The sequence below is a fragment of the Pholcus phalangioides genome, unplaced genomic scaffold, assembly GCF_987345545.1.
Source record: "Pholcus phalangioides strain wild (caught in Gottingen) unplaced genomic scaffold, Ppha-v1.0 ptg000041l_1, whole genome shotgun sequence".
NCBI lineage: Eukaryota > Metazoa > Arthropoda > Arachnida > Araneae > Pholcidae > Pholcus > Pholcus phalangioides.
In genome coordinates, this window is record NW_028301627.1 from 6,599,761 (window position 1) to 6,823,102 (window position 223,342).

Here is a 223,342-nt window from a genome sequence, read left to right on the forward strand (position 1 = left end):
TAACCCTGGTGCCCTATTTCCATCACACATATTTTTAATGAACGGCTTAGCAAACTGAACACAGGTACTGAGTAATTTAGATAAAATGGAACATAAAATTATATTTTATGTGTTTAGACACTTTTTATGTTGAAAAATTCGAAAAATTGCAAATTATAATGCATATTCTGTTTTAATATGATATAAATTGATGAAATTAACTATTAAATTAATTAATTTAATAAGTTAGTGGTTAAGATTAAAATGTGCAAAACATTGTAATGTGCAAAAAAAAACATTGTAATGTGCAAGTTTTTCATCATGTTATATATCTATTGTGTTCAAAACATTATCGAAAAGCATTCATTTAGGTTTTTGGCAGTTTTAACCAGTTTTTGACGTGAAAAATCAAACTTTAGTATGAAAATATAGTAGCTCCAACAAAATGAAGCCACAGACCCCTTTAGAGATTCTTTTTTTCAGCACATAATGTGAAATTGATAAGTAGACTGTTTTCTTATCCAAGCTCGCTGACTCCCCCCCCCCCCCCCCCCACAAAACATCTCCAAGGCTTCCAAGTGGGCCCATGGACCTCTGTTTAAGAACCTGTCCCAGCAGAGCCAGTGCCAAGTCTAATTTCGTTAAGTGGTTGTTAACCTTTTTCCATCCCACATCTCCAGCATAACTTGATTTACTTTCCTGCACCCTCTTGAACAATGAATTGTTTATTTATTGATAATTTAGTTTTTTTTTTTTTGCAATTAATTACATTAGCAACTAATTAACTAATAAACATTTTAAACTTAAAAGATAATCGCGGAATTACTTGATTGTAAGAAATGCACAAATGTAAAAAATTTTAAATTGTCGATTTTTGATTTTTAGTTCTATTTCCCCCCCCCCCCCGCTTTTTCATATCAATATTTTAAAATTTTAAAGTTCTTTTTTGAAAAGGGGTTCACCCGCATATTATCATTTACATTTAATTGATTTTTGGTTTTCGTTTTCATCGGCAAAAGTGGTGAAACCATATTTTGCGAATGGAGATGGTAACGAATGGTGGAAGTGTTAGCAAAGTTCTGTCTTTTCTTGGAAAAAAATCTCTCCAAAAAAGTTTCTCTCTCTAAAAATTTGTGTTTTGATTCAAAAGTGCCCTGTAAATCCCTTCAAGCTGGCAGCATTAAAATTTCGTGCAATACGTATCTGCGAGCTGACACATTAAAAAAAAAAAATGTTCAATGCCAGTATGACTTGTACTGTTCAAGGAATTAAAAAATTTAATTTTTCCGACATTTTGATCAGTCTAAATACTCAGTCAACATGTTAGTATTTTTTTTTCTATCTCGCACCCCACCCCCAAAATATTTCCTCTTACCCCGGGGTGCCGGCACCTCTAGTTAAGAACCACTGCCTTAGCATATGGTAACTCTGTAAACGGAAAACAAAAGATCTTCTCCTTTACCTCAGCATTATCTTTTTTTTTTTGCATTTTACATCTCGCTACGGTTTGATGATTAAAATAATATATTATATATATAAAGAGAGGGAATAGAAAACCAAAACCTGTTCCCTTTCTTTTTCCCTCTCATTTCCTACATACTACTACCAGATTTTGAGATTTATCTTTCAACTGCACATTGTCTAGACTTGTTGCCAGAAGCCCGCACATAAAGGGGTTGATATTGTTTACAATCTTGTGGGTTCCAAGCCCTCAAAATCGCTGCTAGCAATCTGTCCACAATTTCCTTGAAGTCAAATTCATGGTTCATGTAAGTTACTTTCTTTCAAGCTTTACCAGTATGTCATTGTTTTACGTTTCATGTTCCTTTTTATATGTTTTAGTTTTTTGACATGACAAAAGGACATTTTTCTTATTTTTATGTGATGCTTTGGCGCAGTTTGGCCAAATTGGTCCTTGCGCCAATAAACTGAAAATCCAATCCAATCCTTTACCAGTAAGAGCCATGCAATGTGGGATATAAAAATTGTTTCCAGAAAACAGTGAGCGATTAATCTAAGACTACCTAAGATGCAATCAAATAATTGTAATTCTACAATATGCAAATTAATAAAGATTTATTTCATTATCTTGTCGACTTGAAATAAGAAGACATATTCAAGCATAATAATACACAAATAATTTTAAGACATATTAGACGCACAACACTTGACTACATTAGAGGGGAAAACTCGATTGACCAGTCTTCTTGGAGAAAATAATCGGACACGCACCACAAACTGTAGCCAAATACACTGTATAAATTAGACTATGATTAGCAACAACACGTATAATAATAACACTATCACACAAAACTTGGGATACAAAATAAATACTATGTACACATTTGATAGACAAGTTCATTGTGATTGTAACACCGTTGCATAACGCTTCGATATCTCCTTGAGATGGGAAGCGGGGCGTGTCTGGTCCTTCAATGTAACACTGTTGCAGAAATTGTGAATATCATTTCACAGTTTTTACATGGCTGTCTCAACAGCATCATACATCCCTACCCCCAGGAAAAGTAATATTCTGGGAACCTTTTACATGGCTTGAAGGACCAGGCGAGACAAATTTACATATTCTCGTGCCACGTTATAATACCAGATCTTGCCATCTTTAGTACCTGAAGCCAGTTCTGTGCGTAGAACGTTTTGACAATGATGAAGAGGATGCAGCTGGTATTGTCTAATCTGTTGATGGGGCGGATAGACTGGTATATATTTGTGTCTATAAAATTGTGAGCCATCAGATAATGAGTAATTGAATTTTATTGATTCTGACAATATTCTTCATTAACTCGTTAAAGTAATTGCTGTATGTCATCCCTGGTTTAGTAATAGTACTGGGGTGCCGTGAAGGTTTCTTGACAAAGGTTTTCGAAGGATTCTTTGTTAAACTGTTCTGGAGCACCACGGGTAGAAAAAGTTTGAAAACCCCTGTGTTAGACTGGCCATCTTCGGTCTTGATCATAGATTTTATGCATGAAGACATTGAAACGATGAGTCTCTGTCGCACATCTGGATTGAACTTCAATCATGGCCTTCATTGTCTCTGTTGTCAAGGAAAAATTGCAATCTTGAATTTTTTTTAGATTGTGGGTGCTATATTGCAAAAAAAAACCAATCTCTAGATAAGATTAGCATCGGCTACCATTACCAGGTATCACGAACACCATCGAAGTCAACTGCGATCCCTGTAATACATCAACTGTAGGAGCCATTATTGAGGGGTTCACTCCAGATACGTGCCAGACAATGGTTTGATCCAATGCATAGAATTCATGATCAAGGCCTAAGATGGCTGCAGTACAAAGTTCCAAATGTCAAAGCAAATACGCATGTAATTTTGTATCTGAACATGTCCCCTTTTTCTACCCATGTTAAGATTGGATCGTTCTAGTTAAACATGCCTAGCATGTTGGCCGTCAGAAACTTAGCTGCCAATGATTAATCTTTATCAATGAAAAATGAGTGCGGGTAGCAATGTGCTATTCACAAAGCCTTGTGAAATACGAATACGCCCATAGTATAAGTTATTGCTTTTTTTTTTTTTTTTTTTATGTTGGGGTGATTTTAGATGCGGCCTATGTTTGGGAAATGAAATAGATTTAGTGGCAATTAGACCGGTCAGGTATCCTTGAAATTGGACAATTGATTAATCTGATTGGTTCAGCAATTTTACATAATAATACTGGCATCATTACATGGTTTTGTTTAACTGTTCGAGCACATATGGTTAAAATGTACATGTATCAGAACTTTTGGCAAGAAATGGTTTTCCGCAGCTGATAACCCTGTATAATTAAATCTGAATATCAGAACTTGTATTCCGCATCGGTATCGGCGTAGTCGTATTCTTCTTCGGAGTTGCTCTTCGGCATCTCAATTATGGGGTTGCTGCAGCCGCCATCGGAGGTTCTAGAACTTTCTGCATCTTCATAAACTCTACAGAATTAAAAATATTACATATACTATAAAATCAAAATGCAAATACCAATAAATGATTCTTTAAACTAGGGCTTCTAAACGTTTTTACCCTCGCTGTACCCTTTGGCCAAACACATACTGGAGCGAAGAGGTAAGAGATATAAACGAGCGTAGAAAACAATTGTTGTTTTGTTTCATGCCTCACATATTTGAGCAGTGAGACAAAGAAGAGAAATAGACCACTCAACGATGTACCAGAGTCAAAACAAAAATATTTGTTTTTACCGTAAGGAAAGGATTTTCCCTATCTACTGATCAGTTCGTATCTCCCCCTTTTTTCCCTCCCCCTTCTCAGTCATCACACCCTTACGTTTCAAAACCCCCTCCGGCCATTTCCTCTTTTACTATGCATGGACATCTCTTCCTCCACCCCATGCATTTTTTTCCTTTCTAGTCGCAATTGTCGTACAACTTATCTCTTCACTCTATTATAACCGCAGCCTTTTTATGCTTGGTGACCCATCTGTATTATAAGCAAAGCTCAAAATCATATCCCGGCCCAAGAAACAATCAAAATCAAATCCATAATATACCCCCTATGGCAACTTACACCAATGCTGAAACTGCACAAGTATAGAAAAAACCTCAGTTGGCACCCCGCACAGTGATTATGAACTACAGGTTAAAGCAATGGTGGCGGGCATGCTCAATATTTTAAACAATTGAAGAAATTCGTTTAAATTTTTGAATGATTTTCACCTATTAAAATGATAGTCTTTTTAGGCTGCTGTTCCCCAAACCTTTTGTGTATTGTAGGTCTCCTTAAGAATGACTGGGCAAGGAACTTTTTATTAAATGTTTTTAGTTTCGTTTTATCTATGAAGCACCCAACCACAGGTATTGACAAGTTACCGTAACCTGCTGTATTACCGTTTGCTCTGCCATTCATTCATATTTCTTGCGAAACTCCTAGCAATGTTTATCTGGGATTCTAGATCTCTACCAGAGTTTCTTCTCTCTGGTTCCATGACAATCATGTTGAAAAATTTTGCCTAGTAAAAACAAACTTAAATTTCAATATAATACTCATCCTCAGAAACTGAAGACACCTATGGGACTTGATTCCATAGTTATATTATTTATTATGATTCCATCAATGGACCGACCAGTGGGTGAAAGTCATCTACCAGACTGAAATGAGGTACCACATATGCGTAGTAAAATGCAAGATTATGGGCCCACTTAGGGTTTATAATGACTATTGACTATAAGTCTGTTGTGAGTTTTATATATTATGTTTTTGAATGTTTGGCTGATCGATTACGTAATAATTGCAAAAAATGGATAAAGACATGTAAAATAATATCAACATGCTGTTAGAAAAGCCTGTTCATGACGTACATCAATCGCAGTAAGACGATATTTTGTTACACAAAGTCCATAACGTACATCATGTCGTCCTGGTGCTCGGCACCTTCTTCGGCAACCAGTAGCTCGTATTCGTCAGCTGCGTACCTATCCCAGTCAGACAACTCTGGTCCTTCGCCATCGTGCTCCTAATAGTTCATAGTAACAAAATGGTATAAATCAGTTTCATGCAGATAATTCACAAAATTATTTAACATGAAAACAGGGCTGCAACTAGATGCTTGGTCACCCGGGGCTAGCGCACATTTTGACGCCCTCTTGTAATGTTGAAGGAGAGGTTTCAGAATGAAATTCGCGCCCCCTCAGGTCCAGCGCTCGGGACACGAGACCCGCCTGCGGCTCCGCATGAAAAGATCAACAATATAAGAAAGACAACTAAATATTTCAATCTCGGCTTATTCTTAACAGCAGTTCTGCTGGTAAAAAAGTAATTGATGTCATAGCTATTGATAAACATGGCCATTTAGGCTCCATAAAAACTGGAATAAAATACATAAAACCATAAAAAAATTAACAGCTTTCAAGAATAGGAGTACTATTTAATAATACTCCTATTCTTAAAAACTCTTGAAAGTGATTCATGATTCGCCAAACCACAGGGGAAAATGGTTAAAGGATTCGCTAAACCAGGTGTAACCAATCCGCAGCATGTCTGCCATGGTGTCACGAGTGGCTCACGAACGCTTTTCAAAAATTAAAGCAATTATATTCAATTTTTCAATCAAAAGAAATTCTCTCCAACTTTAAAACAATCATTTTCTTATGAATATTAGTCTTGTAGGCTGCCAAACCTATATTTAGTGAAGTAGGCACTCTTAAAATAATAACTATGTGAGATGACTTTCTATTCGATATGCTTTTCTTCGGGCGTAGTTGCTTGATGTCAAATGTGTACGAGATTCGAGATCGTCCATATGGGGGGACATGCATTATATAATACAATTACATTATATATCTATGAATTCTTCAGGGGGTGGGGAACCTAGGCACCCTGAGTTCTCAGGTTCCGGTGTCTATGCCTAACATGATGTAGGTAAGATGAACTTTTCTACTGATAAACAGAGGAGGATTTAACAAGGCGCACTGACTTCTGAAAAGCCCCCCCCAAAAAAACCAAATTTTTTCTAATTCAAAGGGCCTCAACCGAGCTTAATTTGCCTCTGCCAATACACGTACATACAAAAACTGTATTGTGATAATCAAATTTATGTCTAAAAAATAAAAACAATTCAGATGAGAGAGACAAACTGAACATTTTTCAGGAAAATAAGAGGACATCCGAACAATATTGTTGCAAAAACTGAGGGAATGTTTGTGTCCCGTAAAACAGGACGCTTGTTTAAATTCATGCTTGGAAAAAGATTTGCCATCTCTTGCGCTAGACCAACTGTATTTTACTTGCGACCAGACAATTTTTTTACATAGTTCCTAGTCTAACGATATAAAACATGTCGATAATCGCATAGTTCCTAGATCAACGATGTTTGATCCAACGTGATTCCTAGTCACATTTCTCTCGCGATTCCTAGAACACTGATATTTTCCTCTTGATTACGAGGCACATTTCTCACATGATTTATAGTTTTCTGAGTTATTTTTAAACACATTTTTCATGTTATTCGTAGACCATTCCGAGGACCCTTTGGTCAAAAACCGAGGAACTAAAGATCCCTCCCTCCTTTGATTGGGCGTATGCAGCCGAATAGGAGGGTTTATTTCCTTGGTTTTTTGACCAAGGGGTCCCTGGGTGAGTGCTAATTAAAAAAACACTGCCCTGTACTAATGGATATTTTCTATGTGATTCGCATAACGACATATGTAATTCAACTCACCCTCTGTGAAGCGAATGGATCTCTCTGTTCATGGTCCAAGTATTTCTCCAAGTTGAAGAACGTGTCGAAAAATATCGGCGTCATTTTGCATTTCTTCAGGTCTGACAGTGATATCCTACCATGAGTCTTCGGCTTGATGATGTCCAGCATCTGAAACAAAAGATACAAACGATGGAATCGCAACTCTTCCATTTTAAGATCTTAATGTCGTCAGAGCGTGAGTGACGTGACATCAGAGTGTCTTACTTGGCAAAGGCAGTCGTTGAACGGTAAGGTTTCAATACCTAACGCCTCTAGCCTCTGGAGCTGCTCTTGATAGAAATATTCCAGCTCGTACATGGACAAATACCCATCGCCGTCCAGGTCCATGCAACGGAACCAATACTCTATGCTGGAAATAGAGGAATGGACAATCATCAATAATATAATTTGGTAATTATAAAAACACTATTAATAAAACGCCCTCTGGTGTCTATATTTAAGAAAAATTCCCATCCTTTTTTCAGTAATCTACAAAGTTTTACAGGTTTCTGATGACTGGTTTCGGCTTTGAAATAGGGTTCTTTAATTATGGATAACCCGCTATAACTAGAAATAGACAAGTTCTTACCTTCTCGGATGTCTTTTGTCTTCCTCTGAGATCAGGAACCAAACGAACTCTGAGTAGCTCATTTTGCCTTCTTTCTGGATCGGGCCTCTAATTTGGAGACGAAATTCATATTGAAATACCTGTTGGTACCATTATCATGTGTGCCTTTAAAACTCATATGAAGGTATCGCAAATTACTTGAAGAATACTCACCGAGTAACTGCTCCAGAAAATAACCTCTGGATAATTTTGGTGGAAAGAGCTATGGATAAAGAACAGTATTCAATTAATAGTTATGGATACGTCCAGTTTAACAAAATGTATCATAAAACGTACTTTACTCCTGTCTAATAAACTGCTGGTTCGAACTCTCGTTTGAATGATACCTGCTTTCTGGCAAGTAGCAGCTCGACCAGAAACGCATTGAGTAAAAGGTCATAGCATAATTAATATTTTAAGAGTGTCTACCATATCCAAATATAGGTTTGACAGCCTATACAAGGCCATCGTTCATGAGCAAAAGATTGTTTCAAAGTTAGACGATTGATTAAAAAGTGGAATAGAATTTCTTTAATTTTTGAAAAGTGTGCCATTCCTGTTACCATGGTGTGCCACAAGTAACACGCGCGCCGCGGATTGGCCACCCCTGTTCTAGGTCACTCCCATGCTCACAGACTATCTAGGTCACTCAGTGACCTACCCTCTCGCTCTTCAGTCAGAGGCGGATACATGGGTTATACCATCAGTGGGCTGTACAAATTTTGCCACCCTTCTCTCATTCCTCAAAATTTGCTGCCGCGCTGGAGTTATAACCCGCTACAGCGTCAGAGGCGTATGCAGGGGGGGGGGGGTGTTCAGGAAGCCCGGACCCCAAGCTGATGGAATATCGAAGGAAAATACCTTTTATATGTGAAATCAACCAATTTCTGTTAATTTAAATGCTGTTTTGAAGAGTGGTAACTCAAAATTTCTTGGGAAGAAAATGTTTGTGTCCCCTTTAAAGATCGATCCTGCCTATGCCTCCCCATAAATACGCCATTGAGAACATATGGTCTAGTATAGAAAGATACCGGTATCTTCAATCGGTTGCTTGCGAGCACCATGGTGCTTGCTCCCTGAAGTATCAAGTGAGTGCTCAATGCTTGTGCCAGATTTCGTGCTAACTTGATCAACTCTAATTAAATGCACTGTAAAAAAATTGTATGCAAGAATTACGATTAAATGCAGATTTCAAGTTTACAAATGTAAACGTTGCCGAAAGGCATACACGCTCAACTCTTGGCTCACGGCAATAGTTTACCTAATAACCCTAATTTTGTGAAAAGCGGTGCATTTACAGATCACTTACGTGACCCAGTGGTATATCTCCAGATCACTTGAAAAAGGGATGACATCTTTAGACATGACTTATTACTACATGACATGCAGCACATCTACAGATCACTCAAGTGGTCCGCAACACATTTATTGATTGCTTAAGTGGCTCGCGGTATATCTCCAGATCATTTAAGTAACTTACGACAAAAATAAGATGACTTAAGTGGCCTATGTCATAGATCATGCAAGCGGCCTACGACACATCTCCAGATCACATAGGTATGGCATATCTCCAGATTAAATGTGTCGTGGGTCCCATTCTTAAATACAGTTCACTCGAGTGGCATGCAGCACATCTACACATCACTCAAGCGGCCCACGGCATATCTCTAGATCACTTTAGTGGCCCGCATTTTCCTAAAGGTTGAGGACCCTTGCATTAAGGGATGCTCCCTGTTTGGTAAGCGTAAGCAGTGCTCGCGACTCGAGAAAGGTTGAATATCCCTCGTCTAGTAGTTTCGCTATAGACAACTGAAATTGATACCGGTTAATAGTTTGGGGTTATCCGATGGGCTTACCTATCAGTGTATCAGGTCAATTTTCTACCATGAAAGAAACCTAGTGTATAGGCATACTCTGGAGATAATCTTCTGAGGCACAACTCGACTTCTGATTGGGCACCTGTCGGTAGTAATTCGATGCTTTACTATATCAGTTAGGGGCAGCTGCAGTTACATTGAATTTGCTGCGCGTGATTCGAATCAGATGACAGAGTATGAAGGGAAATTGATCCCTGCACCTGATTAGAACCATCACAAAAAACTAAATTTTTTGACTCATTAATGCGAGTATTTGTGTGGAACTCACCTCCACCATTATGATGCCGCAAATCGTTCTGATCTATATACAAGTCGTGGTCTTTGTCCAGTTCCCAGAACTTGCAGTAAATAACATAGAAATGTTCGTAAGAGAAGTAATCGGTGATTTGATTGATGTCCTCTTCTTCTTCCAATGCAGACAAGACCTAGAAGAGAAAGATTGTTAATTTGAAAGCTGAACATACACTGGAGTCCAAAATTAAGAGAATTTTCATTCGTGGTCGATTAACTCTGGAACTTCTGGACAAATTTTGACGAAATTCAGTATGCATATGCACTTAGGATTATATAATACAGCAGTTATTGTGCGCACGTATAGTCGTACGTAAGACGGCGTAACACAGAGTTTACGATATCGATGAAAAAAAAGAGTTAATAGGGAGTATGGGGTCCCCTCTTACTGTTATACAGGTCACACACAACGTGAATTCATACTAGAAATTCGGCTCTTAGGAGTGTTCTGAAGCAGTCAGCCCCCACTCTAACACCGTTGTTTTCCGCTCCTAGATGGTTCTGGGTTCCCAAAACTATCCATAACCCCACGCTCAGTCCACATAGGGATATAAGCTGGTTACCCAGAAGGTTTGGCCATGGTGGAAGAGCAATTTGACACCCAGAGCACTAAGCACCGAAAGACCACAAGCCGGCAAGAAGACATGAAATTGAAATTACATTGAACAGGTGCTTACGAAGATACGCACGTCGCCAGTAGACCTCGAGCCGAGACCCCCCCCCCACCCCCGACGAATAACTATAGACATGTACGGCACAAAGCGAATTCCAAGCCGATATAATAAATATAGGGTACAAGCTATAGTACCTAGCGCTGCCCGGGTTTTCTTCAATTACTGGGAGGATTGAAAAAGTAACAAACCCTTATAAAGACATATATATATAAACTATTATATATACATAATACACTGGTAGCAAGAAGTGACAAACCATTGCAAAGGCATATGCATATCTGAAATGCGTTGCTAGGGAACCACGGTAAACATTCCGCAAAAGTGATTGTTGAGGCCCAGGAACCATTGTTGTCAGACGGTTTTTTGCCAACTTGGCGCATTTGTAGACGAACTTTTAAAGTAGCCGATCGTTCAAGTCGGGTCCCGTTTGGTATATATGCAAAATTTGGCAACAATAGATCTAAAATTGTAGATTTGTATAGAAAACATGCAAACACAGACATAAAAAGCAATTTTATATACATAGTGTTATCTGTTTCTTAAATCTGGCTGTTTGAATCCTTACCTGTAGAAAATTGCTCTTCCTCAATTCGGGGACAGTTATTTTTCCACTCCATGATCTGTTAACACAGTAATATATTCTAGCTGTGACCTGAAATTTATTACAGAAAAATAATTGAGGGAAATACAGCAATGAGTCTGATAGAATTGAAACGGACAATGAAAATTTCAGCCATTTATGACAGAACTCACCGTATGAATGTATCTAGTATGAAATTCTGTAGCTTCCTTGAGGAAAGTCAAGCCCGGATGAGAATCGATCACATCCTGGAACGTTGAGACAAATGGATAATGAGTCAATGGGATATAACTGGTCAATTCTGTGTTCATAGCCCCCCCTTTCCCTAGAAGGCAATTGACCGTTTTGGGAAACACTGATTTAGAGGTTTCATGATTTCAAAATCGGCTCACTTCTCGTCAAAATCGTTTGACAACTTTATGTGCCTAGAAACGCATGCGTAACTTTTTTTCAAGGAATGGTGGCAGCAAATGCCAGGGCCGGATTAACCGGGGAAAATAAAATTACCCCCGGCGTCACTATAGGTCACCTCACCTATAGCCATTGGATATACTACCAAAAAAGGGTAAAGATGGCACATGCGGCGGCCTACAATATTCAATGGGTATATCACCTCTAGGAGGTAATGGTATGGGGAGATGACCTTCAGTGGCGTCGCGCGGAGGCCATCTGCTACAGATTGTGTTGTCTAATTAACCCTCTAGCTGCTGCCACACTCACTGCTCAAAAAGCCATTATTCTGAATATTATCTAGATCTTATGTGAATTCTTTGACCTATTGATCCTATGACCTACTGCGTAGAGTTAAATAACTGACTGGAATTTGTTTTTACCTGCATCAGTGGATTGAAGTCTTCGGGAAGTAAGTAGTTCCTGCTACCCCTCGACATAACGAAGACGAATTTAGAAGCTTCATCGTGACAAGCGTTGACCACCCTGCAATGATAATAAATAATAACACTACTCAAAAAAAAGAAAAATTCATATTCTTAAGGAATTTAATCGTTTTAGGGTACATTAATGTAGATTCCGATTCTACTACTACTTCACCAAACACCAACTCTGGCCATATCGCTATATTGCAATTTACTGCCATTAGTGAGATGGGTTGGAAGTGAAGGCGCTGTCTATCGGCGGTCGCCTCGAGTTCGTTAGGGAAAATATCTTATCTATATCCTCCCTTGGGTTCGAACCCGGGACCCTGACAACAACCTTCACGATGGCAGACGAGCATCTTACCACCATGCCACTCGGGCACAGAGATTCCGATTCTGGCATTGGCTCAGTCAGAGTGGCTCTAGTTTTTGAGATAGAGTGAAAATTAAATTTCAATGGCAGTACACACAAGCAGAATACAAATCACATGGTTGAGCGTATGCGTTATCACAAAAACTATAGCCAGTCTGACAATCAATGCCAGATTCAGAATCAGCCCCCCCCCCCAAAGTGACTTAAAAATCGCTAAAATACCTTTGCCAAAGGTTTGACTGCATTTATTTATAAGCCGCTGTGGAAGTAGAGTGGTCATAGTGACGGACTCGCATCGCAAGGACCCGGGTGAGTTCCTAACTTTGAGTCGTGAATGCGAGCCGATCTCCCCGTTAAGAAAGTCTCGCGACAGCGAGCAACATTCCTACAACGCTACAAATATTCAACCATTACACTTCACCCATAGATGGCAGCATTGTAATTTCAAACACATTAGATACGCACTCAGACTGTTAGGTACCTACACACACACACTTCCTCTACAACTCAATCGGTAGTAAATTGCCCATGGATAACGCAGTTTCAATGCGATTTGTATGCTACTTATGTATTGCCATTCAAATTTAATTTACACTTATCTCAGAAACTAAAGCTAATCTAACAAAACCAATTCATGATTAGGAATCAGCAACCCAAAATGATTCTAAAAATCACGAAGTATCTTTGCCAATGATTTACTATTTTTGTTTATAACGCACTGTTTCAATATGATTTGTACGCTGCTTACAGCGTTACCAGTGCAATTTCTTACTTTTTCTCAAAAACTACAGCCAATCTGACAAAATCAATGCCAGATTCGGAATCGGTAGCCCCAATATAACCCAAAATCACTGAAATATCTTTAAGAACAAAATCAGTGTTGAGCAATGTGATGTATGCAGTGGAGAACTGTGAATGTTAATGAACGAGCATCCAATGAATCATTTTAGAGTTTTTACGGAATGTTCTAGAAATTTTTCTGCACCGAAAATCGGAATCCAGGAAGTGTTTCATATAAACAGAAAGATTATTTTTTTCCCCCGTGTTTATCCTATGGGGGGTGGGGTAAGAAAAAAAAAATTGCTGAAAACTCCATTTCCGTGTTTTTTTCCTCACAGTGTGGTTGAGCTTGCTTTTCTTCACTCTCATCAGTAAAAATAGTCCCTTGAGGCGGGGTGTGACACGTGTTGGGAAATAACCCACGTCAGCGAAAACTCTCTTACCAAGCTACTTTATTTACCACCAAGTCTATCGGAGAAGGGCTTTGTATTCCCGACCAGAAAGACAACTAGAAACTAGACAGTTCTTCACGTCTAACTACGCATTTCCTAAACCTAGTCCCATCATCTTGCAGTTACCCAAACTTTTCGCAATTTTCCTGTGGTCTTCATCCCCCCCCTTTTTCGAGTCTTCCTTTCAGGACTTCACCGACTCCTGTCGATCTGAGTGTTGCAAGCATGAAATTTCTCACCAAAAGAATTCTATGCATCAAGTTGAAGACGCATACTCAACGTTTCTCTGGAGCAGAATGATTGGGCCGATACGCTGACCTGCCGCTTACTACAACCTATCCCCCGAGAAAGCTTCGATGCCTATCTGAGATGAGAAACGGGATGTGTCTGTTCGTTCAATGTGTAGAATGATGAAACGGAAAAACTAACATGGGCCTGTTCTTGTTAATTGGCATGTTTTCTTGAGCAGAACGATTAGCTGTAACCAGCTTCTCCAGCTCACGGAAAAGTTTATATGGATTTGTTCTTTGTAGAGGAAATGAGTGGCAGGGACCCGCTCTCTAGCATGTTGTTAGGCGACTAGCGGGACGTTTTCTCCAATGCACTGTTCTACGAAACGGGATGGCTTCTCTTTCGTAGAACAGCGCATCCAAAAACGGAGTTTCACTAGCCACCAAACAACAGGGGCTAGAAACTAGAAAGCTCGGAAGAATCTGGTAGCTGCTCTGTTTAGCGAAAGAATGGAATGGCGGAACATACTCCCCCCTAACTCGCAGTTCATTGAAACAGAGCGACTAACACGGATCTGTTCTTGTCCTCTAGCGCAGTGGTTCTCAACCTTTGGAAGCCAGCGGTCCGGTCGATCTATTTTTCGTGATTGAAAGGCACAGCTATACACATGATTAATGTGAAATATTTGGGAAAAAATGAAATAATCAACCTTTCACGAAAGGAAAAACCAGTCTATATAATTCACTAATAAATTGCCTTTGTGACGATAACCCAAGGCTACTTTGATCTACATAATAGAACGCCATACATGAACTCATTGCCAGGTGTGCGATTTCGAAGGGAATGAGATACAAGATTCATTGAAAGACTGGTTATTCGGGGAGATGAAGATTACAAGGAAGAAAATTCATCACTTCCCCCACGGGGAGCACTCGTCCGGCAAGCGAGAGACCGGGGTTCAAGTCCCCGTGAGGACAGTGATGAATTTTCTTTCTTGTAATCTACATTTCCACAAGTAACCAGTCTTTCAATGAATCTTGTATTGCCAAGTGGAGAGGACATTTCTATATGCAAGGGAATGAGATACCTGGATCTCCCTTTCCAATTCGCTGGTCTCTAACATGCTGTTTGGCGGCAAGCGGAATCCATTTCCCAATTCCTTGCTTTACCGAACAGAACGATTACCACGGTCATAATTTTCTTCGCAAAACAGCACGCCGAAAAACGAGTCCAATCCATGGAAGTCGTTCCGTTGATTGAACAGCGCATCGGAGAGCGGGTTCCTCTAGTCGCCAAACAGCCTGTTAGAGACCATTAAGTTGAAGAGCGGGCCCAGTTTGTTTCCTTCGAAAAGTAGCATGCTAACGAACGAGCCCATATAAATCATTCAGTTTCCACGAACTGCGTATTGGAGAGCGTCGTTCTCTTGATGAAATGATAACACGCTGTAGAGTGCTTTCCGGTTGATTATTATTTTTCAGAAAACCAAGTATTATATAGAGTATGGGTTACTGCTATAGCTGTTCCTATCGCGAAACAACACGCTGGAGAATAGATCCATGTTAGTCCTTCTGCTCCACGTAGTGCGCTGAAGAGCGGGTTCCATGCTAGTCGTTCTGCTCGAGAAAACAAGCCGCTAGAGAGCAGAGCTTTTCGTAAGGCGGATTCCGCAATCAGATTCTTTTGCACTCACTGGTGTACTCTCTAGTCCAGAGGTCTGCAACCTTTTTCCTGGTCGCGAGCACTGTATTTACCCATCACCAAAAGAACAGCACCCTTACGGCAAGTTTGACATACGAATGCATGGAATCAGGATGATTTCAATCCTTGAATGCAATTTGAGAAAGGTAATTTAATTGGAACGTTGATCAAGTGCTCGCGAGCACCAAATCGGACTCGGGTGCTTCAGTGAGCACCATGTTGAAGATACCTGCTCTAGCCGTTGTTGTAATGCGCTGTTCTGTTTTGCAGAACAGCGCATTACGAGAACTGTGGACTCGTTCCGGTAACGGAACCAGTAACTGGGAGCCGCTCTTCAGCCCTGACCTGAATTACAAGCTGAAATCTTATAACCAAATCTTCCGCCTTATTCTTCTGACACGTATAGAAATACTGGATCAAACCTCGTCCCCGAATTTTAAGCATCTTCTGTTGAGTTCACGGCAGATTAAAACATCCATTTTCAATGTCCATTAAGTCAAGAATATGGGGAAAAATTACCTTCTCCAGTATTCTAAAAAGACGTCGCAACTCACTGAAGTTCTCTTGTCTCCTCTGGCGGCCAGAAAGAGCGGCAATTTCCAATACAAAGGAAGTCCACATGCCTAAAAATGCGTTCGAGAAGACTGAATATTTGTTTTTGAGATTAGAATCTGGAAAATGGGATTTGAATCCAGTAACGGTGGTATTTTGCATCTTACCTTTGTTATGATTCCAAATTCCTCTCTGTTGGCTTTGCCTTCGGTCAAACCGGCGAAAACGGCCGCAACCCTCTTGAGGTGGGTCTCGATCTCAGTCGAAGTTGCCGGTTTACCATCCGGGTAGTAGAACCTTGGTATGATCTTGTTCGAAGAAGGCGACTTGGAAGCTGCGAACCTCCTAAGGGAATTTGTTCTCGGGTCGACGTTCTCTTTGTCCCTGCTGGTGTAATGGTGGTTGGTATGATGCGACTGCGGAAGAAAAACCAAACATTGAGCAATCGGGATATGTTATGTTATGCATGGCAATTGCATAACTCTATCCTGCTTTCAACGCATGCAACTCAATCCCACTTTCTTCATATAAGCTGAATGAAGAAAGAAGACCACAGACAAGTCACGGAAATCATGAAACTGTATGGGAGGGTTTGGACAGAACGAACTATGGGTCTAACTAACACTAATCATGAGACATCAGGATAGTTCTCACTCACGAGACACCAGGATGTGTCTGACATTAATCATGAGGCATAAGGAGCCCCTCAGTAAATGATGGCTAAGCTGTTACAGAGCATCGGGTAAATGATCACTTGAACAAATGTAACGTCAACTTGGTTTTCCGCGGCTCCCAACTTCGAGGAGCGGATGCGAGCTGATCTCCCCGTTAAGAAGTCTCGTCGCAGAAATCAACAGGCTTACAACAGTACAAATCTTCAATCATTATACTTCACTCACGGTTCGAAACAAATGGCAGCACTACGAGGAAACAAACTTCATGTTAGGTTGGTTCACAACACGTACATTCCAACATGTACCATAAGTTCCGCACAGCAATATGGACGGAGTGCACGTGTGCTTTAGTAGTAACCTGTGGTCCGTGAGTGCTTTGTTCGGAGTCCGAGGGATCATTTCTATTTACAACCATTGCATGAATGACACGTTTAGCGCTGTTAGAATCGTAATTTACCGCAGTATGCATATTTTAAAAACAATTCACTTCTGATTTTATGAGTGTTTGGCATGTTCCCGCAAGGATGGGAATGACATGCTCCAGCTCGGGGGGGGGGGTGAGAGATTCTATTTTTTTTTGCACGGTATAAATTCCTTTTAGAAGGGCACGTGAAAAATCTGTCCGGGGGGAGGGCAGAAGAAGATTCTACCCTTAAAGTGCGTATTGCTCGAAATTGACATTCGCTACAACGGGCCCGTGAAGCATTGGACCTCCACTATTCACTACAGGAGGTATGTGGTGCATTGACCTTCCCTCTTCACGGGAAGAAAGGGGGGGGGGTGTCGTGACATTAAGAAGGTTTAAGAAACTTTGTAATAGATGATGGCTAGCCCAAGTGATCTGCAAATAAATGGTCACTTGGCAAAAGAGACGCTGGTATGTGATATCTGCAGGTTAACGATTGCTAGGTGAGTCGCAAAGGAATGACACGTACGTTTAAGAAGCTTCGGGTAATTGATTGAAGGGGCTAAGAAGCCGTAGGTAAATGACCAGTATGCTACATGATCAGTGGGCCAAGACGTCGCGGGTGTATGATCAGTATCTTAAGAAAACGAGAGGAACTGATTGGTATTGAAAAGAATGGTGGGTAAATATTCCTTTGGATAAGGGAGCTGCAGATTATTGATCAAGGTCAAGAAGTCACAGAGATTAATGATCGCATGGGCGGAAGCAGCAGGTTAATGATCGGTAGCGCTATGAAGCCGCAGGTTAATGATCGGTAGCGCTATGAAGCCGCAGGTTAATGATCGGTAGCGCTATGAAGCCGCAGGTTAATGATCGGTAGGGCTATGAAGCCGCAGGTAATTGACTGGCAGGGAACCGTGGATGAAATGATCCTTTGGATAGGGGAGGGAGCTGCAAGTTATTGATTGCATGGGGTCAAGAAGTCACAGGTTAATGATCGCTTGGGGTGAAGAAGCAGCAAGTTAATTATCGCTTGGGGTGAAGAAGCAGCAGGTTAATTATCGCTTGGGGTGAAGAAGCAGCAGGTTAATTATCGCTTGGGGTGAAGAAGCAGCAGGTTAATTATCGCTTGGGGTGAAGAAGCAGCAGGTTAATTATCGCTTGGGGTGAAGAAGCAGCAGGTTAATTATCGCTTGGGGTGAAGAAGCAGCAGGTTAATGATCAGTAGCGCTACGAAGCCGCAGGTAATTGACGGGCAGGGAACCGTGGATGAAATGATCCTTTGGATAGGGGAGGGAGCTGCAAGTTATTGATTGCATGGGGTCAAGAAGTCACAGGTTAATGATCGCTTGGGGTGAAGAAGCAGCAAGTTAATTATCGCTTGGGGTGAAGAAGCAGCAGGTTAATTATCGCTTGGGGTGAAGAAGCAGCAGGTTAATTATCGCTTGGGGTGAAGAAGCAGCAGGTTAATTATCGCTTGGGGTGAAGAAGCAGCAGGTTAATTATCGCTTGGGGTGAAGAAGCAGCAGGTTAATGATCAGTAGCGCTACGAAGCCGCAGGTAATTGACGGGCAGGGAACCGTGGATGAAATGATCCTTTGGATAGGGAGGGAGCTGCAAGTTATTGATTGCATGGGGTCAAGGAGCAGCAGATTAGGGGTCATTCAAGTATTACGGGGGGGGGGGTTTCGGATTTGCTGACTTTTGATGACAAGGGGGAAGGGGGTTTGAAGGTTGCTTACGTCATCAACCACCCGTTTTTGAAAATATGAAATATTCTGCTGACGAAATTTTGCTAACGGGGGGGGGGGGGGGGGTAAAAATGGCTGAAAATCTGCTTACTTAATACTTGAATGGCCCCTTAATGATCGGTAGAGCTAAAAAGCCGTAGGTAATTGATCAGGCGTGCGAGAAACCGTATTTAAATGATTATCTGTTTGATGGGGGGGGGGGGCCGCATGTGCTGATCGGTGGAGCTAAGAAGTGGTGGCATGTAATTGAGCATGCGGGTACGGAACCGTGGGTAAATGATCTGTTCAATGGCAGGAGCCGCAGGTTACTGATCGCACGGAGTCAAGAAGTCGCAGGCAATTAGAGGCGGAGAGAGAAAACCGTGTGTAAATGATCCTTTGGAGGGGGGGGGGGGTTTCAGATTATTGATCACACGGAGTCAAGAAGCCGAAGTTTGATGATCGGCAATTGAAGTCGGAGAGGTAAAATGAAACCCCGTAAAATGATCCTTTGAATGGGAGGGGGGGGGGGGGGGGGTAGATCGCCGTATCTGTTGTACCCCTGTGCGGGAAAGTTTCTGACAAGTACGTACCGGGTATCGAACTGGTACTTCAGGCGAGTATCTTATCTACGACCTGGGCTACCGTGCCCCCATCTGTTGGATGGGGGAGCTGCTGCTTATTTATCGCATAGAGTCAAGAAGCCTCATTTTGATTATCGGTAGAGATAAGAAGCCGCAGGTTATAGGATGCGGAGAGGGGAAAACCGTGGGTAAAATGATCCTTTGGATGGTTTGGGGGGGGGGGAGCTGCAAGTTAATGATCATGCCGGCAGGGAATCCTTGGGTAAGAGATCCTTTGGGGGAGGAGGGAAATTCAGGTTATTCATCGCATGGAGTCAAGCAGCACCTCCTACAGATAGGCCTCCGCAGTCTGCTTGTGACGTCAGTAGGTAGTCCATTTTCCCTCAGAATATTCGAAAAAAATTTTCCTGCTCGTGCTAGTATCATCGTTGTGAGGAAAAGAAATGATCGGGCGCAGAATTGGCGATTTCTATCACACTATGCGGTATTTGTGAGCCAATTGGGAACAGTCTTCGCCAAAATAAGAAGAAATTACAATGCTGTTACAAAATGTGGCAAACTTGCTAGGCAATGACGTTTATGGCAAACAGTGCAGAGGCCTTCTATCTCTAGGAGGTGCTGAGTCAAGACGCCGCAGTTAGGGGAGAACTATGGATAAAATTGATCCTTTGGCTAAAGGGGGGGGGGGGAAGTTATTCATCGCATGGGGCCAAGAAGCCGCAGGTAATTTTCAAGCGATGAGGGAACCGTGGGTGAAATGATCCTTCGAATGGGGGGGGGGCTGAAAGTTATGTATCGCGTGGAGTCAAGGAGCCGCAGTTTGATGATCGGTAAAGCTAAGAAGCCTCAGGTAATTGATCAGGTGGGTAAGGAACCGTGGGTAAATGATTGTCCGTTCGATGGGGGGGGGGGAGCTCCAGGTTATTGATCGCATAGAGTCAGGAAGTCACAGTTTGATGATCGGTAAAGATAAGAAGCCGAAGGTAATTTAGAGGCGGAGAGGCAAAACCGTAGGTAGAATGATCATTTGGATAAGGGGGGGATGCAAGGTCGCATGGGGTCAAGAAGCTGCAAGTTAATGATCGGTAGAGCTGAGAAGCCGCAGGTAGTTGATCATGCGGGGAGGGAACCCATGTCTTCTGTATGTGGGGGGGGGGGTTTGCAGGATCGCATGTTCAAGGAGCCGCAAGTATTTGCTGAGGCGGGCGGGGAACCGTTTGTAAATGATTCTTTGGGTAAGGGGACTCCAGGTTATTGATCATTTGGGCAGGGAACCGTGGGTAAATCATCCTTTGGATGAAGAGCTGCAGGTTATTGATCTCATGTTCAAGAAGCGGCAGGTAAATGATCAGTAGCCCTAGAAGCCGCAGGCAACTGATCAGTAGTTTAAGAAGTCACAGGTGGGGATTCACGATAGGGCAAAAGAGTCATGGGTAAATGATGCTTTTGGATAAGGGAGCTACAGGTTAATGATCTGTTGGGCAAAAGGACTGCGAATAGATGGTGGCGAAGTAGACCAAAGAGAATGGGCCAAGGAAGCTGTAGATGAATAAGGACGAAAACCCCGCATGTAAACGATCGGAGGAGTAGAAGAGCGGCAGGTGGATGATGACCGGATCAAGGAAGCCGCGGGTAAACGATCACAATAATCATGATTTCAAGAATCGGTATCTCTTTCACCGTCCATTTAGAAGTAACATCGTCCATGTCTCATGCGTGTGTGTCAAATTTTTTCAATGTCATCAACACGGAACATGAGGAAAAAAAAGTTAATTAATCAAGTAAAGCATTCAAGATGACGAATTAGGTTCCATGCCAGTGTTACGCAATCAACAGGAAATGAGGAGGAGGTTATATATATATATGTATGACTACTAACCCCGACGTATTGGTTCTTGTCAACATCTCCAATTACCTCCCAGAACTAGAAAGAGAAGAACAGGTTCAAGTAAGAAAAACAGTAAGTGCAAAGCAGAGCTGAGAAGCAGAGCAAAGTAAAAAGAAAAAAAAAAAACAGAAGGAAGTACGAAAAAAATAAAACAGAAAAACGCCACGACAGGTGGCGCGGCAAGACGCGATCGGTGTAAAGCGCCATCTGGCGTCGAAGAAACGGGACCCAGATTCTAATTAACGTCAACGTTGCGAGTGATCCTTTCTTCTTGTCGCTAAATGCGCGATACCCGCAGTGAAGATGGGACGTCGACGTCCCTGGACGTTTATTACCCAAACAAAGAAGTTGATAACCTCGTCCCAATGTCTCCGAGTTATCTTTCTTTCTTGGGATAACGTCACTGTGTGTGTGCAAAAGAGACATTTCTGAGCGATAGCAGCGCGACCTTGGGAACAACAGGCTTTCTTGCTCTTGGTTTCGTTTACTTTTCTTGGCACAGAATACACACACACACACACACGCCTTCGTAATACGTCTACATTCATCGCTAGTGGAGGAACGCGCGCTTACACGGAGGATGATCGTCAACGCATCTTGAGGCAAATTATTGAAGGGGCTTGGAACTAATTCTGGACATTATTAACTCCAAAATTCTATTGATTTTATTATTCAGGAAATTTTTATTTCGTTAATAAGGAATTTTCATTAGTTTTGGTTTCTTATCAATTCTGAATTTCCATTAGTTTTAGAAACATTTCATCAGTTCTGGAATAATTTCTTCCTTTAATTTTGAAATTTTGTTAGCTCTGAACCATTTGTTTCAGAATTATTTCTTTCATTAGGGGTCATTCAAGTATTACGTCACAATCGATGGGGGTTCCCGATTTGCTGACTTTTGATGGGAAGTGGGGGGGGGGGTTGGATAATGCTTACATCATCAACCACCCTTTTTGAAGATATGAAATATGCTTAATTGGCATCTTATTCGGTGCGCCAAAAATGAGAAAAACCTTTCGCTAATTTGTGGGCACCTGAACTGACTGTTATCCAGGGTTTAAGCTGGATAAAAAAAAATTCCTTTCGCAAAAAAAGCGAAAATGGGAGGAAAAGCTTTAGCAAAATGCTACGATGCTAAGGGGGCCATTCAAGTATTACGTCAGCAGATTTTTAGCCATTTTTGACCCCTCCCGCCTTGTCAGCAAAACACTGACCCCATCCACCCCTTGTCAGCAAAATTTAGTTAGCAGCTTAGAATATTTCATATCTTCAAAAAAGGGTGGTTGATGACGTAAGTAACCTTCAAACCCCCCCCCCCGTCATCAAAACTCAGCAAATCCAACCCCCCCCCCCCCCCCCGATGCGTTTCGAATAAAAAATACCTTTATATGTTGTTATAATCAATTTCTGTTGATTTCAATGTTATTTGAGCAACTCAACATTTCTTTTGAAGAAATTCATTCTGACCCACCCTTCAAGACATGGCAATCCCCCTTGGCCAGCGGACCAAATGTGGCCCTGGGGTTTATCTGATGTGGACTGCCCCCTCAAACCTAATTTTGTAAAAAATGAACTAAGCGACACATTCAAAGATCACTTAAGTGACCCGTGAGAGAGTTCCAGAACACTGAAACGATCCGGGGCATATTTGGAGATCCCTTGAGTGACATGTGGCACAGTTTTAGAGCACTTAAGCGGCCCGGACACATTTCCAGAGCACTTGAAGGATCCGTGAAACATTTATAGAGATCACTAAAATAGCTCTGTAGGGAACTTATCAATAGGGAGATTGCTAGTTCAGGTGCCCAATATGATGATGCCTTTGATGACACGGGGGCTCCCCCCTTGTCACGGAAATCCCCTTCCCCCATCGATTGCTGACGTAATACTTGAATGACCCCTAATGTAATGATTGATGGTTGGATGTCTACTCGTTGCCTACCTCCTGTACGCATTTTTGCGAAAGTGGCTACTACTTTTTTCGCATTCTACGATTTTCTTCCGCATTTTGCGAAAAATTCGACCGTAGCTTGAACCCTGCTATAATCCCTATTGATGAAGTCCCCTACAGAGGTATTTTAGTGATGTCTTAAATGTTTTACGGATCCTTCAAGTGCTCTGGAAATGTTTCCGGGCCGCTTAAGTGCTCTGGAACTCTGCAACGCATCACTCAAGTGGCCCGTAATTATGCCGGGGATCACACTTAAGTATTCTGGGAATGTTCTGCGGGTAACTTGAGTGATGTAGAACCGCACTAGGGGCCACTTAAGTGCTCTAAAACTGTGTCACACGTCACTCAAGGGATCTCCTAAATGTGCCACGGATCGTTTAAGTGTTCTGTAACTGCGTCGCGGGTTACTTAGGTGATCTTTGAATGTGAAAGTGATCTTTGAGGCCTACTTCAGTGATCTGAAAATGCGCCACGGGCCACTTAAATGCTCTGGAATTATGCCGCGGGTCATTTAAGAGATCTGTAAATGTGCCGCTTAGTTCATTTTTACAAAATTAGGTTTGGGGGGGGGGCAAGTCATATCAGATAACCTTCAGGGCCACATTTGGTCTGCGGGTCAAGGGTTTACCGTATATGGCTTAGAGAGTGGGTCGCAATGAATTTTTAAAGAGGAATTTTGAGTTATGAATATAGAGCCCGGATTATATGAACTTAAAAAGTGGCAAAATATGCTAAAATATGCATTTAAAAATGCTAAAATATGCATTTAAAAATGCTAAAATATGCATTTAAAAATGCCGGAATATATACAGTCAAACCTCGTTAGTGCGTCACCCGGTTAACACGTCACTCCGCTTACCGGGTCACTTTTTGGAAGTCCAAATTGTCCTCAGGCAGGAATTGGCACAGCTATGGCTTACTCCGTTTAACGAGTCACTCCGCTTACTAAGTCATATTTTTGCTCTCCCAAGAGTGACTCATTAACGACGTTTGACTGTATATGCATTAATGCTGAAAAAGGCCAAAATATACAAATGCATATACAGTCAAACCTCGTTAATGAGTCACTCTTGGGAGAGCAAAAATATGACTTAGTAAGCGGAGTGACTCGTTAAACGGAGTAAGTCATAGCTTGCCAATTCCTGCCTGAGGACAACTGGGATTTCCAAAAAAGTGATCCGGTAAGCGGAGTGACGTGTTAACCGGGTGACGCACTAACGAGGTTTGACTGTAATCCGTGCTCAAGCTATGACCTTTCAAATAGCATTGAAATTGACAGAAATCGATTATAACATATAAAGGGTATATTTTCTTTCGAAATTTTAATTTAAAAAAAAAAATTTTCGTCTGAGGGGGGGGGGGTGCATGAGCCCCCCTATGCCCCCCCCCTCCTGCGTACGTTTCTGATCACACCAATATGCGTTGAGATGTAGGGGCAGTGATGACGAAATTTTGCTGACAAGGGGGGAAAGGGGGGTCAAAAATGGCTAAAAATTTACTTACGTAATACTTGAACGGCCCCTTAGTTTTGGAAGTGCTGTCGAATCCCGTTATAACAAACTTCAAGAGACGGGAGAAATAACTCCGTAATAAAGGAATTACAGGTTTTAGCATTGTTCCTATGTGAACTTTTCGGGTGGATTGGAAAAGTGTTCGCTGAAACGAGATTTTCGCTATAACGGTATTCGTTAAAACGGGATTCGACTGTATTTGCGTTGGTTCTGACGTATCTTTGATTAATTCTGCAATTATTTCTTTCATTAATTCTGGAAATTCTCTCTCAAGCCTACCAGTCATTTCAATGGATGTAATTATTTCTACTCATTCCTAGGGGGAGTTGCGCATGCTCCTCACGCATTAATTGGGAGTACGCAAACCCGCAACGCGCATTTCCAGAGGGGACGCAAGCCGCCAACACATTACCCACGCATTCATGACGAAGATCAAGATGAGGTTAGTAAAATCGTTATTCTAGCCAAACGGCAGGGTGATCCACACTTTCTCTGCAAGTTCTTAAACGGTAGAGGACGCTTTTTTCGATAGCGTTGACCTATACGGACGCTCATAGCTTCACACCTTTAAATGTTTATAATAGCGTTATAGGATCCGATTCTCCGCCAGATGGCGCGTGAAAAATATCCCAACCCGGGTGCGTGTGTTTCTCGTATTTCTTCCGCTATATTGGAAAATCTAACGCTAAATTTATTCGCTCGTCACTAAAGAAAGACGCCATTGATGTCACCCTTATTTTTTTTAAAAAAAAGCGATTTTCTATTTTGAGAGTTCTTGTATCGAAGAGGGAAAAACATGGCGACATTTTTTTTTTTCGTGGCGAGATATTCTCGAGTGATAACGCTTGTGACATCTGGTTTTTGTAGCATTTTTTTTTCTTGACAACCGAGGTTTGGTGTCAACGTCCTTCGACGTCGTCGCCCCCCAGAACAGTAACTGGCACATGTGCCAAAATAATAAACTATTAACACTTGGCGACAACAAAAAATCGTCAAAATACTACTGTACCATGTTAATGCTTCGTATAATAAGATGAAAATCGCCAAAATAATCCATGCTTGGCAATTTCCTAAAAAAAATTAAAATTACTGAAATTTCATTTTTTGGCCAATGCCTGTCAGTTCTGATGTAGAAAAAATTCACCAAATTAAAAATGAATGAAGGTGAGGATAAATCGATTTACCCGTCCAGCACCCCATGGGCCCCCCCCCCCCCCCACAAAGGGGGGGGGGCTGACAGGACCCTGGGCCCGGGACAGCTCTCTTAATTTTTTGCTTTTTCACGCTATAAATTAACTACTGAAGGGGCCCGTGAAAACTCTGACCGGGGGGGGGGTCGCTCCAGGATGTGGGGGCCACGCATGAGCACTAGACCCGCCAGCAGCTCTAATCAGGGTCGTCTTAATGTATGGGACCCACCCGGGTAATTCCGAGGAGTTTCAGTTGCACATGGGGCCTCGTGATGATGAGATTTGGCACCATGGTTTTCGATAGTTGGTAAATGGTAGACAGGTGCTTCCAGCTAACTGGTAAAGAGGGAGTGGGGGGGGGGGGAGGCACTCCCTGAACTTTGCCAACACCAGCTATAGCATGTGTGTGTGCTATAGCTGGCGTTGACGGTATGAATATACTGTTAAAGCTGGTGTTGTGCAGAACAATGAAAAGGTATTTTTATCCCTCTCACACACACACAAGTTCACTCTTTACTAACTTCATTTCCCACAATTCGACGATATTGGAAAGATTTGGCAATTTTATTGTTTTTCATCATTTTGGACAATGATTGTTGATTTCCCGTCATTTCCTCGCGGAAATATGATCAACCTATTTCTAAAGTCATATTTTCTTAGAGCATATTTTTGCCGTTTATGTGTTTTTAGGGCGTAAATGCATTTTTTAATAGAGCATATCCTGTCGGTTCGGTCATTAGGTCGTAAAAATTTAGCCCCAATAATGTCTATCAATGCTCGGAGACTTAAAATGACGCAAAACTGCATAGCGATGGGTTTTTTTTTGGGGCGGGGGTGGCATAAACTTGTTAAATATTGACAATTACTACAGTAGCCTGAAAATGAATATTCGCGGATGGGAAATGTAACACTGCAGAGCAATAAGAAAATCTGCCAAAAAAACACGGTATCGCCGCACACCAATGAGGGGTCATTCAAGTATTACGTCAGCATCCGTGGGGGTTCCGATTTGCTGACTTCTGATGGCAGGGGGGGGGGGGAGGATTTTGGATGACGCTTATGTCGTCAACCATCCTTTGTAAAAACATGAAATATTCTTATTTAAGGTTTTTTTTATTTTTCATATTCTTTCTATTGACAAGTGTCCTACACAGACACTTTAGTGATCTTTAAATGTTTCGTGGATCCAAGTGATATGTAAATGTGTCTGGACCGCTTAAGTGCTCTGGAACTGTGCCACTCATCACTATAATAAAGTTGTGGTTTTTTTTCCAAAATCCTCCTAAAAAGTATTGTTATAGAAGGGTTTATCATACTAAAGGATATCGTTGTATCGAGAGAAGTTTAACATTACAGACTATAAGGCTGTTCCAAACAATAATTGAAAAAAAATTACCGTTGTGGAGGGATTTATCGTTACATCGAGTATCGTTGTAGCGAGATTTCACTGTATATGTATCTGTTTTGAGGACATTGTAAGTAAATTGAACATAAGATTTTTTTTGTGACGGGTCATTCAAGTATTACGTCAGCATCGATGGGGGAAGGGGATTTCCGTGACAAGGGGGGAGCCCCCCGTGTCATCAAAGGCATCATCATCATATTGGGCACCTGAACTAGCAATCTCCCTATTGATAAGTTTCCTACAGAGCTATTTTAGTGATCTTTAAATGTTTCACGGATCCTTCAAGTGCTCTGGAAATGTGTCCGGGTCGCTTAAGTGCTCTGGAACTGTGCCACATCTCACTCAAGGGATCCGTAATTATGCCATGGATCACTTGAGTAATCTGGGAATGTGCCGTGGGTAACTCCAGCGATGTAGAGCCGCACTGGGGCCGCTTAACTGCTCTAAAACTGTGCCACATGTCACTCAAAGGATCTCCAAATATGCCCCGGATCGTTTCAGTGTTCTGGAACTCTCTCACGGGTCACTTAAGTGATCTTTGAATGTGTCGCTTAGTTCATTTTTACAAAATTAGGTTTGAGGGGGCAGTCCACATCAGATAAACCCCAGGGCCACATTTGGTCCGCTGGCCAAGGGGCATTACCATGTCTTAAAGGGTGGGTCACAATGAATTTCTTCAAAAGAAATGTTGAGTTGCTCAAATAATGTGTGTAAGTAAGTAGGAGGCAAAGATTACGAAATTTTTCTGTCAAGGGGGAGGTCAAAAATGGCAAAAAATTTGCTGACGTAACACTTGAACGGCCCCTAAGACAACTCGCCAAAGAAACACGAATAGAACTTGACAGATTAATACGTTACCAACGATTGAAAATTCAAAAAACTTGCCAAAACCGTACGAATAGATGTTTTAGCGATTCAAAGAACTTGCCAACTAATAGTCCAAGAAAAACCTTCCCAAATGAATAACCAACCAAAACGTTTGGCGCTTTCTTTGAGAAAAATTCTTCAAGTCCGTATAAAAGGAGTTAAAAGTTGAATTAACTTTCAGATTTATGACGATTTTGCTGGGGGCGGGGGAAGGCCAAAGGACCAACTAAAATCACTTCAAATCCTTTGTGTTCACATAGGCCAAGAGAATGACCCTCTCCCTACATTGTTTGAAAGGTGCTTGTCGTTGGTGTTATTAGTTTTGAGCGGAGCCAGGACGCCATACAGGCATTTTCATGTCTTACGTTGCTCTGTGAGTGCTCGTCTGGCATAGCTGTAAGCCTCAAAACTGCCGACCCTGATTTCTAATGCCACCTCATCCACCCCCCGCCCCCAATAAGCTAATTATATTGCAAAGCAACCCTGATTAACTCAGGGCTCCTTCCTAATTGAGCCCATTGTATAGAATAAGCTGTTCTGGTCTCCTGCAGATCATGGCGAGGCCACCTTGATTAACAAAGGAGTCCTCTCCTCCCAGTTGAGCAGGGTACAGCCACCTTGATCAGCGAGGAAGGCCCCAACTTGAGCTAGTTAGATGCGTTATTGTTCCCAAGGGGCCCTCTCACAGCTCACTGTACGGCTAACATTGATCATAAAGGGACCTTCTAGTTGAACTAATTAGATATAGAAATTGCTGTGGTGTTTCTGTACCCTGTTAATCCAAGATGCCTCCAGAGTAAGACGTACGGCAGTAAACTGTTTCGAGACCAGTCCGGCTATTATAGCTGTTATCTGCAGGGGCCTAACTTTACAGCCTTGATCTTCGGGGGGAGGGGGAAAGGGCCTCCACGTATCTGTCAAATGGAAACGGAAAAGTTGTTATAATTTGGTATAAGTGTGGCAAAACTTTGTGTAGAGGTAGAGTAAGAGGTACGCGGAAGACTACCCCTATTGCGGAATGGACTTGCCTTATGTCAAGGGTTCTGAACCTACTGGTCGCGACTCTAACTTGGGTCGCAGGGCTTTCGAGATGGATTGCTCAAGTCCACTAACAGCGAGGGGCTCTTGAGTTATGGATTCCGACCAAACTTGACTCGCAAGAGCGTCCGAGATGGATATGGGTCATAAAATCAAGATGCCTCCAGAGTAAGATGTACAGTAGTAAACTGTTTCGGGATCAGTCCGGCTATTATAGCTTTTATCTGCAGGGGCCTAACCTCACAGCACTCAGTACAGCCTTGATCTTCAAGGTGGGAAAGGTACAGCTAGGGGTTCTTTATCCACGGGTCGCGAACCGGGGGGGGCTTCCGAGATTCCAGGGTCCCAAATCCACTGACAGCCAGGGTTACTTCACAAAACTTGATTCGCAGGGCTTGCGAGATTGGTCGTACAAATACATATTGTACAGTCATACAAATATTGCCTATAGTTTCTTGAGCTATGGGTCACAACTCAAGTTCGATTCGCAGGGTTCCGAGAAAGGTCGTACAAATACTCTTACATCCGGGGTTTACAGCTATGGGTCAAAAACCAGGCAATTCAGAAGGGCATCCTTGATGAGCCATACAAATCCACTAACAGTCCTATTATAAATGTACATATTCCGTCATTGGTTTCTCTAATTTTGCAAAAAAACGATCAGCTTCACTGATCTTGTTGCTCATTTTGGGTCCGGCACCCCTGGGTAGTTGCGCGGAACCACGTGATATGTTCTGGCGGTCGGCCAACAGCATCGTCCAACAGGCGATCGGTTATTTTTTCATCTGCGTCTGCGGAATGTTTGCGAGTAAAGAAGAGCTACGTGGTGTAATTTCGTTTTTCCAGTGGCAGAAGGAGTTGAAGTTCGCGAAGTGCATCGGTGAAAGAACACAGTGTACAACAGTGAACATGCACTGGCGTTGACTCGTACGCAGGACTAGCACAAGCGATTCCGCGAGGGACGAGAATCTGTGGATGATGATGATGATACGTGACCTGGTCAAAGTCACCTCGTCATCACGGACGCTTTGGTGAAAGACGTCGACCCGATAATCAACCCGCACAGGCGACGACGCACAATACGGTACATCAGCAAGAAGGTGGGAGTGAGTTTCGATTCCGTTCGTGCAGTCATTACAGAGAAACTCCATTGTAGGAAAGGGAGTGGCCAACACAGGCAGCAATTTAGGACGAAATGCGTGTCTTGACCATCGTAATGGTGCCAGGGCCGTAGCATTCCTTCTCGGGACCCCGGGGCAGATATTTTCTTCGGGGATGGGGGCCTTAAAATGGAAAAAAATACGCAACCTCAGTTCGGCTCGGGGCTCCGGTTTCCTCATCTAAGTTACAGCCCTGGATGGTGATATATTCGTAGCTGAAGACGTTTGCCTCAGCTTCCGCTCCATTCGTAGCTAAGACAACTGCCTTCGCTCAGGCGTGAATCCAGAGGGTGGGGGAGCGATGGGAACGATCGCCATTCCCAGGAGCCGAGGAAAAAAAGGGAAAATCTGTCCCGTAAAATAACGGACAATCCAACGAACGCACTCAATGTGTCGACCTTCTCCACACATGATTCTGGATCCGCGCCCGAATGATGGCTGCGGCTACCATCACCACTGTTAAAGAAGAGGCCCTATACGAGGTAGAGCGTGGAAAATAAATATAAAAAAGAGAGACGACGGGACACAATCGTCCTTGGGGCTCCCATCAACAGTCTGCAAGTCTGCATCTCCTCAACACACACACACATACACCACGCTCGCGGTAAAGGATACCGTGGGCGTCAATACATCATCGCCGCAATCTTATATATTCGCTCCCTTCCCCCTCCAGCCCTACAAGACGAGCCTGAAATGCTTTTGTTTTGGTGCCAACATGATCTGGTGCCCCCCCCCCCCCACATCTTGGTGATGTGCCAATCTCGGGTCGGTAAACATTGCCGGGAACTTACGAAAACAAAGAAAACAACACGGCGTTTGGGGCAGAAATTTGAACGCCACCGTCGCCACACGCAACAAATTTATCACCAACGCCTGATCGGTGGGTGTTCGTATAATTCATCTTCTGGGGTCCCGTGGATATGAAACACCTGCGCCTTAATTTTAAAAAAGAGGGGGGGGCGCTTATCCGCCATTTTCTCTTTGCGAGTTGCTTTGCTAGCATGTTTTGCTCACAGAGAAACAATACCACCTTAACGGTAGCACCAAAGGGACTCCCAGGCTAGAAAGCGAGGGGCAAACAAGGTTAGTGAGTGACCTGGAGTGTGTGAGCATACGAATGACCAAAACAGTGACCTAAACAACGAGCGATCAAACATCTGTGGTAACATCAGTGAGTGACAAAAAGTGACCTAAATAGAGAGATTGCAAGCATGTGAATGGCCAAATGAGTGAGCTAGAGATCGAGGGGCCAGATCAGTGAGTGACCAAAAGACTGACCTAGAAACACTGTGCAAGCATGCGAATGATCAAAAGAGTGGCCTAGAGAACGGGGAGCCAGGTCAATGAACGACGAAAAGCGTGACCTAGCGAATGTGCAAGCATTCGAATGAACAAACGAGTGACTTAGAGATCGAGGGGCTAGGTCAGGGAGTGACCAAAACAGTGACCTAGAGAGTTTGCAAGCATGTGATTTACCTTGAGAGCGGGAGATCAGGTCAGTGAGATACTAAAAAAGTAACCCAGGGCGTGTGCGAGCTTGGGAATGACCAAAAGAATGACCTAGGCCGTGTGCATGTATGCGAATAACCAAAAGTGTGACCTAGAGAACGAGGGACCAGGTAAGTGATTGACCCAGAGGGTAAAGAGTGACTAGAGTGTGTGAGAGCATGAGAGTGACCAAGAAAGTGACGTAAAAATCGAGCGAACAGGTGAGAGTGACCTACAGCGTCTGTGAGCATAGGAATGATCAAAAGAGTGACGTTAAAAGCGAGGAACTAGATCAGTGAGTGACCAGAAGAATGACCTAGAGTGTGTATGCAAGCATGCGAATGACTAAAAGTGACCTACAGTGACCAAAAGACCAAAAGAGTAACCTACAGAGTGTGCGTGACCAAAAAAAGTGACAAAGAGCGAGGGACCAGATCAGTTAGCGACCAAAAAAGTAACCCAGAGCGTGTGCAAGCATCTAGTGACCAAAAGAGTAACCTAGAGAGTGTGTGTGTAAGCATATTGAAGAGCAAGGGAGTAGATCATTGAGCGATCAAAAGTCATCAAGACAGTGTGCAAGCATGTTAATCGCCAAAAGAGTGACCCAGAGGGGGTGTGAGCATGGAAGCGACCTAGAGAGTATGAGAGCGACCAAAAGAGTACGCAAGAAAACGACTGGCCAAAAAAAAGTGACTTGGAGACACACAGACGTGCTTATTGGTGTAGGGGCCAATCCGATTGTAGTACAGGGAGGTGAATCTGAGGAATAAACGGTCACGAAAATCAGAATCTAGAAAAGGGCGGCAAAACCATAAATCCGCCTCTGAACACAGTCCAAGAGGACAGCCCTCTTCCAAGAGGCGGAGGGCCCCTTTATGTCCTTTCAAAGTTGGGTCATCACTGGTGATTATGATGACGCCCTCTCTAGACATATTTGCCCTTAGACTTGAACAATCTAATCGTTATCTACGAAAAGTTTGTTTAACCCCTTAAATTATCGATGACCAGATTTAACGCCAAAGGTCAATAAGATTCTGTCACCAAGTAGTTACAGTGAAACTCCCCTTCCTTCGCAGCCAGTTTTCCTCGGAACGGACAATAGGCTTCATAGACATAATACAAAAATTACCCCCGTTCCGCGGCTACCTCTGTATGCGACCAGCGACCACTGCCATGTAGATAATAGTTAAAAACAAACAAATACAAATACAAATACAAATACAACGCCACAACAGGCAAAATGCCCAACGAGGTGGCTGATAAAAAGATGCCCATAAAAATATGGTTGTCATATGTTTCAAAAATACAGCAATCCAATTAAAAATGCAATTAACACAAATTACAAACAATATATAACAAGCTTTTGTACGTTATTTTTCTTCCCAGTGCTGGTAGTTGTTATTGTATAGCCTTATACAAATACAACGCCACAACAGGCAAAATGCCCAACGAGGTGTTATGAGACGGTATAATGTTTGAAATACGTATATGGCATCCATATTTTTATGGGCATCTTTTTTATCAGCCACCTCGTTGGGCTTTTGCCTGTTGTGGCGTTGTATTTGTATACATCGGCATAAATACCTTTTCGGATCAATCAGATTTTCTGTTCATGTGTAACACTATCAGGTTGGAAACATTTGCAAATAGGATGACAAAGAGGCTAATTAATGTTATACGGTTGCTGCTAGATGGTGCGTGTTTAAAAATTTGCCCCCGGGATGACACAGGGTAAACCAGACAAATATAATACTCGTTGCCACTCTTGTCTAGTGCGTTCACCCGGAAAGGACGTGGGTTCGATTCCCCGCAGGAGCGGTTGAGTTTTCTCTTTCCAAAATATATCTTCGCATCAGCCAGCTGTGGATAGCGGAGAGTGACATCATCCTCGGATGAGTCGCCATCTGGCGGCAGTGTCAGCAATTGCGAGCTTTGGCCCGAGTTAGGTCCGACCGTCCATGTACGGTCCCGTTCAGTGCATACGAGCTCCAAAGGAACATTTGATATATTCGTTCCGTCTAGTGATCTAGGACGTTCACCCGGAAAGTGAAAAGACGTGGGTTCGATTCCCCGCAGGGGCAGTTGAGTTTTCTCTCTTTCCTAAATATAATCTTCGCATCAGACAGCTCAGGAACCTTTGCACAGACAAATATAGTCTATGATATTTACTGAATAGGTAGAGGATATGGAAGTTTCGGCTTTGAGGATACTCTCTTCAGAGAATTCAGTAGAACAACAGTGAAGGAGTAAAAGAAATGTGATGAAAGAACACGTACAAGTACTTCGCTATGAAGAAAGAACCGATCCCGGTTAATACGGATTAAGGAACCGATCAGAGATGATCTGGTATTTCAAGTTCTACATAAGATACAGTGAAACATCGATATATATAACGATACCGAGCGAAGGGAAAAACATCTTTGTGTAGAGGAATTATCGTTTTTAAATATCGACGGTCAAAATTATCATCTCGTGTCATCGAATTTATGCTCTGCTGTTGGCAACTTCTCTAAATCATTGTTGTCAGTATCACCAAAAAATGCACTTTTGACTATTTATTCGCTTGCGAAATATTTTAATTGATTAGCCGATAAAAGAAATCCAGTTACATGTGTGTATCGCTCCCTGTAAAGGGGTTTATCGCAATACACTTTGGTGTATCGCACAAAAAAGTAGCGATACCGAACACTTTCGGTGATTAGGGGCCATTCAAGTATTACGCCAGCAGATTTTTAACCACTCCCCCCTACCGCCCCCCATGTCGGCAGTTTAGAATGTTTCACGTCTTCAAAAAAGGGCGGTTGATGACGTAAGCAACCTTCAAATCCCATCCCCACCTATGTCATCAAAAGTCAGCAAATCCGAAACTCCCCCCCCCCACACCCGATGTTGCCTTAATACTTGTATGACTCCTTATGTGATGCCCAACACCGATATCATTAGACGTCCTCGGACGAGCTGAAACATGTGTTTTTCAAAATCCTCCTAAAAAGTATTGTTATAGAAGGGTTTATCATAGTAAAGGATATCGTTGTATCGAGAGAAGTTTAACATTACAGATTATAAGGCTGTTCCAAACAATAATTGAAAAAAAAAATACCGTTGTGGAGGGATTTATCGTTACATCGAGTATCGTTGTAGCGAGGTTTCACTGTATATGTATCTGTTTTGAGGACATTCTAAGTAAATTGAGCATAAGATTTTTTTTTGTGAAGGGTCATTCAAGTATTACGTCAGCATCGATAGGGCGGGGGTTTCTGATTTGCTGTTTATTGACAAGGGGGGGGAGGAGGGATTGTTTGGATGATGCTTACGTCATCAACCACCCTTTATGAAGATATGAAATATTCTTAATGGCATCTTATTCTTTGCGCCAAAAACTAAAAAAAACATTTCGATAGTTATTGGGCACCTGAACTAACATTCCCCCTATTGATAAGTCCCCTACAGAGCCACTTTCGTGATCTCTAAATGTTTCACTGATCCTTCAAGTGCTCTGGAAATGTGTCCGGGCCGCTTAAGTGCTCTGGAACTGTGCCACATGTCACTCAAGGGATCTCTAAATGTGCCACGGATCCTTCAAGTGTTCTGGAAATGTGTCGCGGGTTACTTAGGTGATCTTTGAATGTGAAAGTGATCTTTGAGGCCTACTTCAGTGATCTGAAAATGTGCCACGGATCATTTAAGCAATTTGTAAATGTGCCGCTTATTTCATTTTTACAAAATTAAGTTTGGGGGGGGGGCAAGATGACCATCAGATAACCTTCAGGGCCACCATTTGGTCCGCGGGTCAAGGGTTTACCGTATATGGCTTAAAGGGTGAGTTGCAATGAATTTCTTAGAGAAATTTTGAGCTCTTACCCTTCTCAAATAGCATTGAAATTAACAGAAATCGATTATAAGATTATAATTGTTTTTATAAAATTATTTTCTTTCGAAATTTTACTTTATTTTTTTAAATATTTGTATTTAAAAAATAATTTGTTTTCGTTTGGGGGGGGCGGCCCGCACGAGCCTCCCTATGCGCCCACCTGCGTACGTTTCTGATCCCACCAATATGCGTTAGGAGGTAGGGGACAGTGCTGACGAAATTTTGCTGACAAGGAAGGAGGTGGGGGGGAGAAGGTCAGAGTTTTGCTTACTTTTGCTGACCGGGGGAGGGGTCAAAAATGGCTAAAATTTTGCTGACTTAATACTTGAACGGCCCCACATTCAAAACTGTAATTTTGACACGCCCCTGAAATTTGCTTTTCCTGTCATACAACCCCTATTCGGCTGTCACCTCCGCAGACGGCCACATTTTTTTTTGGTGGAACGCAGAGTGGCCGTCTTAGAGATATATACAAATACAACGCCACAACAGGCAAATTGCCCAACGAGGTGGCTGACTTTAAGAACATCCTGGATCCCCGAGCCATTTTTAGAGGCCCTACCTACTACTGCTACACCACACATGCACCCCCCCCCCCGCGAAACCCCCCAACGAATCGGTACATGCGGGAATGTGCGTGTAAGTGTAGTGCAACCTGACGTAAAGTTTGTTTCTGTGTAATGCTTGTTATGTGTAGTGCTGTCGTCTGCCACCAGTTTTTCTAACCATGAGTGAAGTGTTATGATTGAATGATTTATCGTTGTAGGACTGTTGCTCTCTGTGGCGAGACTTTTTAACGGGGAGATCGGCTCGCATTTGCGCCTTGAAGTTGGGAACCACAGAAAACCAACTTCAGCCGACCACCACTGTGGGGTTCGAACCCGGATCCTCGCATCACGAGTCCGGCACTATAACCACTCGACCACCACAGCGGCAAATACAGTATATATATATATATATAATACGTTTTCACTGCTTAGAACAGCGTTTCTCAACCTATGTTCCGTGGACCCACAGGAGGTCCGCGACGATGGCGTAGGTCGTTCGCGGGCAGACTTGATAATTCAATTCTAACTAGATGGAAATTAATCAATAGTTGTAATCGATATTATATCGATATGGATTCACAAATAAAAATTGTTCATTCATAATTAAGTTCATATTTTGGTCCTTATACCTCACGAAAGAAAATGTGGGAAATTACGATCCTGAATGCGGGGTATAACTAACTTGCAGCCCAAAAACGCAATTTACGACAAATTTGCTAATTACTGCAAGAAAGGGTGAAGGGTGGGCTTGAAATAAAATTTTGCTAAAAATCACGGTAAAAATAATTTGAGGAGTAAGAAACATTCTCAAATGAGACCCGATTACCGTAAAATACGAGACGTCGCCAATTGTCTTTACAAACGTTACCGTAATTCAGCAAAATCCCCAATTGTAGTTAAAATTGCTGAAAAAATTGGGGGGGAAAACAGTTCAATTTGGCAATGTTAGATGTGAATATCTGTATTTATAACCAAAATTATCATAACGCATAAAAACGCTGTTCATTAACGACTTTAGTGGACATTATGAATTCAAATAAACATCATTGAAAAAAACGGGACAAATGTATAAAAAGAAATTAAGAACCGCTAAAAATACAGAAATGTCCCGTAATACGGGACGCAATCGGTCCGTCGAATTGTTTGAGATATTTTGGTCCTTAGGTTGAGAAACACTGGCTTAGAATATTGGAAGAGAAAAAAAAACTCGAAAAAAAACCAACACGTGTTCGGTAAAAAAAACCTCTGGTCTATACTAAAGCCCCGTTCACATGTACAATAAAACATCCCGGGAAGTTCCCGGTAACGGGGATTTTCACTACAAACCGTTCACATGACGTTAAGTTTATGCCGGTAATCCCACCTCTTCTTTCCGGAAGCCGTCACTGGTTACGTAGGTTGAACGGAAGTGATTGATTCAAGATGGTTGACGAAGGAGCTTTGTTGCAGTTTTCGCGGCGCAAAGGATTATGGGAGAGAGAAGGTCGATGTCGACCTCCAATCCACCTCAAGAAAGATGGTCTTTTTTTGATGAGCTTCTCTCCCACCTTTTTCTTCCCTACGAGGAGAAAAAAGTTGTCATGCCGGTAATTATCACCAAAGCGACCCCCAATCTTGCACATGTGAACGGGGCTTAAGTGTCCGTCAAATATCCCAGCCTAAGGGCCCCTGCTGTAAGATGTGGGGACCATGGGAAGGGGGAATTGCTCGAAATTAACCTTCACTACCGGGGGTGGTTGTGGTCAGCGGTGCATTGACCTTCAATAAAAACAGGTCCGCGATGCATCAAAAAGGTTGGGAAACACTTCCCCAAAGGACGGTATCACGAAGTTTAAGGAAACGCTGGGCAACATCGAGCGATATCCACGGGTTCCTGAATACTTTCTTTCTATTCTCGTGGAAGATGCTGCCATCTATCCACGAAACATAGAAAGAGAAACTAGTAAATTTCCCGCGTATAGTTTTAGTGTTGTGGGTTTTCTTAGGGAAATCATTCGAAAACTCTGCCACATAGGGAAAGTAGCATTTTGCATAGTGTGTTATCCTTGAAAAAAGACATTGTTCTCTCTCTTAAGTTGCAGTCCTTCAGATGAGCCAGCGGGGAACAAAGACGATCCCTAAATTACGACTCGCAGTGTTATGGCGGTACGAGTGGCACTGTGTCGTCTTCCTGGATGATGACATTTATCTCGTGATGTTGGTGATGATGATGACGGTGTCAAAGACACAAAGACAGGCTCTTATGGCGCAATAAAAGGCGAGCGCGATCCTCCCATAAACAACAGCTGTAACAACGTCTGGAGAGCGTTGCGCAACTGCCCTTGTTTCAATGCAATTCATATACTGTCGCCGTTGCAGTCTTGGCGGATGGTTCCACGGAGCCCCTCTCGCACGCTTCTCAACTTACTGAAGAATTTGAATCATTCTGAATTTTCATTAATTCTGAAATTGTTTCTCATGAATTTCTATTTTTTTGTTGATTCGGAAATTACTTCTTCCACTAATTCCGAGTTTTTTTCTGCTAAATTTTAAAATTATTTCTCTCATTAATTCTGAAATTAATTCCCTCATTAATTCTGTTATCAATTGTCTCATTAATACTAAAATTAATTCTCTCATTAATACTAAAATTAATTCTCTCATTAATTCTGAAACTATTTCTCACAATCGAATCCGAAATTTTCTGAATTTTCTTCAGTTCTGAAATTATTTCCGTCATCAATTCTGAAATCAATTCCCTCATTAATTCTGTTATCACTTATCTCATTAATACTAAAATTAATTCTCTCATTAATTCTGAAACTATTTCTCACAATCGAATCCAAAATTTTCTGAATTTTCTTCAGTTCTGAAATTATTTCCGTCTAATAATTCTGAAATCAATTCCCTCATTAATTCTGTTATCACTTATCTCATTAATACTAAAATTAATTCTCTCATTAATTCTGAAACTATTTCTCACAATCGAATCCGAAATTTTTTGAATTTTCTTTAGTTCTGAAATTATTTAAGTCTAATAATTCTGAAATCAATTCCCTCATTAATTCTGTTATCACTTATCTCATTAATACTAAAATTAATTCTCTCATTAATTCTGAAACTATTTCTCACAATCGAATCCGAAATTTTTTGAATTTTCTTCAGTTCTGAAATTATTTAAGTCTAATAATTCTGAAATCAATTCCCTCATTAATTCTGTTATCACTTATCTCATTAATACTAAAATTAATTCTCTCATTAATTCTGAAACTATTTCTCACAATCGAATCCGAAATTTTTTGAATTTTCTTCAGTTCTGAAATTATTTAAGTCTAATAATTCTGAAATCAATTCCCTCATTAATTCTGTTATCACTTATCTCATTAATACTAAAATTAATTCTCTCATTAATTCTGAAACTATTTCTCACAATCGAATCAGAAATTTTCTGAATTTTCTTCAGTTCTGAAATTATTTCCGTCTAATAAGTCTGAAATCAATTCCCTCATTAATTCTGTTATCACTTATCTCATTAATACTAAAATTAATTCTCTCATTAATTCTGAAACTATTTCTCACAATCGAATCAGAAATTTTCTGAATTTTCTTCAGTCCTGAAATTATTTCTGTCATCAATTCTGAAACTATTTCTCACGAAATTATCAGAATTTTTTCTTCGGTTTTGAAATTATTTCTCTCATTAATTTTAAAATTAATTCCCTCATTAATTCTGAAATTATTTCCAACACCTGTCTGAAAGTATTTTTCTTTCACTGATTCTAATTTTTGTAAATTCTAAAATTACGTCTCTCATTAATTCTGAATTTTTTTTTTTTTTTTTAAATTCTGAAACTATTTCTCAAAACCAAGTCTGTAATTTCCTCAATTAAACTATTCAGTTCTTATATTTTCTGCATTATAACTCTGATTTTTATCAATTCAGAAATTATTTCTCTCATTGAGTCTGAAATTATTTCCCTAGATACCTGCTTCGGCTCATTCGCAGCTGAAGATGCCTGCCTCCACTCCATTCAAAGCTGAAGATATTTGCGTCGGCTTCATTGGCGGCTAAAGATGCCTGCCTCGGCCTCTCCTCTATTTGCAGCTGAAGAAGTTTGCCTTCGCTCAGGCACGGATCCAGGGGTGGGTCGGGGGACCCGATAGGAACAGTCGCTTCTCCCGACAAGAGCCGTGGAAAAAATAGTATTTTTCGTAAAGTACGGCACGATCCACCGAAATTACAAGATTCGCCCCGCCCCCCCTCCCGACACACCCCCCAGATCAGCATCTGGCGACCACAGGAAAAGATTGCTAACAAACGCAGGAAGTGTCACACCGAGCGGTTTGCGCACCAACCCCTCGGCGAGTATTTAAAAAAAAAAACAAAAAAACCCTGCCGTTCAGAATCGGCAATAAATTGTAGGTCCCGGGGTCTAATTAGCCCTCGTGCGCAGAAACAACCGTGATGCAACGATGACCGATCATAGGAAGGTTTCACGTTAACAAGACAAGACATATGCAAGTACAAAATGTCAACACAGATTCTGAATTTAGATTCGCTGGCACATTGTGGCCATCCACGTCAACAGGTTTTTTAGTCATTTTTGACCATCCCCCCCCCCCTCCTTATCAGCAAAACTCTAAACCCCTTCCCCTCCCGTTAGCTCTGCCCTCCACCTCCTACCGCATATTGGGATCAGAGCTGTCCATGCGGGGGGAGGGGGGCACAGGGAGGCTCCTGACCCCCTCCAGAGACGGTCATATAACTTCAACTTACATGTTGGTAATTCGATTTCCTTTAATTTCCATGCTATTTGAAGGCTAATAACTCGAAATTTCCCTTTAAACCTTTAAAAGAAATTCATTGTACCCCCCCCCTTCCCCAGCCAGTGTTCCCCAAAGTGTGCGTCGCCAACCTTTGTCAGGGAGCGAGCTGGAAATATTGATTTGTGTCGCTTTGTATGCTTTGCAGTGGTTCTTTTATACGTTTTGCATGAGAAAATATCTACCAAATTATTTTGGGGGAGCCGCAATTAAACCATGAATTGGGCAAGAGAGCCGCGGTCGACAGAAGTTTGACAGCTACTGCTTGCCCTAAGATTTTTGTGTCCCCCCTCCGAGGGTTGATCCTGAGTACGCCACTGATTCGATTGCCTTTCGAGAATATACGTTGGGAGTCTGACAGCGCTGCAGTGAACTTTGCTATGTAAGCATGGAGATCGTTTTTCAAATGATTACACAGACAGAACACTCTATTTTTTTTAGTTTGTGATTGCAGTTTTTAGCATCAGTTAATGGAGTGGGTATAGGTTGCCGTTCCTGGCTGGTGCGAACTGAAGAGCATTGGGCCCTCGTCGTCTTCATATAGTTTCTCCAAATTCCAGAGATGTTGATCAGTCAATGGCAAGATCGTTGCTTAAAAACAATCGAGCAATTTAGAGCCGTGTTTCTCAGCCTTTTTCTATTTCAGCCCATGGTCCCCTATTTTCTTCGCGCGGCTCCCGTCTTACCCAGCCCCCCCCCCTCCCCCCATATCCTCATGGAAGAGCGAGACCCTTTCTACTCATCGGTTGGAATTTTATCCAAACTAAATTTATATGATCTAAAATCTTATAAATAAGATCGGAATCTGTGGAACTCTGTACCAGGCGTGGATCCAGAAGATGGGTGATCAGTGACTCATCCTTCCCAAATTATATGTGTGAAATAGGTCTGACAAAGATACGGGACGATCCAACGAACCCAACAATAAATCGACCCACCACTTTAAGTCCACACCTACCTTCGGCTAGAGTTCATTGATCTTCCTTTCTGTGGGAGTTTTATGCATGGCCGTCTCAACATCATGGGTCCTTGGGCAAAGTGATATTTTGGAGCCCCATTCTTGGAAGTAACAGCTTACATTTAAAAATCATAGTATCATATTTCATTGTGCAGGCCCCCCCCCCCAAAAACACACCCACATGGGCCCATGTGTTGAGATCGCCCTGGTTCTATAGACAACTCTGCTGGATTCTGAACGTAGTCTTATTCCCCCCCCCCCTCTATAGTTCACTTGAAAGCTTTATTTCTCTTCACAGCTGTCTGTGGCACCCTTCGCCACTTGCCGTGGCTCCCCCTTTCATCACGGGTGATTTTAACCCGTGGATCCCTTATATCTCAGAACAAGGGGGGGGGGGGAAGGAATGAAGCTGCGGCTCGAAGTTGAGAACCACTGATTTATAACATTTCCTTCCTTTTTCAGCTTCAAGGTGGGTCCACGCCCAACACTACCAATAGGAAAAAGGCCTCCGCGCGAAGCTTGCGACGTCACCGAAGAAGGCAATTTCTCTTATTGCCATTGGATACGCTGCAAGAAAGGGTAAAGATATCGCATGCGTCGGCCTGCTATGTTCAATGGCAATAGATGAAATGACCTCCTTCAGTGACGTCACGAGCTTCGTGCGGAGGCCTCGTCCGTAGGCGGTGTTGCCACACCACGCGTGGTCAAGTTTTCGGGGGAATAATACATTAATATACACACAAAAATACAAAAAGGTAAAGATGCCATTAAGAACAGTTCATGAAGAGAGGTTTATGACATCATTCCAACTCCTTCCCCCCATTGCCATCAATTGTCGGCATATCCGAAAGTCCCCCTCCGATGCTGACGTAATACTTGAATGCCCTTTAAGTCTAGTGCGGGTATTCTCTCCGGAGGCTCATGGCGACCAAACTTGAGTGATTAAATCAGCTGTGCCCGAAACTTCCGTGTGAACCACGTGTAGGCTCAATGAAGGCATGACTCATACAAGCGCCCCCCCCTAAACGGCCAATTACACGCGCGAACCCCTCTTCTCCAAATTGGTATAAATGAATTCTTTTTCAACCGATTCTGTCTCTTGATTGGTTGAGAAGAGCGTCGTCACACGAAGAATACGTTCAACGGTCATCAAAAGACGATTTGTCACAGCGATGACAGCGCCGTCTGTAAGTGCAAAGGAATAAATAAGTAATCTCTCAATTCCGTGAGGAAGGTGTTTTTTCCTTCATTCCATCCCTAAAGTGATCGTTAATCGCCCACCAGAGGGATTCGTGACACCAATTAATTCAATTAGTGTCATTTTTAATGTCGGCCATCTTGGGATAAATGTCTCTACGGTGATGGTGGAGCATATTAATCGATGGCGATGAGTGATGTCTTCGTGAATGAAATGCCGTGTATATATACGTGGTATTAATCTACATTTAAACCGAGGGTGCTCAACCTTTAGGAGAGGGCGGGACACTTCATCGATTAGAAAACGTGTAGCGGGCCACTTTAGTAATCTCGAAATGTGCCGCGGATAGCTTGAATTACCTGGAACTAATACCGCAGGTCACTCAAGGGTTATCTGTGCTACTGGTCCATGATCAATGTGTGCAGTGGTCAATGTGCTGCTGGTCCCTTAACTCTTAGAGTGGCAATCCCGAGATATCTCGTCGAACTTGACCCGCTTTACTTCGGTCTCGGGTTCTTAAGACTCTTTTAGTTGCAATTGCCCCGTTTACATGCACAATATTGCGGTTCGAATTGAAGAGCATTTGTGTGTGTGCGTGGGCACTCGTCGTCTTCATATAGTTTCTTTAAAATCCCAGAGATGTTGATCAGTCAATGGCAAGATCGTTGCTCAAAAACAATCATTTGAGTAATTTAGAGCCGTGTTTCTCAGCCTTTTTCTATTTCAGCTCATGGGCCCCCCCCCCTATTTTCTTCGCGCGGCCCTGGGCTTACCCAGGCCTCCGTCTTCGGATTGATTTCATGTCCCGATCGGTGAGTAATTGGGAGTTCTCTAGCTTCCGCTTGACTTTTTTTCATCGTAAGGAAAGAAATGGAGAGCAGTCATTGGTGAAAATTCCCGAAGCAGGTTTTAAACTCGCTTTTTCCTATTTCCCACGTAAACGGGGCTAATGTTATAATACGGATCAGAAAAATTTTAAAACCCGCTTAAAGGGTTGAGCGATCAAAAAATGTGCCTCGTAACCGGAAGAGTGAAATGAAATCCCATTACTGGGAGAGGGGCGTGACGCATTTTTAAAAGGGTACCCGAAGAAGCTTGAAAGAGTGGAACTACCCTTCCAGGGAATTAATACACTGGATGATTCTTTCTGGGACGTGGATTCTACTCCAAGGGATCCGGGCACCCCAACAACGTTGAGAAAACACGGAACTTTACCGGGAAATCGGCCAGTAGGGCATCCCAAGGAATATGTAAGAGGGTAAAATTGTATTTAAATCAGTAACTAGGTCAGATGATTTCCCAGTTGATGCACTTCAAGGTGAACGTAAAGTGCCGGAAGATCGGACTGCGAGATATTTGCAATTCCGATCCCGTTCCCAAAGATACCTGGGACGCGGAAGGTTCGAACCCCCCCCCCCCCTCCCCCGGTGTACCTTACATCATTTTGGGTGGGAGGTGCTGTGCACCAATTCCCCAAAATTCACGGTGTTAGAGACTAAATATATTTTGCTAAACGCGTAATCGTACTAGAAAGAATGTAGGGCGGAACAAATATATAAAAAAAGACGGTCACGGCCGTACCGAGATTCGATCGCAGACGCTCGGGACATGAAATCAATCCGAAGACGCAAGTTTCACTCGAATAAGACGTTCCCATCCTTGAGACGTTTCCCCCATACTGTTCCAGTTTCCGATTGGCTGATTCTGCTGGAACATCTCCAGTGATCGAAGCACAAAGATGGCACTAGAGTAGAAGCGCGCGCGTTGTCATAAAAAGATATAATCGTACAAACTATTATGAGAATCCATAATGGCGGAACACGCTCAGTCACAGGCGGCAACAACAACGACAACAGACTTGTAGGCATCCTTAGAATTCTGATTAGGTGGTTGAGGGGAAAAGCCGCGGAGTGTTCCTCGTGTTCTTGGGTCCGTTGAACATGCTTGGGAAGTGGTTGGAGATGAGGAGCGGATCCTAATTTTAGAAGCAACTTTCTCTCTCTCTCTCTCTCCATGGATGGGGAAAGTGCCACCACGTGTATATGAGTGTGGTGCTGTGTCACCGGGAACCCAGTAAGAGATTTTAAAATGTGGGGAGGGGAAACGGGGGGGGATGTGTGTCTGCATTACCAGATGCTCTTGAGATAGAATGTAATGTGTTTGTTCAAACGATGACACGAGGCAGTCATTGTCATCTACTTCAGGAATGGGAGGGGGGAGAAGAAGAGCAACATGGCGGCTTTCTTTTACCGACCTATCTGTTTCTTCTGTGGTTTCGTATTCAGCTGTAATCTGGTGGTGCGAAATAGAAACAGAATCGGCAGCTTCCAAATAACGTCGCCGTCATGCCATTTTCAATCTGTTTCACTGTTGCGGCTATTATTGTTGCTTCTTGGAACGATAAGATCGATGTTCTGGGTGAATAATGGCGATTATTGGGGTGGTAAGCTGCGGTTCATCGATGTGATGATCCGAGTAAGAAATTTGGATCAAGCTGGTTTCGAAGACTGTAACATCCACTATCAATGCAATAGCGTTCATTACGAATGGACGCGAAACATTTGGACTCGTGCTGTTTGGACGCTGCGGTTTCAACACTAGCAACGCGTTTTCCAATGTGTTTCTAAATGCTGATTTGCACGCATGTTTATTCCATTTAGTAAAAAATATATAAAAAGCAGCGTCTCACTTATGAACATATTACTCATCGCGGTACAACACTGATTCGGACTTTTGAGCTCCACAGACTCGCATAATTCCTGGTTTGGCTTTCGTACCCATGGCCAATATCAAAGATGCAATCGGCGTTTCACGAGAGGTGAATGAAGATGACAATGCGCCAGCCATTGACGAGAGTTTGATACCAGTATTGAATTGTACTTCGAAGACAATTACATCGGGAGATTGTGTCGAAACAACCGCCAAGGTCGGTCGTTGTTTGAGCCAGCAATTTGGTCCGGCTATAAGTACACTGTACGTGACGAAGCCCTGCATAACTAATTATGCAGAAGCAGCTCATCGGCGCTTCCAAGCCGAATTCGGCGCTGACCACCCAACTTTGTGGGAAAAATTCACAATTTTTTTTTTTTTTAAATTTTAATAAAGTGTAAATGGTCGATTGTAATCAGGGGCGTAGCCAGAAATTTCGTTCGGGGGGGGGGACCAAAGGGACAGAACAATGGATTTGGCCATCTTTTCCCCTTTTTTCGGTCATTTTCTCACATTTCGGGGGGGGGGGGACCAGACCCCCAAGTCTCCCCCCCCCCCCCCGCTACGCCCTTGATTGTAATGATCCTTCCGATTGGACTGCATCCAAATGGCACGAGTCCAACTTTCCTGAATAGAATGAGCTGCATCCAAACGGCTTTCTTTCAAACTGAGCACAACTCGGGTCTATCGCCATGGACAATTTACCACAGAGTGAGTTGTGCCGGAAGCGTGAGTGTGTGTACCAAACAGTCCGAGTGCGTTTATAGTGTTGTGTTTTATTTCTCAGTGCTGTGCCATCTATGTTTCAGAAGTAAAGTGTGATGAATGAATATTTGTACCATTGCAGAGAGGCCTGTTGCTATCTGTGGCGAGACTTTTTTGACTGGGAGATTGGTTATCATTCACGCCTCGACGTTGGGAACTACAGAAAACCAACTTACGCCTACCGTTACTGTGGCGACGGTGAGGTTTGAACCCGGGTCCTCGCGATAAGTCCAAACGGCTGCGTCCAAACATACTGCTGAGAATGCAATAATAGAGGGTCCACGGAAAGCATACGTTCAGCAATGTAGCGCGTTACAGAGCATCAACCGTGGCTGGTCTTGACTGTCAGACTAGACAAGGCCCGGGTCTTTGTACCTTCCGGGATATAAGCCGTGTGGGTTGGGCAGTGCTGGGGGTGCCAGGTCGGCGTGCTCGCCAGTGAATTGCCTGCGAGCGTCCCCTCCCAACTCTCCCGGGCTGGTCTTAACTGCCAGACCATACAAGAATCGGGCTCTGTCCCTTGCGGGATATAAGCCCTTTACCCGTGTGGGTAGGGCTGGTCACAACTGACAATTATTCCTCGGTTCGTGGTGATGATCTCTGTCGCTCTATATTTTGATTGCTTGCTTAAGTATGAGCAGAAGTTGCAGAGCAAGCAGTTCACACACAAAAGAGTGAACAAAGAAGAAATTGGAAGGAAAATAAATCAGATGGGGGCTAAGAGACATAAGGGGTCATTCAAGTATAACGTCAGCATCGATGGGGGTTCCGATTTGCTGGCATATGATGGGAGGGGGTTTGGATGATGCTTACGTCATCAACCACCTTTTATGAAGATGTGAAATATTCTTAATGGCATCTTATTCGGTGCACCAAAACGGGAAAAAACCTTTCGATAGTTATTGGGAACCTGAACTAACATTCTCTCTATTGATAAGTCCCCTACAGAGCCACTTTAGTGATCTCTAAATGTTTCACGGATCCTTCAAGTGTGCTCTGGAAATGTTTCCAGGCCGCTTAAGTGCTCCGGAACTGCGCCACGCATCACTCAAGTGATCTGAAATTATGCCACGGATCACTCAAGTAATCTGGGAATGTTCCGCGGGTAATTTGAATAATATAGAACCGGATTGGGACCCGCTTAAGTGCTCCGAAACTGTGCCACATGCCACTCAAGGGATCTATCTCTAAATGTGCCACGGATCGTTTAAGTGTTCTGGAATTGTGTCGCTGGTTACTTAAGTGATCTTTGAATGTGAAAGTGATATTTGAGGCCTACTTCAATGATTTGGAAATGTGCCACGGGCCACTTAAATGATTTGTAAATGAGCCGCTTAGTTCATTTTTACAAAATTTGGTTTGGGGGGGGGGGAAATCCACATCAGATTACCAAATGTTATTGGTCCGCGGGTCAAGGGTTTACCATATATGGCTTAAAGTGTGGGTCGCAATCAATTTCTTAAAGAGAAATATTTTGAGTTCTCATCCTTCAAATCACATTAAAATTGACAGAAATCGATTATAATAGCATATAAAGGTTTTTTTTTTCGTCTGGGGCAGGGAGACGCACGAGGCCCTCCCCTCCCCCTCTCGCGTACGTTTCTGATCCCACCAATATGCGTTAGGAGGTAAGGGACAGTGCTGACGAAATTTTGCTGACAAGGGGGGGGGGGGGGGGAGTCAAAAATTGCTAAAAATTTGCTTGATGGCCCCTAACGCAAGGGATCCTTGGTACTATTGGATCGTCAGGGGAAAATCACAATGGAAATAATTTGACTTTGACAGCGACGTTTCCAAGAGCTTGTTATCTATCAAGTCGTTAATGAGGAGTTAAATGTAAAGAGTCGACTAATTAGTGTCACAAGAGCTATTGTTCCCAAGAAGCCGTCGATTTTTGAGAGCTCACTTGAGATCAGATCAGTGGCGCTCTTCACTTTGTGAACCATTGAATAGTCACTCTTTGAGAAAGAAATCACCTCGAATGAACCACAAAAAAAATATGGTTCTTTTTCTTCCTCTTTTTCTTAAATTGTGTGAATTAAATTTCCGCTCTGGAGGGGCGCCAAATCCGAGGTGAAAGGGCGAAAAAAGAGTGCAATTGACCAGGAAACAATTGCAATTGAGTAAAATTATTTCTGTCCGGTCCATAAGAGACGGAAAATTCGAGGTTGAAAGGGCGTAAGTTTTTTTTTTTTTTTTTAATAAAGTTTGTCTAATAGACCGGTATTACACTATAAAAGCTTGATAAAAGATATTTTACAAAACTTGAAAAAAAACAATTAGTCTATCGGACACGTTTGCTAGAATGTAACCAATAAGCTTATCAGTTACATTTTCCAGCACAAAAATGTAATCAATAAACTTATTTGTAGCTTTTTTTTCAAGTTTTATAAAAGAACTTTTATAGTTCAACGCCGATTGCGTCTTTCTATGGGATCGGTGACGTATTTACAGGGGGATGGGGGCTTGCGGGGCTATAGCCCGAGGTGGCAAGTTCAGAGGAGCGGCGAATTTGAGGAATGAGTGGCGAAAAAAATTCGTATTACCCTAAATAAATCCGCCTCTGCAGAGACGGTAAAGGACTAGGTGAGTGAAGGATCGAAAGAGTGACTTAGAGCGTGAACAAGCATATGTGAATGACCAGGTCAGTGACCTGTCAGACAAGACAAGGCCCAAGCTCTGTCCCTTCCGAGATGTTAGTCCTTTACATGTGTGGGTGGGTGTCGGTGATCTACAGCACAATGCAGCACGCAAGCCTGTGAGTGACCAAAAGAATGATAGATCACGTGTAAATGATCCAAACAGTGACCTATTATATATGTTACTGCCAAAGCTCGAAGTTGGCCATTTTGGGAACTGGATGGCCCAGTTGACCCGGGCCAATGTCGGAAATTCGGGCTTTCGCAGGGCCCCATATATATTGATGTCAAAGGATTAGAAATCATGAATATCACAGAATATACAGGAATGCCAAAGAATATAGACACAACTGAATGGAAATCAACAGAAAAAAATTTATGAAAAATTTGAATTTATGCAAATTTAGACCTGAAGGAAATTTTAAATTGATGAAAGAAATAATTTCAAAACTGATTGAAACTAGGGCCTAATTATTTGAGAACTAAAAATGATGAATTAAATATTAGAAATAATTGAAAGATATACAGGGTGTTACAAAAATAATCATCCGATTTAAAAAAAAAAAATCATAACTATTCAGTTTTTAATCCGTTTTGATCGAATAATGTATAGGTGGAAAGAGGGAAATCTCTCTCGCGTTTTTCAAGCAGTTGCCGACAGGTAGCGCTAACGCTCTTCCTTCGGCTACCACTTCAGTGTTTGTCAAGATTAGCTTTTCCCACAGTTAGAAACCGATTCGGATGACTTTATTTTCCAGCAGGACGGGGGCACCATCATCACACTCGAGCTTGGACGATCGAAAATTTTTGAACAATGGCATTCCTTCACGATGGATCGGTCGTACGGGACCTGACGCGTGATTCAGATAAACATCACTGGCCTCCAAGATTACCGGGTGCATGTGTGGTGTAGCAGTAGTAAGTAGGGCCTCCAAAAAATGGCTCGGGGATCCATGATGTTATTAAGTCAGCCACCTCGTTGGGCAGTTTGCCTGTTGTGGCGTTGTATTTGTATTTGTATAAAAAACTTGGTGTTGCCATTTGATATTTTCAAAATTTTCTCACTGTAACCGTAACTGTTAAAGTGACACTGTTGTTTTCCATATCATTCTTGAGCGCATACCTCAAAATACCTTATGCCAAAATTTCATTCAGTTTCTGTGAATGGTATGATAGTTAGGGGCCCATATGTCGGGATAGTTTTTTTTTATAATCACCCTGTATATAGCCTATGTTACTGCCAAAGTCTGAAATCGGCCAGTTTACCTGGCCCATGTCTGAATTTCGGGCTTTGGCCAGCTTGTTCGTGAAGTGACTGGAGATCCCCTGGCCAAAGAAAAGGAATGATTCGGGGTCATCGCCAAGTTGGCGTATTTTTTGTGATAGTTGTGGCTATATTTATAATTAGGTTAGCTGTGGCAACCTTAACGATCAAAGGGATCGGAATATCGATATTTTACGGAGATTGATATCTGTATTATAAGGATCTCCAGCCCACTTTCAGCCGATGTCCGAAATTCCGGAGCATTGCGGACGTTGCCCGACCAGTGATTTTGAGCTTTGGCCGTAACATGTATCTTTTCACTTCTACAACCGTAAGTGCGGGTCCCCGAAAACCGCAGAGCCCGGTGCGATCGCACCTGTCGCACATTCCCTAAGGGGATCTCTGGCTACTTCGTGAGGTTCACAACCAGTGTCTCTCAAACGCCAGGCTCTGACATCTGTCAAATCAGGAAGTGAGTAACTCGATATATTTCATTTTTCTCTATTTATTTTCCATTAGTTATATGTTTGGACGGGCTTTCCACTCACGAAAAGATGCCAACTGGACCGCGGGCTTCCAAAGGTTCAGAATCACTGGGTTGAACCATTCTCGGGACGTCCATTAATTGCGCCAAAGTGAATGATCACAAATTCCGGATAAAAGACGGTCGTCTGATAATCCCACCAAGGACCTGCCAATGTCGGAATTTCGGGCTTTGGCCAGTCTATTCATGAAGTGGCTGAAGTTCCCTGGCCAAAGAAAAGACGCGATTCGGGGTCATCACCAAGTTGGCGTATTTTTTGTGATAATGATGGCCATTTATAATTATGGCTAGCTCTGTGGCCAGGGCCGCAATTAAATACTTGGTCAACCGGAGCAAGCTGGAATTTCGGCACCCCCTTCCTGTGTAATGTTGAAGGAATGATTACAGAAGGAATTCGGAGTCCCTTCCGGTCCAGAGCCCGGGGCACCAGGACCGGCTACCCATCCCCCCCCCCTCCCAGTTGAGACCTGGCTGTGGCACACCTAACGATCAAAGGGATCGGAATATCTATATTTAAGGGGGGGATTGATACCGATATTATATGAATATCCAGCCTTTTCCGACCATTGGCCGGGTCCACTCGTCGGCCAGTTCGGCCCGTAACACATATTCTTTCCCCTTCTACTAAAGTAGGTGCGGGCCACCCCCTCCCTCCCCGAAAACCGAAGGAGCCCGGGCGTCGCACACCCCCTAAAAAGAAACTGTGGTTATTTCGAGAGGCTAAACAATGGTAGGGGACATCCATTAATTGCACCAAGGCGACCAGTGGACCTACCAATAGTCCTACCAATCCTTTACCTTTTCGTTTTTGAACCGAAAAAAGACCTTTCCCGTTCTCTATCACCGATAGAAGCAAACTGAATCAATAATTGAAGAACATCATGCTAATGACCTCATACAAGAGGTAGGTTCTTGAAAGCTGGTACTACCGTTGAACCTTCTTAATGCAGGAATTTGATGTCCTCCCGCGTTTTTTATTGGAGCTTTTCCAGAAGGGTGAGTTCATGTGTTTACTGACCTCAGTTAGGTTCGGAAAAAAAAAAGTGTATTTGTACAATTCCGCCGAGCCTCAAAGAATTTGAACGAATGAACGAGGCCATTTTTTCCCCCTTTGATGTAGAGCACCAAACAGAGGTGCGGTTAGTCCTCTCTCCGAGCACTTTTTGAAAAAAAAAAACAACGAAAAGAAGAACATCTAGGTCTCGAAAAAGAGATCGAAGGTCAGCAACACAAATAATAATAATAATAATATTTTAAGAGGCTTGTGTGGTTGGGGTGAGGTAATAATCGCGAGAGAGGCCGGGAAGTGCACTGAACCCTTTTTTTGGGCTTCTATATAGGCCGCCCACACACTTATATAAATCTCGATTCGCGTGACCCAAGTTATATTCTTGCTTGGACCAGGCGCAGATCCAAAGGGAGGGGTTGGGGGGGGGGGATCGCTCTTCCCAAGAACGATATGGGAAAATATTTGTCTGTCTCAATACATCGCCCCGGATCCGTCGTGCCTACTTCCGGCTATTTTCGAAGGGACCCGGGCTCGATTCCCGCGAAGGGAACAAAAAAACCGCTTTTCTTCAGAAATTTCCGTTTCGGCGTATAATTGCCAGAAAATTCAATTTCTCGGTATATTTCGGGCCGGGAAAACGTCATCTCTTAATTGACTCATTATTTTTATAGTATTTTGCTGAATGTTATTCTGGAAAAGGGGGGGGTCCTTTTGTCCAAAGGATCCATGGCCTTCATTTTATTTGTACAAAGGATCCGTGACCTTTATTATATTAGTGCGGGGAGATCCGTTCCCTTCATTTTATTGGTACGAGGGATCCATGGCCATTATTTCATTGGTTACAAGAGGACTTTGGCTTTTATTTTATCGGTATGGTGGGTTCGTGGCTTTTATTTTATTGGTACAAGGGAACAGGGCCACAACTGAAGGGGAGAAGCAAGGATGGTGGGGGGGTCTCGTACCCCAGGTGCTGGACCACAAACCTCTACTTCAGCGTTACAAGGAGACGCCAAAATGCACGCTTGCCCCGGGAGCAGGGCCGTCTGAACCCACCACCCGTGGACCCCCGGGCACGGCCGAGAAGAGGGGCCTGACAAAAATGAGATCCGGTTGAAATTTTCTATAATTTACCAGGTAGGGCCTCAGAAAAACCACTTGGCTCGGGGGCCCATGATGCTGTTAAGACGGCCCTGCCCGGGAGACCAAGTATCTAGTTGCAGCCCTGCAAGAGGGTCCGTGGCCTTCATTTTATTGGTGCAAGGGTCCGTGTTTTCATTTTATTGGGGAAAAGGCATTTGTGGCCGCCTTTTTATCGGTTATAAGAGGTCCGGGGCTTTCATTTTGTAGGTACAAGGGACATGTGGACTTCATTTTATTGGAGCGGAGAGGGGAGGGAGAAGCTCGGTTGTTGATATGACTGCAGTGAAACCTCGTTCATACGTCTCTCAATTATACAACTTTCATGTTTATACGACGTTTGGCTTCGGTCGCCATTTGTTTCTATACACTTCAATGATAAAATAATTTATTTACTCGAAGCAGCAAAACCTCAGTTATATTTCGACTTTTCCACTTTGCATAGGCGGAGATAAGACTTAGAAGTCTGGAGGGGGGGGGGCATGGCCATTATTGGTGGGGGGAGGCGGCAAGATGATGCTGTTGTCGATTCATCTATACATATATGCGTTAGATCAGTCGACTTCACCTTTGATACTGGGGGGGGGGGCACACGCGCCCCCGTATCTCCGCCCATGCCACTTTGACTCGAACTCAAAATCGTTTGAAAAACATCATTTACATCCATCAAATGCCCACAATTCTCTAAATGTTTTTAGTGTTATCCCCAGAGGGCAAGAAAGTCCATTGTAAAGCATTTTTTTGGAGGTTGCAGGTCTGCTTATTATTTCTTTCCTCTTCCCCCACGAGATGATCAAAAATATTTCTTGTAAAAGAATTAAAATATCGCGTCGAAAGGAAATACCTCCATATGTTATTATCATTGATTTCTGTTAAGCGTGTTCTATAAAGTGTGTACAACATCATTTCCTCTCGAAAAATGCAGTGATTTTTACTAAATGCTGAATTCTTGTGCTAAATGCTAAATTGTGTTACTAAATGCTGAATTCTTGTGCTAAATGCTAAATTCTTGTGCTAAATGCTAAATTCTTGTGCTAAATGCTAAATTCTTGTGCTAAATGCTAAATTCTTGTGCTAAACGCTAAATAATTCTGTTGTTAAACACTAAATAATTCTGCTGCTAAATGCTAAATTCTTGTGCTAAATGCTGAATTCTTGTGCTAAATGCTGAATTCTTGTGCTAAATGCTGAATAATTCTGTTGCTAAATTGTGTTACTAAATGCTGAATTCTTGTGCTAAATGCTGAATAATTCTGTTGCTAAATTGTGTTACTAAATGCTGAATTCTTGTGCTAAATGCTGAATAATTCTGTTGCTAAATTGTGTTACTAAATGCTGAATTCTTGTGCTAAATGCTGAATAATTCTGTTGCTAAATTGTGTTACTAAATGCTAAATTCTTGTGCTAAATGCTAAATTCTTGTGCTAAATGCTAAATTCTTGTGCTAAATGCTAAATTCTTGTGCTAAATGCTAAATTCTTGTGCTAAACGCTAAATAATTCTGTTGTTAAACACTAAATAATTCTGCTGCTAAATGCTAAATTCTTGTGCTAAATGCTGAATTCTTGTGCTAAATGCTGAATTCTTGTGCTAAATGCTGAATAATTCTTTTGCTAAATTGTGTTACTAAATGCTGAATTCTTGTGCTAAATGCTGAATAATTCTGTTGCTAAATTGTGTTACTAAATGCTGAATTCTTGTGCTAAATGCTGAATAATTCTGTTGCTAAATTGTGTTACTAAATGCTGAATTCTTGTGCTAAATGCTGAATAATTCTGTTGCTAAATTGTGTTACTAAATGCTGAATTCTTGTGCTAAATGCTGAATAATTCTGTTGCTAAATTGTGTTACTAAATGCTGAATTCTTGTGCTAAATGCTGAATAATTCTGTTGCTAAATTGTGTTACTAAATGCTGAATTCTTGTGCTAAATGCTGAATAATTCTGTTGCTAAATTGTGTTACTAAATGCTGAATTCTTGTGCTAAATGCTGAATAATTCTGTTGCTAAATTGTGTTACTAAATGCTGAATAATTCTGTTGCTAAATTGTGTTACTAAATGCTGAATAATTCTGTTGCTAAATTGTGTTACTAAATGCTGAATTCTTGTGCTAAATGCTGAATAATTCTGTTGCTAAATTGTGTTACTAAATGCTGAATTCTTGTGCTAAATACTAAATTCTTGTGCTAAATGCTGAATTCTTGTGCTAAATGCTGAATTCTTGTGCTAAATGCTGAATTCTTGTGCTAAATGCTGAATTCTTGTGCTAAATGCTGAATTCTTGTGCTAAATGCTAAATTGTGTTACTAAATGCTAAATTCTTGTGCTAAATGCTAAATTCTTGTGCTAAATGCTAAATTCTTGTGCTAAATGCTAAATTCTTGTGCTAAATGCTAAATTCTTGTGCTAAATGCTAAATGATTCTGTTGTTAAACGCTAAATGATTCTGTTGTTAAACGCTAAATGATTCTGTTGCTAAAATTCCATTGTTAAATGCTAAATTCTGTTTCTTAAAGCTGAATTCTATTGATAAATGCTAAATATTTCTGTTCGACTTTATTTCTTTCCTGTTCGTTTTTTTTTTATTGCTATTCTGTGCTAAACGCTGAATTCTATTGCTAAATTTTTAATGTTATTGCTAAATGCTAAATAATTCGGTTTTTAAACGCTGAATCCCATTACGAAAAATTCTGTCGCTAAATGCTAAATTCTATTACTAACTGCTATTTTTCAAATTTCTCCCATTCCCGAAAACTTCGACTTAGAGAGATATTCGAATTATCGGAGTTCAATTTATCGCGAATTGAGTGTACTTGAATGCCCCCTAAATGGATGGAAACGGTTTTGATTCAGAATCTGAGCTATCTCCCCCCCCCCCCCTACTTGCTTGCCTGCCCTCACGAAAATCATAGTACCAAAATTTGATAATCATGAGGCCCTGCTGTGAATCTTAGGACCCCGGGTAGGCCACGTTTAAGAGAGAAGGCCTTTTAATAGAGAAGAACTAAAGACGTACAAGTGAAATTTTCCTAGGCATAGAATGTATCCAGAGCCATCTCCTTAAGAGCGTTCTACAGCTTCGTTGATACTTTGAAATGGGGGCACCCAAACACACGGTGATAGAAGTGAAAGCAAAAAAATAGCTGTTTTTTGTATAATGACCAACCAAAGTAACGACGCTTCAACTATAAAAATGCCATGTAAAATTGACAGTTAAATTTTTTCATCAATTAAGTTTATTTATTCACTACGTATAATACCCGGCACTGCCCGGGTTTTCTTCAATTATTGGGGGGATTGAAAAGGGGCAAGCCCCATTATAAAGGCATAAACTATCATACATAATACTGGAAGCATCATCGAGCTTATGTTACTGGAGGGAATATGACGGTCTTCGCGTTGGCAAAAAGTCCTGGGAACGTCGTCCGCAACATCATTCGTGACTCTGTGAAAACACACAATCCCCCGTTATTTTCTTATGGCATAAATAGCAGTTTAAAACAATAAACGAAAGAAATAATTTCATCATCGATTAGATAATTCCAGCATTAAGGAAAGTTAATTCCAAAATTAAATAAAGAGATAATTCCAAAGATTAATGAAGGGGATAATTTCAAAGATTAATGAAGGGGATAATTCCAAAGATTAATGAAGGGGATAATTCCAAAGATTAATGAAGGGGATAATTCCAAAGATTAATGAAGGGGATAATTCCAAAGATTAATGAAGGGGATAATTCCAAAATTAATTAAGAGATAATTTCAGCATTAATGAAAGATTATTCCAGAATTAAGGAAAGATAGTCCCAGAATTAAGGAAAGATAGTCCCAGAATTAAGGAAAGATAGTCCCAGAATTAAGGAAAGATAGTCCCAAAATTGAAGAAAGAGATAATTCCAAAATTAAATAAAGAGGTAATTCCAAAATTAAATAAAGAGATAATTCCAAAATTAAATAAAGAGATAATTCCAAAATTAAATAAAGAGATAATTCCAAAATTAAATAAAGAGATAATTCCAAAGATTAATGAAGGGGATAATTCCAGAATTCATTAAGAGATAATTTCAGCATTAATGAAAGATTATTCCAGAATTAAGGAAAGATAGTCCCAAAATTGAAGAAAGAGATAATTCCAAAATTAATGAAAGTGATAATTCCAAAATTAATGAAAGTGATAATTCCAAAATTAATGAAAGTGATAATTCCAAAATTAATGAAAGTGATAATTCCAAAATTAATGAAAGTGATAATTCCAAAATTAATGAAAGTGATAATTCCAAAATTAATGAAAGTGATAATTCCAAAATTAATGAAAGTGATAATTCCAAAATTAATGAAAGTGATAATTCCAAAATTAATGAAAGTGATAATTCCAGATATAATTTCAGCATTAATAAAAGAAATAATTCCAGATATAATTTAATCTTTTTGTATCTTTAGATGAGTTCTCTATCCATTTTCTAATCTTTAAAACCCAATATTTAGAGACCGAACTGTACATTTCAATGGGGAAATTGCCAGGCACGAAGTTTGTTTTCACCGAGTCACGTGATTTCCTTGCATTCGATGCCGCTGCCGTCGGGGAGGCTCGATGGGCAGCATTAAAGAAGTGACAAACCATTGTAAAGGCATATACACTAGGGTGGGTCGAAATAAAAATGAAATTTTTATTTTCAAATCGCTATAGTGCGGAAAAGTTGCCTCCTTTAACAAGAAGAAAAACGACGTAAAAAATTTCAAAATCGGTTGATATCTTCCGGTCGCGCATCGGACGTGAAGTTTATGGAAATTGACGAAATCGAACATTTTTCTTAAATTTTTTAATATTAGATAAAATTCTATGATTGACACGCAAAAGTTTGTTGCGCTTATTTTATGGTTCAATAAAGTAAAATAAATTAAAGCATCATTAATATTCCAATGTTTATTGGTTGCGCGGCGTGTTCGAAAAACAGGAATTTACCAAATTTTTGCAAGTTTCGTTGTGCAGCTTTTCGCCCGTTTTGTCAGAATAAAACGACCCAGAATTCATCACAAGGAGGTGGCTGCACGTCGAGTTCCACCCACACGCAACCCAATCCACCATCCAAAATAGGCGTGTGCGGTATAATTTACATTATATATCTCAAAACTAGTCATCGAAATATGACTTTTTGGAGAAATCAAGCATGACTGATTTTGATAATAGCGTAGATCTGATGTACACTTAAGCTTCTCATGTCTATATACTTTAGTTCGGTAACAAGTTTGATGCATCTCTCGACTGTCTGAGTCCGTCGGATAAACCTTCCGATGCCTCTGATGTGGTTAGTGTCGGAATTGATGAATGATATAATATCATCACATGCATTTTCTGCAACAAAGATAGTGGCACCACCCAACATCTTATATATCAATGCGAATATCGGGAAAGCCAGAGAAAGAAGATAAACTTCACAAGCACTAACATTCCAATTACGGCACTGATTAAAAACCAAAAAACAAGAACCCTTCTTTCTGGTATAATGGACTTGGCAGTGCAAAGGTACTTAGGAACAGAGTGAAATGTTCCCGAGAGAAACAAATAGATTGAAAAGTGGTAATCGGGAGCACCGAATTCCTGCTCGCGTGTTGTTAATGGTGTTGCCCGAGTTTTGTAATGTGAATTGTTAACCTCGGACCAATGGTGCTCCGGTGATATAGAATGTATATATTTTTAACATGTAATTTTTTTTTTTTTGATTGAGGAAATAAATGCTCCCTTCGGGGAACCCCCGTATGGCGAATCACATTCGCCGGGTCGGGGTAAGTAACTCATAATATCATCACATACTTCCCGTAGCATTGGGGGGAAGGATAGAAGGATACAAGAGGCAAGTATTCCGGTTAATAATTCCAGTGTATTCGGAAGCTTTTCTTAAGTAGCACGAAGTGTCTAATGGTTTTTCCTTTAGAGGCGGATTGTCTTGCTTTTACCCTTTATATCCGACATTGAGAAAAAATAGAATAAAGGGAAAATTATAACAAAATAAAAGCATAAATGTGATGGCAATAACAAATAGTCATCATGTAAATTATTTGGTAGGTCATTTTAGTTCTGATTAAAGAGAAACTAAAAAAACATATAAACAATGTTTTTGAAACCATTAGTTAATTCGAAACAAATTTATTTACCCTGGTACTTTAAAGTACCGTCTGGGTATAAAAAGGGTTAAAGTTCTTCTATATCCAAGTTCTGTCGAATGTCATCAACAATCATAGCCAACAGTAAATTTTCAGGCCATCCAAAGAACGCATTGGGTTCAACTATTGTGGATTAACAACTTTAAGTAAGTCTCTCTCATTAAATGAATACCACAATTTTTGAACTGCTGGAAAAACACGTTTAGCTCATCATTGAAATACTTGTTCTTTTTCATGTGGAACCACAGAGGCACGTACGATTTCAAGATGAAGAGAACTTCTGGTTCTCAAAAGGATTTGGCTAACTTAAGTATTCCTATAACCTTAGCACTCTATTGGCCGCATTTAGCCATCCAGAATGTGACAGACGACCAGGATCTCGAATTTACAAATCCCCTGGAAAATTTCCTGGCTTTATTGTTTTGGATATGCCTAATAAATACAGTACTACTCGTCTTTTCTCAGCATCTTTCTGTCTACTTCTAGAAACCAACAATCTACAAATTCATACTCCAACACAGAGAGCTTTCACATTCAGTAAGCTGTTATCAAATGGGCCCAGAAAAAGATTTTGGTCCTGTAGATGCACCATCTATATATCTGTGGTTCCCGACTTCGAAGCGCGAATGCGAGCCGATTCCCCTGTTAAAAAATCTTGCCATAGAGAGCAACAGGCCTATAACGGTAAAAATATTCAACCATTTCACTTCACTCATAATTTCAAATTTAGATAACAGCACTAAACATTCCCGCACAACAATAAATACGGCTCAGATTGTCAGGTGCACGTATTTTGTTCCAGACTCCGTAACGAAGCTGGGCTGGAAGAGATCTCGGCAGCAGGATAAGACCGATGGCAGAGTCCTGACGTTCATTGATTCATTGCAAATATGACGGAGAGGAATTTCGTTGAAATGGAGTAGATCCACGATTCACTGTAGTGGTCTTTCCACGTGCAGTTCACGCGTGATCCAGTCAGACTCAGACAGTTGAGGGATATGCCTAAATTGTTACCGAGGCCTCAACTAAAGGATGCGACATGGAGATAGAGATAGCTATATCACAGATCTACGCTATTATCAAAATCAGTCATGCTTGATTTCTTCCAAAGGTTAGACCACCGAATTCTTGTGTTTCTCTGCTAGAGAACCACGGTAACCAAAGTAAACATTCCGAAAGTGATTGTTGAGATTCAGAAACCATTGTTGCCCGACGGTTTTTTGCCCATTTCGGACTAATTACCCATTCCGAAATAATTCGGGCATTTTAATATCGTTCTATCCGGCCCTTGTCTGAGAAACGTTTAAAGTAGCCTATCGTTCAATCCGGGTCCTGTTTGATACAAATTTAGCGACGATAGATTTAAAATTGTGGATTTGTATAGAGAACACACACACACACAGACAGAAAATCAATTACATATATATATAGATTTAAAAATATGTCGAGAATTATCCACCCCGCCAAACAAGGACACCCCGCAATTATTGTCGCCCCGGGCACCGCGTCTGGAAAGTTCGGCCCTGATTTTTCGGAAGGTTTCGTTCACCCTGTTGGTGGAATGACATTAATTATTGGTGGCATCGGTGATGAACAAAGGGCCTCTTTTACAGGCCACTCAAAAAAATCCCCCCCCCCAATGACCTAATACCTGCAGTGTCACGAATGTTAATTAGATGACTGCATTTTTTTTTTTTCAGTATGAGACAATGGATGCCATCCGAGACAGTCCAATCCCAGGCGCCGCATCTTTGTTTTGCTTATGACGCGTCACTTATAGTCACGCTATTTCGTAGAAGTTCCGCTTCAAAAATTACAATTCTTTCTTATTTTCAAGGCCAATACCGTTAACAATTGAAGGCCATCTTTTCCACTGGAATGTAGATCAAAGGCAGAGGGCCACGTGCCATTTCTCTTTTGTTCCTTTACCTAATCACACAATAATAAAGAAAGACAGACTAACATGCATGGACGATTGCACAATCGCGTATTTGTTACACACCATCTGTTGACAGTCGCCATCATTTAGAACAGCGTTCTTCAACCTGTGGTCCATAGGTACACTTGATAATTCTTCTAACTGAATCAAAAATGTTCTTTAATTTTTTTTAATTTAGCAAATTCGCAGATGACGTGATGCTAACGGGGGGTAGTCGGCAATCAAAGCGATAGCATGGCATTCGGAGCACGGGCAAATGAATGGAGCATGAAGTTTCGCGTTGGCATACGCATGGTCGCTCATTTTGGTTCGAACGACCCACGGTTCTCTCACGAGTTGAATGGTGTCACTATCCAGGATGCAACTAGGGTCACCGATTTGGGAATTCTGGGACTGGAATATGCTGTAAGGCTTTGGAGACCATACCTACAGAGGGACATGGACTTGGTTGAAGAGGTACGCGTGTCTTCGTGGGCCTGGGTTATGCAGAGAAACTTCATTTTTTTGAAGATGTTTACATTGGATGAGCGCAGGTGTCGGGAGAGATATGATCAAAGTCAGGGCCGTAACTAGGCAGGTGTAACAGGTGCACCCGCACAGGGCCCACTTGGAAGGGGGCCTAAATTCAAACTCTTACACAGGAATGGCTACGTACGGCCTTGATTGAAGTGTTTAAAATTTTCAACGGGATGGATAGGAAGGATCGTGAATTATTAATACAACATCAATCAACTGCTTTGACAAGGGGACATTAGTATCGATTGATAGCCGCTGTTGGTGTAGTGGTCGTAGTGACGGACTCGCATCGCGAGATCCCGGGTTCGAACCCCACAGTCACCACAGTGTTGGTCGGCCGAAGTTGGTTTCCTGAAGCTTCGAGGCGCGAATGCGGGCCGATGATCTCCCCGTTAAAATTGTCTCGCCGCAGACAGCAACAGGAAGCAACAGACCTACAAACAACACAAATTCAACCATAACACATCACTCATTTCACTTCTGAAATATAGATGGCAGCACTGAAAAATCAAGCACAACACTACATATGCACTCAGACTGTTAGGTACACACACAGTTACACCTCCGGCACAACTCACTAGGTAGTAAATCGCCCATACATGGTGATAGACCTGAGTTGCACTCGGTTTGAAAGAAAAAAGAAAAGAAAGACAGCAACAGGCATACAACGGTGTACTTATTCAATCATTACACTTCATTTTTGAAATATAGATGATAGCATCAGACACAACACTATACACGCACTCAGACTGTTAGGTGCGCACATTTACGCTTCCGGCATAGCTTACTCGGTAGTAAATTGCCCATGGCGATTGACTTGAGTTGTGCTCGGTTTGAAAGAAAAGAAAGTGTTTGTATAGTAAAAGTATGCATTTCAAACCCCTGTTTAATGGTCACCCCTCCCTCCCTCCTTTTTACGGAAGAATTTTTTTGCCCCGCCGCTGACCGCAAAAGAAAGAGGTTTTACTTTAATATTCTTATGGGTTATAAAATATAAATTAGACTTTTACACTTAGGGCAACCATATCTCAAGGCCGGATTAACCATTAAGCAAAATAAGCACGTGCTTTAGGGCACCACAAAAAAAGGTCAAATATGGTACATCTTTTTAATGTAAATTTCCCCCCCCCCAAAACATCAACCATCCTATAAAAATCCTAAAATGTTAAGAGAACTTAATTGAGCAGTTGAAGATCTTTATCAAAAGGTCGACCAGGGCTTCAACTAAAGGATCTGGTGTCCCGGGCACGTAATTACAATCCCCACTTTCTCAGTAACACAGGAAGCATTCGCACGCCGGTGATTGGTTACTGCGAGCACAAGAAAGCTAACAAGACGTCACGAGAAACGGAGTTTTGGGCGAAACTGAATTTCAAAGTTCATTGACGAAAAATGAAAGCATTTCTTATTGAATCAGTAAGTGATAGCTGAGCCGTTATTGTCTTCTCGATGCACGTGAACCGCATTTGATTAAATTAGAAACAGAAATGGAAACATTTTTTAGTGAATCAGTAAATGACAGCAAAGATGGGAAAAAGATTTGGATAGGTTTTTTACACACACAGACCGAATCGAACACACAACCTTCGACACGTGAGTCTCGTACTATAACCATTACTCCAACGGTGTCGGGTTCAAGTACAATTAAATGTATCTATTGTGTTAAACGTCGCCAGCAAAAATTTCACCGTGAGAGCGACGTAATGGTTCATCATTCATTTCGGCCAATCACGATGCACTAATCCCGGGCGCTGAGTTTAATCTTTTTCCGTTAGAAATTACGGGGAGGGGCGCTAAAATGGATGCAGGTCCCACAAGTAACAGAGTAAATTTTCGTTTCTAGTTGCGGCCCTGAGTGTGACACAAAAGCAGAAAAACTAAGTTGACTGCGAACAAGAACTCGTGTCGAGTTTTTGTGTTGGGATTTCGCTGAATTTCCATAAGTAAGTCCAGAGCCGTCTTCAACAGCATCACACTGTCACCCCCTTCCCCGGGCGAAACAAAGTTTTCTGTGACCCCTTACCTAGCTCTATAAATATCAGCCCTACCAATTCCCACATACTTACTCTCTCCAATATTTTAAGCATATCAAATTGTCATGAGGCTTCCCCGGCACTTGAGGCTCCTAAGCCGTGGCATCACTGCTTACCAATTTACATACTTATTCTCGAAAATTGCAAACAGATCTAATTGTCATAAGGCCTCGTTAAGGTTAAAAGTAAAGGGGACGGGGAGGGAGCACCAAAACACTTGAGTGCTTGAGGCCTTCATATGGGTTAGTCCGGCCCTGCCATATCTGATTGGGGAAAATACTGCTTATATCGGGGATGCTAATCTAGGCATTAGAAAAATTTTTTTTACGTGCCAAGAAAAGTTTTCTAAAAACAGGTCTAAAAAAATACCTAACGAGGTGGCTGAGAAAAAGATACCCATAGCAAGTATGGATGTCATGTATTACTAAAATACAGCAACCCAATTAAAAATGCAATTACAAACAATATACGGGGTGATTATAAAAAAAAACTATCCCGACATATGGGCCCCTAACTATCATACCATTCACAGAAACTGAATGAAATTTTGGCATAAGGTATTTTGAGGTATGCGCTCAAGAATGATATTGAAAACTACAGTGTCACTCTAACAGTTACGGTTACAGTGAGAAAATTTCGAAAATATCAAATGGCAACACTAAGTTTTTTGTATTGGAATGCGATCTCCATACTGAAAAACACTGAATAGCGTTGGAATGGCACCTGTAGCACCAAAATCCCCGGAGCTAGGCAAGGAAAAAGGACTTTGCCGTGCACCAGAGCATTAATGTTCGTTTCATTCGTCACACCGTTTCTTCGTTCCCAGCCTGATTAGTCCTCCACAAGGTCATGTGGAAACACAATAAAATGCTTTATTTTATGCTGCTTCTCTGTCCTTATTGGTTGTCCTCACTTTTAGCCTATCTACCGCCGGTGATTTTCATGCTACAGTTGCCGTTCGAACGCTATTTAGGGTTTTTCACAATGGAGATCACATTCCAATGCAAAAAACTTGGTGTTGCCATTTGATATTTTCGAAATTTTCTCACTGTAACTGTTAGAGTGACACTGTTGTTTTCCTTATCATTCTTGAGCGCATACCTCAAAATACCTTATGCCAAAATTTCATTCAGTTTCTGTGAATGGTATGATAGTTAGGGGCCCATATGTCGGGATAGTTTTTTTATAATCACCCTGTATATACATGACGAAATATTATACAATGCCCATAAAGAATACTTATGGTTGTCTTATTCTAAGAATGGATAGCTTCTCGATTTACCCCAACATGTTTATCGTATTTCTGCCATCTACATATATTTCAGAAGTGAAGTGAGCGATGTGTGATGATTGAATTTGTTCTGCTTGTAGGTGTGTTGCTCTCTGTGGCGAGACTTTTTAACGGGGAGATTACCAATCGATACTGGTGTCCCCTTGTAAAAGCAGTCGATTGGCGGTGTACTAAAAGTTCATGGTCCATCCTATCCATCCCATTGAAAATTTTGAACACTTCGATCATATCTCCCCGACACCTGCGTTCATCCAGTGTAAATATATTTAAAAAATGAAGTCTCTCTTCATAACTCGTGTATCTGCTTATATCCCACAAGGGACAGAGCGGGAGCCATGTTTGGTGTTTGCATAGCCCCGCTTGCCAATAAGGGCACGCGTAGCTCTTCTCTGCACCCCTTCAACCAAGTCTACGTCCCTCTGTAGGTATGGTCTCCAAAACCTTACGGCATACTCCAGTCCAGGACGAACTAAGCCTCGGAAAAGCGGAAGAATGACTTTAGGAGAACGCGAAGAGACCTTTTTGAAAATGAGACCGAGCATTCTATTCGCTTTTTGTGACCACCACTGAATAATGTTCGTTTCAAAAGTATTGTGCTCTTACTTGCGCTTATTTACTCCCCTTTCACAGCCCTAGAAGTTGCTTTCATGAATGAAGCCTCCTCCTCCTCCCCTTATAGGCGTTGAAAACGAGACAAAGGAATCCACGGCGTGTGTAATAAGATAGGTAATGATATTCCGCGTGATGCCACCGAAGGTCAATCTCTCATTATAACCACCATAACCTACGCGTTTATTTCGCAGCCACTTTTCGGGCGTGCGTATGACCTCGCGATATTCCTACACGTAAACACCCATCCATTCTTTTTCATGGACTTACCTCACTGTGCTATCAAAATTTGGGTACCAGATGGACAGTTATAACGTAGGCCTACCTTCGTCAGAAACTTTCCTGACGCGGAGGTACAACAGATACGGCGACAACGTGACCATAGAAAAAAATTGCTACCGCAGAGCGTCCCACACCGAGGGGTTAGCGCACCAACCCCTTCGTGAGTGTAAAAAAATGGGATGAAATTAATTGCACTTTAATTTGTATGATCTGCGCTATACAGGGTGTCCTGTAAGTGCTAGTATGGCATTTATCTCTTCAACCGTTCGTCGTAGAGGTGTAATTCCAATTTAAAAAATGCTCAAAATGCGTTCAGAAATCAGCCTCTACTATCTACTAGTTGTGAGAGTGAAAATACAGTGCGTAACAAAATATAGATACAACGGTCACAACGGGAAATCTTAATGAGAATTATTTAGAGCTGTGACTGCGAAAATAAGTCGTACTAAGAAACGTTCTAAGTGGGAACGTTATTATAGGGATACGTAAATTCCGTATTCAAGAAATAACCGCGATAAATGCGAAATTTGCCAATGTTGACAAATAAATGCAAAAATTTGAATTTTCACTACTTTTCTGCGTAAATCTCGATAATTTAAATTTTATCGTTAATTCTTCCGTGTGTTTCTTTCTCCAAGCTATAATTGACACCTTAAAAGAATACAAAAATAAGTACGAAAATAAAGGATCTAGTATCAGTATTTCCCGGAACAGTCCCAGTTTTCGTTCTTTTTCTGGCCGTCCCGACTTTTTGGCAAAAGTGTCCCGTTTTTTACATGACGCCTACTTTATTGAAGTCACACGCAAAGATTGAAATTGCTCTTCAACTCATAAATTATATTATGATAATTACAACTATAAATAAGAATATTAATCTCCCACATTTCTCTTGTTGAACATTTTATTTCGCTTTTTAATCCACTTCAATTCGCAGTAACGCTTTGTTTCACGCCATTGCGATTTCTCTGTGATTTCGGCAATATTGAGCGACTTTGTGCACTTTTGGCGTTGTTCTTGGCGGTAATTGGCGTTGTCCCGTATTTTTAGAATCCCAATTCCCCGTATTTCTCTCGAGGAAATATGGTCAGCATAAGTATCAGACTCCGCGCGTTACATGACTGCGTGCTTCAAAATTATCAAAACCACTTCTTTGTGTGGGTGTGACAACATTTCGCGCACTACCAATGCTGGGTGCGTGAAGTGAATCTTGTGGGTGACGCATTCATTTTAAAAGAATTCAAAGAATTTAATTCTGTTATGGCATAGCTGCCAAGTCTCCCGAATTTTAGCTTCATCGCTCGACCTCCCGAAAAGTTCTTAAATCTCCCGAATTTTTACGAAAATCACAAAAATCCCTAATTGTCCCTAAAAATTACCTACTTCATTAAAAAAAAATCCCCGCTTATGAAAACAGTCCAATTTCTTGTGGGACACGAAGCCCTTTTTTTTCCCTTTCGAAATGACGTCACACGTCGTAAATGGGGAAATTCCCTTTTTAAGGAAGTTTTACAAACCCTCTGATGGTAACAAGAAAGTTGTTTGTCTTATCGTGCAGGGAAATGGCTTAGCAGCCAATAGTCCTGGATAAATAGTAGCCAATAGTCCTGGTCAGGAAGTGACGCGCATATGGTCAAAATTTCTTTTGTTGAAGTTCCGTACGTGCGATATAACAAAGCATGAATAATGATAAGCAAAAACATATTTAATCAATTTTAAAGATACTTATTCCGATGAATTTCCTTCCATCAAACGTTCCAGAAGAGGGCCGACTTTTCCTTTTTGTACAAGTTGTGTTACGGACATAAACATCGGTCATGGAAAGACTGCCATCATCACACGTGAAATGGGAAAAAAAACATCAAGCAAGTGTCACAAAAATTTAGTGTTCTTAAAAAATTGATGTTTTTTTCCTTCATCTTCCGATGATTTTGGGGTCATTCCCGCAGAATGTTTGTTCACAGCGTTTCTGATTGAACACAATATTTATTTTCACATCATTGAAGTTTTGGCCTCCAATTTCACTTGTTTTTTGCGTAGGAATTTTATTCCCAAGGGTTTAACAAATTCCATATGTGTAAAATCCCTATTTTAATTTGACTTCAGTTTTTGAGTAGGGATTTTATTCCCTACGCTTTAACTTTATGTTTGGAAAATCCCTATTGTATTTATTAGGGAGTGGTTTAAGCATAAAATACGGGTTTGCGCGAAAATCTCCCGAATTTTCATTTTCAAAAGTTGGCAGCTATGTTATGGCCAAGACGAAGATAACTCAAAGAAAAATGATAAGTGCGTATTTAAGCTACCAAAAAGGAAAAAAAAGTATCACTGTATAAGTTAGGCTATATATTACTGGCAGTAAAATTCTTCCCGACGCCTGCAGTAACCAGGCATACATAATTCGTGGTTCAAAGGTGTCGTTCATCTGAACGAATATCGTATATTGCTGCTTTTCTCAATATGAAGACGATTACTCTAACATAAGTTTCTTAAAAATAAGTTCCGACAATGAAATTCTAGCTCTTAAAATACGGGTTCAGTTGACTTTCGTTTCCGAGTTCTGTAGGAAAATTATGCTAAGGGGCCGTTCAAGAATAACGTCAGCAAACTTTTAGCCATTTTTGACCCCCGTCCCCCCCCCCCAACTTGTCAGCATAAGTCAGCAAAACTCTGACCCTCTCCCCCCCGTCAGCAAAATTTCGTCTTCAACTCTGCCTCCCCCCCGAACGCCTCCCAATCTTAACGGATATTGGTGGGATCAGAGACGTACGCGGGGGGGGGGGGCATAGGGGGGCCTCGTGCCCCTCCCGGCGACCAAAAATTCATTTTTTTAATGCAAAAAATTCAAATTTCTTTTATGTTATTTTTCATTTAATGTTGTTATAATTAATTTCTGTTACTTTCAATGCCATTTGAAGACTATGAACTCAAAATTTATCTTCAATAAATTCATTGCGACCCACCCTCTAGGCCATATAATGATAAATAGCATAAAGGCCCGCGGACCAAATATGACCCTGGGGGGTTCATCTGATGCGGCCTGCCCTCCTCAAACCTAATTTTGTACAAAATGAACTAAGCGGCACATTTACAGATCGCTTAAGTGTCCCGTGGTATAATTCCATAGCATTTAAGCGGCCCGGGCCAAATTTTCAGATCACTTAAATGACCCGGGACGCAATTCCAGAACACTTGAGCGATCCGTGACACATTTAGAGATCCCTTGAGTGACATGTGGCGTAGTTTTAGAGCACTTAAGCGGCCCCCAGTGCGGTTCTGAATCACTCAAGTTACACGCGGCACTTTCTCAGATTATTTAAGTGATCCGCGGTGTATAATTACGGATCAGTTGAGTGATGCGTGGCACAGTTCCAGAGCACTTAAGCGGTCCGGACACATTTTCGAGACAACATTACGAACCTAATAATCATGTTTACAGCAAAACGACAGAAATAATGAAGTGAGAAAATGAACTTATATACAGTTACGGAATATTTTGAAATCAAATACAGTGCCTAAAAAAGTTCAGTCCTGTGATGATTTAGGCCGGCATTACACTATAAAAGTTTTGTAAAAGCTCTTTGATAAACCTTGAAAAATTCAACCAATAAGCGTCTCCGTTACGTTTGCTCGAATGTAACCGAGACACTTATTGGTTGCATTTTTGAAATTTTATAAAAGAAATTTTATCAAACTTTTATAGTGTAATACCGGCCTTAGAAGAATTTTTGATCGTAGTCTGCTTTCCTGACCAGTGCCGTTTCTTCGCTGCCAAATCTCGCCATCTTTGCAGCATCATTATGTCAATTCTTGTAGCTTCCTCTTGTTGCTCAATGCATTTAATTGAAGTTTCTAGAGCCTTAACTCCGCCATTTCGTTATTTGAAAATCTAAAAGCTCAACAAGTTTGGTGCTTGATCATTTTTTTTTTGCGGTGGGGTGGGACGTCGGATAATACGGAAGGTCGGATCATGGCCCCCTCACATAGGGGGAGGGGGGGGGGCTGACAGGGCTCTAGCCCTGGGGCCCGGGACGGTTATCTTTTTTTTTTTTTGCTTTTTCACGCTATAAATTAACTACAGAAGGGGCTCGCAAAAGATCAAAGCCTAGGGGCCCCGCTACAGGATGTGGGGGCCATGGGTCGGATAAACGAGACTCTACTGTATGTTGGAATTGCGGCATAGTATTCTGCTGAAGACACGGCACCAGAAAAGAGTTAAAATAAATTGACTTTACACGTGAAATCCAAGGGGCCATTCAAGTATTACGTCAGCAGATTTTTAGCCATTTTTGATCCTTCCCCCTCCTTGTCAGCAAAACACTGACCCCCCCGCCCCCCTTATCAGCAAAATTTCGTCATAGAATATTTCATATCTTCAACAAAGGGTGGTTGATGATGTAAGCACCCTTCAAACACCCCCCCCCCCACCCGTCATCAAAATCCAGCAAATTTACGTATCCCTAATGTGATAGTCGTTCTATAAAAACATTTGGCAAGTATCCCACCGGTCATTGTAACGGAATGGTCGCTATAACGTGGGGTCGTTACAACGAGCGTCGACTGTATATCGTCCCTCCCGACACGTCACCAAGGGTCCTCGGCTAGAGTTCAGTGATCTTCCTTGTTGTGGGAGATCTATGCATAGCCGTCTCACAGTCATGGGTTCCCGTGCAAAGTGGTATTCTCGAGTCTCATACTTAGCTGGAAGAATATGTATATTCAGAGCGTTTGCATATTTAAATACTTACATTCGAAAATCATAGTACCAAATCTCATCATGTAGGCACCCCTTATGGACGCGAGGCCCAGGGTCATGCCCGTATAGGAACATGGGTTGAGATAGCTCTGGTTAAATGGACAGTTCTGCTGGGTTCTGAAAGTATATACAGTGGATCCCCACTTATAATGTTTAAAAAAAACGTCATAAAAACCGTGGTAAGCGGGAAACGCTTTAAACGGGAAATCTTAATGAGAATTATTTAGAGTTGGGACTGCGAAAATAAGTCGTACTAAGCGGGAACGTTATAAACATTGACTGTAGTCACATTTTCCCAACATATTTTCACTTGAAAACTATTTCTCTTCACAACTCTCAGTGGGTCCCCTTCACCTCTTGTCGTAGCTCCACTTTCATCTCAGTTTTCTCCGTGGGCACCCCTCCCTTAGAATATCCTAGTACCGAAAGGGGACCATCAGTATGAGAACCACTGATGTAGGCTTACTCAGGCGTGGATCTGCGGCGGGGGGATGAGGGGGGCCATCGCCCCTCATAAGAGCCTCGTGATGTGAGGAAAAAGAGCATAAACTAATAGTCGCCCATCGCCTAGGATCCCCTAAAAAATGTACGAGGAATTACCTAAAAATTAAAATTCTTACCTGCATTTTGTTGTGGACATCGCTCCCGCTGGCCCTCCAGGTGTTTATCAGCAAGTTCTTGGCCTTGGTCCCGGAGGTCGCGCGTTCCAGGGCGCGGTCCGGGCAGCACTCGAACAACAGGACCCGTTCCGCCACGGACCCTTTCGTGAGGAACGGTCTTATCGGGACGTGAGAGTGCCGATCCGTCGGAGAGAGGGACCTTTCCTTGATGTGCTGTTTCTGTACGTTGGTAAGTTTCGGGTGCGGTATGGACGGGCTGGGTGTCTCGAAGAGTCCTTCCATGGACAGTGTCCTCCTGTGTCCATTGGTGTCGCCGTTCTCGACGACGACCATCTGCTGTTCCGACAAGGGTAGGTTACCCCAGTTCCCGTGCGGGTAGTTCTCCCATTTGTACTTGGCTTCGGTCACCAAGTGCCCGTTCTTCACCGGGCGGGGTTTCGAATCCGTGTCCTGTTTACCGTGCTGGACGTTCTGGAACCTCGACTTTGCGTAGTCAACCGGAGACTGGACGTAGTCTTGGGTCGGGCTCAATTTGTAAGGCACCTCCTGCAGTAAGACGTCTTCGAATGGCTTGTAGTGAGGGTGACTAGAGTTTTCGAATGACTTGATAGCATGTGGGTTCTGATTCACACCTTCCGGTTCGACCCCGTTGGCATCTCGCTGGGAATAAATGAGGTGCTCCCTGTTATTTACATGGTTCGGTTGGAGGGGACTAGCTTTACTGTCGTAGTGGAGGTTCGCCAACCTGGTGTTCTCGAACACTGTTGTCTGTATGGGTTCCGGGAAAGGTTCAGACGTCGACTTGAGCAATTCTTGAAGTTCGTCCAAAGACAGGGGTCCCGGTTTGAAACTTGGTGGCGTCGTTGGAGCGTTGTCCTGCTTCGAGGGTTTGACGACCTGACGTCGTTCCAGGGAGTTCACCGGGGACTGCGGAGTGTCTTTGTCGATGGAGGAGAACTTCGTTATCTGAGCCTTGACGCCGCTCTGTTGATATTCTGCAGACGGCTTCAGGGGTGGCGTTATCGTAGGCGAAGGGGTGTTCCTGGACTGCAAGAACTCCAGGCTCTGCTTAGCGACGTTCATGCCATCCTTGAACAGGGACGAGCTGCGTTCCACGTCGAGGGGATTGGATTTGGAGTACTTGGTTGCTGCGCCACCACTGCCGCCATGGTGCTCGGCGAGCTCGGGTGACGACTCGAGGAGCTGTTGCGCGTTCGCTTCATTGTTGCTTCCTGGAGAAGGTGGAGGTGTTGTCAACTGTTGGTTCCTCGGCAATGTCTTCGTGAGGATCTGCGCTCGGTCATCACCTTTCTTCCTGGCCGCAAGTCTAACTTTGTCTTGAGCGACGAAAGAGTTCACGAGCGCTTCCAATTTCCCTTCGAGATCCGCGGCCAGCAATTCGACCGGATCGAAAATCTCGAGATCAACCTTGGACATTGGTTTAGTCACGGGATTAGCACCAGGCGCATCCTGAGGACCAGCCTCGACAGTTTCTAGAGGATGCTGCTGCTGAAGCTGCTGGAAAGGGTTCTTCGTAGCCGATGTCGGACTAACAACAGGTGGTGACGACGACGACGAGTTAATTTTCGGCGAGTTTGGATTCGACCGGCATTTCGGCGACGACTCCACTACATCTTTCGGCGACTGAGGCTGCTGATGGACGGATCCTTTACTGGACGTCGGCGAATTCAAGCTCGGACTAGTCGCTGACGGCACTATACTGAAAGACGGCAGCCTCAACAAAGGCGAACACAACCCATAATGCACGGCTTTGCAATCCTCGGCGGACAGTATGGTCGGATCAGGGCAACAGGGGTTATGCTCAACCGCATGGACGGACCTACTACGCGATAAGTCGACGATAGCGGTGCAGTAGGTAGGCGTTGTGGTGACTACGTAGTGGCAGCTCGCATAATCGCTTTGCATAACTAAATTATTACGATTTATTCCAAACGCTTACGACCTCACATTACACACACACGCGCGTTTCGAATTCCCAAATCACCGTAATTTCATCCTCTACTCCATTCGCGACTCGCTAACTGATATCAACAGCCATCACCACACGCACAATTCACAACAACAACAACAAACATACGGTTCTTCAGAATCTCTCAAATCGAAAGATATTTGAAACAAACAATTAATTCGAGATAAATACAGGACTACTTCCCTTTAAGTGTCACAGAAGGGGCTAATCCAAGGGTCCAAGTTCCTCGCGTGCACGCTTCAGCCACTCAGTTCCATCGATAAATCATCACAATATCCCATCGGGCTCTAATAGAAATCCCACGCACCACATTTAGGAACATGGAACGACCATCATTACAATCCTATCGAAAAGAATCACGAAAACCAGTTCACACAGATTTGACTTCCCGTAGAACTGTTCTTGGATCGAAAGAAAATAATAATAATAATAAGAAAATACTTTCTTCTTCTTCTTTCTTCCCGTCGACACAGAAAATGCACTTTCGCGCGCGCGAGCGTGTATCTCGGGGCAGAAGAAAATAACCGACAACGAACAGAATGTCTACTGTGTCGACATCAATCCTCAGGCATCATACTGTATATGTTGAACGCACGCGTGTGTGTGTCCTTCCCTCTGCCTGTTGCTAAAAGCAGCCCACCCTCCATATAAGGGAACGCCCAACTGTCACCGCTAGAGGGTGCTGATATCAACCGTTTCTTCTTCTTCTTTCTTATAATTAGTCCCGGGACGTGGTTTCCCCCCCCCCTTTTTTTTTTCATTTACTTATGTATTTCTTTATGCTGTTTTTATCTCTCTTTTTTTCGGATTGGAATGACTTCCCGGTTCTTTTGCCTCGGAAAGAAACCTGCTCGAACATTAACTACTTAAAAAAAATAACCACTAAAATTTTTTGGATGATGATTCGGTGAGGTTCTTAAATGCGACTCGATTTGTGAATATATAAGCAGGGCCGCAACTAGAGGGGGGGCAAGCGGGTCTCGTGCCCCGGGCGCTGGACTCGAGGGGGGCGAAATTTCATTCTGAAACCTCTCCCTTCAGCATTTCAAGGGATGGGGGCAAAGCCGCTTGAAAGATGCAGCTTTGGGTGGGGGCGTCGAAATGCGCACTTGCCCCGGGTGACCAAACATCTAGTTGCGGCACTGTATATAAGTACAGTCGAATCCCGTTATAACGAACTCCAAGAGATCGAGGAAATAAATTCGTTATAACGAAATTTCGTTATAAAGGAATTCCAGGTTTTTGGCATTGTTTCTATGTGAACTCTTATCTGGGGGATTAGAAAAGTGTTCCTTAAAAAAACGAGATTTTCGCTATAACGGTATTCGTTAAAACGGGATTGGACTGTATTGCAAATTCATTCTTGAGAGTTCAATCATTTTTTTTGTTGTTGAAAATTCGCTACAACGATACTCGATATAACAATAAATCCCTCTGCAACGATATTTTTTCAAGACTCGTTTGGAAATGTCCGTGTGTTACAGTAAACAGGACCGCAACTAGGTAGTTTGTCACCCGGGGCAAGCCCCCTTGCATGTAGAGGAAGCAGTCAAAGCGGGAATTTGGCGCTCTTTCTGTTTCAGCTCCCAAGGCACCAGACCCGTCTGCTCCTCCCTAGTTGCGGCTCGGTCAGTAAATGTGATAAATCGGTTAGCCTGTTATTACGCATACTTACCAATCGTGTTGGTAAGTTCGATAAATTTATCACTTTTATATACCGGATATTATGCATAATAACCAAGCGTCACTGGTAAATGTGATAAATACCGGAAACACATTATCGCTTTTACCGGCGATTGTGCACAGTAACCAAGTATCGTCGGTAAATTTGATAAATACAGTACTTGAAATTTATCGCCTTCATCTGCGATTATGCATTACAGCCCAGTGTAACTGGTGAATTCGATAAACATGAAAGAAATTCCAAACGAGTCTAGTACAGTGCCTCCCAACATGGGGGGGGGGATTGGAGAGCATTTTTGGGGGTGCGAGATGTATATATGTATGTTTATATATATAAGATATATATATGCGAGAAATATATCAATATTTTGGCCTTCTCATCTTATAATGACTTGTGCTCGCAGAAATGTGTCGTACTTGTTTTCCATTTCGGTTGAGAAAAAGTACCATTGATCACCTAAAGTCCTAAACAATTCCGTGGTTTCTTTACGTTGGTACCTCGTGTTATTACCATGTTGTGCATAGGGAAGGGGGGGGGGGGCATTCAACTATTACGTCAGCAAATTTTCAGCCATTTTTGACACCCACTCCCCCCCCCCCCCCCCGTCAGCAAAATTTCTTCAGCAGCTTAGAATATTTCATGTCTTCATAAAAAGGTGGTTGATGACGTAACCAACCGTCAAACTCCCCCTCGCTCGATGCTGACGTAATACTTGAATGACCCCCTCAGTATAATTAATGTAATCAATTACAGAAGAAAACTCTGAATTTTCCAACAGATGAAACGCGTATTATCCAAGGGGATACGGGAAGGTAAAGTCGCATTGCTCTGGGGTTGCGGGAAGGAAAAAAAAATTTGGGAACCCCACTGGGGTCTATTATGTAGGATAAATATACAGTCGATCCCATTTTAACGAATACCGCTATAACGGAAATTCCGTTTTAAAGGACACTTTTCTAATTCCCCCCCCCCCCCTAGATAAGTTTACATAGGAATCATACAAAAACCTTTATAACGAAGTGATTTCTCCGATCTCTTGGAGTTCGTTATAACGGAATTCGACGGTACTTGGACCCCGATATAATGGCTACAAATTTCGCGAAAGTATCCCGATGTAATCATACAACACATGTATGAATTATCATTTACAGTTGAATCCCGTCATAACGAACTCCAAGACACCGGAGAAATCACTTCGTTATAATGGAATAGTATCCCGATGTAATCATACAACACATGTATGAATTATCATGTGCAGTCGAATCCCGTTACAACGAACTCCAAGACACCGGAGAAATCACTTCGTTATAAAGGGATTCCAGATTTTTGTATTGTTCCTATATTATCTGGGGATTAGAAAAGTGTTCGTTATAATGGTATTCGTCCAATCGGGATTCGACTCTATAGTACAATATTTTAAAAAGTGGGCAATATCGCCCCCTGGTGGTCGATGTAAAGGTCCGTGGGGGGGGGGGGGATAGAAGCTGCGGGTATAACATAAGATCTTATGGGTACGCTTGAGTTGGGGGATGATGGGAGAAAAAATTTCTCTGAAGAAGGGGGCGATGGAATATAAACTTTGGGAAGCTATGGTATAGTACATCATTTTATCGCATTGGAATGGTAGGCCGGCACTCAGGGGCCGTTCAAGTATTACGTCATCGCCGATGGGAGGAGGGGTTTCCGATTTGCTGACAAAGGCGGAGGGGGTTTGGACAATGCAAACGTCATCAACCACCCTTTATGGCATCTTACTCGGTGCTCCAAAAACGAAAAAAAAACCCCTTTCGATAGTTATTGGGCACCTGAACTAACATTCTCCCTATTGGTAAGCCCCCTACAAAGCCGCTTTAGTGATCTCTAAATGTTTCACGGATCCTTCAAGTGCTCTGGAAATGTTTCCGGGCCACTTAAGTGCTCTGGAACTCTGTAACGCATCACTCAAGTGGCCCGTAGTTATGCCGGGGATCACTTGAGTAATCTGGGAATGCTCCGCGGGTAACTTGAGTGATGCAGAACCGCACAGGGGGGCCGCTTAAGTGCCCTAAAATTTTGCCACATGTCACTCAAGGGATCTCTAAATGTGCCACGGATCGCTTAAGTGTTCTGGAACTGTGTCGCGGGTTACTTAAGTGATCTTTGAATGTGCCACGGGCCTACTTCAGTGATCTGAAAATGTGCCACCGGCCACTTAAATGCTCTGCTATTGTGCGACGGGTCATTTAAGCGATATGTAAATGTGCCACCGGCCACTTAAATGCTCTGCTATTGTGCGACGGGTCATTTAAGCGATATGTAAATGTGCCGCTTAGTTCATTTTTATGAAATTGTGTTTGAGGGGACCACATATCAGATAACTTTCAGGGCCACATTTAACATATATGGCTTATATGGTGGGGTCACAATGAATTTCTCAAAGAGAAATTTCGAGTTCTTATCTTTCAAATAGCATTGAAATTTACAGAAATCGACTGTAATTACATATAAAGGCATTTTCTTTCGAAATTTTAATTATTTTAAGAAATATTTTTTACATTAAAAAGTATTTTCTCGTCTGGGGGGGGGGGAAGGCCCACACCACACCACAAGATTTCCCCCCCCCCCATGACATACGTCTCTGATCTCACCAATATGCTTTAAATGGTAGGGGGCAGTGCTGACGAAATTTTGCTGACAGGGGGGGGGGGGGATCAAAAATGGCAAAAAAAATTTGCTGACGTAATACTTGAACGGCCCCTTACGTTAATTACAGAAAACGTTGAATGTTTGAATGCAATTCGAAAAACTAGAATTACACAGAAGTTCTTGCTGATTTGCTATCGGCGGTAAATTTTCACCACACGAAAAATTTGTAATTACTGAAATTTGCAAATTACTCCAAAAAAAACTTGAATTTAAGCGTCGGAAATGCAAATTTATTTTGTTTTTCACTAAACACGTAATGATTATAGATCGAAATGTAGCGAATCACAAACTATAAATTAATAATGGCGTCCATTAAAAATTCTAAAACATTTTATTCCAATATAAAATACAAAAATTGCACGCGTTTTTTCCATAGAACAAAACTTCATTGTCACAAAAAAATTAATTACTGCCCCAAATGATGATTATATACATTTCAGTACAATGACCTTCCAGTTGAATGTTTTCAATGTTAATTATCAGTCAAATGTAATCAAAGCTAAACTAATAGTTAATTACGTGCTTAAAAATTCAAATAATATTACGAAAGCTTTAGTTCGAATTCCAATTATTTTATTCGACAGTTCTGTTTGAAAATAAGACTATTAACTGGAATGCAGTGGCGTCGTCGTCTTTACGCAACTGGAACAGTTTAAAATGTCACACACATGTAAAAAGAAACAGATGGGGAAAGACAAAATGCATTTAAGCAAAGTCCATATGAAATTACATTTTACAAGAAAAGGTATGGAATTGCAATCAATGGAATTTGTTGATGACTGAATAGAAAATCAAAGCAAATGCGAGGAGGAACGGCGCGGAGTACATCGACGAGCATCCACTGCAGCGAACACCTGAAATGTAATTTAAATGCAATAAGCTTATATATATAAACTCGTAAATGCCATTTCTGATTGTTAAACCGGGTCCCCCGCCCCCCCTTACCAGGACTATTTCATCTCCTTGAAGTCGCGATAGCCGCCTTGGCTTAGTGGGTGTGGTCTGGGAGCTGCTGCTACTTCTAATTAACCGAACATGTACCCTCGTACGCATTCCTCTACGAAATTCCTAACGAATCGGCACATGCCGGAATGTGTGTTCTGAGTGTATGCTTGGCCCTAACGTATTTATGTTGTCGAGTTGCGCTTGTTTCGTGTTCAATGCTGCCATCTGGCTTCCATTTTCTGAAGTAAAGATGGAAAACGCTTGAATTGTCGTGTTTCGTCAGTATCGTGTTGTAGGCCTGCCTGCTGTATGCGGAGAGAACAGGTAGGCCTACAACACGAATTCTTGGAGCTACTGCGTGACGTACCTGCCTAAACACCTTTTTAGCAGACATCAGCACCCGCAACGTGCTGAATTGACGTGCCTTTTTTTTCTTTTACATTTTAGTTGCTTATTTTACTGATTAAAGGGAGTGAGATCCCCCGTTCATGGTGGTGGTGTTTTAGTAGTGCCGCAGGTTTGCGTGGAAGTCGGTAAGTAATACAGTCAAACCTCGTTAATGAGTCCCTCTTGGAAGAGCAAAAATATGATTTGGTAAGCAGAGTGGCTCGTTCAGCGGAGTAAGCCATAGCGGTGCCAATTCCTGCCTAAGGACAATTGGGGCTTCCAAAAAAGTGATCCGGTAAGCGAAGTGACGTGTTAACCGGGTGACGCACTAACGAGGTTTGACTGTATTTATCTCCCATTTCACCCTGCTAAAGAATGAACCCTGTCTTTTCGTGATGGAGGTCATACAAGGTCAGAGGCCATCTTTCTTTGGTCACACTACAAATACTAAGGTCAATAATCGACAAGACAATTTTGGAAAGCATCCAGGAAAATGGGCAGTAAAGCGATTGCACACTGTCGTACTTAACAGGGTAGCGAAGCGGACGCTCTTGGTTCTGTTTGGGCAATGACGTCACGTATGGCAGCGGCTTGTACCGACTTTGGCGCCCTGGTCCGTATCCGAAAGAATTCCTCAACGGAAAACTGGTTCCGGAGTTTGGCTACGAAAGACCGACCATTGAAATTCGCCCGCGCTGTGCTAGCCACACCTTAAAACCGGTTGTACAGAGCGAAAAAGAATACGTAGGGGTGACGGTGAGAAGAGAAACCTACTTGTATACTCTTTTATCTATTTACTATATATATTATACCGTTTCTATTTTTTTTCTTTCTCTTTCTTTCTTTTTCAAAAACGTGCGAACAAGGTTGCGAATTTTATCGCCGATGCGTCAAATAGAGTTCAACCAAATTTGTTTCCAAAAGCCTGTACGTGAAAGGGTCAAAACCGCAAAAAAAATGATTAAAACTGATAACAGTTGTCTACTCATCGCCTCTTGCGCTTCTTGGAGATATCTATTGAAAACTTCTTTTCACATTCTTTTGCTTTCTTTACATGTAGCTTTCTCTGTTCTAGAAACAAATTATATTTCTCTCTTTCTCTGTCTGTGTTGTACCTGATCTCGTGTGCATTAGGGGGTTGTGGGATTTTTCAATTCATTCTTGGCCTCTATTGGCGAGCAAAATATTATTATTTACATTTTTATTCAGGGACCGAATTCCGCGGGATTTTTTATTTTATTTTTGTGCATATTTAAACGGGTAGAATCACTCTGAGATACTTTTTACAAAACGTTTTGGAGACGTGACCTTGGGACGCTTTCCTTAAATACAAAATACAAATACAACGCCACAACAGTTGGGCAAATACAATTGCCCAACGAGGTGGCTGACTTAAGAACATCATGGATTCCCGAGCCATTTTTTGGAGGCCCTACCTACTACTGCTACATCCCGCCTACAACCCCCCCCCGGAACCCCCAACGAATCGGTACATGCGGGAATGTGCGTGTGCGTGTAGTGAAACCTGACGTGAAGTTTTTTTTGTTTCTCTGTAATGCTTGTTACGTGTAGTGCTGCCATCTGCCACCAGTTTTTCTAACCATGAGTGAAGTGTTATGATTGAATGATTTATCGTTGTAAGACTGTTGCTCTCTGTGGCGAGACTTTTTAACGGGGAGATCGGCTCGCATTTGCGCCTTGAAGTTGGGAACCACAGAAAACCAACTTCCGCCGACCACCACTGTGGGGTCGAACCCGGATCCTCGCATCGCGAGTCCGTCACTATAACCACTCGACCACCACAGCGGCAAGATAGTAAATACGTCCTTGATCGTAAATACGTTAGGGGCCGTTCAAGTATTACGTCATCATCGATGGGGGGGGGTTTGATTTGCTGACTTTTGATGACAAGGGGGGAAGGGGGGGGGTTTGGATAACGCTTACGTCATCAACCACCGTTTATGAAAATATGAGTTAGGATTCAGAGGAGCAGAGCTGATGACGAAATTTTGCTGACAAGGGGGGGGGGGAGGGGGTGAAAAATGGCTAAAAATTTGCTTACGTAATACTTGAACGGCCCCTTAGTAATAATTTGAGCCCGATGCATATATTTTTTCCGCATTAAATGCATATAAATGCATAAAATCAAAGAAGTTATAAATGCAAATTTTTGAATGTTTATTTCTCAATCTCCCTTTCCCAGTAATTTTTCAAATATTGTTTATAATATTTAATCCATAATATCGGGGTTTTTTTTCCCGCTATTGGGATTTAGTGAATTAATAGACTAATTTGTACTACAAACTTTGTAGTACTGCATTTTTCAAATATCAATCGTTTTATTGTAAGACTATTTCTAGAGATTTGGGCTTTTCAATTTTTCAGAAATAGTGTCGAAATTCTTTTATTGCCAGGATTATATTATAATCCTGGTTGGATGATAATCCATCGGTTACATTCGTGGTTAAATTTTGCAAGTTTTATGACAGAACTTTAATAAATTTTTTGTAGTGATTCCCAGTCAAAATAGGAAAATATGTAGAAGTTATTTGCATATGCAGTATTGTGTTCACATGAGAATATTTTTTGTAAATAAATGTGCACTATATAAGAATCTGCTTTTTTTTGCTTCTTGATTTTTTTATGCATATTTTTTCATTTTTGGTATTTCGGAACTTTTTCAGAATTTTTAGTGCATATTTTGACATTTTTAGTGCATATTTTGGCAGTTTTAAGTACATATTTGCATGTTATTGGAGCATATTTTGCCACTTTTTAGTGCATGTAATCCGGGCTCTAGTAATGATTCATAGCAAAAATTTCAACTACCGTATACTTAATGGTATGACCAGACACATAGGCTTAAGCTCCGATATTTACCTTCGTGGGAAATTTCAAAGCTGATCTGGTCAAGCTTCTTGCAATAAAGGACTCCATCTTTGTCTGTGAAAGGATAACAGGAAATAAATTCTCATGTACACAAACATGGCAAAGCGAAAAAGCACGTGCGTTAATGTTGAAAAAATATATAATTGGCACTTGAACTGACCTGTTGATTCCCTTGGTTTGCAGAAGTCTTTGCTCTCTGTGTCCGTTTTATTTTCCAAGCCGTGTATCGAGAATACCAACGGAGAGCACGCTTCCCTCGTCAAACCTTAAAATGCACATGGAAAACATGGGTGTAAAGGCTCACATTTTGAACCCCCTATTTTTACATAATCTACTCACATGTTACTGATCTTTATGAGTATGAAATGATTATTGGAGAATATGGAGGGCGATATTATTCAAAAACTTACCATTGCATGGGTTAGGGTGGCTGAATGTCTTGGTTCCTGAGAAGAAAAGGAAATGAAGTCTCCAATTATAATCTGAAGAATGTCTTCAAAAATGAATTTATATGTATTAAAAATTTTTGAATGTCAAATGAATATGTCCATGTCGCTGTGACGCCTCTGACAAAGAAGGTTGGCGACGCTTCCAAGAACGCACAATTTGAAAAATACTGATTTAGCGTCATAAGTTTTGTATCTGAAGCATTTGGCGCCATAAATTTTTGTTACATTTAAGCCCTTAGCGTCGAAAGTTTTCGTGCATAAAATTTTTGGCACGTTGAAGCATTTCACGTCATAACTTTTTGTACCAGAAGTATTTGCCATCGTACGTTTTGGCATGGATTCGGTGTCACAATGTTGTTAATGGCTTACCTCCTACGGGTAGGACTTCACAGTTCTTCGGATCTGAATCGGGCGTGTTGGCCTTGTTGTGGCAAACCTGGATCTCTCCGCCACCAGTTGCCTGGACCTTTTTGAGAGAGAAGAAAACAATATCAAATTTCACTACTATTTTATTTTATTTTCCTCGCATTTTCATATTTCTGCTCAACCGCAGGCCAATTTCAGTAACGAGCAATCGCTTCTTACCTTGAAATTCATGTTGCTCAGACTCTTCTCGAAGTACTTCGGGTCCATTCTCCAGTATTGCTTCGAGTTCGTCGACACCCGTCCTATATACACGGATTCGGGTTCTTGGGCTCCCGTTTTACAGAATTCGTACTGTAATGCGGCGGGTGCTGGGGAAGGAAAATACCAAACCGTGAATGTAAGTATCGCTTGGCGTCATTATCATTGTTACTTGATTCATTTGAAAAATTCGAAAGAAAAACATTAGAAGGGAACTCACTAGCACATATCTTTGTAGCGAGTTCTTCTGCTACAGTCTTATCATCGCCAACGCCAGTCAGTATCGTGTTGTATTTGACGTTACCAGTGATCATCTTGACGATGCCCTCGTCTTTGCCAACGCCGAAGATCTGAGCATCTGGGGAAGAGAGAATCAATTGTCAATTAAGGCAGTGTTTTCCAGACTTTTCTGCGTTCCACGGACCCCTTGTACCGAGAGAACCGAGAGACACCCAGGCTCTACCACACAAGATGATTTCAGAACATTGTCCCGATGATGGAACTCGGGTGAGTCCGAAGATTTAATGCAATATGAAAATTCACAAATTAGGGGCCATTCAAGTATTACGTAAGCAGATTTTTAGCCATTTTTGACCCCCCCCCCTTGTCAGCAAAAGTCAGCAAAACACTGACCCCCCCCCCTTCCCCCCCCGGTCAGCAAAATTTCGTCAGCAGCTTAGAATATTTCATATCTTCAAACCCCCCCCCCCCCGTCGTCAAAAGTCGGCAAATCCGAAACCCCTCCCCCCGATGCTGACGTAATACTTTAATGACCCCTCCCCTTAGAGTTTGGAAAAAAAATTAGAGTTTGCCTGATTTTACTGTTCGCTAACGGGGAGTGAAATACATTAAAGCCCTATCTATTCCACGGGACCGGGGATCAGAAAAAGTGTCCGTTAAGAGAGGTTCCACTACTAATAAACCATACATGCACCTCGTCCATATTCTTCTGCGGAACTTGTAACGAATCGGTACATGTTGGAATGCGTGTGTTTGTGTTGTGAAACTAAATGTGAAGCTTGTTTCTGTGTAATGCTTGTTATATTGCTGCCATCTGCCTCCTATTTTTCGAACTATGAGCGAAGTGTTATGATGGAAGATTTTACTGTTGTAGGCCTGTTGCTGTCAGTGGCGAGACTTTTTAACGGGGAGGCAGGGACGTTCCACTACTACTAAACCACGCATGCACCTCGTCGATATTCCTCTGCGGAACCTCTAACGAATTAGTACATGCGGGAATGTGCGTGTACGCGTAGTGAAACCTGACGTGAAGTTTGTTTCTGAGTAATGCTTGTTACGTGTAGTGCTGCCGTCTACCACCAGTTTTTCTAACTATGAGTGAAGTGTAATGATTGAATAATCCCCCCCGCTTGTCAGCAAAATTTCGTCATCAGCTCTGCCCCTCTGAATCCTAACTCGTATTTTCACAAAGGGTGGTTGATTGATGACGTAAGCATTATCCAAACCCCCCTAACCCCTTGTCATCAAAAGTCAGCAAATCAGAAACCCTCTTCCCCCCGCCCCCCTTCTATGATGACGTAATAATTGAACGGCCCCTTATCGTTGTAGGCCTGTTGCTCTCTGTGACGAGACTTGGGGACGTTCCACTGGAGGCTTGACAAAATGAAAGCTGCGGATGCCTTGCATCCACAGAACAAAATCAGCGGACCCCTAAAAGCGCTAGAATTAATGCAGCGGACACTTTGTATCGGTAGAATTAATGCAGAGGATGCCTTGCATCGGTAAAAGGAATGCAACAGACCTCTTGTATCAGTAGAAGTAATGCCGCGGACCCCTTAATATCGGTGGAATGAATACAGTGGATGCGTCTTGTATCGAAAGAATGAAGACAACGGGTCCCTTGGGCTAATAAAATTATAAGACTACGGACTTTCTTTTCAGCATAATATTCAGTAAAGCCGGGTTTCCCTAGGAATAGGTTTTTTGCGCCACGTGAACCGAATTAGACCATTTTGCGCCGGCAGAAACGTGTTACGTAATCACGCTACGCGTCTGTGTTTTCCTAGCGTGGCACATCAGATCAGGACGGCTATATTATAGTATATGGCCTTGGCATCATCTACTCTGTCCTCTGCATGCTCCGGTTTGAAGGGAAGGGAAAGAAAACACACAAGAGAGTGAAGAGAAAATCGGCAAAACGCGCGGGCGCACAACGCATTTGACTCCTCCAGAAGCAGTCCGCCAATCACGCCCGACGTAAAGCGCTGTCTTGAGCCGCGTTGCGCTCTGTAGGAAAAAATGTCGTACTGATTTTCTTATTGGTGAGTGGACGGCGTGTCGCGCTGGGCGAATCACGTTGCGCGCGGCACAGAAAACCTGCTCCTAGGAAAACCCGGCTTAATTCAGTATATGCAGAACTGAAAATGAGTTTGATTGCTTTCTCGTTCAAGCTCGCGGACCCCGGGTTAAGAAAAACCTGATTTAAGAACAGTTTTAACGCAATTCGATTCGATACATTTTTCTTTTCAAATGTGAAAATGGCCACTATAGTTCATTTGGTATCGATTGAAAACTCTAATATAAAGAAAATAATTATGAAAAGACTAGTTACCCATGTTATTGACGCGGAGCTTGGTCATGGCGTTTTCTATCTCTCGTGTGTTTTGCTCATCAGTGTACTTGAAGAAGATCACGACCTGCAATTGAAGCAAACAAACACTCAGTGAAAGTCGCGTGATTAGTGGCGGATTTGTATGGTGTAAGGGACCGTTTTTCAACCGGTAGTCCGCGGACCACCTGTGGTCTGCGTATAGGTGAAGTTAGACTTCAAAGATTGGGGGAGGGGGTTACGATGATGATGATGATGTCAATTCTTATGTATGCATATACATGAGATCAGTTGGCTCAGTCATTTACGCTGGGGGAGCATTGTCCCCCCCCCACCCCCACCCGTATCTCTTCCCATGGGTCCATGATGATTGATTGTACAAGTGGTCTGCAGGCTGCCTTGATAAATTAGTTCGAATTGAATGAAATATTATTCAATTGTTGTCATCGATATTAGTAGAGCTTATGGGTTCCTAATAAAAAGAATTAGCCATTCACCGTATCTCGTCGGGAAATACACTGGAACCTACTATCCTGAAAACCAATTGTGGCCGAAAAATGTCAATTTCGAAAATTTTGCTAATTATTGCTGAAAGTACTAAAGCGCAGGCAAATAAAAAGCCGTTACATATCGCAGTGAGCAAAAATGCATTTCATGAAGAAAAAAAACATTAATCAAGTTAGTGCGGCCATGTTTCATATTTAAAGAAGAAATTCCGTCACGTGGAGCTAATCCAATACAGCTATTATACTTATAATAGCCCTGTATCATACGTTGGCGATGGGAAAAAAAAATGGATTTGGCGCCTACCAAACCATCTTACATCACCACATCGAAATTTTGGTCAGGGATCTCCTGCCACTTCGGGCTTTGGCAGTAACTTATATATACAGGGTGGCATAACATATATATTGCACACGTGATTCCTTGTGAAAAGCTAACGTAGGAAAGTGTTTTATCCGACCTATAATTAATGAGTTATAACTCTTTCAAAATTAATGACGTCGCTCCTAAATCCTGCCAAATTCACCAATCGTGCACCGAAAGTATATGAAAGGATGATGCCACTCTCCGCTTACCTCGTTAACCGAATCGAAATTTGTTCAAAATTTTTGCTCGTTATGCGAATTGCTCGTTAACCGAAGTTCCACTGTAGGTCAAAGTTCAGCTAACACTATCATTTTTTAGTGCCCTTCTTTTACAAATTTTGTATAATAAAGCAAGGATGGTGCAGGGCCACAACCACAAAAATTTTATGGATATTCAAATGTAATAAAAATCAACTGAAATTATTCTTCCTATAAAAGGAACCCGAAAATATTCTGCTACTGTATTCTGTGTTTTTGGTGATAGTGACCCTGAGTTTCGTTACCCACTACTCTGCACCATCATGGCGAGCGAGATAAACATTCCCTCCTAAATTGTAGCTCGGTTGGTGACACCATACTCAGAATCAGAAGCTTACAAACACTGGAGTACAGCTGTCTGAAATCTCATGATAAAATAATCCTGCCAATTAAACATCGAAAACTGATGTGATTTCAGTTATGATTGATTACGGAAATTAAAGCACATTCATCATTACATAATTGCACATTATGTAATGTAATCGCATGGTTGTTATCATAAAGCACATCATTCTAGTCAAAGCACACAGACAAATCGAGATTGTCCCGAAAACGGGACCTATGGTCACCATTTGTAAGGGGGGTCGCGCTTCAAAAAGTTAGGAGAAACCACTGCTCTACAGCTTGGGTGCTCGACCTTTACGAGAGTACGGGGCACTTCATTGGTCTTAAAACATGTCGCGGGCCACTTCATTATTCTTAAAACATGTCGCGAGTCACTTCATTATTCTTAAAACATGTCGCGGGCCACTTGAGTGGTCTGCATATGTGTCATATGAGTAATGTGGAACTGTGTCGCAGGTCACTCAAGTGATCTGGAGCAAGTGATCTGCTTTCTGATTGAATCGTTGTTATTATTTATCTGTTTCCACCAGTCGCACCTTCATCAAGCTACCATTTTTGAATCTTTCACTGAAAAGCCATTTTACGCGCAACAATTTCGGTGAAACTTCAAAAAACTCCAAAAAAATATTGCCGTTTTATTGATCAAAATGTGATCTGATCAAAACGACAACATAAAATAACGATCACGCAGTGAAGACATACGCACTGTATGCGTCTTCGTTCAAAAAACTTGGACTTGATAGTGAAGATAAACAAATTGCCACATTTTGCCAAAAAAAGTGTTGATTTATGGCTAAAATAAATTTCAAACAGATCTCTCATTTGGCTAACTAGCATTTTATAAATCTGGTGGTAAATTTACCAGCATACAGGCACGAAGCTGACATGTAAGTTATTTTTTTTTTAGTTCCCGGATTATATACAAATGCATATTTTGGCCTTTTTTTTAACAATAATGCATACACAGTCAAACCTCGTTAGTGCGTCACCCGGTTAACACGTCACTCCGCTTACCGGGATCACTTTTTGGAAGTCCCTATTATCTTCAGGCAAGAAATGGCGCAGCTATGGCTTACTCCGTTTAATGAGTCACTCCGCATATCAAGTCATGTTTTTGCTCTCCCAAGAGTGACTCATTAACGAGGTTTGACTGTAAATGCATAAAATCAAAGAATTTTCAGTATAAGTGCATATTTTCGAAGGTTTATTTTTAAGCCACTCAATTTACTTTATAATTTTTCAAGTAAATATTGCTCATAATGTTTTCATAACATCCCCCCCCCCCCACAGGTGAAATTTTAAAAAGAAAATCGATTCGAAAAATACTTTTTCAATATGTTGTATTAATGAAAAAGTATTTTTTTCGAATATTAACCGTTTTATTAAAAATGCCTGAATGAAAAAATATGTAGAAGTTGTTTGTATATGTGGTACATTATGTACATATGTGACGGTTATTTGTTAATTTTGTTTTTGTTAATGAATACAAAAATGCTATTTTGCATTTTAAAAACGCATTTGTTTTTTTTTTGGCGTGGTGATTTTTTAATGCATATTTTCTCATTTTTGGTACATATTTCGGAATGTTTGACTTTTTCAAGATTTTAGTGCGTATTTCTGGGGTATTTAATGGATATTTGGAATTTTCAGTTGCATATTTTAGCATTTTCAGTACATATTTTAGTATTTTCAGTACATATTTTAGCATTTTCAGAACATATTTTAGCATTTTCAGTACATATTTTAGCATTTTCAGTGCATATTTTAGCATTTTAAGTGCATATTGTGGTATTTTACGTGCCTATTTTTGCATTTTCAGGTGCATATTTGCATTTTTAAGTGCATATTTTCATATTTTTAGAGCATATTTGGCCACTTTTTTAGTGCATATAATCCGGGCTCTAGATATACATAATGATAAAGTTATAATACCACACTAGATGGACAGAAGAAGCGCCAATCGTGAAAGAAGAAGGCTGAACTTGGCTTCTATTGGGATTGATTATTTCAGTTAATTTTCAAGAAGTGACAACCCGCTGCTGGCGGAGAAATGTACTTTCACTCAGAGTTTGGCGCATAACTGACCGTTAGAAAAATGGTCACGAAATTTCAAAACCTTATAACTCACTTAATATTCGTCCAATCCAAACATGGAAAAACACTTTCCATAATAGTTTTTCACAAGGAATCACGTGCGTAATTATTGAGTTGTCGATTGTTACCACCCTGTATATAGATTGGAGAGTATACAATTGTTTTTTTGAATACCTTTCCAGGTGCTCCATTCATCTGATGTTGCTCCCTCTTCTTGTTTTCCAGGAGCTTCGTCACGAAATCGATGACCTTGTCGAATTGGACTTGCGCACCATTTCCTGACGAGAGGATGAAAAGAAATTACGTTGGTCTATATATGCATCGCGGAATATACAAACTGATTTGCAACAAAAAACAACAACAATAGATTTGCAACAAAAGTATCTACCTGGTTCCCTCTGTGTAATCTGGCAGGCAAGACAAGCTTTAGAAGATGTCACTGGCATGAACAGAAGATCGTTTGTCTCTGCAGACTCTTGATTGCTGATGACTGTCACGCTGCTGCCATTCTGCCACATGTCGATCATGTTTGCTAGGTACCTAACGGACGATACACACAATTTGAATTTTACATCAGAAATTTAAAAAAAAAAAAAAGAGTGGAAGATAAAAAAAAAGAAAGAAAACGAAAGTGTTATGTTTTTACCCAATTGTATTCTGTTGCTTCTCGAAGTATTCATTCTTTGCAGAATCAAGAACTATGATGACGTCATCGGGATTTTCACAAGATTCTTTTCTGGTATCTGGAAAGTAAAGGGAAAAAATGAAATACACTCATTGCCATAAAAATTTGCGCACCGAGAAATAATTGTGGGATCGAAACGAAAGTTGGCCCGAAGGTACATGTCAGGCAGATATGCAAATGATTAGAAATGCAGCGTGATTGCGCATTGCGTAATGCCACTAGAGGGCGTTGAACTTCGTTCTCCTTGGAGTATAAAACAGGTAAGCAGAGCTTGCTGGAGTGTATTTAATCGTTTGCAAAGGAAATGCTGAGGTAGACATGCCGTTACGCCGCCGTCGAAGACCATATGAGCAGTTGTCAGAGTTCGATAGGGGAAGAATCATCGGGATGATGGAAGCTGGGTGGTCAGCTCGGCGAGTAGCTCGTCAACTAGGCCGTTCTGATTTTACTGTGAGGAGGTGTTGGGACCAGTGGACAGAAGAGACGTCATTTACACGGCGACCAGGTTCAGGACGCCCTCGACAGACCAGTCGTCGAGAAGACCGTCACATCATCCGAAACGCACGCGTAGAGCCAACTGCCTCATTGGCCGCTATCCAGACACAGGCAGCAGCTTCACTACGGGCCCCTGTGTTTTCCCGAACCATCGCTAGGCGCCTGGCTGAAGGACATCTGGTATCGCGGCGCCCATTACGCGTGCTGCCAATGACACCCACCCACCAACGCCTCCGTTTGGAGTGGTGTCGAGCACGACGGGATTGGACTGCAACGGAATGGAACCAGGTCGCCTTCAGCGACGAATCGAGATTCAACTTGAGCAGTGATGACAATCGTGTTCGTGTGTGGAGGCCCCGTGGTGAACGCTTCAATCCTGCCTTCGCTTTACAGCGACACACCGCTCCCACAGCTGGTGTCATGGTATGGGGTGCCATTGCTTACGATACACGGTCACCCCTAATATTGATCCATGGCACAATGACAGCCCAGCGGTACGTCCATAACATCCTTCAGCCACATGTGTTGCCACTCATGGCAGGGCTCCCGGGAGCCATTTTTCAACAAGACAATGCTAGGCCACACACAGCAAGGATGTCACAAGACTGCCTCCGCCACATTACCACCCTTCCCTGGCCTGCTCTATCCCCAGATTTGTCACCAATCGAGCATATCTGGGATCATTTGGGACGGCAAGTTGGACACCCTACGAGGTTGGTCGAACTAGAGGCGCATTTACAGCAACTGTGGAACGAGATGTCTCAGGACATCATACGGAACTTGTATGCCTCAATGCTTGCTCGTATCGCATCGTGCATTCGCGCTAGAGGGGGTCCAACAGAGTACTAAAACTTCTGTTCATCTGTACTTTTTTCTGCAATAAATGATCCTTTTTCTCGGATTTTCTAATCACTTACTTATATCAACGTAGTACTTACATGTGTAAAATTTCGTTTCATTTTGATGACTTCTTCTGGGTGCGTAAATTTTTATGGCAATGAGTGTATATAGTGGAATTGGTGATTTGTGAAGTTTGGAAAGTGAGGGAAATGTCCGGCTAAAATCCACGAAGTATGCAAATATCGGACCTTGTAAAATCGGTTGATACCACTCTTGCATACTTTGAAATTTGTGATCTTTGCTGAACAGCATTCGCTCTATTAGTGAGTACATTCGTTTTAGAGCAGTGGTCAGGGACGATCATGAATTATCGACCAATCGGCATCTTGTCAGTACGGTTTAAAAGGCCAGGTCGACACCAAAGTTATGGTACCTACACTTGAATCTGCATTGGACGAAGCTCGACAAAAAACACGAGCAGGTTGTCGATGTGGATTTTGAGCAACGAGTGTGAAAGGGGCGAAGGATAAGAAAGACGCGATGATATGAATTACCATTGTGTTTGGTGTTCAATTAGATTTGAGAAAGCCTTTGACTCGGTATTGTGTGACATGTGTTGTAGTTAGAGCTGTATAGACGCATGTGATACAGAAAATCTATGACAAAGCGACACTGCAACAATTCTTTTGGACGAATGAAAGGTAATTCTTGGAAAAGTAAGCAGTAATGCTATTTCACACACCAAAACTATTTACTGATGGTTTGAATTTGAAGTACATATTTATATAGAAAACTAGATTAGAATATCGAAGAAATCAGGATAAATGTGAAATCTCTTGACAATTCACGTTTTACCTATGGCATCGTTACCATGAGTAAAATAATCAAGATGTACTGGAAGAAATGAAGCAAGAACTGGTGAAGGCAAGCATCCAAGTGAAAGCGAACCTGCTGAAAATAGAAAACTGCGTTCAATTTGAATATTTTGCTCAACAATACAGAAGCAGTCTTTCTTACGAAACTACGTGTACCCGAGACGACGAATAAGTATGAATACAAACATCGAAAATGAAATAAACGAAATAATCAGAATTGCATTCAGCACTTTTGGTAGAAACTGATTCCGAAAGGCAATATCCTCTTATACGATCTCCTGTTTCTAATTATATTGTGGGTATGTATGGCTTAATTCCAGCCCTTCTAGCACATACCTTGAAGTTCAAGCTTCTTATTGATTCAGGTAGAATGCGGTTCGTAATGATATTACCTGAGAAAACAAGCGAATACAAACGAAGATTGACGAAGCGCCCTTGAAAAAATAACTAATTTTTAATATATATTCAAAAATTTAATAGTTAAAAATGATATATTTTAAGATATCAAAATGTAAGGGTATATTGAAAATAATCTTTTCATAATTCATTTTTAAACGCAACACATTGAATTGTATGAAAGCCCACGTATGTGTACCTTCGACGTTCAGCGGTAAATTTAAGCGTGATTATACCAAAGTATCTCATCTCAAATACTAGGTTAAGCCATCATGCCTGAAAAATGGAGTATTCAATTGGTGTGCTATCAACACTTGATTTATGGGTGGTAACGCATGAACAGTCGCAAAAAATGATACAAAGACTATTAGCCAACACTAAGGACGAACATGTAAACGCAGTCAAACTCGGTTATAATGACCAAGTTTTTCATCGACCTCTGCTATAACGTCAAAAATGGGTGGTCTCGACTGATTTCCATATAGACTAATGACAATGAACCTTGCTTGTAACGTCAGTAAAATGCGTTGATCCCGGATAAGGACACTTTTTCGACCAGTAGAAATATTCTATTATATATGCAACAGTTTTCCAAAGAAATTATTGTAATTTAGAGTTCAGCACATGAGAGAATGTTTATCTGTTGGTCTACTGATTTCTAATCATAAAAAAATTACATGTTTGACGGCTCGACTTGGTTATTGGTATGGCCCATAAACGGGACAATCCACATTTTCCCCTTAATTTTGTCCAACTTTTTATAAAAATGTCCCTTTTTACAATGAAGCTTACGTTAAATCACGATCTTCACTTAAATCCGGTGGGATGGAGGACAGACACGAAACGAATCAATTGGATGAGAAGCCGAACAAAGTCATGTGTTGTCGTGGGAAGAATTAAACTTTTGGAATGGAAACTCGGATTAACGCATTTCACAAAGACAGGACAACAAACAGATGGACCACAAATATTGTGAACTGCCCCCGAAATGTTAAAAATCCAAAAAGACGCGCCAAACAAGAAAGAACGATGAGGTATGAAAGATCTGAAAATGAATAGAGAACTGTAATGATCAGACAGATGGCGCTTCGAGCTCGAACTTTCGTCGAGAGGAGGGTTAGTTGTTGCTAAAAAGTGGATGGTTGACTGTCATGATGGATGGTGGTTGGTGTGTTAATATGTGTGTGTACATTTTTTTGTTCTTCTTTAGTTGTTAAATGTGCATTAAATGTGTTTGTCCGTCAAGAACGATATCTCATGTCACGACTTTTAACCCCTTCAAGCGGCATTGGTGAGATATTAACGGACCAGCCACTTTTTACAGTTTGCCTCCTCAAAAGCAGGCCCGTCATTTGGGGGGGAGGGGCGGGGCTTTCGAAAATACACTAAAAATGGTATATATATATATATATATATACAAATATATATACATACATTGAGAGCATGTGCTTTGCCCCCCCCTGGAAAAGGTTTGCTTCCCCCCCCCCGGAAGAAGTTGAAATGACGGCCCTGCTCAAAAGCCTGTTATTGACAACCCCAGGGCCGCAACTAGATACGTCATCATCCGCACCAGCAGCGAGCATGTGTTTTTGAGCCCTTGTGTAATGTAGAAGAAGCAGTTACACAGTGAATTCGGCGACGCCGGCAGTCCTGCATCCGGGACACCAGAACCGCCTACTCCTCCCTAGTTGCGGCCCTGGGCAAGCCCATATATTTTGTAAAGTTGGTTTCTGAATGGAAGAATTTTCTCTACGCCCTCTCAGTTTGCACCCGCCGAAAATAGGAAGAAAGTCTATTTCATTGAAAAAGACATGGCATTTTGAAGGGGCTGCAGTGATTTCTGCTGTGCCACTTTAATGGTTAACCACTCGAAATACGAATTCATTTCTTCATTCATTCATTCAATTTTCTTGTAAAATCGCAACCACAATAGAAATATATATGTTGAGAAAGATCTTACCTGATGGCTTTTCAGAGTTGCAATAAAGTTCAAGAGCTAGAGAAAGACAGAAGAGAAAATATTTTGTATTCAGAAGCCACTATTCATTGAAAAGCTCTATTACACATATGATGGTCATTCTAATATTAACATCTAAGAACATTCTTATATGTAATATATATATATATACTTGATTCCAGTTGAAGAAATTTATCCCGGTTGTTCTCTAATTGTTCTTTCGTGTTGGAAATAACTTTCGAAAATCTGGAGGGCATCTGAGCGAGACCTACTGCAACATATGCTTCGGTCATGTTGTTGAAATAATCTTGGTTGTCGTTAGCGAACTTTTGACGACGGCACACCGAAGCCCTCTTTGTCGGTTCCGACAGCGATTGCACACCCTGGTAGCTGTAGTACTGCCTCAATATCTCGCTCAGAGTCCTGTCGGTGAAAGATTCCTTGTTTGCTGCGATGACGCTTCCCAGAAAAGCACCTAAGTTAGAATACACAGAGCCGAATGAGATTTTTTTTTTTTTTTTTCAATTAGGTAGAAACTATGGAACCGCGTGATTATAGAAATAAAAACAAGAAGAGGCCAGTATATATTCTGATATCGGTGACTGGCTGGCCTACTCACCATCGAAACCACCTCTCATGGATGAATAACTGTAAAGATATCCGGAGTCCCTTGGCACCTCATACACCGTAGGGCACAGTTCCGGTTTCGGATAATATTGTGGCTGAGCATTCCTCACATATTTCCATTCCCCATTAGGATAGAGTCCTTTGACTGCAGAAGGAGCCAATACTGACGATACAACAGGTTCTGAAAGGGAGAAAAAAAACAATAAAATAAATTATTATTAGCTCAATGAAGGTACCGCTGTATTTGAGTGGGTTCATCCCTCCCAACTTTTAACTCATACACTGCTCAAAACAATTAGGGGAGCACATGGTTTTAACAAAATTACACAAAGATGTATACCGATAAGTAACATAAAATGAATCATCCATAATTTAAAGCCTAGCAGGAAACGAAAGAAGAAAACTTCATATGCAAATCAAAGTTCATGACGTCAAAAACCAGAAAAAGGAGATAAGGGCAGAAATCGGGATGTTGCGGAAACGTCTGTTTTACTGCCGTAACTGTGAAATTCGATTGCGCAGTATTGTTCTTTTGAGACAAGGTGACTTGAGGATGTCTCAACAACGTGATTTACCGGAATCCATGGCATGGCATGTTATAGGCAGACTGGAATCCGGGCAAACACAACGTAGTGCCGTTGGAGTCGCCAGAAGTGTTGTTGCAACGCTGTTGGGAATCGATTCCAAGAAACAGGAAATGTTAGACGTCGACCAGGGCAAGGTCGGCCACGCGCCACTACAGCAACTGATGACCGGTATGTACGGTTAACAGCCCGTCGAAACAGAACAGAGAATGCTACGCAGCTGCAAAGACGGTTGCTCTTGGCAACAGGACGAAGGGTGTCCAGCCAAACAGTACGTAATCGGCTTCATGAGGGAGGGCTCTATGCACGTAGGCCAATGGTCTGCATTCCGTTGACCCCACGCCACCGTGCAGCCCGAAGAAGATGGGCTGCTGAACATCGAGATTGGGAGCATCATGACTGGAGCCAAGTGCTGTTTACAGACGAGTCCCGATTTAGTCTGGAGTGTGACAACCGACGTGTTCTGGTATGGAGGGACAGGGGCACTCGAAATAACCCCGCATTCGTTCGTGAAAGGTCACAATACAGGCGAGCTGGTTGGATGGTATGGGGTGGAATCAGCATAGGCGGACGTACGGACCTGCATATCATTCGGAATGGCACTTTGACGTCCCGAAGGTATGCAGACGAGATACTGCGACCTCATGTCATCCCTTACGCTGGAGCCATTGGAGATTCCTTTGTTTTCCAGGATGATAATGCCCGACCGCATAGAGCTCGTCTGGTGGAGAACATGCTTGAAGCTGAGACAATACAGCGTATGGAATGGCCAGCGTGCTCTCCTGACCTGAGTCCAATCGGACGACGCATTGCTGCGCGACCAAGGCCGCCTGTTACTGTCCGAGACTTGCAGATTGCACTTCTTGAGGAGTGGAACAGTATTCCCCAAAGTCTGATCGATAACCTCATCGCATCCATGGCGAACAGGTGTGCAGCAGTCTTAGGTGTTCGAGGAGACCACACGCCCTATTAAAACTCATGCATCATGTCTAAACAGTACTTTTTTTTATCGTTTACATGTAACCAAATTGTTGCCCTAAATCATCTTTTCATGTTTTTTCCATATTTTCAAAGAATTAAAGCTTAATTCCAAATTTTTTTACTTCTTTTTTCTGTATTGCGCATTGATACGCGTGTACTATCCATTGTATGCCAATACGTGGCTGTCTCGCACGGTTTTCTTCACTTTTTTGCTTGCTCCCCTAATTGTTTTGAGCAATGTAGTTAGGTAATTAGCTTTTCTATGGATTTCCTTGTTAGAGTAACCCAACTGTCACATCTGAATCAGGAAATCTAGTTCCTCCTATACTCTGTTACTGGGAGTTAGTCTGCTGGATGAAAGGGAAATTCCAACTAATGTGTGTGGTGTGGCTGGTGCATGAGGAAGAAGACCTCGAGTTCCAGTTTTAGATCACCTGTTTTGCAAGGGTTCGAGGCAAACTGATGTGTACCTGGTGTTACTGTTGGATTTGACTGACAATTGCTGGTGTCCCACGCCCGATTATATCAATTTATTTTTTGTTGCCTTCGTCTGAAGCGTCTGCTTTCCTTTGGGTTTAATAAAATTTCTGGATTACTCATTCTTCGGGAACGCTTCGATATATCTTCGAGATGAGAAGCAGGATGTTTCCGGCTCTTAAATGTTAGTGTTCGAGGATCTATCCAGTGCTAACTTTGCTATGTGGTAGCCATTACAGGAGAAAGTGTTCGACATCTCCTTCGCAGAAGAGCTTCTCACCCCCCCCCCTCCCAAAGCAGAATGTTTTGCATTGTTCTGCAACGAGCTCTCAACTTATTGGAAATTTTCTGAGGTAAAAATCCCATAATGCTGTTTTCTAAACTTTTTTTTTGAAATTTTCCGGATTGTTCTGCAATGTACGTCATAGTTTTGACATATTCTTCTCTCTTTGGGACTTCTTGTGTGTGTGCTACTTTTGCTGTAGGTTTTTTCGTATCTAAAGCACTGCATCACAGATTACTGCCTAGTTTCTGGCTCATGCATATAAATCTCAGTTTCGTTCCCAGGTCATGATTTCAAAGGGGTCACTCTTAGAGTTCCCGTCTTTGAAACGATCCTGCACCAATCAGATCTCGGGTGGGTTAGCCTTTCCGTCATGTTGTGACCATTTGAAAAGTCCGACCTTCAACGCGATACTTACATAAACACGAAATTCCGGCGTTTGCTACCTTTCACTTCTGGGAGACATGTCCGGAACACGAAACACGCATCATAACTCTGACCAGACCAGAACGTGAGTTGTTGTTGGTTCCTGGCTATGCTATCACGAGGTTAAAAAAAGGCCCTCTGGGACACTGAGATGCCATAACTCTGACATCATAATTGCGTAAGAGCCACGTGTATACAGTCAAAATACTTTCCAGCATGCATCATTAAGTTAAAAATTCCACATAGACATGCTCACGAGGTGCATTCGCGGTTCAGTAGTAGTCATATTGGGAGATACCAGTTGAGCTTATGCAGCCGAAGTCAATGGCATGGACCGGTCTCCAAACAAATTTGAAGATGGCTAGTGATTTATAGGCATGCAACGTGTGGATCTTCACCATTTTCCTTCATAGATGCTTTCTGTAGTCCAGTGTTTGCTGAAGTGAGCAACATCGCTCATAATAGTTACGGATACAGCATAGGATCCTATGGTATCGCTAAGAGAATGAAAATATCGATGATGAGAATAAAACATTTCTGAGTGGTGGTGAACAAAAAATAGTTTGGGAGCCATGCTCGTCTTAGATACTGAAGGTCAATTAGAATGCGGATCATGTTGGAAGGAAAATTTTCCATCACCATGAATACTGCATATCAATGGGGAACCATTGATCATGACATGATCTTTAGTCCAGAAAAGGTGGAAGGGAAACTACAATGCCATTCCTGAGGCACCAAGTTTCTTTCTAAGTCGTTGAAAAACGTAACCTAACAAACTTCACCTCAAATTCAATAAGAAAGGGAGTCAACCAGGGGCGGCTGGAGGAAAAGGTTACATAGGTTAAATTTTTTTTTGGCAGGCGATGTAATCTTAAACGTAGTAAAGACAATAATCAACATCAACTAAAAACAGCAACTGTCGAGGATGACTATAATTTCGATTCTGTTTTCACTTACCTACGACTGTAAGCAAGTACAAAGGTTCGACGAAAGGATCCCTGTTTCTTATGTCGTCGTCGTACTGTGAGAATCTGTCGTTGCCAACTACTTCGCTGAGTTTCTTTTGCTGTATATCTTGCAGAGCCAAATATATTCCTGTGAGGACGCGTCCTATCGCCACCGCCTGATTTGAACCCATGATCGACACGACACCTGCTTCACGAGCGGGTTCGGCATTCGTATCTGCCATCATAGGATCACCAGTGCTACTTGGGAGAGAACAAGTATTTTTGGATGTTAGTATTTCAGCAGCTGCATTGCTAGTTATAATATACTTACTCTGCCAGTATATACTAGTTATGCTATACTATTAAAAAATATATAACGTTCAATCACGGTAGATTACAGAAATATACCCGGACTGAAGGGAAAGAGAAGGCAGGCTTTCACCGGCCGAGTTTCCAGAACCACTCGTAATTACACGTTCCAGGTTGTTATACCGTGAAGCGTCGGTTTTACAATAAACGTTTCGTTTACTACTGTGGTGGACATCATCGGTGTCGACGGTGCAGGTGATGGTAGGCAAAAGGGCGATTTTACCTCCCGGGAAGAACCAAGAACTATTGGCCCTTAGACTGGAGACGCAGCATTGTCTTAGGAAGGGGCGCATGCACACTGGCGCGATACTGCAAGCGATATAGCATGCAACTCATCGCGGATTCGTTAAAAAACCTAAAATTCTTTCAGGTTTTTTTCACCAATCCACGTCAAGTCGTAGCTTCGCTTGTAGTATCGCACTAGTGTGGAAAACGGGCCCTAAGGGCAACAAGGCCTCCGCGCGAAGCTCGTGACGCACTGAAGAAGGCCATTTCACTTATTGCCATTGGATAATGCAGGCCGATGCATGCGATATCTTTACCCTTTTGTTTGCAATATATCCAATGGCAAGAGGAGAAATGACCTTCTTCATTGACGTCACAAGCTTCGTGCGGAGGCCTTCTACTACAGGTGGTGTTGCCTAAGGCCGAAACACACTACACTGACGTGATGTAACTTCACGTCATGTCAGAGACGTTGGCTATTCTGATTGGTGGAAATTGTGTGATGTGAGAATTCCACGTTAAAGAATTTCCACGAATCAGAATTTGAAACGTCTCTGTCGTGGATCACTTAAGTGGTCTGGGAATGTGTTGCGGGACACTCTTAAGGGGTCTGGGAATATGTCGCGGGTCACTTAATTGATTTGTAAATGTGCCGCGGGTTACTCAAGTGATTTGTAAATGTGCCGTGGATTCAGTGTCATCGGGATTAACGACTCTAAAGGTTTTTGGCTTTTGGGATTTCAGTGTCTTCGGGATATTTGTCTATAAGAATTTTTTTTGCAGTTTGGATTTCAGCACTGAAGGGATTGTGAGCCATTTCGGGCTGTTGAGATTTCGGATTCTATATCATGTCACACTCACTTTGACATTACATCATTCCGTCCATTCTTCGCCGCTTTTGTCCGTTCGTAGTTGGCATCAGAACTGTTGATGTTATTGGACAGCATGTTGAACAAACTGCAGTACTCGTCATCCGTGTATGGAATGTTGATGTTATCCGTCGGAAGACTCGGCTTGCTGAATTGCCACAACCTCCGAATAAGGTCGTCGTTCAGGTTAACGGGTGGCATCACGTTGAAATCGTCCTCGACGTAGAACAAGTTGTAGATGGTGAAACTGTCAAAAAATAAATTGGTGAGAAATCAATTTTTGTTGTTGTTTCCTTCTTTGAGCAACACATTAGAAGCAGATTGGCATTACGACACTGTCAAACGAACTTACTTGTTCAGCAGGAAGAACACCTCCTGTTCGAGCTTCATGTCGGGATTCGCAGCCTCTAGTTTTTCGACCAGGTTCAGGAAGTTATCCAGGGTGTTGGCGAGTGGATAATGCTGCCCATTCACCATCATTATCATCCGTCCATTCAATACGGACTCTGAACCATTGAAGCATTTGTTTTCGAAGGGTTTGAAGTCATTTAAGGTCATCGGAATCGCATTCGTAAATCCTATGAGACAAATCGGTTAATATTCGTCATATATATACAGGGTGTCCTGTATGTCCTGATGCAGCCTTTATCTCACCAACCGTTCGTCGTAGAGGAAATGGTTCTAATATACAAAATGTTTGCAAGAATCGCTCTGTAACAGTTTTGAGAGTCAAAATACAGTGTGTTATAAAATTAAGAAAAATTTAAATTTTTATACAGTCTCTTTGCCTTCTAACTTCCAATTAGAAAGTTGTTTCTGAAGCAAACAAAAAAAAAATTAATTTCATGTTTCTAAGTACAATATTCGCTGAGATATTTGAATTGGAAAAAATATGAGAAAAGTTGGGAAAGAACAGCATAAACTAACGGACAACTGTTCTTTTCCTTAGAAGCGTCGAATTTTTTTGTTTTCATCAGGTCTCAGAAGAGGACGCTCCCGTGACCACCTCTCCATCCGAATCCAACATCGCAGGGCAACAACTTTCTTACTGAAAGTTGGAGAACAGGAAGACTGTTATAAATATTCAGATTTTTTTATTTTATTTAGTGACACACTGTATTTTCAATCTCAAAACTGGTACAGAGTGATCCCTGAACGCATTTTGTGAGCAATTTTTAAATTAGAGCAACATCTCTACGAGGTACAGTTGATGCCGAGGTATAGTTAGAACTTACAGGACACCCTGTATGGTAATAACATACAATACAATGAAGTATGCAATTTTTTTTTTTTTTGAGTAAATTTGTAGTGGAGAAAAAATTTCAAGTTCGATCTCCGGACCTCAGGGCTAGCTTTCCCCCTCTTGTGAGAGATCTAGCAGTCTCCCCCCACACACATCTGGGCCCCCAGGTAACGTCATACTCTGGAACCCTGTACTCAGCAATGAATAACAGAGTGCATGCTTACATATTTCACACCCGCAAACCATAGTACCTCATCTCATTTAGGCTACCTATCGATGTGAGGCCCCAGCTATGCCCTGATACTATGCCCTTTACGCAACCCACACGGGTAAAGGTCTTGTCTGGTCTGACAGCTGTGCTCCAATAGCACCCATGGGGTTAAGATTTCTTTGGATTTCTGCTGGATTTTATGAAAGCAATCATGCTTTTTTAACCGCATTTTCACATAAAAAAGCTTCATTTCCTCACACCCAATTACTATTTTTTAGACAGTTCTGTGCGCCACTCCGTTATATAACCTGTCATGTCTCCCCTTTCATTTGATTGCAATCCCCCCTAAAACAGTGGTTCTCAACCGGTGCTCCGTGTGTACTTCCCGGGGGCTCCGCGACCGCTCGAGGAAGATAAAATAAACTAGTAAATTTCATTTAAAAAAACGGCCTACACGGAGCTCGACCATAGAAATTATGTACTAAAAAGGTCCCCGCGAGTCGGTAAAGGTGTTGGGAACCTTCTACCTGCAATGTATGCAAGCCACAGTGCGCAGAGCTGTCATTTCAACTTTTTCCAGGGGGGGGGGGGCAAAGAACATGTACTCAATGGATGCATATATATATATATATATATATTTGTGTATTTATATATACACCATTTGTAGTGTATTTTCAAAAGTCAGCGGGGGGGGGGGGGCCCAAATGACGGGCCTGCCACAGTGACGAATTTTCAGTTTGTTTCTTAACTTTTGAGCAGGAGTGTAGTTTTTCCCCTCAAAGTTTTGCGTCATCGCCCGTGTACTACAAACTCAGTCCACGACCTCCATTTCGATGAAGGGCTCCGTTGATATGCTTGGCGGTTGTAGGATCTGAAGGGGGTTTTACTCCTACTGTATTGTCCATAAAGCCGAGGGTTTAGACAGCACCGTCTATAGCAGAAAGCTTCCGCCGCGAAGTTCCTGAAGTCACTGAAGCCCGTCCATTCCACCTATAGTCACTGAATATACTGCAAAAAAAGGTAAAAATTTCGCAGACATCGGCCTGCTATATCCAATGCCTACAGGTGAAATGGACGACTTCGGTGACGTCAAAGCTTCGCGCGGAGACTTTTCTGCTATAGAAGGTTTGGTTTAGATCAGCACCTCCTAGAGATAAAAGGCCTCAGCACGGGTTGCCATAAACGTCATTCAGACTTCCTAGCAAGTTTGCCACATTTTGAAACAGAGCATCCTATTTCGTTTCTTCTTATTTTGGCGTAGAATCTTCCCGATTGGCTCACAAACACCGCATAGTGATTGGATGTGGGGCATACAAATCGCCAATTCTGAGCCCGATCATTTCTTTTCCTCACAACGATGAAACTGGTACGAGCAGAGAATTTTTATTCCCTGAATATTCTGAGAGTCAGTAGGACTACCTACTGACGTCACAAGTAGCGTGCGAAGGCGTTCTATCTCAAAGCGGTGTTGTTTAGATAATCAAGATTACTTTCGCTAATGCATATAATTATAGAGAACTCGTAACCCTCAAACGGCATATTGATTTGACGACACATTGACAACGGCACAAGACAAAAAATATCAATTTCAAAGCCAATCCATGGCCATTATATAATTTTAAATAGGGGATCATTCAAGTATTATGTCAGCATCGATGCGGTTTCCGATTTGCTGACTTTTGATGAGAGTGGGAGATTTGGATGATGCTTACGTCATCAACCACCCTTTATAAAAATATGAAATATTCTCAATGGCATCTTACTCGGTGCGCCAAAAACTAGAAAAACCATTCGCTAGTTTGTGGGCACCTGAACTAATATATATTCTCCTATATAATCTCCTAATAATAAGTCCCCTACAGATCCACTTTAGTGATCTCTAAATGTTTGGCGGAGCCTTCAAGTGCTGTGGGAATGTGTCCGGGCCGCTTAAGTGCTTTGGAACTGTGCCACGCATCACTCAAATGATCCGTAATTATGCCGCGGATCACTTAAGTGATTAGGGGATGTGCCATGGGGGTAACTTCAGTGATGTGGAACCGCACTGGGAGCTGCTTAACTGCTCTAAAACTACGCCACATGTCATTCAAGGGATCTTTCAATGTGCCACGGATCGCTTAAGTGTTCTGGAACTACATCGTGGGTTACTTAAGTGATCTGTGCATGTGCCACGGGCTTACTTCAGTGATCTGAAAATGCGCCACGGGCCGCTAAAATGTTCAGGAATTGTGCCACGGACATTTAAGCGATCTGTACATTTTCCGCTTAGTTCATTTTCACAAAATTATGTTTGAGGGGGCAGGCCACATTTGGTCCGCGGGCCAAGGGTTTACCATATATGGCTTAAAGGGTGGATCACAATCAATTTCTTAAAAAGAAATTTTGAGTTTCTCAGCCTTTAAATAGCATTGAAATTAACAGAAATTGATTATATAAGATTATGATTATACACATATATAAAGGTATTTTCTATCGAATTTTTGATTTTTTTAAAATACTTTTACATTAAAAAAATACATTTTCTTCTGGGGGGAGGGGGAGCGCACGAGCCCCCATGCCTCCCTTCGCCCCTCCCGCGTACGTATCTGATCCCACCAATATACTTTAGGAGGTGGGGGACAGTGCCGACGAAATTTTGCTGACGGGAGCTCAGAGTTTCGCTGACAAGGGAGGGGGGGTTCAAAAATGACTAAAAATTTGCTGACATAATACTTGAACGGCCCCTAATCAGAATATTGTAACAAATAAAACTCACCTAGTCCTGCCAGGATAGCGACAAGTGCACCGCACACCACACCCATCACGATGTATTTCTCCTGGAAATAATTCAAACAGACACGTTCAGACGACCAGTCGCCGATGCAAATTTTCTGAATCAGATAATACACATTTATATGAATGGAGAGAGAGAGATTGAAATATCAGTTCGCACATGTGTCACTGAAGAATGTTGAGAACAATTGAATGTGCCAAGTTCATGTTTCGAAGAATTTACGATTAACAATTCTGATAACAGCGGTGCGTTTTGCGTAACGGCCTCAGCACGTGTTGCAATCCTGGGAAGTTATCCACGAGATAACGGTTCGATTATGGTCTATTCTTGTTACCATGATGCTATTTTTTAAAATTTATTCCTGTTACCACGTTGGGCGTTCCTACCTAGCGGGAATAACGGTCGGGAAAAAATGTCTAAATCAAGATCAGACAAATACCGATTTCTCCCATCTGTAGATACGTCATATATTCCACGAGATAAGATGTTATCTCATAACTAAATCCGGCATTATATTAGGTTTCGTGAAGTCGAAAACTAGTTCGTTGTGATCACGTAGCGGGGGGGGGGGGCGAAATGTGAGAAAATGACCGAAAAAAGGAAAAAAGATGTCCAAATCTATTGTTCTATCACTGTGGTCCCCCCCAACCCCCGAACGAAATTTCTGGCTACGGGCCTGTCGCGGATGCATAAATTGATCACCTACCTGCACAATGTCCTAACAGCCGGTATTCGCACAAAATTTCGACACAGCAAAAACCCTGACTATACAAAAACGCCACGTGTTCACCACCCGACAATGATAAAATTTCGATATTGCCCTAAATCTCGACAATATCAAAATCCTGACAGTGCCAAAATCTAAGAAGTCAAAATTCTGATTGATAACAACTCCAACGATATCCCAGTAGCCAAAAATCTTGATTGATCCTCAGAGAAAACTGAAAACCCCCTACTGCCAGAAAAATCCTGACAATACTGAAACCCCCAATATAAGTAACAAACACCAAACATGCATTCAGCTACAGATACATGGTTCTTAACTGATCTCTCCGTTAAAAGAATCTCGCCACTAAAAACAATACACCTACAGCGGTACGATTATCCAATCATTACACTTCACTCATAGTTCGAAAATTTGACGGCAGATCGCATCACTACACACTCAACATTACACAGGAGCAATCTTCACATTAGGTTCACAACAAATACACGCACAGCTTCCAGCATGTGGTCTAGGTCCCCGCCCACCTGCTAAAATCTCTTCATTGAGACAGAGCGGCGGGTTATGATCTGGTTAGGGGGAGAAGGAGGAGCTACAAATACGAAAAAACGATTTGCCCAACAAAGGGACGGAATGAAATCGAGTTACAGGTCAAAAACCTTAGCGACATTGGAAATCGCCAAATTTGGCGCAACCCCGCTACGGAATCTTAGCCAGACACACCAAAAGTTTCATTAAAAAACAATAAACTTGCATGTTTTTTTCTGCACCTGCCCATTCTCAAAGCTCCAACATAGAGAAAAATGAACCTTTTCAACGCCACAATGCTTTCTCTAAGGTTCCCAGGGCAGAAAGTAGGATAGTGCGAGGGGGTTCTGTTGATCCATAAATTGGAGAACTGCTGAGAAATCGAAATCTTTCTTTGCCTTTACTTGACCTCTCCCGAAAAATTACTGGATGGGGCTGGGGGCCGTCGGAAGTGTTTCAAAGCTGTAGGTGCTTGTCTTCAGCTTCGTATAGGAAATTTTGATTTCTGAATTGATTCTGGGGGGTGCTCGGACCCTCTCCACAGATTTCCGTTCCTTGAGCATCCCCGGCTCCTATGCCATTGGGGATGGGGGCACAAAATTGCTCACTCGTCCCGTGTGATAGAGTTCATTCTTATTTCTGGTACTGTGGCCCCAGGTCCTGTTTGTTCCATCAAGTTTTCTCAACATCTTCATTGTCAAGGTATGGCTCAAACGAATGCCAAAGCGAAATTTCAAAGATTTATGTGTCCAAACAAGAGACTAGGCTGCCACCCCTTACAACCCGACACTTTCTCTGAAGCCGCTCTGGGACAGCCTATATAGGCTGCTATAAGCACGTTGGAAGCCGAGCAAATGAAGACGCAAATCCTAACCACACTGAACCACTTCTTCGAGGGTTTTTATGCAAAAAAAGAAGAAGAAAAAGAATTACTTCTTCAACGGTGGTATAAAAGCTGAATTACTTCTTTGAGAGCTGGATAAAAGAATAACCTTTCGAAAGGCAAAAGCTGAATATTATTTCTTCCATCAAGTGTCGTGTGAATGCTGAATGAATCGCTTCTTCGAGGTTCATATTAAAGCTGAATTACTTCTTTAAAGATTATACGGAAAAAAAGTAATAACATCTTTGATGCGTAATAGCTAAACAACTACTTCTACGGTGTCATTAGATTAGAAAGCTGAATAACTCAGCTTATTAATTATTTCTTTTAGGGAAATATAAAAGCTTAATATAACGTCTTTGAGGGCAGATTAAAAGCTAAATTACTACTCTTTTGAGGGATGGGTAAAAGTTAAATTATTACTTCAAGACCAGTATTAAAGCTGAATTATAAATAATACTTGTTTGAGGGAGGAATAAAAACTAAATTACTTCTTTGAAGGCTGAAGAGTTGAATTACTTCTTTGAGGACAGGTTGAAAACTAAAATTACTCTTTTGGGACTGGATGAAAGTTAAACTATTACTTCAAAACGTAGCCGGTCAATTCGTCGCACTCAACTTGTCGCGGAACAAATTCGTCGCAGTGCCAATTCATCGCGGTACAAGTTTGTCGCAGTGTCAATTCGTCGCGGTACAAGTTTGTCGCAGTGTCAATTCGTCGCGGTACAAGTTTGTCGCAGTGTCAATTAGTCGCGGTACAAGTTTGTCGCAGTGTCAATTCGTCGCGGTACAAGTTTGTCGCAGCGTCAATTCGTCGCGGTACAAATTTGTCGCAGTGTCAATTCGTCGCGATATAAATTTGTCGCAGCTCCAATGCATCGCGGTACAAGCTTGTCGCAGTGTCAATTCGTTGCGATACAAATTCGTCGCAGCTCCAATCCGTAGCTGTACAAGTTTGCCGCCGTGTCAATTCGTCGTGACGTCATTTAAATATTACAGCGCAGAATCAATTCGTCGAACCGTCGATTCTTCACTGTACATGTTCCACGCGAGCTTGTATGTAGGTTTTTGTCTTACACGTGAAATAAAAACACGAACAAAAGTGTACACGCAGTCAACTGAAAATAATTAATTTTTGTCAATGCAGAAAGGACATCGAAATTAAAATTACAATATTAATTACATTTAAAAATTTAACGGCATATAAAAATTTAATTATATTTGAAAATTCAGTTATAAAATTTGAAATGTTAAATAATTGATTTTTGCTGTGATGAAATTTCTGTATCATGTGGAAAAATTTCGGTTTGTATGATATTCCCCAAATTACAGTGAGCCTATCTTTAACGGTAAATTTCTATCTGCCCCATGGGCTCGAGAGTTTCTACCCACCCACGCCTCCCCCTTCGAGAGTCATCAACATTTACCATTACAGTATCTCCATAAGCACCTGAAATATTTAATTAATTAATAATTCAATTAAATTAATATTTAATTTTCACCGTATAAGCCGCACTTCCCGCTTTTGTTGGGATTTCTGTTTCTCACGGCGAAGGAAGTTGGGCGCAGATCAAGGGTAGAAATGTACAGCGCTTTTTTATGAATGACGATTCGATGAAGTTTTCATAATGCCCACAGGATGAGCACCGACAAAGGTAATGTAATCACCAATAAGAAAGATGACTATGGGTCAGTCGCATAGATATAATATAACCATTAATCTTATGTTTATAATCAGTCGCATATCTTTGGCTGGCTTGTTTGACTATTTTCACATAGTTTTCGTTAGCGCCTAAGCTTTTGGCACTAGGTTGGTGTGCTTGGTCTACATATTTCTGTTGGAAAAAACATGGAATATTGCAAAACCGAACGTGGAAATGATATGTTGGTTTGCGTTATGTGTGTTTAAAAGTTTTTCCTCCCATAATTCATGTTCCGAAATTAGAAAAAACTTTTAATGCAATTGAAAAAGTTACTTAATTTTGGTTACGCCCTTTCACTTGAACTTGTCATCTGGGGATAAAGCCAGCATACCCCCTCCTCACCCATGAAATATACCTCTGAATATAATCTTACATTGTCTGTTCAAGTGTCAATTCACTTGTATTGTAAGAAGAAATTTTTACTAATGAGTGACTGGAGTGTCATGTACATGAAGTTACATACAATGGGCTAATTAAAAGTCTGATTTCATTCTTTTCAGTGGAGAGTTGTTAATTTAGAGTTGAAAAAAAAAATCAAAAATCGATTGACATTTGCAATGGTGTCAGAGACAGAGATACTGTTGGTGCCCAGGGTACTTTATGGAATGGGTATGAGCACCCAGAGAAATGATTCAGAAATCAATCAAAATTTCCTACTTCAAGATCAAGACAAGAACCCACAAGTTCCAAAACTTTCGGCATCCTTGGCCAGTCAAAGGTGCCGACATGAAGGAAACATTGAGGAGGGGGGGGGGGGTGAAAATCGCCATTCATTCCGTTTATAAGGGACTCAAACCCGTACTCAGGAAGCGAAATGGTGCATTGCATTGTATATTCATGAGTTATTGGAGTGGGGGGGGGGGGCCTCAAATGACATCAGCCCCCAGTTTCTGGCGCCTATGGTCGGAGTGTTTGAATATTATTTCAATGTGATAATACGAAGTGATTTGAAATGTGCATTGCATTGTAAAAAAATAATTGTACCGCGACGAAATGAGCCTGCGACAAATTTGTACCGCGACGAAATGAACCTGCGACAAATTTTTACCGCGACGAGTTTGTAGCACGGCGAATTGACGCTGCGACAAATTGAATGCGACGAATTGTCCTGCGACAAGTTTAACGCGACAAATTGACCTAGACCCACTTCAAAAGACCAGTATAAAAGCTGAATTACTACTTTGAAAGCTGAATAAAAAGCCAAAGCTACTCTTTTGAGAGCTTGATAAAAGCTGAATTACTTCTTTGGGGCTAAATAAAAGCTCAATTACTTCTTTGGGTGGGCTGAATAAAAGCTGAATTGCTACTTCAGGGCCAGTATGAACACTGAATTGCATCTTTAACGGCAGACTAAAAGCTGAAGTTACTCTTTTGAGAGCTGGATAAAAGCTAAATTATTACTTCAACAGCAGTACAAAAGCTAAATTATTACTTCAACAGCAGTACAAAAGCTAAATTATTACTTCAACAGCAGTACAAAAGCTAAATTATTACTTCAAGAGCTGTACAAAAGTTAAGTTCCTTCTTGAAGAGCTATATAAAAGCTGAATCACTTCATTGAGGGTTGAATAAAAGCTGAATTACGTCTTTAGGGTTGAATAAAAACTCATTACTTGTTTGAGAATGGAAGGATAAAAGCTGAATTACTTCTTCAAAAGCAGTACAAAAGCTGAATTACTTCTTCAAAAGCAGTACAAAAGCTGAATTACTTCTTCAAAAGCCGTACAAAAGCTGAATTACTTCTTCAAAAGCAGTACAAAAGCTGAATTTTTACTTCAAGAGCAGTACAAAAGCTGGATTACTTCTTTTAGGCTGGAATAAAAGCTAAATTACTGTTTTGAGATCTTGGGTAAAAGCTGAATCACTTCTTCAGCAGCAATATAAAAGCTGAATTGTATCTTTAAGGGCAGACTAAAAGCTGAATTGTATCTTTAAGGGCAGACTAAAAGCTGAATTGTATCTTTAAGGGCAGACTAAAAGCTGAATTGTATCTTTAAGGGCAGACTAAAAGCTGAATTGTATCTTTAAGGGCAGACTAAAAGCTGCATTACTTCTTTGAGAGCTTAATAAAAAACAAAGTTACTCTTTTGAGAGCTTAATAAAAGCTAAATTACTACTTCAAGAGCAGTACAAAAGCTGAGTTACTTCTTCAAGAGCGATATAAAAGCTGAATCCCTTCTTTGGGGGTTCACTAAAAACTGAATTACTTCTTTGAGGGTTGAATAAAAACTACATTACTCTTTTGAGAACGGGAGGACAAAAGCTGAATTACTTCTTCAAAAGCAGTACAAAAGCTTAATTTTTGCTTTGAGGGGTGAATAAAAGCTAAATTACCCTTCTGAGAGCTGGATAAAAACTGAATTAGTGCTTCAACAGCAGTACTAAAGCTGAATCACTTCTTCAAGAACAATATAAAAGCTGGATTACTTCTTTTAGGCTGGAATAAAAGCTAAATCACTGTTTTGAGATCTGGGTAAAAGCTAAATCACTTCTTCAGGAGCAATAATCACTTTCTCAAGAGCAATATAAGAGCTGAATTACTACGTTGAGGGTGGAATAAAAAGCCGGATTACTACTTCAAAGGCAGTGTAAAAGCTGAATTGCTTTCTCGAGAGCCAACAGATACGAAAAACACTGATAAAATCAAGACGGATGAAAGTCCCGAATGGGTGGGATCGGCCCTATGGCAAGAATTTCGCCGCTCACGATCCATACTAAAATAAATCATATCACTTCAGTAAAACTCCGAAATCCACCAGAAACATGCATCAAAATAATAATAGAAATTTCGGATCGATTTCAAACAATAACTTACGGTTTCAGGTTAAAAATCCCTTGTAATAAAGAGTTGCTGTATTGGAGGAGACCGTTACCTTTCCTGCAGTAATAATGCGTACACACCTTGCACTTGATGTTAAAAGAGGGGGAATCGCACCTTACACAGGTAAGAAACGTACCCAGCTATTATTAAAGTAAGAAAAAAAATTCCGGTTCTTTTTCAGATAAGATGTATGGAGAGAGATGATAATCGCCCTGGTAACTCAGAGATATCCGACCCATGAAGTGGCCCGTTTTCACGCCGACACATTTTTTTTTCAGGGGGGGTCCAAAAGTCCAAGTGCTGTTTGATGTGTGGCATTAGTCACCATTTTCTCTTCTTGCCATCCGTTTTTTTTTTTGGCGTGCAATAGTTTCACTATTCCGGCTCGGAAATATTAGAACGGAATTGACTCATTACCAGTGGAAAGATTACTTCCCCGTCGAAATAGATTAGCCCTACGATAAGCCATGCCAAACCCCCGCTTTTATTTGAATAATCATAACTCAAATATTTATGGGATTGTGGGTGGGGGGGGGGACAAGGAAATCCTTATTGCTAAGGATTATTTAGTTAACTTATCTCTACTTGAGTCCGTTCTAAATAATAATAATCTGCTGGAAAAACAAAGCGATCGAGATTATGAGTGTTTTTATGTCTCCGACGAATTGTTGGTGCGTACGAAACCGTTTCAGACGGCGGTGATATCGATGTGATTGATTGATTGATGATTGATTGATTGAACGAACGACCGGAAAGAGTTAGCCGGCATCTTGGAATGGGAAATGGCGATGCGTGCGTGTGTGTGGGAGCAGTGGTCTTTAACCGGGGGTGCCCGGAAGAGTATTTTTTGGGGGGGAGGGAGCGAGATGGGGGGAAAATTACACGTTGACTGATAGTTCAGAAAAAGTGAAATCCTGGTAGAAATTGAATTTTTCAATTATTCAAAAAATATGAATCATACTGACATTTTAACACCTTATTATAGCTTTCGTTTACAGAAAATGTGTCGCGCGAACTTTGCGTTGCAAAAGTTTCTTTTTCGATGATCAATCGTACTTATTTTCTGTTTCGATTGATAAGCAATGCCATCAATAATCAAATCGCCCTGGATTATCCCAGAGGTTCATCTCCTAGAGCTCATTACCTTCTAGAACAGTGTTTCTCAACCGCCGGGCCCTGAACTCATTCATACCGGGCCGCGAGCTTCATTTTCCGTTGGTCATGTGTTTGACCGGGGCTTCGACTCACAAAAATGAATGAAACCGGGCCGAAGGTAATGCCTGAATTCCGCCTGCCTCCGTTCCACTCGCAGCTGAAAAGCTGAAGATGTCTGCCTTTGCTTCATTCGCAGTTGAAGATACCTGCCTCCACTCCATTCACAGCTTAAAAGATGAAGATACCTGCCTCCACTCCATTCACAGCTTAAAAGATGAAGATACCTGCCTCCACTCCATTCACAGCTTAAAAGATGAAGATACCTGCCTCCACTCCATTCACAGCTTAAAAGATGAAGATGTCTGTCTCCACTCCATTTACAGCTGAAGATACCTGCCTCCACTCCATTCACAGCTGAAGATACCTGCCTGCCTCCACTCCATTCACAGCTGAAGATACCTGCCTGCCTCCACTCCATTCACAGCTGAAGATACCTGCCTTCACTCCATTCACAGCTAAAGATACCTGCCTCCACTCCATTCACAGCTGAAGATACCTCCCTCTACTCCATTCACAATTGAAGATACCAGTCTCCACTCCATTCATAGCTTAAAAGCTGAAGATGCCTGCCTCCACTCCATTCACAGCTTAAATGCTGAAGATGCCTGCCTCCACTCCATTCACAGCTTAAAAGATGAAGATGCCTGCCTCCACTCCATTCACAGCTGAAGATACCAGCCTCCACTCCATTCACAATTGAAAAGCTGAAGATACCAGCCTCCACTCCATTCACAATTGAAAAGCTGAAGATACCAGCCTCTACTCCATTCATAGCTTAAAAGCTGAAGATGTCTGCCTCCACTCCATTCACAGCTTAAAAGATGAACAACCTGCCTCCATTCCATTCACAGCTGAAGATACCAGCCTCCACTCCATCCACAGCTTAAAAGCTGAAGATGCCTGCCTCCACTCCATTCACAGCTTAAAAGCTGAAGATGCCTGCCTCCACTCCATTCACAGCTTAAAAGCTGAAGATGTCTGCCTTCGCTCCATTCACCACTAAAGAACTAAAGATGTTTACCTCCGCTCCATTCGCAGCTGAATGTGCTTTCCTCCACTCGATTCACCGCTGAAGATGCGTGCCTTCACTCAGGGCGAAGCTGGGCTGGAAGAGATCTCGGCAACGGGATACGTCCAGCGGCAAAGTTCTGGTGTTCATCCATTCATGCCTTCACTCAGGTTCGGACTTAATGGAGGTAGGGATAGGAACTATCGTCCCTCCAAAGATCCGTGTCTGTTTTTGGTTTAGTTTTTGAATTAATTTTCATAAAGAAAAAATAAGCCAAAATTGCGCGTTTATCATAGCCGAAAACGGCATTTAATAATATGTAAAAGAGTTTTTGTAGAAATTAATTAATTGAGATAATTAATGTAATTAACTACTGAAAAGCTAATTTTTCTTACTAACAGAAAACGTATTATCCTATATTGTGTGGGAAGGTAAGTTGCATTGCACTGGGGATGCTGAATGAAAAAAGTTTAAGAACCACTGGTGTAGAGGATGTGAGCATTAATAGAGCTCCTCTATATTCAGTGATCCCCTAACTCAGGATTTATGATTTTGTCACCTTTGGACTTTTCAAATTTTGCCGTCCGGCACTGGATATAGCAGGCCGACACGTGCACCATTTTTACAATTTTTTTGTAGCATAACCAATGGCCTTCTGCTTATAGATGGTGTTGCCTACACCCATTCCAGTCTAAATTCTTGACCACTCATTCGTCAAATTCGCTACCCTCGGCAATATCCCGCTTAGCCCCACCAGCCTTGTAAATATGCCTTTGTCTCTAAGTCACTATTTTTGTCACTCCCATGCTTTCACACTCTTTTGGTCCCATTCATAATTTAGGTACACGCTGTCACTCATTCTCCGAGTCACTCTTTTAGTCACTCCCTTAGTTGCACTCTGTCTGGGTCACTCACATGCTTGCGTACTTTCTAGGTCACTCTTTTGGTTACACACTGACCCAGTCCCTCGCTCTCTAGTTCACTCTTTCGGTCACTAGCATGCTTTCACCATAAGCGGATACAGACTTCTCGAACGGGAGGAAGGGGGGTGCGAATCACACCGCGTGTATAGTAAGCAGGAGGGCGGGATACTCACCCCCCCCCCCCTTTCGCCTACGCCAGTAATACAACTTTTTCACTCAACAAGGAGGAGGGGCGCCACCCTAAATCCTCCTATAGCTTTCACACTCTCTAGGTCATACTCTCCGCCAGTCGCTGAGTCGCTCATCCCTCGCTACAGGTAAAAGTGAATTTATGGTTTTGCCGCCCTTCTACCATTCTACTCTAGTTTCCATGACCTGTCATTCCTCAGCTTTTCCGCCTTGGCTATAGCCCCCACCATAATCCCCATCCCCGTAAATACGCCTTTGCAAACCATTCCCAACTTCACATAACAGACAGAGGCGTATTTAACAGCGGGCGCTCTGGGCTTGTGAAGAGGTGCCTCGCAAAACCCCAACTGTACACTTTTTTTCTAATTTAAGGGGCCCCAATATCTGCACCCGGGGCCTCAACTGATCTTAATCCGTCTCTGATAACAGAAAAAAGACTGTTGTGAGAGAACGTTCTCTAACGTTTTTGCATTTGAACAAATCTCCGGAGGCAGGCTATAATGAATTAGTTCATACTGGGGAGCAATCCTTTTTTAACACGTTAACTGGTGGGGTTTTTGGACCCACCACTCACAGATTTTCCATTTGGCTCACCACTGAAGAGAAAAAATGATCACTCTCGTGGGCTCACGCCTATTTATTTATTTTTATCAATCATTATGACTCCGGACTCAGTGTTGTTCTTGTTGGAAGTGGTCCATCAGTTTGAATATCTTATAAAATGACCCGATGGGCAGTCTTATTAAAAGACTGCGAGTTCAGTCACGTTTTACCTATCCGAGGATGACGTCACTCTCCGCTATCCATGCAAAGGTTTTTTTAACTCCCCGGCGGGAAATCGCACCAACGTCCTTTCACTTTCCTGGTGAACGCCCTAGACCAGCGGTTCTCAACCGGTGCTCCACGGAGCCCTTGGGGCTCCCTGTGCACTTTCCAGAGGCTCCGCGGCCACTCGAGGACAATAAAATAGATCAATAAATTTGATAAACAAACAAAAATAGAGGCCTTAAAGGGAACCGCCATATAAATAATATACTTAAAAAGGGCTCCTTGAGTTAAACGGCTCCACCAAAGAAATTATACACTGAAAAGGGCTCCGCGAGTCTGAAAAGGTTGAGAACCGCTGCCCTAGACCACTACTACTGAATCGCACATGTACCTCGTCCATATTCCTTTGCGGAACTTCTAACGAATTGGTACATGTTGGAATGTGTGTGTCTGTGTTGTGAACATAACGTTAAGCTTGTTTCTGTGTAATGCTTGTTATAGTGCTGCTATCTACCACATTTTTCGAACTATGAATGAAGTGTAATGTTTGAAGATTTTATCGTTGTAGGCCTGTTGCTCTCTGCGGCGAGACTTTTCAATGGGGAGATCGGCTTGCATTCGCACCTCGAAGTTGGGAACAGCAGAAAACCAACTTTAGCCGACCACCACCGATGCGAGTCCGGAACACCCTAGACCACTAGACGCATCAGCTAGCTGTTAAAAAACCTTTATATGGAAAGCAGAGAGTGACGTTATCCTCGGATAAGTCACCATCTGGTTTCATTGTCAGCAATTGTGAGCTTTGGTCTGAATTGTATCCGACCGTCTATGTGCGGACCCGTTCAGTGCACACGAGCTCCAAGGAGAGATTGGTATATTCGTTGCCTCTGTTGTCTAGGCTGTAGGGCATTCACCCGGAAAGTGAAAGGATGTGGGTTCGATTCCCCGCAGGGAAATTGAATATTTTCTCTTTTCAAAAATATATCTTCGCATCAGCCAGCTGTTAAAAAACCTTTGTATACGTTTTTTATGTGATCTCGCAGAGTTCATGTTATCACTATGAGAGTTTTCTTAGCACTGATCTCTTGAAGGAGTGCAATATTTCGCTTAAATTCAGCAAAAGCAGTGTATTGCTGACTCTCCCACAGCGAACCGAATGTCTGAAATCGTTAAGCGTTCTGGTTCTTCTCGAGGTACTTTTAGGGCGTCAATTGCTTGCCCTAGGTGGTAATACCTCTTCGCACCGAACTTTTTGTTCCAATTTCAGTGGTGGATTCTCAGTACGTACTGTTCGAGGGACTGCAGGCCGCCTATACGAGTGAAGTTTTTCGCCGTGACAAATGCTTCCCATAATTGAAATGATGAGAATCATTTTATAGTGCTGAACGTATCGGAAGAACCAATATCACTCTCCCCGGACACCGCTATGGCAAGAGTTGAGGAAATCCCCCTGCCCTGATCTTGAAGATTGTTTGTCTTCGTATGTACGAGACTGTTGCTGATGAACATAAACCTGAACTCATGAAGTTATTATCTTGGTATAAAGATGTTTTTGCTTCTTCATTAAGGGACTTAACACGTTGTGATAATTTGCTGCATCGGGTCAGCAGAAATAGAAGGCCTCTGGCGCTGCTTGTGACGTCAGTAAGTAGTCCAATTTCCCTCAGAATATTCAGGGGAAAAAATTCCTTGCTCATGCCAGTATCATCGTTTTGCGGAAAAGAAATGATCGGTCTTAGAATTGGCGATTTCTATGCCCCACATTCAATCACTATGCGGTATTTGTGAGCTAATCAGGAAGATTCTACGCCAAAATCAGAAGAAACGAAATAGGATGCTGTGTTTCAAAATGTGGGAAACTCGCTAGGTAGTCTGAATGACGTTTATGGCAACCCGTGATGAGGCCTTCTATCTCTAGGAGGCGCTGATCGGGTACATCTCGAAGAAGACGTTGCTGTGCGTCAGGCCGTGTATAAAGTAACATACAAAAGTTGAAACCTGAACTGAACACTTAAATGCAAGAGCTAATGGATGCGGAAGTTACCGAGCCTTCAACTTCTCCATATGCAGCTTGGGTCCGCTTATTAACAAACCCTACATTCCTAGCTACATTATAGTAATTTAGAGCATCCTGATTAGCAGAAATGAACCACTACGTCACACTCATAATGAAATTTTTCTGGCGACGTTAACAATAGATATACGTAATTGCAGCTGAATCTGACGTCGCAAATTGTAGCCATGGTTAGAACACAGGACACATGTACCGAAGGTTGTGTGTGCGATCCCTTCTCAAACCCATCCGAGATTTTTTTTTAATCCATCTTTGCTATCATTTATTGATTCGCTAAAAAATGCTTTGCCCCTCGTGACGTTTTGTTATCTTTCTTGCTCGTAGTAACCAATCACCGGCATGCTAATGCCTTTTGTGCTACTAAGAATGTAGGGGATTGTAATTACACCTCCAGTCTTGTTCGCTAGAAAACCAGATGGCTCTCATCGACTACGTGTGTCGATATGTGACGTCTATATTACAAGACGGTCCCTGACAGCTACCCACCTACCGAACATGACCGAGATGATAGATTCTCCCTGGCTCCTTGTATTTTTCTTCTCTCGATCTTACTCCGGGGTTTCATAAAATGAAAATACATCCTGTGTGATGATTCTCATAAAACCGCCTTTATAACAAACTATGATCATTTTCATGCAGGTCGGTTTCGTACCATGGCTCTTTCGAAATCTAAATATTGGTTGCCTGGCTTGGCTAAGGTGAAAAATTAATTGGTTTCATCGTGTGCATCTTGCGTTGAGGAACGCGGATATCGACTTGCAAGACAAGTCTCCTTTTCTTAAAGTACCACTAATCACTTGCCTTGGTGAACGTGTGGCCATGGATTGTTTGGGCCCTGTCCCCCTAAAACAGACTATGGTAATTCTTATATTGTCGTCTTGCGTCACAGATTGTTTTACTAGATGGCCTGAGGCGTATGCGGTACCCCATATACGGGCAGACATGATAGCTAATGTTCTAACAAAGTATATTGCTTCTCATGGTAGTCCTTCTCAGACATTAACTGATCGTGGTTCTAATTTTTTGTCTCAGCTAATGATGGACTTTAGTATACAAAACATGGAATAAAAAAATTACCACTCACGCATACAACCCCACAGGGAGATGGAACGCATAAATGCTACATCGATACAATCTTTGAGTCATTTGGTTAACGAAACTCGTACCGACTGGGACACTCATTTGCCGTGGGCATTGTTGGGTCATCGCTCTTCAGTTCATTCCTCGACGGGATACACTCCAGCCTTTTTTGTATTATGGTCGAGAACTCCAAGTCCCATTGCATTTGCTCACACCTGGCGCAATGTCTGAATCCTCAAATACTTATCACGATTTTGTAGAGAATATGGACAATTCACTGTCCATATTCTATACAACCAAGACACTGAAGAATTCCTTTTGTGCGGTGCATCAACATTTGAAGATTGTTGTAGAAGCAGGAGAGTCTGAGAAGTAAGGTGAATCATACGCATTCGTATAGGAGACACTGTATACTTGTATGGCTCAGTAGTCAAGCCACATTCAAGTCGTAAACTGTCTAAACTAAATAAGGGTCCATACAGAGTTATTAAACAGTTGTCACAAGTCAGTTTTGAAATCCAACTTCTGGAAAATGTTGAGGGCATTCAGATTGTTCATCTAGATCAGTGATTCCCAACGTGGTCGTTAACGACCCTTTGGGGGCGATGGAATATTCCAGTGGGGCGGTAGAAGATACGGGTATAACATAAGATCCTATGTGTTAGATTGCGTTGGGGGGCGATGGGAGAAAAAGGTTGGGAAACTATGGTCTAGAATCTTGATCATAATTTCCTTAACATCTTGTTCCATCGACCCCCAACTCAAGCTTACCCATAGGATCGTATGTTATACCAGTAGCATCTATCACACCCCTGGACAATTCCATCGCCCCCAAGGCGTGGGCGTTAATGCCCACGTTGGGAATCACTGGTCTAGATCGAGAATTTGAAAAGGTAAAAATTTCTCTGTATAGCGAGATAAAAGTCGAAATTTTACTTTGATACGGATTTCAATTCAGTGACGACACATTTGAAATTACGAATCCGCGAGTAGCCTCAGTGGACAATTTCGGATGTTTTTCCTGCGACATGATGGCTGCGACGGGATTAACATCGAATGCAAGGAAATCACGTGACTCGGTGAAAACACAGCTCCTGCCCGGCAATTTCCCCATTGAAATGTACAGTTCAGTCTCCAACGGCCGTATTCACCACACACACACAACACACAGTTTAAACTACAATCACAGGTGAAAGGATTGAAGATCGAAACGGATTCGTTTGGGTTAAATTGGGGATTTTAACAAATCCGTGATGATAGCTAGTGCTTTAACCTGCGGTTGTAGTTTAAACAGTGTTGGTGAATACGGCAGTAAATATCGCGTTTTGAAGATTAAGAAAAAGGATAGAGAACTGATTTGAAGATAGCGAAAGATTAAATCATTCATTTTATTAATGCTGGATTAATTTCTTTCGTGAATTCTGGAATTTTCCTTCATTAATTCTGGAATTATCACTTTCATCAATACTGGAATTATCACATTCATCAATGCTGGAATTATCACATTCATCAATGCTGGAATTATCTCTTTCATTGATTATCTGTAATTATGTTTCATCAACTCGTGAATTATTTTTCATTAATGCTGGAACTATCGCTTTCATTTATTTTGGAACTAAAATTACCTCTTTCATTAATTATAGAATTTTTTCTTTCATTAATTATAGAATTTTTTCTTTCATAAATTTCAGAATTATCTCTTTCATTAATTTTGGAATTATCACTTTTTCATCGATGTTGAAATTACCTCTTTCATTAATTCTAGAATTTCTTCTTTCACTAATTCTGGAATTTACTTTCGTTAATGCTGAAATTATCGCTTTCAATAATTTTGAAATCATCTCTTTCCTTAATTCGGGAATTATCACTTTTCTTAATTCTGGAATTTTCTTTCATTAATTTTGGAGTAAATAGGAGTTTAAAACCATGATCAAAAAAAATTATTTCACATCAATGAGATAATTCCAAAATCAATGAAATAGATAATTTCAGTATCAATGGAAGATAATTCCAGAATAAATCAAAGATAGTTTCATAATTAATGAAAGATAAATTCATAATTAATAAAAGATAATTCCATCATTAATGAAAGATAATTCAAGAATGAAGGAAAAAGATAATTCAAGAATGAAGGAAAAAGATAATTCCATCATTAATGAAAGATAATTCAAGAATGAGGGAAAGGGATAATTCAAGAATGAAGGAAAGAGATAATTCAAGAATGAAGGAAAGAGATAATTCAAGAATGAAGGAAAGAGATAATTCAAGAATGAAGGAAAGAGATAATTCAAGAATGAAGGAAAGAGATAATTCAAGAATGAAGGAAAGAGATAATTCCAAAATTAATAAAAGTGGTAATTACAAAATTAATAAAAGGTAATTTCAGAAGTAATGGATGAACATTCGAGAACATTATTAATGAAAAATAATTCCAGAATTTAGGGCAGATAATTCCAGACTTAATGAAAGTGGTAATTCTAGAATTATTAAAAGATAATTCAGGAATTAATGGAAGAGATAATTCAGGAATTAATGGAAGAGATAATTCAGGAATTGATGGAAGAGATAATTCAGGAATTGATGGAAGAGATAATTCAGGAATTAATGGAGGAGATAATTCAGGAATTAATGGAAGAGATAATTCCAGAATGAAAGAAAGATGGTTCCAGAATGAAAGAAAGATGGTTCCAGAATGAAAGAAAGATGGTTCCAGAATGAAAGAAAGATGATTCCAGAACTAACGAAAGAGATAATTCCAAAATTAATGAAAGAAAGAATTCTATAATTAATTAAAGAGATAATTTCAGCATTGATGGAAGCGATAATTCCAAAATTAATGAAAGAGATAATTCCAGCATTAATTATAATTCCAAAATCAATGAAAGAAATAATTCCATCATTAATAAAAGAAATTACTTCAACATTAATAAAAGAAATAATTTCAGCATTAATGAAAGAAATAATAATTAATAAAGGAAATAATTCCAGAATTAATGAAGGAAAATTTTTCAGCACTAAGGAAAGAAGTTATTCAATAAATATAAGCTCGATGGGATTCTTTCTCCCTTCAGTGATATAAGATGGATGCCTGTGTCACAAATATAATAAGCAAACAAACTGAACCTCCTACCAATGCCTAAAATGTAGTAAAGGCCCAATACACTTCTCTTAATAATAATAATAATGTCGTAGTATATAAAGACTCCCTAGATGACGCTACAAACAGTTTGTCGTCTGGCACAAATATAAAGCCGGGTTTTCCTAGGAAAAGGTTTTCTACGGTGCGCTCTGCGTGAAATCGCTGATTGGCGTTTTCACGCTGCACACGCTGCAGGTAACCTGCTCCTAGGAAAACCCGGCTTTAGTAAACGAACTCGACCTGTGACTATTGCCTAGAATGTATTAAAGAGTCCGAAGCATTTCTGTCTGTTGATTGCAATGTCGTAGCATACAAAGACTCACTAGAAGACGCTGCAAACAGTTTGTTATCTGTCACAAATATCAGTAAACAAACTCGACCTTCCACCAATATACCCAAAATATAATAATAGCCCAATACACTTCTCTCGGCGTATGATGATGCCATAGCATATAAATTCTCACTACATGCCATTGCAAACGATGTGTTGTCTGCATCGAGCTATACCCGCTATGTAAAACCGGGTTCTCCTAGAAGCAGGTTTTTACAGTGCGTGCAGCGTGAAAACTCTGATTAGTAAAAAAAAAAAAACCTGAATTTCAAGTTTTTAACCAATCAGCATTTTCACGTTGCATACGACGCAGAAATTCTACTCCTAGGAAAACCCGTCTTAAGGGTCGCCTTACATCCAGCTTATATGAGGCTTTTCGAATGGACCTCATAATCAGCGTCACTCTGTGGAACAAACACTAGATGATCCCATAGAGATCAATGTTAAAATTAGCGATTTTAGCGTGAAATGTGGAAATTTAGTGGGGTTTTCCGCCACATCAATAATTTTAGAAATTAAATTGAATTTTTGATTTTCGAAATATTAATTTCGCGGGACTAACGAGGCCCGGCGGGAGAGAGTATGACGTCAGCATATGCGTACGCAGAATTTTCTCAAGGTGGAGGGGGGGGGGCGTTACGTTTTTTCCTGTAAAATAATACTATAATCACTGCTTGAGGGGGAGTTAGAACCCCCCCCCCCCCCCGTGTACACCAATGGCCATCAGCAGTGTCTGCCTTGGCAGTGCTGAGACAGGCTGAGAACGGTGTCCCCCAACAACATCTTTCGTCCGAAGATCACGTGACTCGGTGAAAACACACACAATCCCCGTTATTTTCTTATGGCATCCCCAAGAATTTGATAGCACTGAATTTAATAAATGACAGGAATAATTTAGTATCGATGAGATAATTCCAGAATTAATGAAAGAAAATATTCTAGAATTAATGTTAGGCCGGGATTACATTATGATACTTTTGTAAAAGTGCTATTATAAAACTTAAAAAATGCAATCAATAAACTGATCGGTTGCATTTTCTCGAATGTAATCGATCAGCTTATTAGTTGTATTTTTCAAGTTTTATAAAAACACTTTTACAAAACTTTTACAGTGTAATCTTGGCCTAAGGCCGGTATTTCACTATAAAGTTTTGATAAAATCCCTTTTTTTTTTTCATCAAACTTGAAAAATACAACCAATAAGCGCATCGGTTATATTTGAGCGAATGTAACTGATGTGCTTATTTTTTACATTTTTCGAGTTTGATAAAAGAACTTTTATCCAAATTATAGTGTAATACCGGCCTAAGAAATAATTTCAGCATTGATAAAAGTGAAAATTGCAAAATTGATGAAAAAGATAATTTCAGCATTAATGAAGATAATTTCAGATTGATGAAAGCAGTGATTCTAGAATTAAAATAAGAGATAATTACAAAATTAATGAAAGAAATAATTTCAGCATTAATAAAAGAAATAATTTCAGCATTAATAAAAGAAATAATTTCAGCATTAATAAAAGAAATAATTTCAGAATCAATGAAAGAAATAATTCCAGCATTAATAAAAGAAATAATTTCCGCATTAATGAAAGAAATACAGTGGAACTTCGGTTAACGAGCAAAAATTTGATTCGATTAACGAGCAAAAATTTTGCGCTTTGTTTATTTATTATCACGTTATCACAAATGTGCTGATGGTTTTTCGCTTGCGTCCACCCACGCACTGTGGAATTGTAGATGATAATCACCCCTACAGTCTCCGGTCAGCGTGCCTTACTCAAAAAATGAACATCTGTGTACGAGCTTGACTGTTTACGATACGAAACTAGATGTCGCATTGTAACCCCGCGTATGGCGGCATGAAGTCATTTTCATTAATTCTGCTTGGCCAGAAAGTGACTACTGATGAACCTCCATTGCATGCAACAGCAAATTCTTATGAAGGGTATATTTTCTGAGAAAGAGAGAAATATCCTCACTTCAAATAAGATTAGTGAGATGTGTAAAATGTGGAATCTGTGCAAAATTCTGCAGAAAAGAACCAATAAAATAAAGCTGTATCGGTGTGCGAGCAATCTATCCAAGAAAAATGCAAATTCCCTACTTATGAGAAATCCTAAAAAGGAGGCAAAAACAATTGTCATTGAACACGTTTTTTTTCAAAGTCGGACAAAGAGAGTAAGTTTGCAGAAAAGAATGGATCCCTAAGTCGTCCAAAACAATAGTCGTCCTCCTCTCTTTCATCGCGTTTAGAGTAAGTTAATTTGTAAGCATTATATCGTGTTGCGTGTTTATTTATGGCGTTATTATGTTATATATATTTCATTGTATTATTTATTATATTATTATTGTGTTGTATTATTGATTGAACAAAATTTTTATTAGTCATTTTTGTGTGAATGAATAATTGTGGAATGAATTGTGTGAATGTCCATTATTTCCTATGGGGAAGTTTGATTCGAATAACGAGCACGTTGGCAGAACGTATAAAGCTCGTTAACCGAAGTTCCACTGTAATTTCAGCATTACTCAGAGATAATTTCAGAATCAATGAAAGAAATAATTTCAGCATTAATGAAAGAGATAATTCCAAAATTAATGTAAGAGATAATTCCAGAATTAATGTAAGAGAATATTCCAGAATTAATGTAAGAGAATATTCCAGAATTAATGAAGATATAATTTCAGAATCAATGAAAGAAATAATTTCAGCATTAATGAAAGAAATAATTTCAGCGTTAATGAAAGAAACAAATTCAGAATTGATGAAAGCAATTATTCCAGAAGTAATGAAAGAGAAATAATAATTATTCCAGAATTAATAAAAGAAATAAGAATTATTCCAAAATTAATGAAAGAAAATTCAAGAATTAATGAAAGAAAATTCCATAATTAATGAAGGAAATGGTGGAAAATTCAAGAATTGAAAGAAATTTTTTCGATTATTCCACATTAATGAAAGAAATTATTCCAGCATTAATGAAATAAATAATTTATTCTTATAAAGAAGATTTCTTCTTATTTAAGAAATAATAAATAATTATTTCTTAAATAAATAATAAATAAAAATATATCTTTTTCATCTTTAGATGAGTTCTCTATCCCTTTTTTTTTATCTTTAAAACGAAATATTTAGAGACCGCACTGCACATTTTCCTATGGGCAAACGAACTTTGTTTCCACCGAGTCACGTGATTTCCTTGCATTTGATGTGTATGCCGTCGTGGTGGCTGGATGCTCCCTCCAGTAATATAAGCTCGATGCTTCTAGCATCAATTTTGCCGATATTCCGTATTTCAGAGCTTAATTTACCGTATTTTTCTCGAGCAAATATGGTCAGTCTACTAATGATGACACTGCGGCATATAAAGACTCGTTAGATGTCACTGCAAACAGTTCGTTGTCTGTAACAAATATAAGTAAACAAATCCACATTCTACCAATGCCTAAAACGTAGTGAAATCCCAATACACTTCTCTCAGCTTAAGATGATTTCTTAACATATAAAGACTCGTTAGATGTCACAGCGAACAGTTGATTGTCTGTAAACTGACCATATTTCCTTGAGAGAAATACGGGTAATTAGAATATCAAATACGGAAAATACGGGACATTGCCAATTATCGCCAAAACTAAACAAAGTTGCTAAATATTGGTGAAATTAGGGAAAAATCACACTGGCGGGAAAGGAAGCATTACTTTAAATTACAGTGGATTAAAATGAATTCCACGAAATAAAACGTTCAACAAGACAAATGTGGGAGATTAATGTTCTTATTTATGGCTGTAATTATCATAATATAATTTATGAGATGAAAAATAATTTCAATCTTTGACTTCAATAAAGAATAAAAATCCAAGTAGGCATCATGTAAAAAACGGGGAAAACCGGGACACTTTTGCAAAAAAAGTCGGGACGGCCAGAAAAAACAAAAAACCGGGACGTATGATCGATTTAGTTGTATAACAAATATAAGTAAACATTTTGATGTCACTGCCGAAGTGGCGGCTGGATGTTATTAGAAATGAAGTGGTATAGCAGAAGGAGTGATCTGTGAAAGAGAAGAGGCACCGGTACTGCGGTGCTAGCCGTTATAAAGGCACCCTTAAAGAAATTTAGTTCCCTCTAATGCAAAATTATGCATCTCGTCAGTACTGATCTCGCTTCCAGATCCAATGAAACAACCTTCCACCTTGGCGACATCACTGTAGATCCCTGCAATGAATGCAAATATGTTGGAGTTAAGATAAGTGCTGGCCCGGGAATATGGAAGACCCACAACCGGGATCTGACCACAAAAGTCTTAAAATTCCAGGGGTTCATCAAAAATAGAGCATTCTACTCCTACAACAGATTTGAGGTTGCTAGACTTTTATGGAAGGCCGTGGCGGTACCATCTCTTTCTTGTGCAGATGCAGTTCTGGTCTTGGACCAAACAACCAGAAGGGCTCTGGAAGCTGCTCAGACCTCGGTTTGTAGATTCGCCCTCGGAGCGACCTCACTCGCAGCAACGTGCGCAATTCAGGGTGAAGTTGGTATCTCCACCGTTGAAGCAAGATCAAAACTATCATACGTCGTCCGACTTTGGTCACTGGACGTTCGTAGAGTGGTGAAAAACCTCTTCATCTACTCTTTCTATTGCCTCCAAAGTGGTGGCGTAGGACCAACTTCCTCGGTAAAAAGTATCTTAACACGCCAGTGCTACCAAGCATCCAGCGACCAGGTCGGGCAATTAAAGCATCGATTCGCAAGAAGGTCCACGAATTATGGAGGCAAGAAGTACTAAAGAAATCATCATTGAACTACTATTGCAGGAAGTTAGCCTATTCCTGGGAGAGCACGTATTCTTCTTCAAAGCTCGAACTCGCTCACTGGAGACAAACCACCGTCTTGCTAAGTTCACTGTGAACATGGACGCTACATGCCCTCTCTGCAGGATGAACGAGGAAACCATAGAACACATCCTATTACACTGTCTTGAATTGTCACGCTGCCAAATGTACCTACACGAGACTCCAGATGTAGATGATGGTGTTGCTTTTAGACTCGGTCTAAACATAAGACCATCTGACAAGGAAAAAATCGTGAATGACACGAAAGCACTGCTAACGCAATGATATAGCAAAAGAAGGTAACTACGATCCATCGAGGAGAAATAAAGTAGAGGGCGAAAGCTCATTCACGCGCTCTTCCGAACAGGTGCTCAGAGTATACCACGTGACTTGTATAAGCAAAGCTGTCATGTTCGGCGGTTATCTTACGCGCTTCGTAATTTGGCGAGTTCGTAATCGCACACTTTGTCCGCGGAGTTTTTTGCCGTGGTATGCAGAGTATCTTCAGAAAATGGATGAAAACTATGAAAGACGATTAATTATAGAATTAATGAAAAGATAATTTCTGAATTAATTGAAAAATATTTTGGATTTAATGAAAATTTTAGAACAAATTCATAAAAATTCCGAATGTCTGAAAGAAATAATTTTAAGTTTACTGGTTTTTAAATTAATTTTTCAGAAGTTAAAATCCTATCCTAATTTACAATAATGTTTTTGTCCCGTAAATATTTTTTCCTTTTTTTGTTACATATGAGATTTCCCCAATCACAATGTTAAATTATTTTAAGTGGACAATGATGTATAAACACGTTGCTGCAAATAAACATGATGTATAAACACGTTGCTGCAAATAAACATGATGTATAAACACGTTGCTGCAAATAAACATGATGTATAAACACGTTGCTGCAAATAAACATGATGTATAAACACGTTGCTGCAAATAAACATGATGTATAAACACGTTGCTGCAAATAAACATGATGTATAAACACGTTGCTGCAAATAAACATGATGTATAAACACGTTGCTGCAAATAAACATGATGTATAAACACGTTGCTGCAAATAAACATGATGTATAAACACTATGCTGGGAATACGATGCATAAACACGATGGGAATAAATATGATGTATGAAACAATGCTGCGAATAAATAAATGCTTGAAATATTGTTTCATGTTCCATATTATGGCTCCATATTTTTTGGTTGTTGCAATACAGCTGGTACCATCAATAGTCATAGAGTACTTCCACACCAGTCTCTTGAACAGATTTCAAACATTCATTCATCAGGTTGGCCATGTGATACCACTTTTGCATTGCCGATGGATATGACAAGCATTTTTTGAATGTCTTCCTCATGAAGTTATAAGCCTTGCTTGAATAAAACTAACGTTAAGGCAAAGGATCCAAATTCTTGGATATTTTTCCATTGTTGAGCTTTTGTAGGTTCTGCTGCTGGACCAGGCAATGAAAACTATAAGAAAGGTGAAAACGACAATCAGTACAAGTACCTAATAAAGGAGCTGTTTATTTTCAACATTTCACGAATTGGGGGGGGGGGGGCATTCAAGTATTACGTAATCAGATTTTCAGCCATTTTTGACCCCCTTCCCCCCCCCCCTTGTGAGCAAAAGTCAGCAAAACACTGACCCACCCCGTCAGCAAAATTTTCGTCAGCAGCTTAGAATATTTTTTCATATCTTCAAAAAGAGGTGGTTGATGACATAAGCAACCTTCAAACGTCCCTCTCCCATTGTCATCAAAAGTCAGCAAATCCGAAACCCCCCCGATGCTGACGTAATACTTGAATGACTCCTCGGTTCTGAAAATGTTTATATGGTACTGAACTATGTGTATACAATCAAATAGCAAAATGCCACAAGTCAATTTTCCAAAAAAATTGATTTGTTCGCATTCTGGAGTCTCATTCATCAAAATTTTGGAAGGTGACAAAATTTTGTCTATCGTTCGGTGTATGAGGAACCAACGAAGGCAAATTGCAATAAGTCAAAAAGCCACAGTATCACATTTTTACAAAATATTGTTTACAAATTTGCCCTCATGAAATTTTGAATAAAAATGAAAATGAATTGAAATTTTGAAGTGACATTTTGCCATCAGAGCACAGAAATGAGAATATTGAAAAAAAATTCAACTTGGACATACATAAAATATAAATGATAAACAAAAAAACTAATTGCACATATACCTTCAATACTTGTATAAATTTCTATAGTGATTTCAACAATTTTTAATTGTTTCTTTTCACTCATATTTGCAGTCTTGCAGGAATAATTACTATGTTTTACAAAGTCAGTAAAAATAATATTCAGGAAAAAAATTTAACGTACAAACTTTTGAGATTTGGATTTCTTTCCATTTCATTAGGCCAATAATTTTTTTTTTGTTTCAAATCTAAAACTTTACTTCTTTGATATTTTCAAGAAAAGTCTACACACAATCAAGATGTGATCTGGCATTTGTGCATTACTCACACCTGAGCTAAAAAACTACTGACATGACCATACACACAACAAGATTTGCAAGCACTGTTGACCAAGTTGATTGTCATTGGTTAGTTTATTCACAAAACTAAAGAAAGGAAGTAGGAAATAAAAAAAAATGTCTTAAATATATGTCGTACCTAAATTCTTCACTCTGATAATGAATTTAATTCATTTCAAACCAAAAACTTCGGCTTAAAGAAGAAAATTTATATAAAAATTGCTACGTTTTCAAGACAAATAAATTCAATTGGTCGAATGGTCGACGCGTTTCGGCTCGACTCGGAAGACTTTTTGTGATACTAAAGAAGAAAAGTTCAACTCAAGCAGATATTTGAGTCATCAGAGTTCAACTGATAGAAAATTGACTGTAGGTCTATATAGAATAACCTCATGAAAAATGCAACCATACCTCTAACATATTAGAAGCAGCATCAGAGATTGAAGACTTTTTCCTCATGATTTCCAGCATTTATTGAAGAGTGAGTGTTATCTCGACTGACTTTCTTCTTTTTTTTCTGCCCAATATTGTAATTTAGCTATTATTAGCTTATCCTGTGGTTAGCTATTTTCAAAGCTTCAGTAGCTTATAGGCAGGGGACTTCATACCATCAGAACCAAAATATCCAAGGTAGTATTTCTTTTTGTTTTTGGCAACTGCAAAATATGTTAACAGTAAAATTAGTGACAAACATCAGTTTCACGTCAATCAACATGAAAACATAAAACAAAGTTTTGTATTAAGAGAAACATGTCCACGAGTTTTCACATCTGCATTTTGAGATATTTTTCTTATGACAGACTAGAATCCAATTCATCTATGAAAAAATAGTTTAAGCTGGATCATAACAGAAAACTAAATGTGTTTTGTTACCTGCATTACTAGGCACATTGAATTTTCATCACTTTTCTGCTGCTTTTGTGACTTTCAAGCTTTTTTTAGCCATGAACTTCTCCCGATCAAAACCGTCTTCTGTAAAATGCTTGGAGCAAATTTTGGAGTAATCAGAGGCCTTCTCTCCAAAGATTCATTTCCCAAAGCTGCCTTTTTCTATGATCTTTAGGAAAACTGAAAAATAAAGAATATTTGTGTCAGTTCAAGGCAAAAAAACGAGACTATTGGAATACAAATCCAATTTTAACATGTTGTTAAAATTATAATAATTATTAACATGTTGTTAAAATTGTCATAATTATTAACAAATTATGTTTCATGCGCAATATTTTTTTTTTTTTGTCCTGCAGCTACTACTTTGAAAATTGCTTTACTGTGGCCTCTGAATGTATTTTTTTTATTTATTTAACTTTTTATTTATTTATTTTCATTTACTGTTACTTTTTAAATTTTTGTAAAAGCTGGGGGTGGGGAAATCGCCCTCTCCAAGAAATTATCATTTTAGGGAAATAGAAAAGTATGATGGTCATACTATTTAAAAAAAAAAGGTACAAAGAAATTAACTTAGATTTTTCAAAAATCAAAATTCATATAATTTTTTCCATTTTTTTGAAACTGCTCAGGTATGTTAAGTAACCAGTAATCATATGCAAAATTTGTATGAAATTGGGTTAAAAATCGGAAGATCTGTCAAAAATGGGTTGAGAAAACGCATCCGAGCTGCAGTAGTTGGCGAAAAATTTTGTCGCCAAGAACAACATCAACATACTTGTGGAACATAGTGACAAATAGATCAAAATTTAATAAAATTTTTATTCAAGAGTGCAGAAATATTTATAACCATTTAGTTGTTAAACTTAATTTCAATATTTATCTAAAAATTAGCAAGAATGTGCACCTTATTTAACGAAAAAACGCACGTTTTAATGAATGCATCTTTGCATAGCAAACTTTAACGACTAATATATATTTGAAAAAATTAAAATAAAGAACGATTTTACGTACCTGTGAAACGTTATTCGTCCCCCTTCCACACTCTTCTCATCACAAGCGTAAGCACAGCACATTAGCACCATTATTAACAAAAATAACACGCGAGAGCAGACGACGCTTCCAAGAGTCTAGGGTAAACCCGTAGAAAATGGCCGCGAGAGGGAAGATTGTTTATAAGTCACGTGACTTTTACTGTCTGCACCCGAAAAATAGGGTTTCCCTCACTCTACTTTATTTCTCCTCTAAGCTACGATCAGAAGAGGCACCGGTGTTGCGGTGGTAGCCATTACAAAGGCATCCTTATCCTCTTTGAAGCTGAGTTCGGCTTTTGTTATAGTTCAACATTAAACTTTAGTTTCATAGTAGCCGGGAGCCCTGCATAATTATTATTGTATTATTAAACTTGAGTTCAGTTTTGGCACTCTTTAATGCAGCTTTGGTGTTCAGCAAGCCTGCATCTAAGAGTAGCTTTGGCCTTCAGTGCTGAGCTGGAGATATTCATCAGTATATAAAGATTTCAAATTCGATCATGACTTCGACGATCGAAGATTTGTCCCCAGAGTTGCTGGTGGAGATTTTCTCGCATTACATTGAGTCCGAGGGACACATGGCCTTCTCGAAGAATGTCGTACCAGTATGCAAGGCCTGGAGGAACCTTTCGTCGACGCCTTCGCTCTGGAAGAGCGTCGACGTGCCCAATTGGAGCTACGCTCTGTCTCTCAACAAGAGGGGATTACTCCGCCACACCAGGAGCCTCAAGGTGCCTGATCGGTATACGAGGAACCCTAAAGTTAGGAAGTATTACGACCGAGTCTTCCTCGACCCAACCCATCTATTGGCCGTGCTTCCAAACATCCGCAAACTCAATGCTCTGGAAATTTCGAACAACGCAATCGACGCGAACGCTATGTCGATCGTGGCCACACACTGCCCGGACCTGGAAAGTTTACGTATGCACCGTGTGGGCCGTGGTAAGTACGGGCGCTTAACGCTCGAAGAACTGAACCCAATCCTCGACGTATGTGGGCAGAAATTGAAGTATCTAAACTTAAGCTATTGTGAACTCGTGCAGAGCGAACACCTGTTTACAGAAATCGCTGCTAGATGCCCATCACTTGAAGTGTTTGAATTGCATAATATGTATTTCTGGTTACAGTGTGTTGACAGCAAGTTTCCAGTGTTTAAATTTATGAGTGGTTGCTCCAGGTTGCGAAAACTGGAATTATCCGATTGCCAGCTTGTTGCCACGGGTAGAAGCGATTGCTCGGGGTTCAAATATTTGACAGTATTCAAGGCCACGAGATGCTATTTCCATAGACTGGATGTGTGCAGTTTACTGAAGAACTCAACAAATTTGGAACGTTTAGAATTAGATTTGGTCGACAGTTTGGTTTTCAGCGACGTCTCGAAAATCCCGTCCAATAAAGTAAGAGTTGTCACCATACAGCTTAACGATATAAATGCTCAGGCTCTCGAAAAGGCTGTGGACAAGTGGAAACATACCTTGTTGCGTCTTGGAATCTTGGGATGGGGATACGATGTCACTAATGTTCTGAGGATTATTTTAGATGGTAACCCTTGTCCCAAACTCGAAGCATTGTCGGTTGAGAAAGATAATGTCGATCTGGATTTCCTCAAGACATTCGTCCAAAAGTGCCAAAATCTGAAAAAACTAACGGTTCAGATGAGAAAAACTCGAGAATCGAAGGAGTTTAAAAATCGTGAACAAGTTATAGGCCTTAAGTTTGTGGATTTCTTTTGAAATGGAGGTTGGGACGTTAGCTTGTGTCAGGTTGTCATGGCAATTAAAAATGTGTGATTTTTGAATTGTGGGTCCGAGAGCAACAAAAAGTTTCAGAAACTGTCAGTATCTCTACCAACATAGAAAGCGGTGGGTGGAACAGCTGCTTTACAATCCAAAGAGATCAATACATCTTCTTGGGCATGGGCGAAATCTTCATGGCAAATGAAATTGCTGTCTCAAACTTTTGGAATCAAAATATTGAGAGTAATTCCTAAAGTTTCATCCAGAAAAGTAGGATGCATCCTACTTTTCTGGTCCCAGCAGCTGAAGATGAAAAGTGCAGTTTCAATCAAGAATCCTGCCATGCCGATCAATCAACATATTGCCTAGGCTTTACTTTGTTTTTGGGCTGAGATTATTAAGCATGGTCATGCTAAATTTGGCGATGTCAGATTTCGCCAAGATTTCTATCCCTTGGTGACCTAAAATTTATTCATTCGAAAAACATCTTCAACATCGCAAAAATAGAGGTGGCAGACGAAAGAGAAATCTGGAATTTTTTTTTTTTCAAGTAACATCCCAACAGGGAATTCTGGGAAACCCAATGACAACCAAATTTCTTGGTGAGATTGTTGTTCGTAACCAGGCTAAGGGCACATTTCGGACTAGAAACTATATTTTCTTTTGCAGATATCATGACTAAAGAATGCTTATCCATGAAAAAATTGAATTCACAACAAAGGATGTATGATGACAAATGGCTGTTCAATAAATTTCAATGATGACCAAAAAGGATGGCTTGTAGGCTTATAAAACATTGCCTCTAATGAAATTTTTTTTAGTCAAAGTGGCGAGGTAATTAGTTGGTGACAAAAAGTTATTGCCAAATTTGACATAACCCTGCTTATGGAATCAGAGTCGGTTTTTTGGTTGTTAGGCCATGATCTGGGAACTTGCATTCCAGATGTTTCGCCCACTTATGTTGGCAAAACGTCAGGAATGGAAGCTCTTGGATCAGTGATGAGCAAACTTTTTTAAAAGAGCTAAAAAATAAGAAAGAAATTTTTTTTTTTGTAGCAGACTGGAAATATTCAAACATTGATTTATGATTGGAATTTTTGTCTTTAGAAATGAAGTGGCGAATGTCTTGTATACTTTGAAGACTGTCAGGGATTCCCATTTTCATTGTAAATGAGACATTCTTCGCAACTGTGAAAAAAATATGTTTTAATAACTATATAATATGCATATATTAAGAAGACACCAACGAATAAGGCAAATACACGAAAATAAAAAGTCCTAATCCATTTCAACAACAATGGGTGCTGTCTTCAGAGGAAAATATAACCACTAGTTACGCTGACCGAGTTTCTCACTTGGGTTGAATACCAAATCTTAACACTCGGTTGCTCAGCGGAGGTACATCTGTTAATTTCAAACGTCGTGGTCAGAAAATTTGGTATTCAACCCAAGTGGGAAACTTGGTCAGCGTGACTAGTGGTTATATTTTCCTCTGAAGACTGCACCCATTGGTGTTGAAATGCATTAGGACTTTTATTATTTTTTGTGTATTTGCCTTATTCGTTGGTGTCTTCTTAATATTCTTGGACAAAGTTGATCAACTCTTCTATAATATGCACATGTTTCATTTTTTTATATCCAGTTATATTCAGGGGTGGGAACTCTGCGTCAAAATTAACATCTTGCTTCGTCCTGCTCCAATAGTATATTTTCGTATTTTTCTTTAGCAAATTTCGCTCCAGTATGACTGGAATTTCAGAAAGGACGCCGAAACATTTTTGTTCCTGCTTGCCGCAAAACAATTCCTTTCGAGAAGTGTGTTTTATTCCTCTGTACTTAAACTATCGGCCTCCCATTTGGTTTCTATCGCGAAACCCTAATTGTGAAACAAGATGGTTTGCAATGGTCTTTCGGCTTTAAAGCGTAAATGTGAGTCAGTTTCTGTTTTAAAAAAGTCTCCACTGGAAACAGCAGAAATTACCGTAATCAATTGTCATTGCGTCAGATCCCGATGTTTCGTGAAAAGAGCATGTCTGCTGAATTACGAATGCTAATTTAGAAACTTTGCCAAACAACGAGTGCTGAATCGCTAAAAATCTTGTTGATTCTTCTGAAATTCGCTCCCGCTTTGAAACAATTTCTTTCAGAGTATAAAAAATTGAAAACTTATAGAAAAGTTGGGGCCCATTTTTGAAGGGCTGTGTTTCCAGACAGCAAATAGTGCCCTCGGTAAGTAAGATCATCTTAAATAGACTGGTGTGAAATATTTTATGACAGCCGCTCTTTTAAACAAGGTGTCAAAAGCGTGAAACACCAAAAATAAAAAAAACAAGCTGATGAAAAGATGTTTGACAACAAAAGACAATGCAGTTGTATTTTGAAAAAGGGGGTGGGGTAACGAAAATATTCTTGCAAGTTAATTTCGCTGCTCCAATTTTTTAAATATCTGCTCAGAATCCTGAATTTTGCTGTTCCGAAATGGACTTTGTCACTTCTCACCCCTGGTTATTGCAAAAGTTTTAAAATTTTTATCTAAATTTTCACAAGTATATTTTCCATACGTAAAAAAAAGGCACCCCTCTTAAATACCGAAATGGAAAATTTTAAAGCTATTATTTTGAAATCGGCGGCGAGCTGGATAGAACCTTTAAGTGGGCTGTAGTTTGCCCATCACTATCTTAAGAGTATGGCCTAACAACACGGAAACAGTGAATAATTCATTAATCTTCACTGACGTTTCGATGAATTTGTGATATCTAATGTGATAGTGCCTAAAGCTATCGTATAAAAAAATCGGGAATAATATTAAGTGCACTTGAGTTCAAATACGTTGCACTTGTTACATGGAACTATAATTCAAATACTTTGCATTTTAAAATGGGTTCTTTGAACTTATATTTAAGGTGGAAGGTATCTGTTTATAGCAGATATCATCTAAAATAAAGTGCAGTTCATTCTATCACTTTTAAAATTCATTTGTTAGGAATAAATACCAATATTTATAGGTTATAAATACCAATTGGTAAATTCCTAATATACTGTATGCCACGATTTGGCGACTTTTTTTTTATCACCGAATCCGCTTTGGTGCTAGGGTATTATCAAAGCCGCCTAGATACTACAAGCCTGAAACATATTTTTGTGACGTCACAACCCGGGGTCCTACTCAGGGTTTAAGCTGAATAAAAAAATTCCTTTCGCAAAAAAGCGAAAATGGGAGGAAAAGCTTTAGCAAAATGCTACGATGCTAAGGGGCCATTCAAGTATTACGTCAGCAGATTTTTAGCCATTTTTGACCCCTCCCGCCTTGTCAGCAAAACACTGACCCCATCCACCCCTTGTCAGCAAAATTTAGTTAGCAGCTTAGAATATTTCATATCTTCAAAAAAGGGTGGTTAATGACGTAAGTAACCTTCAAACCCCCCCCCCCCCCCGATGCTGACGTAATACTTGAATGACCCCTAATGTAATGATTGATGGTTGGATGTCTACTCGTTGCCTCCCGCCTGTATGCATTTTTGCAAAAGTGGCTACTACTTTTTTCGAATTCTACGATTTTCTTTCGCATTTTGCGAAAAATACGACCGTAGCTTAAACCCTGGTCCTACTGTGTACACACTTCGCATTTAAAACACGCAACAAGCATGTATTTTTTGACAATTGGAAAGAAAAATTGATGATTTTTTTTATTGCAATTATTACCTAGTATGGTATACGGAAAACACTGAATGTTAAATTAATGAATAATAAAATTATAGAAAGAGGTAATTTAACAATTATAAGAAAAAATAGAGGTTTCACAAATTCTCTGCTAGCACTTATTTCTAGGTGTTTTTTTTTTTGCTCCCAAGCAAATATTTTTGAAAAATCGGGCAATATATATTTGACTTATCATTTATATGACTTATTAGAATTTGTATTTAAAACAAAAGGATATACAGGCAATGTACAAAAACAATGTCATTAAAATATTTTTTATTCACTGAGCCACATTCATATTATCAATTCTAATTGAAAGGGAAATTAGTTGCTGCTCTAAACATAAAATTTTTGTAAATGTTCAAATTTATTAATCTATGAGGGGAACTTCGAAAACATTTCAAAATTCTGATGGCATTTTACAAACTAAAATAAATTTTAGTTTCTAATTTTAAATGGCGATCATCATCGAGATTCCAGGATGGATCTCGATGACGTCACGAATAGTCTTCCCTGTAAGATAGTTTTCCAGCAACACCACACACTGTAACGCCGATATGTTATACACTCAGACCTGTTTTTGTGCGGTGGATAGGGACAGCATAAAAAAAATCACGCAAAACTTCACGATTAGCTATAAAAAATATTTTTTGCAACACATTTAAAAATTTTTTTTTTTATGCGGTGGGACCGCCTAAAAAAGTCTCGCGTAGAAAACAACTCAAAACCTTACGAAATAACTAGGAATTGTTTTTTAAAACGAAATCAAGACGCGAGGCTTGGCAGCTACTTGGAATCTCACCAAACCTTTTGGACACCCATAGTCTCAGATTTCAATGATTTTATTTTTTTGTTGCTTTTACCATCCTTATTAACCGTGTGAAATATTATTTGCATATCTCTAAAACTTTTTGAGAAAAAAAAATGTTGAAATTTATCAAAAAAGGATGCAGATGACTTTTCCGAGACTCAATTTCTAAGTGGCATTGTTTGAGAAAATAAATTGTAACTTTTTCAATTTTCAATATATTCAAGTGAAATTTTCACTAAAGGGTTCACAAAAACATACAGAATATGAATAAAAATAATTCATACACTTACATTTGAAATTTACATGCAAAAAAATTATATAAACTTAACAAATACAATTTTTCAAACGTATTTTTAGACCAGAGGCACAGCAGTTACCAAAACAACTTTTATTTTAAATTTCTCTTAAATACTGGAGAAAAAAAAATAATGGTTTTTTGACCGTTAATAAATTTATTCTGGCTCGCAACACAAAATTCATTGAAATAAGACTGGATCGCTCCGATTTCAAATCATTCAACTAGATACTGAAATTCAACCCATCACCCCAGATTCCAATTATTATTTTTTGTTTATTATTTCTACCATCCTTGTTGGCCATGCAAAATTTCATGTACATATCTCAAAAAAAATTTCGAGAAAAAAAATGTTTTCTAACCTCACGAATGACGTCTCTTAGGCTAACCCTAGAGATTCATTTTCTGGTAATTTCTTCTTAAAAAACTTTGTCCCTAGAAGCATGGCATAACTTTTGCTCTAGAATTGATTTTGTAAAACCATCTATTTCATTTATTTTCAGGCGCTGTAGCCCAGTTGATAAGATACTCGCCTAAAGTACCAAAGGATGTTTAGAGGTATGGCGAGTTCGATACCTGGTTCGTCCTTGTCAGAAAATTTTCCTGACACAGGGGTACAACAAAAAACAGTGACTTGACCGCAGCAAAAAATTGCTACCGCAGGGAGTCCCCCCCCATCAAGGGGTTAGCGCACCAACCTCTCGATGAGTATAAAAAACAAGCATGCCGTTAGGATTCGCCAATAAATTGTAGGTCCCAGTCTAATTAGCCCTCATGTGCAGAAAATGACCGTGGTGCGACAAAAATGATCATTTATTTTCTGTGAAAAATACAAGTTTAATATCTTTAAACCTTTTATTTTTTTCTCATGACATTTAAAAGAATTAAAGCTCTATGATTCTTACACACAGTAGATAAATGTTCAGAACTTGCTCCACTCCTCAAGATCAAAAGATTGTTGTTCGATGGGTCCAATGATGTAATGGGTAACAGATTTTTCACATTTGCATAACATTTTTTATGACAGTCAGATCCAGTTTCTTTTTCAACACTATAAATTTCAAGTGTCTTTTCTGGCATTTTTTGCTTTGAATTCCAAAATGATATAAAATATTTAGCTCAAATGGAAATTGGATTATCATAAGAAAAATTTGCTAATCCTGGAGTAGTCTGTCTTCAGCAAGATCATAATTGAGACTTGCATTATTTGATGGTGGGGAGGGCAGTTTAGTTCTAACACTTTTGTTTTAGTTTTCTCAATGATGCAGCAGCAGTGACTTGATCATCACCTGCTAGTGATAGTCTTATAATTAAACAAGACACCAGTTGCCCTCTGAAGGACAAAGACCAGTGTGCTATAGTTTATATTCTACTCTCTTCCATCTGCTCTAACAGCAGATTGTTGTACAGCTACAACAATCAGGATGTATTTGATAATTATTTCATTCTTTGTGATTTGATGCCTCATATTCTGGCTTTTTATCAGCAATTTTAAATTATTTCTTGGGAAAAATCTATAGGCCTGCAAAAAATATTATAATGTAAAATTTTTTGCCACACAAGTATAACCATTTCATATTTATCATATATATTAAATATATGTTTATTAAAATATGTGCTGTAAAAGTAAAGTTAAAAAAAAATTAACACTGTTTTGGTAAAATAACTTTATATTAAACATGTTAAAAAAACTTCAAAATACATCTATATGTATGATTAATACTATCTGGATTTTAATACCAAATACAAAATAATTCTTTATCAAAAAATATATCAGATTGCAAAAGTTCGCCTTTGTTGCATCATAAGAAATATTTATAGATCAATTAAAAGTGAAATTAATTCTTTTGATTATTTGGAATTTGAACACTTTTCTTAGAATCTGAATTTGAAGGTTTAATTTAAAAAATTATTTTATTCAACAATAAATGAATTTATTGTATGTGAATTTAAACCAAAATCTTTTTTTTTTTTCACCAACTCTTATTTGACACATTACCATAGCTGCTAAGTCTCCCGAATTTTAGCTTCATCGCTCGACCTCCCGAAAAGTTCTTAAATCTCCCGAATTTTTACGAAAATCACAAATCCCTAATTGTCTCTAAAAATTCCCTACTTCATTTACAAAAAATCCCCGCTTATGAAAACAATCCCTAAGGAATTTCTTGTGGAGCATGAAGCTTCTTTTTTTCCTTTCGAAATGATGTCGATATAACAAAGCAGGAATACTGATAAGCAAAAACGTATTTAATCAATTTTAAAGATACTTATTCCGAAGAATTTCCTTTCATCAAACGTTCCAGAAGAGGGCCGACTTTTCCTTTTTGTACAACTTGTATTACGGACATAAAAATCGGTCATGTTTATGTCCAAACTGCCATCATCACTCGTGAAATGAAAAAAAAAACCATCAAGCAAGTGTCACAAAGTCAGTGTTCTTCAAAAATTGACGGTGTTTTCCTTCATCTTCCAATGATTTTGAGTCATTCGCGCCGAATGTTTGTTCACAGCGTTTCTAATTGAACACAATATTTATTTTTACATCATTGAAGTTTTGGCCTCCAATTTCACTTGTTTTTTACGTAGGAATTTTATTTCCAAGGGTTTAACTTCCATGTGTGTAAAATCCCTATTTTAATTTGACTTCAGTTTTTGAGTAGGGATTTTATTCCCAACGCTTTAACTTTTCTGTTTGGAAAATCCCTATTGTATTTATTAGGGAGTGGTTTTAGCATAAAATACGGGTTTGCGCGAAAATCTCCCGAATTTTCATTTTCAAAAGTTGGCAGCTATGCATTGCAATAACATTTCTAATTATTTCATGAATTCATTTAATCCTAGAATTTTAAAATTTATTAATTGTTTTGAATTATTTGCATTAATTTCGCATGAAACTAAATTTAGTGAATACTGTAATAAACATATAAGCATACATGAAAAATAAAATGTGAATTTCTTTTTTATTAAGCATGAATCATTATATTAAGTCAAAATGTACAAATTAATTAGTCATATAAGTACAATTGTGTTTTGTTACTCAAATGTATTAACTGTCAAAATAATGTTTACTCTTCTAAAGTCTTCTTTCTTAATATGTCAATAGGATTAAATTGAAAATTCATGCTGCGCATCCAAAAAAAGTGTTTAAAAAATTGTGTTAAAATTAAAAAAATTAATAATTAATTAAAAAAATTAAATTTAAATGACTTTTTTCCACTAAGGTTTGCATTTACTAAACAAACAATTGTAGAAGCAATAAACAAAAAATAATAATTGGAATCCGGGATGCATTTCAGTATCTAGTTGAATGATTTGGAATCGGAGCGATCCAGTCTTATTTCGATGAATTTTGTGTTGCGAGCCAGAATAAATATATTAACGGTCAAAAAACCATTATTTTTTTTCTCCAGTATTTTACTTCATATGTTTAGGAGGAATGTAAAATAAAAGTTGTTTTGGTAACTGCTGTGCCTCTGGTCTAAAAATATGTTTGAAAAATTGTATTTTTTCTAAAAAAAAATTCCATAAAAAAAAGTTAACATAATTGTTTTTGCATGTAAATGTCAAATGTAAGCGTATGAATTATTTTTATTCATATTCTGTATGTTTTTGTGAACACTTTAGTACACATGAATATATTGAAAATTGAAAAAGTTACGATTTATTTTCTCAAACAATGCCACTTAAAAATTGAGCCTCGGAAAAGTCATCTGCATCATTTTTTGATAAATTTCAACATTTTTTTTTTTCTCAAAAAGGTTTTAGAGATATGCAAATAATATTTCACACGGTTAATAAGGATGGTAAAAGCAACAAAAAAAAAAAATCATTGAAATCTGAGACTATGGGTGTCATGGCCGGGTGATTTGACATGGAATGACCCAGTGTATATTTGTCCCACGTTGCTATTATATTTTTTCCTTAATGTTATAAAAAAAGAGGTTGAATTAGCAAAGAATTGATCACTCAAATAGATGAATTTATACTTGTAATTCAACATTATTTTCAAGTATAAATTAGGGCCAGAGTTTTTAATGAAAACTTGACAATATTTGAAAATTTCCCCAAGAGAGAATTAATTTTTCGGAATTTCATTTCTGTTGGTTAAACCAAAAAAAATCCATTGAATACCAAAAGAAAATTGAGACCAATTCAACTATATAATATTGTTCCGGATAATTTCTACAAGACTTCGAGATTGCGAAACAAGAAGCGGTTCGACAGACAAACACAGATTTATTTACAGAACAGCAATTTACACGTATTTAGAAGCTGATCAGAGAGCTAATATCTTTCTCGCAAAGTTCAGTCGCAACTGTTGCGCCATATATTGTCTATAGTTCGTAACATTGAGAAGTGGGGCTTGCACCATCTATCGTCTATATAGTTCGTAACAATATCCTTTATATTTCATTAAGAAATTCACATGCAATACTCACATATAATAATTTAGTCATTTTAAAAAAAGATGTAAAAGAAACTTTTCATTTAATGTGTATTTTATTAAAAGGAAGAAGAAAGAACAAATGAATAAACAAATATACTTTGTTTTCTCCTTCCAGAAAATTTTAATGTAAACTGGATTAGATATAGATGAGTCTCATTCGTACACAAATGCATAACATTCTATGCTAAGATGTGATTCAAATAGTAAAAATCTATTTCGAAAATAGTGTTTTTTTGTCAATGTCACCCATTTCTTTGCATAAAATTTTTTTATCATTTATAACTTCTCTTAACAATTCATTTTTATTCCAAGATTCTTTAGAAATAAGCCCCCACATTCTAAAACTCACCTCAAAGAAATATTGTTAACTTCTAATTTGTACAGTATTATCGTAATTGTGACTGGGGACAAATAAATTATGTTATTGTTAGTACGACAAACCCCCCTTTAATCAAATTTTGTATGATTATGAAACGTTCATCATTTAAACACATTTCTTTTTAAATGGTTACATGCTCTTTCCAATCTGAGCATTTAAGTTTTTTCATCAAAGCATGTGAGCAACATATATATTCAGAACTTCATGCCAATTTTCTGTGATGGGCAAATCATAATCACCATCATTTATGTATAACTTTTTTAAAGAAAAAAAAGAGGTGTAAATGTACCAGTAATGTGAGACACAATTCGAAGATTTAAAAATAAAAAAATGAATTTAAGGGGAATTTGAAATTGTGAGCTGATAATGATGGATAATGGTTTGACTCATATTGAAAAGTAATTGAGTGAATATTATTTCAAGTTTGGAAGCTAACTAATTAAATGTTAAGTGGCTCATTACTACATTTACCCAACTTTATCAAAACACTAAAGTTTCCTCTTTGCACATTTTTCATTCCTAATTTCCCCTTTTTTTTCTTTGTCACCAAATCATTTTTATTCATACACAGATTTTTAAGTAAAGTAAAATATTAGATGAAATCCATAAAATTTGTTGAGCAATATATATCAGCTTCCCTGTGACCATTACAACATTCATATACATTTCATACCTACAGAGGGAGATAGAATTGGTTGAAGGGGTGCAGAGAAGAGCTACGCGTGTCCTTATTGGCACACGGGGCTTGAGTTATGAAGAGAGACTTCATTTTTTGAACATGTTTACATTGGATGAACGCAGGTGTCGAGGAGATATGATCGAAGTGTTTAAAATTTTCAATGGGATGGACCATGAACTTTTAGTACACCGCCAATCGACTGCTTTTACAAGGGGACACCAGTATCGATGGTGAGGGACAATGCAAGGTTATGGTGTCGCAGGGAATTTTTCTCCAATAGGGTTGTTAATAAATGGAATAGCTTACCCCCGGAGGTAGTAAATTGTAACACAATTGACATGTTTAAAAAGAAATACGAGAAACATGTTGGGGTAAATCGAGAAGCTATCCATTCTTAGAATAAGACAACCATAAGTATTCTTTATGGGCATTGTATAATATTTTACCATGTGTATATATTGTTTAAAATTTGTGTTAATTGCATTTTTAATTGGGTTGCTGTATTTTTGAAATATGTGAAATCCATATTTTTATGGGCATCTTTTTCTCAGCCACCTCGTTGGGCATTTTGTATGCCTGTTGTGGCGTTGTATTCGTATTCTTAAAATTTCACTCTTCCAAGGTGGTAAAAGTTGTGTTTACAAGAACTTCTCTGCTTTGCTCTCAACATAAATTCATTTTTTTAGTAACAATGTAATTACAGTAAAACCTCGTTAAGTCGTCATTTTTCTTCAGACCCTTCCAGCTCTCATAGACCACAATGGTATTAAACCCTCGTTTACTCTTCACTAATTTTGGTTAAGGTGTCACAATGGAAAAGTTTGAGAAAGAGGAACAGACTATTTTTATGGCTCCCATTAAAAAAAGAGCTTGTGTGTGTGTGTTATCAGCATTGCCATATGCTTAAAAGTCACCATAAAATTCTATATACCCAAACGGAACAGTTTAAGTAACGAAAGTTACGCTGGGGAAGTTCATTTGCCGAATAAGGTTTTTGGAACGTTGGGGACTGTTCAAGCTAGATCTCATTTCTGCCTCGGCTCCATTGGAGAAACTGAACAAACCGCGAGACACCCAAGCTCTGTCGCAAGAAACAACGTAAGCAGGGCATCTCCGGCAAAACCAAAATTTATTGATATGTCAAAGATTATGTATAGTGCAAGGAAATAAAAAATTATGTAAATCGAAGAATCAAATTAATGAAGTCAAAGTGCAACGGGCACGGATAATAAATAATCATAGAAAGCATGGGCTCTACTAATTTAAACAAAATATCTTTGTTGAAAAAAATTAGCCATTCTTTCCCAAGTTGAGGTCTGTTTACTTTTCCCTGCCCAGGGCCCCTCCACCAAGTCAAAAGTGTTCGAGATTACTTTGTAGTTGCATCATGAACTACCGATGAATTCAAACACCAAAATTAAGTTTGATGTATATGTAAAATTAATGTGCAATAGAGAGTTCCATTATGAAGAAAAGCCACTTATAGCTTTAGACCATTGTTTCCCAAAGTGGGCGATGGAATGGTCCAAGGGGGCGATAGAACCTACTGATTTAACATAGGATCCTATGGGTTTACTTGAGTCGGGGGGCGATGAGAAGAAAAAATTTCTGATGAAGGGGGGCGATGGAATAAAAAGTTTGGGAGACTATGCTTTAGACTAACAGTTGCTCTGTTAGTCTAAATTAAAAATTACTAGTATAAATCAAAGTGTACAGTACATTTCACCACAATAATTTAAGTAATAAGAGATAAAAAATTGCTATTATTTTTTCTTTCGCAATCTATAAATTTTATTAATATATCATTTTGATTCATACTTTAATAAATGTCATATTACTTTAAATTTATATGATTTTCATAACATTGCACATGAAATCTGACGGAACTCTGCTTAAGCCGTAATTTTTCAATAACTTGAGGTGATGACTTATCGAGGTTTTACATAGAACACAATATCAAGGATCTGCACCCAGCCAAAATTCAGGCCAGTTTTCCGGACCCTTCACAAAATAGAAATTAATGAAATCACAATTTTGTAGTTTAACTAGATTTCACTTCCCTCAAAATTACTCATTTTTTTCACAAAATTGATGATCCTTTTCACAAAAACTGGAACCTACAAAAAAAGGTCTGAACAAACGGCTGAATATTACTCTATAATTTAAAAGATGTTTAAATTTCTATGATAAAAAGTTATAAAATATATTCTTAGAAAATACAACCGATTTAAAAGAAAGTTGATGATAGCATGAGTATTCATTGCGCTTGGTATCAAATCCATTTAAAGAATTAAATTAATGATGTAATTTTCGGGGGGGGGGGGCATGCCTTCTTCACGAGCCCCCCCCCCCCCCCGACAGTTAGTACTTATACAGTGTTGATTAGTTTTCTATTCTGCACGTTTTATATAGCTAAAATTCTATTTTATTTGCTGTATGTGAGAAGATATTGAGTATTTTTGCTCAATTCTTGGGAAATTAATAAAATTTAAATAGATTGGCAGCCTCGAGCAAGGGTTTTTTTAATATGAGGATTATGTTAATAACTATTGATTACCACGTAATGTTAATAACTATTAAGTGGAGCTATTTTGTGCGTTCATTTTTACAATGAATTAAGCAAATCCAAAAATATATTCTAGGCATGTAAACTATTGATTCGGGCATGTAAATGTTTGAAGATTTGTCTAGCGCTGCCATGTGCCAATGATCTAACTAGCCTATGAGCACTGATAAAAGCCCCTGGCATAGGGCCGCAACTAAGGGAGAGCAGGCGGGTCTCAGGTGCTGGACCAGAAGGGGCACAAATTTTATTCTCAAACCTCTCCTTCAACATTACAAGGGGGCGCCAAAACGTCACTTGCCCCGGGTGACCAAGCATCTAATTACGGTCCTGACTTGGAACATGCCACATCCTCCTTTCATAAGCAAGCCAGAAACTTCTTGACCTCTCCACGATTTCTAAACTCCTTTAAATCCATACGTTTCCTCCCTGTCTGAATTGTTAGTTTAGTCAGATTTCGGCACTTTAGGACGAATGTCTCTAGGAAATTCAGATCGACATAGTCTTTCTCAACCCACAATGCTTTGAGTTTAGGACACGGGTTACCATCTAAAATAATTTTAAGGACACTGGTTACATCACATTCCCATCTCAATATTCTGAGACCCAACAATGTGTGCTTCCACCTGTGAACGGCCTTTTCGAGAGTGTCGAAACTCATATCCATATAGTGTCTGAGGTGTATGTTAAGGAATCTGACTTTATTCGATGGTATCTTCGAGACGTCGTTGAAAACCAAACTGTCAATCAAGTCTAATTCTAAACGCTCCAAATTCGTCGAGTTCTTCAGCAAGCTGCAAACGTCCAGTCCATTGAAGTAACATCTCTTAGCCTTGAACACAGTCAAATCTTTGAGAACGGAACAATCATTTCCACCCGTTGCAACGAAATCACAATCGGATAATACCAGTTTACGTAACCGGGGGCATCCGCTGACAAATTTATACATTGGGCACATGATGTCGAAAGATTGATAAATGAAATACAGATTGCGCAATTCGAATACTTCGAGCGACGGGCATTTAGCAGCGACCTCTGCGATCAGCTGTTCGCTGTCCTCCAGTTGACAACAGATGAAGCTTAGATGCCTCAATTTCGGACCGCACGCGTCCAGGATCGGGCCCAGTTCTTTGAGCGTCACTGGCCCCTCACCACCGCGGCCGACCCTTTTCAAGCGCAAACGTTCCAGGTTCGGGCAGTGCCTGGCCACGATCGACATCGTATTGGCGTCGACGGCGTTGTTCGAAACCTCCAGAGCGCGGAGATCGCGGATGCTCGGGAGCACGGCCAATAGATAGAGCGGGTCGAGATGATTTCGTTCTTCGTACTTCCTAGCTTTAGGGTAGTTGATATCCCAACTTGGTACCTTGAGGCTGCTGGTGTGGCGGAGTAATCCCCTCTTGCTGAGAAACAGGGCGTAGTTCCAATCCCGAACGTGGACGCTCTTCCAGAGCGAGGGCGCCGACGAGAGGCTCCTCCACTTCTTGCACACTGGCACGACATTCCTCGAGAAGGCCATGTGTCCCTCGGACTCTATGTAGTGCGAGAAAATCTTCACCAGCAACTCCGGGAACAAATCTTCGATCGTCGTCGAAGTCATGACTGAATGCGGGATCGTGATCACCGGCCGAATATCTAGCTACAATCTGTGGGTCCTCTGTTGGGCGGCTGGAACGTCAGCTGGAACACTGGATTGTGTTGTTTACAATATGAGAGGAAAAACGATTATACAGCGCTTCCAGCAACTGAAACCATCTTCTGATCGTCATCACGAAGCTCAACACGGTTATGAACTGATGTGACCATATCATCCATATTCTCTGATAGTCCCGTATTTCAAGTGATTTTGGATATCTTAAAAATAAGTGACCATATTTTTTTTAAAGAAAAATAAAGGCAATTTGCTTATAAAAATACGGGAAGATTTGAGACATCACTAAGCTGACCATATTTCCTCGAGAGAAATACGGGACATTCAGATTTAAAATACGGGACATTGCCAATTATCGCCAAAAATGACGTCAAAACCGAGCAAAGTTGCCAAATATTGTTAAAATTACGGTAAAATCACAATGGCGGGAAATGAAACGTTACTGCAAATTGCAGTGGATTAAAATGAATTTCACGAAAAAAACGTTCACCAAGACAAATGTGGGAGATAAATATTCTCATTTATAGTTGTAATTATCATAATATAGTTTATTAGTTTAAAAATAATTTCAATCTTTGACTTCAATAAAGAATAAAACTTCAAGTAAGCGTCGTGTAAAATACGGGAAAAATCGGGGCACTTTTGTGAAAAAGTCGGGACGACCAAAAATACTAGGGTCACCCTAGACATCGCGAAATTGCCAATGAGTAGGTTGACATATTTCCTCGAGAGAAATATAGGAAATTGGGATTCCAAATACGGGACATCGCCAATTATTACCATAAATGCCGCCAAAACGGAACGGAGTTGCCAAATATTGCTGAAATTACAGAAAAAACATTATGTCGAGAAATGAAGCATTACTGCAAATTGCAGTGGATTAAAATGACTTCCACGAAATAAAACGTTCACCAAGACAAATGTGGGAGATTAATATTCTTATTTATAGTTGTAATTATAATATAATTTATGAGTAAAAAAATAACTTCAATAAAGAATAAAAATTCAAGTAGGCTTCGCGTAAAAACCGGAAAAAGCCGGGACACTTTTGACAAAAATTCAGGACGGCCAGAAAAGTAGAAAATACTAGGACTGTCCGGGGAAATACGGGATGTATGGCTACCCTACCAATGAGGCTTTTTGGATCACGTGATATTTCCCTCTTTCTTGAAGGACATACATGGTAACCAATATGGCGACTCATGAACGAAACAAATCTAAGTTAAAGAAACACAAAAATGAATCGGGTTTCTTTTTTGTTTTTAATGGGAGTTAGATATTTTGAATTTTTTTTTTTAACTTCACGTTACCATTCTACCTGTTTTTCCTTCAACAAATGCGGAATTACCTTCAAGCGCTTTGGCACTCACTGGCTTCCTACTTCTACCACGATGAGGCACAGGTTCCCAATGTCTGATTTGAACAAATGAGGTCTCTCATTGTTTCTTGGAATAAAAGGGGGAAAAAAGGGGGGGGAGGAGGTGGACAAACTGAAATTAGAACTTCAAAAAATAAAAGCCACCCTAATATATATATAGATATTGTTTATAGTTTTTGTGATTGCATTTTTAATTTTTTTTTTTTTTTCCCAAACCCAGCACAACCAATACCTTCTAGAGCAGAGCCTGCAGTCTGAGTGCGTATCTAGTGTTGTGTATGATTTTAATTATGCTTTTTTTTTTTTTTTGAAGCCGAGCACAACTCAGGTCTATCGCCATGGGCAATTTTCTACCTAGTGAGTTGTGCCGGAAGTGTAAGTATGTGTACCTAATTTTAATTATTGCTGTATTTTAGAAATGCATGATATCCATATTTGCTATGGGCATATTTTTTTGCAGACACCTCGTTGGACATTTTGCCTGTTGTGGCGTTGTATATATTTGCCAGTCAAAACATGCAAAACCCAGTTTGTCAACACACACATAAATAACTATTTTGCAATTTCTAAAAAACTCGAACTTGAAAAATTCAACCAATAAGCGTCTCGATTACATTTGCTCAAATGTAACCGAGACGCTTATTGGTTGCATTTTTGAAATTTTATCAAACTTTTATAGTGTAATCCCAGCCTTATGAGCATATTTTTTTTCAGACACCTCGTTGGACATTTTGCCTGTCAAAACATGAAAAACCCAATTCGTCGACACACACAGAAATAACTATTTTGCAATTTCTAAAGAACCCAAAGTTGTTCATCATAACGCATCATGGATTGGTTTTGAAAATGCACCTGCTGTACACATCATTAACAAACGTAGATTAATTTTCAGAATTATGTTATGAAGCAAAGTGCAATCTATGTTCAAGACAATAAAATATGAACCTGATGATATTTATAGGCTGGGAGGGAAGCAAAATTCTATCCAATGTTTTTAACTACACACTACTACCGACATCGCTGCGGCCGGAAAAAGATCATGCAAGAACGGGATCAACGACGACTGACGAGAATCATTAAACGTGACAGACGTGCAATCCTTCCGCAAATTGCTGCAGATTTCAATGCTGGGCCATCAACAAGTGTCAGCGTGCGAACCATTCAACGAAACATCATCGATATGGGCTTCCGGAGCCGAAGGCCCACTCGTGTACCCTTGATGACTGCACGACACAAAGCTTTACGCCTCGCCTGGGCCCGACAACACCGACATTGGACGGGTTGAGGACTGGAAACACGTTGCCTGGTGTGACGAGTCTCGGTTCCAATTCCTTCGAGCTGATAGACGTGTACGGGTATGGAGACAACCTCATGAATCCATGGACCCTACATGTCAACAGGGGACTGTTCAAGCTGGTGGAGGCTCTGTGATGGTATGCGGCGTGTGCAGTTGGCGTGATATGGGACCCCTGATACGTCTAGATACGACTCTGACAGGTGACAGGTACGTAAGCATCCTGTCTGATCACCTGCACCCATTCATGTCCATTCCGACGGACTTGGACAATTTCAGCAGGACAATGCGACACCCCACATGTCCAGAATTGCTACAAAGTGGCTCTAGGAACACTCTTCTGACTTTAGACACTTCCGCTGGCCACCTAAATCCCCAGACATTATTGAACATATCTGGGATGCCTCGCAACGTGCTGTTCAGAAGAGATCTCCACCCCCTCTTACTCCTATGGATTCATGGTGTCAATTACCTCCAGCACTACTTCAGACATTAGTCGAGTCCATGCCACGTCGTGTTGCGGCACGTCTGCGGGCTCCCTACACGATATTAGGTAGGTGAACCAGTTTTTTTGGCTCTTCAGTGTAATATCCTCCGTATTAATACGGAGACATGAATTCTCATTTTCGCGCTTGAGAAGATATGAATGAAAAGTCGAAATCAGTGTTATTGCAGGGATATTCCACCTAAAGTGAGTCTGGCTCATTATTTTGTATTTAATTTTCTGAGCTCAATATTACGAATATCAAAAATTCAATCCAGTTTTTAAAATTATTGATGTGACGGAAAACCCCACTGAATTCCCGCATTTCTACGTTGAAAATCGCAAATTTTAACATTGATCTCTATGGGGATCACCTAGTGTTAGTCCCTTACCCCAGTAACACATCGATATAGAGCGACATAGATATTTCGATACCGTTCAACGTCGTTCGCAGCGAATCCGACGTTGAACTATATCTGACCCGACACCGTTCGACGTCGTTATACGTAAAAATGGCATATCTTTGTCTGTATAGTTCGACGTAGTGAATCCGACGTCAAACTATATCTGACCCGACAATGTTCGATGTAAAAATGCCATACATTCGTCGACGTAGTTTGACGTTTACGATTACGTTATCCATGATTTACGTTATTACGATATAAAACGTGTCGACACATTTCTATTTCGAGAAGTCGACCCTTTCTTCATCCTGCGGCACACTTGAATTAAAATAAAATAGAAAAATAATTTTTTGTTATGATTGTCACACAAAAATTTGTTTTAAATAACTATTTACTATAATCAGTCACAAAAATAAATTAAAATGAAAAAACTCGGTCATTCTGCTGTTATTTAATCCGAGTAAGATAATACAATTTACAATGTCTGCTTTTGATAGGTTGAATTTTGGGCAGTTATAGGTTTAAATATATTCTTGTAAGATTAATTATTTGTAATATATTTCTGTATTCCATAGTATCAAATGAAATGCAGGAAAGATTTCTTTCCACAAATATAATAACGTATGATAACGAGAACAAAAGTATTTCTATATGCCTTTATTTTTGCACAATTCTTGAAAATACTTCCTTTAAGTGATAACAGAAATGAACCATGGCCAATATTTTAACTATTGTTTTCTCTCAATTGCTCAGTTTCCCCTCTTACACATGCATCTAATTTGAAAAAAAAAATTAAATTCCTCACACTTAAGTACTCACACACTGTATAATCAATATCTGCAGCTTCAGACTTCTTTTAAAAATTAATCTGATAATTTCCTTAAAAAAATTTTATGGCACAACTACAATTCTCATGTAGCACACTAGTTGAAAAACTCTGATGCATAAGTAAAGTTCTAGTTAAGTTCAGAATTCAGTTTATGAATACTGCTACACAAAACACTTGTGTTCTGAACGTAAAAATAAAACTTTACTGTTACAAAAGGTAAATGTAACAATAGTGAGCCAGTTCAAAATATTTAATGTTATTTTTAATATTTGAAGTGATTATTTGTGTAATAATTTTTTTATTATAATTCAAACTCATCTGTTGTTGTTACTAGATCAGTTGGAATAGGTCAGTTATAATTTAAAATGGAAAATTTGACTTTCTTGCATTCTTTCACAGGTGATTTTTTTTCTATCCAAAGAATAAACAAGGTGCTGCTCTTCCAATTTGAACTGTGGAAATAATGCAATAATATCTGGACGTATTATGTAAACACATAAAATTTTGTACACGAACAAAACGATTATTATTTTTCCTTTCGATCTCAAAAAACCTTGAGCAATTATTTTTCTTTTATTTCTTGAAACACGCATATAATTATATGTATTTTTGTGAGAGCTTTTTTTTTTACATTTAAAAGTGACACAAATGTATGAAACTACTTTAATTTTTATTTTGAATTGTTTTATTTATTCTTTTCCAATTCTTGCTTGTTCTGTTTTCTGAGTTTCATTGTTTATTTAAGCATTTGAGAAGTTTCTTCTGCAGGAATTTAGTCTCATTCTTTTTTTTTCTTAATATCTGCGTATGTGGATAGAAAAGAATGCTCTTAAAAGATAGCATGTTTGAAGGCAAAAATGTATTTAAGATTTTTCACAGAGGAGGGTACCACTCTAGCAAGATTGGTAGGCTTGATTGCAATAATGTCACGTCATAAAAATTTAAATAATGTGAAAATGATTGACCCTAGAATAGGCTACCCTTTCAACTTCATTGTGCAATTTGATTAATGTCTTTAAAGCACAATCGATTTTGTATTTAGAATATGGTGATATGAAATTATTACTCTTTAGTGAAAAATGAAATGTGTTGCTTTGACTGATTATTGACATCCTTTTTCCACCTGGTTTTTTTTTTCGAAACCAGCTTGGACACCAAACGGTATCTGAAAGAATATGGCTTGGTATATGACGCAAAAAGGCTAGTTTTCTCATAACTTTTGAAATATACTTTTTAAAACTTGAAAAAGGAAGCCTATTACTGGTCCGCTTACCTCTCACATATACGTACAGGATCCTAGAAATTCAGACTATCTGAACACACCACAAATAATTTTAAATGCATTGTATGACCTGTTCTAATAAACTGATTCCAGTTTTCTGGCGATTAAATGAAGAGAGCAGATAAAGCAAGCACAAATAGAATTATTAGACATGATTTAATATTGCTCCATATACAAGTTCTTAAAGAAATATTTCCAAATATTGATAAATTTTTTATTATTGCTGCTGGTAAGATGACTTTTTATTGAAGATGAAATAGGGTGCTTCATGCCAGCAAAAAATTTCAGCAATCTTGTGTCAGACAAAATCTATAAAACATTGAAAATACATTTCTTTTGATTTATTGAATATTGAGAATATTCCGATAGTAGCCTACATTAGAGAAATATATTTCATGAGTATGAATCACAGGTGCAACTTTTCACTGGCTCAAGCCCCCTCTCAACAATATTTCACGAAATCTTGATAATTTTAAATAGGTATATATTGAAATGCTGAGCTGGTGTCCCACCAATATCTTTGATAATTTTCAGTTTGTAGGAATTGTCTATACTAAAAATATTATTGATAATTAATTTTCACTCTAAATGTTTCAAAACATGGTTTTTTGAAATGAAAACTGATACAGAAGCTCCACTAATTTTTGCTCAAGTCTCCACAATCACATTTTCAAAAACGTAAGCACAGTTGCAGCAGGAAAAACTGTAACTTAAAAAAACACATTTATACTGTACTTATGAATAGTCTTTAAATTGTATCCTGAAATTTGAGTAGGTACCTTATTTATACTATTGCAGGGAAGCTTATAGAAGTTCCATATAAAATTCAATCTTCTTTATTTGTGACCTAACAAAATGGGTTTTAATCAATATTCAAATGTTGTACTTATTTTATTCGGAAGAGTTGATCAACTTTGCCCAAGAATAATAAGGCAAATACACTAAAAGTACAAGTTTTTTGTATTTTCCATGTCTTATTTTCTTGGTCTGATTGTTGGTGTCTTCTTAATACTTATTTTATTCTAAATTATATAAAGTCTGCAATTGTACACATAAACTATTAACAAATGCACCACTTTGAAAACATTTTGTGTAGAATTCAAATTATTTATATTTTTTTGTTAGTTTTGTATGGAGGACTATGCTTGGACTTGTCATGTCAAGGTTTTATGAAATAACTGTTATATAAAACATAGATTACTTTAACGTAGCAAGGCCATATATATATATATGATGTGAGGGATATTCCAACTCAGCAATATTTCCTTCATTACAACCCTGTATAGCAATCAGCTGTACAATCACACTCAGAGGTTGCTCTTTCAATGCATGAACTTCATATATACTATACATCCAAATTATATTATGAATTATACAAAATTAGCATCATTATTGCAGGAATTGTCTACACTAAAAATATTATTTGATAATTAATTTTTTCACTCTAATTTTTTCAAGGTTGTATTATACAAGTTTACCATTTTAACCATGTTTGCATTCATGGTAGTTGAACATCAGTTTTCAACAGATTAGAATGCATGTTGATTCCTTTTTTTGTGATTTTAATCAAGTGTAATAATCGCTTATCACACGATTATTGATGATTATGATTAGTCTAATCCAAGGCACAACTTCTGACAAGTTTATAACTGATTATATGGAAAGGATATCAATCACATTTCTAATTGTTTCAATTTATTTAGAATTACAACTTTTATTTAAAATAATAAAATATCATAAAAGGCAAAATTCCAATTTAATGGTATTCAAAGAAAGAGAAAAATACTTATTGTTGCACACGATTTATTGGTGAAATAGTGCGAGACGACAGCAGAGTAGTATCATTACATAGGCAATTATCATTGTATCGTTGTTTCACTATGTGTCATGTTTAACTCCTAGAAAAATTTCAAATAGGTACATGTGGTATAAAAATTTAAAATTATATATTTGCTCATTAATATTTCACATACATACTTTGAACAATTTTAATCATAGCCCCTTGCATGTAAAGTGAGAAGGGGAGCTGACAAAGAATGTAATCACTTGTTCACTTACATTAAAAATATACTACACAGAACCACATAAAAAATCCTGCCCTGAGCAATTATGGGTCCGGCTTAGTATATCAGAGGCTATGATCTATATATAGTTAATGGGCTAATAAACATTTTCAACATCACCAAGTAAGCATGCCCTCTGTTTACATCCTGAAGATGGCCTTACACGGTAATCTTTGGTAATGTACTCCCCCCCCCCCCCTAGTGGCGTATTCAAAAAGACGCTAAGCGGGTTATAGCTTAGGGCAAAAATTTCAAAGGGACTGCAAATTTAAGGAATGAATGGTCAAGTAGTCAACTGGGAGAAGGGTGGCCAAACCATAAATCCACTTTTACCAAGAGATCATGGAACTAAGTCACTCCACAGCAAAAAGAGTGTGCAAGTACATGAGAAAGAGTGTGCAAGCATAGGAGTAACAAAAACAGTGATTTAGAGGGTGTGAATATGGGGGTGACCTGGAGAGAGCAAGAAATCGGGATTTGTGACAAAATGATCAGGGTTGTAATGATTTAAATCAACTGATTTTTTTTAAAATCACTGATTTAAATCAATTTTTTTCAGATATGAAAAATTATCTGTTGTAATTGAATAAAATTATTTATGCAGCTCTAAAATGATTTTAAATTTTTATTAAATTATTTTAAATATCAATTAATTTAAATATTATATCCCCAAATATTTTTATATTATAATATATATTATGTATATATATACATATTAATATATATATTATAATATATATTATGTATATATATACATATTAATATATATATTATAATATATATTATGTATATATATACATATTAATATATATATTATAATATATCAAATAGCAGAGATACCATAGGCGCACTAATATAGCTGATAAATGGTTACCCAAGATTTACAATGATGAAATTAGAGGATGTAAAGTTGACTTGGAAAATCAAAAATTACATGGCGATGGATGGATGGATATACATAATGAATAAATTCTGTGTGTTATCAAAGGGTGTGGTAAAGCCATCTATGTTGATATTATTGATACATCTGGCTTATCACATGCTGGAAATTATTTAGCAAATGTGGTTTTTAGTTCAGTGAAGTCAACAGAAGAAAACTTCAATGTAACATATCAAATTTGTTACTGCAAATATGGTGCTTCCAGAAAGACTCTGGATGAAAAGATTGGCTTTTCGAGACTCACATATTGGTACAGTGCCCACATTTTAAACTTGTTAGTCGAAGATTTGGTTAAAACTAATGTAACACAGCATGTTACAAGTATATTTAGATACTTCTGCAATCATCTCTCGAAAGCATGGTATCATGTGTAAGGTGGAAGTGCATTGGTCTACTTGCAGAGGTATGATGGAATACTTATTGTGATTCTCTTGAATCTCATGTTAAAAATTCGTCAGTTGTTACCAAAGTTTGTGAAGACCACAGATCTCAGTAACATCTATAGCGAAATCTTAAATATTGATTTCAAAAAGAAATGTCAAGGACATAATTGTAATTCTGAAACCAACAGCCAATTAATTAACAATTTTGTACAAAGGAACACACACACAACTGCTCCATAGCTGAATGTGTATTGGCATGGAAAAAGCTACAATTGAAGATAAAAGCATCAACATCAAACAACAAAGGTTTTGTTATCAGAGTATAAAAATATATATGAACAATGATTAACAGATACACACTTTTACTGCATTCATTCTAAGCTCATCAGTGTTAACTTCTAATCAGGAATTAATGGAATTAATGTCAAAAAACAAGAGAAATAAGGGTCTTGAATTTATCAAACAAAAATGTGGCTCTGGTTTCTTGGCAATTACATCAAAGTTTTTGGGAAAGTTGGAACCATTTCATGATAAAAAAAATTTTTTTAACCCTAAGGTTGTTGATACAATGTCTGATTATATATACAATGTCATCATACCCCCCAGACTTTCCCATTTATCTTCCCCCCATGACCAAAATTGAGGTTTTTTTTTCTTGTCACCCTGCCCTCTAGTTTAGAATTTTTCTTAAAATATAGTGTACAGACCAATTATTACTGTCCTAATAAAAGAAAACCAAGACCAATATGCCCAAGACAACGTGGCTCAACCCCTTGGGGTAATGTGCTTATATCCCACAGGGGACAGAGCCTGGGCCATGTCTGGCACTGCAGTATGCCCAAGACGGATATAATAGATTTCCTTTTTATGAATTTCAATAATACTCGCGACAAACTCCAATGTATTAATTGAAAAAAACAAATATCTCAGAGTGGCTATTTGTCATAAGTCTTATGAAAACTATTTTTTGCAATGTTATGCAAAAATTAAATGTTTTCCCTGTAATTATTTCCTCCGAAGACATTCAATGATTAAAAGTTTTATATGTTTTCGTTCATTTTACTACTCTATTTTCAATAAACATAAGGAGTCATTTTCAAGTATTACGTCAGCATCGATAGGGTGTTTCGAATTTGCTGACTTTTGATGACAGGGGGGGGGGGGGTTGGATGATGCTTATGTCATCAACTACCCTTTGTAAAAATATGAAATATTCTTAATGGCATCTTACTCTGTGCACCAAAAATGAGTAAAACCTTGCGATAGTTATTGGGCACCTGAACTAACATTCTCCTTATTGGTAAATCCCCTACAGAGACACTTTAGTGATCTCTAAATGTTTCATGGATCCAAGTGATCTGGAAATGTGTCTTGGGCTGCTTAAGTGCTCTGGACCTGTGCCAAGCATCATACAAGTGATCCGTGATCATGGCACGGATCGCTTATCACCATGACATAATCACGGATCACAAATGTTAGGTTTTTCCAGAACAAGTTCCGAGAAATGAACTAATTTTCAAAAAAAATTTCATTGCTGGAAGTTTCACCAATGCAGGAATGGATAACAAGATGTAGCAGGTACCTTTAATAGCAATGCCAGTCTCCTTTGGAAGTTTTCGATACCCGACGATGAAAAAAACCAAAAACATTCTTGCATCATGCTCAAATTTATGTCAACATAATATTGATGATAGTTTAATCGATTGACTTACCTTTCCACTTCACAGATTTTTTCAAAAACGAAAACCCTGTTCAATGGAGCCTCATATCTTTTTGGTGCTGAATGAGCCCCAGACACCACAGATGGAAACCTGGGCAGAACTGGTATCTTGATGAATTCTACAAAAACAAACTAGAACATACAAAGGCTTTCTATAAGTTACCACAGCAATGCCGAGGTCAACATCACAGCATGACTCAAATGACGTCACCGAAAGCAAAAGTTGAAGAGGGAAAGTTCAGAGAACACCAATTGGTGCAGAAGTGCCAAATTTTCTCGGGAAATCAACATTATGGTGCAATATGTAGCAAGGAATTCTCAATGGCGCAGCACACCCTTTCTGTATCAAGGTTTTCAACAACTGGCTGATGCGAAGAGATATACTTTTAGGAAAGAGAAAATTCAACTATACTTTTGCAGGGAATCGAATCCACGTCCTCACTTTCCGCGGGTGAACCCTAAACTAAAAAGTCAACAAATATCTCAGTCTTTTCTTAGAACTCATGTCCACTGAACAAGACTGTATGTAGACAGTCAGACCTAAATCAGGCCAAAGCTCAAAATGGCTGACACTGCCACCAGATGGCGACTTATCCTAGGATGTCACTCTCGTTACTCATACAAAGGTTTTTTACAACTGGGTGAAGCGAAGCTGAATTTAAGAACAAGAGAAAATTCAACTGCCCTTGCAGGAAATTCAACCCCTTAGAGCACTGGTTCTCAACCTGGGGCCATATGGCCCCCCCTTGCGGTCCTGGGATATTCTAGGGGGGCCACGGGAGAAAATCAGAAGAAAAGTGAGCCACGACAGCTGGTGAAGGGAGTCATAGCGAGCTGTGAAGAGAAAAAGCTTTAAAAGTGAAACAAACATGGTTGAAAAATATTACTACTTTCAGAATCCATCAGATCCATTCATAGAACCAGGGTAATCTTAACCCTTGGGTCTATGTGGGCATGACCCGGGTCTTCATGTCTATAATGGAGGGAGGGGGGACTGCACTATATATGTGATCTGGTACTGTGATTTTCATACGTAAACTGTTACTTCCAGCTAAGTATGGAGGACCCTCAGAACAATGGTTGATGTGTTAGGAGGGTCGATTTATCGTGCAAGTTCGTTGGATCGTCCCGTATATTACACAGACCGTTTTTTACCATATAATTTGACTCCTGAGAAGAGATGATAATCCACCTTTTGAATCCGTGCCTAGCCAGGATTCCAGAGATTGATCTGAGATTTATTAAAATTTCATTCATAATAAATTTAGTTTCGATTAGTCTAAATTCAATAAGTAGAAAGTATCTCATTCTTGGATGAGGGTAGAGGGTTCTCTGGATAGGACAGGGGGGCACGGAAAAAAAAGTGATCCATGGGGGGGGGGGCATGAGCTGAAAAAGGTTAAGAAACACTGCCTTAGAGCACACAAACTGTAAGGAAAAACTGAGATATTCATTGCTGTTGTTGTTGTTGTAGTGGTCTACACCACTCAAGCGGAAAGTGAGAGGACGTGGGTTCGATTCCCTGCAAGAGCAGTTGAATTTTCTCTCTTTTCAAAATTCATCTTTGTTTCAGCCAGTTGTTAAAACCTTCATTATGTTCAAAAATAATTGTTCCACTTCCCCCCATTCTATTCTAAAACTGGACTTTTTCTTCTTCGAGCTAAAATTGGGCATTTTTGTTTTTTCAGCCATTGAAATTTTAATCATGTCAACTAAACATGAGCTGAAGGAGAGTTCTCTCTGTTTTTTGTCATGCATTTGCCTTCACACAAGGATGGCCATTGCAAATACAGCTTCACGCAAACATGGAGTCACAGCGAATACTACAGACTGATCACAACATTAAATACACAAATGTATAATGAAACAAAAAAGGCTTTCATGGCCAACGCAATGTAAAGTTTTTGTCTTCCAATACCTCATTCACAAGGGTGGCAAAAGGAGGAGGCAAGCAGGGAGAAGGCGTAAGTAGTTTCTTGAAAATTTTTGCCACTCATGCGAGTGAAATGTTAAAAGGCAAAACTTCACACCATGTCGGCCAAAAATCCCGAAAACTTTAAATTTGAATCTACAGAAATGTTTGTCAACAAGGCAGGGTTTAAGCTACGAAAGAAAATCGTAGAATGCGAAAAAAAGTAGCAGCCACTCTCGCAAAAATGCGTACAGGAGGTACGCAACAAGACGTCCAACCATCAATCATTACATAAGCATTGCAGCATTTTGCTAAAGCTTTTTCCCCCATTTTCGCTTTTTTGCGAAAGGAATTTTTTATCTAGCTTAAACCCTGCAACAAGGATGTGAGGAGAGAACACTTACTAGCCTCTTACATAATTTCGCAGCCTGATAACAATAACTTACACAGGGAAAAATATAAGTGTGGTAAAACCCTGGCTTCTTTCAGAATGCGCAAAAAAAAAAAACCCCCCTTCCAACGGGGAGAAAATTGATAACATTATAGATAACTAGAAATTAATTTTTACCCATGTTATATTAGAATCTGTTCCGTTCTAAGCAAAAGTGATAACTAGAGCCCGGATTATACGCACTAAAAAAGTGGCAGAACATGCTCTAAAAATATGCAAATATGCACTGAAAATCCTGAAAAGCTGAAAAATTCCGAAATAACAAAAATGAGAAAATATGCATAAAAAAAATCACCATGCAAAAAAGCAGATATATTTCAAAAATGTATATTTTCTATTTTCTTAGTGCACATTTATTTTAAAAAAAATATTCTCACGTCAACAATACTGCATACATGCAAATAACTTCTACATATTTTTCTATTTAGGCAGGGAACACACTATAGAAATTTTATTAAAGTTCCATCAGAAAACTTGCAAAATTCAACCAATTAGCATGTAATTGGAATCGAATGTAACCAATAGGATTATAGTGTGTTTTGTTTTTTTAAAGTTTTATCAAATAGCTTTTTCGAAACTTTTATAGTGTAATCCCGTGGCCAGTAATAAAAGAATTTCGACGCTATTTCTGAAAAACTGATCTGTTTTGACCAATCTCTAGAAATAGTCGTACAATAAAACAATTGGTATTTGAAAAATGCAGTACTACAAAGTTTGTGATACAAACATCTATATTAATTCACTAAATCCCAATAGCGGGAAAAAGAACCCTGATGTTATGGAAATATAAGCAATATTTATTTGAAAAATTATTGAAAAAATGAGAGATTGCATATTTTTGAAGGTTTATTTCTTCTGAAAATTCTTTGATTTTATGCATTTATATGCATTAATGCAAGAAAAGAGATCAAAATATATATCCCGGATATATAATCCTGGCTCTAGTGATAACAATACTCGAATGATAACATCTGCGATTTTAATAAGTGGTGCCGACTGTATTATAAAAACTGGAATACTGGGTTTATAATGGTGTTATTTATTTCATGTGTTTTCATCATGGCTGTAATAACTTTATTACCTTGCATACAGCCGAATTTCCCCGATTTAGCTATCTCTTTGTATAATCCACAGAAATAGTCCTTATATCATCTAATGTTAAAACTAATGTGTTTCATCCACCTCATTGGGCATTTTGCTTGTTGTGGCCTTGTATTTGTAATAGCTGTTAAGTACACACACTTACACTTCCGGTGTAACTCACAAGGTAGTAAATTGCCCATGGCGATAGGCCTGAGTTGTGCTCAGTTTGAAAGAAAGAAAAAAACCACTGTTATATTTGATTTCAACGAAAAAGATTCAAAACAAGAAAAATGTTGACAAAAATCTTAAACTGAAATACTCTTTTGCAAAAAAAAAAAAAAAAAAAAAAAAAAATCAAGCACCCATAAAAATTATCTGATCTCGAAATTTTTCATGAAAATTCCTTAATGCCAAGTATGCAAATGATTAAATTTTCAAGGCCAATGAATGTTAACTTTGTTCATAGCATGCATTTCTATTGAGCGACTAGCATTATATAAAACAGGTAATAATCGCAGATGGCAATGTTGGTAAAAAAAACGTTTTTTTGGTTTAAATAATATTAACATTGAATGATTTTTCAGAAATTTTATTGTTTTTAAACGTCTAATAATTAATTAAAATGAAATGGTTATTAATGTAATTAACACTATTCCCATATTAATTAATCGATAAATATTTCCTACATTTTTACAAAAACCAACTTTTGCAATTTAATTATTTTTTGCTCAACTCAATGAATTACTTTGTGTTTGAAAATTCTTTTAATGTTATTAATCATACAATATATAAAGAAGTTTTCTCCAGTTACTTTCAGTATGCTTAATTAGGAAGCTATTTTGCAAAAACTATAATAAAAATTAGATGAATATAATGTATTTAATAAAGCATAAATAATGCAGATTACTTAGCAATGATCTACAATATACAGGGTGATTATAACTAAGGTTCTGATTTCAAAACACTGTAAAAAAAAAAGAATCATCATGAAAATTGACATAAATATTCCTGAAGAAATGGAATTTTATTTGGTAAAGGGGAAAAGTACTTAAAAATTTGAAATTAATGATATCATCCAACACGTGGGAAATTTGCCCGCAGAATGGAAACGATAGCCATTCATGGAAAAATGATAGCTTAATTATAGCATTACACAATTTCATAATTCATGGAAACATCACAAAAAAGTGAAATAATTGAACAAATAACTAACTTACTCAAGAAATGTTAAATATGTTGTCCACCGTGTTCTGGCTATGAGATGAAAGCACAAAAATTCTTGTTCAACAACAGATCAGAGTATGCCATGGTCATGATGTGGATGCGCTTGCAATTCACCTTTATTAAACTAAACGTGCCTCACATTATTATTCCTGAGGAACTTCTAACACATAGGAGATGCGCTGAAGCTTGCAATTCACCACCGTTCATAACATTTTGAGGTACCCCCACAGCCAGAAGTTGCAAGGGTTAAGGTCAGGTGAACTGGCGGCCGGCCAGGTATCATGTCATCCTGTTATTGTCAAAATAATTCTTCAGCAGCTGCGTTGCTAGCATTGCAATGTGCATCTTGATAGAAGTTGTTCATACACACACTGATGCTGTTGAAGTGCTGAAATGGTGTGGTTGTACAAAATAGATTATACCGTTAGCCAAGTGCAGCAGCATCTACTTACACTTTTTTTTTCTTTTGTGAAAGAAATTTCCATTGCTTCAGGAGTATCCATGCAAATTTTCAAGTCATTCTGACCAGTAGTTATTGTATAGTTTTGGAATCAAAACTCTTTAATTATAATCACCCTGTATATAGCCAATTATTTTTCAGAAATCTGTTACTACTATACAGTAGAACCTTGATTAACTGGGCTTAACCATGAGAGAAAAAATATAACAAAAACCAACTATATTGAATATTAAGGCTGGGTGATATACAGTGTGAGATGTGCTACTTCTTATGGGAAAGAAAATGAAAATGTCTATAACTACTAGTACACTAGTCTTTGTCCTTTAGGGACCATCGGACCCATGTGTGGAGGGGCCAGCGGTCCCAATCAGCCTTTGTTTTGAAGAGGCATAAAGCCGTTACCCCTGCCTTTGGTGATGGTGTGCGGGTGCTACCTCTTATGACAGCAGGTTGCCTCTAGTTGTCCTGCGTACAACTTTAACAGCTCAACTGCACTGTTGATATCCTGCATCCAGTTGCATTACCCTTAATGGCACATCATCCTGGGGCCATTTTCCAACATAATGCCAGGCCAAACACTGCTCACATATCTTTGGACTGCCTCCATGCTGTTGATACTCTTCCTTGGCCATCAAGATCGCCGTACCTTTCGCCAATCAAACATGTATAGGACATGGTAGGCTGCCAGATAATGGCACCCCAAAATGTCGCAGATCTGGAGCAACAATTGATGAATGCCTGGCAGAATGTATCGTAAGATGAGATTAGGAATCTTTATCACTCCTTGAATCGACGTATACAAGCATGCACCGCCGCCAGGGGTTGGTTTCACCAATTACTGAATAGAACATTCAATGTGCAATTGCTAGCCATTGACGAGTCCTACACACACAGCGTTGAATTTTTAATCATTTCATTATCTGTGTATGAGCTTTACACATATTTAATTTCAATGAAAACAGTCAATTTCTCTACGGTGCTTCGTTTTTTTTTTGCAAAGGAGCGCACTATGAACTTAGTCAATGATGATGATCAATATTTTGGAATGCACCTTTGTGGCACTAACTTCAAACACCCTTATCAAAACCAATGAAATCTCAGCAGGAATTTCCTGCGCTCTCACATTTACAAAACCTTTTCTTTCTAGATCTAAAAACACAGGATGTGTTTGAGAATAAAGCATAAATTACAATGAAAATATAAGCAGCTGCGATTAGCAACAGTCTTGGTCCTCTCTGTTTCACCAGATTTATGGAAAATTCACCGATAACAGTTCAATGCAAGTCAGTGAACAAGGAATGACCAAGTGAGCGAGTCAGTAAATGATACAGTGGCTAGTGGGTGAAAGGGCAACCTAGGGATAGGGTGAGTGATAGAACGAGTAAGTGCACAATCTGGTGATTGAGTATGTGTGAGTTGGTGATAAAATGAGTAACCTAGTTAACAAATTCTCAGCCACCTTGTTGGGAATGTCTGTTGTGGCCTTGTATTTGAATGAGCGAGTTGATGATAGAATGAGTGACCTAGTCAGGGAGTAACAGAGTGAGCAATCAGGTGATTGAGTGCGTAACAGAGTTGGCAACCTTGTGAGTGAATGACAAAGTGAGCAACCTATGAGAGAGGGATTGAGTGACATAGTGAGCAACATTAGGAGTGAGTGACATAAGGGAATTATCCGAGGATGATGTCACTCTCTGCTATCCACACAAAGGTTTTTAACAGCTGGCTGATGCGAAGATATATTTTGAAAAGAGAGAAAATTCAACTGCCCCTGCGGGGAATCAAACTCACATCCTTTCACTTTGGGTAAATGGCCCTAGACCACTAGACTACAAAAGGCAAAGAATATCTCAATCTATCCTTGGAGCTCGTGTACACTGAATGGGACTGCACATGGATGGTAAGATCTAACTCAGGCCAAAGCTCATAACTGCTGACAATGTCACCAGATGGTGACTTATCTGAGGATGGTCGCGAACAGTCCCATTCAGTGCACATGAGCTTCAAGGAAAGATCGAGATATTCGTTGCCTCTGTTGTTTAGTGTGTTCACCCGGAAAATGAAAGGACATGGGTTTCAATTCCCCGTAAGGGCAGTTGAATTTCTCTCTTTCCAAAATATATCTCCGCATCAGCCAGCTGTTAAAAGCCTCTGTATAAGGGAGCATAGGCGTACACAGAATTTTCTCAAGGGGGGGGGGGGTTTCAGTTTTTTTCCCTGTGAAATAACACTATAATCTCGGCTTGAGTGGGGTTAGGGTTCTAACCAGAGTTGGCAGCAGGGCCATCATTTCAACTTTTTCCAGTGGAGGGCAAAGCACATGTACTCAATGTATGTATGTATGTATATATATACACACACACACACCATTTTTAGTGTATTTTCAAAAGCCGGGGGTTGGCAGGTTTTTGACACATAGCAGTTTTTTGATGGTTTAAACTGTCACGTCAAAAACGCTCCATGGAAAAACCTCAACTATTGCTTTTCAATATAAAAATTCCCATTGGAAATGCACATGTTAATTGCATGTAATGTTTAAAGTGACTATGTTATACAAAGAATAAATATTTAATATGATTCTAAAATAATTTTCTACTCTCTACAGAATTATTTTGGACAAAAAAAAATATGTACATGGTTTTTTTCTTATAAAATATACAATACAAATATACAATTTGAATAAAGCATAGCATAAACACTGAAGGGAAAACTATGGAATGATTTGACATTCTCTGCATCAAGATGGTTCTTGACCTTCCGAAATTTCTTCAACTGCTTATACATGCGTGCATTGATATAAACCATCTGTACACAGATATCTGTATCTGATATAAACACTCTGTACTCTTTTTACAACAGATATGTGTTTAAAAAGTTTATTACATCATATATGTGATGTTGTGATTTCTGTTATTATTAAATTATCTAGATAATCACTGAGATACTCTTATTGTGCATAACATTGATATATTGCATATATCTAGCGATCAAAATATTAAATTGTAGGACTAAAATGCAGTTTAATTTTTACATGAAGCTTAAGAAACTCGTGTAACTTAACCTTAGTCAAGTTATTCTTACTTCTGCACTATGATATGGTATATTTACCTGCATTTGTAATGCAATGGTTTTCCAGTAGAAGCTGTATTTAATTTTAAATGTGCAAAACAAATGCTTTTGGCATCAAGTCCTGTTGACTCTGCTTTGGTTGAAAATACTCTTTAAAACTCTGTGAATTAATACACACTGAGCTCTAAGAAATTTGTAGATGAAAATAAATATGTTTAATTTGTGTATTAACAGATTCTGTGGGAGAATTTTTACATGGAATAAAATTTCGGGCAGATCAGAAAATTTGAAGTATCAAAATAGATTCTCAGTAATTATAATTCTGAATATAAAACCCTTTAATCTACATAAAAGTAAATGTTTTCTTATTTAGCATATCTATCAGGTTAAAAAAACTATTTGACGTTATTGACAATAAGTTTTTGACTGTTTTAATACTGATTTATAGTTTCTGAAGTCTAAAACCCAACTCTGTGATGCCCCTATCATACGTATTTTGAATAAGCAGCACTATTCTACTTAGCAAATTGAACACAGGTAATCAGTAGCTTAGATAAAATGAACCACAAAATTATATTTTATATGTTCTAGACTCTTATGTTGAAAAATTCAAAATTGCAAATTATAATTAATATTTTGTTTTAATTATTGTAATAAATTAATGTTTAAAAATAAAACATTGTAATATACAAAAAAGTGAGTTTTTCATTATGCTATATACCTATTGTGTTCAAAACATTACCAAAAAACATTCATTTAGCTTTTTGATGGTTTTCGACAGTTTAAACTTGTTTTTGACATGACAAGTCAAAAACCCAACCCTGGTTCTAACCCCCCCCCCCCCACAAGCGTATGCCAATGCAGAGTTAGTGGGCGATTGAGTGATATAATGAGCAAGCAACCTAAGTGAGTGAGTGACAGAATGAACAAACTGGGTGATAGAATGAGCTACCTATAGTAATTGGGTGTTACCTGGCGAGTGGATGAGCAAGAGCGAGCTAGCGACAGTGAGAGGGCAGTCTTGCAGCCTCAATTGCTCACTCACATCAAACTGTTGTCTGTGAATTCTTCTAGTGGTTAATTTACAGAACACAGTTTGACGAAGGGAGCACTTGGGTAAATGCTGGATAGAAAACACTACATTCTTTGAGCTCTTCGGTCTTATCAATTCATGTTGTTGGGTTTGTTTCATTAAGAAAAGACATTCGCTCCTTATTGAGAACTTGTTTACAAGCAGCATGCTTGGCAAATATGGTTCTTATGATCATATTTACAGTTACAGTTCATTACACGGCTGAACAGGTGCCATGGTGACTAAAAAACTTGTATTGGAGCCTGAAATTTTCTTTGTGTAGTTGCTAAATTGCAGAATTAGAACAGCGCAAAATGTCTAGAATTTAAAACAGCATATCTGCCAACATAAAAGAAGATCACTATGCCCCGAAAAAAGACAAAAGCAGCATTATTTTGGACTTATTTTGAGGTTAAAATTTTTTTTCCGCTCCAGAAAAAGCTTTTAGGTCGTTAGATTTCTGTGATTTGTCCAGTTCAGATTTTTTTAAAAATTGAAAACAGAGGCTTCCAGACATAAAAGACATGTAGTTTGAAATACTTCACCCTTGTGAAATAAGTTAAGGTTCTCAGAACTTATTTTGTAAAAGTTCAAATTTTGAATTCTGCAGAGACAATGATTTCCCCGAGTTCATCTTGGCTTAAAATCCAAAAATACATGTTTTCTTGATATATCGGACTCAGAAAAAGCTGCCTTATCACTAAAAATTACTTCAGCCAAGCAGTTTTTTCCACTATAGCAGACTGGCCAACCTTGCTCTTTTGGTCATTCATATGCTTGCACACGCACTCTGGGTCACCCTTTAACCCAGTCCCCCTAATACTGTTTGTACAAATTGGGAGAAGGATGTCTGATTTTAATAATTTTCTTGGCCACTCATTCCTAGTGAATGACCGTATTTGCGATCAAGTTAGTGACCAGACGATCACTCACTCAATCTTTCGCATAATACATTGAATCAACCATACACTCATTGATGCGGTCGAGGCAGGTGAAATGTCGGGGATGCAATTTCCATATCCTGTTACAGGTAGGACAATGGTATAGCCTGAAGCATCTATGGGAAAAGATGCAGTGTAATACAGATCCCTTGACAACTTTTCTTTTTTCAACGACAAACATGTCCAACAGCCAAAGGAAAAGTCGCCAAGGCTGTGACTGACTACAGACAGCAAAAGCAAAAAAAAAAAAAAAAAAAAAAGCCAGCGTAGAAAACATAACAAAAGCGGAAACCAACAATAATATTACAAATAAATATTCTCAGTATGAAAAGAAATAAAACCTGGACTCTTCAAAATGATAAATTAATATGGGGCCCCCAAAGCAGAATGTTTTGCATTGTTCTGCAATGAGCCCTCGACTGACTGGAAATGTTCTGCAGTTCCCATAATAGTGTTTTCTACATTTTTCTTAAAATTCTTCCCGATTGTTCTGCGATGTACGTCGCAGACTTCGGCATATTCTGCTTTGGGGATATGGGTATGTTTCTTTGGGTATATCCAGACTTCAAAATAATAATAAAACTAAAATAATATTTCTTTATGACACTGAAAACGGAAGGGCAGAAAGAAGTTACAAAAAAATAACAAGAATAAATATATCAGTAAAATACAACCATGGAAACATAATCCCAGTGAGACAAGACGGCACGTTTAGACAATGGAAAACAAAATGACGCTATTACACAAAGGGAGTTACCATTTGAAATAGCCTGTATTAGTAGCGCCACCTGAAATGGTAAGTAAAAAAAAATCATTAACTTGGCGACTTATGACACCCTTGGTTAATTTTCCATAAGCGTGGTCATCTCCAATGTGGCGACTTCCTTTTTCTTGCCAAATTTGGCAACCCTGACTGCTAAATTGGATTTATTACTTTTGACAACCTCGTCCCATCACCTTATCTCTTTCTTGTTTCCCACATATGTCTCGCACGCTACATATCCTCTGCTAGTAAATTTTTCCATTTTTTCATGGATGGCGATCTTGGAATGTGATAAAACTGAAATACAGTTCCTGAGCATGCACGAGGTTGGTATTATACCAACAAAAAGCAGTTTAGCATTGTGTCCCGCATGTGCCAAAAATATGGTAGTCAACATGGATGAAAAAAAATTCAGATGGCGATGAATTTGCCGCAACAAAAATGCTGGATGTAAAGGCTACGTAAATCTGGCACATATTTTGGCTGTTTTATATTTTGTTTATTTATCCGCATCATTCAAAAGTTTTTGTATATATTTTTTCTGTATTTTTTATAACCGTTTTTATGAAATACATTGCATTATCTGTTAAATTGTATGCATCTTGTCGGTTATTTTGAAAACTACTAAACAAGACATGCACCTCATTCATATTCCTCTGCGGAACTTCTAACGAATTGCTACATATTGGAAATGTGTGTACATGTATAGTGAACCTTCCGAGAAGTTTGTATCTGTGTAACGCTTGTTATTTGTAGTGCTGCCATCAATTTTTTTAAACTATGGGTTCTTTCTCAACTCATAGTGAGTGAAGTATAATGAATGAATAATTATACAGTTGTAGGCCTGCTGCTCTCTGCGGCAAGACTTTTTAATGATTGAGATCGGTTCGCATTCGTGCTTTGAAGTTGGAAACCGCAGAAAACCAACTTCAGCTGACCACAACTGCGGTTACGGTGGGGTTTAAACCCGGATCCTCGTGATGCGAGTCTATCACCATGACCACTCGACCACCACAGCGGGCATTTTGAATTGACTGCTGAATGGCAATAATTTGTTCGAGAAAAATTGCCACGCTGGCGATGACCACGCTCATAGGAGAATTAACGCGCTCTTGGCAATCCGGATTATACTGCATATGTACCCATCGTCGATATTTCAGTGTGAAGGATGACGCTGGTGACATACCACTATTCTGGTATAAGTAGCGGTAGTGTACATTGAAAATTAACCAGGGTGTGTTGTCCACAGCACCGCGATTCAAGTTATTAAACGGCTTGCAGACATTGACCTGAAAACTGAGGATTGTTTTAACCATTTTACCAAAGGTCTCGGCTTAAAGCACAAATATGGGGGAGTCTGTTCAGATTTTTCTATAGGGTCCCGTATTTGTGAAACTTCTCGTTTTCTGTGTGAAAAGGAACATTAATTTCGCAGGAAGCAAAACAATCGAGTTAATTTATCCTAAAAGAAAATGAAGTCCCAACTTAATGGTTTCATAGATTTTTATTTTGTGAAGGGTCCATAAAACTGACAAAAATTTTGGCCAGGCAGATTCCTGATGTCCAGGCCTGCCATTTCAATTTCATCCAGGAAGAGGGAGTGGGGGAGGGAACAAACAACAACATATATATATATATATACCATTTCTCTTGAATTTTTTTTTTTGGGAGGGGGGGGGAGCACTGGTAGATGTTACCATTCACCAAGCCCTGTTCATGCTCAGTATATGCCATATCCTTGTTGGAACAATATTCCGGTTCTAACCACCTTCATAATCTCTTCACAACTAGGATTTGTCAATGGGTGTTTCTCTTTCTCTCACACACACACACAAGGTACGTCCTCGTACTTCATAATGAATTCCAAAACTTCATGACCTGTTCGCGGTCTCTCAATGTCTTCCATTTCTCGAAGTCTTGCTCCATCTGAATCTCTAGCTGATACAGGTTTCTGCACTTCTGTATGAATATCTTGAGGAGGCTCGGGTCAACGCGACCCCCCTCGATCAGCAACACTTCCAGCTTGGGAGACGGGTTGCCATCCAAGAAACTTCTGAGCACGCTGTTGATGTTGCGGCACGATATCTTGAGGTGCAGCAGGGTGTGCTTCCACCTGTCCACCGCCCTTTCCACAGCCTCCAAATTCATGCACTCGTCGCGGAACCTTATCTGGAGAAATCTCACGTTGTTGGATGGGATCTCAGAGACATGGCCGAGAACCAAATCCTTGTTCCAACGCAATTCCAAATGCTCCAGGTTCGTCGAGTCCTTCAGCAAACTGTATAAATCCGATCCGTGGAATCTGCATCCCCAAGCCTTGAAAACTGTCAAATCCTTGAACCCGGAGCAATCATCCGCGCCGTTGGTGACAAGCTCGCAGCCACGTAACTCAAGTCTCCTCAGTCGGGGACATCCGCTCACAAATTTGTGAAACGGAAACTTCGCCTCTGCGAAATACAGATTGCGCCACTCAAATGCTTCCAGCGACGTGCATTTAGTAGCGAGTTCTGTAATCAATTGCCCGCTTTCATCTATTTCGCAAAAGTCCAAGTTTATGTGTTTCAGTTTCGGCCCACATTTGGTGAGGAACAGGCCCAGTTCCCCGAGGGTTATCGGTTGGCCGCCCTCACGGGTGGACAAGCTCTGCATGTGCAGGTGCTCCAGGTTCGGGCAGCGTTCGGCCACGATCGTCATCGTGCTCCCGTCGATGTTGTTGATCGGTATCTCGAGACATCTGAGGTCGCTGATGTTCGAGAGCAGCGCCAGCAGGCGATGCGGGTCCAGCGAGACCCGCTGCCCGTCGGGGCTGTGGCCCGCTATCTTGAGGCTGTGCGTGTTGCGCAGCAGGCCCCTCTCGCTGAGGGACTGGGCGTAGTTCCAGTTACGCACCAGGAAGCTCTTCCACAGCGAGGGCGTCGACGAGAGGTTCCACCAGGTCTTGCAGACGGGAACGACGTTCCTCGAGAAGGCCATGTGTCCCTCGGACTCAACGTAGTGCGAGAAAATCTCCACCAACAGTTCCGGGGACAGATCTCCGATGTTCGCCGCCATGATTGAATCCGTCAAGAGCTGTACTAAAAAAACAGATGATACAGTTAATACAGCTTTGCCATCCGTTGGATGTTTCCAATACAGCGCACCAGGAGATATTCTTTTCAACCAGTTCTTTAAAGATGACTGAACTACCAACTGAGAAACGGCACAGAGCGTTATTTACAATAAGTGTAATGGTAATTACACGGGGCTTTCGGCAGTTAGGACCATCTCCTGATCATGACGGAGAATTTTAACATTTCAACCGAGTGACCATATGATAACTGTTTTTCCTGTAAGTATAGGAAACATCCTACCCTTTCTCGTATTTAAACGAGTCCACCAAGTGAACGGAGAATGCCGTATGAACCGAGGCTTCATATTATTCTTTACAGAAATCGCGGAGTAAAATGATTTTCCCGAATTATGAATTAGCTGACCATATTTCTCCGAGAAAAATACGGGACATCCCGGAATGAGGCTTTTTGGATCACGTGATATTTCCATTTTTTTTTTTTTTTGAGGGACATTAGGCAACCAATATGACGACTTCCTGTGCGATTCATGAAAGAAACAGAAATGAATCGTTTTTTCTTCTTTTTAACATGAGCTAGAAATTTCGACTTTTTTTTTTAACTTTAAGTTATCGATCTGCCTGTTTTTGCTTCAAAAAATGCTTGATTAAAGCTGCGGAATTTAATTTATATGGGTCTATAATTAATTTCAAAACATCCTAAACTAAACTGAAGAGCCAAAAAAAAAAAAAAACTGGTACAGGCATGCTTATGCAAATAAAGAGATATGGAACCAATTAGAGTACGGCGCTGCGGTCGGCAACGCCTATATAACAAAACAAGTGTCTGGCATAGTTGTTAGATCGGTTACTGCTGCTACAATGGCAGGTTATCGAGATTTAAGTGAGTTTGAACGTGGAGTTATAGTCGGCGCACGAGAGATGGGACACAGCATCTCCGAGGTAGCGATGAAATTTGGATTTTCACGTACGACCATTTCATGAGTGTACCGTGAATATCGGGAATCCGGTAAAAATTTAAATCTACGACATCGCTGCGTCCGGGAAAAGATCATGCAAGAACGGGACTGACGAGAATCATTAAACGTGACAGACGTGCAACCCTTCCGCAGATTTCAATGCTGGGCCATCAACAAGTGTCAGCGTGCGAACCATTCAACGAAACATCATCGATATGGGCTTTCGGAGCCGAAGGCCCCACTCGTGTACCCTTGATGACTGCACGAGACACAAAGCTTTGGGCCCGAAAACACCGACATTGGACTGTTGAAGACTGGAAACACGTTGCCTGGTCTGACGAGTCTCGGTTCCAATTGCTTCGAGCTGATGGACGTGTACGGGTATGGAGACAAACTCATGAATCCATGGACCCTACATGTCAACAGGGGACTGTTCAAGCTGGTGGGGGCTCTGTGATGGTATGGGGCGTGTGCAGTTGGCGTGATATGGGACCCCTGATACGTCTAGATACGACTCTGACAGGTACGTAAGCATCCTGTCTGATCACCTGCACCCATTCATGTCCATTGTGCATTCCGACGGACTTGGACAATTTCAGCAGGACAATGCTACACCTCACACGTCCAGAATTGCTACAAAGTGGCTCCAGGAACACTCTTCTGACTTTAGACACTTCCGCTGGTCACCAAAATCCCCAGACATGAACATTATTGAACATATCTGGGATGCCTTGCAACGGGCTGTTCAGAAGAGATCTCCACCCCCTCTTACTCCTACGGATTTATGGACAGCCCTGCAGGATTCATGGTGTCAATTACCTCAAGCACTACTTCAGACATTGGTCGAGTCCATGCCACGTCGGGTCGCGGCACTTCTGCGGGCTCGCGGGGGCCCTACACGATATTAGGCAGGTGAAACAGTTTTTTTGGCTCTTCGGTGTACGAAGAGACAAAAATCCATACGTACACAACGTTTATATTTGGAAATCGAGTAATTAATGAGAAACAAAATATTCGGAATTTTCAAATTATCCATATAAAGGTTTTAAAACCTTTGTATGGATAGCGGAGAGTGGGTCATAGTTGATTTAGATTTTTACGAAGGCACATATATTCGGGCCTTCAAAAATATATTAGTAAACGATAATAAATCTATACTCCCGATTGCAACACCATGGCTTAAATTCATTTCAAGCGGGAATTTGAAGATAATTCGAATAGACCAATCGGGTAGCACTATTCCGCAAGCGTCCAATCGGGACGCTGCATTAGCATCTCACGCAGGCTAACAGCTTCATTTGACCACGACGTTTGCAGTGAACAGACGTACTTTTTCCGCTGAGCAACGAGCGTTAAGATTTGGTATTCAACCCAAGTGGGAAACTTGGTCAGCGTGACTAGTGGTTGAATATTTTTCCTCTGAGGATGACACCTATTGGTGTCGAAATGCATTGGTGTCGAAATGCATTGCTTATTGTAGTGAATTGCAAATAATGGTGCATTGCTTATTGTAGTGAATTGCGCTTTGAGGTGGATTGCGTGATGTATTGCTTATTGTAATGCAGTGCTTTTTGCGTATATTACGTATATTAAGCTTCGCATTTTTCGTGTATTGTATTTTCGTGTATTTGTCTTATTCGTTGGCAAGGGTGTAGCGAAGGGGGGGGGGACTTGGGGGGGTTCTGCGTAATGCAGTGCACTACATATTGTGGTTCGTTGCTTATTGTGCTGTATTTCCTATTGTGGCGGTGTAATTGTTATTTTGCTGTATTGCCGATGGGGGTACATTATGCACTGTGTTGTTTTGCTTATTGCACTGAATCGCCGATGGTGGTGCATTGCGTATTATGCTGCATTGCTTATTGTAGTGAATTGCAAATAATGGTGCATTGCTTATTGTAGTGAATTGCAAATAATGGTGCATTGCTTATTGCAGTGAATTGCAAATAATGGTGCATTGCTTATTGTAGTGAATTGCAAATAATGGTGCATTGCTTATTGTAGTGAATTGCAAATAATGGTGCATTGCTTATTGTAGTGAATTGCGCTTTGAGGTGGATTGCGTGATGTATTGCTTATTGTAATGCAGTGCTTTTTGCGTATATTACGTATATTAAGCTTCGCATATTGCGATACATCGCGTATTGGGCTGTATTGCTTATTGTGGTGCACTGCAAATAGTGGTGCAATGCTGATTTTAGTGCATCGCATTCCTTATTGCTTATTATAATGCAGTCCGTATTTCGTATTGTGGTGAATTGCTTATTGCGATGCTTCGCTGATTGCAGTGCATTGTTGATTTTGCTGGTTGCGTACTGTTATGCATTACGTACTGTATGCATAACGTGCTGTATGGCTTACTATAATGCAGTGCTTATTGCATATTGTGGTGCATTGCGTATTATTGTGCTTTGCTTGATGCGGCGTATTGTGGTCGGTTGCATATTGTACTGTATTGCTTATTCAACTGTATTGCTTATTGTGGTGCACTCACTGTAAATAATGGTGCAAGAATGATTGCATGGCATTGCGTATTGTAGTGCATCGCGTGCTGTATTGCTTATTGCGATGCAGTGCTTATTGCGTATTGTGCTGTATTGCAATGCAGTGCTTATTGCGTATTGTGCTGTATTGCAATGCAGTGCTTACGGTGTATTGTGGTGCATTGCATATTATGGTACTTTGCCTGTTGCGATGCATCGCGTATTGTGCTACATTGCGTATTTTGGCGCATGGTGCACTACTTATTTTGCAGTATTGCTGATGATGGTACATTGTTTATTTTGCTGCATTGCCGATGGTGTAGCATTGCGTTTTGTGTTGTATTTCTCATTTTGGTGCCACAATGTGGTGGCACATATAATGGTGGGTTGAGTATTGTGTCTTATTGCCGATGGTGGCGCTTTGCGTGTTGCGATACACCGCATATAGTGGTGCATTCCTTATTGTGATGCACTGCATATAGTGGTACATATAGTGATACTTCTCAATACACTACCATTGAGTTCTTCAATAGTAATGTATTGTATCGTGGTGTATCACGTATGTATTGTATCGTGGTGTATCACGTATGTATTGTATCGTGGTGTATCACGTATGTATTGTATCGTGGTGTATCACGTATGTATTGTATCGTGGTGTATCACGTATGTATTGTATCGTGGTGTATCACGTATGTATTGTGGGCAGCGAGTATTATGCTGTATTTATAATGGCAGTGCATTGCTTATCGAAATCAGAGTGGGAAACTGGCAATTGAATAACAATTTGGAGGCATTCTCGCAGTGCATTAGGGATATTTTGCTTTATAATTAAAGAAGATGTGTCGAGTAGTTAGGTCCATTGAAGAAGTTGGTGGGGGGGGGGGGGTTTGGACTCCGAAGGTGTCGGGGGGGGGCTTTGCCCCTAGTAAATAAATAAAGTAGTTCACCAAACTGCATATTTAGTTCCCTGCGCATGATCCTCCATGCCTCAGTCGTGGCCAGAGCGGATCCACAGTGATGTGGTGGGGGACGATTTTTCACAGTGTAGGTGTGGATCGGTGAGGCCCAACCTAGTGTCCGCAGGCCCCAAACGTACTTAAAATATAAAAATTAAGAATTAAAATTACTTAAAACTTTTAATTAATTTAAAATTAAAATTAATTAAACATTAAAACTAATTTTTAATCAAATTAAATTGAAAATTGAAATTAAAATTAATTAAAAATTGAAGGTAGTTAAAAATTAAAACTTAATTAAAATTTATATTTATAAAAATTATATTTTTTTAATAGAAAAACACAGTTCTTGAAAAATTGCTTTGCAACAACTCATGTTGCAACTAATGAACTAGCTGTTTTTGACAATAAATTTGAACATATGTGCCGGCTACCCTCGTAAAAAATACCGTAAGCAAAAAAAAAAAGTTTGAGGGGAGAAGTTTATAACGTGTTGTATTTCTAAACATTATAAGGAATTCTGATGCACATTACCAGATAAAAAAATTATATTAACAAAGTAATCAAGTGCAATTGTACAAATAAATGAAAGCTTTGAAAAGATGAAAAGAGCAGAATATCAAAAGCATATAAAGAATTATTTTATTTGAAAATGTTCATATATATAGAATGCTACTTCCTTCTCCTTTGCTCGATAAAAATTAAAGCTCAGTTAACCGGACAAAACAATGCGCACAAATAAAAATTCATCCGTATGTATTCAATAAATGTTTTTTTCCCAGCTTTTCTCTCAAGTCAAAGTAGGTAGATACTGTACTTTCCGTATAAATTCGATTTTTTGATCCCTAGCAACAGTAGTGAGCGGTCGATAAATTTTCTCTCTCGTACGATCTCGCGAAGTCTGAATTATTATTATTTATTTTATTGAAAAAAAAGGGGGAAAAAATTCCCCGTATGTGTGTGTGCGTGTATAATGTAAAATTTTAATCACACCTTATATTCTTGATGTAACTTATTTTAATGTGCAATCCTGACTCTATAATATCTATATATAATATAATCCTGACTCTAAAATTTAATTACTGTGACGGTTGGTGTGGTGTATACGAAGCGGTGAGCATGGAGCATTCCTTTATTCTGCATTAACATGCGAAATTGACAACCCTTCGTCATGAAGGTTAAAATCGAACTCCTCGAGAATGTCTTCGTCTCTCGATACAACTTACATCTCACGTGTCTCGTGAATAAAAGTATTACTGTACATTCTTGTTAACAGTTTGCCTGTTACATTACTCTTTTAATTGGAGCCATTAGTGTATTTCATATAACTTCACTCCTTGCTGTTGCCAAAAATACTACAAATTATGCATTTGATTTTTTTTGAAACCCCCCTTTTCGTTAATTTGTGTGTGTGTGTGTGTGTTTTTCTAATATTTCGTTTTTCCGTTTTAGTTTGTTGATATTGTTAACTAATAAGCAACTGTGTTCCTTATTATTAATTATAAACTTGCAATGTATCATCCAGTATGGGTCTCTAGACCCCTTGGCTGATTTTTTTTGACTCATCTTGTATTTATGTAAAAAATTAAAACAATAAAAAATAATATGAATAAAATAAGGATCTCGGTCAGTCGGAGGAAATGAATTCTGAGCTAACTCGGATACCAGAAACCTCGTTTAATAGAGACGATACTTGAATGTTTGAGGAAAAAAAATTTAAACAATGCCCGACCATGACCTCCACATCCTAGAGCAGGGTCCATGGGCTGAAGCCTCTGGTGGGCCCCTATACCAGACTTTTCACGGGCCCCTTTATAGCTAATGTATAGCATGAAAAAACAAAAATGATGAGAATCGTCCCCCACCCCAGGGCTAGAGCCCTGTCTGGGCCATGGCCTCGACGCACAAAAACAAAGCAGTTATCAAATAAATATGTACTACGCACACACGGCAGCCCCCCTACCCGTAACGTGTCGCACTGCGCTTGCGAAAAAGGAATACGACTGCTCAAACTTTAAATGACCACATGCTATGAGAAAAAAAGCTGAACCTATAACGCGCAGCTTCTGCCCTCTCATATGTAGGGTCCACGATAAGGCAGTTCGGTTTCATTACAGCACAGGGTAGATGTGTTCCCTATTCAGACTTTGCGTGCTGGCGCTGGGACCGGCCAAATGAGCTTTGCTTATATCAGTGACCCCAGGTGGACCCCTCTGTGGTCTCTGTTTGCCTCGTTTGATAGAGAATTCTATCTAGAGTAAGTTATATCTATTTGCCGGCAGATCCATGTGGGGCCCTGCTTGGCTCGTACTGATTCATATCAGCTCAGTACTTGCCACCACACCCGACCAAAGGGCCTTCGTTTTCATCCATGGGGGTCCCCATACCAAGGTGGTCCCTCTGTGGACTCTGCTTCTTTAGTTCAATACCTTGTTTAGTATTTACCCAAGATCTGCTTGGCATATGCACTGAAAAGGTTGGGAACCACTTCTGGTAATTCAAGCGTCCACAGCCGAGCTACGCTCACTCCAGCAACTTTTCGTGTTCACGGATACGCTTCGAGGACTTGGCGATTTGTGCAGGGAACATTAATCATTCTTCTTTTAATTATTCACGTTCTAGACAGTTAATTTTTCTTTCTGCGAACGATTTTTGAAATTCAGTGAAAAAATTTTATAACACACAAATCACATCTCAGTCTTTTCAATGCTTTCCGGATACACCCATCCTCCGGGAAAGCTTCGATATCTCTGAGATGGGAAGCGAGGTGTGTCCGGTCTTCCAAGGTCAGTCTTTTCAAGGGCAGACATTTTTCCCACAAACCCATAGAAAACAATGTAAATAGATGGTCTCACTATGGGGGACACCGCACCAGAAAGGGTTAAAATGAAAAGAAAAACTATAGTGAAACACTCATTTATGACATGTTTGTATTTGCAAATAATATTTTTAACATTCTCATTTACCTCTTATAATTTTCAAACGAGATGATGAAATTAAAAAAATTCATTAAAAATTTCCAGCTTTGTACATCCTATTTCTGAAATTCAGAAGGTCGGCAAATTTGAGGTGTGAGTGGCCACGAAAATTAGCAAAACGGGGGAAGGGCGGTGAAAAGTTTATAATCCATCTCTGCCCAGACAACAAGTGACCAGGTCAGTGAGTGACCAAAAGAGTGAGCTAGAGAGTTTGCAAGCACGTGAGTGAGCAAAAGAATGACTTGGAGCGCGAGTAAGAATGTGAATGACCAAACAAATGACCTAAAGAGCGGGGCTTAGTTCAGTGAGTGGCTTAGAGCCAGACGTCTGAACCGTGTCCTGGGCCCTCGGATAAAGTGATTTTTCTGAGGCCCCCTACCTGGCGAGACATGTTTACTTTCAAAAATTTCAACCAGAGATAGTTTTCGCGAGAGAGGGCCACCCCCCCCCCCCTGCATCTGAGGCTCCCGCTCGGCGGGGGGGATGCGTTAAGACGGCATTGCCTAAAGCGTGTGTAAGTAACCGAACAGTGACCAAAACCAGTGTCAAACACGTGAGTGACCGAAACAGAGTGCAAGCATGTTCATGATTAAAAGAGTGACTTTAACACGGGTGTACTTGCAGTAGTTGGGGAGGGGGCAAGCGGGCTACAGCATAGGGTGGAGAATTCGTGGAAAGATTAGTCAAGAAAATTAGACTAGAGTGGAAGAAGAGCGGCAAAATTCGTATAGCGCCTACCGGTGGCAAAACCGTAAATGCGCTTCTAACTGAAGAACATCAAAATTACTCTCAATTTTCAAACCTTAATTCCTAATTTCAAATGAACACCCCATAAAGGATGAAAACTTTAATTTGGAATGACCTTAGCACGAGTTTCGGAGAATTACCAATCAGGAAATATAAAATCTTGGAAACACAAATATACACGAAATACTGAATGGTAAATCTTGCTTATTCAAGTAGGACATCGAGACAAAATATGAAAATATAACATTGAAAAGTTGTATTACCCCTGGGGCAGAAAGTGTTCGTTCACCCACGAAAACACTAGCGATGCTATGTTTGTAACGCAAAAAACTTTTTTTTTTCGAGTGAAAATTTTTGTTAAAAATCAATCATTTTAAATACGGAATAAATGACGAAAATCATAAATTTATTACAATTTCACCATGATAATCAATTTAAAAACTTGATCGGTCATTGTTACAAACAAATGTGTTGACTCGAATTATGCAAATTCAACTGTTCATGAAAGCGAAAAGTAGCCGAACAGTGTATAGATATAAATATACACTGAAGAGCCAAAAAAACTGATACAGGCATGCGTATGCAAATAAAGAGATATGGAAACAATCAGAGTACGGCGCTGAGGTCGCCAACGCCTATATAACACAACAAGTGTCTGGCATAGTTGTTAGATCGGTTACTACTGCTACAATGGCAGGTTATCGAGATTTAAGTGAGTTTGAACGTGGTGTTATAGTCGGCGCCCGAGAGATGAGACATAGCATCTCCGAGGTAGCGATGAAATTTGGATTTTCACGTACGACCATTTCACGAGTGTACCGTGAATATCGGGAATCAGGTAAAAAATTAAATCTACAACATTGCTGCGTCCGGGAAAAGATCATGCAAGAACGGGACTGACGAGAATCATTAAACGTGACAGACGTGCAACCCTTCCGCAGATTTCAATGCTGGGCCATCAACAAGTGTCAGCGTGCGAACCATTCAACGAAACATCATCGATATGGGCTTTCGGAGCCGAAGGCCCACTCGTGTACCCTTGATGACTGCACGACACAAAGCTTTGGGCCCGACAACACCGACATTGGACTGTTGAGGACTGGAAACACGTTGCCTGGTCTGACGAGTCTCGGTTCCAATTGCTTCGAGCTGATGGACGTGTACGGGTATGGAGACAACCTCATGAATCCATGGACCCTACATGTCAACAGGGGACTGTTCAAGCTGGTGGAGGCTCTGTGATGGTATGGGGCGTGCGCAGTTGGCGTGATATGGGACCCCTGATACGTCTAGATACGACTCTGACAGGTACATAAGCATCCTGTCTGATCACCTGCACCCATTCATGTCCATTGTGCATTCTGACGGACTTGGACAATTTCAGCAGGACAATGCGACACCCCACACGTACAGAATTGCTACAAAGTGGCTCCAGGAACACTCTTCTGACTTTAGACACTTCCGCTGACCACCTAAATCCCCAGACATGAACATTATTGAACATATCTGGGATGCCTTGCAACGTGCTGTTCCGAAGAGATCTCCACCCCCCCTTACTCCTACGGATTTATGGACAGCCCTGCAGGATTCATGGTGTCAATTACCTCCAGCACTACTTCAGACATTAGTCGAGTCCATGCCAGGTCGTGTTGCGGCACTTCTGCGGGCTCGCGGGGGCCCTACCCGATATTAGGCAGGTGAACCAGTGTTTTTGGCTCTTCAGTGTATATATAAATATAGAAAAAGTGAACCCAACTGGTTTTTATCATCACAATTTTTTCTGAAGTGTAAGATATGTTACTGAGATGATTTTAAAAAACGGGTAGTTTCCATATTCAAAGATGACGTTTCCTCAATGGGAGATTGCAAGAATCTTCAGCTGTGCTCAAAGTACGATGTGCTGCCTTTGGATGAAATATCGGAGGACTGGCGAGATGTATGTACGAACTTTTGCCTCAATCTGGTCGCCCTCGTAGTACCACAAAAAGGAAGATGATAGGTAACTGATCGCAATTGCCAAGGAAAATCACCGTGACACCTCGATACAGCTGATTGCAGAGCGGGTGAAGTGCATTAATACGTTCGTAAATTAGAATTGAATTTCAAAGTTTTCGGGTTTTTTTGGCCGATGTGAAAGTACTGTTTTTGCCTTCCGACGTTTTGTTCGCACGAGGAACATTTTCAAGAATTACGTAACTACCAGGCCAGAATTAAATTTATCTTCCCGGGCCTGGCCCGCAACTGGGCTTAAAAAACTGCTGCCTCGTAGAGACAACGTGTGAAGGGATAGACAAGAGCTTATATGTTTTGATGTGAGCAGGGCCGTCTTTAGAGCGTCATGGGCCCCCGGGCCAAGTAATTTCTCTGAGATCCCACCTCGAAAATTTTAACTGGGTCTCATTTTTGTGAGACCCGCATTCTCTTGAGGTGCCCGGGTGGGCTCATACGTTAAGACGGCAATGGACGTGAGTGAGTGTTTGTGCAAGAAAAAAAGATTTTTGACAAGTCCGGTGTTTAACGTTTGACTCAAAAAGTTATGCCTGGTCTGGTAACACGTTTCTTTGCAGATAAAACGCACCATAATCTTCAATTAGTAATTGTAAAAGGAGGAAGGAGATATAGAAAGCTAAGCTGTGTGAAAAGAAAATACGATGAGATGATTTCCGTCTTTACAATGCGACAAGTTTAGGGTGTTTTTTTTAGAAAACGAGAAGGAGAAAGAATTTTTTGAATATCTAATGAGAGGCTTTTTTCGAATAGACGTCATAATCATCATCAGCATCACTTTGAGGGACAAGCAGAGGATGATGATCCCCATAGAAATCAATGTTAAAATTGCCGACTTTACCGTAGAAATGCAGAAATTTGGTGGGGTTTTCCACCACATCAATGATTTTAAAAATTGAATTCTGCATTTACGAAATATATTGAGTTTGCTTGGAGATACGGAGCCCAGAAAATTAAGTATAAAATAATTAGCCTGACCTACTTTTGAGGTGGATTTCCATGCAATAACATTGATTTCAACTTTCTAATCATATCTTTTCAAGTGCGAAAATGAAAATTAATGTCTCCGTAATGTCTTTTAATATTCGACTGCATAAATTTATATAGTTTAGGGTGTTTTGAAATTAATTGTGGGCCCATAAATTACATTGAAGAAATATTCCGCAGCTTTATTAAAGCATTTTTTGAAGCGAAACCAGGCAGATCAATAGTTTGAACTACAAGAAAATTTTCTAAATACCTAGAGCGCATCAAAAAGATTCATTTTTAAGTTTCTTTAATTTAGATTTGTTTCATGAGTCGAGCAGGAAGTCGCCATATTGGTTACCTTGTATGTCCCTCAAGAAAAAGGGAAATATCACGTGATCCAAAAAAAAAACCTCATTGCCATGAATTGAGAAATTCCGTCCCAATGGACACAAATTTAGTTTGGTATTTACAGAACAATTTTCTGGGATATATATAATACAGTAAAACCTCGATAAGTCGTCACCTCATATTATCGAAAGATTATGACGGCTTAAGCGTAGTGACGACTTAAGCGAACTGCCGTTAGTTTCAATGTGCAATTTGAAAATCGTATAAATTTAAAATATGACATTTGTTAAAATATGAATTAAAATTACAATATTAAGAACATTTATAGATTTCAAAAGACAAAAATTGAATTTGTTTCTTTTTTTAGAGTTCTTATTACTTAACTTATTGTGTTAAGATATACACAGATACACTTTGATTTATACTAGTAATTTTTAATTTAGACTAATCAGAGCAACTGTTAGAACAGTTAGCTTTTCTTCACATTAAATTTACGTGCACACGAAATTTAAGTTCAGTGTTTTAATTCTTTATCAGTAGTTCATGAAACAAGTACAAAGTGGTCTTGGTAAAATTTACCAAGGTAATCTTTCACATACTAACTACAAGGTAATCCGCGAACACAGGGTCCACTTTGAGGGACTTGTGGAGGGCCCCAGTGTAGGGAAAAGCACACATTAGAAGACCTCAACTTTGGAAAAAAAATGTCTGGTTTTCCAACAAGGATAATTTGTTTAAATTTGGAGCCCTAAATTAGTGGGGGCCCATGCAGAAATCAGGTCTTGCTCGAACAGTCCGTTAATGTTTCAAAAACTTTGGTCGGCAAATGAACTTCCCCAGCGTAAGAAAACTGCTCCGTTTTGGTACATAAGGCTTTTATGGTGACTTTTAAGCATATTTTTTTTAAAGGAAGTCACATATAAAAATTATCTATTCCTCTCTCTCAAATTTTTTCATTGTGACGAGTTAACCGAAATTAGCGACGAGTAAACGAGGGTTTAATAACATTGCTGTCTGTGCAAGCTGGACAAGCCTGAAGAAAAACGGTGACTTAACCGGAGTGACGAATTATTAGGGTGATGACTTAACGAGGTTTTACTGTATATATCTTGGATAGATACCCGCTATATTACAACACTCTGCACACGGAGTGCAAAGCGTTTTTGATCCGAATATGATCTGGATTTACGAAACTTCGTGGGAGAATTGAGAAGAGAGGAAAAGGAAAGTTCGATCGTCAGCTCCGGACAAAGCCCCGTGAAAGAACTCATAATGCAGCTTCGGCTCCGGGTGAGAGAGAGAGAGAGGCTTGCAGGGAAGCTGCATCCACTATTTGATGCACTGCTGGGAAGCCCGATTTTTTGCCCCTCCCCCTCTCCTGCGTGCGTGCGTGCGCGTGTGACGATACAGTGATAATAATAACGTTGTTCCTGCGTTTTGTTGCGCCCTCTGGCGAGGAAAAAATTCCCGGGGAAGACCCGCTGGCACCGAGCCAAAAACTGAAACACTCTCTTGTTTTCCCTTCCTTTGGTTACCGCGGTGATTCCCAGAACGTGGGCGTTACGCCCCCTGGGAGGCGATGGAATGTTCCATGTGGGCGGTAGAAGCTACGGGTAAAGCATAGGATTCTATGGGTTAGATTGCGTTGGAGGGGGGGGGGCGATGGGAGAAAAAAATTTCTGAAGGAGGGGGGGGGGTGATGGGACAGAAAAGGTTGTGAAACTATTGGTTACCGGATCACGTCAATGCCTCCTAGATACTGCTTCCTAGATACTAAGCTATCTAGGAGGTATTGATTAGGTATTGATCGGGACCGTTGGCGTGTGACGTCAGCAGGGGAAGAGTCTCTCTTTCTTCCTTCCCAAATCTTTATCTGAGCGAATGCCGATGGAGATCTCTCTCGTGTTCTCATGCGACATCATGGCGATGTTATCTGAGCCTTTGACGCGCCCACGTGTGGGAAATGACAACACACGTGTGGGGAAACTGGCAGAATTATTTTCCGTTTTTTCCCCTTTTTTCCTTTCCGGTAACAGTAGGCACCGTTGTGAACGCAACTTGACATGGGAATGTATATTACCTATAGCCTTCCGGCAAAAATGGGAAAATGATTCTGCATTAAAAAATAATGGAGTAGGTCATGTGTTTTTTATTCATTTTATTTTATATATATAGACGAATCCCGTTATAACGAACTCCAAGAGACCGGAGAAATTACTTCGTTGTAACGAAATTTCGTTATAAAGGAGTTCCAGGTTTTTTTTTTGCATTGTTACTATGTAAACTTATTTGCGGGATTAGAAAAGTGTTCGTTAAAACGTGATTTTCGCTACAACGGTATATTCGTTAAAACGGGATTCGACTGTATATACAGAGTATTTACAAGAGTATTACAACAATATCCCGAATATGTTGGTACCGGGACTCGTCCATTCCATCAAATTGGTTTTGGTTAAGCTCTTGAATATAGGGCCAGAGATGTGGGATTTGCAGGTCAGTGCGAATACTGATATTTCACAAAAACCAAGGTGCTCTCATGAGACGTCGAAGCAGGGCCTCAACTAGGAGGGTGCAGGCGGGTCTTGTGCACCGGGACTAGAGGAGGGGAAATTTCACTCTTTAACCTCTCCTTCAACATTATGAGGGGGCGCCAAAATGCGTGCTTGCCCCGGCTGACCAAGCATCTAGTTGCGGCCCTGCGTCGAAGAATTTTGTTTTTTTACGGATCTGACAAGTTTTGATGTTGAGTTTACGGGCATGGGCCCGCCAGGAGAAGCGTAGAGCATAGTGGGGCGCAGAATGAATTTGTAGAGGATTGTTTTGTTGTAGGTGGCGAGTTTTGCTTGGGGCAGGTGATTTTATTGATCATGCCCATGATGTTGACTGTTTTGTTTCTGGTCATTCGGATGAAGAGAAGTTTTTTTGTCGAGTAAACTGCCCGGGTACTTAACTGCAGGTACTGGATGTAGTCTGTGGCCCCCAAAAGTGAGGGGGTGCCTAGGTAGTTTGGTTTTGTGGGAGAACTACATGAACTGACATTTGTCGTAGTTCATTCGCACGTCGGAGTTAATGCACCACTGTTCAGTATCCTGGGCCACATCTTGCAAGTTCCAGAGGGTATAGGCTGCTTGTCTTCTACCACCAGAAGGTAACTGCGTCGTTAGCAAAAAGGGCGAGAATGCCGTTTCGGGAGGATGGGAAGTCGTTCGAATATAGGTTAAACGACATGCACCGGCGTCATTGAATGGGGGGGGGGGGGAGGGGGAGAGACGGCATTCCCTCTGTATCGTTCTATATCAACTGGGATGCCGGCAATTGTTTTGATTTTGCAAAATGTTTATTTCGATAAGAAATAGCGCTAAAGGTCTGTTGGCAACCCTTGTTTTCATATTCGTGATTTTAACGCTTTCAACATTTTGTTTAATATCTTTATTCACATTGAATCTCCTCAGGCCGGACATTGGCAGGGAGCCCTCTGATCACAAATTTTAGTTTTCTCTGGCTGCATTTGGTGCCGATGTGGTCATAGTGACGGACTCGCATCGCGGGGATCCGGGTTCGACCCCTACCGGCGCTACAGTGGTGGTTGGCTGAAGTTGGTTTTCTGTGGTTTCCAACTTCAAGGCGCGAATGCGAGCCGAGATCTCCCCGTTAAAAAGTCTCGCCACAGAGAGCAGCAGGCCTACAACGTAACAAATATTCAATCATTACACTTCACTAACAGTTTGAAGTATAGATGGCAGCACTGAAATATCAAGCACAACACTAGCTACAAACTCAGACTGTTAGGTGCACTTACTTTGTTCCAGACTCTGTCACGACGCTGGGCTGGAAGAGATCTCGGCAACGGGATAAGTCCGGTGGCAGAGCCCCTGGCGTTCATTCATTCATGGTTGCATTTGGTACGAGTGAGGCCCCTTTCACACGAGCACTAAAGATGCGGGTGAGACGCCCGCATCTTTAGTTTGAAAATTCGTGCATTAAAAACTATTTTTTCGAAATTTTTGTAATTATTTTTCTCCTTCATCCCTGATTCAGTGCCCATAGGCAGCCTAGAGGCATTCTTTGTGGTTTAATCTAGAGCCCCATAGAATATGGGTATAAAGATGCCTTCTCACAAGTAGTCGCGATGAGAGAAAATATCTTAAAATATTTTCAAAAGATTTTGAAAAAAAAAATCTGTCTTTTCGGAAAAACATGAATGAAAAATTCCAAAGACATCCAATATTCGAAAAATTCAATCCAAAAATTCAAAGACTTTGCAAGTAGAAAATAAAGGGAAGGGGTGGAGACTTTCAAAATGTCTGCGCTTAGAAATACAACCGTTCGGTGAATAGTCCTGTAACATTAGCGTAGATGAAATGTTAACAAAAGTTACGTTACTGTCCTTCGAAATAGTCACCTCCCATTACTATGCACCGCTGAGATCTCCTATACATGTCCTGGAAACTTTGCAAGAAGTCTTCTTTTGGGATGGAGTTCAAAAGCCTCGTCACGTTTCCTTGGATGTCAGGAGTATCGTCAAATCTCTTTCCTTTCAAAGCGAGTTTGAGTCGTGGGAATAGGAAGAAGTCTGGAGGATTGAGATCTGGCGAGTATGGTGGATGTTCAATTTGCACCACCCCCCTTTTTCGCCAGGAACTGTTTGACGATATTGGCTGCGTGAGGACGAGCATTGTCGTGAACAAGAAACCATGAACCTTGTTGTGTGTACTGAGGTCGTACCCTGCGTAGACATTTCATGAAACGGGTCAAAATTTCAATGTACCTTGCAGCATTCATCGTCGTTCCCTCAGGTAGAAATTCCTTGTGGATAATGCTTTGGCTATCAAAAAAAGCGATTAGCATCGTTTTGATGCGTGATTTTTCTGCTCTGACCTTTTCCCGACGAGGTGATGCAGGAGAACGCCATTCCATGCTTTGCCGTTTCGTTTCAGGGTCGTACCTGAGACACCAGGACTCATCCTCAGTGATCTTTTGTTCGTTCATTTTCCTGTTCTCAGTTAAGAACCAACGCACTAAACAAGCACTTTGTAAAACAAGTGTTTCACGTAACACAAACGATGCTCAACTGAACAACGGTGGCGGCAGATGGTCAACACCTGCCGCTACGCATGTGCAGCATTTTGCTTCGCCAGTGTTGCCAGATCGGCCGTTCTGACTTCATTCACCGAACTTCATTGTCAGAGGTTGTATTCACATCACAATTCTTAGGCCGGGATTACACTATAAACGTTTTGTAAAAGCTCTTTGATAAAACGTGAAAAATTCAACCAATAAGATCACCGGTTGCATTTGCTTGAATGCAACCGATGCGCCTATTGATTGAATTTTTCAACTTTTATAAAAAATCTTTTATAGTGTAATCCCAAGCTTAAGCCCGGATTACACTATAAAAATGTTGTAATAATTCTATTAAAAATGCAACCATAAATTAAATAACACCGACGCACAGTGGTGCATTTTGCGAAAATCGTGGCCAAAACCCGAAAAAATTTTTTTTGCCGTTTGACCCTGATTTTTCCACGGATGAAGAGTGAATAAACCCCGGCTTCTCGACGTATGTTTCTTTTTCATTCATCACCTCTTAGTTTTCTCTCAGAAGGAGCTCCAATGTGGTGATTCAAGTAGCAGTATACAGCACATCAATCAAAACCTCTCTCGTTCAGAAATTTCGTAGCAACCCAGGGAGTTTTAGGCAGTTACTTCTTTTCCCCTTCAGATGGGTTAGCAATTCAGAAATACATTTTGAATTTCGTTTTTGATATTTCTATTAAAAAATAAATTATTGTTAATATCAAGTTCATTTCTGTGAGTGGCGGTAGAAAAGAGTGACTTCATGTGACCTCCTGAAATTCATTTCTCAACATACTTTAACATGTTTAGTTTATGAAAAAGGTGAAATTAGCTGCTAATATCTGCAACTCCGCTGACCCCCAGTGACTTTTCTTCAACATGCCATAGCTGAGGTTTGCTTATACAAAGGCGGAATAGATTTGAATTTGAGAAAATTTCTTTAAAAATGGCAGATTATTGCTCTGATAACCGCAGATTACTTGAGCTTTAACACTGAAAAATGAAAAACATGCCTCAGATTTTTTTTGTCTTTTTTAGCTTCAAACTCGAGGTGCTTCACTGAAAAAAATTTAGATTTTTAACAACATACTTATAAAGGATCATAGCTCAAATTTTAAGCAGCAATGTGTAGCAATGCTCCGTTTAGAAAATCGCTTAAAGAAATGAACACGGAATGTGAAGTTTTAAATGTTTAAATTAAGTAAAATTTGAAGGGTGTAGGGAAAATGCAAAAAGAATGAATTACAAGTCTCGACTGGTCTTAATAAACGTTCCAATTTTCTGCGAAGTACTGTACACAGAAGTAATCGGTGGCGGACACATATCAGAATTTAATGGGACTAATAAGAGAATAAAAAGAAGCAAAATAACTGATTCAGTAAGGAAACAGCAAATACATCGAAAACTTAAATAGATTCGTAAAATTCTTGCTAAAACTCTCAAGATGTGATGCATCAATTAATAACTTTTTATGATCCATTCATATTTAGCATAAGGAAACAACGAAGAAAAAAAATTTAAGATTACACACTGCAAAACGTCTTCAATAATCCAAAACTAAACTTGTAGTTTTGACTATTTCAGCGATATCTACTGTGTGTGTGTGTGTGTTCTCTCTACAAATAAACAATTTTAGATCGATCGTTATCAAATTTTACGTATACTCGTAAACGAAACAGGACCCGACTTGAACGATAGGCTACTGCAAAAGTTCGACGAAACAGGTCAAATACCCAAAATTGTCAGGTAAGAATGGTTCTTGGGTCTCAACAATGACTTTCGGAATGTTTACTTTATTCACCGCGGTTTCCTAACAATGCGCCTCAGACATGTTTATTCCTTTACAATGGTCTGTCACTATCTTCAATGCTCGCAGTATGTTGAGAAAACCTGGGCAACGCAGGGAATTATAGCTAGTTGTTAATAAATCATAATTATGATCATAATATTATTATGATACACAATTAATATATAGTAGTGACCATAAGATTTTACCCTCAGACCATGACCAGAAACATTTTTCCATCCATTTTACAAACTTTTATTATAAATTTCTGTGTTTAAATTACGTTTTATGCTTTCATTTTAATTTCCTGTTTTTACTTCTTTTTGAATTATTAATCAATTTTTTATGTATAATTTTTATGTTATAAGTTTTTTAATGCATCTCAGCAATATTCTTACATGTTACTGCAATTCAAATGTCATATATATATGATGATGAGATATCATGAACAAATCCATGCTATGTTTTTTTTATCGCAATTCTATCAATAGCCACTAAATACAAACATATCATATTTTATATGCTACTAGCTATAATACCCGGCGCTGCCCGGATTTTCTTCAATGAGGCTGTTAGAAACACGTGATATCTCCCTCTTTCTTTGAGGGACATGCAAACCGTGTGTAAGTTAACCAATATGGCGACTTCCTGTGCGACTCATGAAATAAACAAATCTAGATTTAAAGAAACATAGAAATGAATATATACTTTTCTTTCCTTTTTTAAGGGGCGCAATGTATTTCTATTTCCCCCCCCCCCAAACATCAAGTTAATTATCTGCCTGTTTCAGCTTTCAAAAATGCTTAATTAAAGCTGTGGAATTTTTTCGATGTACTTTTTATGGGCCCATAATTAATTTCAAAACAACCTAAACTGTATGAATTGATGCAGTTGAATATCAAAAGATAATACGGAGACATTAATTTTTCATGCTTGAGAAGATATAAATAAAAAGTTGAAATCAATGTTATTACATGAATACCCAACTCAAAAGTAGGTCCGGCTAATTTCTTCATATTCAATCTCCTGGGTTTCGTATATCTCTAAGCGACCTCAATATTTCAAAAATCGGGAATTCTATACAATTTTTAAAATTATTGATGTGGCGGAAAACCCCACCAAATTTCAGCATTTCTACAGTAAAATCGGCAATTTTAACAGTGATTTCTATGAGTCTCACCCTTTTCCTGACCCTCAAAGCGATGCTGATGATGATTATGACGTCTATTCAAAAAGCCTCACTACTGAGAGTATTGAAATGTAATTGTATTGAATAGTAGTATTGTTAGTATTGTGTAGTATTGTTAGTATTGTGTAGTATTGTTAGTATTGTGTAGTATTGTTAGTATTGTGTAGTATTGTTAGTATTGTGTAGTATTGAAAGTATTGGCAAACCATTATAAAGGCATAAACTATTATACATATACTAACAGGATTAAAGAAGGGACAAACCGTTGTAAAGGCATATACACGTCTGAAACGCATTGCTGGGGAACCACGGTAACCAAAGTAAACGTTCGGAAAGTGATTGTTGAGGCCCGAAAACCATTGTTGCCCTACAGTTTTTTGCCCATTTGGGGCACTTACCCTGCTCTGACAAAAACTTAAAGTAGCCTATCGTTTAAGTCGGGTCCCATTTGGTATATATGCAAAATTTGGCGACGATCCATCTAAAATTGTAGATTTGTATAGAGAACATACATACACACTGACAGACAGAAAATCAATTTTATATATATAGATATGGCCGCCCTATGTGTGAGTGAGCTGATGCGCCATGCTAGGAAAACACAAACGCGTTGCGCAGTTATGTAACACGTTTCTGCTGGCGCGAAATGATCCAGTTCGGTTCGCACGGTGCAAAAAGCCTACTCCTAGGAAAACCCGCCTTAATTATCGTAATGCGATTTCTCAGTAGTGAAGATGATTTTAATCGTTGATTTGAAGAAGTCCAGTTGGCTTAGTTGAAAATATGTGAAAATCCATTCGAAAAACATTTTTGCAAAAAAGTCGGGACAACCAGAAAAAACCATTGAGGATGTTGTGAATTGATAATTGACATTATCTCTTGTTCGCTCGTGTGTGTGTCATGTCAAGAAAATGCCTCCTGCCAAACACGTTCCTTGGCCAGTGACCACAGTTCCATGGGATAGAATGCATATTGATGATGCTGATCCAGTGGAAGGTCATACACTTCTCATTGTCATAGATGCAGCTTCGAAGTGGATAGAAGCGATTACCGTTTCCTCAACTTCTTCAGCTACTACAGTTTCTGTATTGCATAACTTGTTTTCTCGCTTCCAAAAAGTATAGTGACTGACAATGGACCGTCATTCACTAGTGAAGAGTTTTCTTCGTTTTTACATAGTCGTGGTATTGTACATATTCCAACAGCCTCCTACCATCCAAACTCATGGATTGGCTGAACGAGCAGTAAGAACTGTCAAGGCTGGGTTAGCAAAGAATAAATTTGGTTCTTCCAAAAAGAGGTTGGAAAGGGTACTTTTCGACTTACGCAGAACACCTCTTGCTTCTTCAGGTTTTTCTCCAGCGATGACCATGTATGGAAGGCAATTGAGATCTCGTTTGGATTTGATTCGACCAGTTCTAGATGATCCTAGTCCTGCAAAAAGTTTTGACATTGACATTGATATAACGTGTCGGTTGGGGTCCCGGAAGCCACTGTGGTAGTGGTCCATACCCCCTTCATCATTTCGCCGCCATCTGTGTAGCGGTTAAAGCGAGTAGCCATAGCGTTGTTACAGATTAATTATATATAAAGTTGTTCTCCTTATGAGAACTGGCGCCCCCTAGCGGAGGATTACAACGTTCAGAATGTTAGTTTCATCTTACAGTGTGGACAGTGTGGACTAATATAGCAGTGGTTGTTTGCCATGATCGTTGGTTTTGCCTGATTCCATCGCCCTTAGCTAGGGGTGGGGTAACTTTCCCGAGTCGTGACCTTCCTTAGGAAAATAAAAACGGGTGCTTCTAAGGGCCCAGGTGTTATACACCTGTTTGATCTTGTTCATTTGCGGTCATTTATTTATTTGAGTTCGTTTATATCTACGTTTTATTTACAACATTATTCCCACCACCAGGGTATATATATGTTACATCAATGGATACGAGAAAAATTCAAATTCAATGTTTCGATAGAAATTTATTGCGAGTATCTACAAATTATTTACTATATAATTCCCGTCACCAATAGTTTTATATATATATTTACATTATTTATAATCTATGTACACCGACTTACGTCGGGGGGATCTAGCAGGGGGGGGGGGGGAGAGAAGAGTTCTCCTCTGCTCTCTTTCCTTCCCATTCAATAGTACAGAGGCCATTCCTAATCTCGCCCAGTGGGTGGGAGACGGGGAAGGGGGACCCTGTTATCAGTTGTTCCTTAACACTTCTCCTTTTGTGTGTCTTCTATTGCTCCTATTGTTTGGTGCCGCGCTGCTCCTATTGTTGGGGTGCGATTTGCTCCTATTGAAGCGTAATTGAGCCTCGCTCCTTATCTAAAGCTCTTCTTTACCCCTCTCTTCTTAGAGTTGTGAGTTTTCTTTCCTCTCCTCCTGTGCGATCGTAGAGTTGGTGAGGGGGGGGAGAGGTAGTTTCGTTTTCGGGTGCGAAGCAGAGTTCGGTTTCTGGATCTCTTGTTTACAGACCCGGAAGTTCGGGCCTTGTCATGTTCAGGATATTCTTGGGCCGTCTCCTGACCAGAAATTCTGCACTGTCGTAGTTAGAGATCTGTGCTAAATGCCAGTGCTCGGAGTTTTCTAGCGAGTCGAAGAATTTTGTAGCCAGTCTTCGGTTGTAATCGAAAATGGTTTCAAGTTTAATATCGTCCCTGATGTTCCGATTCCTGACATACCAGGGGGCTTTTAATGCTTTACGGATAAATTTGTTTTGTTCCCGTTCGATTTTTATGATGATAGAATCCCGGTTATAAAACCAACATATGGATCCGTAGGTCATTACTGGTCGGATGACCATTTTATAAAGTATGATCTTGTTCTTAGTCGATAGAGCAATTTTGTGACGGATGATCTTGTTCATGTCACTAATCGTACGAGTGGCCCTTCTGACCGCTTCGTTGCAGTGGTGCGTGAATCTGAGGTTTTTGTCGAGGACAATTCCAAGGTATTTGGCCCTTGAGGACGGTTCAATTTGAGTGCCGCTGACGGTTAAAACTGCGCCCTGTGGCAAGTTTTCGGGGCGTACTCCTGTGATCCAGAGGAAAATCGTTTTTGATGCATTCAGCTTGGCCCTGCTGTTAATGCACCATCTTTCTATCTCTCTCGTCGTCTCCTGAAGGGCTTCCAATGCCTTCAATGGGTTCCAGTGGCACTGGGCGACCGCGCTGTCATCAGCGTAAAGAGCCGTGAGTCCTGTGGGACTCACGGGGAAGTCGTTCATATGATAATTGTGAAGTGCCGGTCCGAGAACGCTTCCTTGGGCAATTGATGCCCTTAATGGTCGCTCGGACGAGTAAGTTTCATTAATTTGGACTTTGATGGTTCTTCCTTCAAGATAATTTTTTGTGAAATTAATTAAGCTGCGGGGTAAATCCATACCAATCAGCTTGTGCAATAGCCCGTTATGCCAGACCTTGTCGAAACTTTTTGATAAATCGAACATGGCTATTGCAGCGGTTTTACGATGCATTCGGACCCATTGAAGGTATTCGATGACCCTCAGGAGCTGAGTCGTGGTTGAGTGCCCACTCCTAAAGCCATGCTGTTCTGGGATGATGATGTTTCGATCCTCGTTGAATTTGTGGTATCTTTTTATTATTATACGTTCGAACACTTTGCTCAGGCAACTGAGCAAAGATATCGGGCGCCAGTTGGAGGCGAAGACCAGGTCCTGCCCAGCTTTGGGGATCAGCCTGATTACGGCAAATTTCCAGGACGTTGGGTAGTATTGGTGTCGTAACATTTCGTTAAAAAGTCTCGTAAGGATGTATACGAAATTTGGCGGAAGCTCCTTTATTGCACGGTTAGTGATCGTATCGTAGCCTGGCGCCTTCTTGGTTTTCAGACCTTTGATTATTTTCTTTACCTCTTCTTCATCTGTTGGGTACAGCGCTGTGCCATACTCGAAATTGGCTGAGGCAAAGTATCTTTCGACGCTTCTATTGATCTTAAGTACCCTTTGAATAGGGGTATTGTCGTTCGGGCTGAATTGGTCCTCAAGGGAGTCCGCAAATACCTCGGCCCTGTCCTCGTCAGAGACCACCAGACCGTTGGGGCCGTGTATTGCTCTCATTGATTCGGCCTTTGGCTTACAAATTTTATACACTTTGAAGAAAGAGCCGTCTTCGCAGTTGGCTTCTTCAATGAAGTTACGGTACCGTTCTTGTACAAAGTTGCGTATTTCCTTAGACACTTCTTTTTTCAGTTTCGTGTAGTCCCTGTAGTTTTGACGTGTTCGGGCATTTTGCCAAGTTCTACGCTTTCTGTTCTTTTCTTTGATCATATGTTTCAGCCAGTGAGGCAGTGCCAGAGGGTCTCCGACTCGGGAGGGGATCTGCGATGCGTTATCAACGGCATTTTTTATGGCTACTGTAATGTTGTCTACAGCTGTGTCAAGTTCTTGGGGGGTTCGGAACCAGCAGTCTGGCCCGGGGAGGAGCGCAAGTTGGCGCTTATATACCTCCCAGTTTGTGCGTTTCTTCGGTTTGTGGCCGTCGGGCAAGAGAAAGTCGATCTCCATGATGATCGGGATATGATCCGAGGACAGAATATCCTTAACCTCGATCGACATTGCTACGTTAAGATTTTTCGTGAGGGCAATGTCGAGTGTGTCGGAGTACATTCTATGATTTTCCGGGTGGTACGTGTGGGCGACTGTGCCAAAGGGGCGAATATTTTTGCTTTTGCAGTATCTTTCCAGAATCTTGCCGTGTTTGTTATAACCTCTGCTATTCCAAAACTTCGACTTACAATTATAGTCACCCGCTAAGATGGCTGGGTGTCTACAGTTGAAGAAGGAATCGAGGGGGACAAAGTCCAAACTGTTATGCGGGGGCTTGTATACTGCTCCGAGTCTGATCACTTTGCGGTCTTTGCAGTGGATGTCCACGGCAAGGGTTTCGATATGAGTGGAGTCCGGGAGATCGACGACTGTGTAGGCCAAATGCCGTTTGATAATTATCGCGACCCCTCCCCCGTGACCGGAAACTCTATCCTTACGGATAATATCACAGTTAGCCACTCTGATTGTGTCATGGGGGCGAAGCCAAGTCTCGTTTACTAACAAGACGTCGATGTTTAATTGCTCTATCGACTCTCGAACCTCGACCATGTCGTTTTTTATACTTCGGGCGTTCCACGCCATTATCGTAAGGTTTTTAAAATTTTGTATGCTTCTATTGGCCATTAAATAGAATTTTTTGAATCTCTACTAGAAATATGTTGAAGAAAATATTAATTTTTTCTTCTTTTGACTTTGCGAGTGCGATCTTTAAAAGACAATTTGAGACTGTGGTCATTAGGGACCCGATGGGGAAATCGTCAGCTTTTCCCGTAGTGGCGCTGGTGTCGATTTGTTTGTCAACACTGTCCTTATCGCTAGGAGCGGTTACTATGGTAACTTCGATTTCTTTTTCCTTCCTGACTGCAGGAGGGAGCGGTCTCTTATCTGCTCCGGTGTCTTGGGCAGTGGCTGCTGGTTGCCAGGCAACCGTTCTGGCGGAGCGCGCCGGGAGGGGAGGAGGCGGAGAGGAGGAAGTCGAGGGGAGGGGAGATGCTATTGTTAGGTGCTGCTCGCACTCTATTGTCTCCTTATCGCTGTTTCTCTCTCTCTCCTTCGTTCTCTCACCTCTCCCCCTCGCGGTGGCTCGGTTCTTTTCTCCCAGCTGTTTCGCGCCAAGGGTTGTTCCCTCTGGGTTTCTTGGCGCTGTTCGTGGCTCGTTGGGCTCGTTTGGATCTAGTGGGGAGTTATTGCCTTCCCTTCTCCCCTTGCCCCTGTTGTTCTTGGGGAACTGCTTACAGCCCCTGTAGGAGGCGGGGTGGGGGCCGAGACAGTTTACGCATTGTACGTTGCTCGCCCCCTTTTCTTTGTCACAGTCCGAGGAGTGGTGCTCCCCGGTACATCGGACGCATCGCGCCAAATTCCAACAATTCTTGGCGACGTGGCGCCATTTCTGGCAGGCGTGGCATTGTACTACGCCCTGCCGTTTCCTGTAGGGCTCTATCTTCACCTTTAGGAAATTCAAATTGTCCAACTGGAAAATCTCCTTGCTTTTGGCGTTTTTTGGCAGCTCTACCAGCCAGATTGGCAAGAGAATTTGTTCCCTGTTGGGGTATCTGCCTCTGTAGCTTTTCAGTTGGGAAACTGCGTTGGGGGCGAAGCCTAATTCGGCGAGGGCTTCTTCGACCTCTTCTTTTTTCGCCTCCCGTTCGAGACCCTTAATCACGATTTTTATAACCCTATCCGATGGCAGGGTGTATGTACTGAATCGGATCCCGGCTGCTTCGAAGGCCTTCGTTGCAGCCCGGTGGTCCTTTTCACTACGCAAGTTTAGGATCAGTTCTTTGCCTGCCGTCCTACCCGTGTACGGGGCTTCGCAAATCCCCTTCAAGATTTCGTTAATTTGCCGCCAGTTACCATATTTGGTGATGTGAAGTGGCGGTATTTTGCCCTTGGACCTCCTGACTTCCTGCCACTCGTTGGGGTTGTCAGGGTCTGGGTCGTCTGTCTGGGCATCCGGGTGGGCGTTGTCGCCTTCGCTCGCCAGGACCGCTTTATTTGTTTTGGTTGTGCCCGCGCTCCCGGGGGTGTCATCTGCGCATGCGCTGGTTGTTGCGCTCTCGTTCGCAGCGCCATCTTTTGAGCCTGAGGGGCATGAGCTCGTCTGGGCGGTCACCATAGGGGTACTTTTCGGCTTTCCCTTTAGCGTCGGGTCACCCCTGTCGATCACAATTTTCTCGCTAATAATTTCAACCGATTTCGGTTTATCTTTTCCTTCCCCCTTCTTGGGATTCTTTTTTATGGGTTTTGCCCGGGTCTTGGCGGGGTCCTTACCCTTCTCTTCTTTTCTAAACTTACCGCATTTGGTAAAGTCGTCTTCGACCATAACTCTGAGGGCCCCGATCAATTCGATCTGGCTGGCCCCCAAGTCGTTGTCGGTCGTGCATCCTTCGACAACGATCATCAATTCTAGAACTTTCCTAAACAGGACGTCCAGGCCGCATGGGACACTGTCCTCTTTTATGAGCTCGACGGCTCTACTCATATTGGGGCAGTACGTCTTGACTATGTCAAGTACGTCTGCTGTCGCATTCTCGAGGTCATCAATTTGTTCCTCGGGGGACTTGGCAAAATGCTCATCGAGCACGTACTTTATCGCGTTCCATCTGTCCACGCTGTCCTCATGAATAATATTCGTATGCACGTAGCATTCTCGAACTCTTACGGGAGCCATGGCTACTCGCGACATATATAATTATACAATTCTACACAGATCGCGGAGCAATAATGAAGCGGGTATTTTTAAGAGGACTTACCCATTGCCGCTGAAGCACACCAGACACTAGTTATGGCGACCAAGCGACAACACGCGAGTTAATGGGGGTAAAACCTTTTAGAAAATGCCCTTAGATGATCAGTATTACGGCTCCGTCGTCCGTTTATTAATGCTGCGATCCTCAGTACTAACCTGCACTAGGCAAGGCTAGGGGCGAGTAGCACTGTACTGCGCCCGGTGGATGAGCGCATTCACCAGAGCACGCTGTCACGCTGTCGAAAAAGGCTTAGCTCGTCCACGTTGTCAAATAGGCTTAGTCAGCTTTTACCATCGTCCAGGGAGCGAAATTTCGAACGTCCTACCACCACGGTGGTCAGTCAGCTTTTCTGCAAAAAGTTTTCATCTTGGAGATGAGGTGTGGGCCAGGAACTTCGGCAGAGGATCGCGTTGAATGAAAGGAATTGTTATCGGTACTACTCATTGGCGTACGCAAAGACGGGGGTTGGGGTCCTAACCCCTCCCTTCAGCTAAGACTATAGTGTAATTTTGCAGGAAAAAACGTAACATCCCCCCCCCCCCGGAAGGGAAAAAAATCTGAAACCCCAGTCGAGAAAATTCTGCTTACGCCTATGGTACTACGGGTAGATCCATGGCGCGTCTTGAAACACCTTCGGGCTCTCTCTTCAGGCACGCGGATCAGTTATACCGTGGTGAAACCATGCCATCACCAGGGCCGTCTTAACAGCATCATGCGCCCCCGGGCCAAATGATTTTTCTGAGGCCTTACCAGGCAAATTTTCGAAAATCTCAACCAGATCCCATTTTTGTGTGGCCCCCTTTTCTCTTGAGGCCCCCGGGCCGTGCCCGGCTGGGTGTCAGACATCCTCCAAACCGGTTGGTTAACTGATTGTTTTCTTTAGGAAGGAATGTGAATATTACTAACTGAAAAAGTGACCGACAGATGGCAGCACGGGCTTCATCTCCAAGAAGATTGTTTGTGATTTCAAGGTAGTCGACGTGTCGTGATAGTAATGTCGCCCGTTGTGTTGTATAACTGTCCATGTTCTTGTGTTTATTAAGTGTTCTAATTAGCAGTTCTAAGTGATTATTCTACAGAGGAGAAATATAATAATAATAATCTATTTCTCCTCTAAGAAAAAACGGGACGTATGGTCATCATAGCTTCATCGAATTTACGGGGGGGGGGGAACTCTTTGGTCCCAGAGTATCGTTGGGTACAAGAGAGATGAACCAGTGAGATTTGTTGACAAGTCATCATCACTATCAACAAGTGCTACAGTACGCGCGTTGCCATCATTGTATTTTTTGTACCTTTGTGTGCTGTAGTTATTTGTGAGTTCCTTTCTTTTTTCCCTTTAAATTCATCCGGATTTTTGTTTTCGTCAAATTGCTGAGAAAGAGGTAAGTAAGTAAGCTACGCACAGGGAAATTTTCTAAACTATTACGTTTAAACAATGAGATGCTCTATTGTGATTTTCAAAATGACTATCAAACATGTCCCCCACATTAAATTCTCATATCTTCAACATACTTATTTAGCGTCTTGATGTTAAAGCCCGGTTTTCTCCTAGGAGCAGGTTTCCTGTGCCGCGCAACGTGATTCACCCAGCGCGACACACCGTTCACCCACTAAAAGCCGGATTTTCCTAGGAGCAGGTTTCCTGTGCCGCGCGCAACGTGATTCACCCAGCGCGACACACCGTTCACCCACTAAAAGCCGGGTTTTCCTAGAAGCAGGTTTCCTGTGCCGCCGCGCGCAACGTGATTCACCCAGCGCGACACACCGTTCACCCACTAAAAGCCGGATTTTCCTAGGAGCAGGTTTCCTGTGCCGCGCGCAACGTGATTCGCCCTGCGCGACACGCCGTCCCCCCACTAAAAGCCGGATTTTCCTAGGAGCAGGTTTCCTGTGCCGCGCGCAACGTGATTCGCCCAGCGCGACACGCTGTCCACCCACTAAAAGCAGGGTTTTCCTAGGAGCAAGTTTCCTGCGCCGCGCAACGTGATTCACCCAGCGCGACACACCGTTCACCCACTAAAAGCCGGGTTTTCCTAGAAGCAGGTTTCCTGTGCCGCCGCGCGCAACGTGATTCGCCCTGCGCGAAACGCCGCCCACTCACTAATAAGAAAGACAGCATGACTGTTTTCCTACAGAGCACAATAATCTTCACGACAGTGCTTTAAGTCGGGCGTGATTGGTCGACTGCTTCTGGAGGAAGCAAATGCGTCGTGCGCCGCGCGTTTTGCCGATGTTCTCTTCACTCTTGTGTTTTCTTTCCCTTCCCTTCAAACCTGATCATGCAGACGACAGAGTAGATGATGCCAAGGCCATTTACTATAATGTAGCCGCCCAGATCTGATGCGCCACGCTAGGAAAACACAAACGCGTAGCGTGATTATGTAACACGTTTCTGCCGGCGCGAAATAGTCTAATTCGGTTGGCGCAAAAAACCCGGCTTAATAAGAAAAGCAGTACTTTTCCTACAGAGAGCAACGCGGCTCACGACATCGCTTTACGTCGGGCGTGATTGGTGGACTGCTTCTGGAGGGGTCAAATGCGCTGCGCGTTTTGCCGATCCTCCCTTTTCATTTGTTTTTTTTCCCTTCAATATGAACCAGAGCATAGGACGACAGAATAGTTGATGAGCCAAGCTACAAACGCGTAGCGTGATTATGTAACACGTTTCCGCCGACGCGAAATAGTCAAATTCAGTTATCGCGCGGCGCAAAAAACCTGATCCTAGGATAACCCGGTTTAACACAAAACCAAAAAAAACAAGTAAGGTGCCGTTCAATTTTTTCGTTTGCAAAATTTTAGCCATTTTTGACCCCCTCCCCCCCCCCTCGTCAGCTGCGCCACTCTGAATCCTAACGGATATTAGTGGGATTAGAGACGTACACGGGGGGGCCCCGCCCCCAGACGATCAAAAATTTATTTTTTTAATTCAAAAAAAATTTTTAAATTGAAATTTCGGAAGAAAGTACCTTTATATATATATATATATATATATTATGATAATTTCTGTAAATTTCAGTGCTATTTGAAGAACTCTCAAAATTTATCTTTAATAAATTCATTTCGACCCACCCTCTAAGCATATAATAAATCGCATAAATGCCCTTGGACCAAATATGGCCCTGGGGGTTATCTGATGCGGCCTGCCCTCCTCAAACCTAATTTTGTAAAAATGAACTAAGCGGCACATTTACAGATCGCTTAAGTGACTAGTGATATACAATTCCAGAACATATAAGCGGCCCGTGGCACATTTATAGATCCCTTGAGTGACATCTGGCATAGTTTTAGAGCACTTAAGCGGCCCCAGTGCGGTTCTACATCACTCGAAGTTACCCGCGGCACATTCCCAGACAGGGCCGCAACTATATGCTTGGTCACCCGGGCAGGGGCGTAGCCAGAAATTTCGTTCGAGGGAACCAAAGTGATAGAACAATAGATTTTGGCCATCTTTCTCCGATCATTTTCTCACTTTTCGGGGGGGGGGGGGGAAACCAGACACTCCCCCCCCAATATCCTCTTGTCCTTACACCCGGAGCAAGCGCGCGTTTTGACGCCACCTTGTAATGTTGAAGCAGAGGTTTCAGAATGAAATTTGCGCCCCCTCGGTTCTAGCGCCCGGGGCACGAAACCGGCCTGCTACCTAGTTGCGGCACTGTTCTCAAGTTATTTAAGTGATGATAATTTTTATGGCAGAGAGAACCTGTAGGCCTCTGTTATTTATTTATAAAATTTACTGATTTATATTATTTTCCTCGAGTCGCCACGGAGCCGTTGCGGCTCCGCGGAGCACCGGTTGAGAACCCCCTGGTGTAATGTATGCTTGATGACGTTAATTAGTGTTGACGTTGCAACTAGGTGTTTATTGTACTTTGTCAAGCCTCTCCCGCTGTCATCCTTATATAAGATTTTAAATTGAAAATTAATTTTTTTTTTTTTAAATTATGTATTGGTAGATTATCTTTCCATGTTTAACGTGACCTTTTTCTTCTATGAACACAGGGTCGTAGCGTGCCTTCTCGGGGCCCCAGGGCAATGCCTCGATTGCCTCAGCCTAGTTACGGGCCTGTATGAACATATAGTAGTTTATTCCAGACAACCAGCTTTCCCGGGTAGATAGAACAAGGCAAAGCGCTTGGACAACGGCTATCGTGCGTTGTGATCAAAGAAAAGCCGTTGCAGGTGCGTAGCCAGAAATTTCGTTCGGGGGGGGGGGACCACTTTCATTTCGGGGGGGGGGGAACCAAAGTGACAGAACAATAGATTTCGCCATCTTTTTCCCTTTTTTCGGTCATTTTCTCACATTTCGGGGGGGGGCCAGACCCCCAAGTCCCCCCCGCTGGCTACGCCCTTGAGCCGTTGGGTCGCAACAGGCGGGATTTAACCATTTTGAGGAAAACAAAGCACATGCTTTTAGGGCATCAGCGAAGGGCCATCACAAAAAATATCGAATTTTTTTTTTCTTTGCTGATTGTAGATCGACTGCGACAGAAGAAAATGTCATCAATGAATAATGAATCCTCTTGAACGCTCTGTACTATGGCTGTGGCAGATACCTGTATTATAACGATAGCCTCGTCGACCAGTTAACAAGTGAAGGGGGGATTCGACGATTCTGTTGAACAGTTTTCTCCTTTATTTTTTTATATATCGCTTCCTGTACAATCTCCTTCCTCATTGTGTGTACAGTATATCCCCCCTGGGGAGGTCATTTACGGCGTCCTTTCAGCGGCGCTTTGATTATTGAAGTACAAGATATACAGAAGACTGGATGTTGTGAAGATATTTTATTATTTGAGATGTTAATTTTTTTAAGAAGGAAAAAAGAACAAAAAGGATTGGGGGGACAATCGAGGGACCCGGGTTCGACTCCCGGTAGAGGCAGAGATGAGTTTTTCCCTTCCTTAAAACAATTAACATCTCAAATAATAAATATCTTCACAACATCCAGTCTTCTGTATATCTTGTATTAACAAGTGGAGAGCGACGTTCATGTCATATTATTGAAGTAGTCTGTACTGCAGTAGCATGACGTCTCTACAACTGCCCCGGAGCAACACCTTCTAAAGGAAAAGATTGCTCCAGAAGGTGTTGCCCGGAGCAAGGAGGAGTATACACACACACACACAGATATATATATATAAGCCATGCGCCAATTTGTGTGAAGAACACAAACACGCACACGATTGGGCAGCCAGATGTATTGGAAATGTTTCCCTGAGGAGGCGCGAGAACTTTCTTGAAATTTTGTCATTAATACCATCCTTCAAGGACGGGGGGGGGGGGGTGTCCCCCGAAATGGGACAAAATGTCTGAATTAGAGGGGAGAAGATGGCCTATCCATATATTGTTCTACCACTTCGGTCCCCCTCCAAACGAAATTTCTGGAAACGGGGCTGCCGCCATCTATGCTTAGGCCGGTCGTTGTATCCTTCATCAAGGCTCAACTTGTATCAGACCACGGCCGACTAGACATTCAGTCTAGTCCCACTAAACATTAGTCATTCAGTCTAGTCCCACTAAACATTAATTGTTTAGTGGGCTATGATCAGACAGTATATTGGACAGTATTTCTTGGTATAGTACTATATATAGTTGTTATGATTGTAATGTATATTTTGTAATGCATGCTTTTTTTATGAATAAATTGCCAGAGGTATCCAGTCCGTGCGGACAATGAGCCGATATTGCCATATGGCGATGTGGCCTGGGTATCTTTCGGTTTGACGGTGGTAAGTACTATAGCTGATTTAACAGTTTCTCTAATTTTGGGGGCATTTCGCGAGTACGTTAAAGGCTTATACAGATATTCTTGAGGCCAAAAGCTTTTATGACAAACATTGTTTGGAACAAGAATTGTTATCGAAATGCAAAGTACAGTAGGACCTCGATTATCCGAGGCTGGATTATCCGGAGTTCGAAAATTACAAAACTACGGAAGGTGGAACTATGGAAAGAGAGCCGAGCATGAAATTATTGCTCAGACAACTCGAGTAGTTGGGGTAATATTTATTCGGTGATAGTGATTAGAAGAATGGGAACAGAATATTATTATTGAAGTTATTATTACGAATGTATTATTATCAGTTAGATCAGTGTTTCCCAAAGTGGGGAATATCACCCCTTGGGGGGCGATGAGAATTTTTTTCAGAAGGTGGGGGATGGAACAAAAAGTTTGGGAAACTGGAGTGTTACCCACCTCCTTTTCTCATGTCGAATAGGAAATTCTTTTTGTCATCCTGTGATTTTCCAATCTAGCAATCACACGCATAGAATGTTTGGTGCCAATATCGATTTTCTATTCGCCATGATGGCCTGGAGTCTGGGATTTGTCAAGCTTTGGCATATAGGGACAGAGTTCGTATCCCCCTAGAAAATCCTTGGGAAAAAGTTCATTTTCAAGTCTTTAAAAGTCCTTAAGAAATCGTAGCAGTCCTTGAAAACATTATAATCATTTTCAAGTGCTTTTAAAGAGTGCATGAATTTTTTTTTACGTGAATTTCTGCCATCAATTTTTGTCTTACCCTCCCCCTAAACTATGTTCTGCTGAGATGAAAACGAGTGGAACAACAACTATGAGTTACGGCAGTGTTACCTCAAAGTGTGCGCCGTGGCTCATGGGGCGTAGCTATTTTGTCAGGGGCAAGGCTGTAACTAGGATTTTTGCCGCCCCCACCATTTTAAAATTCGATAATGTTTAAATAATGTTCTTTGTTGCCACCTGAAATTTTCCACCCCTTAAATTTTTCCGCCCGGGGCAGTTGTCCCCTCTGTCCCCCCCCCCGCCCCTCCAGTTCCGTCCTTGGTCAGGGGCGTCGCGACAAGCTGGAGATATTGATTTGTATGCTTATTTATTTTTTGAATTGGTTGTTTTATAAGTAAAAATATCTACCAAACTATTCTGGGGAGCCGCAGATGAACCATGAATTGGGCAAGACTGGGCCGCTGGTAACAAAATTCGGAGAACCACTGAGTTACCGGACAATGTTCAAAACAGAATATCATTTGATCATTTTTGTCGCACCACGGTCATTTTCTTCACACGAGGGCTAATTATACCGGGGCCTACAATTTATTGCCGATTTCGAACGGCAGGCTTGTTTTTTATACTCATCGAGAGGTTGGTGCGCTAACCCCTCGATGGGGGACTCCCTGTGGTAGCAATTTTTTCTGCTGTCCTGTCACCATTTTTGTTGTACCCGTGTCAGGAAAGTTTCCTGACAAGGATGAACCGGGTATCGAACTCGTGACACCTCTAAACATCCTTTGGCACTTTAGGCGAGTATCTTATCGACCTGGGCTAACGCACCCCTGAAAACATAATATATATGATCACGCATACCTGAGGTATTTCTCAACTTTGAAAGGTGTTGCTAAAATCTGACAGAAAAACACTGCACTTACGATCTTGCTGCGACAGTTTCATACAGGGCCGCAACTAGATGCATTGTCGGCCGGGACAAGCACAGGCACTTTTACGCCCCCTTTTTAATGTTGAAGGAGAGGTTAAAGGGTGAAATTGGCGCACCCTCTAGTCCAGCGCTAGCGGTACCCGACCCCACTGCTCTCCACTAGTTGCGGCCCTGCTAAAATTTTCTACATTTTTCCTTAAAACTCTTCTAGATTGTTCTGCAGTAGCACTAATTCTTCTGCGCGTACGTCGCAGATTTCGGCATATTTTGCTTTGGGGATTGTATAAGAAACATTAGAATTAAGTATCATTGTAAATAATTGTCGAAAATTTATTTTATTGTAGTAATATACTAGGGCATAGCTGCCAACTTTTGAAAATGAAAATTCGGGAGATTTTCGCGCAAACCCGTATTTTATGCTTAAACCACTCCCCTAATAAATACAACAGGGATTTTTCCAAATAAAATAGGGATTTTCCAAACAAAAGTTGAAGCGTAGGGAATAAAATTCCTACTCAAAAACTGAAGTCAAATTAAAATAGGTATTTTACACACATGGAAGTTAAACCATTGGGAATAAAATCCCTACGCAAAAAACAAGTGAAATTGGAGGACAAAACTTCAATAGTGATCTAAAATATACATATTGTGTTCAATCACAAACGCTGTGAACAAAAATTCTGCGCGAATGACCCCAAAATCATCGGAAGATGAAGGAAAACACCGTCAATTTTTGAAGAACACCGACTTTTTGTGACACTTGCTTGATGTTTTTTTTTCCATTTCACATGAATGTGATGATGGCAGTCTTTCCATGACCGATGTTCATGTCCGTAACACAACTTGTACAAAAAAAAAAAGGGTGGCCCTTTTATGGAACGCTTGATGAAATTCATCGGGGAATAAATATCTTTAAAGTTGATTAAATATGTTATTGCTTATCAGTATTCATGTTTTGTTGTATCGCACGCACATTAATTACTTCAAAAAAAAAAGAAATTTTGGCCATATGCGCGTCACTATAATCTTCAATTATTATCCAGGACTATTGGCTGCTAAGCCATTTCCCTGCACGATACCACAAACAACTTTCTTGTTATCATCAGAGGGTTTGTAAAACTTTCTTAAAAAGGGAATTTCCCCATTTACGACATGTGATGTCATTTCGAAAGGGGAAAAAAAGAGGCTTCATGCCCCATAAGAAATTTCTTAGGGATTGTTTCCATAAGCGGGGATTTTTTTAATGAAGTAGGGAATTTTTAGGGTCAATCAGGGATTTTTTGTGATTTTCTTAAAAATTCGGGAGATTTAAGAACTTTTTGGGAGGTCGAGCGATGAAGCTAAAATTCGGGAGACTTGGCAGCTATGTACTAGGGAAGCAACGCAACTATACCCAAAATGAGAAGCGAACAACAGATAGACGCGTTTTGGAACTGTATAAAGTTCCTTCAGTAGCAAAAAGAAAAATATAAATATTTAGGATAAACATCATTTTGCGACTCTTGTCTTGAACAGCGTGTAACTCTCGCTATAAGGAGTGTTTATCTTTTAATTTTTCTTTGCTACTGAAAGAAGGAACTTCATACAGTTCCGAAACGCGTCTAGCTGTTGCTCGCTTCTCATTTTGGGTATAGTTACGTTGTTTCCCTAGTATATTGTCTCACTTAAAAGGTGTTTCATTTCCATTTACTGTAGTATTTTCGAAAGAATTCATAGTTATTGTAAGTAACATCAGAATTCAGTATTATCTATATACAGGGTGTCCTGTAAGTGCTAATACGGCCTTTATCTCATCAACCATCCATCGTAGAGGAACGATTCTAATTCGAAAAATGCTCGAAAGGCGTTCAAAAATTACCCTGTACCAGTTTTGAGAGTTAAAATACAGTGTGTCACAAAATGAAAAAAAATCTGAATTTTTGTACTATCCCCTGTCCTATAACTTATACAAATACGACGCCACAACAGGCAAATTGCCCAACGAGGTGGCTGACTTAAGAACATCATGGATCCCCGAGCCATTTTTTGGAGGCCCTACCTACTACTACTACACCACACATGCACCCCCCTCCCCCCGCGGAACCCCCCAACGAATCGGTACATGCGGGAATGTGCGTGTACGTGTAGTGCAACCTGACGTAAAGTTTGTTTCTGTGTAATGCTTGTTATGTGTAGTGCTGTCATCTGCCACCAGTTTTTCTAACTATGAGTGAAGTGTTATGGTTGAATGATTTACCGTTGTAGGACTGTTGCTCTCTGTGGCGAGACTTTTTAACGGGGAGATCGGCTCGCATTTGCGCCTTGAAGTTGGGAACCACAGAAAACCAACTTCAGCCGACCACCACTGTGGGGTTCGAACCCGGATCCTCGCATCACGAGTCCAGCACTATAACCACTCGACCACCACAGCGGCTTCCAATTAGAAAGTTGTTGCTCTGTCTCTCCTGATGCCAAAAACAAATTCCATGTTTTCTTAGTGTAATATTTACAGAGATATTCAAATTCAAAACTCGGAGGAAACTTTAGGAAGAACAGCGTTAAATGCGGAAAAACCATTTTACCCGCATTTACTGTTGTTCTTGAAAAAACTTGATTTTTTTTCAAAAGAGCTGAGCTCAATGCTTCGTTGACTTTTTGCTTTTATATAGAAAAACAGAACAACAACAACAAGCTTTTAAACATAAAGCATTTTTTTTATTTTAAATCTTTATCAAAACTGGGTAATTTCGAACGAACTGCCTATTTTCAAATCTTTATTCAAAACTGATCAAAAACATCATAAGAGTGTTTGAGATTTAAGAAACAGTAATGCATGTCAATCTTAGCACGGTGTTTTGAGTAATGAAATTTTTCTTGATTTTAATTTTATGAAATATGTATGATTTTAAATTACAATAGTTTTTAATTTTTGATTTCGAGATTTCTGTAGGGTTATTTTCACGGAAGGGGAGGTTTCATTTTCGATAAGGTTTCAGTTATACGATTTTTGCATTTATACGACGCTTTGACCCGCTGTTTCGGCGGCATGATTGAAATCTCGTTTATACGGCGCGTCGTGTAAATGAGGTTTTGTTGTATAGGACCTGAGCCACCCCCCCCCCCCCCAACATTTTCAATGACTTTACGCCTATGCTGAAGCCTTGGCGTACACATAACACAAATTTATTAAACATTTTAGCACAAATGACCAAGACACAACTAAGAATCAAACTTAACATGCTTCTCTGTGAGTCAGCGAGTGATATAAAATATAAGAAAGATCTTCGTCAAGAGGTGGGGGAGAGTTTAGGTTTGGTTCCAGTCTCAAAACCAAACCAAAGATGTTCTTCATTTGGCGGTAAACGGTGTCCGCCTCATATAGGCCTCGGCCAACCAATATTGAATAAGTAAATAAATAAAAATAGATGAATAAAACTGACAATAAAATTTTGGAAAATGTGTTTTTCTTCTGGGCAACTATTTTTTTGTTCGTGTCCCAAAATTTATCCCATTTTAAAATGTCCACTCTTTTTATACATATAGGATACATATGTGGAGCCGGATGCTTATTTGGTGTACGGCTGCAGTGACGTCACGCGCCTTTCCGAATCTCTTGAAGTCGCGTGACACTAGACGTTTATTTGCTGTATGCAGTGCCGTCTTAACGCCTGCTCCCACCCGGACATGGCCCGGAGGCCTCAAGAGAAGAGGGGGCCTCAGAAAAACAAGTAGTTGAATGTTTCGAGAAGTTATCAGCTAGGGCCTCAGAAAAACCATTTGGCCCGGGGGCCATGATGCTCTTAAGGCGGCCCTGGCTGTATGACAGATTTGATTAAGGCAAAGCGCAAATTGAGCCGCGTGTAGCGTTCGCGACACGAAGCAGGGCAGCACTCTGTTTTGCGGCCAACGGAAATCAGAAGGACAGCGCAAATTGAGACACGAGGTGACACTACGCTAAGCGCGTGTCCACGCGCACTCGTTATAACCACGGTGTTATCAATTATTTCTTCAATTCCTGAATTATTTTATTTCTTGAGTTTTTATTCAATATTATTATTCACTAGCTATAATACCCGGCGCTGCCCGGGTTTTCTTCAATGAGGCTTTTTTGGATCACGTGATATCTCCCTCTTTTTTTTCTTGAGAGACATACAAACCGTGTCCAAGTTAACCAATATGGCGACCTGCGCGATTCATGAAATAAACAAATCTAGATTTACACAGAAACGTAGAAATGAATATATATTTTTCTTTTTTTTAAGGGGCGCTAGGTATTTCGATCCCTCCCTCCTCCCCCCCCCCCTGAACTTCAAGTTATCCATCTGTCTGTTCCAGCTTCCAAAAATCCTTAGTTAAAGCTGTGGAATTTTTTCGATGCACTTTTCACGGGCTCATAACTAATTTTAAAATATCCTAACCCACATGAATTTATGCAAATAAATATCAAAAGAGACAATATGGAGGCGTTAATTTTCATACTTGAGAAGATATAAATGAAATCAATGATATTGCTCGAATATCCAACTCAAAAGTATAGGTTTGGCTAATTACTTCATATTTAATCTCCTGGGCTTCGTATATCTCTAAGCGAACTGAATATTTCAAAAATCGAGAATTCAATACAATTTTTAAAATTATTGATGGGGCGGAAAATCCCACTAATTTCCGCATTTCTACAGTAAAATCGACAATTTTAGCACTGATTTCTATGAGGATCACCCTTTTCCTGACTCTCAAAGCGATGCTGATGATGATTATGACGTCTATTCAAAAAGCCTCATTACTGAGAGTATATTGAAAATGTGGCAAACCATTATAAAGGCATACACTATCATACATATACTAACAGGATTAAAGAAGTGACAAACCGTTGTAAAGGCATATACGCGTCTGAAACGCATCGCTAGGGAACCACGGTAACCAAAGTAAACGTTCGGAAAGTGATTGTTGAGGCCCAAAAACCATTGTTGCCGGGCAGTTTTTTGCCCATTTGGGGCATTTGCCCTGGGCTGACGAAATTTCAAAGTAGCCTATCGTTCAAGTCGGGTCTCATTTGGTACATATGCAAAATTTGGCGGCGATCGATCTAAAATTGTAGATTTGTATAGAGAACACACACAGACAGACAGAAAATCAATTTTATATAGATTCCAAGGTTTAGACCATAGTCTCCAAAACTTTTTGTTCCATCGCCCCCTTCATCAGAAATGTTTTCCTCTCATCGCCCCCCAACTCGAGTAAACCCATAGGATCCTATGTTAAATCAGTAGGTTCTATCGCCCCCTTGGACCATTCCATCGCCCACCAGGGGGTGATATTGCCCACTTTGGGAAACACCGGTTTAGACTCTTCATTAGCTCTAAATTTTCATTCATTATGGAGTTATTTTTAATTTCAGAATTCAATTTGGGATTCATCAATTTCGGGATTTTCATTGATACACGATACACAGAATTTTCAATAATTTCGTGATTCCAAATTTTATAGATTGTCATTAATTCTGAATTTTCATTAATTTTTATGCATCCATAATTTTTATTAATTTTTAGAGGGGGAAAAAAATCCACTTTTGTTTTTTTAATAGGGGGCCGTTTAAGTATTACGTCATCATCGATGACGGGGGGGGGGTTTGGATTTTGCTTACGTCATCAACCACCCTCTATGAAAATATGAAATATTTTTAACAGCATCTTACTCGGTGCGCCAAAAACGAGAAAAACCTTTCGATAGTTTGTGGGCACTTGAAGTGACATCCCCCCCCTATTGATAAGTGCCCTACAGAGCCACTTTAGTGATCTCTAAAATTTTCGCGGATTCAAGTGATCTGGGAATGTGTCCGGGCCGCTTAAGTGCTCTGGAACTGTGCCACGCATCACTCAAGTGATACGCAATTACGAGCCGCGGATCACTTAAATAATCTGAGAATGTGCCGCGGGTAACATGAGTGATGTAGAACCACACTGGGGGCCACTTAAGTTCTCTAAAACTACGTCACATGTCATTCAAGGGATCTCTAAATGTGTCACGGATCGCTTAAGTGTTCTGGAACAGTGTCCCGGGTCATTTAAGTGTTGATGTGATCATTGTTCGTATCTGAAAATGTGCCACGGGCCGCTTAAATGTTCTGGAACTGTACCGCGGGACACTTAAGCGATCTGTAGACGTGCCGCTTAGTTCATTTTTTTTACAAAATTAGGTTTGAGGAGGGCTGGCAGCATCAGATAACCCACCGGGACCATATTTGCGATTTTATCACAACGCCTTTATGCGATTTATCATTGAATGGCTTAGAGGGTGGGTCACAATGAATTTATTAAAGAAAAATTTTTTGCGTTCACATAGCCTTCAAATAACGCCACTGTGGTGGTCGAATGGTCATAGTGACGGACTCGCGAACCGGGCTGAAGCCCCACCGTCACCACAGTAGTGGTCGGCTGAAGTTTGTTTTCTGTGGTTCCCAACTCCAAGGCGCAAATGCGAGCCGATCTCCCCGTTAAAAAGTCTCGCCACAGAGAGCAACAGTCCTACAAACAATACAAATATTCAGTCATTACACTTCACTCACTCCACTTCTGAGATATAGATGGCAGCACTAAAAAATCATACACAACACTATATACGCACTCAGACTGTTAGGTACACATACTTACACTTCCGGCGCAACTCACTTGGTAGTAAATTGCCCGTGGCGATAGACCTGAGTTGTGCTCGGCTTGAAAAAAAAAAGAAAAAAAGCCTTCAAATAAAACATTGAAATTAACAGAAATTGGTTATAATAACATATGAAGGTTTTTCCTTCCGAAATTTCAATTTAAAAAAAAATAAAGTTGTGATCGTGGGAGGGGGCACGAGCCCCCCCCCCCCACCCACCCCATGCTACTTCCCCCTGTTACGTCTCTGATCCCACCAATATGCGTTAGGATTCAGAGGGGCAGAGCTGATGACGGAATTTTGCTGACAAGGGGTGGGGGTCAGAAATGGCTAAAAATTTGCTTACGTAATACTTGAACGGCCCCCTAGCCGACGAAATATTTCCCATTAAATTTCTGAATTAGGCTTTAATTCCGAATATTCATTATTTATGATATTTTATCGATCGATAGAGGAATAATTTTTCATTGAATCTGAAATTTAATTATTAATTTCACTAATTCCGGTGTTTCATTAATCTAGTTTTCCATTAAATATGAATTTCCAGCAGTTATGGAATTATTTATTAATTTTAAATTGTGATCAATCGTTTCATTAGTTTTAACTTTTCACAAGTTCTAAATTTTCATTCATTATGGGATTAGTATCGGAAATGAATTCCTGAAAAACTCCATTAATTTCTGAATATTAATTCATTCCAATTTCTGTTAATTATATAATAATCTTTAATTAAGTTTATTGTGTGATTCATTCTAAATTTTGAATTTTCTTAAATTCTATATATTTTCAATAATTTTCATAAACCCTGAGTATTTCCATCAAAATTTTTATCCCTTCTAAATTTACGTTAATTTTGATCTATTTTCCATTCCGATTAATTTATGTAAAGTTTTCATTAATTTATGTACATTTTTAGTTTTTTTTTTAAGGAATAATTCATCAAAAACATCTGAATTTTCAATAGTTTTTTAATTCTCTAATTTCGAATTGTCATCAATCATAATATTTTATTATTTCTTTGTGTTCACGTTTTTATATACGGTATTTTAATGTACAACCTCTGACAATAAAGTTCGGTGAATGAAGTCAGAACGACCGATCTGGCAACATTGGCGAAGCAAAATGCTGCACATGCGTAGCGGCAGGTGGTAACCATCTGCCGCCACCGTTGTTCAGTTGAGCGTCGTTTGTGTTCCGTGAAACAAGGGCGTAGCGAGGGGGGGACTTGGGGGTCTGCCCCCCCCCCGAAATGTGAGAAAATGACCGAAAAAAGGGAAAAAGATGGCCAGATCCATTGTTCTGTCACTTTGGTTTCCCCCCCCCCCAAAATGAAAGTGGTCCCCCCCCCCGAACGAAATTTCTGGCTACGCCCCTGCCGTGAAACACTTGTTTTACAAAGTGCTTGTTTAGTGCGTTGGTTCTTAACTGAGAACAGGAAAATGAACGAACAAAAGATCACTGAGGATGAGTCCTGGTGTCTCAGGTACGACCCTGAAACGAAACGGCAAAGCATGGAATGGAGTTCTCCTGCATCACCTCGTCGGAAAAAGGTCAGAGCAGAAAAATCACGCATCAAAACGATGCTAATCGCCTTTTTTGATAGCTAAAGCATTATCCACAAGGAATTTCTACCTGAGGGAACGACGATGAATGCTGCAAGGTACATTGAAATTTTGACCCGTTTCATGAAACGTCTACGCAGGGTACGACCTCAGTACGCGTAACAAGGTTCATGGTTTCTTGTTCACGACAATGCTCGTCCTCACGCAGCCAATATCGTCAAACAGTTCCTGGCAAAAAAGGGGATGGTGCAAATTGAACATCCACCATACTCGCCAGATCTCAATCCTCCAGACTTCTTCCTATTCCCACGACTCAAACTCGCTTTGAAAGGAAAGAGATTTGACGATACTCCTGACATCCAATGAAACGTGACGAGGCTTTTGAACTCCATCCCAAAAGAAGACTTCTTGCAAAGTTTCCAGGACATGTATAGGAGATCTCAGCGGTGCATAGTAATGGGAGGTGACTATTTCGAAGGACAGTAACGTAACTTTCGTTAACATTTCATCTACGTTAATGTTACAAGACTATTCACCGAACTTTATTGTCAGAGGTTGTATATTTTTCAGCGCATTTCCCTTACTTTATATTTTAATTAATGTTATGTCTTCATTAATGTCAACTTTAATGACCAATAGCAGGCTCCATATCCAGACTAATATCCAGGCTCCGGGAGCCTACCAAATGACAAGGTTCCAGACGCCCGAAATAGTTCCCTTCCTTTGTGGTCGGCTGAAGTTGGTTTTCTGTGGTTCCCAACTTCAAGACGCAAATGCGAGCCGATCTCCCCGTTAAAAAGTCTCGCCACAGAGAGCAACAGTCCTACAACGGTAAATCATTCAACCATAACACTTCACTCATAGTTAGAAAAACTGGGGGCAGATGACAGCACTACACATAACAAGCATTACACAGAAACAAACTTTACGTCAGGTTGCACTACACGTACACTCCCGCATGTACCGATTCGTTGGGGGGGTTCCGCGGGGGGGGGGGGTTGAAGGGGGGTGTAGTAGGTAGGGCCTCCAAAAAAAAATGGCTTGGGGATCCATGATGTTCTTAAGTCAGCCACCACGTTGGGCAATTTGCCTGTTGTGGCGTTGTATTTGTAAAACGCTCATGCTCTGGGAACGCGTTCCAACATGCGCATCCCCTCGCTACGCGTGGGGCGTGTGGACGTCATCGCACTCAGGTCCCGCGAACGCTGCACGCGACTCAATTTGCTCTTATCCTTAGTTGGATTTTCCTGTGCAACGTGAATCGCCCAGCGCGACACGCCATCCACTTACCAAGAGGAAAAGTGGTATGACTGTTTTCCTACAGATCGCAACAGGCCTCACGCCAGTGCTTTACGTCGGTCGCGATTGACGACTGCTTCTGGGTGAGTCAAATGCGTCTTGCGCCGATCTTCTCTTCACTTGTTTTCTTACTCTTCCTTTCTGTCTCCCTCTTTTACTGTGTAAAATAGTAAAAATATGCAGATGACAGAGCAGATGATGCGCTGGAAAACAAATGTCTAGCGGGATAAAGTTACACGTTTCTGCCGTCGCAAAATGGTCCTATATATATATTCAGTTCACGCGTTTCAAAAAAACCCGGTCCTAGGAAAACCTAGCTTAAGAAACAGTCGAATTTTCCTTCTTGAATTCATCTCTACACAAGTCAGCTGTCGAAACCTTTGAAAAAATATAGCTTCATTAATTATACAATATTTACACGGATATTAACTAATATAGCATTAATTAACAAATTAAAAACGGCCAACTAATTATTATACACCTTAAGATTTGTTATCGTTAGGGACAATGTACGTATATGTGTACAATGTGTGTGTGTGTTTGTTATCTGGATCACTAATTATAATTACATGTTTGTATGGTTATTTTCTAGATGGCATCACAAGTTCAAATGCTTCATACATTTTGGCTACTTTTGAAGATGTTTTTGGCTCCAAAATTTTTAATTATCTGGCAACTCTGCAAAGGATATTCCAAGGCACTTTATTTGCGATACGGGGTCATGAAAATTTCTTATTCATCAATGACTTCAACCAGTGGCGTCATAGCCAAGGGTGCTCAAGAACCCACAGAAATTTGTATGACAGGTTCGAGCACCCACAGGTTTCAAACCCTTCCAACGCCCCTGGCCTCGACAATCGAAGATTTGTGTGCAGAGTTGCTGGTAAAGATTTTCTCGTACTACATGAGGTCTGAGGGACATGTGGCATTCTTAATTAATGTCGTACCAGTATGCAAAGCCTGGTGGAAACTTTCGTCGACGCCTTCGCTCTGGAGAAGCATCCACGTGCCAGATTGGAACTACACGCGGTCTCTTAGCAAGAGAGGACTTCTCCGTCACACCAGGAGCCTCAAAGTAGCAGATCACTACTATCCTGAAAGAGTTTCAATGGACCCCCATCATCTATTGGCAGTGCTCTCAAATATCTGTGGACTTGATGCTCTTAAAATTTCAAAAAAATCCAACGCGAATACGATGACGATTTTGGCCAAACAATGTCTGAATCTAGACCATGTGACTAGGGTGGGCCATGTCAGAGTTGGACCAATTACTCTTGAAGAACTAAGCCCCATCGTGACCATATGTAGAATGAAACCGAAGACTCTGAACTTGAATTTTTGTAGAATAGAGGACAGGGAGCGTTTCATTGCAGAAGTCGTTGCTAAATGCCCATCACTTGAAGTATTTGAATGGTGGAATCTGTATTTGGCTGAAGCAAGGTTTCCGATTCATAAAATTGTGAGCGGATGTCCCCGATTACAAAAACTGGAATTACATTATTGCAGGCTTGTTCTCACTGGCGGAAATGATTCTTTTGGGTTGAAAAATTTGACTGTCTTCAAAGCTGTGGGTTGCCGATTCTATGGATTGGACGTGTGCAGTTTACTAAAGGACTGTACAAATTTGGAGCAGTTAGAATTAGATCGGAATGATAATTTGATTCTCAGCGACGTCTCGAAGATCCCATCAGATAAAGTCAGATTCCTCAACATGCAGCTCGAAGAGAGGGATATTCGTTTAAAGGCCGTGGAACAGGCAGTGGGCAAGTGGAAGAGCACCTTGCTGCATCTCGATTTCTTAACAAGATACGATGCCACCAGTGTGTTCCGAATTTTTTTACACGATAATCCGTCTCCTAAACTCGAAGAGTTGGTGATCAAGGCGAATTGTGCCGATCTGAGTCTCCTCAAGGTATTAATACGCAAGTGCAAAAATCTGAATAAACTAGCGATTCGGATGGAACAAGACTTTGAAAAATGGAACATTTTTACAAATCGTGAGCAAGTTATGAAGTTCGGGAATTCCTTGAAATGAGGATGTACCTCGTAAAAACACACATCCAAGTCATGAACTTAGGTTTCAACTAACTATTGTACTTCAACACTTTCCAGTAATATTTAGAAGACACCAACGAATAAGGCAAATACACAAAAAATAATAAAAGTCCTAATGCATTTCAACACCAATGGGTGCCGTCTTCAGAGGAAAAATTTAACCACTAGTTTCGCTGACCGAGTTTCCCATTTGGGTTGAATACCAAATCTTCACGCTCGGTTGCTCAGCGGAAGAAGTACGTCTGTTCACTTCAAACGTCGTGGTCAGAATGAAGACTCGTGAACAGACGTACTTCTTCCGCTGAGCAACAGAGCGTGAAGATTTGGTATTCAGGGAAACTCGGTCAGCGAAACTAGTGGTTAAATTTTTCCTCTGAAGACGGCACCCGTTGGTGTTGAAATGCATTAGGACTTTTATTATTTTTTGTGTATTTGCCTTATTCGTTGGTGTCTTCTAAATATTCTTGGGCAAAGTGGATCAACTCTTCTACTTTCCAGTAATACGGCCGGTTTCTTTTTAACGTGAAACTCTTGATTTGAACTATTTCTTTTTTGTGAACAAATGTTAAATTTTTCATTTGGAATTCTTATTACAAATGAATGCAAATTTTTTTTTTATCTGCATTTTTTACGAATAATTGCGAAATTTTTGATTTTGAATTTATTTTTTGCGACGATTTTGTTTTTGCAAAATTCACGTATCTCTAGTGATAATCTAAGTGAAGTAATGATGAAAAAAATGATGAAAATGAGGTACGAGATATTGATTGATTACACCACCACCTAAAATACGTGGTGATTCATATTGAATGGGCGAAAAATAAAGCATACCTGTGAACTCTGTAATTAATTTATTTTGACAATTCAAATTTACCGTGAAACTAAAGTTATCCAAGTTTCTATAGATATTCTATGTGTGCACCTGCGGTGACATGGCAAATGCCTATGCGGTATTCCAGTTCCCGCCACAATCATGATAGAATATCCCGTTAAAGTTCGCTCGAATGTAACAGATGTGTTTATTGGTTACATTTTTCAAGTTTTATAAAAGAATTTTTAATCAAAGTTTTATAGGGTAACTAGGGCCCCCCCCCCATCCACTTCTCTTCACAACAAATCTTGTTTATTTTGTCCCACTTCATCAGCGTGCTATGGAAAGGGACATGTGAAAGCACCAGCTTACTGAAGTAGCGAATTTTAATAAAAATAATAATAAAGCAACAAAAAACAAATGAGATTCATCAAGTACCCCTAGAAAACTTCCCCATGGGGGGTCCCCAGATTCAATTCGCTGAATTTTAGGGGGGCCCCACACTGGATATATCTCGGGCTACCGATGTGTTGCAAATTTTACAATGTTAAACAACAAGAATCAATGAGATGCATCCAGGGGCCCCGAATTAGAACCTGTCAACATTTCCATGGAGCCCTGACCTGGAAGCTTGTCGGACAACCCCCTGTGAGGGGCCACGAAAATTTTTCAGTTTTATCAACTCTACAACGAATAAAATTCAGGGGCCCACATCCAGTAGCGGGGACACAATACGCAGATTTTTAGCGGGAATCCAGACTGGATTTATCTTGCTGTTGCAAATTCTACAATGTTAAACAACAAAAAAGAATCGGGTTCATCCAGGGCCCCGAAATGAAACCTGTAAACATGGGGCCCCCGATAATGAAAGCTTGTCGGTCATCGCCCTGTGCGAGTGCCATGAAAAATTTTCATTTATATTCATTTCACCATCGAATAAAATCCAGGTTCACCCACACAACTACCCGTGACCGAATTCGCAAATTTTATGCCCCCCCCCCCAGACTGGATATATCTTGTGCTTCCGCTATCGCAAATTTTTCATCGTTAAAGCAGCAATTAAACAATGAGATCGATCAAGGGATCCTGGAAATGAAAACTTTTAACTTCCCCATGAAGGTATACGTGCAATCCCCCCCCCGGGTACCCCGACCCTGTGTGTTGGGAGCACTGCTGTTATATGTATATTGTACATATACATACCTCTCGGCATGACCCCCCCCCACAAGGGCAGGGCTGACAGGGGCCACAACGATTCTTATCACTTTTTGATTTTTCACACTATAAATGAACCACAGAGGGCCCCTGAAAAGCTGGTTTGGGGGCTCGCCATCTAAATTCCAGCCTAAGAACCCTGCTGTAGGATGTGGGAGCCTCTCGGTACATGCACATAATATGGTCCCGATGGGTCAAATGGGTCCTGATATGTGCTAGAGTTAAATGAATACTTGACCCAAAATCGTAACCGACTTCCGTAACACAAAAACGTAACAGATTTCTGTCACTCAAAAACGTCACCCATTTCCGTAACATAAAATCGTCACTAATTTCGGTTGCTTAGAAACAGGCCCTTTTCGAGTTTGTGATTTTATATTATAAAGTAGATTAATACCAGCCTTAGGGGCCGGGATTACACTATAAAAGTTGTGTAGAAGCTCTTTGATAAAACGTGAAAAAGATCTGTTATCGTGTGAGAAACGTGAAAGAACTTTTATAAAAGATCTTTTATAAAACTTTATAGTGTGACCCCCGGCCTTAATAGCACAGATTACACTATAAAAATTTTATAATAATTCTTTTAAAAATGCAACCAATAAGTTGATCGGTTGCATTTGCTCGAATGCAATCGATAAATTTATTGGTTGCTTTTTTCAAGTTTTATAAAATAACTTTCATAAACCTTTTAGAGTGAAATCCCATCCTTAGATTTAAAAAGTTAGAATAGTCACTTCTGAAATATAAAATTTCACTTTTTTTTTTTAGTTTAGAGACTCAATATCGAGTAAAATATACTTGTAGGTTTGGGGGGGGGGCACCAAAATTCAAGTGCTGGGGGCCTTCAAACGTCTCAATCCTGTGGTGAGTGAACACCGTACGTGGATAACGTTGTTTCAAAAAGTATTTTTTTTTTTAAGTTTAAAAAACTTTTTTTAAATAATTTCTAATATTTAAAAAGAAAAAATTAAAATTTTTAAATTAAATTTAAAAGTTATTAAACTATTTAGTCAATTAAATATTCGTAATGAACAGAACGGCTTATAATTTTGGTCCCGTCAGTGGCCGTTGACAAGTTTTATTGTATAAAATTGTAAAGTATGGTCAAAAGGCAGTTAAAGTTGCTATATCTCTCTCCGAAGGAAACAGAGGAATAGACGTATGTGGGTACATCATATTTGATGAACAGGGACCCCCATGGTGTTTTTAAGGGTGTATTTATAGCACATAATTATGTAAAAACATTCCGTGCAAAATCATCTTTAAAAAGTAGCCAAAGATGCGGATGAATTCGCTCCGCAACCGCATCATGTAAATAGCTCCGAATAACCCAATTGTCAAAACTTGTATGTGCGGATGCGGAGCCCGCACTTAGGTTTTGACACATGCGGACGACGTCCGGTCCCGCATGAACATTTCGTAGGTGCGGGCGAATTTCGGCTCGTCTGTGAAAGGCTTCGTGTCCATTCCAATTGCTAAAACTTCTTCCGGACCCGCATCTGCTCCGTGTGAAAGTCCCCCTTAGATCTGAGGATCTCGGCGGCTAAGAAAGCAGTGACATATCATTTGACCCAGCACGGCCAATCCAGCGATGGGGTAGAGCAGTGGTTCCCAACCTTTTTTAGTCCGCGTACCCCCAGCTGGCTCGGTTACCTTCCGCATACCCCCAACCCCGAATCCTCCAGACTTTCCCCCCCCCCCCCGCAATCTGTATCGACCATTACAGTTTTCGAAAAACTTCAAAACAAGGTACATGTTGAAATAAATTAAACAAATTAACACAAAGATTGGGGAAAAAATTAATGTGATGCTTAGGACTGTATTGAATTAAAAAGTTTTGAAAAATTAAGCTCAAAAGAGGATGAATACAAACTCAAATCCGGAGCGCGTTCAATTCGCTTCTATATTTTTTATGCAAGTATAAAACAATTTCTCCTTTTCTGCAATCAACAATGAAGCCGGTTCAAAATACTCTTCTTTGAAAGGATTAGATATCCACCGATCACCAATTTTCGGCTCTGAAAAATATTTTTCAAACGAGGATTTTAATCCTTCCAAGTGGCCGACTGTTAAATTTAGCCCAGCTTGTGACAAGAAATCGTGAAGTGTTTCAAACACTTCCTAAAAAAAGGGCTACCTCGTTCCGAAGTTCGAACAGCAACGTCAGGACTTAACCCCACCTAACTCCGGTGTGCAAAAGCAAAGTGTTGTGAAGGATGTCCATGTCTTCACACGACAATTTAAACAACCTGTAGTTGGTAGGATTCACCTTGACAAAGTTGACAACCTTGACCGTTTCATCGAGAACGTTTCGCAAATTTGGAGGCAACGGTTTCGATGCAGGGATCTGTCTGTGCAGTGAGTCCATTTCATTTTGGGAGCGACTTCTGCCACGCGTGTACGACGGCCTGAGTAGCAACTTTCCGTGGATTTTCCTCCACCTGTTGTGAGACAATGCATTTTGACCATTGAATTCTTTTTTTAAGGAAGTAATGATTAATTGCTTCAAATACGTCTTTACGACCCCTTCGATGGGAGACAAATAAAAAAAATTTACTTTTCTCTTTCAATTACTTAACAATTACAAGCATCACAGAATATTGCGCAACGTCGGTACTTTCGTCGACTTGGATGGGAGAAAAATATTTGGGGCAAAGGTATTAAACTCATTATAAGAGCACTTTCCTCTGCAAACATGCATCTGACAGCATCTTTTCACCAATAGTGGGATTTTTTTCCTCGTCTTGCAATACAACAGCTGATGTAGTAGGTTGTTTCGGTAGTTTTGGCAGCACACCTTTTGAAAGATTCAAAATATGTTTTCACGTTTACAGATGCAAGGTATTTCATTTTGGTGTTTCAGTCCGCTTCCGCACAGATCTAGTTTTTAGCTACTGATCCATAACGCAAATCACGTGAGTAGTAGGTGCTTGGTATAAAAGTTGACGTAGAAAATTGTGGTATTAACACGCACACGCCTCAATACAAACGCCCACAACAAAAGTCAAACACAACACGAATTAGTTCTTC

The 223,342-nt window shown here is 40.3% G+C and overlaps 6 protein-coding genes across 12 annotated transcripts; 2 read left to right on the forward strand and 4 right to left on the reverse strand.

Annotated features, from left to right (window-relative positions):
• Positions 1-3,541: 3,541 nt before the first annotated feature.
• Positions 3,542-74,329, reverse strand: LOC149065185 (uncharacterized). Of its 4 annotated transcripts, none has more exons than XM_089254498.1 (14): positions 71,725-74,298; positions 21,457-21,501; positions 16,351-16,599; positions 16,151-16,254; positions 12,053-12,155; positions 11,393-11,467; positions 11,205-11,291; positions 9,943-10,099; positions 7,972-8,020; positions 7,780-7,866; positions 7,416-7,560; positions 7,170-7,319; positions 5,311-5,465; positions 3,547-3,927 (listed from the first exon to the last, which is right to left on the reverse strand). In XM_089254498.1, exons 1-13 carry the CDS (start codon positions 73,648-73,650, stop codon positions 5,337-5,339), a joined length of 3,306 nt encoding a protein of 1,101 aa, XP_089110624.1. In that variant the 5' UTR covers positions 73,651-74,298; the 3' UTR covers positions 3,547-3,927; positions 5,311-5,336. The 4 variants fall into 4 exon arrangements, with proteins under 4 accessions (XP_089110623.1, XP_089110625.1, XP_089110624.1 ...); XM_089254496.1 differs by having other exon boundaries at positions 3,549-3,927; positions 5,359-5,465; XM_089254497.1 differs by lacking the exon at positions 21,457-21,501 and having other exon boundaries at positions 3,542-3,927; positions 5,359-5,465; positions 71,725-74,329.
• A 4,066-nt stretch (positions 74,330-78,395) lies between these two features.
• LOC149065186 (uncharacterized) lies at positions 78,396-111,681 on the reverse strand. Of its 4 annotated transcripts, none has more exons than XM_089254506.1 (19): positions 111,429-111,681; positions 104,758-104,818; positions 100,901-101,126; positions 100,541-100,795; positions 99,096-99,343; positions 95,380-95,568; positions 94,933-95,235; positions 94,764-94,799; positions 90,159-90,255; positions 89,901-90,052; positions 89,687-89,790; positions 85,950-86,034; positions 83,598-83,735; positions 83,339-83,487; positions 83,123-83,219; positions 82,715-82,750; positions 82,465-82,569; positions 82,296-82,358; positions 78,396-78,937 (listed from the first exon to the last, which is right to left on the reverse strand). In XM_089254506.1, exons 2-19 carry the CDS (start codon positions 104,801-104,803, stop codon positions 78,843-78,845), a joined length of 2,424 nt encoding a protein of 807 aa, XP_089110632.1. In that variant the 5' UTR covers positions 104,804-104,818; positions 111,429-111,681; the 3' UTR covers positions 78,396-78,842. The 4 variants fall into 4 exon arrangements, with proteins under 4 accessions (XP_089110632.1, XP_089110630.1, XP_089110633.1 ...); XM_089254504.1 differs by having other exon boundaries at positions 99,096-99,346; positions 111,429-111,580; XM_089254507.1 differs by lacking the exon at positions 111,429-111,681 and adding an exon at positions 110,948-111,215.
• Positions 111,682-131,927: 20,246 nt separating this feature from the next.
• On the forward strand, positions 131,928-133,160 carry LOC149065187 (F-box/LRR-repeat protein 6-like). The gene has a single exon (XM_089254314.1). It carries the CDS (start codon positions 131,928-131,930, stop codon positions 133,158-133,160), a length of 1,233 nt encoding a protein of 410 aa, XP_089110440.1.
• Positions 133,161-146,394: 13,234 nt separating this feature from the next.
• LOC149065188 (uncharacterized) lies at positions 146,395-147,636 on the reverse strand. The gene has a single exon (XM_089254315.1). The coding sequence runs from the start codon at positions 147,634-147,636 to the stop codon at positions 146,395-146,397; it is 1,242 nt and encodes a 413-aa protein (XP_089110441.1).
• A 23,654-nt stretch (positions 147,637-171,290) lies between these two features.
• LOC149065189 (F-box/LRR-repeat protein 6-like) lies at positions 171,291-172,490 on the reverse strand. Its single transcript, XM_089254316.1, has one exon. The coding sequence runs from the start codon at positions 172,488-172,490 to the stop codon at positions 171,291-171,293; it is 1,200 nt and encodes a 399-aa protein (XP_089110442.1).
• A 28,089-nt stretch (positions 172,491-200,579) lies between these two features.
• On the forward strand, positions 200,580-218,537 carry LOC149065190 (uncharacterized). The gene is made up of 2 exons (XM_089254407.1): positions 200,580-200,713; positions 216,824-218,537. Exon 2 carries the CDS (start codon positions 216,824-216,826, stop codon positions 218,264-218,266), a length of 1,443 nt encoding a protein of 480 aa, XP_089110533.1. The 5' UTR covers positions 200,580-200,713; the 3' UTR covers positions 218,267-218,537.
• The last annotated feature ends 4,805 nt before the right edge of the window (positions 218,538-223,342 follow it).

Coding starts and splice junctions, on each gene's coding strand:
- LOC149065186 (XM_089254504.1), bottom strand. CDS start 104,803: ATGGGTGTGGTGTGCGGTGCACTTGTCGCTATCCTGGCAGGACTAG. Junction 90,256..94,763: donor CAACTCTGAAAAGCCATCAG/GTAAGATCTTTC, acceptor TTTACTTTCCAG/ATACCAGAAAAGAATCTTGT. Junction 83,488..83,597: donor CGCTACAAAGATATGTGCTA/GTGAGTTCCCTT, acceptor TTCCTTCCCCAG/CACCCGCCGCATTACAGTAC.
- LOC149065187 (XM_089254314.1), top strand. CDS start 131,928: ATGACTTCGACGATCGAAGATTTGTCCCCAGAGTTGCTGGTGGAGATT.
- LOC149065188 (XM_089254315.1), bottom strand. CDS start 147,636: ATGACTTCGACGACGATCGAAGATTTGTTCCCGGAGTTGCTGGTGAAG.
- LOC149065185 (XM_089254496.1), bottom strand. CDS start 73,650: ATGCAAAGCGATTATGCGAGCTGCCACTACGTAGTCACCACAACGCCT. Junction 7,867..7,971: donor TTTTCTGGAGCAGTTACTCG/GTGAGTATTCTT, acceptor TCTCCAAATTAG/AGGCCCGATCCAGAAAGAAG. Junction 7,320..7,415: donor TCAACGACTGCCTTTGCCAA/GTAAGACACTCT, acceptor CTTTTGTTTCAG/ATGCTGGACATCATCAAGCC.
- LOC149065189 (XM_089254316.1), bottom strand. CDS start 172,490: ATGGCGGCGAACATCGGAGATCTGTCCCCGGAACTGTTGGTGGAGATT.
- LOC149065190 (XM_089254407.1), top strand. CDS start 216,824: ATGGCATCACAAGTTCAAATGCTTCATACATTTTGGCTACTTTTGAAG.